The 244,024-nt window shown below is 42.2% G+C and overlaps 1 protein-coding gene across 1 annotated transcript; it reads left to right on the forward strand.

The window, feature by feature from the left end:
* The first annotated feature begins 60,410 nt into the window (after positions 1-60,410).
* Positions 60,411-218,654, forward strand: ECEL1 (endothelin converting enzyme like 1). Its single transcript, XM_040428434.1, has 18 exons — positions 60,411-60,532; positions 71,926-72,848; positions 103,360-103,428; positions 104,945-105,055; positions 105,271-105,363; positions 116,914-117,038; positions 149,376-149,598; positions 152,763-152,861; positions 154,086-154,160; positions 156,434-156,537; positions 158,716-158,774; positions 158,920-158,971; positions 161,467-161,534; positions 161,831-161,955; positions 175,152-175,217; positions 177,622-177,717; positions 216,539-216,615; positions 217,656-218,654. The coding sequence occupies exons 2-18, from the start codon at positions 72,099-72,101 to the stop codon at positions 217,753-217,755; spliced, it is 2,292 nt and encodes a 763-aa protein (XP_040284368.1). The 5' UTR covers positions 60,411-60,532; positions 71,926-72,098; the 3' UTR covers positions 217,756-218,654.
* Positions 218,655-244,024: the final 25,370 nt, after the last annotated feature.

The raw sequence follows: 244,024 nt of genomic DNA on the forward strand, positions 1-244,024 counted from the left end.
GTTATCACCCATATAGACTCCCTGATCACCCCCCTGTCATTGATTACACCCCTGTCATTGATCAACCCCCTGTAAAGCTCCATTCAGATGTCCGCATGATTTTTACGGATCCACTGATAGATGGATCGGATCCGCAAAACGCATACGGACGTCTGAATGAAGCCTTACAGGGGCGTGATCAATGACTGTGGTTATCACCCCATATAGACTCCCTGATCACCCCCCTGTCATTGATTACACCCCTGTCATTGATCAACCCCCTGTAAAGCTCCATTCAGATGTCCGCATGATTTTTACGGATCCACTGATAGATGGATCGGATCCGCAAAACGCATACGGACGTCTGAATGAAGCCTTACAGGGGCGTGATCAATGACTGTGGTGATCACCCCATATAGACTCCCTGATCACCCCCCTGTCATTGATTACCCCGCTGTCATTGATCAACCCCCTGTAAAGCTCCATTCAGATGTCCGCATGATTTTTACGGATCCACTGATAGATGGATCGGATCCGCAAAACGCATACGGACGTCTGAATGAAGCCTTACAGGGGCGTGATCAATAACTGTGGTTATCACCCCATATAGACTCCCTGATCACCCCCCTGTCATTGATTACACCCCTGTCATTGATCAACCCCCTGTAAAGCTCCATTCAGATGTCCGCATGATTTTTACGGATCCACTGATAGATGGATCGGATCCGCAAAACGCATACGGATGTCTGAATGAAGCCTTACAGGGGCCTGATCAATGACTGTGGTTATCACCCCATATAGACTCCCTGATCACCCCCCTGTCATTGATTACACCCCTGTCATTGATCAACCCCCTGTAAAGCTCCATTCAGATGTCCGCATGATTTTTACGGATCCACTGATAGATGGATCGGATCCGCAAAACGCATACGGACGTCTGAATGAAGCCTTACAGGGGCGTGATCAATGACTGTGGTTATCACCCCATATAGACTCCCTGATCACCCCCCTGTCATTGATTACACCCCTGTCATTGATCAACCCCCTGTAAAGCTCCATTCAGATGTCCGCATGATTTTTACGGATCCACTGATAGATGGATCGGATCCGCAAAACACATACAGGCGTCTCCCTGGAGCCTTCCAGGGGGGGTGATCACCCCATATAGACTCCCTGATCACCCCCCTGTCATTGATTACCCCGCTGTCATTGATCAACCCCCTGTAAAGCTCCATTCAGATGTCCGCATGATTTTTACGGATCCACTGATAGATGGATCGGATCCGCAAAACGCATACGGACGTCTGAATGAAGCCTTACAGGGGCGTGATCAATGACTGTGGTTATCACCCCATATAGACTCCCTGATCACCCCCCTGTCATTGATTACACCCCTGTCATTGATCAACCCCCTGTAAAGCTCCATTCAGATGTCCGCATGATTTTTACGGATCCACTGATAGATGGATCGGATCCGCAAAACGCATACGGACGTCTGAATGAAGCCTTACAGGGGCGTGATCAATAACTGTGGTGATCACCCCATATAGACTCCCTGATCACCCCCCTGTCATTGATTACACCCCTGTCATTGATCAACCCCCTGTAAAGCTCCATTCAGATGTCCGCATGATTTTTACGGATCCACTGATAGATGGATCGGATCCGCAAAACGCATACGGATGTCTGAATGAAGCCTTACAGGGGCGTGATCAATGACTGTGGTTATCACCCCATATAGACTCCCTGATCACCCCCCTGTCATTGATTACACCCCTGTCATTGATCAACCCCCTGTAAAGCTCCATTCAGATGTCCGCATGATTTTTACGGATCCACTGATAGATGGATCGGATCCGCAAAACGCATACGGACGTCTGAATGAAGCCTTACAGGGGCGTGATCAATGACTGTGGTTATCACCCCATATAGACTCCCTGATCACCCCCCTGTCATTGATTACACCCCTGTCATTGATCAACCCCCTGTAAAGCTCCATTCAGATGTCCGCATGATTTTTACGGATCCACTGATAGATGGATCGGATCCGCAAAACACATACAGGCGTCTCCCTGGAGCCTTCCAGGGGGGGTGATCACCCCATATAGACTCCCTGATCACCCCCCTGTCATTGATTACCCCGCTGTCATTGATCAACCCCCTGTAAAGCTCCATTCAGATGTCCGCATGATTTTTACGGATCCACTGATAGATGGATCGGATCCGCAAAACGCATACGGACGTCTGAATGAAGCCTTACAGGGGCGTGATCAATGACTGTGGTTATCACCCCATATTGACTCCCTGATCACCCCCCTGTCATTGATTACACCCCTGTCATTGATCAACCCCCTGTAAAGCTCCATTCAGATGTCCGCATGATTTTTACGGATCCACTGATAGATGGATCGGATCCGCAAAACGCATACGGACGTCTGAATGAAGCCTTACAGGGGCGTGATCAATAACTGTGGTTATCACCCCATATAGACTCCCTGATCACCCCCCTGTCATTGATTACACCCCTGTCATTGATCAACCCCCTGTAAAGCTCCATTCAGATGTCCGCATGATTTTTACGGATCCACTGATAGATGGATCGGATCCGCAAAACGCATACGGACGTCTGAATGAAGCCTTACAGGGGCGTGATCAATAACTGTGGTTATCACCCCATATAGACTCCCTGATCACCCCCCTGTCATTGATTACACCCCTGTCATTGATCAACCCCCTGTAAAGCTCCATTCAGATGTCCGCATGATTTTTACGGATCCACTGATAGATGGATCGGATCCGCAAAACGCATACGGATGTCTGAATGAAGCCTTACAGGGGCGTGATCAATGACTGTGGTTATCACCCCATATAGACTCCCTGATCACCCCCCTGTCATTGATTACACCCCTGTCATTGATCAACCCCCTGTAAAGCTCCATTCAGATGTCCGCATGATTTTTACGGATCCACTGATAGATGGATCGGATCCGCAAAACACATACAGGCGTCTCCCTGGAGCCTTCCAGGGGGGGTGATCACCCCATATAGACTCCCTGATCACCCCCCTGTCATTGATTACCCCGCTGTCATTGATCAACCCCCTGTAAAGCTCCATTCAGATGTCCGCATGATTTTTACGGATCCACTGATAGATGGATCGGATCCGCAAAACGCATACGGACGTCTGAATGAAGCCTTACAGGGGCGTGATCAATGACTGTGGTTATCACCCCATATAGACTCCCTGATCACCCCCCTGTCATTGATTACACCCCTGTCATTGATCAACCCCCTGTAAAGCTCCATTCAGATGTCCGCATGATTTTTACGGATCCACTGATAGATGGATCGGATCCGCAAAACGCATACGGACGTCTGAATGAAGCCTTACAGGGGCGTGATCAATAACTGTGGTTATCACCCCATATAGACTCCCTGATCACCCCCCTGTCATTGATTACACCCCTGTCATTGATCAACCCCCTGTAAAGCTCCATTCAGATGTCTGCATGATTTTTACGGATCCACTGATAGATGGATCGGATCCGCAAAACGCATACGGACGTCTGAATGAAGCCTTACAGGGGCGTGATCAATGACTGTGGTTATCACCCCATATAGACTCCCTGATCACCCCCCTGTCATTGATTACACCCCTGTCATTGATCAACCCCCTGTAAAGCTCCATTCAGATGTCCGCATGATTTTTACGGATCCACTGATAGATGGATCGGATCCGCAAAACACATACAGGCGTCTCCCTGGAGCCTTCCAGGGGGGGGTGATCACCCCATATAGACTCCCTGATCACCCCCCTGTCATTGATCACCCCCCCTGTCATTGATCACCCCCCCCTGTCATGCTGCATTCAGATGTCCGTATGATTTTTACGGATCCACGGATACATGGATCGGATCCGCAAAACACATACGGACATCTGAATGGAGCCTTACAGGGGGGTGATCAATGACAGGGGGGTGATCACCCCATATAGACTCTCTGATCACCCCCCTGTCATTGATCACCACCCCTGTCATTGATCACCCCCCCTGTCATTGATCACCCCCCTGTCATTGATCACCCTCTGTAAGGCTCCATTCAGACATTTTTTTGGCCCAAGTTAGCGGAATTTTTTTTTTTTTTTCTTACAAAGTCTCATATTCCACTAACTTGTGTCAAAAAATAAAATCTCACATGAACTCACCATACCCCTCACGGAATCCAAATGCGTAAAAATTTTTAGACATTTATATTCCAGACTTCTTCTCACGCTTTAGGGCCCCTAGAATGCCAGGGCAGTATAAATACCCCACATGTGACCCCATTTCGGAAATAAGACACCCCCAGGTATTCCGTGAGGGGCATATTGAATCCATGAAAGATTGAAATTTTTGTCCCAAGTTAGCGGAACGGGAGACTTTGTGAGAAAAAAATAAAAAATATCAATTTCCGCTAACTTGTGCCAAAAAAAAAAAATTTCTATGAACTCGCCATGCCCCTCATTGAATACCTTGGGGTGTCTTCTTTACAAAATGGGGTCAAATGTGGGGTATTTATACTGCCCTGGCATTCTAGGGGCCCCAAAGCGTGAGAAGAAGTCTGGTATCCAAATGTCTAAAAATGCCCTCCTAAAAGGAATTTGGGCACCTTTGCGCATCTAGGCTGCAAAAAAGTGTCACACATCTGGTATCGCCGTACTCAGAAGAAGTTGGGGAATGTGTTTTGGGGTGTCATTTTACATATACCCATGCTGGGTGAGAGAAATATCTTGGTCAAATGCCAACTTTGTATAAAAAATGGGAAAAGTTGTCTTTTGCCAAGATATTTCTCTCACCCAGCATGGGTATATGTAAAATGACACCCCAAAACACATTCCCCAACTTCTCCTGAATACGGCGATAACACATGTGTGACACTTTTTTGCAGCCTAGGTGGGCAAAGGGGCCCATATTCCAAAGAGCACCTTTCGGATTTCACAGGTCATTTACCTACTTACCACACATTAGGGCCCCTGTAAAATGCCAGGGCAGTATAACTACCCCAAAAGTGACCCCATTTTGGAAAGAAGACACCCCAAGGTATTCCGTGAGGGGCATGGCGAGTTCCTAGAATTTTTTATTTTTTGTTACAAGTTAGTGGAAAATGCAGATTTATTTTTTTTTTTTTTTCATACAAAGTCTCATATTCCACTAACTTGTGACAAAAAATAAAAACTTCCATGAACTCACTATGCCCATCAGCGAATACCTTGGGGTCTCTTCTTTCCAAAATGGGGTCACTTGTGGGGTAGTTATACTGCCCTGGCATTCTAGGGGCCCAAATGTGTGGTAAGGAGTTTGAAATCAAATTCTGTAAAAAATGACCAGTGAAATCCGAAAGGTGCTCTTTGGAATATGGGCCCCTTTGCCCACCTAGGCTGCAAAAAAGTGGCACACATCTGGTATCTCCGTACTCAGGAGAAGTTGGGGAATGTGTTTTGGGGTGTCATTTTACATATACCCATGCTGGGTGAGAGAAATATCTTGGCAAAAGACAACTTTTCCCATTTTTTTATACAAAGTTGGCATTTGACCAAGATATTTATCTCACCCAGCATGGGTATATGTAAAAAGACACCCCAAAACACATTCCTCAACTTCTCCTGAATACAGAGATACCAGATGTGTGACATTTTTTTGCAGCCCAGGTGGGCAAAGGGGCCCATATTCCAAAGAGCACCTTTCGGATTTCACTGGTCATTTTTTACAGAATTTGATTTCAAACTCCTTACCACACATTTGGGCCCCTAGAATGCCAGGGCAGTATAACTACCCCACAAGTGACCCCATTTTGGAAAGAAGACACCCCAAGGTATTCCGTGAGGGGCATGGCGAGTTCCTAGAATTTTTTATTTTTTGTCACAAGTTAGTGGAAAATGATGATTTTTTTTTTTTCATACAAAGTCTCATATTCCACTAACTTGTGACAAAAAATAAAAAGTTCTATGAACTCACTATGCCCATCAGCAAATACCTTGGGGTCTCTTCTTTCCAAAATGGGGTCACTTGTGGGGTAGTTTTACTGCCCTGGCATTCTAGGGGCCCAAATGTGTGGTAAGGAGTTTGAAATCAAATTCTGTAAAAAATGACCGGTGAAATCCGAAAGGTGCTCTTTGGAATATGGGCCCCTTTGCCCACCTAGGCTGCAAAAAAGTGTCACACATCTGGTATCTCCGTACTCAGGAGAAGTTGGGGAATGTGTTTTGGGGTGTCATTTTACATATACCCATGCTGGGTGAGAGAAATATCTTGGCAAAAGACAACGTTTCCCATTTTTTTATACAAAGTTGGCATTTGACCAAGATATTTATCTCACCCAGCATGGGTATATGTAAAAAGACACCCCAAAACACATTCCTCAACTTCTCCTGAATACAGAGATACCAGATGTGTGACACTTTTTTGCAGCCTAGGTGGGCAAAGGGGCCCATATTCCAAAGAGCACCTTTCGGATTTCACTGGTCCTTTTTTACAGAATTTGATTTCAAACTCCTTACCACACATTTGGGCCCCTAGAATGCCAGGGCAGTATAACTACCCCACAAGTGACCCCATTTTGGAAAGAAGAGACCCCAAGGTATTCCGTGATGGGCATAGTGAGTTCATAGAACTTTTTATTTTTTGTCACAAGTTAGTGGAATATGAGACTTTGTATGAAAAAAAAATAAAAAAAAAATCATCATTTTCCGCTAACTTGTGACAAAAAATAAAAAGTTCTATGAACTCACTATGCCCATCAGCGAATACCTTAGGGTGTGTACTTTCCGAAATGGGGTCATTTGTGGGGTGTTTGTACTGTCTGGGCATTGTAGAACCTCAGGAAACATGACAGGTGCTCAGAAAGTCAGAGCTGCTTCAAAAAGCGGAAATTCACATTTTTGTACCATAGTTTGTAAACGCTATAACTTTTACCCAAACCATTTTTTTTTACCCAAACATTTTTTTTTTATCAAAGACATGTAGAACAATAAATTTAGAGCAAAATTTATATATGGATCTCGTTTTTTTTGCAAAATTTTACAACTGAAAGTGAAAAATGTCATTTTTTTGCAAAAAAATCGTTAAATTTCGATTAATAACAAAAAAAGTAAAAATGTCAGCAGCAATAAAATACCACCAAATGAAAGCTCTATTAGTGAGAAGAAAAGGAGGTAAAATTCATTTGGGTGGTAAGTTGCATGACCGAGCAATAAACGGTGAAAGTAGTGTAGGTCAGAAGTGTAAAAAGTGGCCTGGTCATTAAGGGTGTTTAAGCACTGGGGGCTGAGGTGGTTAAGAAATACCTAAAAAAAACTAAAAAAGCACTGCACAGGTCAGGCTTTTTTTTTATTTTATATAACAAGTATTAGTATTCAATATTTCTGAAGATCTAACAGCTGAAGTCAGAATATTTGTATAACCTTAAATTGCAAGTGAATTATATATATATAAAAACATAAAACTATGTAGGTGCTATGAGAGAGATGAGAGATATAAAGCAATATGTCATAGGCAGAGGCCAGAAGAAGCAGTGACTAGAACATGCATCCATGTAATGCAATCTTCTCAGTGCTGCATGGCTCATCAGAGCTCTGATTAAAACATCCAGCGCCGCTGTTTATTTTCTGGGAGGGGATGAGAAAGCCACCAGAACTGACCTCTAGTTGTTTATCCTGGCGATGTATTGCGCTTTTTAATGCAATACAGCTATTACTCATTTAATGCTGAGTGTAAAGTGAAGGAATGATATATTTCTACTGCCCCTTCTAGAATGGTGCCTGAGTCCCTGGGCCGTGATGTACATTTCCCAAACTGAGATGGAGATGCGTGGGCTGATTTATGTGGATCTTAACACTCAGCTGTCGAAGGCTACCTACCGCGTGATTCCCATTTCGCTTACTCTGTGCTGTCTGTCTATACTGTGCTGTGTAGGTGTTACGAGCAAAACGCATGACCGTGCCCAGGTAAAACGCCAAAACCTTCATAGTTGGTCAGAAAAAAGGGCACAAAAACATAAATAAAAGTGAACAGTAATTGAGTATGAATATTGTAAAACAATAACTTACCAAATAGGAAATATGAAGTAGTTAGGCCCTTTTTACCTTGGTCATTAAGAGGGCAATGATCAGTAATGAACCATTTGTTTCAGACCATTGCCCGCTCATTACTATGATCATTCATCCCCATACAGATTCCTTGTGTGTCAGCAGCATATCCCCGTTCACACAGGGCATTGTGCTGCCAACGACAGATGATTTAATGTGCCACATACACTGGACAAATGAGCATTTGCTTTTGTCCAGTGATCAGAGCCACATTTCTAATCATAGGAACATTCTTTCCCGTTAGATGGCTCAATAATCTGTAAATGTAAATGAGCCCTAAATTATACAATGATACAATTGAAAAATACCTGACCTATTTTCTAACCTGAGCATACTTTTCAGTGAGCATACTTACATTTCTGCTTTTACATTGTCTATATGCAGTGAGCCGCGGAGAGTGCATGGAGTATGGGAGTGGTAGTTGTAGTAGTAGTACTCATAGTTCACGGTGCAATCTTCACTCTAGCGCTCCCTAGGGCCATGCAGGAAATGGAGGCTGTCCCCTTCTTTCCCTTAGGGTACACTCTGGTGTCGTGGTTCCTACCTTGTGGTAGTTGGGTGCCCTTGATGGTGGATAATTGACAGGGTGCAATAACCAGGCCCTCGAGTTCCAATAAATAAAGTCTTCCTTTACTGAACTGAAGACTGGAGGAGTAGTACACAAGGCAGGAAAGGCCTAGTTCCAAAGTTTTTACTGTAGTGTAATTCTCATCTCCCAATGGCAAGGTGTAGGCAGTAGTTGTATTTGTAGTACTCCCTCATGCTCTCTCTAAGTACACTTTGCAGTCTCCCAACAGAACCATAGAACATATAATTAAGTTCTTGTTAACCCTTTCTGCAATTCAGAATGAGAGATGCAGATCTAAGACACAAATGGCCAGTCTGCCTCAAAGTGTGGTAGGAGCTAGAGGCAATAATCCTTTCCACAGCAGCAAAGTCTCTTATGTCATGAAGCTTGCTCAGCCTGTTAGGTTCTAGATCTTCTTACCTCCTTTTTGAGTGGGTACTCTCGTAGAGAAGTTGCTTCTTTGGCAGCTGCAGCCTCAGAGACTGAGGTACTCTGAGCTAGGGCCTGATTTACAGGAACTTTGTCACACATGTCCTTCCAGTAGCTTTCGTCGGACTGGACTTCTCAACCTAACCAGGAGTCAGACCCGGTCCATTATTCCTGCCAAGTTGTTAACTATTTGGTTGCCTATACATTGCTATTAAGTACACATAAAACAGAATAAATCACGACATTTAACTCAATAACATTGCACTAACCCTTTTAGCTTTAGTTAACCCTTTGAAGCAGTCCAAGTGGGGTACCGCATATATAAACAATATTACAATACGACGATCTCTCCCATTTTTATTTTCTTTTGAGTGTATCCATGAGTTTTTCTGTTGTCTCCTTTTGTTCGTATTAGACAAGGGTGCAAAAACCACTGTTATCTATCAGAATACAGCTTGCTGATAAGTCTGCCCATTGGTTGATGGAGTTGAAAGCAAGAATAATAGGAGCAGTAATTGGCTGCTCTCTTCTCCATCCATATTCTGTGAAAGGTCTGAACATTGGATATTGTGGAGCATGTTTGAACTTGCGGACCTGGGCACCTTTCACACAAGTATGGTTACCTTTTCATTAAGATGTATGGAAAATGTGGTTAATGGCTATCACCAATAGGGGGTATTTTATGGTATATACTGTGGATACCACAAATGCCTATCATGGGAAGTGTCACTTAACATAAATCTCATGTGACTTCTGTTAAATATACAGGATTTTGTTCAGGGAAAACAAGCAGGCCTGCAAAGTCAATTAGCCCTCCATGTTTTCAAATCAAGATAAGAAAGATTCAGTAACAAGTATACCAGGCAATGTCTTTAATTTTCTTTAAGAAAACTGCAAGAAAAGTATGAGTATAAGATATGGCATCATATAATATAATGACCCTGAAAAGTGAAATTAGTTGTAAGTCAGTGGGCTAAGGCACATTAATAGAAATCTTTTTCTTTAATTAAAAGCATGTGGTTTCAATCATTTTCCTCTATAGTCGATCAATATCTAGCGTTGTGAGTCAGAATGTATTTATTCTTGTCACCAATTCCAGTCTGAATAACTCTTTATCTTACTTAGGCCTCTTGCACACAAATGTATTTTCATTTCTTGTCCGGTCCAGTTTTTTTTGCGGACCGTATACGGAACCATTCATTTCAATGGGTCCACAAAAAAAAAAACACGAAAGTTACTCCGTGTGCATTCCGTTTCCGTATGTCCGTATTTCCATTCCGCAAAAAAAATATAACATGTCCTATTATTGTCTGCATTACGGACAAGGATAGGATTGTTCTATTAGGGGCCAGCTATTCCGTTCCGCAAAATACAAAATGCACACAGATGTCATCCGTATTTTGTGCGGATCCGTTTTTTGCGGACTGTAAAATACATACAGTCGTGTGCAAGAGGCCTTAGGCCCCTTGCAGACCAGCGTGTCCGGATTAGGTCCGGATGCGTTGCGTCTGCGATCAGGGAAAATTGTGCGAGTGCATACCCAATTTCAGTCAGTTTTGACTGCGACTGCGTTGCTCAGTTTTTTCCGCGTGAGTGCAATGCGTTTTGCACGCACGTGAGAAAAAACTGATTGTGGTACCCAGACCCGAACCCGGACTTCTTCACTGAAGTTGGTGTTCTGTAGATTTTATTATTTTCCCTTATAACATGGTTATAAGGGAAAATAATAGCATTCCTAATACAGAATGCTTACTAAAATGTGGATTGAGGGTTTAAAAAAGAAAAAAAATTAACTCACCTCACCTACATCATTAAAGGTCCTTTGGCAGGTCCTGAAAGAAGAAGAAAGAAGAAGATGCCGGCTGCGCGAACAAGCGGATGAGGTGAGTTAATTTTTTTTCTTTTTTAAACCCTCAATCCACATTTTAGTAAGCATTCTACATAGTAACATAGTATATAAGGCCGAAAAAAGACATTTGTCCATCCAGTTCGGCCTGTTATCCTGCAAGTTGATCCAGAGGAAGGCAAAAAAAACCCTGTGAGGTAGAAGCCAATTTTCCTCACTTTAGGGGAATAAAAAATTCCTTTCCGACTCCAATCAGGCAATCAGAATAACTCCCTGGATCAACGACCCCTCTATAGTAGCTATAGCCTGTAATATTATTACACTCCAGAAATACATCCAGGCCCCTCTTGAATTCCTTTATTGTACTCGCCATCACCACCTCCTCAGGCAGAGAGTTCCATAGTCTCACTGCTCTTACAGTAAAGAATCCTTTTCTATGTGTAACGGTCACGTCCAGACACACACAGGGGGAAGGGTAGTGACCACTGCGCTCCACCCTCACCCCTGGCCCTGCCTACTTGCCTCACGAGTCCTGATGACAGGGGACAACTGGACGGCAGTCCCTAACTTAGGATATGTGCAGGGAAGACAGACAAGACAAAATACGGAACATGAACGGACCGGGTCAGAACCAAGAGAGCTACGCAGTACAACGGATTAAGCAAAGAATGGTCAGGAGAAGCCGGGGTCAAATACCAGGAGAGTAGCGAAGTACAAGAGGAGTCCTAAGAGAGTACTCAGGTGGGAGCCGAGGTCACAATACCAGGATGTATGCGCAGTACAGGAGGAGCAGGCAGAGGATCGTCAGGGAACAGGATCAGGTAAATATTCAGTAGTCCAACAAATAGCCAGGAACCTAGAAATTAACAGGCAACCTGTAGCCAGCAGGCTGCCTGTATTTATAGTGGGGAGTGAGGGTCATGTGACGTGGCCAGCGTCACATGACCGACAGACCAACCAGTCGAGCACCGAGTGATCAGCTCGGCGCTCAAGGCAGACTAGGAGCAGGGAGCCACCCAGCTAGTAAAGCCGCCCTGGGAATGAGGTCAAACACAGAACCTCATTCCAAAAGCTAAGCAACAGTTCTGCGGGCAATGGGGGACCGAGTGCACCTTCGGAACCCTGTGACAGTACCCCCCCTTTTACGAGGGGCCACCGGACCCAAGACTTCAGGCGATGGCTTTTCAGGGTGTTCTAAATGAAATTTACGAACCAGTCTAGGAGCATGAACCTCCCTGGCAGGTACCCAAGATCTCTCTTCAGGTCCATACCCCTTCCAGTGAATCAGATACTGCAAGGAGTTACGCACCTTCCTGACATCCACTATTTTAGACACGACATACTCGACAGCATCATTAACAAGAACCGGCGGAGGCGAGGCTTTCGATGGTACTACCGGTTCAAAATATTTTTTAAGTAGAGATTTATGGAACACATTATGAATGTGGAATGACTCGGGCAGCTCCAACCTAAATGATACCGGGTTAATCACCTCCGTGATCTTATATGGACCAATAAAACGAGGAGCAAATTTTCTAGAAGCTACCTTGAGAGATAGATTCTTGGAGGACAACCATACTTTATCCCCAACCTGAAAGTTCACCCCCCTTGAACGTCTCCTATCGGCCTTGAGTTTTTGAGAACTTTGAGCCTTTTCTAGGTTCGATTGAACCCGGGCCCAAACTGTGCACAGTTCGGAGTTTATCAGCTTCAGGGTTAGAGGAGGAGACGGACGACCCAGAATGAAAACGGGGATGAAAACCATGGTTACAAAAGAAAGGGGAGACCCCAGCAGAAGAATTGACACGGTTATTCAGAGCAAATTCAGCCAACGGAAGGAATTTGACCCATAATTGCTGGTCATCAGCAACATACAACCTCAGGAATTGTTCCACAGACTGATTAAGGCGTTCAGTCTGCCCATTACTCTCAGGATGGTAGGCGGAAGAAAAAGACAACAAAATTTTACATCTTTGACAGAAGGCCCTCCAGAATTTGGACACAAACTGCACACCCCTGTCCGAAACAATATTTTCCGGGATGCCATGTAAACGAACAATCTCTCTCACAAAAATAGACGCCAGGGTTTTAGCATTCGGAAGTTTAGACAGGGGAATGAAATGAACCATCTTGCTAAACCTATCGACCACTACCCCAACCACAGTCTTACCCTCCGCCAGCGGTAGGTCAGTTATAAAGTCCATCGAGATATGGGACCAGGGTCTACTGGGAATGGGTAGGGGTTGTAGGTTACCAGCAGGGCGAGTCCTAGGTGTCTTAGACCTGGCACAAACCTCACAGGCTGACACGTAGGACTTGACATCCCTGGTCAGAGTGGGCCACCAATAAGATCTAGAAACCAGATCCTTAGTGCCCTTAATACCCGGATGTCCACAAAAGGCAGAATCGTGACACTCACCCAACAGCTGGAGACGAAATTGTACGGGAACAAACAACTTATCTGTTGGGGTGGATGCCGGTGCCAGATGTTGTTCAGCCTTAATGCGAGCCGAGATATCCTGGGTTAGAGCCGCTAAGAAGATGTTTGCTGGTAGGATGGACTCAGTGGGTTGAAAAGCATGGAAGCTCCGAGATAATGCGTCTGCCTTCACATTTTTACTTCCCGGCCTGAACGTAATGGAGAAATCAAAACGGGTAAAAAACAGAGCCCATCGGGCTTGTCGGGGATTCAACCTCTTAGCGGACTCGAGAAACATTAGGTTTTTATGGTCAGTGACAACAGTTACTTGATGCCTTGCCCCCTCCAAAAAATGTCTCCACTCCTCAAATGCCCATTTAATGGCCAACAGCTCCCTATTCCCTATGTCGTAGTTTCTCTCCGTGGGAGAGAATTTCCTAGAGAAGAAGGCACACGGTCTCAGGTTAGTGAGGCTAGCAGGACCTTGTGAAAGGACTGCTCCTACGCCGTCCTCGGACGCATCCACCTCCACAATAAAGGGTCTCTCCTGATCAGGCTGGATCAGAATGGGAGCGCTACTAAATGCCTTTTTTAATGTTTCAAATGAAGAAATGGCCTTGGTAGACCAATTCTCCAAATCCGCCCCTTTCTTAGTAAGGTCGGTCAATGGCTTAGCAATTACAGAAAAATTCATGATAAATTTACGGTAGTAATTAGCGAAACCCAAAAACCGTTGTAAAGCCTTTAAGGATGAAGGCCTTACCCATTCCTTAATTGCTAAAACCTTACCAGGATTCATCTTAAAGGCGTGAGGAGTCAAAACATGCCCTAGAAACAGTATCTCCTGTACACCAAAGACACATTTCTCTTGCTTAGCGGATAGCTGGTTCTCCCTCAACACCTCTAATACTTGTTTGACATGGGACACATGAGATTCGAAATCAGGAGAGAATATCAAAATGTCGTCAAGATAGACAATAATAAATTTACCTAAGAACTCCCTAAGAATATCGTTCATTAAGTTTTGGAACACAGCTGGGGCATTGCTGAGTCCAAAAGGCATCACCTGATATTCAAAGTGTCCTATCGGAGTATTGAACGCTGTCTTCCATTCGTCTCCCTCCTTGATTCGGATTAGATTGTATGCCCCTTTCAGGTCAATCTTGGAAAACCAGGTTGCCCTCAAAACCTGGTTAAATAAATCCGGAATCAATGGGAGAGAGTATCTATTTTGGACAGTGATTTTATTTAATCTCCGGTAATCAATACAAGGCCTAAGACCACCATCCTTCTTTTTAACAAAGAAAAACCCTGCTCCCATAGGAGAGACTGAAGGTCTAATATGCCCTTTAGCAAGGCTCTCCTTAATATAATCTTCCATAGCCTTGCGTTCGGGCCCTGAAAGATTATAAATTCGACCTTTAGGAAATTCGGCACCCTCAATTAGCTCTATGGCGCAATCATAAGGTCTATGGGGGGGTAGAACCTCTGGAGTAAGGGCCGAGAACACATCAGAATATTCCTTAATAACAGAGGGTAATGTATTAGACCTTACTGAAACCCCAGCCTGGACCACGGACAAGCATGAGTCACACTTAGGTCCCCATTTCACCAACTCTCCTTTGGACCAATCAATTGTGGGGTTATGTAAACGGAGCCAAGGCAACCCTAGTACCACCTCAACCGGTAGGTTCTCCAGGACTAGAAGAGAACATCTCTCAGAGTGGCACACACCCACGGACAGAGAAATTTCAGAGGTACATGACCTCACCGTACCACCAATCAGGGGAGTAGCATCAATAGCCATGACATGGATAGGTGTAGGTAAAGCAAACATTGGAATACCCAATTTACCAGCAAACTCAAAGTCAATAAAGCTGGCCGCTGAACCGGAGTCAATAAAGGCCTTACCCGGCCACTTATTAACCCCCAGAGAAATTGTTATGGGTACCAAAAGCTTACCTTTAGAAAAATCAGGGTGTACCTGGTCTTTAGGTTGTCTTGCCTTAGAAGACTTGTCAGAGAGGTCCCTCTTAGGACACTTGTTGATCCAATGGCCAGGATCTCCACAGTAGAAGCACTCTCCGCGTCTGCGACGAAGATTACCCCGGGTCATGCCAACCTGCATGGGTTCCTCGGTGGAGACCTCAGTGTTGTCCCTGGAAAAGGCCTCTGGCTGGACCACCATCTGAGAACAGAACTGTCGTTCTTGTCGTCTCTCTCTAACTCGTCTGTCAAGTCGGACAACTAGGGTCATCATCTCCTCTAAGGTCTCAGGAATTTGGTAATTGACCAATAGATCTTTTAAATTATCAGATAGACCAGACCTAAACTGACTCTTCAGGGCTGGTTCATTCCATCCTGAGGGGACACACCACCGTCTGAATTGGGTGCAATACTCCTCCGCAGGGAGATGGCCCTGAACCAGTGCCCTAAGAGCTGTCTCGGCTACCAGGGCCCTGTCTGGTTCGTCATAGAGGGTACCGAGGGCCTGAAAAAACCCCTCCACAGAAGTTAGACAAGTGGCCCCAGGAGGTCCTGGGGATCACCCTGTAGTAGAGAAATGATAATCCCCACGCGTTGGCTCTCGGGACCGGAGGACACGGGGCGCAAACGGAAGTAGAGTTTGCAATTCTCCTTAAAGGAGAGAAACCTTTTCCGGTCTCCAGAAAAGGGTTCTGGGAGCTTGATCTGGGGTTCAAAATATGGACTGGAGGACAGAGGAGTGGAAGAACCTTGCCCTAACTCACAAGAACGGAGTTTCTCTCCTAGCTCCTGCACCCTCTGTGTCAAGTTAGAGACATGGTCAGTCAGGGTAGTAAGAGGATTCATGATACAGTGGTTATTGGGCCTGTTAATCTGTAACGGTCACGTCCACACACACACAGGGGGAAGGGTAGTGACCACTGCGCTCCACCCTCACCCCTGGCCCTGCCTACTTGCCTCACGAGTCCTGATGACAGGGGACAACTGGACGGCAGTCCCTAACTTAGGATATGTGCAGGGAAGACAGACAAGACAAAATACGGAACATGAACGGACCGGGTCAGAACCAAGAGAGCTACGCAGTACAACGGATTAAGCAAAGAATGGTCAGGAGAAGCCGGGGTCAAATACCAGGAGAGTAGCGAAGTACAAGAGGAGTCCTAAGAGAGTAGTCAGGTGGGAGCCGAGGTCACAATACCAGGATGTATGCGCAGTACAGGAGGAGCAGGCAGAGGATCGTCAGGGAACAGGATCAGGTAAATATTCAGTAGTCCAACAAATAGCCAGGAACCTAGAAATTAACAGGCAGCCTGCTGGCTACAGGTTGCCTGTATTTATAGTGGGGAGTGAGGGTCATGTGACGTGGCCAGCGTCACATGACCGACAGACCAACCAGTCGAGCACCGAGTGATCAGCTCGGCGCTCAAGGCAGACTAGGAGCAGGGAGCCACCCAGCTAGTAAAGCCGCCCTGGGAATGAGGTCAAACACAGAACCTCATTCCAAAAGCTAAGCAACAGTTCTGCGGGCAATGGGGGACCGAGTGCACCTTCGGAACCCCGTGACACTATGTTTGTGTACAAACCTTCTTTCCTCCAAACTCAGAGGATGTCCCCTCGTCACAGTCACAGTCCTGGGGATAAATAGATGATGGGAGAGATCTCTGTACTGACCCCTGATATATTTATACATAGTAATTAGATCTCCCCTCAGTCGTCTTTTTTCTAACGTGAATAACCCTAATTTTGATAATCTTTCAGGGTACTGTAGTTGCCCCATTCCAGTTATTACTTTAGTTGCCCTCCTCTGGACCCTCTCCAGCTCTGCTATGTCTGCCTTGTTCACTGGAGCCCAGAACTGTACACAGTACTCCATGTGTGGTCTGACTAATGATTTGTAAAGTAGTAGGAATATGTTCTCATCACGGGCATCTATGCCCCTTTTGATGCAACCCATTATCTTATTAGCCTTGGCAGCAGCTGCCTGACACAGTTTTTTGCAGCTTAGTTTGCTGTTTATTAAAATTCCTAGGTCCTTTTCCATGTCAGTGTTACCGAGTGTTTTACCATTTACTATGTACGGGTGACTTGCATTATTCCTTCCCATGTGCATAACTTTATATTTGTCAGTGTTAAACCTCATCTGCCACTTATCTGCCCAAGCCTCCAATCTATCCAGATCCCTCTGTAGTAGTATACTGTCCTCTTCAGTGTTAATTACTTTACACAGTTTAGTGTCATCTGCGAAAATTTATATTTTACTATGCAAGCCTTCTACAAGATCATTAATAAATATATTGAAGAGAATAGGGCCCAATACTGACCCCTGAGGTACTCCACTAGTGACAGTGACCCAATCTGAGTATGTACCGTTAATAACCACCCTCTGTTTTCTATCATTGAGCCAGTTACTTACCCACTTACAGACGTTTTCTCCCAGTCCGAGCATTCTCATTTTATATACTAACCTTTGATGTGGTACAGTGTCAAATGCTTTGGAGAAGTCCAGATATACGACATCCATTGATTCGCCGCTGTCAAGTCTAGAACTTACCTCCTCATAGAAACTGATTAAATTAGTTTGACATGACCGATCCCTCACGAAGCCATGCTGATATGGCGTTATTTGCTTATTTCTGTTAAGATGCTCTAAGATAGCATCTCTCAGAAAACCTTCAAACAGTTTACCCACAACAGATGTTAAACTTACCGGCCTATAGTTTCCAGGCTCTGTTTTTGGACCCTTTTTGAATATTGGCACCACATTTGCCATGCGCCAATCCTGTGGGACATTCCCTGTCAGTATAGAGTCCGCAAATATCAGAAATAAGGGTCTGGCTATGACATTACATAATTCCCTTAGGATACGGGGGTGTATGCCATCCAGTCCTGGCGATTTGTCTATTTTGATATTTTTAAGTCGCTGTTGTACTTCTTCCTGGGTCAGACAGGACACCTTTAATGGCAAATTTATTTCAACATTCAGCATTTCATCTGACAGTTTATATTCCTCAGTGAATACATTGGAGAAAAAATTATTTAACAACTTTGCTTTCTCCTCGTCGCTCTCTGCGACTCCCCCCTCATTACTCTTTAAAGGGCCGACACCTTCAGATTTATACTTTTTAACATTTATATAATTGAAGAACATTTTAGGGTTAGTTTTACTCTCTTTGGCAATTAATCTCTCGGTCTCTAGTTTGGCCGCTTTTATTTGTTTTTTACATGTTCTGTTTTTTTCCTTATAGTTTTTCAGTGCTTCCGTGCTACCCTCCTGTTTTAGTGTTTTATATGCTTTCTTTTTGTCATTTATTGCTTTCTTTACAGTTCTGTTTATCCACATTGGTTTCTTTTTGTTCCTTAACCTTTTATTCCCATACGGTATGTACCTCTCACAATGAGATTTTAGGATGTTTTTAAAGATATCCCATTTTGTGGCTGTATTTTTATTTTTGAGGACTTTGTCCCAGTTAGTTAGGCCTATGGCCTCTCTTAGTTGGCTAAATTTAGCTTTTTTGAAGTTTGGTATTTTTGTTCCTCCCTGTAGAAACGCTCTTTTGAATGATAATTGGAAGGTTATTACTTTATGGTCATGTCACGGATGGTGTACAGGAAACAAGACAATGCAATATCATCAATGACTCACTGGATCCACAACTAAGGAACAAAAGGGAGACCCCTGCATGAGACCTGCCACTCTCCCTGACTGCTCAGCCTATGCGAACACCCCAAAGGTGGATGGGCGCATATCCACGTACCTCGGCTATCTAATACCTGAAGACCCTACAATAGTGAGGGGACACGACCACCGGCTCCCTACACTAGACACGGAGGGAGTCAGGGTCTCCTGAAATCCAGCAGACAGAAAATCACAAATAAAGGAACAGTACTTATCTTGCAGAGGACTGGGAAATAGGAACAGCATGCACACACACTCCAGGAAGTTGTATAAGCTGCACACTACTGCATTATGGGGAGGAACTTAAAGGGAAGCAATCAGTCCAACTGCATGACAGCTGAGATAGACTAACGAGATGAGGAACTGAAACCAAAACAAAGAAACTCAAGGAGGAGGATATGGAAGGCTCCTGTCAGAGCTTCTCAGCTGTCTGGTTGTGACAGGTCACTATTTCCCAGGTGTCCCCCAACCTGCACGTCTGTTGTTCTGTCAGGTCTATTGGTTAATACTAAGTCCAGTATGGCCGTCCCTCTAGTCGGGTCCTGAACCAGTTGGGAGAGATAATTGTCTTTGGTTATTGCCAAGAATCTGTTTCCTTTATGAGATATACAAGTTTCAGTTTCCCAGTCTATATCTGGGTAGTTGAAGTCCCCCATAATAACCACCTCATTATGATTTGCCGCCTTCTCTATCTCGTTTAGTAATAGATTTTCTGTGGACTCTGGTATACTAGGTGGTTTATAGTAAACTCCTATTAGTAATTTATTGTTGTTTTTAGCTCCATGTATCTCTACACACAGTGACTCCTCATGTTCATGTCCCTCACTTATATCTTCACGGAGTGTGGGCTTTAGACAGGACTTTACGTAAAGGCAAACCCCTCCCCCTCTCCGGTTTTGACGATCCTTTCTAAACAGACTGTAACCTTGTACATTAACCGCCCAGTCATAGCTATCATCCAGCCATGTCTCAGTTATTCCCACTATGTCATAGTCCTCCTCACACATCACTAATTCCAGTTCACCAGTTTTATTAGTCAGGCTTCTGGCATTAGTATACATACATTTGAGAGGTTTATGTATATTTTTTACCCTACACCTTTCCTTCTGAACTGTTCTAGTCCCTCCTTCCATTCCTCCCCCAGTCCTACTACCTTGCCCCCGGTCTCTATCTGCACTATCTTCCCCTTCTATAGTGTAATTACCCTCCCCCCCAGTCCCTAGTTTAAACACTCCTCCAACCTTCTATCCATCTTCTTCCCCAACACAGCTGCCCCTTCTCCATTGAGGTGCAGCCCGTCCCTACGATAGAGCCTGTAGCCGACAGAGAAGTCGGCCCAGTTCTCCAGGAACCCAAACCCCTCCATCCTACACCAGTTCTTGAGCCACTTGTTAATTTCCCTAATCTCCCGCTGCCTTTCTTGTGTGGCCCGTGGTACAGGTAGTATTTCGGAAAATACTACCTTTGAGGTCCTTGCCCTAAGCTTTTGACCTAAATCCCTGAAATCATTTTTAAGGACTCTCCACCTACCCCTAACTTTGTCATTGGTTCCGATATGGACCATGACCGCTGGATCTTCTCCAGCCCCTCCCAGTAATCTGTCAACCCGATCCGCGATGTGTCGAACTCTAGCGCCAGGAAGACAGCACACTGTTCGGCGATCACGGTCTTTGTGACAGATTTCCCTATCTGTTCCCCTAATAATTGAGTCTCCCACTACCAGCACCTGTCTGGCCTGCCCTGCTCTCCTGGTCCCCTGCTTACCAGAGCTGACATTCCCCTGACTGGCAGAGGAAGTGTCCGGCTGCGGCAGTGCCGTCCCTGGACTGACATCCCCCTCATCTGCCAAACGTGCAAACTTGTTGGGGTGTTTCAGATCAGGGCTAGCCTCCCTGGCACTCTTCCCTCTACCCCGCTTTCTAACTGTTACCCAGCTAGCTACCTCACTTTCCTCAGCCTCCTCTCTGTCACCCTCCCCCTCATCTACCCCAAAGAGTGCTTGCTCGGTGAGAAGCAAACTTTTTTGCAAATTGTCAATGCCTCTCAGTGTTGCAACTTGCCCATTTAGAGACTCGATTAGCGATTCCAAACGGGTAATTTGCTCACATCTTGAACAAAGATATACACCCTTGAACGGCTGTTCCAGGACTGCATACATCATGCAAGATGTGCACTGGACTGCGTTGTCAATTGTGCAACTCATACTAAATGGGGATTACACCACAAAAGCAAAAAATACAATACAATGTAGTAATAAGAAACAGGTTAATTGCAGTCCCCCACTGAAGTCCCTGAATCTAAAGTCACTTAATCTTAAGTCACACACTTACGCAACCACACTTAATCAACCACGCGTCGCGGTCAAACTCGCGTTATATATCTCCTTATATAAATATAAATGCAGCTCACTATACCAGCCTGGTATGTTTCCCCTCTGGATTCAAAAAGCATTAAGAAGTGGATGAGGGGAGTTAATTAGTTTTTTATTTTTTAACCCCTCAAGCCACTAAAATGTGGCTTGAGAGGTTAAAAAATAAAAAACAAATTAACTCCCCTCATCCACTTGTTCGCGCAGCCGACATCTTCTTCTTTCTTCTTCTTTCAGGACCTGCCAAAGGACCTTTGATGACGTAATCACACTAATCACGTGGTGAGTGCAGTGACGTCAGCGCAGGTCCTGCTGAATGAAGATTCAGCAGGACCTGCGCTGACGTCACCGTGCTCACCACATGTTGAGCGCGATTACATCATTAAAGGTCCTTTGGCAGGTCCTGAAAGAAGAAGAAAGAAAACATGCCGGCTGCGAGAACAAGCGGATGAGGGGAGTTAATTTGTTTTTTATTTTTTAACCCCTCAAGCCACATTTTAGTAAGCATTCTGCATTAAGAATGCTATTATTTTCCCTTATAAACATGTTATAAGGGAAAATAATACAGTAAATTGACTTTAATGGGGTTGCTCATTCTTATCATCTCCTAGCAACCAAGCACTTTCTTGCAGATGCTTGCGATTTTCACGCAACCCCATTTATTTCTATGGGGCCTGCGTTGCGTGAAAAACGCAGAATATAGAACATGCTGCGATTTTCACGCAACGCACGAGTGATGCGTGAAAATCAACGCTCATCTGAACAGCCTCATTGAAGTGATTGGGTCCGGATTCAGTGCGGGTGCAATGCGTTCACCTCACGCATTGCACCCGCACGGAATTCTCGCCCGTGTGAAAGGGGTCTTAGGCTGGGTTCACAGATTCTTCACGGTGCTTTTGCTGACTTTTGCATTTTGCTGCGCTTTTCTGTGTGTGTTCTTTTTCTGAAATCATATCAAATGCAGATGCTAGCAGAAAGTCTATGGGAATGGTAAAATTCTGTACACACCATGTTTTTACAAGGGTGTTTTTTCATTTGGAGTGTGGTTTTGTGTCCTGGACGTTTTTATTCTTTTAATCAGAGCATGTTTTATCATTGCGTTGTTTCTGTCGTTTTTCCATACCCGTCTCTAAAGGGCAGAAAACTGCCTGATAAAAACAAAAATCAAACGTGAATAAAAAAGGACACTAAAATAAATCCCATAAAAAGGATGCAGTTTTATGGTGGTTCTTAGTAGCAAAAACCACCAGAACAAAAATATGTGTATAAGAGCCCTAAAGGAAATTATACACAAATGTGAGCTGCTCCGTATGAATAAACTATGGTGAGCTCTGCTGAGAGTGTATATTGGGTTAATTATCTTATCTTGAGAATGTATAGCAATATACCACCTGAACATGCATCATCTAAAGACCTTTTATCCCAATAACGGGTCCACACTGCAGGGACTTTACTATGTTGGTTATTCTCCCCATGTGGCATCATGTGCACTTTATGATTATCAGCGGTCCAAAGGCAAAAAGTCTTCCTCCGTGAAGCTACAGTATTATGCAAACTATATGAGCAAATGACAATTATGAACTTTTATTATTTATTTAATTATTAAAATGTCATGTCGTATAACATTACTCAGCTGTCCAGCTATGTTATTTGCTTCCAGGCTGAAGTGGTAAATAGGAGCCTCTCGGTGAGATCTATGCTCTGCACATTAAATGCTGTTGACATCACTCTGCTAAAAGCCTGCTCATCTTCTGCTATTAACTATTAGCTATGACTCATAACACAACTTCTCCTTATACCTTAGTGTACACAATGAGAGGTCCTAAAGCACATGTCTATTATGATTGACAACCTGTTCTGTCTATAATGAGAGGAGCAGTAAATTATGGAATATGCATACCGTACTGTCCTGCTGACCTTGCATACATACATTTGTGAACCTCATTTAACAGCTTTTAGATACCTTTATATACACACCAAAGGGGTTCTCCAGGCTGCAGATATTGAAGACCTGATAGGTCATCAATATCAGATCAGTAGCAGTCCAACTCCCGGCACCACCGGCGATCAGCTTTTTGAAGGGTAATAGCACTCACGAGAATGCTGCGCCGTCTTCCGTATTTACCTCCACATCTCCACATCTTCCTTGTAGCAGCTGTGCAGTGTAATTACAGCTTCTTCTGTTATTCACTTAAAGGGAATGAACAGCTGTAATTAACACCACACTGCCACCACAAGATAAATAACCTGTAGGTAAGCATTGAAGAGGACACAGCGCTACGGTCCCTTCAAATAGCTGATCAGTTAGGGTGCCTGGAGTTGGACTACCGCTGAACTGATAATGATGACCTAGAATGACTCCCGAGAATAGGTCATCAATACTTGTAGCCTGGACAGCCCCATTAAAGTTATTTCTTGACATTTTGAGCAAAACAGTATATTACATAGAAGAAAGGACACATGGAATTAAATTAATTAAATTGATAAAAATACAAGAAGATGCCCAAGAGAAAGAATAATTGAAGTCAATTTTTGTTGCCTGCCCAAAGTGACACCTCAAAAGGTTCTAAAGGAATTAGAATAGACCTAAATACTTCAAAATAAAAATGGCACAGTCAAACAGCAAACATTCTAGAAAAACGTATCAAGATAACAACTAAGGTTCCTTTTAAAAGGTTGATGCTGGACCAATTACGATTGTCAATTCCCTATATAGCAAGTTGAGTGACTCTCATTTAAATGCCCTTTTTATGGGTTGATTCAAACTGTATGCGGGATGAAGGATCCTTAGTACAATGGTGCATCCCCCAAACAGTTTGCATATTGTCAGTGGTACGACAGGAGTTTTCCTGCCGACAAGTTGTTTGACGACTGATCGGTGGGGTATTTAGGTGGGCCAGTGAACAAGAACGAGCATTCTTATGAACATTGATTTGACCAATTATCGATCTGTGTAAAAGGACCTTATAAGAGATCCAAACAATCTGCATGTACTGGCAACAAACAAGAACCAGACCCAATACCTCATTTGACCATCAGTGTTCTTTTCTATGCCATGCAAATTAGATCAGCCACCAGTGCACATTACTTGTTGATTATAAGCTTTGAACCATTGTGTACAGTGATTTTCATTTCCTATACTATAGTTGCACTGGTGTCAGTGATTTGATTTCACTAATATTCCCTGGTTTGGTACCCAACATTTTCAATGGTTTTTAGTGGTTGGATGTCTCCAGGCCTAGAGGTTCAAGTTGTAATTGCTTGTAGTCTTTGGTGTGCAGTGTTTGTTCCCCAGTGATTAGTATACTAGTCCAATGTTCCCCAACTCCAGTTCTCAGGACCCACCTACCGATCATGATATGAAAGTATCCCTCAGAACAAATACCTATGGTAAGTCCTGATGCATTGACACTAATTATTTCACCTGCTCAATACTAAGGAAATCCTGAAAACATGACCGGTACGTGGGACCTGAGGACAGAAGTTGAGGAACCCTGCACTAGTCCCTAAAGTCATATGATTTCACTCCCTAATAAATGTCATCTAGTGCCCTGGAAACCATTGTCCTTGTTTTCTATTTCTTTTGTGTCTCAGCAATGGGTGACATTGCTTTCACAGTTCTCTCTGCTGTGCATATTGTAGAAGTCATTTAAAGACTGTTCATCTCCCTGAAAAAAATAGACACTCATCTGATTGACACTTTGAAGTTACGATATCTGTCTACAAGTTCTGTCGTTTAATCATCTGATCAGGACATCCTCTGGATGTAAACAATGAAGGTTTCAATTGAATGACAGCAAGCAGAAATTTTGAAATCCATAAGGAACTGATACAGATAATATGTTAGAAAAGTATGGCGGTCATTTATTAAGAACGGCTTTTTAGACGCTGGTCCTAATATCCCCTGTGCTGGTGGTGGAACCAGCCTCTACATAATGCCAGCGCTTCCACCACCAGTCTAAATCAATGCCATCACCCTTGCTGACGAAGAGTTAGAACATTTTCTATGCCTAAAACAGGCGTAGAAAATGATAAATGAGATGGGCCTGCTGACATGCCCCCTTTTTTAGAACTGGCGTGAGCGGGGAAAAGTCACAGATTGCGGCGCAAATAATCTTTGTGCCGCAATCTGTGACAGATATACAGTCAGGTACATAAATATTGGGACATCTACACAATTCTAACATTTCTGGCTCTATACACCTCCACAATGGATTTGAAATGAAACAAATAAGATGTGCTTTAACTGTAGACTGTCAGCTTTAATTTGAGGGTATTTACATCCAAATCAGGTGAACGGTGTAGGAATTACAACAGTTTGCATATGTGCCTCCCACTTGTTAAGGGACCAAAAGTAATGGGACAATTGGCTTCTCAGCTGTTCCATGGCCAGGTGTGTGTTATTTCCTCATTATCCCAATTACAATGAGCAGATAAAAGGTCCAGAGTTCATTTCAAATGTGCTATTTGCATTTGGAATCTGTTGCAGGCAACTCTCAAGATGAGATCCAAAGAGCTGTCACTATCAGTGAAGCAAGCTATCATTAGGCTGAAAAAAACAAAACAACCCCATCAGAGAGATAGCAAAAACATTAGGCGTGGCCAAAACAACTGTTTGGAACATTCTTAAAAAGAAGGAATGCACCGGTGAGCTCAACAACACCAAAAGACCCGGAAGACCATGGAAAACAACTGTGGTGGATGACCGAAGAATTCTTTCCCTGGTGAAGAGAACACCCTTCACAACAGTTGGCCAGATCAAGAACACTCTCCAGGAGGTAGGTGTATGTGTGTCAAAGTCAACAATCAAGAGAAGACTTCACCAGAGTGAATACAGAGGGTTCACGACAAGATGTAAACCATTTGTGAGCATCAAAAACAGGAAGGCCAGATTAAAATTTGCCAAACGACATCTAAAAAAGCCTTCACAGTTCGGGAACAACATCCTATGGACAGATGAGACCAAGATCAACTTGTACCAGAGTGATGGGAAGAGAAGAGTATGGAGAAGGAAAGGAACTGCTCATGATCCTAAGCATACCACCTCATCAGTGAAGCATGGTGTCATGGCGTGGGCATGTATGGCTGCCAATAGAACTAGTTCTCTTGTATTTATTGATGATGTGACTGCTGACAAAAGCAGCAGGATGGATTCTGAAGTGTTTCGGGCAATATTATCTGCTCATATTCAGCCAAATGCATCAAAACTCATTGGACGGCGCTTCACAGTGCAGATGGACAATGACCCAAAGCATACTGCAAAAGCAACCAAAGAGTTTTTTAAGGGAAAGAAGTGGAATGTTATGCAATGGCCAAGTTAATCACCTGACCTGAATCCGATTGAGCATGCATTTTACTTTCTGAAGACAAAACTGAAGGGAAAATGCCCCAAGATCAAGCAGGAACTGAAGACAATTGCAGTAGAGGCCTGGTAGAGCATCACCAGGGATAAAACCCAGCGTCTGGTGATGTCTATGTGTTCCAGACTTCAGGCTGTAACTGACTGCAAAGGATTTGCAACCGAGTATTAAAAAGTAAAAGTTTGATTTATGAATATTATTCTGTCCCATTACTTTTGGTCCCTTGACAAGTGGGAGGCACATATACAAACTGTTGTAATTCCTACACCATTCACCTGATTTGGATGTAAATACCCTCAAATTAAATCTGACAGTCTGCAGTTAAAGCACATCTTGTTAGTTTCATTTCAAATCCATTGTGGTGGTGTATAGGGCCAAAAATGTCAGAATTGTGTCAATGTCCCAATATTTATGGACCTGACTGTATGCCATAAAAATGGCGTATATATCTGATAGTAAATGACCCCCTATATGTCTTAAATAGAGATGAGTGAAGTTTTCAGGTTGTATGGACGTCACTGTTTATTTTTCCCTTCTTTTGATCCATCAGAATTTGATTAGTATTGGTAAGGCAAAAACAAGAATGGGTCCAAAGCAGAGAAAAAGTGTGATGGAAATATTTGCATGTCTTCTGTGTTTTGGACCCACTCCTGCTTTTTGCTTCCAAATCATGATCAAATCCTGATGCAAAATACTGATCGTGTGATAGAGGCCTTATGGATGCTCAAACGACAGGACCCTTTTTTTTCTGTTTTTCTGATGGATCAGAAGAATGGAAAAATAAATGGTGATCTCAACACCAAACAGGGACACTAGTGGCCCCTTTAACAGACTAGTGAGGATGGCAATAGCATTAGTGCCATGGTTTTCCCAGGCCACTTTATGGTGACATTCCATGTTTTCACACAGGTCTGTGGTGCCAACATTAACACCCTGACCGTGCTTCAACTTCTGTCCAAATATCCCGAATACCGCCACACTAACGCTCTCCAGTGACTTGATAAAAAATTTGCACACTGCCGAGTATGGCATTTTACCCTCACCACTCTGTGCTGCCTGCCTGCCACTGCTTTTATGAACACATGCACTGCTAGTTGTTTCCTAACAGGTGGGCTCCTGAGTATCAGATGGTCTACCACGGGCGCATTTGGCTCCAGATCTCCCACTGCTTCCACCCTGCTGCTGTCTCACAGGCTTTCTGCCCCTATCACCAACTGATGATGCTGCCCCCTCTTCAGCCAGCTCTCACGTGCGATTGGCTATGTCATCATCCACTACTGTCTGGTCGTCACTTATGTTACCTTCACCAGTCACATGGCCATGTCCCTGACCACTCGCAAAACGTGCTCCCACCCAACTGTCATCATTGCTAGTTGCACACCTAATGGAGGACATAGTAGACCTCTCCTCCAAGTCTGTCCTGGCCTGTAGATGCTGACTGTCCTCACTAAGCTCCTCCTTGCTGAAAAGTGGAGCAGAGTTGGCAGCATACATTATTCCTGAGCAGAAGGCGCAGCAAAAGAAAGAGGCAGCTGCAGGACACGTGAGGGCACAGAGTTTGTTCCTGGGCCATGCCACGTGTGGTGTCAGAGGATCCCACTGATTCCTGGCTGTGTGTGTCCGATGTCACTTTGATATGATGTTGAAGAGCGAGTCAACCATTCCAATACAGTTGGATTGTTTGTCAAAACACAACTGCTGAATGACAGTGGCAGCTCTGGCTTCTTCATGTGGCTGCTGCTACCACCAACCCTTCTTCTGCTGCTACTTGTGCAGGCTACAGCATTTTTCCCACTGCCCATTCTTTTTGAGAGCCCGGGCAACTGTCTGTTGGCAATAGCGTACAGTAACTGAATCAGTAATGTAACTACGCAACTACGTATGAATGGCAGCAGTTGAACTAGATCAAAGTGCCTATATATCAGACTGCCTGTTGACACTGAGTCTGACCCGCAGTAAGTCGATGTATAACAGAACAGATTAAGTATGAATGGCGCAGCAGTTGAACTAGATAAATGCAACTACATATTAGACCACCTGTTGACACTCAGTCTGATGCACGTAAGTCTATGTATAACAGAACAGATTAAGTATGGATTGCGCAGCAGATCAACTAGATAAACGTGCCTATATATTAGACCGCCTGTTGACACTGAATATCATACACAGTAAGTCTATGTATAGCAGAACAGATTAAGTATGAATGGCACAGCATTTGAACTAGATAAGCATGCCTATATATTAAACTGCCTGTTGACACTGAGTTTGACATATAATAAGTCTATTTATAAAAGAGCAGATTAAGTATGAATGGCGCAGCAGGTGAACAAGATGCACAGGCGATTACACTCAGCCTGCACTGTGCCTGCAGTCTCCCTATGCTCTCCCTACAGTGTCTAAAAACTCTCCCTACAATCTCCCTACACTGTCCCTGCATTCTCCTTATCCAATATTCTATAATTAAAGCTTTCTGACAAACTGTCCCTAGCGCTTACCACATCTCTCCCCATGTTCAGCTCACAGTGAATTGACAAAGACCGCGTCAGATGAGGCTTTTATAGTGTTGACATCACAGGGGATGGCTATGTGTGGATTGTCTGGCTGCATGGCATTATGAGTGATCTCAGATTCCTGGGATTCTTACTTTCACTTTGTAACACTTGTAGCTGCCATTTTAGGAAAAAAAAACTATTCGTTACCACAAAGCGGGAGGAAATTTGGATTCATTGCAAATCAAATTTTTCCTAAACTTTGGACTGAATTCCACTTTGGATGCTTTGATTCGCTCAACACTAGTCTTAAACAAAGAATGACTGAGCCTTTCTTGTTGAAATTATCATAACCCTTTCAGTAACTGCCTCTTATATTATATCCTGTCTCTCATCAGTTGTAACCAATAAATGTATGTGCCCTCACATTGTTGTGCCAGTAAAGTGATATGTCCATGCAGCAAATGTGCCCTTACTGTCCACTAAACCTGTAATATATACTACATTTTAATAGATGATTTTCTTTTTGATTCCGTATGCTAACATCTCTCAAGTTGCACATTTTTTTCAGCACTGTAGAAATTCCTGTCTCCATAAAGTAATTTGCACCATGGAGAGACTTGTAAATAGAGGAAGGTAGAGAAAAGGTAGAGCTATGCAATGAAAATACAAATTATACTTTGTTCTTTTTCTTTTGTAGTTGTGGTGCAAAATGGAAGCATGGACTAGTTTGGCCTGTGCTGTGGACAAAACATGCCCATTGAATCATATCGGTCCATGTTTATCCATGGCATCCATGTTCTGTTAGAGGTTTTCACAGATCATTAGTAGGAGATGCCCATGAAGCTTCTAAGCCTAGCAGTGCATGTCCATTTAGACTGGAGATTGTCAGGAAGTAAGCTGTCAGGACTAGGCTTGAGCGAACCCGAACTGTAAAGTTCGGGTTCGTACCGAACTTTAGGATTTTTGGACCCCAGACCTGAACCCAAACTTTTTCGTAAAAGTTCGGGTTCGGTGTTCTGCGCTTTCTTGGCGCTTTTTGAAAGGCTGCAGAGCAGCCAATCAACAAGCAGTTAACTGTCTGACCTTAGAAGCCATCACAGCTATGCCAACTAATGGCATGGCTGTGATTGGCCAGAGCAGCATGTGACCCAGGCTCTATATAAGCTTGGGTCACGTAGCGCTGCACGTCACTCTGCTGTTACAAGTGTAGGGAGAGAATGCTGCTGGACTTGTGATTTCAGGGAGAGCATAGGAGAGAATCTAACTCAGCGATCTACAGAGAAATAGTTGTGTGGGTGCAGGACACAATTGTTTTACCCTGCCCTGAGGCCATTGACCAAAAAAAGAAAATAACGTTTATAATTCTGTTAGTTAGGTGGGTGGCAGCGGCGGCCATTTTATGCAAGCTCAGTGCACCAGCACTGCATCTGAGCTTTTGGGACATTGCAAATCACAATTTTTTTGGGCAAACTACAACATCTGGATTAGTCAGTGTGCAATTTAAGGTAGAAATACACCCATCATTTTATGGGGTTTTAAAAACACATAATTTTTTCCAAAAAACAGTATTTTCCAGATCTGCAAGTGTTAAATTCAAGTTTAATATATACAGCTTTCATATTCTGTTACCAAAAAAAGACTTTTTTGGCAATCTACAACATCTGGATTAGTCAGTGTGCAATTTAAGCTACAAATACACCCATCATTTTCTGGGGTTTGAAAAACACACTTTTAAAAAAAAAAAAAAATGTATTTTCCATATCTGCAAGTGTTAAAGGGACTCTGTCACCACTTTCTAACCCCCCCTTTTAAAAGTATTGTTCTCTCCATGGCGCCCTTGTGATTACAAAGGTGTTGTTATAACATAAATTCGCCGTCTCGTTTTGATAAAAATACCTTTTACCTAACCTGTCAATCTTGTGGATAAGGTGCCCAGGGCGTTTCTGAAGGTCTGAAGCTGCCGCCCGCCGCCGCCGCCGTTGGTGCCCAGCTCCTCCCCTGATCCTTTCAGCGCCGCCTGAATGTAAAGTAATCCGCCTCCGGCTCTCGCTCAGTGCCCCCTCCTCCTTTTCAAAGATCCCGCGCGTGCGCACAGGCCTGTGCCTGATGCGCCCGTGCGGACATTTACAATCAGCCTCATTGAGCGAAGTGCGCATGCGCGCACTTCGCTCAACCTCCTCATAAGACGAGCACTGCAGCCAGCCACTCAGAGCCTGCCAAGCGCTGTATGGAGCCGCAGGCTCTGAGTGGCTGGCTGCAGTGCTCGTCTTATGAGGAGGTTGAGCGAAGTGCGCGCATGCGCACTTCGCTCAATGAGGCTGATTGTAAATGTCCGCACGGGCGCATCAGGCACAGGCCTGTGCGCACGCGCGGGATCTTTGAAAAGGAGGAGGGGGCACTGAGCGAGAGCCGGAGGCGGATTACTTTACATTCAGGCGGCGCTGAAAGGATCAGGGGAGGAGCTAGGCACCAACGGCGGCGGCGGCGGGCGGCAGCTTCAGACCTTCAGAAACGCCCTGGGCACCTTATCCACAAGATTGACAGGTTAGATAAAAGTTATTTTTATCAAAACGAGACGGCGAATTTATGTTATAACAACACCTTTGTAATCAAAAGGGCGCCATGGAGAGAACAATACTTTTAAAAGGGGGGGTTAGAAAGTGGTGACAGAGTCCCTTTAAGTTCAAGTTTAATATATACAGCTTTCATATTCTGTTATGAAAAAAGACTTTTTTGGCAATCTACAACATCTGTATTATTCAGTGTGCAATTTAAGCTAGAAATACACCCATCATTTTCTGGGGTTTGAAAAACACACTTTTTTTTTCAAAAAACAGTATTTTCCTGTTCTGCAAGTGTTAAATTCAAGTTTAATATATACATTTCTCATATTTCTGTTACCAAAAAAACACAATTTTGGCAATCTACAACATCTTGATTAGTCAGTGTGCAATTTAAGCTAGAAATACACCCATCATTTTCTGGGGTTTGAAAAACACACTTTTTTGACAAAAAACACTATTTTCAGGCCTTGCAGCATCAGCACGTGTGAAATTACAGGCTTATATACTGCTGTTAAATTCAGTTGTTAAACAAACACTTGTTTGGGCACAAAAAATTTAGTTGGCAGCCTTTGATGCAGATGTCATTGTGAGATACACCCTTAATACATTTGGGTTACATTCAGAGATTTTAAATACTGCCATTTGGTGCACCAATATTGAATTCAGGCCTACACTGGTTCTACATACAGGGGTTTTATTCAGGGATTTGAAATACAGCCATTTGAAATACAGCCATTTAGGGCAAATAAATATTTAGTTCAGGCCTACACTGGTTCAGGCCCTGTGAGATACTCCCTCTACATACAGGGGTTTGATTCAGGGATTTGAAATACAGCCATTTGAAATACAGCCATTTTGTGCAAATAAATATTTTCTTCAGGCCTACACTGGTTCAGGCCCTGTGAGATACACCCTCTACATACAGGGGTTTGAATCAGGCATTTGAAATACAGCCATTTGAAATACAGCCATTTTGGGCAAAGAAATATTTACTTCAGGCCTACACTGGTTCAGGCCCTGTGAGATACTTCCTCTACATACAGGGGTTTGATTCAGGGATTTGAAATACAGCCATTAATTTAGGGCAAATAAATATTTAGTTCAGGCCTACACTGGTTCAGGCCCTGTAAAATACTCCCTCTACATACAGGGGTTTGATTCAGGGATTTGAAATACAGCCATTTGAAATACAGCCTTTTTGTGCAAAGAAATATTTACTTCAGGCCTACACTGGTTCAGACCGTGTGAGATACTCCCTCTACATAGAGGGGTTTGAATCAGGCATTTGAAATACAGCCATTTGAAATACAGCCATTTTGTGCAAATAAATATTTACTTCAGGCCTACACTGGTTCAGGCCCTGTGAGATGCATCCTCTACATACAGGGGTTTGATTCAGGGATTTGAAATACAGCCATTTGAAATACAGCCATTTTGGGCAGAGAAATATTTAGTTGATGCCTACACTGTTTCAGACCCTGTGAGATACTCCTTCTACATACAGTGGTTTGATTCAGTGATTTGAAATACAGCCATTTGAAATACAGCCATTTTGGGCAAATAAATATTTACTTCAGGCCTACACTGGTTCAGGCACTGTGAGATACCCCCTCTACATACAGGGGTTTGAATCAGGCATTTGAAATACAGCCATTTGAAATACAACCATTTAGGGCAAATAAATATTTAGTTAAGGCCTACACTGGTTCAGGCCCTGTGAGATACCCCCTCTACATACAGGGGTTTGAATCAGGGATTTGAAATAGAGCCATTTGAAATACAGCCATTTAGGGCAAATAAATATTTAATTCAGGCCTACACTGGTTCAGGCCCTGTGAGATACTCCCTCTACATACAGGGGTTTGATTCAGGGATTTGAAATACAGCCATTTGAAATACAGCCATTCATTTAGGGCAAAGAAATATTTAGTTCAGGCCTACACTGGTTCAGGCCCTGTGAGATACTCCCTCTACATACAGGGGTTTGATTCAGGGATTTGAAATACAGCCATTTTGTGCAAATAAATATTTAATTCAGGCCTACACTGGTACAGGCAGTGTGAGATACACCCTTTACATACTGTCGTTCTATTCTACTATTAATTAAACACCCATTTAGGGCAAGATCCTAAGTTCGAAAAATATGAGGAGAGCGTCAAATAAGGGACGTGGCCCAGGTCATGTTGCTGCTGGTGGAGCTCCTGTTGCAGGGAGAGGACATGGTCGATCTGTGCCAGCTACACACACAAGTGAAACCCCTTCCTCAGGTGCAAGTAGGCGACAAAACCTGCAGCCGTATTTGGTCGGGCCTAATGCTGCTCTACGAATGGTGAGGCCTGAACAAGTACAGGCGATAATAGATTGAGTTGCTGACAGTGGATCCAGTTCCTTCACATTGTCTCCCACCCAGTCTCCTGCTGAAAGACCACAGTTGGCCCCTGCAGCCGATGTCCATCAGTCTTTCACCTCACCCCCTTGCAAATCAGCCAAGCAGTCTGAGCCCCAAGTCATGCAGCAGTCTCTTTTGCTTTTTGATGACTCTGTTAGCAGGGATTCCCAGGGCCATCCACCTAGCCCTGCCCCAAAAGTGGAAGAGATTGAGTGCACCGATGCTCAACCACTTATGTTTCAAGATGAATACATGGGAGGACCATCGCAGCACGTCTCGGATGATGACGAAACACAGGTGCCAACTGCTGGGGCTTTCGAAAGTGTGCAGACTGACAAGGAAGGCAGGGGTGAAGACTGGGTGGAAGATGATGTGGAGGACGATGAGGTCCTCGACCCCACATGGAATCAAGGTCATGCGAGTGACCTATGTAGTTCGGAGGAAGAGGCAGTGGTCGCACAGAGCCACCAGCACAGCAGAAGAGGGAGCAGGGTGCAAAAGCGGAGCGGCCATCCTCTAGACCAGTGTTTCCCAACCAGTGTGCCTCCAGCTGTTGCAAAACTACAACTCCCAGCATGCCCGGACAGCCTTTGGCTGTGCGGGCATGCTGGGAGTTGTAGTTTTGCAACAGCTGGAGGCACACTGGTTGGGAAACACTGCTCTAGACAGTACGCCTCCTACTGCCCCCCGCAGCAAGGGACCGAGCACACCAAAGCCAGAGAAGACGTCATCGGCGCAGGCGCACTGAGGGATTGCTGAGGAGGCGAGCCTCCTTCTCTCAGAGCGCCTGCGCCGAATGAAGACAGGCGCGGGATTTGAAATGCTGACAGGGCCAGCCGGAGGAGGAGAGCGCTCGCTGACCCTGTCAATCAACAGGAGGAGGGGGCGGTTTTTTGCGGCGGCTACCAGCAAGTAGACGCCCTACTTGCTGGTAGTGAAGTCATTTGCATATTTTAAAAGATCGATTTTTAAAGAAACAAAGCCACAGACAAAGGTAAGAGCCCTATATAGGGAATAGTCGTTCAATAAGGATTTTAACAAGCCCAAAAATGAAAAATGTGTTTTGGGGTGACAGAAGCTTTTTAAGTGCAAAGCACGAGCTGCAGTGGAGTAGACACCTCAAAAACCAAGAAAGGTCTCTGGCTCCTCCTGCTTCCTCTTCTGCTGCAGTCGCGGCCTCTTCATCCACCTCTGGAGTGACAGTGCCACGTGCCACCTCGCAAACAGAGGATCTGCCAGCAACACCAACACCTGGGTCACCAAGCATCTCCACAATGTCCCACGGAAGCGTTCAGCTCTCCATCTCCCAAACGCTGGAGAGGAAGAGGAAGTACCCCCCTACCCACCTGCGATCCCTAGCCTTGAATGCCAGCATTTCTAAATTACTGGCCTTTGAAATGCTGTCATTCTGTCTGGTGGAGACAGATAGTTTTAAAGGCCTTATGGCGGTGGCTGTCCCACAGTACGTCGTGCCCAGCCGCCACTACTTTTCAAGGCGAGCCATCCCTTCCCTTCACAACCAAGTAGGGGAGAAAATCAGGTGTGCATTGCGCAACGCCATCTGTGGCAAGGTGCACCTGATTTCGGATACGTGAACCAGTAAGCACGGTCAGGGCCGTTATATCTCCATAACAGCACACTGGGTAAATGCAGTGGCGGCTGGGCCTAAGGCAGATAGCAGTTTGGCGCATGTCCTTCCACCACCGAGGATTGCTGGGCGCTTCAGTTTGCCTCCTGTTGCTTCCTCCTCCTACTCTGCTTCCTCATCCTCTACCAGCTCCTCATCCGGTCAGCGTAACACCTTCACCACCAACTTCAGCACAGCCAGGGGTAAACGACAGCAGGCTTCAGGGGAAACAGCAGCCCAAGTGGCTCTGAGGGTGGGTTCCTGCACCACCAAACCCAAGATACACAATTGTCCAGCCAGGGCATAGTTCTGGAGGATGAGGAGGTGGAGGATGAGGAGGAGGAGATGGAGGAGGAGGAACTATGTTCACAGCAGGGTGGCACCCACACCAGCTCATGGCCATCACTGGTGCGTGGATGGGGGATACAGAGGACACAGACGATACACCTCCCACAGATGACATCTTTTCTTTGCCTCTGGGCAGCCTGGCACACATGAGCGATTACATGCTGCTGTGTCTCCGCAACGACCGCCGAGTTGCCCACATTCTAACTTGTGCTGATTACTGGGTGGCCGCGCTGCTGGATCCCCATTACAAGGACAACGTACCGTCCATAATTCCGTCACTGGAGTGTGATCGTAAGATGCGCAAGTACAAGCGCACACTGGTAGAGGCGCTGCTGGTGGCATTCCCACCTGACAGCGGGGGCACAGTGGAAGCACAAGGCGAAGGCAGAGGACGAGGAAGAGGTCGCCAACGCAGCTGGGGCACCGCCAGCACCTCAGAAGGCAGGATTAGCATGGCTGAAATGTGGAAATGCTTTGTCAGCACGCCACAACAACCAGCACCGTCAGCTGATATGGGACGTCTTAGCAGGGGGCAGCATTTCACCAACATGGTGGAGCAGTATGTGTGCACACGCCTACACGTATTGAATGACGCGTCTGCCCCCTTCAACTTCTGGGTCTCCAAATTGGGCACATGGCCTAAGCTTGCCCTTTACGCCTTGGAGGTGCTGGCCTGCCCTGCAGCCAGTGTATTATCTGAACGTGTGTTTAGCACGGCAGGGGGCGTCATCACAGACAAGCGCAGCCGCCTGTCCACAGCCAATGTGGACAAGCTCACGTTCATTAAAATGAACCAGGCATGGATCCTCCAGGACTTGTCCGTACCTTGTGCAGAATAGACATGTATACTGGCACTAAGCAGCCATTGTTATACTGCAGCGCAATTGCTCATGTTTGTATTTTGGATATTTCACACTCTTTTGGAGTGTACTTAATTTTACAAAATTAAATTAAAACCAAAAACCTGTGTTGGCTATCTCGTCCTCCTCCACAGCCGCTTCCACCTACTCCGCTATATCCACCGCCTCCTCAAACTCCTACTCCATATGGAACTCCACCTCATAAATCCATTTTTTTTGTACGTGTTTTATTTTATATAATTTCACTACTACATTTTTGGGTGAAATTCACCAATTTTTGGGTGTATAGTTCCACTGCTATACCTAGTAGGCCGGTTAAAAAAAAAAAATTGTCATTAACATTTTTGGGTGAAATTCACCAATTTTTGGGTGTATAGTACCACTGCTATACCTAGTAGACCGGTAAAAAAAAAAAAAAAAAAAAAAAAAAATTGTCACTTACATTTTCTGGTGAAATACTGTAAACTAATTTTTGGGTGTATAGTACCACTGCTATACCTAGTAGACAGGTTAAACAAAAATAAATAAATAATAATTTACATTTTAGGGTGAAATTCACCAATTTTGGTGTGTATAGTACCACTGCTATACCTAGTGGACCGGTAAAAAAAAATTAAAAATTGTCAGTTACATTTTCGGGTGAAATTCACAAATTTTTGGGTGTATAGTACCACTGCTATACCCAGTAGGCCGGGTAAAAAAATTTTTTATTGTCATTTAGATTTTAGGGTGAAACTCACCAATTATGGTGTGTATAGTACCACTGCTATACCTAGTAGACAGGTTAAACAAAAAAAAAATTGTCAGTTATATATTCTGGTGAAATTCACCAATTTTTGGGTGTGATGTACCACTCCTATATCTAGTAGACCGGGGGGAAAAAAATTGTCAGTTGCATTTTTTGGTGAAATTCACAAATTTTTGGGTGCAATATACCCCTCCTCTACCTAGTTGACAGCTTAATAAATTTCAATAATTTTTCTGTTACATTCTTGGGTTGACATTATACAATTTTAGACGTGAATAAACCCCTGCTCTGCATAGGTGACAGCGAATAAAATTTTATATATTATTCAGTAATTAATGGGCGCAACATCCTTTCATTCAATGCTTAAACTTTGAATAGTTATCACACTTTTAAGCTTTAATAATTTCTCCCATATTTCAACTCTATAATTTTCAATTTGAAAAAATTAATCCTACCTTGGATGTGGTCTCTCTTTCTCACGCTCCCTCTCTGGCCTGGAACCATGATTCCCTGCAACCTGTGATCACCATGGTAGGCGCATAAAAGAACATCGAAAGTTGATCGAAAGTTGAGCAGATATCAAATTGGATAGTGAACATCACGGGGACGTGCGACATGGTGGGGTACTAAGTGTGCACACGCCTACACGAACTGACTGACAGGGGTTAGCGCCTGCAACTTCTGGGTCTCCAAATTGGGCACATGGCCTGAGCTTGCCCTTTACCCCTCGGAGGTGCTGGCCTGCCGTGCAGCCAGTGTATTGTCTGAATGTGTGTTTAGCATGACTGGAGGGGGTTATCACAGGTTATATTTCCCAATGTTTTGGGGTGTACCCTAATTTTAAAAATAAAATTTAAAACCAAAAAGCAGTGTAGGCTTTCTCCTCCTCCTCCACCGCCGCTTCCACCTACACCGCCACATCCACCGCCTCCTCAACCTCATACTCCATATGGACCTGGTCCTCCTAGATCAAGATTATTATTTTTTATTTCTACGTATTTTATGTTATTTTAAGTCATTTCCCTATCCACATTTGTTTGCAGAGCACTTGCCATGCTCTTAACCACATTTTGACTCCATTTGCAGCCCTCTAGCCCTTTCCATGAAATTTTTACAGCCATTTTAGTGCTCAAAAGTTTGGGTTCCCATTGACTTCAATGGGGTTCGGGGTCAAGTTCGGGTCAAGATCGGGTCCCAAACTCGAACTTTTTTCCAGAGTGTGCCCGAACCCGTCAAACCCAAACATCCAGGTGTCCACTCAACTCTAGTCAGGACTTGAACCCAGGGACTCCTGTGTCCCAGGTGGCAGCTCTTCAGCTATTCAGCTTTCTGGACAGCTCCTGTGCTGAACTGAAGTCTAGTTCCCTGTGCCTCTAGTTTCAGTTTCCGCCTCCCTGGTTTGCTCCACCCTGTTTCCTGATTGAACATCTTATTTAAACCCAGCCTTGCACTTCCTGCCTTGTGAGATTATTGTGCTCTCAGCCTGTAATCAAGCTAGTCTCTTCTGCTCTGAATACTGACGCTCATCTTGTGCATCGACCACTGGCTTTCTCCTGACTATGGTATTTGACTACTCCTCTAATACTGACGCTTATCTTGTGCATCGACCACTGGCTTCCTTCTGACTACTTCATCGGCCTTGCAATTACACCAAGTAGTTGCAATAAAAGACTTCGAACCAGACCCGGACCGTTACATAAGCGTTCCATGCAGCAATCACCTCCACAGTATGTGGACAAGCAATTGCTGCTGCTTTCGCTTGTCCCCATACAAAATTATTGCTACTGGGCAGCAGATTGCTGTTTAGATATCACAATCTGCTGTCCAACAATGACTAAGCTGTCCTCACTAGTGATGGCCTTGCGGTTGGCCCGGCGGTCAGTTCGCGGCGAACTTTGCACGTTCGCGATCCGCATGCGAACATATGGCGATGTCCACGCTCACCATATTCTTTTGCATTTTGCTGAACTTTGACCCATGAAACATCCATCAGATGGGACAGGACATCCAATTGAGACATTTCAACACATGGACACACCCCTAACCCTATAACAGAACCTGATCTGGCAGCAATTTTACATTATTGTTTTGCCAGTGTAGGGAGAGGTTGCATTTTGGAGCAAGGACAGGCTGTTAGGAACTTAGGGACACCAAACGCTAGCTAATAAGGCCACAAAAGTCCTTTTAAGGTAATGTTGTGCTATCGATGATACACAAAGGGGTGTGATATACTTATAATATACAATGGCTGTCCCAAAAAAAAGTTGCCACCTGGATTTAACTAAGCAAATAGTTATGAGCCTCCTATTGGATAATTACTGCAAGTTATTTAACCCCAACTGGTGCAATGAGTTGCTTCTCATTTCTTAAACAACCATGTCGAAAAACACATCTCGTGGTCGTGGAAAAGATGTTAGTCTGTTTAAGAAGGGTGAAATCATTGGCATGCATCAAGCAGAGAAAACATCTAAGGAGATTGCAGAAATTACTAAAATTGGGTTAAGAACTGTCCAACGCATTATTAAAAACTGAAAGGATAGTCGGGACCCATCGTATTCGAGGAAGAAATGTGGTGGGAAAAAAATCCTGAATGATCGTGATCAGCAATCACTTAAACGTTTGGTGAAATCAAATCAAAGAAAAACAACATTAGAACTCAGGGCTATGTTTAATAGTAAAAGTAAGAGCATTTCCACACGCACGATGCGAAGGGAACTCAAGGGATTGGGACTGAACAGCTGTGTAGCCGTAAGAAAAAAACTAATCATTGAGGCAAACCAGAAAAAAAGGCTTCAATTTGCTAGGGAGCATAAAGATTGGACTCTGGAGCAATGGAAGAAGGTCATGTGGTCTGATGAGTCAAGATTTACCCTGTTCCAGAGTGATGGGCGCATCAGGGTAAGAAGAAAGGCAGATGAAGTGATGCACCCATCATGCCTAGTGCCTACTGTACAAGTCTGTGGGGGCAGTTCTATGATCTGGGGTTGCTGACCTTAACCACATTGAGAATATTTGGGATGTGCTAGAGAAGGCTTTGAGCAGCGGTCAGACTCTACCATCATCAATGCAAGATCTTGGTGAAAAATGTATGCAACACTGGATGGAAATAAATCTTGTGACATTGCAGAAGCTTATCGAAACAATGCCACAGCGAATGCGTGCCTTAATCAAAGGTAAAGGCGGTCCAACAAAATATTAGAGTGTGTGACCTTTCTTTTGTGGCGACAGGCAGTGTACTTTCTAACATAGAAAGTATATTATAGTGCATTTGTATGCTTCTAGAAAATACTGATTGAGGGCTGCGATCTATCAGCTTCCACAAAATAGTGATTGAGGTTTTCCATATACCTGTGTCCACAAAATTACTGCTTGAGGGTGATATACCAGCTTCAACTAACAACTGATTGAGGCCTGCCATATATCCGCTTCCACAAAATAGTGATAGAGGTTTTCCATATACCTGTGTCCACAAAATACAGATTGCGAGTTTTGATATACCTGCTTCAACTAACAACTGATTGAGGCCTGCCATATATCAGCTTCCACAAAATAGTGATAGAGGTTTTTCATATACCTGTGTCCACAAAATTACTGCTTGAGGGTGATATACCTGCTTCAACTAACAACTGATTGAGGCCTGCCATATATCCGCTTCCACAAAAAAGTGATAGAGGTTTTCCATTTACCTGCGTCCACAAAATTACTGCTTGACGGTGAAATACCTGCCTCAACTAACAACTGATTGAGGCTTGCCATATATCAGCTTCCACAAAATAGTGATAGAGGTTTTCCATATACCTGCATCCACAAAATTACTTCTTGACGGTGATATACCAGCTTCAACTAACAACTGATTGAGGCTTGCCATATATCAGCTTCCACAAAATAGTGATAGAGGTTTTCCATATTACTGCGTGCACAAAATTACTGCTTGAGGGTGATATACCAGCTTCAACTAACAACTGATTGAGGCCTGCCATATATCAGCTTCCACAAAATAGTGATAGAGGTTTTCTATATACCTGTGTCCACAAAATACAGATTGCGGGTTTTGATATACCTGCTTCAACTAACAACTGATTGAGGCCTGGCTAAATTTTGGGGCCTGTACTGGCGGACAGTTACATATTTATCCTGTGACCGCCTAATGTACCTCCAGCCACAGAATCCAAAGTTCTTTGCTGACAGGTGAATGACTATTGCCTAATTTTTGGGGCCTGTACTGTCCGACAGTTAAATTTTTTATCTCTAGCTACATAATCACACCCTTTTCTCACTCCTCTGCCTCACATTATGGCGGCGTATGAACTGTATTCACCATAAGGACCTTCTAATGTCACAGGGTCATGTGACTGTGCCCCCCACCCCATACTGTGCCCCTCACCCCGAACTGTGCCCCCTTATACCCTGCATTGTGCCCTCTTACCACACCCTGTGCAGTGCCCCTAGTCATTCCATGTACTGTGCCCTCTTATACCCTTTTATCTGGTCATGGTATGGCGGTGTTATCCGGTCACTGTACAGAGGTGTTATCTGGTCAATGTATGGCGGTGGTATCCAATAACTGGATGGCCATAACTGTATCCCTTTCCCTACCCACGCCATCCTTTTTTAGATAATAAATGACCACCTAATTGTATTATTATTCTGGGGTAAGGCTAATGTCTTTATATTATATATATTATAGTGTATTATACTGTGCCCTGTATTTCCCAGTAGAAAATGATCCTTGGGAAACACAGTCCTCATCCCTGACCACCAGGACCAGGTATCGCTCTGTCAGTACATGGCGGCCTCCCCTCTCCGCCACGCTGCTCCGCTGTGTACTGGTGCTTATTCTGACACTAGGGCTGGGTTCACATCCTATTTTTGCCATCCATTTAATGCATACCAAAAATGCATGCCTAAGACTGATGCCGTACAGTGGCGTCCGTTCACCATACAGTTCCATGGTAGAAAAAAAATTTAAGTTAACGTGTGCATTTTTAAAAAAATGGTCTGCAGGACACAAAAACGTGGAGTGCTGCACATTTGTATACATCAAACCGAACGTGCGTTCGCGAATTGTCCCGGCCGACGTTTGTCCATCACTAGTCCTCACACCTCTGTTCATTTTACCCGATGAACAAGCATTTCGCTCATTCATCGGGTGATCTGCAGCACTTTTAGACAAGCAGATTACGAGAACAAATGTCCGTAGGAATATTGGGCCATCTAAATCGAGATTTACTTTAACAATAGTACTTTTTATTACATGACATTACCATTATCACATTATTCAAACTGAACACATTGAAAGCTCAGCCATTTTACCACCATGATTTTTAACAGGATCTATTGCATAAGACTAGTCCAAGATAAACTTATTTAGAAATTTAAATCATAACCAACTGCAAAATTAAAATATTAGGTATGACAGATGCATTAAACACTCTATCTTGTATTGAGGTTTTATTTTCTATTACAGCGTGGACAGTGTGATTATACACTACAAGCATCTAAATTATCCATGAGAAAAAGATTAGCTGATAATTGATACACAAAGGGAATACTAAGACAATTGAAAATCAATGCCGATTTTATTGCATATTACAACAATCTGATTTTTAGCAATAATACAAATAAATACATAAAACATTAAAATATAGTTTTAAAGGCCATGACCTCCTTTATACCTTTTGCAAAATAAACAACTTTCTAAATGATCTTCATTCAAAATGTCCTACAATTTTGCTTCTGAAGAGTGTGTGTAAATCTAGCTGATGGAGCTTTTGAATCTGACATTAATCCATCAGAGCACTGCTCCTGGCTGTGCCACAGCCATCATAGTGAAGTCCCCTGGCTGTCTCAGCATTGGTGCAGTAAGCGTACTCACCAGACATCATTCGCGTACATTGCGGCAGTAACATGACTTGACTTGTTCATATGACCACTTAATTTGGCTCTACCTGGGTACCAGTACTTCGATGCAGGTGCTGAACAGCGAGTCCACATGCCAAGCCCTTGCACAGATACTGCTGCCTGTAGAGTATCTGCACATATGACAGCCGTGTCCACTTGCTGTTCAGTGCCTACACAAAATTACTGGTAGCCAGGAACAGCCTGAAGAAGCAGTCACGTACCGCTGGGGGATTTCACTATGACAGCTGTGGGACAGTATAGCCATGTATGCTTGTATGTTTTTGGCATTTTAAGAAATACCACTAGAAATTGGCCAATCCTTTTATTGTAAGATGTAATTTGAAAGCTGAAGTTTGTAGTGGATGACACTCCACTTCTCACTTATTGTGGATTGTAAATTACATCACCACACCAACGCTTGGTGAAGTCAGCAACACTTGCCCTCCAAATCAGGATTAGAATAGCAGGCATTAATACAGGGTCATGAGGCTGGCTCTGCTATTGAGCGGCATTTAAATAGGTTGGCTGTCACGGACGTTCCCGAGATAGGTGGCAAGAGATCGGTAAGTCTGTGAACACGTGGTTTGATCTGACATGCTTTCCGTTTGGATCAAATGATGTCTGTGTTGTTTCTGGTGCTTGCCGCACCCTCTTTCCCCAGGTGTGGCTATTAGGGTAATTTAACCTTCTCTATTTATAGTTACTTCTCCTACAATGCTGTGGGGTTTATAGCTTCTGTTTAGACCTTTGGATAGATTGTGGTTGGATCTCGACTGACTTCCTGGTGCTTTCATTGCTCCTTTGAAGTTAAGTCTTTCCTTTCCCTTTTGTATTTTGTTTGGGTTCTGTGTGTTGCATTTCCCTATTGTTTGTATTAGGCTTGAAGGAGACTCCTGTTCGTCCTTCCTTTTAGAGGAACAGTTAGTCTCGTCCCTGTCATTAGTACCAGGCTGCTATAGGGCTTGATAGGACTCTAGGTATTCCTGCGTATGAACTCACCTACCTTTGGGGTCTGTTTATACTGGTAGTCAGTCAGGATTTTGGTTAGGGTTTTCACTAGGAGGTGTCCATTGATTCCCTGTTCCCCCCTTCCCTCCTATGCTCTGTGTGGTGTTTCCCACACCGAAGAGTGACATTGGTTCACTGCATATAAAAGGCAATCGGCCAACAAGGGAAATTAACAGTAAGGCACATTGCCAATCCACCCTTGGTTATATACTGATGAGCAAAAGGGTAACAATGTTTTTGAACTTTTGACTTTCAGGCTCCATATCTCGCCATCTACTACAGCTTCGAATGTGAGACTACCATCATTTTATAGACAATCATCTTGGCTATCTCATACATAAATTTGACTTGCAACTATTCAGCATATGATTAGTTATGCAGATCCTTGTCATGTAACTGCATTATTACTGTTTGACTCCTGGTGGTGAAACAATATTTATATTTTTGTATACTACAAATTCTTCCTTCTATCTTCATTCAGCAGGACCTGCGCTGACGTCACCGCGCTCACCACGTGGTCAGCGCGATGACGTCAGCGCAGGTCCTTTTGCAAGTCCTGCAAGAAGAAGAAAGAAGACAATAACGGCTGCGCGTGGATGAGGTGGGTATTTTTTTAAATTATTTTTTAACCCTTAATGGACATTTTACTTAGCATTCTGTAATTAAATAATGCTATTATTTTCCTTTTCAACCATGTTATAATGGAAAATAATAAAATCTACAGAACACCGAACCCACACTCGAACTTCAGTGAAGAAGTCCGGGTTCGGGTCTAGGTACCAACATTCAGTTTTTTATCACGCGCGTGCAAAATGCATTAAAACGCTTTGCATGTGCATGGAAAAAACTGAACAACGCAATCGCAGACAAAACTGACTGAAATTGCATGCGCACTTGCGCGGGTTTCCCGCAATGCATCCGGACCTCTTCCGCGACACCCATGTGAAAGGGGCCTAAGGTGAAGTGGTGAGCTTGTTTGTTATGGGTTCCTGTCACTGATATTGGGGTACTGTGCTGGCATCATTTCAGTTTGACTGTCTTATTATATTCTCTTCTCTGGTATTAGCTCCAGCAGATACGATGATAAATCCTGTTTATATAAAATGTGTTATTTCTGACATAGATGTAGGCTGGACAATAAAGGAGTAATGCCCTACATTGCCAGGGGCCCAGGCCATTCTCACTCTGACCCTGAACAGGACAGCTCCAGGCTAAACCCATACATTTACATAGATATTAAAAAATGTTGGCTTTTTATGTCCTCCTATCCAAAGCCCTGTCCACTTAAGGTCACTTTCTCACATTCTATTTATAATGGTAATAGTTCTTAATAACTGCTTATTAGCAAATGACAAAACTACCATTAACCAGTTATTATGCAAGAATATATGCAACTATTATACTGCAGAAATCCCGACAGCAGTACCTTTTTACACTGATCAAAAATGCAATCAAGTAACTGAAATATACATTATCAAGAAATTCCTTTCTATGATTACCTATAATTACATGTTTTGGACCCACTCATTATATTATCCTATGTTAATTTATTGCTTCCCAACAAGCATGGTTGCTGCATATTTTATTTTTTCTATATCCCAAGTAACAACAAGGTTATAATGTAATACATAATGATTTAATGATTAAAAAAAAACAACCCATCCATATAATGTTAACGGCTCCATACGACTGTGAGAATAAAAGACATTTCAGCATCAGGTGCCTCTTCAATTACCCTCCAATCTTCCCTCATTTAGTTCCAGTGCCCTCTTCTGTGCCCTGTGCTTGCAAGCCAGCAGATGTATTAATACTGACTAGATTTATACAGGAGGTGGAGAGAACATTCATCGTAATTGATGAATGATAAATCTGGAATGTGCTCACCCCCTGGTGACGGGAGCACACAGCGGTATTTATGTTTATATTCATCTGCAATGCAGTTTAACATGGTCATGGATTATAGAGCGGTTTACATTCATGTGTGTACTGGGAATATACAGAACTAAACTTAATGCTTTGTGTGAAAGATCTACGCTGGGCGAATATGGCTTCAGGGAAGAGGGCTGCTTATGTATCCTGTGCACAAGCTCATCGGAGAGAGGACAGTTGTGTCTCGGAATTGACATAAAGCTGCGTTATCCGCAGGGCACAGAACTACTCTGCCAAGTCTACTTGCAGAATAGTCCAATAGGTGTCCGAGGAGATGTTAAGTAACTCCCTACATATCTGTAACATTCACGTTCTCTTTCTTATTGCGAGCATTGAACATTGTATTAGGAGCTAAATTTATCCAATAATTCTAATAATTCATCCTGACGAGTTTACTTGACAAGTGCAGCATTCGCTACCTCGAAGGATTGAACTATTACAGATTTGCTCTGTGAGTCAGTACTATCGCGTATTTGCATTTTCAAATGGAAAAGGTAATAGTAATATTCTAAATTTTCTACTATTATGAATTTGATGACTCAATTTGGCAAAAAAAAAAAGTAAGTCACCTTAAAATACACCCGAAACTGAGCTTGCAAGTAAATGATGCCAATGAAGAACTCTTAGGAAGAGGATACCAACTACGGTGTCATTTATCACAGTTACCCTATAGAAGAAATGAATGGCAGACTGGTGTTTTTATCTTCAGGTTTACAGGTTCTATATATTTTTCTTAGGACATGCATGTTCGGGGGGGTGTGTTATAGTATGAATGGAGAAAGACACCCTGCTTCATTACGAACACCTTTACCAGCATGTTAGTTTGCAAAGTGTGGTCGGAGCCCACACAGTATGAGGGTGCATTCACATGACCGTATGTATTTTGCAGTCCGCAAAACGTGGATCCGCAAAAAATATGGATGACGCCCGTGTTGCATCCGTTTTTTCTTGCAGATCCATTGTAACAATGCCTCAAAACAGACAAGAATAGGACATGTTTTATCTTTTTTGTGGGGCTACGGAACGGACATACGGAAGTGGACAGTACACAGTGTGTTGTCTGCATTTTTTGCTGACCCATTGAAATGAATGGGTCTGCATTGTATGAGCAAAAAATACAGATTGGATGGTATTTCAGGCACATATTGCAGCGGAACAGTCAGTTGCACCGCAATCTGCGACTTTTCCCCGCTCACGCCCTGTCTAAAAAAGTGGGCGTGGTGGCGAAGGGGACAGGCTGGCATGGCTTATTCATCATTTTCTACACCTGTTTTAGGTGTAGAAAATGGTCTAAATGTAAGCCAGCTAGGAAGTTGGCTTACACTTAGACTGGCGCTGGAAGCGCCGAGGTTATGTAGAGGCCTGCGCCTCTTCATAACTTCAACGGATCCACTGACAGATATAAGGCTTATTAAGACCAGTGTCTAAAACGCCGGTCTTAATAAATGACCCCCTATATTGTTTGCTTCTGAAGGATCTGTGGTCACATGACCAGATCATCAGATCCTTAAATTAGTAGTCTACTGCTCATGTAAGAGGGGCTTACCTCATAATAAGTGTCCTCTTCTGGGGGAAAAAAACAGTTTGGCTGTGGGCCCACTTTGTGGGCACCCAAGCCCTACTGATGGAAATGAAGTTCAGAATCAGATTCAGGTGCATGAGTAGCATTTGCACTGGAGTTCCCTTGAACAATACAGAGGGAGCATAGAGGCTGCAGACAAAGAGGCAAGAACCTCGAGTTGGCAACAAGAGAACTATCTGTCACTAGCAATGAAAGCTGCAGGAGTATTGAGCTGACTATGGGCATGCTGGAGCAGCTTTGTAGAGTCTCAGCACAAAGACTGTTTTAGAGCCAGGGAGAGAGAGCCTGGGATTTGCAAGTGTGCCAGTGAGAGAGAGTAGAGCTGTGGGACCAGTGTAAACAGACAAAGCAGACTCCAGAGAGACAAAGGGAGACAAGCTTCAGGTTCTAATAAGAGAGGAGCCAGGTCAATCCAGAAGGGTGGTTTAGCTAGTAAGCCAGTATGCATCAGACCAAAATGTGGAGGAATAGATCACAAGTGACTGATACCAGATTGCAGGCAGTTGAACCTCCCCCACATTGCAATAAAAGAGAAGTCGAAAAAGGCCCAAGATAATACCCCTGTATCAGAGAAGAGATTTATATAGTGCAAACATGCCTATTGTGATGTATATATAGTTTGCGCATAGCTGCATGCTGAAACTGTCAAGCATGTATCCCTTCTAATGAGTTAAATTTATATTGTTCGGACTCAAAAAATGGACACAATGTCAGTTTTACATCCCTATTTAATTGCTATGAAAAACAGCTATTAAAATGTATTATTTTTATTAGTTTTTTTAAGTTAAAATCCTGACCCCTTCAGTTCCCTCAATGTTAATATTATTCCTCCTCCATGGTGCCCCCAGTATAAGTAATACACCCCTCTGTGGCCTCTGCACTTATAAAGTTTTTAATAGCTCCCAGTTGTGGCTACATATATATAGTTGTGCCCCCTGTATATATACAGTACAGACCAAAAGTTTGGACACACGTTCTCATTCAAAGAGTTTTCTTTATTTTCATGACTATGAAGGCATCAGAACTATGAATTAACACATGTGGAATTATATACATAACAAACAAGTGTGAAACAACTGAAAATATGTCATATTCTAGGTTCTTCAAAGTAGCCACCTTTTGCTTTGATTACTGCTTTGCACACTCTTGGCATTCTCTTGATGAGCTTCAAGAGGTAGTCCCCTGAAAGGGTTTTCACTTCACAGGTGTGCCCTGTCAGGTTTAATAAGTGGGCTTTCTTGCCTTATAAATGGGGTTGGGACCATCAGTTGCGTTGAGGAGAAGTCAGGTGGATACACAGCTGATAGTCCTACTGAATAGACTGTTAGAATATGTATTATGGCAAGAAAAAAGCAGCTAAGTAAAGAAAAACGAGTGGCCATTATTACTTTAAGAAATAAAGGTCAGTCAGTCAGCCGAAAAATTGGGAAAACTTTGAAAGTAAGGGCTATTTGACCATGAAGGAGAGTGATGGGGTGCTGCGCCAGATGACCTGGCCTCCACAGTCACCGGACCTGAACCCAATCGAGATGGTTTGGGGTGAGCTGGACCGCAGAGTAAAGGCAAAAGGGCCAACAAGTGCTAAGCATTTCTGGGAACTCCTTCAAGACTGTTGGAAGACCATTTCAGGGGACTACCTCTTGAAGCTCATCAAGAGAATGCCAAGAGTGTGCAAAGCAGTAATCAAAGCAAAAGGTGGCTACTTTGAAGAACCTAGAATATGACATATTTTCAGTTGTTTCACACTTGTTTGTTATGTATATAATTCCACATGTGTTAATTCATAGTTTTGATGCCTTCATAGTCATGAAAATAAAGAAAACTCTTTGAATGAGAAGGTGTGTCCAAACTTTTGGTCTGTACTGTATATATATATATATATATATTTATATATATATATATATAATATTAAATATATATATATATACAGTACAGACCAAAGGTTTGGACACACCTTCTCATTCAAAGAGTTTTCTTTATTTTCATGACTATGAAGGCATCAAAACTATGAATTAACACATGTGGAATTATATACATAACAAACAAGTGTGAAACAACTGAAAATATGTCATATTCTAGGTTCGTCAAAGTAGCCACCTTTTGCTTTGATTACTGCTTTGCACACTCTTGACATTCTCTTGATGAGCTTCAAGAGGTGGTCCCCTGAAATGGTCTTCCAACAGTCTTGAAGGAGTTCCCAGAGATGCTTAGCACTTGTTGGCCCTTTTGCCTTCACTCTGCGGTCCAGCTCACCCCAAACCATCTCGATTGGGTTCAGGTCCGGTGACTGTGGAGGCCAGGTCATCTGGCGCAGCACCCCATCACTCTCCTTCATGGTCAAATAGCCCTTACTTTCAAAGTTTTCCCAATTTTTCGGCTGACTGACTGACCTTCATTTCTTAAAGTAATGATGGCCACTCGTTTTTCTTTACTTAGCTGCTTTTTTCTTGCCATAATACAAATTCTAACAGTCTATTCAGTAGGACTATCAGCTGTGTATCCACCTGACTTCTCCTCAACGCAACTGATGGTCCCAACCCCATTTATAAGGCAAGAAATCCCACTTATTAAACCTGACAGGGCACACCTGTGAAGTGAAAACCATTTCAGGGGGCTACTTCTTGAAGCTCATCAAGAGAATGCCAAGAGTTTGCAAAGCAGTAATCAAAGCAAAAGGTGGCTACTTTGAAGAACCCAGAATATGACATATTTTCAGTTGTTTCACACTTGTTTGTTATGTATGTAATTCCACATGTGTTAATTCATAGTTTTGATGCCTTCAGTGTGAATCTCCAATTTTCATAGTCATGAAAATAAAGAAAACTCTTTGAATGAGAAGGTGTGTCCAAACTTTTGGTCTATACTGTATATATATACAGTGCCTTGAAAAAGTATTCATACTTCTTGAACATTTCTGCATTTTTTCATTTTACACCCACAAACCTAAATGTATTTTATTAGGATTTTATGTGATAGGCTAACACAAAGTAGCACGTATGTGTCAAGTGAAAAGAAAATGATACATGGTTTTCAAAATGTTTAATAAATAAAAATCTGAAAAGTGTGGTATGCATTTGTATTCAGCCCTCTATACTCTGATACATCTAAATAAAATCCAGTGTGGCCAGTTGCCTTCAGAAGTCACCTAATTAGTAAATAGAGTTCACCTGTGTGTAATTTATTCTTAGTATAACTACAGCTGTTTTGTGAAAGCCTCAGAGGTTCGTTAGTGAACATTAGTGACCAACAGCATCATGAAAACCAATGAACACACCAGATAGGTCAGGGATAAAGTTGTGGAGAAGTGTAAAGTAGGGTTAGGTTATAAAAAATATCCCTCTTAACTAGGGCTGCACGATATGGGAATTTTGTGTGATTGCGATTAGGGCCCTAAAAATTGTGATAACGATATGTGATGCGATATTTTAAGGGAATTGTGCTAGAGGTCTATTTGCTTGGATTTTCCCATATGAGCCACTGACGCGGCTGGGTATGATATAGTTATGGGGGATCTGTGGATGGCACTGTTATGGGGGATCTGTGGATGATGCACTGTTATGGGGGATCTGTGGATGGCACTGTTGTGGGGGATCTGTGGATGACGCTGTTATGTGGGGGATCTGTGGATGACGCTGTTATGTGGGGGATCTGTGGATGACGCTGTTATGTGGGGGATCTGTGGATGACGCTGTTATGTGGGGGATCTGTGGATGACGCTGCTATGTGGGGGATCTGTGGATGACACTGCTATGTGGGGGATCTGTGAATGACGCTGTTATGTGGGGGATCTGTGGATGACGCTGTTATGTGGGGGATCTGTGAATGACGCTGTTATGGGGGATCTGTGGAGGACACTGTTATGGGGGATCTGTGGAGGACACAGTTATGGGGGATCTGTGGAGGACACAGTTATGGGGGATCTGTGGAGGACACAGTTATGGGGGATCTGTGGAGGACACTGTTATGGGGGATCTGTGGAGGACACTGTTATGGGGGATCTGTGGAGGACACTGTTATGGGGGATCTGTGGAGGACACTGTTATGGGGGATCTGTGGAGGACACTGTTATGGGGGATCTGTGGAGGACACTGTTATGGGGGATCTGTGAAGGACACTGTTATGGGGATCTGTGGAGGACACTGTTATGGGGGATCTGTGGAGGACACTGTTATGGGGGATCTGTGGAGGACACTGTTATGGGGGATCTGTGGAGGACACTGTTATGGGGGATCTGTAGAGGACACTTATGGGGGACCTGTGGATGACACTGTTATGGGGTGGATCTGTGCTATGACACATAGGGCCATGAGGGGGGCCAGCATAAGACACACATATTGCATCTTATGCTGGTCCCTCTCATGGTCCTATGTGTCCCCTCATGTGTCCTAAACTGCGCACATAACTGGCTTTGTGTGTAAAGTATTTTACTACTGTCTGAAACAATCTCTCTCCTATTGATAAAATGGCCAGCCTCTGTACTCACTTTCACTATGAATGCACGGTAGCGAGCTGGCCGACGTCACTTAGTCACGCTCCTCCCACTTAATTCAGGAAGCAGGATCGTGACTAAGTGACGTCAGTCACACGCCGGCCGGCCCGCTCGCTGCCACTCGCTGCAGTGCATTCATAGTGAAAGTGAGTACAGAGGCTGGCCATTTTATCAATAGGAGAGAGCTTGTTTCAGACAGTAGTAAAATACTTTACACACAAAGCCAGTTATGTGCGCGGGGCCCCTTCATATATAATTGCAGCATTTTCAGGTCGGCCAAATCGCCATATCGCATTTGGCGATTATCGCGATTCGATAATTTTTTCGATATATCGTGCAGCCCTACTCTTAACATATTACAGAGCACTGTTCAATCCATCATCCGAAAATGGAAGGAGTATGGCACAACTGCAAAACTACCAAGACATGGCAATATACTTAAAATGACAGCCCAGGCAAGGAGAGCACTAATTGGAGAAGCAGGCAAGAGGCCCATTGTCAATCTGGAGGAACTGCAGAGATCCACAGCTCAGGTGGGAGAATCTGTCCACAGGACAACTATTCGTCGTGTTCTTCACAAATCTAGCCTTTATGGAAGAGTGGCAAGAAGAGAGCCATTTTTGAAAGAAAAGAAGTCCAATTTGCAGTTTGATACAAGCCATGTAGGGGACACAGCAAACATGTGGAAAAAGGTGCTCTGGTCAGATGAGACCAAAGTTTAACTTTTTGGCCTAAATTCAAAATGCTATGTGTGGCAGAACACTAATACTCCACATCATTGTTCCAGCGTGTGCAAATGGATGAGGTGAGTATTGTAATTTTAACTCCTGAAAGGTCATTTTTTACTAGTTCCATCCTTAGATGGGTGCACTCCTGTCTTTGTGGCTGTTGAAAACTGTCCCATTGATTTTTTTTTTAAAAAGACCATGTGAATGGCTGTTAATATAATGGCTGTCACACATGTAGCCTAGTGCAGATATGAAGATTTTATGGAAGAAAACCAAAGCTGGGTGGTCTTTACATACAATAAAATATTGTACTAATTATGTAGTTAAAAAGTAAAAAAACAATGGAGCAATCGGCCCAAACAAACAAGATATCATGTCAAAAATTTCAGGAAGGTGTATGTAAGCTTAAAGACATCGTTACTGAGATTTAAGTATAGAAACATTTACTATATCATAAACTGTCTGAAAGTAAAGTTTCATATTCAGGCAAGATACAGATAAAGGGAATGAAATGTGCACAGTACAAGAAGAACAAATTGGAAGCAAAAAAAAGAGGGGGAAAGTAATTTGCAAAAGGAACACTTCATTTTATATTAGGATTGATCACATTAAAAAGAACGCTTGCAGGCTAAGAATCAGATTACAATTTATTACTATTGATTCATACAGTGTCGACATAAACTGCTTTGTATAGTGATAGAATATCAGTTCGGCTTATTCTAATTAGTAGGCTTGCTATAAGTAGGGGAGAATATAGTCAAACATATTTGAAATCTTGAACATTTAAGGATAGAGAACAATTATTTTGTAAGATTGGAGTCGAGACCATCAGTATCTTATGACTTTTAAGGAAAAGAGTTCCAGAAAACAAGTCATGCTGGTCTCTAAAGTATATGGCTATGAGGGAGGGTCGGTCTTGCAATAATCATCTTGGACAAACTAAGTGAAAGTGGACTTATGCCCAAAGTGTAACTCTTGTGTCAGAGGGAGAGGGATGTTAAACATTTCTTTTGTAATATACTTTATTAGGGAAAGATGTTTCTTTGTACAAAAAAAACAGGGTGTAAAGAGTCTTCTTAGCAAAGATCTAACTGAGTATTGCTAAGGAGAGTCTGTCTTCAGTCTTCAGTTCTGCTGAGCGCTGAAGACATCTGTGTATAACAAGTCAGATATGTAGGCGGGGTGATGGTTAGGGCACATGTACATAGTCAGGGACTGAGGTAATGACAAGAGGCAGGTTGGAAGCATAATATTTGTAAGACAAGTAAAGCACCTATTAGACTTCACAATAATTGGTCAAATTATTGGGAACAAGCTTCATAGGAATAAAAGATATCCGTTTGTCAAGATAAAAGATGCCTGATTAGCAGCAGTTCATACATGTTTAATCAGAGATGTGCTGATTCGTTCCTCCCTCATTCTGTTCTATTAATTATAGATAGGACGTCTCTGATTAAACAAGTGTATGCTGCATTCAGTTTATATCGGCATGTGTTTTTAGGCCTGCACAAATGACTGCTGATGGATGTGTTAACATCCATTGGCACTTGCACTGCCCGAAGATAGGGCAGTGTAATAGCAACCACTAGTGATCTACTGTATCAAAAGGTGCAGATAGCTCATATAGGTTACCATTTTATCAGTAAGTAAACCATTAACTGCACTCTTGCACCCTAATTTTAGTAATAAAGGTCGGAAGTTACCCAGACCTATGACCCAGTGGCATGATGCATGGGGGGAACATCAAAACTGCAGTCAATCATCGGCTGCAGTGCCCATGTGACCTGCGTGAAACCAGATGTTGACACAGGGAGTCAGATCTGTAGCCGAGGCGCGGGAGCAAAGAAGCCGGAACACAGCAGTTGGGATCAGATAAGTATAATTTCCTCCGCAGAACCACCCACACTGGGGTCCTACTTGAAAGGCAGCAAGGAGTAAACAACCCCTGTTAGGGTTGCTGTTCCTGGGTGGAAACATGGTCTGGTAGATGGTGGCAGGAAATAGCGATAACTAGATTTCCATATTGGATGTCACTTAGAGGTACAAACACTACATTCCTGAATTTCCAATCACCCAATGGTATGGTATGTGCAAGTAGGATCCCCACACATGGAATAGCCTTTCATTCTACACTCACCTAAAGAATTATTAGGAACACCATACTAATACGGTGTTGGACCCCCTTTTGCCTTCAGAACTGCCTTAATTCTACGTGGCATTGATTCAACAAGGTGCTGATAGCATTCTTTAGAAATGTTGGCCCATATTGATAGGATAGCATCTTGCAGTTGATGGAGATTTGAGGGATACACATCCAGGGCACGAAGCTCCCATTCCACCACATCCCAAAGATGCTCTATTGGGTTGAGATCTGGTGACTGTCGGGGCCATTTTAGTACAGTGAACTCATTGTCATGTTCAAGAAACCAATTTGAAATGATTCGAGCTTTGTGACATGGTGCATTATCCTGCTGGAAGTAGCCATCAGAGGATGGATACATGTTCTCATTCTGTTTACGCCAAATTCGGACGCTACCATTTGAATGTCTCAACAGAAATCGAGATTCATCAGACCAGGCAACATTTTTCCAGTCTTCAACAGTCCAATTTTGGTGAGCTCGTGCAAATTGTAGCCTCTTTTTCCTATTTGTAGTGGAGATGAGTGGTACCCGGTGGGGTCTTCTGCTGTTGTAGCCCATCCGCCTCAAGGTTGTGCGTGTTGTGGCTTCACAAATGCTTTGCTGCATACCTCGGTTGTAGTGAGTGGTTATTTCAGTCAACATTGCTCTTCTATCAGCTTGAAGCAGTCGACCCATTCTTCTCTGACCTCTAGCATCGACAAGGCATTTTTGCCCACGGGACTGCCGCATACTGGATGTTTTTCTCTTTTCACACCATTCTTTGTAAACCCTAGAAATGGTTGTGCGTGAAAATCCCAGTAACTGAGTGTCATGGTCTTACCTTCTTGCTGTTCTCCCTCGTTTGACATGTGCTGGCGGCCATCTTGGTTTCTGGGTTTCTTGTAGCCTTCCACCCCGCGGCTCCTCCTTCCCACTGGGAGGAGCTGGATGCCCAGCTCATATATATAGGAGGTCTGTGGCGTCAGTTCCTTGCTTGGTCCTCCTGTGTTCACATGCTTCTTAGACTGCTGCTGCTTCTGGTTCCTAATCCTGGCTTCGTCTGACTTCCCTGCTGGTTCCTGATCCTGGCTTCGTCTGACTACCCTGCTGGTTCCTGATCCTGGCTTCGTCTGACTACCCTGCTGGTTCCTGATCCTGGCTTCGTCTGACTACCCTTCCGGTTTCCTGACCTCTGGCTACGCAAAGACTCTGCTTCGGTTTCACCATCCGTTTGGACTTTTGCTTTATAGCTTGATTTGCAATAAAGCCTTCTTATTTTCACTTATCTCTTGTTGTACGTCTGGTTCATGGTTCCGTGACACTGAGCAGATTGTGAAATACTCAGACCGGACCGTCTGGCACCAACAACCATGCCACGCTCAAAATTGCTTAAATCACCTTTCTTTCCCATTCTGACATTCAGTTTGGAGTTCAGGAGATTGTCTTGACCAGGACCACCCCCCTAAATGCATTGAAGCAACTGCCATGTGATTGGTTGACTAGATAATTGCATTAATGAGAAATAGAACAGGAGTTCCTAATAATTCTTTAGGTGAGTGTATTTAGAAGCTAGCTATGAAGTTCAAGGATTTTAAATGACAAAACCAGAAGAAGTCTGGTATCACATATTTTGGCAAGTATCTTTTTGCTCTTCAACTGGTTTAAACTTAGATTAGAGAGGGGTTATTGTTATCCATAATTGTCCAGTATTAATTTCAATCCATCACCCATAGACCACAATGATAATTTTTTTTTATCCTGATTGAACTAATGAAACTAATAGGAAGTTTACAGGACGTGTATTTACATTTAACATTTTTGCACTCGATAATGATAACTGATACAGGGGTGACCAGTTTTTATTCAGGATGTTAGAAATTCAGGTAGTAGCCTGGAGTAATGGCTTTAGAAGGCAGATAGTTCAGCAGGTTAGAACTTAAAAGGGCTGACCACTTTCTGGCTACTATTGACCAGTGGGTATATAAGATTATTATATGGCACTTACTAATATAGCCTTTGATAAAATTCTGTGTGATTTTCTATATTTTATTAGGTATGCCCCCTTGTTTGCCAAGTCTTTTGTGCTGTCCACACAGAGGTCCTGTCCTGCTGATGGAGGGTCATTTGACCAGGCATATCACCTCCATGCGATGCCTCCTCCATTCAAACACACTGCATCTGCACTAAACTCCCAGCAGATCAAGTGCACATGGCAGGGGCAGTGTATTTGAAAGAAGGAGACACATGAAGGTGATTTGCCTATTCACATGACCCTCCATTTTATAGAAAGGCTATCTGTGGGGACAGCACAAAATGGAGGTGATATGCCTGGTCACATGACCCTCCATCAGCAGGACAGGACCTCTGTGTGGACAGCACAAGACTTGGCAAACAAGAGGGACACCTTAAGAAATATAGAAAATAGCACAGAATTTTAACAAAGGCTATATTAGTAAGTGTCATATAATCATCTTACTAACACATTGGTCAATAGTAGCCAGAAAGTGGCGAAGCCCTTTAATACTTGATTTGACGATTTTCTGGCAAATTATTGGGAAGAAGCATTCATGTGTTCAGTTGTTCCCAATAATTGGCCCATATAATAATGACACTGGTCATTCAGTAAATGAGCAAATGCTCTTTGTCGGCTGATTGGCATCTTTTATCAAGGTCTCCCCATGTAATCAGTGATGTGCTGCTGATAATTATTAGAACTGAATGGGGGAAGAACGGCTGCAGTAGTCATCGTTCCTTCCACGTTTACTTTGCATCAGCCTGTGTAATTGGTGGCAGCAAATGAACATTGATGAATCTGTTTACCACTGCTAATCAGCGCTGTTCCCGCTTGAATGTCGGGCAGTGTAATAGGGTACTCAAAGGACAATTTAATTTGAAAGGGAAAGGCTAAAGAGGCCATTATAGGGACATAGATGAAAGGATGATAAGATTAAGGCTGCTTTCTTACAAAAACAGCACCACATTGCCCACAGGCTGTGTGTGATATTGTATATCAGCCCCAACAAGGCTGACCCCAATACCACACACAACTTGACAGGTGTGGTGCTGTTGGAAGCTACATAGCACTACACAGGCATTAAGGCTTGAATTCTAGAGCTGAACTGAATTTCACATTAGCTCTAGAGCTTTGAGCAATTAAGAAGATATGTAAAATATTCGACCTTACCAAATACCAGTACATTTTGTGGATGTTCATGCAATACAATCTTGGTGCAGATTTTGATGTGTTTCTTTAAGAAAAGCCAAGACTGGATTCTAAAGAGAAGAAAATTTTTGACCCCCACTTAGTTTTGTCTAACTCTAAATCTAACAAATATGCATCATCAAATTATAATTTGAAATTCCAAATCACATTGCCACCTGAAACTGAACGACATTGCCACTCTTCAACAGGGTATAGTGACAAATAACGTATTTGCATATTCTGTTCTATTTGTTTGCTAAGCTTTGATTAAGAAAAGTTCCATTCTCCTTGTCTTTCCTTCTGCATACTGCCATCATGGGAGTGAGTAACCTTTCAGAAAATGAGACCTTTGAGCCTCTTGGGTGCAAGAAACCCAGGTGGCCAACTTTCAAGGTCACCCATCTCTCTTCTCAGCAGCAGGCAAGCGGGAAAACATACAGGATGTAGAAGTAAGGAGGGATGATGGGAGACAAGGAACCTCTCAGCAAGAGACATCATTAACCTAATTATTTCCAATAATTGTAGGAGGAAGAATGTTTTTCTGCATGGTCCTATTAACGGAAAGTATATTGAACAAAGCAGAACAAAAGAGGCAGCATGACTATTCTTTTTGAACACGCACAATAGATGATCATGGTTTTAATATTGGATTTTATTGTCACTGGGCAGAAATGAATGGCTGTCATCTGTCATAAGAAAAGGGCCCAGTTTATTTCCTCTACAAATTATGAAATTGACTCCTAACATAAAACACTTGAGAAGTTCTAAAACTTTGGACAGATGAAGTCTTCTTAAATAGTGAAGCAGTGCTCATAGTAACATCGTTTATAAGGTTAAAAAAATACATTTGTCCATCCAGTTCGGCTTGTTATCCTGCAAGTTGATCCAGAGGAAGGCAAAAGAAACCCTGTGAGGTAGAAGCCAGTCTTCCTCACTTTAAGGGGAAAAAATTCCTTCCCGACTCATATGTTTTAGATAATAAAAGGTATGGTACATGTATGTTTGGGTATAAATATTGCTTGCACAATATAAGTATATAAGTACAGTCACACGTTTTACAAGCCCAAATCCAGAGTGAATTATAAAAGGAGAGAAAGTTTAAAGGACAGATACGACTTCTCTTCTTTTCTGAATGCGCTCCAGGTTGTGGCTTTGAAAACTGTATCCGGAAATCTAAACGTGTAGTTGTACCTATATTGTGCAAGCAATTTGTATATACGCATACATTTTTTTTAACGTAAATGTATACCCTAGAAAACACATGGATAACGACTACTATACTGGGGCACAGACCACTTTTTTTTGCAAGCGAAACTATTAATGTTTCTATCGTCTATTGAGCAAACGTTACTAAAGCATTATTAACCAGCTCAGCTCAAGTGAGATCAGATGTTCCTAAGTGCATTAAAATCTCAGATGATGTCCTCTCAAAACCAAGTCATTTCCCAAGGTTGGGATATGAGGTAAGGCTGTTTGGAGCCCACAAACAGGGATTAGCATAATGGGAATAATAAGTGTAATCTGCTTTAGTGCTTGTATAGACTGCAGGGACAGAAAGAGAGTTACGTGCCGACATTGTCCCACCCCCCTGTCCCCCTCCCCTTCATTTCTCTACTATGATCCCAAGGCTTCTATATGCTGCAGCACAGCACACAAAGGCTGTGTAGTGACAGGTACAGAAGGAAGTAGAGCGTAGCTGCCCATACAGAATGGAGCACTAGTGCCTTCCACAGACTCAGCAGCAGCATCACTCATAGAGCGGGAGCTGCTTTCCACTATCACTTCTGCCAGGGTAAGTGTTAACTTTTCATTCTGGTTGTGATATCTGACTTCCACGATAGAGCTTATGTGAAGTCTCTATTTGATATTTCTAGTAAAACAGACATTAGGGACGGAAAACATCTATAGAACGATATTCTCTGGAGTTTAGCAAGTGTCATCTAGAAGTGCATGCAAAGTTACACATAGCAGATAGATATGTAGGATTTATACAGTCATTCATCTCATGTATACAGTATATTCATCTCAATATATTGAACACAGGATATCTGTAGCATTCCATACTATTCATATGTATCGCTACATTTTAGATATACAAAGCTTACCTAGATAAAGCAATTAATGCATCAAACCTTATCACTGTAACTACAGAAAATGACATGTACAGATCTGTTCAGGTGGAAATATTACTGCAGTCCAGTGAGCTAGAGACCATTCTTTTATGTAATATTTGAGTAGAGAGATCCTGACGTTAACCAAGATTGATTATGAAGAACATCATATATATTGAGTCTGCCTTGTGAATGTGCATGTCTTCCATAAGAAAAGTTTCAGCAAAGACACATGCTGTTCCTTCAAGATGCTGTCAGTCTAATGGATAACTGATCCATGAGGACCTTGTGATCTTTGACGCCTAATGATCTATAAACTTAATATTTAATGAGATTTAATTTCTTTGCAATGGCCGACTTCGCTCTTAAGTGCACTGTAGAGTCTGAGTTATGAAGGTGGTCAGCAAAAACTTTTTCTTCAGTCCTTCTTAGGACATGATGGCAGCTTCATCATAAATTCGGTTACAGCCAGTGTCTTTCTTCATAGAAAGAAAATGTAATGAATACATTTCTTGTCCTAAGATCTGCTGGTAACATTAAAATGAAAATAGCTTTTCTTCAAGCAAACTATATTTATTACCCGTATAAATGTAGAATTGAGAATGTTATACAGGGTAAGCCTTCTTGTTCCTCACTGGTCTCCACGATGGAAGAATCAGTATGCAGTGGGTGTTTTTGGGGGAGTATATAAATTGCTGCCATATAAATTGATACAATTCTTCACAAGAAATAATGGTTGTGCTGTCAGCTGAGTAAACGTGCGCTTTACGGTTTCTAGAGAGGAATTAAACGTAGTTGAACACTGAATAAAGTTATTGCTTGTCTGACTCTTGGCGTTATGTAAAGGTATCATACGCTGCTCCTTCACTGCTCAGAGATGTATGACTTGTGTGAATGCTGGATGGGAGCTCAGGGAATGGACATTTATTTAGCGGGCTGGCAGGCAAAAATATTGATTTATCATTTACTCTTGCAGCCAATATCACTACAAGTTGTATAAAGCATACAGATGCACCCCTTGTGGTCTACAGCGGTATCCAGCTGACCAACTGCACTGGAAATAGCTCCATAACTAATAGTGGCATGCTAATAGCAGTCTTGTGAATATTGATAAAGCCAACTAAACAGCCTCTTCAATTATGAGGATGTGATAACCATTATCAGCAGCGCTCATTCCACTGAAGACCAAAATTCACTTGACTGTAAAAAAAAACAGTCAAAGTCTCTTTTTAACGGGCCACAAAACCTAAAATGCAAACCGAATGAGTGCACATGTGCTACATATCATTAGTGTTATCTAATGATAGGTAGCACTTATATAAGTAAATCATAAGAAAGGTAGCCCCATTATAAAGAATCTCATTCATCAAGCATCTAGGGTCAGCCAGCCTCCTGGAGCATATACTCTGAAATATGGAGGACTTTGACTTAAGCCTTTTGGGACCATACTGCCTACAGTTCTGTATATTCTCCATAAATAAATAGACTTTATTAGTACATTGTGCCTATGTGTACTACATACTACATAACACCAATAAGATGTCTTGATGCTGAAAATGGGGAGTGTTGAAATGCAAACAAGCTTGACCTCCCTTGACAACTTATACTTCAGTTCAAAGAAAAGGAACAAATGCATCATTTCAGTAGTCAATGTATTGAGCAGAAAGCATCTGACTGTCACTATTCCAAAACGTGTGCCTATCATTATATACTGTATCATCAATGTAATTTAACCTCACGACTAGTCCATGGGCATCTATTGCGTCGATACCATTATTATTTATTTTTTACTAAATGCCATTTCCCTTTAGACGTGTGAAAATATATGTTGATGAGTCTGAAAACTTGAGCAAACAGGTACAGCTATCTGAAGAGATACACACAGGTATGTACTGTATCCACTGTGTCCAGCCCTCTTGCTCATAACATCCATATTTTTAGAATAAAGGGGCGCATGTCTATATATCTTTGTGTGTAACACCATGAGACTATAATAATACATACATGTGTTTACTGAGATTTTCCAAAAATCCAGGAACTTTTTTTCCTTTCATCATCTTTACTGAATATATAAAGCAGGCATCCTTGTGCCCCTAGCTTTTGTCTGACTTTAGGACAATGAGCTAAATGTGACGTGTCACACAAAGAAATTGATAGGATCTTTCTACTGCCTTGTGGAACACAAAGAATTCATAAAATTTGTGTTTTTCAATCTTAGTCTTATCCGAATATTTTTTACAATTGCCCACTAGCCATTAAATGCAATGTCAAATATTATAACACAAAAGCTTTCCCCAAATCCAGCGAATGATATATTACCGGCATGACCGCTACTAGTCCAAACTCCATCGTAAATCTTTCCAATAAGAGATGTACTATTCTTTTGATAAATAATCCCTCACCACCTATTTCTGGGAAATATACTTACGGTCGACCATAAAATGATTTTTAATGAAAACGATATGTTATGATAAAAAATGTCCTGTACAAAACAGGCTCTACTCTTAAAAAAAAACACTGTCTAGTAGACCAATGTCTACTCATTACTTGCAATATATGTGTCACTTGTTCTCACTTCTTGTTTTTATTGATTTTCTTGTAATTCAATGAAAAGACCTTTATTTTTCAGATATCACTAAAACAGAATTTCACATTATTGCTGCCAATAAAACTCCCACCAGTGTGAACAAAGGGGACATAAGATGCAATTATCCTGATAAAGACAGAACAAGACACCACTTTGCTTCCTCTGCTGCACTTATAACAAATATGTGTTAAGCCTATCCACAAAGGATTCATTTATACAATGATAAAGTGTAAATTTAAAAAGAAGTATAAGTGTATAGGTACTGGGTGGATTTATCAAGCAATTATGTCGTAGCCATTCTATAGCATTATAGAAAAGTGTTTTACTCTAAATGCTCTTTAAAGGCACATAAAGCTATCTGTGCTGCTCTGTATGCATATACACATCGGGTGCACAATGCTGCAATGGTCTGCTTTACTGCAGAATGTAATGGGTTAAGGTTAATTTTCATTAACCCTCCCAGGAAGACCTCACATTGATATTCTGGCAGCCATCCACAGCTCTGTCTTCTTGGGAAGGGCCATGAGGTTATTCTATTTCGGTGCGAGTGCTCGGGAACGTTACATATTTATAGGGGGAACAGGAACAGCATAAAGTGAAATGATGTGAGAGTATTATTACCGATATAAATCAGGGATGTGCACTGTTCTAGTCAGCTCATCCAGACTGCCTGCGACCAAGTAGATGGAGAGCACGCTTGGGCTATGGGGAAGGATGCATGACTCAGTCATATATGACCTCACATTTTTCTTCTAAAAGCATGTAGCATAAGACTTGAAATTAAAGAAAGAGTCATTTGACAATAAACTTCTCTCCTTATCTTGCCCTCCATTCATACAACTTACATGAAATCTGAAGGATTTCCCCAAAGACATAACCATATTAGTTTTCAAGAAATAAAATTTGCCTTAGGTGAGGTTCAGGTCTCCATTTTGTAACTCTGGTTGTCTGTTCCAGCCAAGGAGCAAACTACCAGAGTTACTGTATCTGGCATAGCCAGACACTACCAGGTATCGCCAGATCTCCATTCACTATAATGGGATCTAGTGGGGGATCCATAAATGCCAGCATTCTGCCAGAGAAATACAACTGGGTTTATGCCCGATACATAACTCCGTTAACCTACTGCGCCAGATACATAGAGCCAGATTTATCATTAGCTAAAGTCAAATTTATGGCGTGAAAAAGGTGCAAATAGCACTACGCAGTTGTAGTTGGAGTTGTTTTTTCTATCCATGCCTCTCCACCGCCAAAAAAAACAGGCTTGAACTATTTTTTACCAGTGTGGACAGTCGGATGGGTATCGCAGACCACATTTAAAGTGAAAGGGTCCTATATCTGCATGCGGCGGTCCCACGAACAGATGACACAACGGATGTTAAAAAGGGACAGACATAAAAAAAGACTAAAAAAAAATACACTTCTCATTAAAATATTAAACTATACAACTTATTACACTTTAACTGATTCTTATTTTTTTTTACCTTTTCAACTAATTTTTTTCTGCTGTGAAATTCTTATTTTTTATCAGATTTGTCTGGTAACGTATTTTCAGTTGAATCTATATTTTCTAATTCTTCTAAATCAGGTAATGATCTAGAATTGTTTTCAGGGAGATTACTTTGGCCGGAAGATGCTGGTATTTCTTGAGATGAATCAGTATTTAAATGCCTGCATTGCTGAGGACCATAATTTTGCTGAAGAAATTTGGCAAAAAGATCTGTCATCAAAGATGGGTCCATGTTTACCATGTTCTCTTAGGTACTGTACAACTGATAATGAAGAAAATCTTGCGACTTTTCTGTCAGAAACCTATAAACTTGCGACTTGTTATCTATAACATATGCAAACGTGCAACAATTTAAATGCGAATTTTTCGTAAAGACGTGCAACTTTTGTAAAGCCGCTTACTGAAGGATAAACTGCTACCGTCAAACCACATTTATCACAGTATTAAAGGACCATTAATAAATCTGACTTAGCCAAAAGTGACTTTGCACATACAGTAAGGTCCATAAATATTGGGACATTGACACAATTCTAACATTTTTGGCTCTATACACCACCACAAAGGATTTGAATTGAAACAAACAAGATGTGCTTTAACTGCAGATTGTCAGCTTTAATTTGAGGGTATTTACATCCAAATCAGCTGAACGCTGTAGGAATTACAGCAGTTTGCATATGTGCCTCCCACTTGTTAAGGGACCAAAAGTAAGCTAGTTGTGTGTTATTCCCTCATTATCCCAATTACAATGAGCAGATAAAAGGTCCAGAGTTCATTTAAAGTGTGCTATTTGCATTTGGAATCTGTTGCTTTCCACTCTCAAGATGAGGTTCAAAGAGCTGTCACTATCAGTGAAGCAAGCCATCATTAGGCTGAAAAAACAGAACAAACTCATCAGAGAGATAGCAAAAACATTAGGCGTGGCCAAAACAACTGTTTGGAACCTTCTTAAAAAGAAGGAACACACCAGTGAGCTCAGCAACACCAAAAGACCCGGAAGACCATGGAAAACAACTGTGGTGGATGACCAAAGAATTCTTTCCCTCGTGAAGAAAACACCATTCACAACAGTTGGCCAGATCAAGAACACTCTCCAGGAGGTACGTGTATGTGTGTCAAAGTCAACAATCAAGAGAAGACTTAACCAGAGTGAATACAGAGGTTTCACCACAAGATGTAAACCATTGGTGAGCCTCAAAAACAGGAAGGCCAGATTAGAGTTTGCCAAACGACGTCTAAAAAAGCCTTCACAGTTCTGGAACAACATCCTATGGAAGGATGAGACCAAGATCAACTTGTACCAGAGTGATGGGAAGAGAAGAGTATGGAGAAGGAAAGGAACTGCTCATGATCCTAAGCATACCACCTCATCAGTGAAGCATGGTGGTGGTAGTTCCATGGCATGGGCATGTATGGCTGCCAATGGAACTGGATCTCTTGTATTTATTGATGATGTGACTGCTGACAAAAGCAGCAGGATGAATTATGAAGTGTTTCGGGCAATATTATCTGCTCATATTCAGCCAAATGCTTCAGAACTCATTGGACGGCGCTTCATAGTGCAGATGGACAATGACCCAAAGCATACTGCAAAAGCAACCAAAGAGTTTAAGGGAAAGAGGTGGAATGTTATGCAATGGCCAAGTCAATCACCTGACCTGAATCCGATTGAGCATGCATTTCACTTGCTGAAGACAAAACTGAAGGGAAAATGCCCCGAGAACAAGCAGAAACTGAAGACAGTTGCAGTAGAGACCTGGCAGAGCATCACCAGGGATGAAACCCAGCGTCTGGTGATGTCTATGCGTTCCAGACTTCAGGCTGTAATTGACTGCAAAGGATTTAAAAAGTGAAGGTTTGATTTATGATTATTATTCTGTCCCATTACTTTTGGTTCCTTAACAAGTGGGAGGCACATATGCAAACTGTTGTAATTCCTACACTGTTCACCTGATTTGGATGTAAATACCCTCAAATTAAAGCTGACAGTCTGCAGTTAAAGCACATCTTGTTTGTTTCATTTCAAATCCATTGTGGTGGTGTATAGAGCCAAAAATGTTAGAATTGTGTAGATGTCCCAATATTTATGGATCTGACTGTATGTAAAAGTGGAGTAAAATGTAAGTGTAATGATAAATCTGGCCCTTAGTCTGTTGCTGTGCTGGAACAGGCTAGCAAAGTTACAAAACAGAGATATGAATGAACCCTTAGACATGTTATAACACTCAGCAGAAATAACTTTTTGTTCGACAATATCCAACATATCCAATTAAGACAAATGGCATAGCCCCACCATCATATTCATTAATTTTATGGTGGTGAGAAGATCAGCTCCTGCAGGAGATCCCCGGTGCCATTACCATGGTGGACACAATCAAATCGTACAGAAAAAACTTATCATGTTAAATTATATCTGTCCTCTGATATCAGCTACCATGTCAGGGCCTGTCACTCGCCATAGATAAAGACTCTTCCTATAAATCTTACATTTATGGGCAAGTTATGGACTATGGGGGTCATTTATTATTCTGGAATACGCCTATATTAGGCGTATTTCAGGTGCAGATAGCAGAGCAACAGTTGCACTGCTATCTGCACCTTCACCCCGCTCACGCAGATCTAAAATTATGGGCGTGGCATGGGCGGGAAGGGGATGGACCGGTAGGCCCGTCTCATTTATCATTTTCTACAACTGTTTCAGGTATAGAAAATGGTCTAAATGTAAGACAGCTCTGAAGATGTCTTACATTTAGACTGGCGCTGGATGTGCTGAAGTTATGGAGAGGCCTGCGTCTCTTCATAATTTCGGCGAATCCACCACCAGCTTAGGGCTTTATTAAGACCGGCGTCTAAAACGTCGGTCTTTAAAAATGTGCCCCTATGTGTGTATCACATGATCAGTTTAGCCACCATAACACGTACTAAGGTTATGTAATAGAATCCAATGTTCGCAATTTTTGGCTAAGCTGTGGGAAAAAAACAACCAAGAGGGTAAGCAGCTCACTACCTGATGATTGTATGTCTCTGCATGTCACATATACAGGGCTGTCTGTAAGTACCAGCTAAGGCATGTTTCTGCAGAAAGGCAGGAGAAAGTGCTTGCACACCCTGTGTACTGTGGATTGAAAAATCACAGCACAGTCCAAACACAGTACCAATTTTAAATATATGCAAAGATTAATTAGCTTGTGACTTTTGTTGTAAATTCACCTTCTCTTACAATAGGTTCACATCCACACCCATGTATTTTACAGCACAACAGAAAGCAAAACACACTTTACTTCCTGTGTTGTTGTTTTTGGACTCCTCTTCTGTCCTCCACATGTGCATGGCTGCTATGTTGCTCCATAGAGATCATTGATCACTATGTAATCTATATGCAAGTGTTCCTCTCCCCTCTTTACCCTTGTCAAAGAAAAAAGGAAATAAAAAGGAGGCTTGCTCACAGAGTACTCCTATGAATAGGGCTTAAAGTTACCTCTTATGTTGTTCTAAAATGCAGACAACATAAGACCTCTGTCAATATTGGAGTCTTTTGGTTAAATTATGAGAAAGCGTGCTTACATTTTCTGTCAATACAGCCCGCATTACATTCTGGGGTAGCTCTTGGGACTGGCCCGTCAAATTATTTTGGCATAATGGCATTAGTTCTTTGAATGGAAAAATAATGGGAGCACTGGTCCATGTGTTTGCAGAATACTTGCAGTACTACACAAGTGCATTTTTTTTTAGTTCAACAAAATTGATGCTTTAAATGGGCAGGAATTTTATTTAAAAAAAAAAAAAAATTTGAAAAAAAACCTTTGGCCTGGCTTGACAATGACATGGCAATGACATTAGACGATTCCAACAGCACCATTGGGTGCTAGACTATGACTAGAGAAGTCACTGGGCCAACAATTAGTAATCCTGTCTGGACTGTGTACTATTAGACCAGACAGTCATAAGATGACTGTCATAAGACAGTCATAAGATGGTCAACAGTGGATCGCGCTGTTTGAAACACTTGACAGTTTTGTCTAACTTTACACCTTCTACTGGTCAATTTACTTTACACCAAAATCTTGGCACAATTTCAGATGCAATACTGTAGCTAAGCTGAGTCTAAGGCAGTCTGAAAATTACTCATCATCTCACCATTGGTAGAGGAGGCTGCTGCTCTATCCCCTCCACCGCAGCTCTGCCTCCCCAGATTGGCTGCTATGTATAAACATAAGCTCAACATGAAATCAGAACTGATTTCCATTACAGGAAGAAAGAATGATTACAAACTGCAGACTACGGAATTATCAGTGGGAAGAAGATTATGAGGTATCTGGCACATATGTATGGAGGTAAAGTAGAGGTCTAAGTTAGCAGGAAGCCTGGAGGGTACTTAGACTCTGACTTAGACTTAGTGGTTACAATTCTGGTCAGTACAATATTTTTTATGTTTTTTTTAATCTGTTTTCTGTGAATAAAAATGCTTCACCTTCAGCTGGCCATACACATTAGGGTACTTTCACACTTGCCTTAAAATTTTCCGGTATTAAGTTCCATCTTAGGGGCTTAATACCGGAAAAAAACAGATCAGTTTTATCTTAATGCATTCTGAATGGAGAGCAATCCGTTCAGTATGCATCAGGATGTCTTTAGTTCATGCTGCAGTAATTTCTCTGTCCAAAATTCCGGAACACTTGCCGGAATGCCGGATCCGGCATTATTTTCCATTGAAATGCATTAATGCCGGATCCGGCCCCAAGTGTTCCGGAAAAACGGATCCGGTTTTGCAGTCTGCGCATGTGCAGACCTTTAAAAATGTGAAAAAGGTAAATACTGGATCCGTTTTTCTGGATGACAACCGGAGAGACGGATCCAGTAATGCAATGCATTTGTGAGACGGATCCGCATTCAGATACCTCTACAAATGCTGTCCGTTTGCATACAGATTGACGGATCCGGCGGGCAGTTCCGGCGATGGAACTGCCTGCCGGAATCCAGCAACGCAAGTGTGAAAGTACCCTTAGATGAATGCTGGCCAAACCTGATGGTTTTGGTGGGACTGGCAGACCATCCAGTGTGCATGGTAGCCTCTGAACTCTCCCCTGATGTCAGATATCTGAAGAATGAAGGACCAGGCACGCTGCACTTAGATTTCCATGGATTTCTTAGCTGGGAAGTTTAAGAGAACAGCTTTGTAAGTCAGATGAAAAAAAGGGTGGAATGATTGACAGCTATAGTCCCAGTTGCTAAAGAATTACAAGTACCACCATGACCAGGCATGCTTGCATTGATAGCAATGCAGCAGCTGGAAAAAGACTAAACTATACCTGATAATAATATGCAAATATAAATTATTCATAATAATGTTCATATTACTTTTTGCTGCTCCTAAAAAAGTTGCATCGATTTCCTCACAAGTTCAAGAAACAGGTTAAAAATCCAGAGAGTACATTCGAAACTCCATATAGTTACACGTGCAAACCTTCTTGCCATTTGCTCTTGAATATGTACTGTATGCTATGACGACAGCCAGGATATATCCATTGTTACTGTGCTATGAGGCATCAGGCCTGATTCCATGGATTGTGAAGGGTTAAATTCAGAAAACGGTGAGGAATGTTCATGTATTGATCACCTGTCTACACAGCTCAATATACATGGGGTAGCAAAGAGAAGGAGATAGTTAAACTTGGGTACAAAAAGTATTTCTCAAGGAGGTGTGCCCAAATGTAACAATAGTTTGGGTGTTATCTTTGCATGACTATTGTCTCTATCCGGTGGTTGATTCACCATAAGAAATGGAATATGATAAAGATTCACATAAGCAACTTTTATAGCAATCATTTCTGGTTCCATTTAAAAAGCAGTCAGCTATTATATACCGTAGCAGACATACATTACTGACCAAACCGTGCTCATTCAGTGACTCTTATTTAGACAGATTGGTCTAGACTGGCACTCAAGGACTGTCATTTGCCAGCACCGATGTTGGCTGTCAAACACAGAAACAGACTATTTAGGCATGATATGAGTTAGTGACATGGCACTATATCGACCAAGCAACCAAGAAGACCACGCAGAATCCTTAGCAGAACAAAGCCCCTTTGATCACGTCTCTATGGCTTTTCTAAGATTAATACATGTACCTATAACTGACAGTGTACGCAGTGCTAAGTACAGTTTGTAGCCAGTCACCATGTGAAACCCTAAGGTATAACATTTTCTACTGCACTTACTGCTGGCATGGTGTCTACCCTTACTGTGAATATGAATAAGATTTACATAGCTCCTCACTACAGTTCTCCATGAAATACTAGTATAACTTCAGTGAAATGCAAATGGCACTAGAGTTTTTTTTTTTTTTACCTGTCATAGCAAATTGCAGCGCTCAATCATGTATGGCCTATAGCTAATCAACCGTTTATTATTAGCTATGGATTTTGTACATCTGATTCTAAATCATTGCAGACTGCAATGCACGGGTTATTTACAATCCTATCTTTGTAAGCTGTACATTTTGGAAGTTATATAGCCAGAAATTTGCTTGCAAACATCTACAGATTGTTCATAGTACACCTTTATATACGTACTTCGCTAACACAGGCTTAATACAGTTAAATACAGTCACTGTCATGTTAAGAACTTGTGCTCAAAGGGGTATTCCGGTTACAACAAGCTATCTCTTATCCAGTGCTAGCTTGGTGGGGAGCTGATAACTGGGGTCCCCACCAATCAAGAGAACTGATGACCCATGTCCCCCATCTTAATGGAGCACTGGTCAAGCATGTGCTCCACCACTCTATGTAAAGTTGACCAGCACTCCATTGAAATGGGGGCACAAATACACCTGGTTCTCCTAATTGCTGGAGTTCCCAGTATGTTAACCAGTATAACATTTTAATGGTTGAAAACCTGGTAGTCATTATACTGTACATTTTCCATTTGAATATTACAGATATAGTTATGAAAATGATGATGATGATAATTTCTTTCTACAGGTTTCTACCCCTGGGATGAGGATCACGAAACAAAATTAAATCAGTTGCATTCCATCCATTTTCCATCTTCTTCAGTGAGTTGACAGTGATAAAAAATTAAGGCCCTCAGAAACCTTGAGGCGTGTTTGTAATATTCTGTTCTCCAAATACTAACAGCACAAACTTCGAGAGACATGGAAAAGACCTATTCTCTGACAGCCCACTATGATGAGTTCCAGGAAGTTAAGTATGTTAGCAAGTATAATAGCAGCAGCACACTTTCTAATGGCTTTAATATCCAGGTGAGCTCCAAAAAACAGTCAAAGGGCATACCACGCTGGAACAGGAGGGAGACTTGTCTGCTATCTGGGCTGGTGTTTGCAGCTGGACTATGCGTTATTTTAGGGTGCATGCTGGTGTTGAAGTATCTGTCTATGGACCAGGATGGACAATGCTTAGAAGAGTGCCAGGAGAGAAAAGCTTTCATGAGGGCTTCCAAATTTATAAGCAACAATATAGATCCCACCATATCGCCCTGCACTGACTTTTACTCATTTGCGTGTGGAGGTTGGCTAAGACGACATAGGATACCAGAGGACAAACTGATATATGGCACTATAGCAGCTATTGGGGAACAGAACGAAGACAAATTGCAGCATCTTCTTTTACAACCTATAAGGAGGAAGCACAGAGGATCTTCTGAGAGGAAGGTGAAAGAGTTCTTCAGGTCTTGTCTCAATATGAAAGAAATTGACCGTTTGGGGGCAACTCCAATGCTACAAGTTCTTGATGATTGTGGCGGTTGGGATCTGCCAGAATACTCCAAACACAAGTGGGACTTTAATGAATTGCTATATAAGACACAAGGAGTGTACAGCACAGCGGTGTTCTTCTCACTGACAGTAAATTTAGATGACAAAAACTCTTCCAGATATGTCATCAGGGTAAGTCAAGGAAATCCCTTATCTGTATAAATAATGTACACTTTTTGAAGTTTTTGAAAATTGATTTCTACTCTTGTGATCGGTTGGGCATAGCATTGCTTCACTGTCAGGTGTAATTCAGTAAATATTAAGGCATATTTATTAATATTTTTTGGGGGGGAAAAGACAGCAAAAACATAGAGGAGACTGGTAGAAGATGTTCACAGTAACACCTGCTATTTAAAGGCTATGGGTAATCTTAAAAGACATGTCAGACCCATTCCTCTTGGTTAGCTTATGTTTGACTGGTATTTTACACCAAAATTGTTATATTCACCATTCATAAATTTGCCACATTTTAAGACTCCACTTGGCCACACTCCCTTTTCCAGACAACTTCCCAAAAAGTATCTAAAACATGTACATGGCATGTGTGCCAGCATTTTTGCACACTTTGCTCCAGAATTATGCCATATTGCTATATTAAATCTGCCCCAACATATAGAAACGGTTTTACTTTATGTATTTCTTGAAGTTTACTAACTAACCCCTTGTAGCCTATGAAACAATTCCACACTATAAATCCTGAGCTTTTTACTGAAAGATGGAAAATAAGCTGAATCATCTGAGGATTTTTTTTATGTACCATACACATTCATTCTATTTTAGGCTAGTTATATTCTGCTACTGTCATTTAAAGTGGTTGTGCCAAGTGTTAAAAGGGGTTGTATCATCTCAGACATTGGGGCATATGGCTGGGATATTCCCCCAATGTCTGATAGGTGCAGGTCCCACCTCTGGAATCTGAACCTATACTTACAAAGGAGCCCACAAAGTCCCAGAGGGTGCGCCATGCATGCGTGGCCGCCATCCATTCATTCCTATAGGAGCACTGGAAATAGCCAAGCGGCACGCTGAGCTATTTCCGTCAGCCCCATAGAAGTGAATGGAATGGTGGGCATGCACAATGCACCCTCCAGGACTTTGCGGGCTTCATTCTAAGTATAGGTTTGGGTCCCAGAGAATATGCCCCCAATGTCTGAGATGGTACAACCCCATTAAGCTATCCTTTATCCACAGGATACGGGATAACTAGCTGATCACAGGGGTCCAACCGCAGGGACCCCCACAGATCACAATAACAAAGGTCCCGTTCCTCTGTTCAGATGGAGCGGCAGGTCATGCATGCACACTGCCAATCTATTCATTCTCTATGGGAGCACTGGAGATAGCCGAGTACAGAGTTCTCATGATCAGTGGGGGATAACTTGGCACAACCCCTTTAAGACTATGGAATCAGAATATATTGATTTAACCAAAGTCTCTATTGTGACCTTCAAGGAGATGAATGTTCCCAGTACTAAGTACTTTTCTCTGAAATTGCTCATTTAGTTATGTATTGATGGTATCTGCAATGATTTATTTTAAATACATAAAACTTAAATACATTCATATTCTAGATTTTATTTAGCTGAAAATGAGGAGTTCCCCTGTGGAACATAAGATCTTCTATCTTTAATGAAATTTGGATGTGATGGTATCATAACTTACACCATATTAAAAGTGAAAAATTAAGTGGGAGATATATCAAACTGGTGTAAAGTAGAACTGGCTTAGTTGCCCATAGCAACCAATCAGATTCCACCTTTCATTTTCCAAAGGAGCTGTCAAAAATGAAAGGTGGAATCTGATTGGTTGCTATGGGCAACTAAGCCAGTTCTACTTTACACCAGTTTGATAAATGACCCCCCAAGTTTTCCCAATTCTGAAAATTAGCTTTAAGGTGGACAGTCAAGTTTCTCGCATAAAAAACTCAATTAGTTCCATCAGGGATGAGCTATAAAAAAGGTCTTGATATGAGATTTGCCAAGGTTAATCTGTGCAAATTGTGAAGGTTATAGGCCTAAAGTAAAGATAAGGATGAGACTGAGGGCAGGGAATTCTGTTATAGGTTGTGGATTTGAAGTAAGTTATATTGTATAGTGTATTAACCTTTTACAGCTATGATTTGAGATGAGCGAAGTTATGAAAAATTCGATACGGCTACTTCGCCAAGTTTTACAAAGAAATTTGCTTTGTGATGTATTACTTAGTCACGAGGCGCATTTCTTTGTATGTAGTGGGTGCAATGACGGGGAATGGCGATCATGCCGTCCCCCGTCATTGAACCCCTCAAATGCCGCGTTCATCGCTGATTGCGGCATCTGAGATTAACATTGAGGGCTTTCAGGGGTTAATCCGGTAAAAAATACTCACCTTATCCAGGCTACTGCGGCCATCTTGAAGACACTCCGCAAAATCTCGAGCGGTGACATCAGACATCACCGCGTGCGAGATTTCACGTGGTATCTTCCATCAAGATGGCCATGGCGGCCTCTTCGTGCACAAATTGAGGAGGTGAACATTAAAAAAATTTTTCATCTGCCATTTCAGGGGAAATTGATTTGTTATCACGAAGCGCGAGGAAATTCGGCTTTGCGGCAAATCAAATTTTTCCTGAAATTCAGATCTATTCCACTTCAGACACTTCGATTCGCTCAACACTAGCTATAATATTGTAAAAAGTTGATGACTGTATTAAAACCATGCCGAAACTTTTTCCCTAAATTCTGATAAATTTACCCAAAGGAGTCCTATAGAAAAAGCAATGATAAATAGGAGACCTAGAGGGAAACAGAGTACTGTAATTGTGTCTCAGAAGTATGTAGGTTGGCATCTCCTAGCAGAGCAATGTTCAGTTCAACTAGCAGAGAAGAATGGACAGTTCAGCCACACCCTTCTGTGCTCATGCCAGTTTTGGAGCTTTGTGCCCTTCGTATGCTATGTCAGCACTGCTATAATCCAACTACCCACTGTATTACCAATGTGCCAGGCAGGAAAATGCTGTGCAGGTCATATGTATTACATGCAAAAGGTTTGATAAATGTTGGCAAATAAAACCAAATTAACAGACTTTCTGTAATGCTTTCATCATATATACGGTAAACTATTCTTAGTGTTTCACAGCAGGCAATAAAAGGAGATCAGACTGTAGAAACCATCAGGGGACACAAAGCAGTCACTGGCTGATCTCCATGTGTCTGCCTCCCATGTACTAACTGCAGTGAAACACTAATGTTACTGGTGAGCGCCATGGAGTTCCTTTATATTAAACTATGCAGGGGCGTTGCTAGGGTCTCAAAAGATCTGGGGCCCAGTTCTCTGAGTCGCTCCCCCCTCCCCCCATTTTGCTGTACTTGCTATACAGCAGCACATACCTGTCGCATCCAGGGCCTCCCAGGTGACGTCTCCTCCAATGTAGATCTTCTCTGTCATCATCTTCTCCATTTGGCCAGGTCAACTTTTTTCAGCTGCCTCGTCTTTGCAGAGTGTGACACTCAGACATCTTAGCTTCCTCACATTTCTATCATCATCTCCCAACCTGGAGTCCCCACAGTGTTATCCTGCTGCTCGCTGTGCTCCCCAATACCCCCAAATACTATCCTGAAGAAAAACTAGCACCATAAAGATAGTCCTCCCCGCATAGTAAGTGTTCCCCATAGTCCCACCAATAGTAATTCCCTTCTAGAATGCCCTCATTAGTAATACTGCCCCTTACAGTGCCCCCAACCGTGATAATGCTCCCCAAGATTGCCCCTATTAGTAATACTGCCCCTATAGTGCAACCAACAGTGATAATGCTCCCCGAGATTGCCCCCAATAGTAGAAGAGCCCTCCAGTATTAATAATACCCTCACAGAGCCCCCAGTAGAAAAAAGGCCCCCTATTGTTCCCCCAGTGGTAATAAAGCTCTCTACAGACCCCACAGTAGTAATAATGTCCCCCATAGTACTCTTAGTAGAAATAAGGCAGATCTATAAGTCCCTCCTATAGAGACCCCAGTAGTAATAAGAATGCCTAAAATGTCCGATGGATTTATAATACCCCTACAGTGCCCCCAGTATTTATACTGACCCCTACTGTTACAATGCTTACCCTGAATTCCCCCAGTATTTATAATTCCCCCTGAAGAGCCCCCTATAGTTGTATTCCACCCTCCACCATACAGTCCCATGTAAATAACACCACACCATCTCTCCAGCCCCCTCCAACATACAGTCCCATGTAAATAACATCCCTCTCTATCTACAGCCCCCTCCAAAATACAGTGCCATGTAAATAACACCACACCATCTCTCCAGCCCCCTCCAATATACAGTCCCATGTAAATAACATCCCTGTCTGGTGACAGGGAGCAGCATTTCTTGTTGTTGGCAATGAGGCAGCTGTGAATTGGCAAAGAGCACATGGTGGCACAGGACACATGGTTGCACAGAGGGCACATGGCTCCACAGGGTACATGGTGGCACAGGTCACATGGCAGCATAGAGCACATGGCTCCACAGGGTACATGGTGGCACAGGGCATATGGCAACACACTGGGGCATATGGTTTCAAAGGACACATGGCAGCACAGAGCATATGGTTGCACCAACCTAATAGGATAAGCCAAGGTTTTAACCCTTAATTGTCCACATAATGCTATCAAGTACGCACTTATAACAAATCGCAACATTTAACATTACAGAAGTTAACCCTTTGCAGTGACCCTGTTCTGCGGTACTGCAATTACATGCAATGTATATAACGTTTATAAAGCATTTGGCTGCCATTTTCTTCTTGTTACCACTGAAAGTTTTAATTTTTTTGTTACAAATGAGTGCATTTGCTATGTATAAAATGTCATCCAGCCTGTTAATTCATACTATACCTAGGAGAGATTTCTTCTTTTTATCATATAAGACACATAACATAAAGGTCCTGAGCTCCAGTGCAAGCTCTGTACCAGGGCCCTCCACCTACCATGGTTCTGCCATTTGTAATACTGGTGTCTTCTTATGTGACAGAGAGCCCAGGCACCAGGCCCTGGTTCAGCTGATACCTCTACACCCCCTATAATTATAACTGAATGTTCTGTATAGAAGTCACATCAGCAGATTCCTGGACCTATTCAACTAATATCAAAATATCTTTCTTTAGAGTGTGATAGTAACACGTGTTATATTCTGTAATAAAAATTGAGTTACTTACCTTCTATATCTTCAGTCAGGTGTTATAGCTATGTCACACCTTTCATATATAGAAGGAAAGGGGACGATGATGTACAGTAAAAGGATTCATTTTGGTTGTCTATTCACCCATACATTTCTAATAGTAGTTCCTTGATGGTCATCTCACAAGGCTAGATCCCATCTAAGCAGCAAAGTATGCATACTTTTATTGCCCTTCAGGGTCTGTTTAAAGTGTTTCATGATGAACGTCTAGAATATATAGCTATTCTAGTATTCGGCTGCATTCTTTATTTTAATTTTATTATTCCTTAATTCACTTAGAAATTGTCCTTATTGCCCAGACTATCACAAGGTTCTGTATGTGAGCGGGTTAAGGATTTCACAGAAAAGAAAGGCATCTCCCCCTTGTGGCCTAAAGCAGTATTACAATGTTGTAGTACACTACAACTTTTTCTCCTTGGACTGTCTAATTTAGCAATTTGTTATAACAGTAATATTAAAATTGTTATATATGACCACTTCTGCATGAGAAGCAGGCTCGGACTGGCCCACAGGGATACAGGTGAATCTCCTGGTGGGCCCCTAGTCTCCCACCCCCTGCACAAGTGGCACATAACACAGTAGACTTAGTAGACTGTTCATATAAAAAAAGACTTCATAGATTATTAAAGAAACTCCCCAGTTTATTATTATAGACACGATCAGAGCTGAGATGACTTCTAGGTATAGAGAAAGGCTAGCGAGTATCCTCTTTTCCCCTGGACCTACCTTCTCAATGCTGCTGCAGAGACCCCCATATTCAATCATCTGGTAGCATCTTGCTGCTATGTGAGCAGGTAATATTTGAATGTATCCGTAAGGTGGGCTCTCAAAATAAATGTTATTGGTCAGCCCTAGGCACCCCAGTCCGACACTGATGAGAAGCATTTCTCATCAGATAGGGAGTGGCAACCACAAGGAAGTCCAATTCCCTACAGCTACTAGCACCATCAACAGAGTATGGCCTTTGTATTCTTTCAGTAGAAAGAGGGGATAGGGGAGGGAATTTCCATATATTCAAAAAAACTCCTCTGCCCTCATACAGGATAGATACACAGAAGAACTTCAGGAAAATGCTAGAGATCCTTTTATCTTGACCAGATTTGATTTAGTCAGATTTCCAATTCCATCATACCCTACACCATTGACCCTTTTCTTTGAGAGGACCACCCCTCTAGAATTTCTATATAATTCTGGGTGGTTGTCTCAGGGTTTTTTTCTGGCTATATGACGTAAGAATGACAGAATATAGTATAAAATCTCAGGGACGTAATCATAAGATGTAGAATTTAGAGTACACTGTTAGCTGGTGGCTCTGCAGACTGGTGGTGTAAAGATGAAAAAAGCCTTTGACGCTCGCTTTTTTCAGGAAGGGGGGGACTTTTTAATACTTTAGTTTTTTTTTCTGCTCCAACTTCTCCATAACTGCAAAAATTCCCTTTACAATGAACCTGTCTGTAGCAGCAGATTAGCACAACTCTTCTCCAAAATTCCATAGACACTTAATATTGGAATTGTAACAACCTCTTGTGACATTTCCATGGCTCATAAATGTCCATTGAAGTCCTGACTGAGTCACTGAGAATTTATTGTTCCCAAAGCTGAAGGCAATAGTAAACCTGTTTAATGTATAGGCATCTCTCTTTAAAAAGAAGTATTGAAAATGGCAGTGCAGCCGCTAGACTATTATGTCATAGGAGGACATTAACCCCTTAACAACATGGTGCACTGTGCTGTACATCTTGCCATACTGCGCCTGAGCACGTGTTTGATTGAATGTTTAGCACTAATTGCCTCTTCAAGCTGAAGTGACATTGCAGCCGATGGCAGTTTATTTCCATAGCAAATGGTGGATCCATCAGGGACCTGAAAATGGCTCTTAATGTGAAAATTTACATGACGGATACTAGGAGGAAGTTAGAAAAACCTGTTTTGATCTGTGTAATTGTGCAATTTTAGCACAGAAAGCAGAGTAAATTATTGCCGGTTGGAGACAGGAAAAATAGAGGGGAAACGGGTAAAGGAAATACATAATGAAAGAAACTGTGAGGTGAGGGAACTCATTACTGTCTGATGGTTCTCCAAAGTCCACTTGTCATTACCTTAAAGAGAAATGCAAAGTTTATACATTGATAATTACTCTCCATTCTACGGTGATTGCCTCACAGTCTTTTATGAGTCCTGTATGAGTGCTAAATGAGGCTGCCCACAAAAATGTTCAATGACAAACAATGCCCAATGGTTCAATATTTTTACTGTTGATGGATCCTTATGAATTGATGGGAAGTGACTACATGTAGGCTCATCAGTGCAAAAATCTGTTTGGCATACCCGTGGTATACTCTTTGCTCTGGTCTGAATTGATTATTATAATTCGTTACTGTCAGAGGTAGTGATAAAATTGTATCCTAGGTCACTAGACCACTAGACCTATATTCAATGGTGGGAATGTGGTGTAGACCCTCGAGATGACTGCCATCAGTGTAGCATAGTACAATATTAAATACTGTTTTATTATAGTAAGAACACATACTGCCAATGGCCGCACCAGTTAGTGGGTAAAACTAAGGATCTGCCTCTAAAATTGGGAAGCCATACAGGCCATCTCATCTGCACTTGGTCGCCACAGCTTGTGTACTTAACTTTAAATCCGAGAAAGTTACCGTATGTTAATTCTATTGCTTTTATAGCTTATACCCTCTGTTACATACACTTTAGAAGTAAATTAAAATGACAAACTTCAGAATTGCAGAGAGCAATATTGGTGCCCATTTCTGGCAAAAGCGGAAGCAAATACCCCCTCAGAAGTCATCTTTGCCACTGGCATAAGATAATTAGGAGCAAATGAGCTGAACACTAAATAAACTGAACACTGAAGACTCACAGCTGTTCAGAGACGCATGAGCGGAACATAAAGATGTAGAGGACATGTGGCCTTCCACAGTCCCAGGACACCTTTCTCCAGACTCAGATGTGCACTTGGTATTGATCAATTTCCTAACTTCATAGGCAGGTGTTTTTATATATATACCCAGAAGGGTTAATCCATTTTATTGATACACGCATTAAACATGTGGCTCATTAAAATAATGGCAGCAAAGGGATGATTAAGTTGTCTGCTAGATACGATTGAAACCTTAGCCAGTAGTAACTTTAGGTGCACGCATGACATTTTGCAGATATCTTTCCTTGAAGTATTAGGATGCCTGAACCTCATTATCCAACAAGGACAGTAATCTAAAGGGACGCATTCCTGTTGGTTATCACAGCATGCAGGGACCGATGTGCCATATGGACTAGCAATCAGCTACCTATCAATTAGACAGGCATTAAACTGCCACTGGCTTGGCCTTCTGCCCCAGAATAATGTATAGCAGCATCTAGGACAGCCAGGGGAACAAGGTTATATGCTTGGCTGGAGCCGAATGGTAATTTGCCATCTTTTAATATACCGTTTCCAAATGAAATAATTGCAAACAAGTGATTAACTAAGATAATAATACTGCAGATCTTAAGCTGTGCTTATGAAAGACGTATCTAATTATTGGACATACTTGGGTCATATGGTGTGGTATAGCCATAATTATATAGCCAAGTTTTCAGTATATAATACTCAGATGAATTATATGATATTAATAGAATACGTACATACAGGTAATAAATATTCTACCTTATTAGTCAATTTCATTAAAATAATCGAGAAGCTGCTATAGCCGGACCCTAGTTCTAGGTATTAGAAAGCATTTCTAGGGGGTACTATGGTCCCCCAGAATCTACAATGAAACTAGCCTCTTCGCATCAAGTCTCGATTTCCTTCTTCTCATTCCTATCATTTCTAGAATGAATTAACACTTATTCAGGGACCTACCAAGATCTCATAGTAAAACTCAAAACAGGACCAATCCATGCACTATTTTTAAAACAATCCAGATGAATGTACACCATTATATCACCGTGGTCAGAGCAGTTTTTTTTTTCCCACACAAAACCTCAAATTCCCTTGCTTCCCGTCACACAGTCATTGACATAAATGATAGCTTTCTGGCTGCTTGCTGCCACCAGTAGGGGGGGCTAATTACATATGGATTTATGCATCTATTTAACTTAAAGAGAACCTGCCACCAGTTTTTCTTTGTAAACACAATATCTCATACTGTAGTCCAGATGCCATCCTGCTCTTTTTTTCATGATGCACTTCTTCATCGTGCCGATTTTTGGCACTTAATATGCTAATTACTTGCATCGGTACAGGGAGGAGACCTCTGCTCTTCTCAGTGGACATCTCCTTCTCCCTGGCTGCGATGTAGTCTAATCGCTGCAGGCCGCTTTTCAGCCAGAGAGAAGATGAGCTGTTCTCGTGAGATTTGGTAAATTTCATGAGAACAGGCTATATAAGTGAGCATAGTACTTGCTGCACATGCTTATATAGCCTGTTCTCATGAGATTTACCAAATCTTATAAGAACAGCTGGTCTCATCCCTGGATTGAACAGTGTCACAGCCAGTGAGAAGAGCAGAGGTCTCCTCCTCCCTGTACTGATGCTAGTAGTTAGCATATCAGGTGCCAAAACCAAACGCGGGCGTAGAGATGCAACAGCAGAGTAGATCATGGAAAAACTAGCAGAATGGCATCTACTGAGCCTGGACTACAGTACAAGGCATTGCTTTCTCCTTCTGTACTGGTTTGCAACTCATCTTGTTCATGCTTATTGCAATTGTCTGTATTATGTATGTATACCCCTTTTCATATGTACAGCGCTATGGAATAAAGGGCGTTTTAATAATAAATAATAATATTAAAAAATAAATGATGAGAGGTTTAATGGGAGCCGAAAAGAGGTCTATGCAGTGAGCATCATCTTGTCGTGGCTACAGGCTAAGACTATGGCCCACACAATTTTTGAGGTGTAAAATTTTTTATTTTTTGCGAACGCAGACACCAATTTTCAAATGTGCTGAGAAAAGAAGACTATAGGTGTGATCCCACATTTTAGGCAGAAAATGATACAAATTTTGCCACCAATATATGCCTGCTCAAAAAAAGCATTGATTTAATTTTCAGATTTTTAGAGAGTCTCAAATCTGGCGAATTATTGAAAGACATGCACCTTTTAATAAATTTACGTCAGCATTCTTTTTTTCTTAGACTGGCGATTCTTACCTATGACACAGTTTAGTGCCGGAGCCCTGTATCAACAGAGGATCCAGAATAGTCCTGTGCCTACCTCTGTGGTACTGTATGTGAGCCACTGAATGTGTTACAGATAACGAATGTATTTAAGATATTTTTTTTTTAATAAAGTCTTTATTTCATGGAAGGGATTTTCCAGTTTGCATCAGCATCCTTTTAAAAAAAATCATTCATGAAGGTAGCTGTAACTTTGCAATGTACTTCTTTTATCTTTATTGCCTATATTTTCCGTTCTGGGCTGTGGTCACATGACCATGTCCATGCAACTCTTTCTTCTTTCCTGTGTGGCTATGTCCATGGGAGTGTCAGTGCTAGGAGAGTGTCTATGTAACTAGCGGGGTGGGAGGAGCTATAACTTAGCTGAGTGTTTTTAGGGGCAGTGCTGGAGCTATGGTAGAGAAAGGAGAAGTGCATCATGGGTTTGGTTGGATATAATAACAGGAAGTGCTATATACAGGATGTAACCAGAGTGATCTGTTTACATGGTGAAAACTGGTCAGGAGAGTCCAAATTGTAAAAAAAAAAAAAAAAGTATGGGGAAGATGTACATGAGGTAAGCAACCACATGAGTATATCTGTAAAATCATGATTATCCCGGGAAACCCCTATGAATTTAAGCAGATTGATTCCTATGAATTTTTTACATTAATAAAGGCTCCTGTGTTACATATCAGATCAAATCAATAATATTATTGGCATTGTAGTAGAACAGCAGACGGTGAACCACAGGTTCTCTGCATTATTCCCTCCCGTTGTCCTGTCTTGTCTGCTCTCACGAAATTACACGGCATAAGAACCCAGTAGGAATCAGAATTTTCTCTTTACCTAGAAAATATTTGTCATCTCCATGGCTACATCTTAAATCTGACAGAAAATACAAAAGAAGTTACAAAGGGAACGTTTAGGTTTGTATTTGTGTAGACTGCGTGAATGCTCCCAATATACCGCTATGTAGAATAATGAATCATGATAAATCTAAAATCTAATACTATCACTGGGCTATGATTAATAGTGCAGGGCTTTCAACTTACACAGCATTCTTGCATCTTTTTTTTTGTAACTGTCCTCATGTCCACCTGAGGTTATATGTATAGTATATACAATATACAGTATATATATATCGTCAAGGATATTATAAAATGTGCCCACAGCACATGAGCTTTAGTCAGAGGGCAAGTAAATAATTTTGTAGCAAACTTTAAACTAACATATGAAGGGAGTCTGTCACCTCTCAAAATGGTTTTAAAGAGGACCTTTCACCCATTATGACAATGTGAACTAAGTATACAGACATGGAGAGCGGCGCCCGGGGATGTCCCTGCACTTACTATTATCCCCGGGCGCCGCTCCGTTCTCCTGCTATGTCCTCCGGTATCTCCGCTCACTAAGTTATGGTAGGCGGAGTCTGCCCTTGTTCTTCTGTATCGCTGGCCAATCGCATTGCAGAGCTCACAGCCTGGGAGAAAAGAACCTCCCAGGCTGTGAGCTCTGCGCTGCAATTGGCCAGCGCTAGAGCAGAACAAGGGCAGACTCCGCCTACCATAACTTAGGGACTGGAATCTCTGCCTACTATAACTTAGTGAGCGGAGATACCGGAGGGCATAGCGGGAGAACGGAGCGGCGCCCGGGGATAATAGTAAGTGCAGTGAGATCCCCGGGCGCCGCTCTACATGTCTGTATAGTTAGTTCATAGTGTAATAATCGGTGAAAGGTCCTCTTTAACCACCTCCGGACCGCTGTACGCACAGACGCGTCCTGGAGGTGGTTGATTCATTCCGAGTGGACGCGGCGGCGCGTCCTCTCGCGAGACGCGAGATTTCCTGTGAACGCGCGCACACAGGCGCGCGCGCTCACAGGAACGGAAGGTAAGAAAGTGGATCTCCAGCCTGCCAGCGGCGATCGTTCGCTGGCAGGCTGGAGATGGGATTTTTTTAACCCCTAACAGGTATATTAGACGCTGTTTTGATAACAGCGTCTAATATACCTGCTACCTGGTCCTCTGGTGGTCCCCTTTGTTTGGATCGACCACCAGAGGACACAGGTAGCTCAGTAATATGTTGCACCAAGCACCACACTACACTACACCCCCCCATCACTTATTAACCCCTTATTCACCCTTGATCACCCCTGATCACCCCATATAGACTCCCTGATCACCCCCCTGTCATTGATTACCCCCCTGTCATTGATCACCCCCCTGTAAAGCTCCATTCAGACGCCCGCATGATTTTTACGGATCCACTGATAGATGGATCGGATCCGCAAAACGCACACGGACGTCTGAATGGAGCCTTACAGGGGCGTGATCAATGACTGTGGTGATCACACCATATAGACTCCCTGATCACCCCCCTGTCATTGATTACCCCCCTGTCATTGATCACACCCCTGTAAAGCTCCATTCAGACGTCCGCATGATTTTTACGGATCCACTGATAGATGGATCGGATCCGCAAAACGCACACGGACGTCTGAATGGAGCCTTACAGGGGCGTGATCAATGACTGTGGTGATCACCCCATATAGACTCCCTGATCACCCCCCGTCATTGATTACCCCCCTGTCATTGATCACACCCCTGTAAAGCTCCATTCAGACGTCCGCATGATTTTTACGGATCCACTGATAGATGGATCGGATACGCAAAACGCATACGGACGTCTGAATGGAGCCTTACAGGGGCGTGATCAATGACTGTGGTGATCACCCCATATAGACTCCCTGATCACCCCCCTGTCATTGATTACCCCCCTGTCATTGATCACACCCCTGTAAAGCTCCATTCAGACGTCCGCATGATTTTTACGGATCCACTGATAGATGGATCAGATCCGCAAAACGCACACGGACGTCTGAATGGAGCCTTACAGGGGCGTGATCAATGACTGTGGTGATCACCCCATATAGACTCCCTGATCACCCCCCTGTCATTGATTACCCCCCTGTCATTGATCACACCCCTGTAAAGCTCCATTCAGACGTCCGCATGATTTTTACGGATCCACTGATAGATGGATGAGATCCGCAAAACGCACACGGACGTCTGAATGGAGCCTTACAGGGGCGTGATCAATGACTGTGGTGATCACCCCATATAGACTCCCTGATCACCCCCCTGTCATTGATTACCCCCCTGTCATTGATCACACCCCTGTAAAGCTCCATTCAGACGTCCGCATGATTTTTACGGATCCACTGATAGATGGATCGGATCCGCAAAACGCACACGGACGTCTGAATGGAGCCTTACAGGGGCGTGATCAATGACTGTGGCGATCACCCCATATAGACTCCCTGATCACCCCCCTGTCATTGATTACCCCCCTGTCATTGATCACCCCCCTGTAAAGCTCCATTCAGACGCCCGCATGATTTTTACGGATCCACTGATAGATGGATCGGATCCGCAAAACGCACACGGACGTCTGAATGGAGCCTTACAGGGGCGTGATCAATGACTGTGGTGATCACACCATATAGACTCCCTGATCACCCCCCTGTCATTGATTACCCCCCTGTCATTGATCACACCCCTGTAAAGCTCCATTCAGACGTCCGCATGATTTTTACGGATCCACTGATAGATGGATCGGATCCGCAAAACGCACACGGACGTCTGAATGGATCCTTACAGGGGCGTGATCAATGACTGTGGTGATCACCCCATATAGACTCCCTGATCACCCCCCGTCATTGATTACCCCCCTGTCATTGATCACACCCCTGTAAAGCTCCATTCAGACGTCCGCATGATTTTTACGGATCCACTGATAGATGGATCGGATACGCAAAACGCATACGGACGTCTGAATGGAGCCTTACAGGGGCGTGATCAATGACTGTGGTGATCACCCCATATAGACTCCCTGATCACCCCCCTGTCATTGATTACCCCCCTGTCATTGATCACACCCCTGTAAAGCTCCATTCAGACGTCCGCATGATTTTTACGGATCCACTGATAGATGGATCAGATCCGCAAAACGCACACGGACGTCTGAATGGAGCCTTACAGGGGCGTGATCAATGACTGTGGTGATCACCCCATATAGACTCCCTGATCACCCCCCTGTCATTGATTACCCCCCTGTCATTGATCACACCCCTGTAAAGCTCCATTCAGACGTCCGCATGATTTTTACGGATCCACTGATAGATGGATCGGATCCGCAAAACGCACACGGACGTCTGAATGGAGCCTTACAGGGGCGTGATCAATGACTGTGGTGATCACCCCATATAGACTCCCTGATCACCCCCCTGTCATTGATTACCCCCCTGTCATTGATCACACCCCTGTAAAGCTCCATTCAGACGTCCACATGATTTTTACGGATCCACTGATAGATGGATCGGATCCGCAAAACGCACACGGACGTCTGAATGGAGCCTTACAGGGGCGTGATCAATGACTGTGGTGATCACCCCATATAGACTCCCTGATCACACCCCTGTCATTGATCACCCCCCTGTCATTGATTACCCCCCTGTCATTGATCACACCCCTGTAAAGCTCCATTCAGACGTCCGCATGATTTTTACGGATCCACTGATAGATGGATCGGATCCGCAAAACGCACACGGACGTCTGAATGGAGCCTTACAGGGGCGTGATCAATGACTGTGGTGATCACCCCATATAGACTCCCTGATCACCCCCCTGTCATTGATCACCCCATATAGACTCTCTGATCACCCCCCCTGTCATTGATCACCCCGCTGTCATTGATCACCCCCCTGTAAGGCTCCATTCAGAAATTTTTTTGGCCCAAGTTAGCGGAAATTATTTTTTTTTTCTTACAAAGTCTCATATTCCACTAACTTGTGTCAAAAAATAAAATCTCACATGAACTCACCATACCCCTCACGGAATCCAAATGCGTAAAATTTTTTAGACATTTATATTCCAGACTTCTTCTCACGCTTTAGGGCCCCTAGAATGCCAGGGCAGTATAAATACCCCACATGTGACCCCATTTCGGAAAGAAGACACCCCACGGTATTCCGTGAGGGGCATATTGAGTCCATGAAAGATTGAAATTTTTGTCCCAAGTTAGCGGAAAGGGAGACTTTGTGAGAAAAAAAAAAAAATAAGCAATTTCTGCTAACTTGTGCCAAAAAAAAAAAATTTCTATGAACTCGCCATGCCCCTCATTGAATACCTTGGGGTGTCTTCTTTCCAAAATGGGGTCACATGTGGGGTATTTATACTGCCCTGGAATTCTAGGGGCCTTAAAGTGTGAGAAGAAGTCTGGGATCCAAATGTCTAAAAATGCCCTCATAAAATGAATGTGGGCCCCTTTGCGCATCTAGGCTGCAAAAAAGTGTCACACATGTGGTATCGCCGTACCCATGCTGGGTGAGATAAATATCTTGGTCAAATGCCAACTTTGTATAAAAAAATGGGAAAAGTTGTCTTTTGCCGAGATATTTCTCTCACCCAGCATGGGTATATGTAAAATGACACCCCAAAACACATTCCCCAACTTCTCCTGAATTTGGCGATACCACATGTGTGACACTTTTTTGCAGCCTAGGTGGGCAAAGGGGCCCACATTCCAAAGAGCACCTTTCGGATTTCACAGGTCATTTACCTACTTACCATACATTAGGGCCCCTGGAAAATGCCAGGGCAGTATAACTACCCCACAAGTGACCCCATTTTGGAAAGAAGACACCCCAAGGTATTCCGTGAGGGGCATGGCGAGTTCCTAGAATTTTATATTTTTTGTCACACGTTAGCGGATAATGATGATTTTATTTTATTTTATTTTTTTCTTACAAAGTCTCATATTCCACTAACTTGTGACAAAAAATAAAAACTTCCATGAACTCACTATGCCCATCACGAAATACCTTGGGGTGTCTTCTTTCCAAAATGGGGTCACTTGTGGGGTAGTTATACTGCCCTGGCATTCTAGGGGCCCAAATGTGTGGTAAGAAGTTTGAAATCAAAATGTGTAAAAAATGTCTGGTGAAATCCGAAAGGTGCTCTTTGGAATATGGGCCCCTTTGCCCACCTAGGCTGCAAAAAAGTGTCACACATGTGGTATCTCCGTACTCAGGAGAAGTTGGGGAATGTGTTTTGGGGTGTCATTTTACATATACCCATGCTGGGTGAGAGAAATATCTTGGCAAAAGACAACTTTTCCCATTTTTTTATACAAAGTTGGCATTTGACCAAGATATTTATCTCACCCAGCATGGGTATATGTAAAATTGCACCCCAAAACACATTCCCCAACTTCTCCTGAATACGGAGATACCAGATGTGTGACACTTTTTTGCAGCCTAGGTGGGCAAAGGGGCCCACATTCCAAAGAGCACCTTTCGGATTTCACTGGCCATTTTTTACAGAATTTGATTTCAAACTCCTTACCACACATTTGGGCCCCTAGAATGCCAGGGCAGTATAACTACCCCACAAGTGACCCCATTTTGGAAAGAAGACACCCCAAGGTATTCCGTGAGGGGCATGGCGAGTTCCTAGAATTTTTTATTTTTTGTCACAAGTTAGTGGAAAATGATGATTTTTTTTTTGTTTTTTTCTTACAAAGTCTCATATTCCACTAACTTGTGACAAAAAATAAAAACTTCCATGAACTCACTATGCCCATCAGCGAATACCTTGGGGTGTCTTCTTTCCAAAATGGGGTCACATGTGGGGTATTTATACTGCCCTGGCATTTTAGGGGCCCCAAAGCGTGAGAAGAAGTCTGGTATCCAAATGTCTAAAAATGCCCTCCTAAAAGGAATTTGGGCCCCTTTGCCCACCTAGGCTGCAAAAAAGTGTCACACATGTGGTATCTCCGTATTCAGGAGAAGTTGGGGAATGTGTTTTGGGGTGTCATTTTACATATACCCATGCTGGGTGAGAGAAATATCTTGGCAAAAGACAACTTTTACCATTTTTTTATACAAAGTTGTCTTTTGCCAAGATATTTCTCTCACCCAGCATGGGTATATGTAAAATGACACCCCAAAACACATTCCCCAACTTCTCCTGAATACGGAGATACCACATGTGTGACACTTTTTTGCAGCCTAGGTGGGCAAAGGGGCCCACATTCCAAAGAGCACCTTTCGGATTTCACCAGACATTTTTTACAGAATTTGATTTCAAAATCCTTACCACACATTTGGGCCCCTAGAATGCCAGGGCAGTATAACTACCCCACAAGTGACCCCATTTTGGAAAGAAGAGACCCCAAGGTATTCGCTGATGGGCATAGTGAGTTCATAGAAGTTTTTATTTTTTGTCACAAGTTAGTGGAATATGAGACTTTGTAAGAAAAAAAAAGAAAAAATCATCATTTTCCGCTAACTTGTGACAAAAAATAAAAAGTTCTATGAACTCACTATGTCCATCAGCGAATACCTTAGGGTGTCTACTTTCCGAAATGGGGTCATTTGTGGGGTGTTTGTACTGTCTGGGCATTGTAGAACCTCAGGAAACATGACAGGTGCTCAGAAAGTCAGAGCTGCTTCAAAAAGCGGAAATTCACATTTTTGTACCATAGTTTGTAAACGCTATAACTTTTACCCAAACCATTTTTTTTTTACCCAAACATTTTTTTTTTATCAAAGACATGTAGAACAATAAATTTAGAGCAAAATTTATATATGGATGTCGTTTTTTTTGCTAAATTTTACAACTGAAAGTAAAAAATGTCATTTTTTTGCAAAAAAATCGTTAAATTTCGATTAATAACAAAAAAAAGTAAAAATGTCAGCAGCAATAAAATACCACCAAATGAAAGCTCTATTAGTGAGAAGAAAAGGAGGTAAAATTCATTTGGGTGGTAAGTTGCATGACCGAGCAATAAACGGTGAAAGTAGTGTAGTGCAGAAGTGTAAAAAGTGGCCTGGTCTTTCAGGGTGTTTAAGCCATGGGGGCTGAGGTGGTTAAAGCATACAATGACGAGTAGTGCTTTAAAACATAACCATACCTTTCTTGTGAAAATCTGGTCCTCTAATCCTGAGAAATGCTTCTTTTTATTTGCATGCACTTTGTTTGGTGCATTGTGGGTGGGACCACTGTTTGGTGCACCATTATCATCCACCATAGCACAGCCGAAGCACAGCTTCTCCTCCTCTTCTTCAATTGACATTCCATGAGACGTTATAGCAGGCAGTGATGACACAGGGAATGGTAGGTGCACCAAACAGAGTGGCCCCACCCACTATGCTCCAACAACCTTATTTGCATAAATATTTTGAGAAGCATTTCTCAGGCTTAGAGGTCCAGATTTTGACCATGAAGGTATGGTTATGTTTCAACGAAGGTATGGTTATGGTGGTATGCTTACTTTGACATTGATTTTGGAGGTGACATACTCCCTTTAACGCAACAAAAACCCATTCCAAAGTGCAATTAAGGTATGTAGTAACTTGTATGGACAGTAACTATTCCCTTCCCGTATCTCAATTCTGATGTTCAGTGTGTGATACATTGTTGTAACTATCCCACATTCAACAAGTGTTACAGGGTAGATCAGTCTTTTCTCAATATACTACATTAGATGTTTCTCCACCTTGCAGTCTGGCACACCATTATTAGTGTATTGCTAAGTACCCTTCTTGTGCATCTTGGGAAAATGGGGCTTTAACTTACAGTTTTTACAGAAGTAAAGATCATATATACTAAACAGTTCTTTCTTTGGCTATAGCAAATTTTGGTCTAGCAGATTTTATGTGCTTATTTTAATGTTATAATGGACTCAGGAGGCAAATGAATGGTAAATTGAGCAATATTTAACATTTTGGCATGGGTTTTGACCGTGGATGATGTGGATTAGGGATCACCATATTCCACTTGGTAAGGCCACAGTAGAAGAAGTTTGAGAAGCCCTTAATACATATGTTCTTTTCTTTTATCTAGTGCAGGGTTGCACAACCTATGGCCCGGGGGCCGCATATGGCCCAGAATGCCATATTGTGGACCCACAGACCTGCTAGTTTGTGTGGTAGCTTAGCAAAGGGGTGCTCCTCTAATGAGACAAGGTGAGGCGGCTGCCTCAAGCAGCGCCATCTAGTGAAAAGCAGGGGGCGGCGATCTAAAACAGTAGAATGACAGTGCAGTACTGTATTTGCTGGTGTAAGACCTATCTCAACGCACACAGGCACTGCTGCCTGCACTATATGCCTGGGTAGTAGCGAGGGGGTGCAGACAGGGATGTGTCCTGAAGGGCCGCCAGAGCGGGTGACAGTCCTCCTTGTGCATGGACTTCAGACTCGCAAGATCAGGGCACAGACGGTGATCAGTTGTTCTGAACTACAGGACAGCTCAGTGCTTGCTGGATAGACAGCAGCCTAGAAGAAAGCTCCTCCTCCCAGCCCGCTCCTGGTCAGAGGAGCCACACTGCTGTAAGAATTGCTAGTTAGAGCCCCCTTCCCCCCACCCTTACAGTCTTAGGGTACTTTCACACTTGCGTTGTTCTTTTCCGGCATAGAGTTCCGTCCTAGGGGCTCTATACCGGAAAAGAACTGATCAGTTTTATCCCCATGTATTCTGAATAGAGAGTAATCCGTTCAGGATGCATCAGGATGTCTTCAGTTCAGTCTTTTTGACTGATCAGGCAAAAGTTAAAACAGCAGCATGCTACGGTTTTATCTCCGGCCAAAAAAACTGAAGACTTGCCTGAATGCCGGATCCGATTTTTTTTTCCATAGGAATGTATTAGTGTGCAGACCGAAAAAAGGTGAAAAAAATAAATGCCGGATCCGTTTTGCCGGATGACACCGGAAAGACGGATCCAGCATTTAAATTTTTCTGACTGATCAGGCATTTTTCAGACTGATCAGGATCCTGATCAGTCTTACAAATGCCATCAGTTGGCATACGTTCTGCCGGATCCGGCAGGCATTTCCGGCGACAGAACTGCTTTCCGGATCACTCTGCCGCAAGTGTGAAAGTAGCCTTATCCAGTAGCTGGTGTTTATGCAGCCAGACATTCCCAAGGTTCGTGTAAATGATGCAGCTGTGTAGTCAGGGCCGAGGTCGGAGAGGGAGGGTTGTCAGGCCATGCAGTGCTTACAGCTACAGTACAGGATGCTCAGTCCTGCCATGTGCCCACCCCTCTAGCTGCAGGACTGCCCTTCCACTGTATGATGGCGCCACAGAAATCCTGCATAAAAGTGTAGTGTCATGTGTAGTATGTAATAGTGTGTGTGTGTGATGTGCAGTATGTAATAGTGTGTGTAATGTGTAGTATGTAATAGTGTGTGTGATGTGTAGTATGTAATAGTGTGTGTGATGTGCAGTATGTAATAGTGTGTGTGATGTGTAGTATTTAATAGTGTGTGTGATGTGCAGTATGTAATAGTGTGTGTAATGTGTAGTATGTAATAGTGTGTGTGATGTGTAGTATTTAATAGTGTGTGTGATGTGCAGTATGTAATAGTGTGTGTAATGTGTAGTATGTAATAGTTTGTGTGATGTGTAGTATGTAATAGTGTGTGTGATGTGCAGTATGTAATAGTGTGTGTAATGTGTAGTATGTAATAGTTTGTGTGACGTGTAGTATGTAATAGTGTGTGTGATGTGCAGTATGTAATAGTGTGTGTAATGTGTAGTATGTAATAGTGTGTGTGATGTGTAGTATGTAATAGTGTGTGTAATGTGTAGTATGTAATAGTGTGTGTGATGTGCAGTATGTAATAGTGTGTGTAATGTGTAGTATGTAATAGTTTGTGTGACGTGTAGTATGTAATAGTGTGTGTGATGTGCAGTATGTAATAGTGTGTGTGATGTGTAGTATGTAATAGTGTGTGTGATGTGCAGTATGTAATAGTGTGTGTAATGTGTAGTATGTAATAGTGTGTGTGATGTGCAGTATGTAATAGTGTGTGTAATGTGTAGTATGTAATAGTGTGTGTGATGTGTAGTATATAATAGTGTGTGGTGTGTAGTATGTAATAGTGTGTGTAATGTGTAGTATGTAATAGTGTGTGTGATGTGCAGTATGTAATAGTGTGTGTAATGTGTAGTATGTAATAGTTTGTGTGACGTGTAGTATGTAATAGTGTGTGTGATGTGCAGTATGTAATAGTGTGTGTAATGTGTAGTATGTAATAGTGTGTGTGGTGTGTAGTATGTAATAGTGTGTGTGATGTGCAGTATGTAATAGTGTGTGTAATGTGTAGTATGTAATAGTGTGTGTGGTGTGCAGTATGTAATAGTGTGTGTGATGTGCAGTATGTAATAGTGTGTGTAATGTGTAGTATGTAATAGTGTGTGTGGTGTGTAGTATGTAATAGTGTGTGTGATGTGTAGTATGTAATAGTGTGTGTGATGTGTAGTATGTAATAGTGTGTAATGTGTAGTATGTAATAGTGTGTGTGATGTGTAGTATGTAATAGTGTGTGTGATGTGTAGTATGTAATAGTGTGTAATGTGTAGTATGTAATAGTGTGTAATGTGTAGTATGTAATAGTGTGTGTGATGTGTAGTATGTAATAGTGTGTAATGTGTGGTATTTAATAGTGTGTGTGATGTGTAGTATGTAATATTGTGTGTGATGTGTAGTATGTAATAGTGTGTGTGATGTCTAGTATGTAATAGTGTGTGATGTGTAGTATCTAATAGTGTGTGATGTGTAATATGTGCCTGTATGAGATAATGTGTGTAGTATGTGCTTGTATGTAATAATGTGTATAATATGTGCCTGTATGTAATACAGGATGTATTGAATGTACTTTATTTTGTACAGTGCGTGTTGGCATCAATGCCTGTAAACACTATACAGCAATTATTAAGATTGACCCCAATGTAGATTAAGAAAAGGGACTGACGGAAGCAGCAGAGAGCTGGACTCCATCAGTCCTATAGATCATCCACCACAACCATTCTAATGTGGACACTGGTGAAATAAAGAAAACCCTCCTCCGTTAGATTGCTCTATATCCCTTAGATGCCTAAATCAGCATAGATTGGGACATTTATAAATTAATAAGGAATGTCTGGTTTTATCTAAAAAAAAAACTGCCAAAGAATAATACATTAATTATTATGTACCAATTAGATTATAGCGCTTTTATGTACTGGGCTAGAGGGGGGCCCACACTTCTCAAACAGTTTGGGACCCTTAATCTGCCCCTGGTGACAGCGCACCTTTACTCTATGCACTGTCACAGGGTGCATCACTCCACCAAGAGGAAAGTGTGCCGCTGTCCCAGAACAACTGATCAGCAGCACCCAAGCTAAAAGTATAAAAGGACTGAATGCTGCTGGGCAGCGCTGTCGGTGAATGCCGGCACTCCCTCCCTGCTACTGAATCGTCTTTTCAGTTGCTCGCTCCATTGGGGAGGGATGCTGCTTCTACTAGCAGCCAGGCAGCGCCTGCCCTTCTCTCTCTGCCATTATGCCTGCCCCTAGTGATGTCACTGCACGTCACTGACATATCACATGACAATCTCACTGACCTGCCAGTAGCGGCCAGACTTCAATACTGCCAAAGAGTCTGGGCCCCAGGGTACATGAAGTTCTGGCCAAACCTCAAGGTAGCATGGGCTTTATGAATAAAACGCAATCATGAACAAAAATTGCCTCGGAAGGTGTATAAATCCTTTAATAGTAGGCCTGGGGCAAGGGGTCAGATTGAGAATTTGGCACAGGGGGGCGCAATTTCAATTTTTGCCTCAGGCAGCAGAAAGGCTTGGTGCACCCCTGGCTGCTCACATGTGTTTTCCATATTAGGGAGAAGAGAGGCAGATGTGTGGACGCAGAGACAGGTATTAATGTTGTGTGGTGGCTGTCTCTGGGACCCATAGATACTGTGAGAATGGGGTCTTCTCAGCACGGTGTGGGACTCAAGAAAGAATATGGCCATGCCAGCTGCTGTACAGTATGTTCACTGTAGATTATGGAAGTAGTGAAACACTTGGCTATTTCAGTGGCTATTCTCCCAACAGGTGAGAGTCATGGATGTGGACATTCATAGGATATACTGTTGTTATGTTATTCATGTCTCAGAGGGTCGTAACCCTTTAATTTTAGTGTAGTCCTTGATGGTTCAATCTGACAATGTAGCAAGAGACAAGAAAAGAAAAGGTTATGCACCCCTGATCTAGTAGATCTACAGGACGAACAAACATAACAGCTTCGGAGCTACATTCTGGAGGCCGGGGACTACCGGAAAATGGCTGTGTACGGGAATAAATACATATCCAAAAGTGATCTATGGCTATAGATCACACTGGGGGGGAAATCGTAAACTCAGATCAACAATGAATTATAAAACAAAAGGGGGGCTCCTTTCTAGATAATGCTTGAAACCCTCTGATGATATGAGATTTAGTCAACAATTTATTCAGTGCATTCCGCATTTTGAGGACCGCACATCGCCGGCACTTAATAGAAAATGCCTAATCTTGTCCGCAATTGCGGACAAGAATAGGACATGTTCTATTCTTTTGGGGAACGGAATTGCGGACCCGGAAGTGCGGGTCCACAATTCCGAATCCGGGCAGCACATCGTGCTGCCCTATAGAAATGAATGAGTCCGCAATTCCGTTCCGCAAAATGCGGAATGAAATTGCGGATGTGTGAATGGATCCTAATACTTTAAGCCCTTTAAGTTCACATAGTAAAAGTGTAAGACTGGGGTTCCTTTGAAATGATTCTTGGAGCCAAATCCCGATGTCATCAATAAAGTCTAATACTTTTGAATCCAAGAAATAGACCCTAGTGGTAAGTAATCAGCTCCAAATTCGATTTTTCTTCTGGACTTCTGAGGCTCACTGTAGCTTCAGACATTGGGCCCGCTAGAGGACGCTCTGGTACTTTGGTGGGCTGTGGTGGACTGAGAACTTAAAGTGGCTCTAAAAAAAAAAAGCCTAAAAGTGGCCTCATGTTGTAGACGTGTCCAAATTGACAGAAGGCGGGGCAAAAGAAGTAGGTAGGTCCAGGAATATCTTAAAGCAGCACAAAATACTACCTCATCAGAACCAAATGCCACAGTGCAGCACACAATACTGCTGCAGAGGCAACTGTAACCGTCCTGAGGATGGCAATACAGTTGAATTCAGGAGGGGACCTAAGTACCTGATGCTTCTAGCATTAATTAATGCTGAGAATATCCGATTGTTATGTACCTGACCGGTGGCCATGAGGAGGGCTTGGGCAGACCCCTGGGCATCAGGCCACTGGGAGATATCCCTGTACGGTCTATGGCCAGTCCACCCCTTCTGGTGGGCCAGTCCAACCCTGCTTAGTAATAACAATTGTCAATTAGAATGTGATTTTTCTTAGTTGTGTCACCCTATTTTGCAGTGAAGCCATCTACTGCATTTGTTAGGAGGCTACGACTATAACTAATGTATTCTGAAAACATTGTAACAATAGTATTATGACTATAAAGCATAAGGAAAAAGAAAAGTATGAATGATTGGCAATGCATGTAAAAACTATGATGAAGAAACTATAAAACGTCCTACTGAAAAATATTGTTAAAGTCACCAGTGCCCATGTGCCACTCTAGTCTAGGCACCAATATATAGCTACACTGCTAGCATATATTACAGGGTTAAGTGCCGACAGTATGACTGTCACTGCAATGATGTATTGATTTTTCTTGCAGATATAATTTGTGAGGTCAATACTCTGTCCCCAGAATTAGTTTAAGCGAGATGTTCCTCCCCATCACTACAAATGTCACATATTGGACTTACTGGAATTTTCAGGGAGGACGTACTTCCCAGCTTTTCTGTGTGATGTTAAAACATGAGCATCTACATTTCGCAGTGACAAGAAAATGCATGCAGTGTAAGCCATTAGAGTGCCTCATTTGTAAGAGGGATGTGATGAGGTGTAACCTAGATTAATGTCCTGCAGTTTCTTTCAGGGGACGTCTGTCCAGGGTACATTATTAACTATATAAATACAGTTTAGAAATCATAGAATTTCGTTTTTTAGTTTATTAAATCTGTTAGTTTCCAATTTCTTGTGAGACTGTGATATTCAAACTCTTCACTAGATATATTTAGTTTGTTTTTTAGGTATCTAAAATACAGTATAGTATCCAAGTAGCAAGGCAGCACACCGGTCTTGGTGGGAAAAAAAATGGATTTTTTATTTCAGCCCAATACAACGTTTCAGCTCTTCAATGGAGCCTTTGTCAAACCATTGAAGAGCTGAAACGTTGCATTGGGCTGAAATTAAATATCCACTTTTTTTCACCAAGACCGGTGTGCTGCCTTCTTACTTGGATACTGTTATTTGAGGATTTTGTCGTCCGGAATTCTACAAGGATTTTGCACCTGGCACCTTGTGGAGTGCTGCTATTTCCTTACTTTGGTTTGTAAAATGCAGTATATAAATATATACATAATAAGCTCCGTGTCCACCACACTAACCTGCTGCGTAAATGCTGAAAAAGGTGTTGTAAATGAAGAAACAACCATGGCTCATCTCTTCCCGCTCCAGGATGTGAGAAGGGAGGAGGAAAGTCTAGTAAAGCCAATTCAGAGGGGGGTTTTGGCAAGCTCCCCGAAGGTCACCATGACCTTCAGAATCACTTTATAGATTATCTTTTTTCATACTGTATAATTTGTCCTAATGTCTTGGCTGGCTTCCCTCATACGCTCAGGCCAAGAGAAAAAGGAAGAGGGAAAGAATTTCAGTTTGTGAGAGGAATGGTAAGAGAGAGTACTAATGACAGAGAAAGTAACTGTGCAAGAAAGCACCATTCAACCAGTACATGTGCTATTACATGGACCACATTCTACTGCCATCCTAATAGCATATTAACTGATAACTGGGCATTATACTGCAGGCCTGCAACAATTGCCTGCACAAACACAATCACTTTCCTCAACCCAATGTTTAGTGATGATATTTGATCTTTAGGCCACCTTCACATGATTGGTGTTTGGTCAGTATTTTGGATCATTATCTGTAAGTGAAATCCAGGACTTGAACCTGTGGCTATTCTGTATTTTGGATCCACTCCTGCTTTTGGGTTAATAATACTAATGAAAAACACTGACCAGATACTGACTGTGTGAAAGTGGCCTTATTGTAAGAAATATATAGCCTTTGCACTAGGACCTCAAAAGTCTGATTACGCATGAGCTGTAGTCAAATTATGGATGCATCAGGTTGCATCCATCAAAATGGCTTGGCTTTAAGGCCAGCAATATCATGTGTGCAAATATCCTTCTTCCACAGTTGCTGTGTCAACTGCTATCCAAATACACTATTAGGCAGTATTGTGTTAAGGAGGGCCCCTGTCCAGGACTCTCAGAGTGAAGAGAGGCTAAACAAAAGCACCTCACACTCTGGAAGATCCACTGCATCCATACATTAGACAAAGAGTCTATTGAAATCAAGTGGCACAATATACTGCTTCATTTCCCTTGTGGTGGTGCCATGCCACCACGTTTCCCCACAGATTACACCAGCAGAATACCCAGTCATGAGCTTATCATCGGGGGACTCTTCTAAAAACAGATTGCCCACAACAGACAACCTTTTTCTTTGCCTTCACAAAGCTTTAGAATGTATGAGACACCATTTAAAGCTGCAGCCATATGGTGATGACATCATGATTGAAGATTGATGTTAGTGTATACCTAAAGGTCAATAATAAAATAAAAGTATTATTATTAATAATAATTATTATTACATTTAAATGAAATAGACTTTATGTGTACTGAGGCATTAGTATAGGAAGGGCTGGCTTAAGGTTGATGGAAGCTCCTGGGCAAAAAATGGAATGGATGGGTCCTGGAACTCTGTGGACTCTGCCCGATTCCCCTGAAGACTCCAGTATAACTGGTGAAACATGTCGGGGAGCAGTGTTTGAGAGTTTTATTGAGTGTGCACATAGGTATCCATGGAGTATGTAGGATCCAGATAAGAAGTGTTACAGCACAGGAACAGTTAGCAGTGAGCCGTGGGCAGACTAGATGGGCCAAATGGTTCTTATCTGCCAACACATGTTTCTATTTTTCTATCTTAATCAGTGCGCAGGTACCGACTCCCTGCTCAACTAGTTAGCGGTACTGAGTAGCGGAAAAGCAACATGCATAAGAGATAAAGAAATATAAAAACCATGTGACACAGCTGATAGTTCTAAACACTTTTCATTTTTCTTTTGGATATTTTTAACAATGGGTTTATTAAATGTTATATTTTAGTAACTGGCACGTGAAATAATAGGGCATTATTGGTCTTATGGACCATTTGTAAATATATAAAGTTAAAAAGGAGTCTGCACATGTGCCAAGGGCCAGCATAGAAGTTGGTACTGGAACGCAAATGACCCCTACTACAATCACATGTAAGACTTGGGTTATTTTGGGAAGTCTATGGGTTATCTAGACAGCTGGCCCAGCAATGCCCATAGACTTCAAAAAAGAGAGCCACCTATCACATGCTTGACCATCTCCCCACCTTTTCTCATCACCAAATTGCCATTATGGAGAGCAGGCGTTGAAACACCCCAAGGTCACAAAATGATGGAGAACCCAAGCACATGACATATGTGCCCTCATGATAATATGAGCCTGGATGTAGGAAACCATTTCTTTCACCATGCCCTCCAAACGTGGAAATAAGATTATAATAGAGCTTATTAAAATGCTTTTTAAAATGATACAGTGCCAACATTAATATCAGAAAGAGAATGAAATAATAGTGTACAGTGTGCATCAGTAAAATAAAATCTCACAACAATAACTGCTATAGTTGAAGAGACCTTTGTGGAATTCAGAAAGAGCCTACAAAATATTCCGCATACTGAACAGTCGCCATACCAGCTTTTCTCTTCCTGTGGTTTTCCTATAAGACTTTTCTGTCTGGACACTAACTTTAATATCTTAGCTTCTTTTTAAGATTTTTTTTTTTATTGCTGCCGGTAATTTCTTTTTCAAACTGCTGCTGTTCAACACCCCCCACTGTTTGCAAAGCATTCTGGGTCAATTAGGCACCAGCAGGGAAATATGAGAAGTAGCAGCAGGAGAAGGAAAAGAATAGCCCAAAATTCAACCACAAAGTATTTGCTCCGGAGAAGTTTATGGGAGAATCTGCAGTGGTTCAACTCTAGTTACAATTTATTCATCTATATTTAAGACTGAATTATAAAAGGGAATATTTCATGACATCATATATTTGCAGATTTTACCTAGTAATACAGTACTGTGATGCGCAAAATAATGATTCACAGTCCAAGTGTAGTAAATATATGGAGTTCTCTCAATCAATTTAACCAAGAAACAATAACGTTCATAAAATATGATATTATGGTAGGTTATTCATTTATACATCCATTAAATGGGTTGTCCGGGTTAAGAGCTGAACCCGGACATACCCATATTTTCACCCAGGCAGCGCTCTGATGTTAGCATCCGAGCATTTTATGCTCTGATGCTCTCCCTTGCCCTGCACAGGATCGCGGAGGTCAAGGGCTTTAATATTTTCAATAAGACACTGCCGGGTGGAGGCTTCCATAGGGCAGTGTGTTCGGTGAAGTCACCGGCTCTGATGGGCTGGCTTTAGCGCTGCCCTAGCCATTTTACAGGCTAGGGCAGCGCTAAAGTCCGCCCATCAGTGCCGGTGACGTCTCCTGAAAATTCCCTTGCCCTGCGCGATTCAGGGGGGCTGCCTGGGTGAAAATATGAGTATGTTCGGGTTGAGCTCTGAACCTGGACAACCCCTTTGAAGGGATATTCTGGTTTTGGCAAGTTATCCCCTATCCACAGGAAAAGGTAGATAGTGGGGTTACTACTGCTGGGACCCTCGTCCATCACAAGAAGGGGGACCCTGTACCCCACAGGCCTTTTGAAAAGAATAGAGCTGCAGGTCAAGCATGCTGACTGCCACTCCTGCTGCTCCATTGGTCTCTATGGGGGGTTCCGGACACTGCCAAGTACAGCGCTTATCATGAAAGTAATCATTATATTATATCCTTGTCACTGGTCATTATTTCTTAGTTAATGGTCAAATATATTCAAAACTTTACAATATAGAAATGTACAATCTCCCTCCACCAGTTTTCTCATGTAAAAAAGTTACCAACACTGTGTGGTACGGTGCTACAACAATGGGACAGACACAAGGGTGAAATTTATCATTTTCCCCGCGCCACTTTTCTGGTGTATAAAAGTCGCAGACCCCCATATTTGCAAATGTTTAAATGGCACTTCATACACCGCCGGGGGTCGTGGTGAGTTCAGGAAAGAGGTGGGGCCAATAGGCCCTACAGGCATATCTTCAATTATGCAAGCTTTCTGACTTAAAAAAAAGACAGAAATTTCAGTTTAGGCTCATGGACTGCCGGAGGATGCGCCTAATTTATGACCTGCACCTCCCCATAAATTAGATGCGTCATCCAGCAGAGCAGGGGATATCATAGAAAACATTGGTCTTGATAAAACTTCCACTACAGTATGTTTTTATTTTGTTTGTGAGACAATTAGTTTCAGGTGAACTGTCCAACTCCCTTCATAATTTATATCCAGAGAGGATCAAGAGGATTTCCACCCACAATTAATAATTGACCCTTTTCATAGTATGTGTTACGCTTTATGGTTTTTATGTTTTTTTTTTATTTATTTACTGACATGTATTACCATTTGCTCATTTGTGGTATATATTTTTACAAAAGTTCAGCCATATTTATTGTCACCTTGAAATTAATTTAACACGAAGTGGCAGTTACACCGAAGGTTGCCCAGAAGCTTCTTCAAAGGTTATAAACAATATGGCTGCTCTGCACTGCAGCCTCTTCAGTGTTTGCATCGCTCTGTGTGATGTTCTTACTCAGAATGCCAAATTTTTCATGGTGTTCATACTCGGAATGTCATATTTTTCATGGTGTTTGTACTCAGAATGCCATATTTTTCGTGGCTGCATTGCAGCATTAGGGCTCATGCACACAATAGTTTTTTTTGTCCACATCCGATGTTAACCCATTCACTTCAATGTCCGTTACACGGCACCCGCAAAAAAATAAAACATGTACTATACTTGTCAGTTTTATGGACAAGGATAGGACTGTTCTATACAGTAGATGGCAGGACGTTCCGTTGAATGCACATGGACAGTATCCATGTTTTGCAGACCACAAAAGTGACTACTGCCATGTGCATGAGCTCTTACTCGTTCCAACTGAATGGAACAAGGGCTTCCACCTATCTAATATTCATCGCCTGTCCAGAGGGTAGACAATCAGTGTTAGAAAGCTGGATAAACCCTTCAAGCCTCTAAAAGTATTGTCCATCATTTTGCTTCTTGGTTCTTTAATTTACAGATTGATCAAGATGGCCTGACTCTTCCAGAGAGAACTCTCTACCTGGGACAGGATGAAGACAGTGAAAAGGTATAAGACTGATAAACGGCATTGTGCTTGTAACCTGTTTCAAAAAAATGTTAACTTAAAATGAATGTTAAATGTAAAATTAACAAGCACATAAATGTCTAATTGTAAATTGTGATGATCTCTGTACGGCTTAGTGGTATGTGTTGGTGTTATAAGAGACACACCTACTTCAGTATTTTCTTCTAATAATCACCATCATGAATTATTGGTGGTGGTTTCCCAAGATCCAACAGACATTTCCGGGAGGAGTCTTCCAGCCAACTGAAAATGTAAATCTTTCTACGAGACAGTCGTGGAACTAATAGCGATGCAATCTTTCACAAATATTCCCACTTTACCATAGGCCAGTTTAGTTTTGTTCCAATTCTTTCAAATATTTTTTATTCTGAGCAAATACTATACGGTAGTTCAGTTGGCTAGAGAGTGTAATATGCATGCTCTCCCTCTAGTGTAATATTTACATTGTAAGGACCTCTCCCTTTTATCTCTTTGTTCTTTAGTTTTGAATTCTTGTCATTTTACTTCCTTATTACTTCCCCAATTGTAAAGCGCTGGCGCTGCAGAATATGTTGGTACTATATTAATAAATTCTAATGGATGTTGTACATTATAATACTAATATTTCACAGGTGTGGTTTGATACGTTTAGGTGTAGGTTTATATAGATTATTAGTCACTGGAAAAGATTAGCCTACTTAAAACCTAACATTTATGATTATAAAATCATAATCATAAAAGTTAAGTTTTAAGTAGGCTAATCTTTTCCAGTGACTAATAACATTATAATACTAACTACACACATTACTATAAACTTAAAGGACTTCTTTGGAAATAATCAGTTTTAAGCAAGTGCCTGCAGCTTGCCTCTCTAAACAAAAGTTTCATACTTACTTGCTCCCCACTACTCCAGTCTTCCACACTGCCACCGCTGTGTCCATGTGCCAGTCCCTACAGTGTTTACATCCAGCGCTGCATGGGCATGGTCACATGCTCCACTGCAGCCAATAACTGGCTTCAGTGGTCACATGACCAAAAGCAGCACATCCCCTCTGAAGTCAGACATTGGCTGCAGTGGAGCATGTGATCATGCCCATGCTGTGCCTGATGTACACACTGCAGGGACCGGAATATGGACATAGCGGAGGCAGAGTGGAGGAGCAGGCGAAGAGCAGGTAAGTATGAATCTTCTGTTTACCAAGGCAGGCTGCAGGCACTTGTTAAAAACTATTTCTGAAGAACCTCTATAAGCTTGTCTGCAGTGGGGTTCCATTAGAAGTTGAAGATGAAGGACAAAATAATTCTGCATGCAACGCTTTTTCGTCTGGTAGAATGACAAACACCTTAAAGGAACTCCCACAAACCTCATTATAGTCATTGATGTCCATCATATGCCGCCATATCCATTTTTTCTGTTTCTCTGTTCCTCCACTGGAACAGAAAAAAACTGAAAATGTGCCTCATGTGTGAACCTAGCTTTACAATGCAGAAGTGACAAGAGTTTTATTTTATTCTCTAGATTTTGGTAGCTTATACAGAGTTCATGCAGAAGATCCTAAGCCTCCTGGGTGTTGAGAATGTGCAAAAAAAGGCCCAGGAAATTCTGCTACTAGAACAAGATCTTGCCAATGTAAGTGTTTGCTCCAAAATTATTATGACTTCAAGCTATAATCCTTCAAATAATGTAAGCTGCTTAGATACAGTATATGTATATCATCAGATGAAAATCAAAGTCTGCTTCTAATGGCTAATTATACCATAAAAAGTGTCATTTCTACGTCACTCTTAACAATTATTGAACAAGGCCGTGTGATCCATTGTCATTAAATTTTTTCCACCTTTAAGATCACAATCTCAGAATTTGATGACGTTCGGCGAGATATAAGCACTATGTACAACAAGGTCACCATATCTCAACTGCAGCAAATCGCGCCATATGTGAGTATGATTTCTGCATGATGGGAGTGTGAAAGAACATAGTACTGAGTTAATTAATTGGTCTTGCTGTAACCAGGGTTTTGTAAAGGGATTTTTTTATAATTATTTTCAAGGATAAGTTGTTCATACGCAAAAGATAGCTCATGGTCAAGTCTCTCATGGCTTTGTCTCCCGACTCCCCCATAAACATGCATAGTCAGATGTGCAGAGCGTCTATGTTTATTACAGTAAAGAAGAACAAGCTGCTGCCAGATAAGCATAAAGACTCTTCAAGACTTTCTACTCTGTCTGCCCCATGGATGTGCTGTTTGAACTAGAAGATAGGAGGAAGTAGCTAAAAAGAATTATAACAGTATTGTGTGTAGAGTGTGTACAGCAGGGGGCGCACTGAGCTGAAAGTCTGTATGGCACAACTTCAGCCAATAGCTGCTGAGCATTGAATAATGCCAGAGAGGGGCATCATTTTTGCAATCCTGTAAAGCCCATTAACATACAACCATATTTATTGTTAGTTTCCGTGATGTTAAGAACCTATAATGTACAGAGTAATGTGTAAGCTTGGATTTGTAGTTCTGGTATGTTAAATGAACTGGGTGGCTCCATTTTCCAGATTATTTTAATAATTCAGAAAAGTTACCCAGAGTTTTCCATTGTTTCATTTATTAAAGTGGACCTCTCTGATTGTAAAGTGAATGCAGTTTAATTCTCACTGTTTTTCAAACAACCTGTGGGCGGCTGAGATTTATTCCACTCCATTACACTTTTCTGAGTGTTCCACTTTCAATATCTTCAATAAAAAAAATACTGAAAAAATCCAGCTCTTAAACAACAGGAGACACTTTTATTGATGCGGTAAAAATTTTCCAATCCTCATAGGCAAGAATACAGTCTACGCGTTTCGGACCTTCATATTTCATGGATAACACATACTAAGCAGCCACTAATATACTCCTCCCACACCAATCCGTGGGGGTTGAGGAATCACATGATTGTTAACTCCTTAGTAGGATCAGAACAAACATTATACTAAAAAAGCTCTTTCACATACTAATAAAATAAAAAAACAAAACAAAACTGTTACATTGCAATATGGTAAAGAGATACTTAATTGTAAGATCAAGTCCTGTCTTTTATTTAAACCTGCTGGAATGCAAGTGTTAAGTCGGAACATCCAGAAAGCCTCTCTATTAAGGAGCTTCCTTCGATGGTCCCCACCTCGTAAGGGAGCTGTAACCCTTTCAATGCCTCGCACCTTTAAAGCTGAGAAATCGCCTCCATGTTCTAGGGCAAAATGCAGACTAACAGCAGAGACGTTTCTAGTTTTAAAATGTGGTATGTCAGAAATGTGTTTTCTTATCCTGGTTTTTATAGCATTTGTTGTACAGCCTACGTACTCGAGTAAGCAGACTTCACATGTGATTAGATATATGGCAAATTTGGTATTGCAGTTCAGGTAAGCCCTGATTGCAAGTTGCCTACCATTAGCCGTAGATGTAAAAGTACTGCTTCTCTTCATATGACCACAACAAATACATCTGGCATGTCCGCATTTGAAACTACCTTTATTGGATAACCAGGTTGGTTGTGTCCTGGGGCCCTCGATATAGACACTTGGGCTTAGTAGGTTTCCCAGTGTTGGCGCCCGTCGCGCCACACATTTAATACCGCCCTTTATGAACTTAGACCATTCCTTATCATAACTTAAGACGGGAAGATGTTTTTTGATAATATGGCATATGTCCCTATACTCCTCACTGTAGACCGCAGAGAACATAATGGCACTGTCACCGGAAAGACCACTGCTGTTTCGTTTAGATCGATATGTGCTGTCAGGAAAAATCGGAGCTTTTCTGTCCAATGACAGCGCCAAGTCCCTTTGACCTGATAACATTTTTGGGGGTCAAAGCCTGTGCTCCAATCTCCCCTTGACTTTATTGGATTCCCTGTTAAATGTGCACACATCAGTGCAATTACGTCTGATACGAATCATTTCCCCTTTAGAAATATTACGGACAACATGTGGGGGAGGACACGAAGTTGCCAACAAAATTGTGTTGCCCGCTGTGTCCTTCCTATAAGAAGAGGCATGGATGCCGGACATACCAGCATCGCCCCTAAAGGACAAATCCAAAAAATGGACACACTCAGTGTCATATTGACAGTCAAAGGAGATGGCATCTAGACATTGGTTGAGGTAGGCAAAAAAGGTTGGTATGGCCGCCACATCGCCAGACCAAATAAACAACAGGTCGTCGATGTAACGGCCATACCACCTTATAGACTCAGAGAAAGGATTAGTGTCAGAAAAAAGAAACCGTTTCTCCCACCACACCATAAAAATGATAGTGATAGATGGGGAGAATTTGGCTCCCATTGACACTCCTGACCTTTGCAAATAAAAAATGTTATTGAACATAAAAAAATTATGCTCTAGGTGAAATTCTGTCACCATTTTAACATATTCCTGTAATACTGGAGTATAGTCGCTATATGTACCGTATTTTTCGCCCCATAAGACGCACTTTTCCCCCCCAAAAAATGGGGGGGAAATGCCCCTGCGTCTTATGGGGCGAATGCTGACATTTTTACATCGCAGGCTGCGATGTATGAGCGAGCGGGGAGGGACTGGGAGGAGTTCCTTAGGGCCGGCAATTGCGGCGGGGCGGTGCAGTCACTGTACTCCGGCCCGCCGCTCCAGTGCTGCACTATACAGATATAAAATGTCTCATTCAATTAAAAGTGATTAATCATGCCCCCTCACTCCTAATATTACCGTACTCACTAACAGCTTCTGTAGAATGCAGGCAGGTAGGCCGGGCAGCAGCGTAACTCCCTGATGTCACGTGCCTGCGCCACCTACTTTATGAATGAAGCAGGCGGCGCAGGCAAGTGACGTCAGTGAGTGACGCGCCGGCCGCCCGGCTTGCCTGCCTGCCTGCTTTGTACAGAAGCTGTTAGTGTGTACGGTAATATTAGGAGTGAGGGGGCATGTGTAATCACTTTTAATTGAATGAGACATTTTATATTTGTATACTGCAGAACTGGAGCGCTGGAGGGGAAATCTGTTGATGACAGTTTTATAAGGGACATCTGTGGATGGCACTGTTAAGGGGTGGGGGGGGCTGTGGATGGCACTGTTATGGGCTGGGGGGTCTGTGGATGGCACTGTTATGGGGTGGGGGGTCTGTGGATGGCACATATATAACAGTGCCATCCACAGATCCCCCATAACAGTGCCATCCACAGATCCCCCATAACAGTGCCATCCACAGATCCCCATAACAGTGTCAGCCACAGATCCCCCATAACAGTGTCAGCCACAGATCCCCCCGTAACAGTATACTTCACAGATCCCCCCATAACAGTGTCCGTCACAGATCCCCCCATAACAGTGCGTCATCCACAGATCCCCCCATAACAGTGCGTCATCCACAGATCCACCCATAACAGTGCGTCATCCACAGATCCCCCATAACAGTGCGTCATTCACAGATCTCCCCATAACAGTGCGTCATTCACAGATCCCCCATAACAGTGCCATCCCCAGATCCCCCATAACAGTGTCCTTCACAGATCCCCTATAATAGTGCCATCCACAGATCCCCAGTAATAGTGCCATCCACAGACCACCATTAGTTCCAAATCCACCAAAAGCACACCTTTTGGCTAAAAATAGTTTTTTTCTTATTTTCCTCCCCAAAAACCTAGGTGCGTCTTATGGGCCGGTGCGTCTTATAGGGCGAAAAATACGGTATGTAAAAACCATCGAAGGGCCATAAGAGCCATACTATGTGAAATGTTAGTATATAAGGACACCACATCCAACGTAATCCAGGCATAGGTATCCTTCCATACAAAACTGTCCAATGCCTGTAGTACAGACCTGGTGTCCTTAATATATCCAGGAATATGTTGAACAAGAGGTTGGAGAAGCGAGTCAACCCATTCAGATAGTCTTTCTGAAAAGGATCCTATCCCCGCCACAATGGGTCTCATGGGCGGGAGAAAGACATTTTTGTGGATTTTGGGCAATGCATGAAAGATGGAAATAATAGGAAATTGTACATAAATATAATCCACTTCCTTCTGACTGATAACTCCCAACTCCAAACCCCTGCTCAACATATGTGAAAAGTTCTCTTGAAATAACAGCAAAGGATTTCCATTGAGTACAGTGTACACAGATGTGTTGGTAAGTAAGAGCTCCACTTGATTTTTGTATAAGAGGCTATCGAGCACCACCACAGCCCCCCCCCCCCTTGTCAGCCTGCTTTACAGTCAGGTCCTGTCTCAGTTTGAATTGTTTTAATGCCTTGCATTCACCTGGGGACATGTTATGCCTTGTTTTAGGAGTTAGGTGAACACCATCAGGATTTTTGATGATGTTTTCCTGTAATAAGCTGAGGTCAGGGGTTTGGAGTTGGGAGTCATCAGTCAGATGGAAGTGGATTATATTTATGTACAATTTCCTATTTCAATCTTTCATGCATTGCCCAAAATCCACAAAAATGTCTTTCCCCCGCCCATGAGACCCATTGTGGCGGGGATAGGATCCTTTTCAGAAAGACTATCTGAATGGTTTGACTCGCTTATCCAACCCATTTTTCAACATATTCCTGGATATATTAAGGACACCAGGTCTGTACTACAGGCATTTGACAGTTTTGTATGGAAGGATACCTATGCCTGGATTCTGTCCTTATATACTAACATTCCACATAGTATGGCTCTTATGGCCCTTCGATGGTTTTTGCATACATATAGCAACTATACTCCAGTATTACAGGAATATGTTGAAATGGTGACAGAATTTCTCCTAGAGCATACATTTTTTTATGTTCAATAACATTTTTTATTTGCAAAGGTCAGGAGTGTCAATGGGAGCCAAATTCTCCCCATCTATCACTATCATTTTTATGGCGTGGTGGGAGAAACGGTTTCTTTTTTCTGACACTAATCCTTTCTCTGAGTCTATAAGGTGGTATGGCCGTTACATCGACGACCTGTTGTTTATTTGGTCTGGCGATGTGGCGACCATACTAACCTTTTTTGCCTACCTCAACCAATGTCTAGATGCCATCTCCTTTGACTGTTAATATGACACTGAGTGTGTCCATTTTTTGGATTTGTCCCTTAGGGGCGATGCTGGTATGTCCGGCATCCATGCCTCTTCTTATAGGAAGGACACAGCGGGCAACACAATTTTGTTGTCATCCCCCACATGTTGTCTGTAATATTCCTAAAGGGGAAATGATTCGTATCAGACGTAATTGCACTGATGTGTGCACATGTAACAGGGAATCCAATAAAGTCAAGGGGAGGTTGGAGCACAGGCTTTATCCCCCAAAGATGTTATCAGGTCAAAGGGACTTGGCGCTGTCATTGGACAGAAAAGCTCAGATTTTTCCTGACAGCACATATCGATCTAAACGAAACAGCAGTGGTCTTTCCGGTGACAGTGCCATTATGTTCTCTGCGGTCTACAGTGAGGAGTATAGGGACATATGCCATATTATCAAAAAACATCTTCCCATCTTAAGTTATGATAAGGAATGGTCTAAGTTCATAAAGGGCGGTATTAAATGTGTGGCGCTACGGGCGCCAACACTGGGAAACCTACTAAGCCCAAGTCTCTATATGGAAGGTCCCAGGACACAACCAACCTGGTTATCCAATAAAGGTAGTTTCAAATGCGGACATGCCAGATGTATTTGTTGCAACCATATGAAGAGAAGCAGTACTTTTACATCTACGGCTAATGGTAGGCAATTTGCAATCAGGGCTTACCTGAACTGCAACACCAAATTTGCCATAAATCTAATCACATGTGAAGTCTGCTTACTCGAGTACGTAGGCTGTACAACAATGCTATAAAAACCAGGATAAGAAAACACATTTCTGACATACCACATTTTAAAACTAGAAACGTCTCTGCTGTTAGTGTGCATTTTGCCCTAGAACATGGAGGCGAGGTGGGGACCATCGAAGGAAGCTCCTTAATAGAGAGCTTCTCAATTTTAAAGCCCTCCACAAAACAGGCCCCATCTATCTGCAAAAAAAATAACACGTTACCATCCTCCTAGAGAACTGAGATCCACCTCAGCCTCCCTTCTGTCGGTGCCAAGAACCCGCCTCAAGACAAGGGGGGACAGACGTTTCTCAGCATTAGCCCCCAAGATCTGGAACTCCCTCCCAGAACATATCAGAACAACATCAGATTACCTGGAATTTAGGAAGCTGGTTAAGACCTGGCTATTTGTGTAGGATGACGTAGAGGCTCACAAATATAGCCGTCCACAAGCGCTTCGATCGGATTGAGTTCCTCTAGAGCGCTATACAAGGACTTAGTAACATAACATAACAGAGAGGCTTTCTGGATGTTCCGAACTTCCGACTTAACACTTGCATTCTAGCAGGTTTAAATAAAAGACAGGACTTGATCTTACAATACAATTAAGTATCTCTTTACCATATTGCAATGTAACAGTTTTCTTTTCTTTTGTTTTTTTATTTTATTAGTATGTGAATGAGCTTTTTTAGTATAATGTTTGTTCTGATCCTACTAAGGAGTTAACAATCATGTGATTCCTCAACCCCCACGGATTGGTGTGGGAGGAGTATATTAGTGGCTGCTTAGTATGTGTTATCCATTTCATGATTAAGGACTGAAATATGAAGGTCCGAAACGCGTAGACTGTATTCTTGCCTATGAGGATTGGAAAGTTTTTACCGCATCAATGAAAGTGTCTCCTGTTGTTTAAGAGCTGGATTTTTTCATCATATTTTTATTGATTTGCTACAACAGCCGTGTCCAGGCTTGTGACCGTGCTCACAACAGGTGCAACAGGTGAGAGCTGCTAATTTTTCTAATTGATTTCTACTTTCAATATCTTGTACAAGTGGTAAAAAACAGGTATCTCAAAATAGTAGCAATTCAATAGTTTCACAGGAAGGTGCTTTGTCCTTCAATGTTATGGGAACTTCTCAATTTTAAAGAATTCTACTATGATAGGAGCCATACAAAAACAAAACAACCAAAAGGGATCCTCATGCCCAAGCTAGTATTAGCACATACAATCCATATTGCGGCAATAGTACGAGGATCAACCTGAAAACAATCACGAGTACCAGCTCCCATGAAAATACAAAACCTATAAAAGAAACGAAGCTGACTCCGTATTATTGTCAATTACCATAAATACTTTATTAATTACAAAAAATTATATATATCACGGATTCCGTGATATATAACATTTTTTGTAATTAATAAAGTATTTATGGTAATTGACAATAGTGTGGAGTCAGCTTCGTTTCTTTTATAGGTTTTGTATGATAGGAGCCACTGTTAAGAATATATTAAAGACAAAAAACATTTTTTTTTATATGAATGGCCAACATACAACAGTAGGCGTCAGAATTGGACTGGCCCACAGGGGTACAGAGGAATTCCCCGATGGGCCCCTAGTCCCCACCCTCTGCACAAATGCTACATAGCACAGCAGAGTAACTGCACTACATATAGATAGGCAGAGTACAGCATCTCAACCAGCCTATGTCCATATCAGAAAAACTGGGTGAATTATTTAACGGTTTATTATTATAGATGCATTGGCTGGCTGACATGAGGCAGGCCAGCCAGTATCTTAATTTCGTAAGGACCCCTTATAATGAATCACCTAGTAACATCTTGCCGCTGTCTGCTTCTGTGTGAATGGGTAAAATATGCATGTATCTGTATTGTGGGCACCCAGAATGAATTTTACTGGTAGGCCCTAGGCACCCCAGTCCGACACTGGTTGGCATAGAAAACAGCGTAGAAAGGGACCAGCCAGCATGGAAGATCAGATGCCCCAGCAATCAGGTACGATCTTTTTTCTTTTCTTCACATCAGTAAATTACTGGACATAATTAAGGAAACCCTATCTTACCATTAACTCAGAATACCCTAATTAGATTTTCTAAACCAGACATTTTCTATAAAAGAGGCTAGAAAGGTCTTCCTCCCTTTAACTAAAGGCTCCATACACAGTAGGCTATTGTGGGCCAAACCTGCCATTTTAGTTGGGACCAATTGACAATCTAATGTATATTTTTGGGTTATCCCACTTTGCATTTTCATACTTACCTGCTGCCAGCGCGCCGTTCACTTCCTGGATTCTGGCTGGGGGCGGGCTTCATCTTGATTGAAGTCTTCTCCCGGCCGGGCCGCGCGCTGGACTGAACGCGCACGCCGCCGCGCATGCGCCACGCATGCGCCACGGTGACTTATTCCTGGCCAGTATATACAGAGCCCGCGTGCACGTTCGCAGCTCTGTACTATTCTGGCCAGGAAGAAGTCACAATCGCGCGTGCGTGTTCAGGACAGCGAGCGGCCCCGCCGGGAGAAAAGAAGGAGTCTTCTGCGCAAGCGCGTCAATTGGGATTCCGGAGAAGAGCGGTGGCCGTAACCAGGGGAAACCGAATGACAACAATGAGGTAAGTGGGGATGAATTTTCTTGTAAACGGTGGGAATGGGTTAATCAAATATATTTACAAAAATGATCACTGTCAAATCATTAACAGATTTAACAGTGATCATTATGATGGGATAACCCCTTTAACATAATCTTACAACACTGATCCTTTTGTAGTTCCAGGAGTTAAGAGATTTATGGTATTGTAGCAGCTTCTCCTCTCTACCTATTGAAAACATGTACAGTCGTGGCCAAAAGTTTTGAGAATGACACAAATATTAGTTTTCACAAAGTTTGCTGCTAAACTGCTTTTAAATCTTTGTTTCAGTTGTTTCTGTGATGTAGTGAAATATAATTACACGCACTTCATACGTTTCAAAGGCTTTTATCGACAATTACATGACATTTATGCAAAGAGTCAGTATTTGCAGTGTTGGCCCCTCTTTTTCAGGACCTCTGCAATTCGACTGGGCATGCTCTCAATCAACTTCTGGGCCAATTCCTGACTGATAGCAACCCATTCTTTCATAATCACTTCTTGGAGTTTGTCAGAATTAGTGGGTTTTTGTTTGTCCACCCGCCTCTTGAGGATTGACCACAAGTTCTCAATGGGATTAAGATCTGGGGAGTTTCCAGGCCATGGACCCAAAATATCAATGTTTTGGTCCCCGAGCCACTTAGTTATCACTTTTGCCTTATGGCACGGTGCTCTATCGTGCTGGAAAATGCATTGTTCTTCACCAAACTGTTGTTGGATTGTTGGAAGAAGTTGCTGTTGGAGGGTGTTTTGGTACCATTCTTTATTCATGGCTGTGTTTTTGGGCAAAATTGTGAGTGAGCCCACTCCCTTGGATGAGAAGCAACCCCACACATGAATGGTCTCTGGATGCTTTACTGTTGGCATGACACAGGACTGATGGTAGCGCTCACCTTTTCTTCTCCAGACAAGCCTTTTTCCAGATTCCCCAAACAATCAGAAAGAGGCTTCATCGGAGAATATGGTTTTGCCCCAGTCCTCAGCAGTCCATTCACCATACTTTCTGCAGAAGATCAATCTGTCCCTGATGTTTTTTTGGGAGAGAAGTGGCTTCTTTGCTGCCCTTCTTGACACCAGGCCATCTTCCAAAAGTCTTCGCCTCACTGTGCGTACAGATGCGCTCACACCTGCCTGCTGCCATTCCTGAGCAAGCTCTGCACTGGTGGCACTCCGATCCCGCAGATGAATCCTCTTTAGGAGACGATCCTGGCACTTGCTGGACTTTCTTGGACGCCCTGAAGCCTTCTTAACAAGAATTGAACCTCTTTCCTTGAAGTTCTTGATGATCCTATAAATTGTTGATTGAGGTGCAATCTTAGTAGCCACAATATCCTTGCCTGTGAAGCCATTTTTATGCAACGCAATGATGGCTGCACGCGTTTCTTTGCAGGTCACCATGGTTAACAATGGAAGAACAATGATTTCAAGCATCACCCTCCTTTTAACATGTCAAGTCTGACATTTTAACCCAATCAGCCTGACATAATGATCTCCAGCCTTGAGCTCGTCAACATTCTCACCTGAGTTAACAAGACGATTACTGAAATGATCTCAGCAGGTCCTTTAATGACAGCAATGAAATGCAGTGGAAAGTTTTTTTTGGGATTAAGTTAATTTTCATGGCAAAGAAGGACTATGCAATTCATCTGATCACTCTTCATAAAATTCTGGAGTATATGCAAATTGCTATTATAAAAACTTAAGCAGCAACTTTTCCAATTTCCAATATTTATGTAATTCTCAAAACTTTTGGCCACGACTGTATATATGCTTTGCTCTGTGTGTGCATGGATTTGTCAGGACAGATACCGTAGCAGTTAACAAGATAAGCATTTGGTGTGTAGGCACCTTAATATTGTGAAGATACAGTACATGCTGATTGGTTGATAAGGATTTCTGTACTCTTGAAACTAACTTCCAGTGTGAAAAATCAGAGCCATAACTTTTTTGTTTTTCCATTCACACAGCCGTATGAGGGCTTGTTTTTTGCAGGACAAGTTGTACTTTCCAACACCATATTTTATATTACATGCAATGTAGTGTGAAGCCGTAGAAAAATTCCAAATGGGGTGGAATTGGGAAAATAGTAATTCTGCCACAGTTTTATGTTTTTTTTTTATTTACAACGTTCGATGTGTGAAAAAACAGACCAGTTACTTTCATTCTACAGGTCAGTACTAATCCAGCGAAACCTTATATGTATAGTTTTTCTTGAGTTTTGATACTGATAAAATATTATTTTTTTTTGTCGCCATATTCTGATCTCAATTTTTTCAGGAACAGAAAAATCCAGCTTATGCACTACTACATGACCATGGTTATGAATAAGACAGTTTGTTGAAACGCGTAGACCGTAAAGCGCTCTGATCAGATCATGAAATTTTTAAAACAATCATAATAAAAAAAAGTTGGATTTTATCCATAGTGCATGTGCTGGATTTTTCTGTTCCTGAAGAAATTGTTTCCCTGATCCGGGGTTCCTTGCACGCCTATGGAGTGGAGCAGGTGAGCTGGAAACATTTTGCTATTTGAATATTCTGATCTCTATAACTTTTTTGTAGTTATGTGTACAGAGCTGTGTCAGCATTCATTCTTTTGCTGGGCGATCTGTACTCATTGATACCATTTTGGGTTGTGTATGACTTTTTGATAACTTTTTATTTAATTTATTTGGGGAATGAAGCAACCAAAAACTGCTACATACAAGCTTCGGCTCCTCCGATTGCCACACGGGGGAGCTGGAGCATATCCGGAAGCGCGCACTTCCGGTAATACACACTAGTTAAATGTCCGTGTAACCGACAGGTCATGAATAAGGACTATGCTTAGTGCAAAACGCGTAGACCTGTTTCGGAGACATGGACTATTTTTATCATTTTCAATAATCTACAGTTTTATTACAAAACTCTAGTGCTGGAACCTCTTGTTTGCCTCCCAGTTGTATTTGCTTCAACAAGGATCCGTGCACAGAGGATTAACCAGGCTGTGCGCTGATTGCACATGTTTGTTTTTATCAATTCCATTTTTTTCTACCATGTCTTATTTTATTGCTCACTTTAGATTAAATGGAAACACCTTTTGGACAGGATATTCCATGAAAACTTTTCTGAAGATGAAGAAGTTGTTGTGCTAGCCACAGATTACATGCAGAAGGTATCTGAGATGATACGTACTACACAAACAAGGTGAGAATCCATTACATACACTGCACTTTATGTATTTTTATCTTTAACCCGATAGTGAGCAAATGCTGTATATATAGGTCACAGGCTTTATTGCAGAGCAGTGTATAAATACAGTGACAGCCAAATCAGAGGCGGTGGCCCGGGTGTTACTGGTAACTGAGCCCCTGCTGTAACCACCGACATCGATGAAAACTCATATTTGGTATCACTGTGTTTGTAATGACCAGCTTTATAAAAATTTCACAGGATCTACCTCTTCAGGTGAATGCTGTAAAAAAAAAAAAAAACTATGCCAGAACAGCTAATTTTTCACCTTACCTCCAAAAAATATAATATCAAGCAATCAAAAGGTCGTATGTACTCCAAAATTGTACCAATAAAAATATCCATTTATTCTGCAAAAAAATTAACCCTCACACAAGACCATCGCCAGAAAATAAATAAATAAATAAGGCTCTCAGAAAATGGTGACACAAAAACATGATTTTTTTTAATTAAAAATGCTTTGTGTAAAAGTGTTAGAATGAAAATAAAATATATAAAGTTAGTATCGCTGTAATCGTACTGACCAGCAGAATATAGATAGCATGTCATTTTTCCTGCATGGTGCATGCCGCAATAATAAAACTCAAAAAGCAGTGTAGGAATTGCTGCATTTCTTTATCCTGCTTCCCAAAAGGCAAAATAAAAAGAGATGAAAACATCATATGTACTCCAAAATAGAACCAATGATAATGGCAACTCATCCTGCAAAAAATAAACTCCCACACATCTCCGTAAAGATAAAAATAAAAAATGTATGGTTGGCAGAAAAGAACTATACTGGTACCTAAGAGACTGTTTGAAAGCAACATACTGCCTGTAAACCAATCCATCAAAATACCAATCCTCTACAAAATCTAAAAAGTGGCATTTCCCTTCTGAACCCTGAATTTTCCCTTCTGAATTTACTTCCACATTAATGTCATTTCCATACCCAGTAAAACCCACCTGACAATTAAAAGGTCATGGTTTGGCACTAATATATTTGGCACTGAAATGCTTTTTTCATTCAATTTTTTTAAATTTTCATTTTGCATGGTCCCCTTCTTGTTAATTTGATCAAAATACCTTTGGTTTTAAAATGCTAATCCACCCTTGATGAATAAATTGAGGGGTGTAGTTTCCAAAATTAGGTCACTTATTGGGGGTTTCCCAACTGTATGGGTACCTCAGGGGCTTTGCAACTGAGATGTAGCACCTGAAAACTATTCCAGCAATATCTGTCCTCCAAAAGTCAAAAGGCGCTCCTTCTCTTCTGAGCACTGCTGTGTGCCAATGCAGTATTTTCTACATTTATGAAATTTCCATATCCAGTAAAACCCACCTAACAATTTAAGGGGTGTGGTGTGTCATAGACAGCTGGTTACAGCATAAGGGGCACTAAAATGCTATATCTGTGGAAAAATAGTAATTTTCATTTTGCATGATCCACCGCTCATTAATTTCTACAAAATACTGTGGCGTCAAAATGCTGTCTCCAGCCCATAATATCTTAAGGGTTGGATTTTCCAAAATGGGCAGTTGGGGGTTCCATTTATTATTTCACCCCAGGGCCTCTACAGTCAGAAGAAGATGTGTAAATCACCACACTTTAGCTCAAATGTGCATGGTGCTCTTTTACTCCTGAGCCCTCTTGTATGTCCAGACAAAAGATAAGTTCCACACATACAGTTTTTCTAAAACCAGGAAGCACAGCATGATAATAAGAGGGCCTGCTTTTTACACTGGCATACACTTGGCACAACATATTGGCCACTGAAATGACATATCCGTGAAAAAAACTGCAATTTTGCAAAACACCTGTGGGGTCAAAATGCTCACAAAACCCCTTGGTAAATTATGCGAGGGTGTGGTTTTTAAAGTGTGGTCACTTCTTGTGAGTTTCTTTTTTATACTACTTCAGAGACTTTGCAGTTGTCGGCCAGTGCTTTATTAATCACCAAACAAGACCTCAAATGCACATAGTGCTTTTTCTCTTCTCAACCCTGCAGTGTGCCCTAAAATCAGTTTCTGACCACATGGGGGTCTTGTCGTACTCAGGAAAAAATATGTAACAAAATTTGGGTTGCTTTTTTTCATATTACCATTTGTAACAATTAAAATATAATGTCATTTTTCATTTCATGATCAAATAAAATAAAAAAAAGTATGAAACGCCTGTTGTATCAAAGCACTTAGTTTCCAAAATGGGGTCACTTTTTGGGGTTTTCCACTGTAGGGGTACCTCAAGGTCTCAAATGTGACATTGCACCTTAAAACCATTCCAGTGGAATCTGTCGACCAAAAGTCAAAATGGTGCGCCCATACAGCAGTTTACCACCACATATGGGGTGTTTCTGTAAACTGCAGAATCGGCATAATAAAAATTTATATTTATTTTGCTGTTAACCTTTGCTGTGTCAAAGGAAAAATTTATTAAATTGGAAAATCTGCAAAAAAAAAAAGACATTTTTAAATTTTACCCCCAATCTTTAAATCCTGTGGAACACCTAGTTTGTAAAAATCAGTTTTGAATAATTTGAGAGGTCTAGTTTCTAATATTGAGTATATTATGGGACTTTCCTTAATTGTTTTAGCAGCTCTATGCCTGTACAAGTGCGCAATGGGGCCTGAAAAATGTTCACTTGCTTTTCATTAATTCCTACAAAGAAAATCTTTGGGGCCAAAATGCTCACTATACCCTAGATGAGTATGTTAAGGGGTCTAGTGTTCCAAATGAGGTCACTTTGGGGGTTTTCAATCTTTCAGATAGCTGTGAAAGACACCTTGTGTGTGTGTGTCCTAAACTGTTCAATAATGCTTCCAAAATAAACATATGGAAATACTGTATATATCGGATAACATTTTTCTATTGTATTTGTGTATTTATGTAACATGTTGCAGTTAAAGATAGGGTACAATGCATTAAAGAGTACATGCCATTACAAAATGTAATTTGCAGGCAGGATGTTATAGAGCAGGCGGAGCTGAGCAGATTGATATATAGCTTTATGGGGTAAGAGTCAGCAAAACTTGTAGTTTATACATTTAAAGAGGACCTTTCACTAGAATAAAAAAATCTAAACTAACTATACAGACACGGAGAGCGGCGCCCAGGGATCCCCCTGCACTTACTATTATCCCTGGGCGCCGCTCCGTTCGCCCGGTATAGCCTCCGGTATCTTCATATGTTAGGCTCCACCCAGTGGAACCTGCCGGGGTCTCCTTCTCCCAGGCTGTAGCGCTGGCCAATCGCAGTGCTCAGCTCATAGCCTGAGAGGCTTTTTTTTCTCTCAGGCTATGAGCTGAGCGCTGCGATTGGCCATCACTACAGCATGGGAGAAGGAGACGCCGTCAGGTTCCCCTGGGTGGAGCCTAACTATGAAGATACAGGAGGCTACAACGGGAGAACGGAGCGGCGCCCGGGGATAACAGTAAGTGCAGGGAGATCCCTGGGCGCCGCTCTCCATGTCTGTATAGTTAGTTTAGCTTTTTTATTCTAGTGAAAGGTCCTCTTTAAGTCTCTGCTTTTTTCTGAGTTCAGTTGTACACAGGGGCCCTCTTATCCGTGTCCTATAGCTATCCCTGTATATACACACATAATGCCATCAATCACTGATAATAGTCAAATGGGCTATCTTGAGCTCAGAAAGAGCAGAGATTTTAATCATTGCTAAAAGGTGTCTGGTTGTTTAAGACCAAGGCAGAGAAAACAGAGGAAAAAAAGTTTTTTGCCCCTTTAGGTGGCGCCACAGACCATCGGATGAAAATATATGTTGTAGATCCACTAATTGAAAAGTAACAATTAGTAGGTTGGAGTCTCTATAAAATTTCTTTATATATAATATATATATATATATATATATATATATATATATATATGTATATAGACTAATAGTATGCACATTTGAAGAATCGTTTAAAAATCAATTGGACAATATAGTAATGTAAATTAAGAGAAAATACAGATTTTACTCACTTCACTCAGGAGGTATCGGATGGGATAAACTCAAAACACCCTCCGGAATACCTCCTGCGCCTGGGTAGCCTATAGGATCTCACGGAATGACAGCAGTCCAAACTCGTACTTCTTGCCAATTGAACCATAGGGTGAAGGTATCTGCTCAACGCGTTTCGGGGTATAAGAGAAACCCCTTCATCAGGAGCATCAGGACCTTTTTTATCCCCTCTACCATATGTTTAAGTCCAAAACACTCTGGTTAGTAAGGAGTCAATAGCTGCGATCATATAGTCCCAATTTTAATTTATGCGCTATTTAGCATTTACCTTGGCTTAGAGCACTTTATTTGGTTTGGTAATAAACAGTCTCAATGCCAGCTTTGACAAAAACAACTAAACAATACAAGATTAACTCTGGACCTAACAAAAAATAATAATAGCATAACAACATATTTGTGCCTTTTGGCATTTCCTATGTGTAGAAATGAAGACTGATTTATACCCAGTCACAGGGGAAAGATGCAAGCAACGAGTGAAGGACATAATTTCTAGTCATAGACAGCTGTTGTTCTCTTATTAGATGTAAACATGGTTTTTGGCTTTTTCAAGGTAGGTCCTCCAATGTAACATCAAAATAAGTTATGTTAGGCTGTAAAAGAAGCAAAACTTTTCAACAAGTTTAATGTTAAAGGGCTTCTGTCAACCCCCAAACAGCAATTTTCAGTATTGGACTTAATATAATTGCTAATGTACACAGAGTCCATATATACCCCTCTTACCTCTGGCTGTGCTTTAAATTCTTTAAAAATAGTACTTTTGTGATATGCAAATTTCTTCACTACCAGCAAGTTGGGCGTTTACTTGCTGGTAGCCGCCGCATCCTCGGTCTAAAAAATCCCCCTCCTCCACTTGATTGACAGGGCCAGCGAGTGCTCTCCTCCTTCCGCTGGCCCTGTCTGCAGCTGAAATCCCGCGCCTGCGCCGTACCGGTCCTCATTCGGCGCAGGTGCTCTGAGAGAAGGACGCTCGTTTGGCTGCTCCTTCCTCAGTGCGCCTGCGCCGATGACGTCAGCCCTACGCCTGGAGGAGAAGACGCCGGCATCGCTGGTAAGGAGGCGGAAAGTCCGGTGACGTTGCTGGATGCTTGATTCAGGTAAGTATTTGCCTAATAAGCATGCAGCCACTGCAACCACCAACGAAAGGGGGTGCCATTATTTTACAAAAAGTATATTTAGACACACTATACCACCAACGCTTATAAATAATATACCCATAATTAATAAATATATATATAATTAATAAATATATGTGATATATATGCATATATTTATATGTGTGATGTATATACACTCACCTAAAGAATTATTAGGAACACCATACTAATACGGTGTTGGACCCCCTTTTGCCTTCAGAACTGCCTTAATTCTACGTGGCATTGATTCAACAAGGTGCTGATAGCATTCTTTAGAAATGTTGGCCCATATTGATAGAATAGCATCTTGCAGTTGATGGAGATTTGAGGGATGCACATCCGAGGGCACGAAGCTCCCGTTCCACCACATCCCAAAGATGCTCTATTGGGTTGAGATCTGGTGACTGTGGGGGCCATTTTAGTACAGTGAACTCATTGTCATGTTCAAGAAACCAATTTGAAATGATTCGAGCTTTGTGACATGGTGCATTATCCTGCTGGAAGTAGCTATCAGAGGATGGATACATGTTCTCATTCTGTTTACGCCAAATTCGGACTCTACCATTTGAATGTCTCAACAGAAATCGAGACTCATCAGAACAGGCAACATTTTTCCAGTCTTCAACAGTCCAATTTTGGTGAGCTCGTGCAAATTCTAGCCTCTTTTTCCTATTTGTAGTGGAGATGAGTGGTACCCGGTGGGGTCTTCTGCTGTTGTAGCCCATCCGCCTCAAGGTTGTGCGTGTTGTGGCTTCACAAATGCTTTGCTGCATACCTCGGTTGTAACGAGTGGTTATTTCAGTCAACGTTGCTCTTCTATCAGCTTGAATCAGTCGGCCCATTCTCCTCTGACCTCTAGCATCCACAAGGCATTTTTGCCCACAGGACTGCCGCATACTGGATGTTTTTCCCTTTTCACACCATTCTTTGTAAACCCTAGAGATGGTTGTGCGTGAAAATCCCAGTAACTGAGCAGACTGTGAAATACTCAGACCGGCCCGTCTGGCACCAACAACCATGCCACGCTCAAAATTGCTTAAATCACCTTTCTTTCCCATTCTGACATTCAGTTTGGAGTTCAGGAGATTGTCTTGACCAGGACCACCCCCCTAAATGCATTGAAGCAACTGCCATGTGATTGGTTGACTAGATAATTGCATTAATGAGAAATAGAACAGGTGTTCCTAATAATTCTTTAGGTGAGTGTATATACAGTTGCAAGAAAAAGTATGTGAACCCTTTGGAATGATATGGATTTCTGCACAAATTGGTCATAAAATGTGTTCTGATCTTCAACTAAGTCACAACAATAGACAATCACATTCTGCTTAAACTAATAACACACAAAGAATTAAATGTTACCATGTTTTTATTGAACACACCATGTAAGCATTCACAGTGCAGGAAAAATTATGTGAACTCTTGGATTTAATAACTGGTTGAACCTCCTTTGGCAGCAATAACTTCAACCAAACGTTTCCTGTAGTTGCAGATCAGACGTGCACAACAGTCAGTAGTAATTCTTGACCATTCCTCTTTACAGAACTGTTTCAGTTCAGCAATATTCTTGGGATGTCTGGTGTGAATCGCTTTCTTTAGGTCATGCCACAGCATCTCAATCGGGTTGAGGTCAGGACTCTGACTGGGCCACTTTAGAAGGTGTATTTTCTTCTGTTTAACCCATTCTGTTGTTGATTTACTTCTATGCTTTGGGTCATTGTCCTGTTGCAACACTCATCTTCTGTTGAGCTTCAGCTGGTGGACAGATGGCCTTAAGTTCTCCTGCAAAATGTCTTGATAAACTTGGGAATTCATTTTTCCTTCGATGATAGCAATCCGTCCAGGCCCTGACGCAGCAAAGCAGCCCCAAACCATGATGCCCCCACCACCATACTTCACAGTTGGGATGAGGTTTTGATGTTGGTGTGCTGTGCCTATTTTTCTCTACACATAGTGTTGTGTGTTTCTTCCAAACAACTCAACTTTGGTTTCATCTGTCCACAGAATATTTTGCCAGTACTGCTGTGGAACATCCAGGTGCTCTTGTGCAAACTGGAGACGTGCAGCAATGTTTTTTTTTGGACAGCAGTGGCTTCCTTTGTGGTATCCTCCTATAAAATCCATTATTGTTTAGTGTTTTACTTATCGTAGATTCGCTAACAGGGATGTTAGCATATGCCAAAGACTTTTGTAAGTCTTTAGCTGACACTCTAGGATTCTTCTTCACCTCATTGTGCAGTCTGCGCTGTGCTCTTGCAGTCATCTTTACAGGACGGCCACTTCTAGGGAGAGTAGCAGCAGTGCTGAACTTTCTCCATTTATAGACAATTTGTCTTACCGTGGACTGATGAACAGCAAGGCTTTTGGAGATACTTTTATAACCCTTTCCAGCTTTATGCAAGTCAACAATTCTTAATCGTGGCTCTTCTGAGAGCTATTTTGTGCGAGGCATCATTCACATCAGGCAATGCTTCTTGTGAAAAGCAAACCAAGAACTGGTGTGTGTTTTTTATAGGGCAGGGCAGCTGTAACCAACACCTCCAATCTCATCTCATTGATTGGACTCCAGTTGGCTGACTCCTCACTCCAATTAGCTCTTTGAGATGTCATTAGTCTAGGGGTTCACATACTTTTTCCACCTGCACTGTGAATTTTTACATGGTGTTTTCAATAAAAACATGGTAACATTTAATTCTTTGTCTGTTATTAGTTTAAGCAGACAGTGATTGTTGTAACTTAGATGAAGATCAGATCACATTTTATGACCAATTTGTGCAGAAATCCATATCATTCCAAAGGGTTCACATACTTTTTCTTGCAACTGTATACACATATATATATATATATATATATATATATATATATACAGTGGGATGCGAAAGTTTGGGCAACCTTGTTAATCGTCATGATTTTCCTGTATAAATCGTTGGTTGTTACGATAAAAAATGTCAGTTAAATATATCATATAGAAGACACACACAGTGATATTTGAGAAGTGAAATGAAGTTTATTGGATTTACAGAAAGTGTGCTATAATTGTTTAAACAAAATTAGGCAGGTGCATAAATTTGGGCACCACAAAAAAGAAATGAAATCAATATTTAGTAGATCCTCCTTTTGCAGAAATTACAGCCTCTAAACGCTTCCTGTAGGTTCCAATGAGAATCTGGATTCTGGTTGAAGGTATTTTGGACCATTCCTCTTTACAAAAACATCTTTATATTATTCAGGTTTGATGGCTTCTGAGCATGGACAGTTCTCTTTAAGTCACACCACAGATTTTCAATTATATTCAGGTCTGGGGACTGAGATGGCCATTCCAGAACGTTGTACTTGTTCCTCTGCATAAATGCCTTAGTGGATTTTGAGCAGTGTTTAGGGTCGTTGTCTTGTTGAAAGATCCAGCCCCGGCGCAGCTTCAGCTTTGTCACTGATTCCTGGACATTGGTCTCCAGAATCTGCTGATACTGAGTGGAATCCATGCGTCCCTCAACTTTGACAACATTCCCAGTCCCTGCACTGGCCACACAGCCCCACAGCATGATGGAACCACCACCATATTTTACTGTAGGTAGCAGGTGTTTTTCTTGGAATGCTGTGTTCTTTTTCCTCTATGCATAACGCCCCTTGTTATGGCCAAATAACTCAATTTTAGTTTCATCAGTCCACAGCACCTTATTCCAAAATGAAGCTGGCTTGTCCAAATGTGCTTTAGCCCACCTCAAGCGGCACTTTTTGTGCTGTGGGTGGAGAAAATGCTTCCTCTGCATCACTCTCGCATACAGCATCTCCTTGTGTAAAGTGCGCCGAATGGTTGAACGATGCACAGTGACTCCATCTGCAGCAAGATGATGTTGTAGGTCTTTGGTGCTGGTCTGTGGGTTGACTCTGACTGTTCTCACCATTCGTCGCTTCTGTCTATCTGAGATTTTTCTTGGTCTGCCACTTCGAGCCTTAACTTGAACTGAGCCTGTGGTCTTCCATTTCCTCAATATGTTCCTAACTGTGGAAACCGACAGCTGAAATCTCTGAGACAGCTTTCTGTATCCTTCCCCTAAACAATGATGGTGAACAATCTTTGTCTTCAGGTCATTTGAGAGTTGTTTTGAGACCCCCATGTAGCTACTCTTCAGAGAAAATTAAAAGAGGAGGGAAACTTACAATTGACACCCTTAAATACTCTTTCTCATAATTGGATTCACCTGTGTATGTAGGTCAGGGGTCACTGAGCTTACCAAGCCAATTTGAGTTCCAATAATTAGTTTTAAAGGTTTTGGAATCAATAAAATGACAACAGTGCCCAAATTTATGCACCTGCCTAATGTTGTTTAAACAATTATAGCACACTATCTGTAAATCCAATAAACTTCATTTCACTTCTCAAATATCATTGTGTGTGTCTCCTATATGATATATTTAACCACTTACCGTCACGCTAACGCCGAAAGGCGTCATCTCTGCGGCGTTCCCAGGTCACACTATCGCCGATTGGCGTCATCTCGCGTGAGCCAAAATTTCCTGTGAACGCGCGCACACAGGCGCGCGCGCTCACAGGAACGGAAGGTAAGAGAGTTGATCTCCAGCCTGCCAGCGGCGATCGTTCGCTGGCAGGCTGGAGATGTGATTTTTTTAACCCCTAACAGGTATATTAGACGCTGTTTTGATAACAGCGTCTAATATACCTGCTACCTGGTCCTCTGGTGGTCCCCTTTGTTTGGATCGACCACCAGAGGACACAGGTAGCTCAGTAAAGTAGCACCAAGCACCACTACACTACACTACACTACACCCCCCCCGTCACTTATTAACCCCTTATTAGCCCCTGATCACCCCTGATCACCCCATATAGACTCCCTCATCACCCCCCTGTCATTGATCACCCCCCTGTCATTGATCACACCCCTGTAAAGCTCCATTCAGATGTCCGCATGATTTTTACGGATCCACTGATAGATGGATCGGATCCGCAAAACGCACACGGACGTCTGAATGGAGCCTTACAGGGACGTGATCAATGACTGTGGTGACCACCCCATATAGACTCCCTGATCACCCGCCTGTCATTGATTACCCCCCTGTCATTGATCACACCCCTGTAAAGCTCCATTCAGACGTCCGCATGATTTTTACGGATCCACTGATAGATGGATCGGATCCGCAAAACACATACAGGCGTCTCCCTGGAGCCTTCCAGGGGGGGTGATCACCCCATATAGACTCCCTGATCACCCCCCTGTCATTGATCACCCCCCTGTCAGGCTGCATTCAGATGTCCGTATGATTTTTACGGATCCACGGATACATGGATCAGATCCGCAAAACACATACGGACATCTGAATGGAGCCTTACAGGGGCATGATCAATGACTGTGGTGATCACCCCATATAGACTCCCTGATCACCCCCCTGTCATTGATCACCCCCCCCTGTCATTGATCACACCCCTGTAAAGCTCCATTCAGATGTCCGCATGATTTTTACGGATCCACTGATAGATGGATCGGATCCGCAAAACGCATACGGACGTCTGAATGGAGCCTTACAGGGGCGTGATCAATGACTGTGGTGATCACCCCATATAGACTCCCTGATCACCCCCCTGTCATTGATCACCCCCCTGTAAAGCTCCATTCAGACGTCCGCATGATTTTTACGGATCCACTGATAGATGGATCGGATCCGCAAAACACATACAGGCGTCTCCCTGGAGCCTTCCAGGGGGGGTGATCACCCCATATAGACTCCCTGATCACCCCCCTGTCATTGATCACCCCCCCTGTCAGGCTGCATTCAGATGTCTGTATGATTTTTACGGATCCACGGATACATGGATCGGATCCGCAAAACACATACGGACATCTGAATGGAGCCTTATAGGGGGGTGATCACCCCATATAGACTCCCTGATCACCCCCCTGTCATTGATCACCCCCCTGTCATTGATCACCCCCCTGTCATTGATCACCCCCCTGTCATTGATCACCCCGCTGTCATTGATCACCCCTCTGTAAGGCTCCATTCAGACATTTTTTTGGCCCAAGTTAGCGGATTTTATTTTTTTTTTCTTACAAAGTCTCATATTCCACTAACTTGTGTCAAAAAATAAAATCTCACATGAACTCACCATACCCCTCACGGAATCCAAATGCGTAAAATTTTTTAGACATTTATATTCCAGACTTCTTCTCACGCTTTAGGGCCCCTAGAATGCCAGGGCAGTATAAATACCCCACATGTGACCCCATTTCGGAAAGAAGACACCCCAAGGTATTCCGTGAGGGGCATATTGAGTCCATGAAAGATTGAAATTTTTGTCCCAAGTTAGCGGAAAGGGAGACTTTGTGAGAAAAAATTAAAAAATATCAATTTCCGCTAACTTGTGCCAAAAAAAAAAAATTTCTATGAACTCGCCATGCCCCTCATTGAATACCTTGGGGTGTCTTCTTTGCAAAATGGGGTCACATGTGGGGTATTTATACTGCCCTGGCATTCTAGGGGCCCCAAAGCGTGAGAAGAAGTCTGGTATCCAAATGTCTAAAAATGCCCTCCTAAAAGGAATTTGGGCACCTTTGCGCATCTAGGCTGCAAAAAAGTGTCACACATCTGGTATCGCCGTACTCAGGAGAAGTTGGGGAATGTGTTTTGGGGTGTCATTTTACATATACCCATGCTGGGTGAGAGAAATATCTTGGTCAAATGCCAACTTTGTATAAAAAAATGGGAAAAGTTGTCTTTTGCCAAGATATTTCTCTCACCCAGCATGGGTATATGTAAAATGACACCCCAAAACACATTCCCCAACTTCTCCTGAGTACGGAGATACCACATGTGTGACACTTTTTTGCAGCCTAGGTGGGCAAAGGGGCCCATATTCCAAAGAGCACCTTTCGGATTTCACTGGTCATTTACCTACTTACCACACATTAGGGCCCCTGGAAAATGCCAGGGCAGTATAACTACCCCACAAGTGACCCCATTTTGGAAAGAAGACACCCCAAGGTATTCCGTGAGGGGCATGGCGAGTTCCTAGAATTTTTTATTTTTTGTCACAAGTTAGTGGAAAATGATGATTTTTTTTTTTTTTTTTTTTTCATACAAAGTCTCATATTCCACTAACTTGTGACAAAAAATAAAAACTTCCATGAACTCACTATGCCCATCAGCGAATACCTTGGGGTCTTTTCTTTCCAAAATGGGGTCACTTGTGGGGTAGTTATACTGCCCTGGCATTCTAGGGGCCCAAATGTGTGGTAAGTAGTTTGAAATCAAATTCTGTAAAAAATGACCAGTGAAATCCGAAAGGTGCTCTTTGGAATATGGGCCCCTTTGCCCACCTAGGCTGCAAAAAAGTGTCACACATCTGGTATCTCTGTATTCAGGAGAAGCTGAGGAATGTGTTTTGGGGTGTCTTTTTACATATACCCATGCTGGGTGAGATAAATATCTTGGTCAAATGCCAACTTTGTATAAAAAAATGGGAAAAGTTGTCTTTTGCCAAGATATTTCTCTCACCCAGCATGGGTATATGTAAAATGACACCCCAAAACACATTCCCCAACTTCTCCTGAGTACGGAGATACCAGATGTGTGACACTTTTTTGCAGCCTAGGTGGGCAAAGGGGCCCATATTCCAAAGAGCACCTTTCGGATTTCACAGGTCATTTACCTACTTACCACACATTAGGGCCCCTGGAAAATGCCAGGGCAGTATAACTACCCCACAAGTGACCCCATTTTGGAAAGAAGACACCCCAAGGTATTCCGTAAGGGGCATGGCGAGTTCCTAGAATTTTTTATTTTTTGTCACAAGTTAGTGGAAAATGATGATTTTTTTTTTTTTTTTTTTCATACAAAGTCTCATATTCCACTAACTTGTGACAAAAAATAAAAACTTCCATGAACTCACTATGCCCATCAGCGAATACCTTGGGGTCTCTTCTTTCCAAAATGGGGTCACTTGTGGGGTAGTTATACTGCCCTGGCATTCTAGGGGCCCAAATGTGTGGTAAGGAGTTTGAAATCAAATTCTGTAAAAAATGACCAGTGAAATCCGAAAGGTGCTCTTTGGAATATGGGCCCCTTTGCCCACCTAGGCTGCAAAAAAGTGTCACACATCTGGTATCTCCGTACTCAGGAGAAGTTGGGGAATGTGTTTTGGGGTGTCATTTTACATATACCCATGCTGGGTGAGAGAAATATCTTGGCAAAAGACAACTTTTCCCATTTTTTTATACAAAGTTGGCATTTGACCAAGATATTTATCTCACCCAGCATGGGTATATGTAAAAAGACACCCCAAAACACATTCCTCAACTTCTCCTGAATACAGAGATACCAGATGTGTGACACTTTTTTGCAGCCTTGGTGGGCACAGGGAGCCCCATATTCCAAAGAGCACCTTTCGGATTTCACTGGTCATTTTTTACAGAATTTGATTTCAAACTCCTTACCACACATTTGGGCCCCTAGAATGCCAGGGCAGTAGAACTACCCCACAAGTGACCCCATTTTGGAAAGAAGACACCCCAAGGTATTTCGTTATGGGCATAGTGAGTTCATAGAACTTTTTATTTTTTGTCACAAGTTAGTGGAATATGAGACTTTGTAAGAAAAAAAAAAAAATAAATCATCATTTTCCGCTAACTTGTGACAAAAAATAAAAAGTTCTATGAACTCACTATGCCCATCAGCGAATACCTTAGGGTGTGTACTTTCCGAAATGGGGTCATTTGTGGGGTGTTTCTACTGTCTGGGCATTGTAGAACCTCAGGAAACATGACAGGTGTTAAGAAAGTCAGAGCTGCTTCAAAAAGCGGAAATTCACATTTTTGTACCATAGTTTGTAAACGCTATAACTTTTACCCAAACCATTTTTGTTTTACCCAAACATTTTTTTTTTATCAAAGACATGTAGAACAATAAATTTAGAGCAAAATTTATATATGGATCTCGTTTTTTTTGCAAAATTTTACAACTGAAAGTGAAAAATGTCATTTTTTTGCAAAACAATCGTTAAATTTCGATTAATAACAAAAAAAGTAAAAATGTCAGCAGCAATGAAATACCACCAAATGACCGAGCAATAAACCGCTAAAGTTGTGGAGTGCCGATTTGTAAAAAAGGGCCTGGTCTTTAGGGGGGTATAAACCTGTGGTCCTTAAGTGGTTAACAGACATTTTTTATCGTAACAACCAACGATTTATACAGGAAAATCATGACGATTAACAAGGTTGCCCAAACTTTCGCATCCCACTGTATATATATATATATTTGTGTGATATATATATATATATATATATATATATATATAGTGTATATATCATACATATATATATATATATATATATATATTTATTAATAATGGGTATATTATTTATAAGCGTTGGTGGTATAGTGTGTCTAAATATACTTTTTGTAAAATAATGGCACCCCATTTCGTTGGTGGTTGTAGTGACTGCATGCTTATTAGGTAAATACTTACCTGAATCAAGCATCCAGCGACGTCACCGGACTCTCCGCCTCCTTAACAGCGATGCCAGCGTCTTCTCTTCCGGGTGTAGGGCTGACGTCATCGGTGCAGGCGCACTGAGGAAGGAGCAGCCAAACGAGCGTCCTTCTCTCAGAGCGCCTGCGCCGAATGAGGACCGTTACGGCGCAGGCGCGGGATTTCAGATGCAAACAGGGCCAGCGGAAGGAAGAGAGCGCTCGCTGGCCCTGTCAATCAAGTGGAGGAGGGGGCTTTTTTTAGACCGAGGATGCGGCGGCTACCAGCAAGTAACCGCCCAACTTGCTGGTAGTGAAGAAATTTGCATATCACAAAAGTACTATTTTTAAAGAATTTAAAGCACAGCCAGAGGTAAGAGGGGTATATATGGACTCTGTGTACATTAGCAATTATATTAAGTCCAATACTGAAAATTGCTGTTTGGGGGGTGACAGAAGCCCTTTAAGATCCAATGTACTAAAAGGCCTTCTGAAATTGTAAAGGCAATTATACATACAGAGGAGGAAATAGTCACTGCATGGAAGGCTCTGTACAATCACTATAGTCAATAAACTCGCTTGTCCAGTTTCACTTACCCTAAAGCTAAGAATTATATAAAGCAAAGAATCATAGGATGAATGTTACACAGGAGATGTCCTGGAGGCAAGTGTGCAAGTAAGGGTAATAGCTGTAAGTCTTTGTCGGAACATAGAGTATATGTTAGAAAACAGAGGAGAGAGGAAACGACAAGGGCTTAGTGGCAATGGTGTTGGCTACATGACAATGGACGTGGGTTAAATGTGCCACCGTGCACAATGGACGTGGGTTAAATGTGCCACCGTAAAACTGAGCTAACAAATAGTGATGCAAAGTTAGTAGGTTATCTACTTTCTATGCTGCAACAGAAATGCTGTTTTGTTGGTGGAGTAGGCATTTGAGACAAGTTTATGAGGTGTACTATTTTTAGTGTAACATTTACTAAAGGTGCAGCCATATGTTTTGTGGATGAAGCTGCATTTGTAGCCATATTTATCATTGCAGCTGTGTGCAAAAAAGACACAAAATGTTGCAAGCGCTCTCCAGTCCCCTGGTGACATACAAAGTGTAATAAATATGATTTGACTTTAAACTGAAAATCCTGCTATTTTGTGCCACAAATGTAACAAATGGCGTGCATCATTTTGTGGGAAAAAAAACAAGTACAACCCATTACAGATGCCCCGCAAAAAAGTGAATCTCTAATAGTGAATCTCTGAATAGTCAGATCCAGGAAGGTAATCTGGTTAGTATGGATTTCTAACGTGAAGTATAACTCTAGATCATTTCTATTTAGGTTTATTCAGGTCAAATCCGCAGTGTTCCCAGACCAGAGTATCAATACATCATCGATGTAATGCAACCATAGGTTGATGTGGCCTGCCCATTTGTTTTTCTCTTCCGCGAAGACAACCTCCCGTTCCCACCAGCCCAGGTAGAGGTTGGCAAAAGTGGATGCACAGGGGCTCCCCATTGCCACCTGCCGTGACCAGAAACGGGTACGCTGACGCCACTTATACAGTGGGCCAGGATAGGGGTGGATAATAGTCTGTATTTGTTTGTGACGCCAATTGCAGCATGCGCAGGGTACTACCCCAGGGCCCTTCCAAGGTGTTATAACGCACGTCCCAGAATAGGAATGCCAGAGTGGTGTAATGGCCTATAATGTCTCTATAGGGTGGTGATAATTGTGTCAACGGTGTCTCCTACCTGGGTACGGCTGGACTCCTGGCTCCTGGCTCACTTGCAATAAATTTGAGTGTAGTGATAGTAGGAGTAATAGAGGAATTTTGCAGCAGAAATTATGTCCAGACCTTTAGATAAAGTTCAAACGTTTCTTTAGTGAAGATAACTTGTATCCAAGCAGTATACAGCTTTGGTCTCTTGGTCCCAGTAGGTTTTAGCAATGATTGGCAGGAAATGAATGCTTCTGCTTTAAGAGTGAGCTTGCAGGATAAGTCGTCTGCTTGGTAGCTCTGTAACTGTGACAGGAATAAATCTTCTGCACTTTTCTATAACTTCTGCTTTGTGGGGACAGACTAGCTTAGGAGGAATGGCTTCTCCTAGGTCTCTGGACTTAACTCACAGAAGGGTTTTCAGGGGATGCTTTCTTCCTGGAACGCTGGAGGTTGTCTGTGGTTCTCTGCTTCTTTTATCCAGCTGAGGCTGCAGGTGCTCAGCCTAGGTATATGATCAGGTCTCAGCCGAGACAAAATCCTTGCTGTCTTCCCTATGCAGGGGATCTCCTAACACACACACACCCTACTCCTAGCAGGGGGTGGGCTACACACTGACTCTAACTTCCTTCTCCACTCATGCTGCAGGATATGGGCACAGCCCACTCTGCTCATAGAGGAGGAGCTAAGCTGGAATAATCCATTCCAGCTTAGATTCACTAAACTGTAACTAGTACCTGACCAATGCATTGCTGCCACCTGCTGCTGAACCTGGAAAATTACAAGAACTATGGAATTTAACATGGTTTTAGATGCACATTTGTGAAGACATAATATAAATTACATAAGATGACAATACAAAGGCTCTTAGGAGATAGTAGTGGGATAGAGTCGTGTAGTAACACAACTCTGGGGTGTTACACACACCCCTGAGCTGGTGGTATACGTGGCCATCAAACAGGAACACATTTTGTCCCAGAATTAAGTAAAGCAACTCTAGAACAAACTCATTATGCTGCCATAGATAAGTACCATGCTGACTCAAATAGGCCGCCACCGCTCCACACCCTTTTTCGTGGGGTATGGAGCTGTACAGCGCCTCCACTTCCAAACTGGCAAGCATAATGTGATCGTCCAGTTTAATGCCCTCCAATTTTTTATAACGTCTATAGAATCCCGTATGTAGGACGGGAGGGCAAAGACAAATGGTCGAAGGATTTTATCCACATAGGTGCAAATGTTTTGTGTTAAACTACCCATTCCTGAGACAATAGGCCTTCCTTTAAGTGGGGAAAAGCCCTTATGAACTTTCGGGAGACTATAGAAGCAAGGGGTTTGTGGAAATCTCGGGAGCAGAAAGAGATATTCCGTCTGGCTAATCAGTTTTTTGTCACGTGCTGCCGTTACAATGCCTTTCAGTTTGCAATGGAAGATATTGGTAGGATTACTATCCAGAATCCGATAACAACACTTATCCTTAAGGATATTGAGGCACATAGTTTTTTTATTTACAATATAATTTTTTTATTAATTTTCTCCCAATCAAAAAAAAATAACAATCACAGCAATGTCATAGATATTCCATCACACAAATGACATTGATCATAAATAGTGTTGAGCGCGAATATTCGAATATCGAATTTTTTTTGCGAATATCAGCACCTCGATAATTCGCTAATATTTCGAATATAGTGCTATAAATTCGATATTTCGAATATTCATTTTTTAAAATTTTTTTTTATTGTTATATTATTTTCTTTCCCACTTCCCAAAAGTAGTTATTACCTGTCCTTAGGATTCCTGGCTCCTGGCTGCTCCAGTCAGTGCCCGTTGCTGCTTCTGACGACTTCCGTGCTCATGGAGCGTCCCCATCACCATGGGAACGTCTCCATACTAGAATGTACTGTCGGATTTGAGAATTACGTTGAAATCGCAATCCGATTAATTCAAGTTATAATAATTGAATTTCGATTTCAACTTAGCACTGCTATATTCCATATTCGTTAATTCTAGCATAATATGGAATATAGCAGTGCTAAGTTGAAATCGAAATTCGATTATTATAACTTGAATTAATTGCATTGCTATTTCAACTTGGACCTGGTTTACTATGGTTGGCTTGGTAGAATTAGCGAATATGACGAATGTATTCGTCATATTCCTCAAAACGAAGATAACGAAGTATTCTACATCTTCGTTTTAGCTACCTATTCGTCAACTTCGCTAATTCTAGCAATCAAATAGGAAGGTTGACTATAGAGACAGCTGTGTTTAATTCGCTATGCGATTATATTACTTTGCTTTTTTTTTTATAAATAGAATCATTATAATAATCAAGTATTTAACTATTCAATAAAAAAAAAAAAGCTAAGTCATATAATCGCATAGCGAATTAAACTTAGCTGTCTCTATAGTCAACTTTCCTATTTGATTGCTAGAATTAGCGAAGTTGACGAATAGGTAGCTAAAACGAAGATGTAGAATACTTTGTTTTCTTCGTTTTGAGGAATATGACGAATACATTCGTCATATTCGCTAATTCTAGATATCAAACCAATAGGAAAGTAGCCTTAAGTTAAAATCGCAATACGCGATTATTTAAATCGCATAATAATCGCGATAACTAGAATAATGACGAATATTCCATTTTGACGAATATCAAATATGGCACCTGCCGCTCATCAATAATCATAAATACTGTGTGTCATTAAATACAGCCTATCGCAATATAGTGTACAATAAAGTATCACCTCCCCCCACCCCCCTCCCCCTTCCCCTGCATCAGCCTAACTCCATATCCAGTTGCTAAACTATACCAGCTTGTCATTGGGTTTATATCACCTTTAAAGCTCCCAGCTTATCCTTTAGATCTTCCAGCAAATACCATGCCGTCAACTTGAAAGGAGACATAATTTTCGTGTATTCATAGGGTTCTATATGGCTCAGTACAAACTTACGCCATGTTAGGTATAACTTTTTCCCCAGAATTTATTTTTGTTGTAGTGCCTCAAGCCATTCTAGGTGAAATGTGTGTTTGAGTTGCGCGGTGACCATAGAAACAGAAGGGATCTGGGGTTGGAGCCACAATTTCAGTAGACATTTTTTGGCAACTAGTAGAATTTTATGCCCCATTAGTGCGCTAGACGCCGTTGAATAATCATCCGACAGTTCAGATCTGATGATTTGTACATGCAGTATTGCCATTGCAGGGGTAATGTCTGCCTCCTTCCTACCACAATTTTTCAACAGAGTAGTTATGTCATTCCAGTATTCCTTCAACTTCGGACAACTCCATAATCCATGGAATAAGTCCGATTTTGAAAGTCCACATTTTGGGCATGCTGTCAACCTATCTCGTCTTGCATTAGAACTGGGGATGTCAAACCTATATATCGCGTGATGTAAAATCTTTAAATGGGTCTCACGCCACTGCTCATTTGGAATGGCTTTATATAATGCCCCTATACCTGAACATATAGGTTGGTGTATGTCTTTCACTTCTAAAAGTGTCTCCCATCTCCGGAACATCTTCTTGGGTTCTACTCTCTCCCATTTGTCTTTAAGAGATTGATAAAGAAGTGAAATTGACGGCCTAGTTTTCATTTTTAGGAGTGAGTCAAACTCATTCACTCTCCATTCCCTGGTTAGATCTTTGCACAAACCCTTACCGTAAGATATAAGCTGGATATACGGCAAAAAGGTTGGTTCCTTCAAATTCCACTTCTCTCTCAATTCTGTCTCCGTCATCCATCTAGCTTCCTTCTCATGAAATAGGTCACCCATTCTCCTAATCCCTTTCTGTGTCCAAGCAAGCATAAGTTTGCTACTGCTACCCGGCTCAAAGTTAGGATTAGCTACTATTGGGAGATGTTTAGACAATTGATAAGGCAAACCATACATCTTCCGTAATATTTTCCACACAATGATTGTGTCCCTTAATACCAAAGATTTTTTAATTGGCCCTGGCAGTTTAGAGATACTGGTATGCAACAATGCCACCAGGTCCCAAGGCTTTGCTAGCTGTTTCTCCAATCTAAGATTAGAATAGAAAGATGTCTGGTTTGCCCAGTCCAATATATATCTGCTGTTACAAGCTATATTGTAGCCTCGAATGTCTGGGAAGTTGATGCCGATATAACAAAATAGCAAAGACAGGTGCACGCTGCAGTCTTACTAAACCCTCAAACTGGTTTTAAAATTGAGAGATTAGTCAACATGTCCTACGGTGTAGAACATGTCTAAGCCCGGGCACCACGCCAAGGTTTCTCAAGTAGCCCGGGACCTAACACTCTCCTAACTGGGCCGTATGGGCAATACCAGGAGCCAGTGGGCAAATATAGGGTTTGACAGATGGGTTTCCTGAAGCAGTGCTATGTCAGGTTTCATCTTTTTAAGGTGGCGAAGGATCATCCACCTCTTCTGCGGCGAGAAGAAAATGTCCCTTATGACAGAAAAACATGTAGGGAAACTGTGGCTTCAAGCCCACGTAGCTTTCCCAGATTCTAAAGATTTCCTATTTTCTCATTCTGACACATATACTCTAGAGTCTTCTCTCCAGAAGATACACTATCTTCAATGTATATGACATTCTAATGACAGTGGTTGCTACTGGATACATATAACCCACGGCTGAATGAATCTTGAAGCGAGCGTCAGCTGATGCATGGATATGAACAATACCTTTCATAACATAACAAACTACCCCCCCCCCCCCCCACACACTCCCTGCTAGGATTACCTCCTAATACTTGACTCCTGCTATAACACATTTTCCTATGTATTACCCTCTCAATTTTCTTCCTGACTTCTCTTTTTTCTGGGCTGCAAAACCTAACTGCCTGTCCCCCTTAATCACCATAGTGCAGACCGCATAACATGTAGAAACATACAATAATACAAACATATGGGTAGTGCCGTAAAGTCCACCTCTTTGCAAATCCCCGAGTTGATCGAGCACCTCGTACTACAACCTTCTCAAATCGCAAGCATTAAGTGAACTGCAAGAATCCTGCACCAAGATTCAACTCGGCTACCTGTAGTGACCGCTTTATCGCGACCATGAGTCCCTTCTTCTTGGACGAGGTAACCGCTTGTCCGCCGGGACCAGCTCCCAGTCACACCTCCGCCTGTCTGTAGGTGGTGAACGTCTCCATTCTGGACTCCTTGTTCTTTCTCTGCTCTGCTGTCGCTGTTTCTGGGATCTTCCTCTTTGTCTTGACTCTCCTTCTCGATTATTCATACGAAGAAACTCCACTGCAGCATCAGGATCCTGGTAGGTTTTAACTTCGCCATCTAATGTGGTCACTTTCAGAATCGCCGGGTACAACAGCTGGAACCTAATTTGCTGCCTATAGAGTTCCGAACAAACATTGCTGAATTCACGTCGTCTCTTTGCCACCATAGCGGAGTAATCTGCGAACATCAATATGGTGTGCACTCTTACTTTTAACGGCCCTTTGCGAGCTCTGAAGGCCCTCAGGATGGACTCCTTATCGCTATAGTCCAGGAAACGCATGATGACTTGGCGCGGTTTTGATGTCGGATTTTTGGAATTAGTATTCCTTTGCGTTTGTGGATCCATAGCGGGTCCAACCCGGTGAACCCTCTCCACCTTATGCCTCCCACTCAGATTTAAGACTTGTGGTATTTCAAGCTCACACAATTCTTTTAGAGCCGACTGTTTGATGCTCTCTGGCAAACCCACAATCCTTAGGTTATTCCGCCTAGACCTGTTTTCCAGGTCTTCTAGGCGGTCTTTCAGCACAATATTCTGTTTAAAAAGATCCTGGGCATCACTATTATATCTGGAGACATCCTCCTCCATTGTTGCAACCCTTTGCTCCAACTCCTCTATGCTCGCTTCATGTCTTGCCACAGTATCGTGTAGTTCATGCAGGGACTGCATGGAAGAGTCTTTGCGAGCGTCTCCTTAATGTCCGGAGCTAGGTATCTGGCCACTTCAATGGCTAAAGTCTTATAATCAATTTTGAGCAAGTCCTCAGCCGGCTTACCACTTTCACCAGCTGCGTTATCAGCTCCCTTGTTGTTATTCGGGGACTCAGGGCGGGTGTCCGCCATCTTGCTCAGCGTGGTGCTTGCGGTCTGCTTTACACCGCTTTTAACTTGCCGTCTGCCACTCCGTAATAGATAACGGTCCATGGACTGGAGACCGGCGTTGTGTGGGCACTCCCAGGTGACTTTCGGAGCCCCTTGATGCCGCTGGAAACGGAGCGCAGGTGTTAATAGAGGGACAGGCGCCGGAGCTCACTCACTCCACGTCCTGCATCCCAGCGCCGGAACCGGAAGTCTAGGCACATCGTTTTGTATTGTTCATATCCCATGATCGTGATATTCTCCCCCTTGTCAGATGGTTTAATGACAATGGAGGGGTCACGTTCAAGGGAAAGAAGCGCCTCAGTCTCTAATCTGGATAGGTTAGATTTAATTGTACCCCGGTCTTCCATTGCTCTTAACTGGTCCGTAACTACCTTGAGAAAGATGTCCATTGGGGTATTATCCCCATTGGTGGATTTTTTGTGGATGGAAGCCTGAGATCTGAGAATGGCCCTTCACCCAGATCTCTATCCCCCTCCTCCATCAAATCCACCAAAAGGCATATGTCAGGTAGTTCATCAATGTCACTTCCCAGTTCGACACATTGTTGCCTATCAGGTGGGCAAAAAACTTCCTCCACTTGAGTTTCCTCACAAAAAGGGATAGATCTTTAACCAATTCAAAAAGGTTAAATGCACATGTGGGAACGAACGAGAGATCTTTTTTAAGGAGCTGCATTTCCACTAAATTAAGGGGTCTGTCAGAGAGATTGATGATTTGTAATTCATCCGTCTCCCTGTCTCCGTGTGATTGTGGGCCCCTCAATAATTCTTCCTGTATCTCAGTGCAAAAATGTCCGTAGTTGTTGGTCTCCTACTTCTAGCTTCACCGTCCGCAACATTGTAACCATTTCTGCTGCTGAACTGGTACACAACACAGTGGCTAATTATTTGGCAGTTTACAAGCATAATAGCTTACAAGAAAATGTTATACTTCATTCTATAGCTGACTGTTGTGTGTGTTATGATATTATGCTCACCAGCTGAAAGCTACTATCTGGTTTATCAAATTCTGCAGATACTTACACAGATTAGATACCTGACTACTGCAGATATTAACACGGATTTGATATTTTGGACACATAGTACCCCATTTTAAACAAAGATTTAATAAAGACTTGTGTTTTAATTTTCACGTTCTGATTAGCATTGATTGGCACTTTGTATCTTTCTTCTTTCTTTTAATGTCATACACAGCCCTGGGCTGACTCATAGCTGACATGCCACAGCCTAATCCAGACTGGACTCTACAGTTGGAACATTAAGCTAATGGTCATTGATCTAGTGAAGGGATGGCGTGTGCTGAATGTCAATGTTGTGTGTTCCATAGTAGCTGTCTGAGCAGATTTACTACACAATGTGCTTGTTCTCAATACAAGTGGATGTGGAATGCAGTACAAAACAATGACATTACTTTATGTATAGCTCTATTGCATATTTCTGCAGATCCAGAAATAAAACAATAATTGATGTGTGATGTGCAGCCATGGAATAATGTATAAGGAATTGTCTTGTAAAGTAAGGTACAAGGAGATAATACAAGTTTCATCAGGAACTGCTGCCTGGGGTTTTTTCTTATGAACTGCCATTCTTATTTCCACCTTGTTAGTGCACGTTATTCTGTTTGCAACACGTCAAACATAGCACTCGAGGAGTCTGGAGGTTGAGTTCATTAAGAATCTGGAGATTACTCATGCATCATTATACCTATATTATATACCTATAATATACTTTCTAACATAAAAAGTATATAGTGCATTTGTATTATGCAGCAGTTGTGTGCAGTTCTGCTGCGATACCGATATATAGAGGCACAAGCGCTATTGGAACAACTATTTGCAATGGGTGTGATATACCTGTTGCCCCACAAAAAACTGATTGAGTGGTGCACTATACCTGCTTCCACACAATACTGAATAAGGGGTTTGATATACCTGCTTCCACATAATATTGATTGAGGGGTTCTATATACCTGCTTACACAAAAAACAGATTGAGGGGTGCAATATACCTGCTTCCACAAAACACTGATTAAGGGGTTTTTATATACCTGCTTCTACAAAATACAGATTGAGGGGTGCGATATACCTGCTTCCACAAAATACAGATTAAGGGGTGTGATATACCTGCTTCCACAAAATACTGATTAAGGGGTTTGATATACCTGCTTCCACAAAATAGTGATTGAGGGGTGCGATATACCTGCTTCCACCAAATATTGATTAAGGGGTTCTATATACCTGCGATATACCTTCTATAAGGACTTTGGCACAGGGTCATTTTGAAAATGACAGGCAGAGGAAGAGGCAGGCCTTTCCGCAGGGAAGGTAGGGGTCGAGCAGGTGTACCAGCCCGGAGCCTAAGTGTGAAGTTGGAGAAGGTGCGTGCAATTACATCAAAGGACGCACCAGAGTTGGTTGAGTGGCTCACTCACCCTTCCGCTTCTGCACCCTCCTCATCCTCTGTATCTGCACCCTCCTTACTCTCTGCTTTGTGCACCCCCAAAGACACCACCACCACCACCAACATAGCCCCTCAACTCGAGCCAGAGGAATTATTTTCCCATCCATTCCCAGACCTTACCGATGCACAGCCATTCTTGGCATCGGATAAGGAAGAGGAGGTAGCAACGGCCACCACCCAGCGGTCTGACCACAGTACCCAGATCAGCCCAAGAAGGTTGGTCCCCGCTGTTGCTGCCTACTCAGAGATCTCTAATGTCAGTGGTGGTGAAGGTGACGATGATGACGTGTCGATGGACATCACGTGGGTGCCCACAAGAGAGGAAGTGGAGGGGCGTTCAGAGGGAGAGACGGAGCAGCAGATAGGGAGGAGAAAGAGGAGAAGCAGGCAGAACTCGCAGTGCACAGAAGGCAAAAAGCAGACTGCAAATGTATCTGGAGTGAGCAATTGACCATGCATGGTCACATCTTGCGCTCCCAGGACGCCGGCACATGGCTCCGCAGTGTGGACTTTTTTAACGTGTCAGCTGGTGACAATAGTGTTGCCATCTGCAGCCTGTGCTGTCAACGCATATGTCGCGGTAAGCCCAACACTCCCCTAGGGACGACCGCCTTAAGAAGGCATCTGGCCTTCCATCACCGAGCCCAGTGGGAGCAACGCCGTCAGAACCCACAAAGCCACACTCCCGGCGCTCCACATCCTGCCTCTTCTCCTTCTCCTCTGTCCTCCCATTTGTCCTCCACTCTACCTTCCACCGTGCCGTCGTCGCAATCATCTGGCAGAAGGCAGGCTTCCATGGCCCAAATGTTCAAGCATAAAAAGTTGATGATGTCGGATAACCCTCTTGCCCAACGGTTGACCACTGGCTTGTCGGAACTGCTAGCCGGCCAACTACTGCCATGTGAACTGGTAGACTCGGAGGCTTTTAGAAAATTTTTGGCCATTGGCACACAGCAATGGAAGGTCCCCGGAAGTAAATATTTCTCCCAGAAGGGCATCCCAGAGCTATATGGCCACGTTCAGCGGAAAGTGAATATATCTCTGGCACACAGTGTCGGTGCCAAGATACATCTGACCACAGACATGTGGTCTAGAAAACACGGGCAGGGAAGGTACATAACTTTTACTGCCCACTGGGTGAACCTTCTGACGGCCGTCAAGCATGCAACCCGTGGCACCTGTGTGGATTTGGTGTTACCGCCACGGATTGCATGCAGACCTGCCTCTTCTTCTCCTCCTCCTACTCCATCCTCCGCCTCCTCCTCGGCTGACTCCTCCTTTTCCACTGCTAACGCCTCTTCCGCTGCACCCCCCAAGCTCACTAGAACCTATTCGACGTGCCATGCTGTGCTGCAGCTGTTGTGTCTGGTAGCCAAGAGCCACACCGGTCCTGTACTGCTTTCAGCTCTGCAGTCACAGGCCGATCAGTGGCTAACCCCGCTCAATTTGACAGTTGGTAAAGTGGTGTGCGACAACGGTGCCAATCTGCTGAGCGCGCTGAAACAAAAAATGACACACGTGCCGTGCATGGCACACGTCCTTAACTTAGTCATGCAGAGATTTGTTGCCTGTCTTGCGGCAGGCCAGGAAAATCTCTGGCCATTTTAGAAGATCTTACACAGCCATAGCTCGCCTTGCTGACGTTCAGCGGCGACACCACCTGCCCGTCAGACGTCTGATTTGTGACAGCCCGACGCTCTGGAACTCCACCTTGTATATGCTTGATAGGCTGCTCCAGCAGCAATGTGCCGTTAACGACTACCTGTACGAACTCTGCCGCAGGACAGGTTCTGGGGAGCTTGGTTTCTTTTCACCGCGCCAGTGGCTGCTCATGCGCGACGCATGCAGACTTCTGCGGCCATTTGATGAGATCACCAAACTGGTCAGTCACAGCCAGGGCACCATCAGTGACATCGTACCTTACACCTTCTTTCTAGAGCGTGCATTGCGTCGTGTCATCAATGACGTCGAGGAGCAGGAGCAGGAGCTGGAAGATGAGGAAGTCGCAATGCTGAATGAATTCCAGGGGGGCTACTCTATCTGAGACAAGACAGCAGGAGTCTGAAGAAGAGTCAGAGGAGGATGGTGGCTGGGGGGAGGAGGAGGAGGAGCAAGAAGAGCAGGCTTTGAGGGGGACTTTAAACTTTTCGGGGATCCCTGGTGTTGTCCATGGCTGGGGGGAGGAGACAGAGGACGACATTCTCCTAGGCGATGAGCAGGAGCAAGGGAGCTGCACCGCTTCCAATTTAGTGCAAATGGGGGCCTTCATGCTCCAGTGTTTGAAGAGGGACCCCCGTATTAAAAAGCATAAAGGGCAAGGACCAGTACAGGGTGGCAATGTACTTAGACCCCCGGTACAAACACAAAATGGCGGACATGTTACCAGCATCACTGAGGGCTGTCAGATTGCAGCATTTTCAGGCCTTGCTGTGAGAGATGTTGCATTCTGCTGTTGCGGGCGCTGGCAGAGGAATTTCCACCAACAGCGAAACAGGTGCGGGTACCAATCCTACCGCGCCTGCAAGAAGAGGGCGGTTTGAAGATGTGTTGGACACTTCAGATATTAGATCATTCTTGCAGCCAACCCATCGTCAGCCTGTACTCCACTAGCCTACAGTAAAATTATTATTCAGTGACCGTCTATTGTACCTCCAGTCACATAATTACTTGTCCTTTTCTGTCAAATGAATGTCTAATTTTTGTGGCCTGTACTGGCCTACAGTAAAATTGTTAGCCAGTGACTGCCTAATGTACCTCCAGCCACATAATCACTTGTTCTTTTCTGTCAGGTGAATGCCTAATTTTTGGAGCCTGTAATCCACTTGCCTACAGTAACATTGTTATTCAGTGACTGCCTAATGTACCGCCAGCCACATAATCACTTATTCTTTTCTGTCAGGTGAATGCCTAATTTTTGGGGCCTGTACCCCACTGGCCTACAGTAAAATTGTTATTCAATTACCGCCTAATGTACCTCCAGCCACATAATCACTTGTTATTTTCTGTCAAGTGAATGCCTAATTTTTGGGGCCTGTACTGGCCTACAGTAAAATTGTTATCTAGTGACCGCCTAATGTACCTCCAGCCACATAATCACTTGTTCTTTTCTGTCAGATGAATGCCTAATTTTTGGGGACTGTACTGGCCTACAGTAAAATTGTTATCCAGTGACCATCTAATATACCTTCAGCCACATAATTACTTGTTCTTTTCTGTCAGGTGAATGCCTAATTTTTGGCGCCTGTACTGGCCTACAGTAAAATTAATATCTAGTGACTGCCTAATGTACCTCCAGCCACATAATCACTTGTTCTTTTCTATATGTATGGAAAGACTGAGCACTCGCCAGCTAGACCAAGTGAAGACCAAGAGCAGATGTATATAATATAACAATAATTTATTAATAGAATGTTAATAGATAGCCCTAAACTTATATTGCAATAAAATCTAAAATATAATGACAATATATAATGATGTAGTACCCAGATAACGAATGAAAATGTGATAATTACATCTATAGTATTACAGTGATATATCATAGACAATACTAAAAAGCTAAAAAGGGCAACTAATATAATCTAAAAACCAAATGTAGAAGTGGTACTATATTCGATAAATATTCGGTATATTGTTCAATAAACCACTACTCAATCCAGTGAAGAAATATGCCAGGTATGATGTCCGATAATAAAAACGGATAATTGTCCCTGTATTCGAAGAAGTAAATTCGCTTATATAGAAGCAAGTGAACGTACAGTCTAGGGATAAGAATGCACCTGTTATTTGCCGTCTGATGTGAGTATAACCGTGGCGTCCCACGAGGCTCACTGAATCAGATTAGGCAGTACCTGGGTCTAGTCGCTTGCTCAAGGTGGTCATGTAGCTCTCAGCACGAGAGATCTCTTGATAGTGTTCCCCGATATTGCAAGTCTGGACCTGGTTGGTAATTATCAAGGCGTCTTACTTCATTCGCATTTGCGAGATATCACTGTTCCGGCAAAGTTAAGATCCAATTGTCGGGATGTTGGGGTCTCGTAAATGTTCATCAGCTGATGTCCAAGGTGTACAGAAACCAAGCGCGTTTCGGGGTCCTTTCCTGGCCCCTTCCTCAGTGGTGGTCTGTAAGGGGGGTTTAATCCTCCTTTTATACCCAACATCCCTTAAGGTGAGATGGAACGAAAATATGGTTTTGGATCTGGTCATACAGAAACTCTGGCATGGAGCAATCCAGATAATTGTTCTTTTTATGCGGAGAGATGTGTTCAGGTGTTATACTTGTAATCATTCTAAAACAATCATATTGTCTGACATGTCTCAACTTTAGCAATCACATTGTCTGGCATATCTCAATTTTCAGCTCAGTTTTTAGCGAATCATGTTATCTAGCATTTCTCAAACTTATTATGCAATATTTTCATATGCGTTAACAATGCGGTTTTATGGTTTATAAAACGCAGATGCGGTTTTTTCAGTGCATATGCGTTTTGTTGTCCTTTATATATATGGGTACAAATTATATTATTTTTCGTTGGTTTTACATCATAAAATACAATTTTACTAAGAATAAAAATAAAAATAAGAATAAAATATACAAAAACAATTATAATATGCATTTTTATAAAAGTATGAACATGTGTTAAAATGTGTATATCGTTGCCTATATACATATATGAAGGCACAGACTCTATCAGTTTAAAACATACATTTTAAATATAATGTCACGAAGATATTTTTATTATAAAAGAGATATAGCCATATATGAAATATGGCAATATTTAAAAAGATTAACAATGTTTAAAAAAAAGGTTGATACAGACTATCTTAGACCTGTGTTGGAACTATATTTAATATATTTAAAAATCCTTATTTGTAACTTGGTTGTAGAGTTGCCGGAGAGGAGAGTAGAGTACAGAAATGGTGGCTATATCTCTTTTATAATAAAAAATATCTTCGTGACATTATATTTAAAATGTATGTTTTAAACTGATAGAGTCTGTGCCTTCATATATGTATATAGGCAACGATATACACATTTTAACACATGTTCATACTTTTATAAAAATGCATATTATAATTGTTTTTATATATTTTATTCTTATTTTTATTTTCATTCTTAGTAAAATTGTATTTTATGATGTAAAACCAACGAAAAATAATATAATTTGTACCCATATATATAAAGGACAACAAAACGCATATGCACTGAAAAAACCGCATCTGCGTTTTATAAACCATAGAACCGCATTGTTAACACATATGAAAATATTGCATAATAAGTTTGAGAAATGCTAGATAACATGATTCGCTAAAAACTGAGCTGAAAATTGAGATATGCCAGACAATGTGATTGCTAAAGTTGAGACATGTCAGACAATATTATTGTTTTAGAATGATTACAAGTATAACACCTGAACAAATCTCTCCGCATAAAAAGAACAATTATCTGGATTGCTCCATGCCAGAGTTTCTGTATGACCAGATCCAAAACCATATTTTCGTTCCATCTCACCTTAAGGGATGTTGGGTATAAAAGGAGGATTAAACCCCCCTTACAGACCACCACTGAGGAAGGGGCCAGGAAAGGACCCCGAAACGCGCTTGGTTTCTGTACACCTTGGACATCAGCTGATGAACATTTACGAGACCCCAACATCCCGACAATTGGATCTTAACTTTGCCGGAACAGTGATATCTCGCAAATGCGAATGAAGTAAGACGCCTTGATAATTACCAACCAGGTCCAGACTTGCAATATCGGGGAACACTATCAAGAGATCTCTCGTGCTGAGAGCTACATGACCACCTTGAGCAAGCGACTAGACCCAGGTACTGCCTAATCTGATTCAGTGAGCCTCGTGAGACGCCACGGTTATACTCACATCAGACGGCAAATAACAGGTGCATTCTTATCCCTAGACTGTACGTTCACTTGCTTCTATATAAGCGAATTTACTTCTTCGAATACAGGGACACTTATCCGTTTTTATTATCGGACATCATACCTGGCATATTTCTTCACTGGATTGAGTAGTGGTTTATTGAACAATATACCGAATATTTATCGAATATAGTACCACTTCTACATTTGGTTTTTAGATTATATTAGTTGCCCTTTTTAGCTTTTTAGTATTGTCTATGATATATCACTGTAATACTATAGATGTAATTATCACATTTTCATTCGTTATCTGGGTACTACATCATTATATATTGTCATTATATTTTAGATTTTATTGCAATATAAGTTTAGGGCTATCTATTAACATTCTATTAATAAATTATTGTTATATTATATACATCTGCTCTTGGTCTTCACTTGGTCTAGCTGGCGAGTGCTCAGTCTTTCCATACATATATACTATAACCCTTTCATGACTGGGTGTGTCATACCAGACTTAGCAGCACCCATTTCCATAGCCGCTTACAGAGTGAGCCACCATATTTTGATTATACTTGTTCTTTTCTGTCAGGTGAATGCCTAATTTTTGGGGCCTGTACTCCACTGGCCTATAGTGAGATTGTTATTCAGTGACCGCCTAATGTACCTTCAACCACATAATCACTTGTTCTTTTCTGTCAGGTGAATGCCTAATTTTTCGGGACTGTAAAATTGGGGACAGTAAAATTGTTATCCAGTGACCATCTAATATACCTCCAGCCACATAATCACTTGTTCTTTTCTGTCAGGTGAATGGCAAATTTTTGTGGCCTGTACTGGCCTACAGTAAAATTGTTATTCAGTGACCGCCTAATGTACCTCCAGCCACATAATCACTTGTTCTTTTCTGTCAGGTGAATGCCTAATTTTTGAGACCTGGCCTAAAATAAAAATTTTCTAGGCTCCAGCAGGGCACATTTTTGAGAGTTTCCCTTTAAGACGTATATTTTTTCTGGGAATTTTTTCCATTGATCCCCCTCTGGTATGTCACTGTCCATGTTGTGGGACTATTTGTGCACTTCTAGTATTTGGTGACTGCAAATATGACCTGAAGGTTTTTCAGGTTCGCCTGCCATTAAAGTCAATGGGGTCCGCCGCGAACACACGGTTCGCAAATCGTCCCGGCCGATGTTCGTCCATAACTATTAAAGATGTTCTGAACAATTTGTGGATTAAATCTGCCAAATGCCAAGGGGCCCCACAAAATGAGTCTTAATTTCAATGAGCATTTGTTCAAAATCTGCAGTCACATGATGGTAGTATTATTCTCCAGACATTTGTGACAAATTTTATCTTCAGTTATATTTTTAACTTTGACATCAATAAGGTACCAACTAATGTGTTTGATCACAAACTACACAACATGGTATAAAGATTTTACTAAATGTGTGCTCTGTCTTATGGTGCAAACAAAAGCCAATTGGTTCTTCTTTCATTGGTTCATGTTTCCTGTAGTGTCCTGCACAACTACATGCTATGGCGACTTGTAGTAGTACTGAGTGAGCATCTATCAGCTCCCTTTCGAGATGCGCTTCATGAATTGTCTAAAGAGATGGAGGGTTCCGAGAAACAGCCGGAGCTGGGAAAAGTCTGTCTTACACAGGCCAATAAACATTTTGGAATGGCACTGGGAGCCTTGTTTGTAGAAGAATATTTCTCATCAACCAGCAAAGGCAAGGTAACAAAAAGATGATGTCCTAGAATTTCACAAATTAGAACAAAGGAAGATTAAAACAAAGTGTGTGCACAAAATGTTTCTTTGTGGTTAGCTAATTATCAGATGCAGCATGCATTTTATTAATAAGCACATCCGAACTGAGAACTGGGGTACAGAACCAATGGAGCCTATGGAGAACTGACATTTATTTCATAAGAATGGCAGATTGATGTTTGGATCCAAGAGAAATAGTTAATGGATAGGGTTCAAAACAGTGGCCATTTGATACTTATACTAAGGGTAGGCCACAAGGTCAGGTTTCTGCATACAGTTTTGGAAGCCAAAATCAGAAGTGGATCATAAGAGGAGAGAAAATATAAAGTGTATACTTTATATGATGTCTCTTCTCTTTTGAATTCACTCCTGGTTTGGGCTTCCAAAACTGCATGCAGAGACCTGACAGGGTGACCGTACCCTAATAGGGAACTTGAGCCATGTTTATTATGTATGGAATGTGAAGAAATGGAGCGGTTGTTAGAGACAACCTTTTGACAACCTCACCCCCATTTGATTTGTATATGACTAAATACACAGTGGTCTCCAAATAAAGAGATCTGCTTCTAAGTTAAAGCCTAGTTTGAGTGGTAAAACATGTGACTTATGTAACAGATATAACATAGCATGTAACATGATTGCAGCCATTCTGTGTGATGCTTCGTCTGCTACAAATTATGTCTTCATCTTTCAATCAAATGAAATCACTTCCATCCTCAGTAACCACCAAGTCAAATCTACTAATAGACATCAGTGTAGTGGTCATAGACAGTAATACAAATAGGCACCTGGGAGAGAACTGGGAGCAGAGCCTCCACCTATGACGCCAAATGCAGAATATATATATATATATATATATATATATATACAGTCGGGTCCTTAAATATTGGGACACCGACACAATTCTAACATTTTTGGCTCTATACAACACCACAATGTATTTAAAATGAAACAAACAAGATGTGCTTTAACTGCAGACTGTCAGCTTTAATTTGAAGGTATTTACATCCAAATCAGGTGAACGGTGTAGGAATTACAACATTTTGCATATGTGCCTCCCACTTGTTAAGGGACCAAAAGTAATGGAACAATTGGCTTCTCAGCTGTTCCATGGCCAGGTGTGTGTTATTCCCTTATTATCCCAATTACAATGAGCAGATAAAATGTCCAGAGTTCATTTCAAGTGTGCTATTTGCATTTGGAATCTGTTGCAGGCAACTCTCAAGATGAGATCCAAAGAGCTGTCACTATCAGTGAAGCAAGCCATCATTAGGCTGAAAAAAACAAAACAAACCCATCAGAGAGATAGCAAAAACATTAGGCTTGGCCAAAACAACTGTTTGGAACATTCTTAAAAAGAAGAAATGGACCGGTGAGCTCAGCAACACCAAAAGACCCGGAAGACCACAGAAAACAACTGTGGTGGATGACCGAAGAATTCTTTCCCTGGTGAAGAAAACACCCTTCACAACAGTTGGCCAGATCAATAACACTCTCCAGGAGGTAGGTGTATGTGTGTCAAATTCAATATCAAGAGAAGACTTCACCAGAGTGAATACAGAGGGTTAACCACAAGATGTAAACCATTGGTGAGCCTCAAAAACAGGAAGGCCAGATTAGAGTTTGCCAAACGACATCTAAAAAAGCCTTCACAGTTCTGGAACAACATCCTATGGACAGATGAGACCAAGATCAACTTGTACCAGAGTGATGGGAAGAGAAGAGTATGGAGGAGGAAAGGAACTGCTCATGATCCTAAGCATACACTTCTCATCAGTGAAGCATGGTGGTGGTAGTGTCATGGCGTGGGCATGTATGGCTGCCAATGGAACTGGTTCTCTTGTATTTATTGATGATGTGACTGCTGACTAAAGCAGCAGGATGAATTCTGAAGTGTTTCGGGCAATATTATCAGCTCATATTCAGCCAAATGCTTCAGAACTCATTGGATGGTGCTTCACAGTGCAGATGGACAATGACCCAAAGCATACTGCAACAGCAACCAAAGAGTTTTTTAAGGGAAAGAAGTGGAATCTTATGCAATGGCAAAGTCAATCACCTGACCTGAATCAGATTGAGCATGCATTTCACTTGCTGAAGACAAAACTGAAGGGAAAATGCCCCAAGAACAAGCAGGAACTGAAGACACTTGCAGTAGAGGCCTGGCAGAGCATCACGAGGGATGAAACCCAGCGTCTGGTGATGTCTATGCGTTCCAGACTTCAGGCTGTAAATTGACTGCAAAGGATTTGCAACCAAGTATTAAAAAGTGAAAGTTTGATTTATGATTATTATTATTATTATGTCCCATTACTTTTGGTCCCTTAACAAGTGGGAGGCACATATGCAAAATGTTGTCATTCCTACACCGTTCACCTGATTTGGATGTAAATACCTTCAAATTAAAGCTGAAGTCTGCAGTTAAAGCACATCTTGTTAGTTTCATTTCAAATCCACTGTGGTGGTGTATAGAGCCAAAAATGTTAGAATTGTGTCGATGTCCCAATATTTATGGACCTGACTGTATATATATATTGTGGGGATTCGCTCTGGTAGTTAGGACTAGCGGATGCAGTATAGAGGAAAAGTACACAGTTCAAACAGCGGTTTTTATTCACACATTGGTGTATAACAAAATGCAGATAAGGTGTATCACAAAACGCAGGCGGCTTGGTGTTTGTTCACACACAAGGAAAGTCCATAAACAATAAAAGTCACCTTTTCTCCTTGGTGTTAATTCACACCCAGGACTTTGACTACTCCCAGTAAGAGCCGTCCCGTATCAGCTATGACAGCCATGCTAAATCTCAAGGTGTCATTAAGCAATAGCTGCTGCTGACACATAAAATACCAGATCTTACTTCACCGAGGCCAGGAACCTCGGTGACACATACCTTCCATCCACGATGATTCCAGGTACCTTCTTACAATAAATATATATATATATATATATATATATAGAAGGTGTCTCCCAGTCCTAGGCTAAGTTCTACTGATCAACAGTAGAAAATATGGAACAATAATCCTCTATTTCCTGCCTTTAATTTTCGCCTTATAATGTTCCACCATTTCAAACTTGCAGTTTAAGCTTTTCTACAGCTTTTTAAGTAGCTTTTAATTTGTCTGTGCAGGTACAACAACTTGTTGAAGACATTAAATATATACTAGACAACCGACTGGATGAGTTAGATTGGATGGACAAGGAGACCAAAGAAGCTGCAAGGACCAAAGTAACTTGAAAAAAAAAAACATATGCAGTATTATATAGTATTGGGATATGCACAAATCTGTCTTCTATACCTAGGCCACTGTCACACGGCAGTATTATGGTCAGTATTTTATTTTAATATATGTTAGGCTACTTTCACACTTGCGGCAGCAGGGTCCAGCAGGCTGTTCCGGCGGGGGAAGAGCCTGCTGGATCCGTGCCAATGCTAGCCCACCATGCCGAAGAAAGTCCGCTCCGGCCCTATTCACTATAATGGGGACAGTCTGGAGTTCCAGCCGCAGCACGGCAAACAAGCCGAGAGGCGGTCGGACAAAAAAATTAAGCGTTCCACTGCCGGACCCTGCTGCCGCGAGTGTGAAAATAGCCTAATCCAAAATCAGGATTACAACATAGAGAAAAGTTGTCATGGAAAGATTTCTACCTCTCTCAAGAGGTAGCTTAAGAGCCACTACAAATATGGAGGAAAACATACTGTCTAAAATAATGGTATGTGAAGGAAGTGGCATTAGAGTATATTGAGATGTTGCAGTTGAGATGTGTAGTCCATTTTTTCCACAGACCCATTCATTTGAATGAATGAATCTTGCAAGAAAAAGCAGACAAAGATAGAATATGCTGCAATTTTTTTGACATGGAATCAGTGGCGTACATAGAGAAGTAAGGGCCCCATAGCAAGGATCAAACTGTCCCCCACACTGGACAGAAGGGTTTCTGCCTAAACCTTTTTAATGACCCTTGGGCCATTTTTTCCACTGCCTCATTTGCTAAAAGTTGTTCCTTTAAAGCAGGCATGCTCAACCTGCGACTCTCCATCTGTTGCTAAACTAAAACTCCCATCATTCCCTGACAGCCTACAGCTATCATCCTACAGAAGGGCATTGTGGGAGTTTTAGATTTACAACAGCTGGAGGGCCGCGGGTTGAGCATCCCTGCTTGGAGGGTAGAGTCCTTACTAAGTTTTCACCTCCAGTAGAAGAGAAGATAATCCCAACTAAGACTAGGCCCCCTCTTGCCCTGGGACCTATAGCAGTCGCATGGTCTGCCACTATGGTAGTTACACCCCTGCATGGAATGATGGTCTGTGCGGGAAATTGCTGATGTGAAGATATCCATTCAGTTGAATAGGCTGGTATTCAGTCTGGGTGCCGTCTATACCAAGCTTGGACAAGCTTGGGTTTTGCTACAATGTATTATTGTAGGTAACAGCAATAATTTTATCTTTCAGCTGAAGCAGATGATGGTGATGATTGGATATCCTGATTCCCTGCTCAAACCAGAAGTAATAGACAAAGAATATGAAGTAAGTCTCACTCTCTAATTCACAGGACTTCCATGGCACCACTTAAGCCGTTTTCACAGCCACATGTGGTCTGTGAAACACACTCCATTTTTTAACTGTTTTTGTAGTATTTGTAGGTGAACACACTAATAACATAGATACACACGTCGACAAAATTGTTGGTACCCTTCCGTTAAAGAAAGAAAAACCCACAATGGTCACTGAAATAACCTGAAACTGTCAAAAGTAATAATAAATGAAAACTTACTGAAAATCAGCTAATGAAAATTACTTTTGAATTGTGGTTCAACAGAATAATTCATAAAACAAACTAATGAAAGTGGACAAAAATAATGGAACCCTTAACTTAATAATTTACACAATCTTTTGAGACAAATACTCCAATCAAGTGATTGCTGTAACTGTCAAAGAGACTTCTGCACTTGTCCACAGATATTTTGGCCCAATCCTCGTGAGCAAACTGCTTCAGCTGTCTCAGGTTTGAAGGGTGCCTTCTCCAGACTGCATGTTTCAGCTCCTTCCATGGATGTTCAATAGGATTTAGATCAGGGCTCATAGAAGGCCACTTCAGAATAGTCCAATGCTTTGCTCTTAACCATTCTTGGATGTTTTTACCTGTGTGTCTTGGGTCATTTTCCTGTTGGAGGACGCATGACCTTCGACCGAGACCAAGCTTTCTGACACTGGGCAGCACATTTCACTCCAGAATGCCTTAATAGCCTTGAGATTTCATTGTACCATGCACAGATTCAAGATGCAAAACATAACCGAACCTCATCCATGTTTCACAGTAAGGCCTCATGCACACGGCCGTTGCTGTATTGCGGCCCGCATACAGCAGGTCCGCAATACATGGGCACCGGCCATGTGCACCACGCATCACTGATGCGGACCCATTCGGGAGATTTTGTGCGGAACGGAAGCACGGATCGGAAGCCCACAGAAGCACTACGGAGTGCTTCCGTGGTGTTTCTGTCCATGCCTCCGCACTGCAAAAAAATAGAACATGTTCTATTTCTTTTACGGTGCGGACGGATCAGGGACCCTTTCAAGTTGAATGGGTCTCTATCTGTCTCAGATGCCGCACGAATGTTGCCCATCCGCAAATTCTGGTCCCTAATGCACGGAACGGCCGCACAACGGCCTTGTGCATGAGGCCTAAGTACAATGTTCTTTTGATAGATGTCACTTGCTAAAAAGCTCCAGTTTTGTCTCATCTCTCCAATGGTCATTCACTCAGAAGCGTTGTGGCTTGTCAATATGCATTTTGTCATCAATTTTTCTCTTGTCGCTATGTCTAGTGAGGTTGGCTGTAGTCCTGTAGACCTTAAACGTCAGAATAATACAGTATGTGCAACTGTAGTGACAAAAACATCAAGCTCTTTAGAGATAGTCCTATAACCTTTACCTTTAACACGTTTTCTTAGCTTTCTTTGGTTCATGTTCAGTATGGTACCCACCATGATACCAAACAGCACAGTGACTACTTTTCACCCTTTCAATAGTCATATGGACTGATTACAAAGTTGAAAGACACATGTGATGCTAACAGGACACACCTTAGTTTAACATGTCCCTGTGGTCAAATTATTTTCAATCTTTTCTAGCGGTACCATTATTTTTGTCCAGGCTGGTTTCATTCATTTGTTGTTTTGTTTTTAATTATTCTGTTGAACCACAATTTAAAAGCAATGAACGATTTTCATAAGCTGATTTTCAGTAATTTTTTTATTTATTACTTTTGTCAGTTCCAGGTTATTTCACTGATCATTGTGGGTTTTTCTTTCTTTAACAGAAGGGTACCAACAATTTTGTCCACATGTGTATATTGGATCTACACAAGAGTTAATGAGTTTTCTACTTATCATGAATTATGAATGTTTGATGAACAGGATATCAAAATTACCTGATGACTCACTGGATAAAAGACTAGTGAGCAATCTAGCCTTGGATTTGTCATTAAAAAGTTACATTAAATCTATGCTGTGATTTCTCTCATTAATAAAAACAGGTACCACCAAGGACATATACTTTATTTCCCACCTACATGAAGACAAATGCTTCATATCTTTCATTTCTCCTGCAGAATGTGTAATATCCTACTAACCATGTCTCATATATACTTTATCTTCTATATCTGTTCTTCTCATTCCTGTCTAGTTTGTTCAGCTGCATACACTATCTGTTGTTTCTTCTCTTTCAGCCTATGGCTTGTTCTGCCCTTATTTTAATTTCCATATCTCTAATTTTCTGTCTTTTCTCCCACCTCTTAGTTTGAGGTTCATGAGAAGACCTATTTCAAGAACATTCTAAACAGTGTTAGGTTCAGCATCAAACAGTCAGTAAAGAGGATCCGTCAGGAAGTGGACAAGTCGGCGTGCGTATAACCTTTGTTATTTCATAGAAAAGTCACTTTGACATGGTTAATGCATTTGCCAATGAAGAAGTACAAAGGCAGCTAATTTCAAAGAAAAATCACATGCATTTCTTCTCATAGGTCCAAATGATCTACAACTGAAAATTATTTTCATGCAAAAATATTTTTGTGAGACTGTCAAAAGATTTTGGCTATTGAAAAAAATATGTATTTATCAGGGCAATTACTGTGTATTGATCTAGTAGACTGGGGAGTTAAATTAGGCTGATGGGAAAGTTGATACATTTATATTCAATGGTCCCTCAAGTTACAATATTAATTGCTTCCATGACGACCATTATAAATTGAATCCATTGTAACTTGATTCCAGAATTTAATGGAAAAATAGTAATTGGTTCCATCCCCGAATAAAAGGAAAAAAAAAATGAAAGAAAAATTTGCAGATCACCATGACAGATAAAATAAGTCCTTACATACACTGTACATCAATCCAGAATAACTACTGGAAGCCGTAAATCACTTTCTATGATGAGGACAGGAATTTTTTTAGGGTCCTGTATAATACACGGTGCACCAGAAAAATAAAATAACATGGAACCATCCTGACATCTAAAGGAGCAGCTCATCCTGGCACAGACAAAGGGCAGAGCAGAACATGTAAAGAGGAGCTACTAGACAACCGATACAGGTGTTTTACCAGAGAAATTGCCATGTTTATTGGCTGGATCGAAGTCTGAGGCATCGTTTGTTGAGTCAAGTTTCATAAAATGGCCCAGGGAAAAAGTTTAAAATATTGTATCCTGAGGTCACTGTACCTTGAGGAACCACTGTATATGTAATTCACACTTAATCAACCCAAAAGATCACTTTAGGTTTTTATAATGTAGCTGTCAAAGGTGATCACTGCAGCACCAGCTTCTGAAGTCCTTGCAGCACCAGCTTCTGAAGTCCTTATCAATCAGCAGCTATTGATCAAGAAAGTGTTAGAGTGTATTTAGCAAAATAATTCTGCTGTTGTGGCCTCTACAGGATAGATGTCTTGTTACATGAGTGAGCTGCTCACTGTAGTAGCTGAATCTGGCTACTACATGGGGTCCAAAGCAAGCAAATCCCCTCTACAACATAGTATGGTTAAAAAAGACACAAGTCCACCCGGTTCAACCAAAGAATGGTTGGGAATGTGAATTTAGGAAATTAGAGTGAGAACCAGAATTCTCCACATGTGCATAAGTATGTTATTTAATATTAAGAGTTCATCTAAGTCTTTTCTAAAATAGTCAACTTCCTGCTGTGACCACCTCCTGAGGTAGACTATTCCACAGATTCACAGTTCTTGAAGAAGTCGTGTTGCCTCTGGAGACTGAACTTTTTCTTCTCCTGACAGAGGCAGTGCCCCCTGTCCTTTGAGGAGTTTTATATGGAGCAGCTTTTCACCATGTTTTTTGTATGGGCCTTTTATATATTTACATACTGTAGTTTAGTTATGTACCCTCTTGGATACTCCTTCTGAAGACTAAATAAATCAAATTATTTCAATCTTTCACTAAGACCCTCTATGCCTTTATCAGTTTAGTTGCTTTTCTTTATACTGTTTCCAGCTAAAACATAATACTGGAAGAGGTTATTTTTTTGTAACAGCCCCTTTAAACCTTTAACCAATAGAGTTTCTTTTTGACAGACCTATTCCAGTCTACTGGGGCTGGGTTTTCATCTCATAAAACCAAGTCATTGGCATATTTAGAAAAAACAAACAAGGCAGACTGAAACCAGTGGCTGACAAATCCATTGTTCTACACACTATTGTTCACTAAAAGTTGTACTTCTATATTTTTTTATTTGTGAATTCAACTTTTTTATTTTTTTATTTGCGAATTCTCAGTTTATAAAATAATTTAATTACTTACAAGAAGAAAACTTCCCCAAAATATCCATAACATATTGAAGATTTGTGCAGTTTTATTATAGCATATTATGATTTTTCCAAAGCCAAAGCAACTAACTCCATAGCAAAACCTTGTGTACACAGTCTTATGCTTGGCTAACAAATGAATACACAAACTAGCTAACAAATTGATTACGTTTCTGTGCAATTCTCCTTATAATGAATCATTTAAGTTCTAGGCACCAACTATATCAAATTAATTAGGTATATTAATTTAAACCTATTTTTCTTAACAGGTGGCTGCTCCCTCCACAGGCCCTTAATGCCTACTATCTCCCTAACAAGAACCAAATGGGTGAGTAGTGAAGGGTGCAATCTGCTGTTTTATATTGGGATTTTCATAAAAAGTACTATACTGTGCAGTTTGTGTCTACAGTACATATTCATTTAACTACATTTAGCATTGTGGGTATAAATGATCCCATCTTTGTTATTCACAGTGTTTCCTGCTGGTATCCTGCAACCTACACTCTATGATCCAGATTTTCCCCAGTAAGTTTTAGATAAATCAGTTGAATGTCCATGATATTTGTGTTGCATTATAAAAAGCAATAGCCTACACAATTATAAATGTTAAAGTGGATCTTACCTTTCAAACACCCTTTTCCATATCCCCACTTATGGCTGTAATATTGGGTTCCCTTATCGAGACTCTGTTTTTTAGCTACAACGAAGAAAAGTGACTCCTGCTCTGTCAGGCATGTACAGTACAGGCCAAAAGTTTGGACACACCTTCTCATTCAAAGAGTTTTCTTTATTTTCATGACTATGAAAATTGTAGATTCACACTGAAGGCATCAAAACTATGAATTAACACATGTGGAATTATATACATAACAAACAAGTGTGAAACAACTGAAAATATGTCATATTCTAGGTTCTTCAAAGTAGCCACCTTTTGCTTTGATTACTGCTTTGCACATTCTTGGCATTCTCTTGATGAGCTTCAAGAGGTAGTCCCCTGAAATGGTTTTCACTTCACAGGTGTGCCCTGTCAGGTTTAATAAGTGGGATTCCTTGCCTTATAAATGGGGTTGGGACCATCAGTTGCGTTGAGGAGAAGTCAGGTGGATACACAGCTGATAGTCCTACTGAATAGACTGTTAGAATTTGTATTATGGCAAGAAAAAAGCAGCTAAGTAAAGAAAAACGAGTGGCCATCATTACTTTAAGAAATGAAGGTCAGTCAGTCAGCCGAAAAATTGGGAAAACTTTGAAAGTAAGGGCTATTTGACCATGAAGGAAAGTGGTGGTGTGCTGCGCCAGATGACCTGGCCTCCACAGTCACCGGACCTGAACCCAATCGAGATGGTTTGGGGTGAGCTGGACCGCAGAGTGAAGGCAAAAGGGCCAACAAGTGCTAAGCATCTCTGGGAACTCCTTCAAGACTGTTGGAAGACCATTTCAGGGGACTAGCTATTGTAGCTCATCAAGAGAATGGCAAGAGTGTGCAAAGCTTAATCAAAGCAAAAGGTGGCTACTTTGAAGAACCTAGAATATGACATATTTTCAGTTGTTTCACACTTGTTTGTTATGTATATAATTCCACATGTGTTAATTCATAGTTTTGATGCCTTCATAGTCATGAAAATAAAGAAAACTCTTTGAATGAGAAGGTGTGTCCAAACTTTTGGTCTGTACTGTATATGTCAGACACCCATTTACTTTGTGATTCTGCAGTAATCCCCTGAGGAGCCAGTGCAGAGGATGGAAGTCTTAGTCGCCCTGATAAGATATTACAGTATGTCACCGTGTACTCAGGCCATAATTAAAAGACTAAAAGTCTCTCTTTAATAAATTGTAGAACATCCAGCAGTAGTAAGGACAAAGTGCCATTTCTATCTTCAGATGATGAGGTATGGGGGTTGGTAAAGTGGCAGTTAATGGGTCCTCTGATGTACTGTCTTGCTAATGACTCTCTTAAGCTTGTGTCTAACAGCTATAAGCTCTTACTTGTGGATATAGATGTCTACTGTGAAGTGGAGGCTTTAAGTTGGTCTGGCCTGGATGTTATCTAGGTGAAGAATGTCTGAGCCAAAGTCCCTCACTTGCAGCAGGGTCTGTTAAGCTGTGACTTGCTGGTCACTCTGCTGACTATAAATGCTGTAACTTTTTTACTGTCTGAAGTTTTGACATTCTTGCAGTCTCCCAGGAAAAGTGGTCTCCCAGGAGAATTGGATTTCTTGCTGGTCCCTAAGACCCTTGGAGTACAAGCTCTAGCAATATGCTTCCCCACTCCTTACTGTCCTAGCCAAGACTCCCCTCCTGGCAGGAAGTAGGTCCTGCTCACTTCTACCAAGAGAGGAGGATTAGGATGGTTAGTCATATTCCTAATGTGAACCAATGCCAGCCATACCCCATCTACTGATGTACAGTGTAAGCAGGAACATTGCAAACACATAACAAACTAAATGACTTTAAGGTACCCCCAGGTCTTGGGTACTGCAATTCCCCCCACTAATATTAGTTACTGGGGTTCCATGCAATCAGGAATTCTCTGGGAGGCCTGCTTATTGAAAAGTGGTTGTGCAAAGAATCCCAGTAGTTTCTAAATAAAACCAACCTGAAACCAACTGCAGCCTTGTCCTAGTCTGTCAAAAGAACTCGTCCAAATATAATGATATTTTTGTTAGATAACGCTACTTCTGAAATCTCTATTTCCAAAGTCTAAATGGTTCATAGACATGATTTTAGATTCTGCTGTATCATCCTGCAGATTTCAGTGGTATCTGCCAACAATCAAAAGTATTTGTAGCTTAGCGAACTGGAGAGGACTGTCCTTCATGAGTTGAACATGTTTGTCAATGGAGAGAGTCAGGAGTAAATAATTTGACTAACTAATTCTGAATGTATGGCTATCATAAGAAAAAAGACTGTTCTGAGGAAATCAAAATGCTGAGATTTGTAGATATCTAGTGTATTGTATCTAGTTGTTAGGATTGTGGCATTTAATGTCTGCATTATGTCAAATATTTCTACATTTACAGATCTTTAAACTATGGCGGCATAGGTACCATCATCGGGCATGAGCTGACACATGGATATGATGACTGGGGTAAATGTTTAATTTTCTACAAGAAGCATATATTATTGGTAATAATCAGTATTGCACTGTGGCGCATAAGCTTTTCAATATCATACCTATGACATTTTCCAAACATAGCATGGTGATGGCATAATGTGTTTGGTAATACTAAATTCTAGGTCCTACAATGTACTATATTATTAAGATCATTTGTCTGCTTAAAGCTGAACATGTTCTAAAATGTAAGGTGTCAATTTAATACTTCAGGTTTTTTTTTATTTGATTAATTTTTTTACGTACTGAGGCTCTTTTTCTTAAAATTGTAGGGGGTCAATATGACTCATTTGGAAATCTCATCCACTGGTGGACTGAGGAATCCTACAGCAAATTCCTAAAGAAAGCAGAATGCATTGTAGATCTATACGAAAACTTTACTGTGTACAACCAGCGGGTAAGAAAACAAGGCTTCAATGTAAACAAAGTATATTAGAAAGTCACATAGACTTTCATTAGACAACGATGAAACTTTATTAAAATTAACAAAGCCCTCACTTACTGACTACTTAGGAGAACAAAGATTCCAATCCTAGTATCTGTACTTTTTTGTTTTACAATCGTTTTTCATTTACTTTATACATTCTGTTAATTCTCTCAGATGCAGAAAACATGAGGAGATTCACCATTACACCATTGCCTTGAAAAATGTATTAGTCCAGTTAGCATTTTTATATAATTCGATTTCGATTTGCTGATTAATATACCTCTACAGTCGAAACTGCAGACACAGAAGGTACAGAAGGTATGGAAGCCACTGGTTGCTAGTCTCTGTGCACTCCTCTACTAGAATACAGAATGCAGTTTTGAAAAGAGTACACTTTATAACATGTACAGTGAAACAAGTCAACAAGACGTTTAGCTTGATCCAGTATCAGACAGGGATTTCTCAAAAATGTTAACCAAGGCTAAAAGAATGTGTAAATGAAAGAAAAAAGCCACTCACCTACTCAATAGTGCTCCATTCCAATGTCAGGGCTTCAAACTCATCTCATTCCAGTCCCCTTGTGGACTGTAAGTGTGACATCCTGGCCTCAGCATTGGCATGTCCCTGACACATCCCTGTTAAGGCCAGTGAATGGCTGCAGTGGTGTACTGTCACGAATACAGGGGAGGGGAGGGACACAGAACTAGGCCTCAAGGCTAGGGAGAAGGAAAAGGTCACGTCCTAGGAAGCCGCTAAACCTGGCCCTGACTCCTGTCAGTATGTAAAGACCCTGAAGGTGGGAAAATACATACGCCGGAATCTAGACCCTAGGAGCCCTGAAATTCCCTAGGGAGTGGCAGGGAATGAGACTACTGGTTCCTTCCCAGGTGAACAAACCAGCGTCTCCCTGAGGCCTAGTAACAACAAGCACAGAGGAACAACCAAATACAAAGAGCAGTACAACTTATCTTATAGAAAATGGGTGAGCAGGAACATAGGTAAGGTCCGAACACCAACTTTTCCAAATCCAAGCAGAGAATATCAACCGCATGGTATGAAGTGTGAGACCAAACTAAATAGGGAATGCAGTAATGACCACGGGCTGCACCTGGCAAGAGGTGTGGTCATTACCAAACCACAACACTGAGAATCAAGAGACTGTTAGTTAACCTCACGTGCAGTCAGTCTCTCCGATCTTCTAACCTCTGTCACAGAAGTTACCGTGACATGTACATTGCTTTCATTGGCTTTTTTTATTTCATTTAAACACTTTCCCGGCCTAGGATATAATTTCTGTTGGGGACAACCAATCTTTTAAAAAATTAGTGGAAGATGATATACCATAAGTCTTTGGAGCTACAATTTATATCATCAATCAGAATATGGGAAAAAGTGCCTGTATTACAGCGAATTCTGGGATTTGGGAAAAAATAGACTTAACATGACATGGTGTGTAAAAGTTTAAAGTAAGTAACAGTTACCAAAGCTGTGAACAAATGAGCGAGCTCCCAATAGATCAGTTCCCAACATGGTACCTGGCAGACGCTCATATAATACAAAGAAACATCCAGTTGATGTTCTCAAAGGAGCTAAGCACTTTGTTACAAGGCTAGATGTTTTCTAGCCTCCTAACCCCTCTTAAAGGTCTTCAGTGTGCAGTACGCATATACAGTGATTTTAGACTCCAGGAAAGCGGCTAGGTACCACCAGGTACCACTAACCAACTGCATTACAAGCAATTAAAAGGGAAATAACTGTTTGTGTGGGTTCCCTCGTAGTGGCATGACGTAACGTCGTAGACGTGCCGCGATCCCTCCCGTACTCTCCCCTCTGCCCCCTCATGATAGGGGGCCGCTCCACGCACCATGCGATCTGCCGCCTACCGCAGGGCTGAGTAAGAGGAAGCTGACCGAGGGTGGCGGTAGCATCGCTGCCGTCCACCGAGAGCTCTGACGTTTTTGCAGAGGTCCTTTCAAGCTGCCCTCTGGGTCTGCGTCTCGGTGGTTTGGGTCTAAAGCTTGATGCGTGGAAGACACTGGAGTGCTCCGGTGAACCTCCTGTCCCCACCTGCTGAGAACCGGGATGAGTGATCTTCCACCTCGCCTATAGATGAAGTCTGTGATTTCCTGACCCCTTGGCTAGTGAGCTGTACGGGTGTGCGTGAGTACTCTGCCTTGGTTTTGCTTCTTGCTTGCTGATTTTCAAGTGCTGATTTTTTATAAGTGCATTGGAGATATTCAGGAGACTAACTTAGACTAACTTAGAGATCTTCCACTGTAGCAAAACTTCAGCGGTATTTCTGGTGGATACTCAGACACTGTGTTTCAAAACAGGTAAGGAATTTGTTAGACAGGTTATCACTATTGTCTGATTGCAAATGAGCATAGGTGATTAAGGTGTTAAATTTGTTGTTGGGGAGGAGCTTTTGTGGGAGTGTGTGTATATATAGCCACATAGTATTAGTTTGCCTAATTATAGCTTGCTGATTTTTCAAGTGCTAATTTTTATAAGTGCATTGGAGATATTCAGGAAACTAACTTAGACTAACTTAGAGATCTTCCACTGTAGCAGAACTTCAGCGGTATTTCTGGTGGATACTGAGACACTGTGTTTCAAAACAGGTAAGGAATTTGTTAGACAGGTTATCACTATTGTCTGATTGCAAATGAGCATAGGTGATTAAGGTGTTAAATTTGTTGTTGGGGAGGAGCTTTTGTGGGAGTGTGTGTATATATAGTCACATAGTATTAGCTTGCCTAATTATAGCTTGCTGATTTTTATTAGTGCATTGGAGATATTCAGGAGATACTCAGGAGGTAATCTGGAGGTGGGTAAAATCTAAACAAGTAAGATTTGTTTGTTTAAAATCTTTTCCCTCTTTAAAGTGGCAGACCTGGTTCTGTGCAGAAATTGTTGTGCTTTTATTTCAGGTTCCTCTCTTCAGAGGTTTGGATGCTGTCTGATCTGTAGACAGCTCTCCGTAATGCAGCAGGAAATAGCATTTTTGAAATCTGAGATTTGGAAATAAACTGTTAAACAAACTCAGGCTGAGAACGTTGCAATGCTACTGCCACAGAGGCCCCCTAGAAATGGAAGATGGGTTACAGCAGGTTCTGGTAGACTGAGAGTTGTTGATAGAAGACATGACCCACAGTCTGTGGCTCTCCATAATTCATTTGCCTAAAGTATGCAAGACTGCAGCTAAAGACAAAAAGGAGAAGCTGAGGACTGATAGTAAGCAGCTGTTGGTAGCGATTCCATCATAAGAGGTGTGAAGTTTGAGGAAAATGGTGTTGTGAGATGTCTCCCTGGACCTACTGCTAGCAGGGATAGACGACGTATCCTTAATATTGTTAGGCAAGCAAAGCAGGAAAGGGAGGTGGATGTTATTGTCCATCTTAGGACAAATGATCTGGCTTGCAATGAGGTTTCAAAGGTGAAGGAAGATTTTCACACACTTTGTAATGATATACGGGAGGTTGCATCAACTGTTTCATTCTCTGCAGTTTTGCCTGTGCATAACCTTCAGCATGACAGGAAGATGCACATTAAGGAATTCAATGTATGGCTTGGTGAATGGTGTCTGAACCAAGGGTTTGGCTTTGTGTCTCATGTTAGCTCTCGTTGGAATGGAAAAGAACTGTACAAGAAAGATGGTTTGCATCTTTCTCTCAAGGGAACAAATGTCCTCAGTGAACAGTTCAAAGTATTTGCTAAGGAGCATTTAAACTAGGAAAGGGGGGCAAAAAAGTGACAATCCAGCAGTCCGACTGCCCCCCCAGAACAATGCCAGAAGATGCCAGTAGCACATAGGTTAAGAAATGACAAGCTCAGAGTCTTGTCTACAATTGCTCACAGTTTAGGGAATAAGATCAATGAACTTAAGGCTATAATGGCATCTGAGAATATAGATTTAGTGGCTGTTACTGAGACGTGGTTCAATGGAAGTAATGACTGGGATATAACAATACCAGGGTTCTCTCTATTTAGGAAAGACAGAGAAGGCAAGAAGGGGGAGGGGTGGCCCTGTATATGAAAGATAGCATAAAATCTAATTTAATACAAGTTAGCGAGACCAATTTAAAGTCAGTTTGGGTTACCTTGCAGCTTGATAATCATAAGGTAACTCGTGTAGTTGTGATATATAGACCACCTAGCTAAGTCAAAGAATTAGATGATCTACTAGTTGAGGAAATAGCTAAAATGACATTGAAGGGGGAAGTTATCATTATGGCAGACTTTAATCTTCCTGATGTAAACTAGAAAACCAAAATAGCTAGTTCTGCCAGGAGTACAGATATTCTAAATTCCCTACTGGGATTATCTCTACAGCAAGTAGTTGAGGAGCCAACCCGGAAGGAGGCCATTTTAGATTTAGTATTCACAAATGGGAATTTGGTATCTGATATTACTGTAGGGGAAAGCTTGGGATCTAGTGATCACCAGTCAGTGTGGTCTACTATAAGTACAGTGACTGATTCACACCACACAAAAACAAAAGTTTTAGATTTTAGAAAAACTGACTTTTCTAAAATTAGATTAGTGGTATACGAGTCCCTATCAGATTGGAACTGTTTCAATGGAGTCCAGGAGAAATGGGACTACTTAAAAGTGGCACTATTGAAGGTAACAGAAAATTGCATTAGGCTTGTCAGTAAAAGCAAAAAGAAGGAAGAGACCACTGTGGTACTCAGGAGAAGTGGCCAGAATCATTAAAAACAAAAAGATAGCATTTAGTAATTATAAAAAAAAACTAAACGAGGATGACAGGCAAATTTATAAGATTAGGCAGAGAGAGGCCAAAAAAGTTATAAGAGCTTCTAAAGCACAGGCAGAAGAGAAATTAGCTCAGTCAGTGAAAAAAGGCGATAAGTCATTCTTCAGATACATAAATGAAAAAAGAAAACTAAAACAAGGAATTGCCAAATTAAAAACAAAAGAATGAAGGTATATGGAAGAAGATAAAGAACTAGTTGACTGCCTCAATGAATACTTCTGTTCAGTTTTTACAAAGGAAAATGAAGGAAAAGGACCTCAGTTAGGAAGGAAGACTAATGAATCTGTTGATGCATGTGTCTTTACAGAGGAAGAGGTTCTAAGTCAGCTGTCTAAAATTAATACAAATAAGTCACAGGTGCCTGATGGGATACACCCAAAGCTATTAAAAGAGCTCAGCGGTGAACTAGCAAAACCATTAACAGATTTATTTAACCAATCACTGGTAACAGGAGTCGTCCCAGAAGATTGGAAATTAGCAAATTTTGTGCCCATTCACAAGAAAGGTAGTAGGGAGGAATCTGGCAACTATAGGCCAGTAAGCCTGACATCAATAGTGGGGAAATTAATGGAAACCATACTCAACGAGAGGATTGTGGAACATCTGAAATCCCATGGATTGAAAGATGAAAAACAGCATGGGTTTACTTCAGGGAGATCATGTCAAACTAATCTTATTGATTTTTTTGATTGGGTGACTAAAATAATAGATGGCAGAGGTGCAGTAGATATCGCTTATCTAGACTTTAGTAAGGCTTTTGATACTGTCCCACATAGAAGGCTTATCAATAAATTAGAGTCTTTGGGCTTGGACTCCCATATTGTTGAATGGATTAGGAAGTGGCTGAGGGACAGACAACAGAGGGTTGTAGTCAATGGAGTATATTCAGACCATGGTCTTGTTACCAGTGGGGTACCTCAGGGATCTGTTCTGGGATCCATATTGTTTAATATCTTTATCAACGAAATTGCAGAAGGTCTCGATGGTAAGGTGTGTCTTTTTGCTGATGACACAAAGATTTGTAACAGGGTTGATGTTCCTGGAGGGATACACCAAATGGAAAAGGATTTAGGAAAACTAGAGGAATGGTCAAAAATCTGGCAACTAAAATTTTATGTTGATAAGTGCAAGATAATGCACCTGGGGCGTAAAAACCCAAGAGCAGAATATAAAATCTGTGATACAGTCCTAACCTCTGTATCTGAGGAAAGGGATTTAGGGGTCATTATTTTAGAAGACTTAAAGGTAGGCAGACAATGTCATAGAGCAGCAGGAAATGCTAGCAGAATGCTTGGGTGTATAGGGAGAGGCATTACCAGTAGAAAGAGGGAGGTACTCATGCCGCTCTTCAGAGCACTAGTGAGACCTCATTTGGAGTATTGTGCGCAGTACTGGAGACCATATCTCCAGAAGGATATTGATACTTTGGAGAGAGTTCAGAGAAGAGCTACTAAACTAGTACATGGATTGCAGGATAAAACTTACCAGGAAAGATTAAAGGACCTTAACATGTATAGCTTGGAAGAAAGACGAGACAGAGGGGATAGAAACTTTTAAATACATAAAGGGAATTAACAAGGTAAAAGAGGAGAGAATATTTAAAAGAAGAAAAACTGCTAGAAGAGGTTATAGTTTTAAATTAGAGGGGCAAAGGTTTAAAAGTAATATCAGGAAGTATTACTTTACTGAGAGAGTAGCGAATGCATGGAATAGCCTTCCTACAGAAGTGGTAGCTGCAAATACAGTGAAGGAGTTTAAGCATGCATGGGATAGGCATAAGGCCATCCTTCATATAAGATAGGACCAAGGGCTATTCATAGTATTCAGTATATTGGGCAGACTAGATGGGCCAAATGGTTCTTATCTGCCGACACATTCTATGTTTCTTGGGCGCAGCCCATAATAGGCTTTACTTACACTGTACGGTACCTCCTTGCACGCCTTGTTTCCTTCCTGAGGTCAGCTCCATGTTGGGAGCTTCGGCTGGGAGTAGGGACAGACGGCTTAACTCCTTAAGGAGTGGGCTCATTTTCACCTTAAGGACTTGGCCATTTTTTGCAAATCTGACCAGTGTCACTTTATGTGGTGATAACTTTAAAACGCTTTGACTTATCCAGGCCATTCTGAGATTGTTTTTTTTCGTCACATATTGTACTTTATGACACTGGTAAAATGGAGTAAAAAATAATTCATTTTTATTTATAAAAATTTACCAAAAATTAGCAAATTCCAAGTTTCAATTTCTCTACTTCTATAATAAATAGTATTACCTACAAAAATAGTTATTACTTTACATTCCCCATTTGTATACTTCATGTTTGGATAATTTTGGGAATGACATTAAATTTTTTGGGGACGTTAAAAGTTTAGAAGCAAATCTTGAAATTTTTCAGAAATTTTCAAAAACACACTTTTTAAGGACCAGTTCAGGTCTGACGTCTCTTTGTGAAGCTTACATAATAAAAACCACCCAAACGTCGTAAACCCTTTAGGTGTTCCACAAGAGTTAATGGCAAATGGGGATGACATTTCAGAATTTAAATTTTTTTTCAAATTTTCCAATTTAATCCATTTTTTCCAGTAACAAATCAAGGGTTAACAGCCAAACAAAACTCAATATCTATTGCCCGGATTCTGTAGTTTGCAGAAACACCCTATATGTGGCCGTAAACTACTGTACGGGCACACGGTAGGGCGTAGAGGGAAAGGTGCGCCGTCTGGTTTTTGGAAGGCAGATTTTGCTGGGCTGGTTTATTTACACCATGTCCCATTTGAAGCCCCCCTGATGCACCCCTAGAGTAGAAACTCCATTAAAGTGACCCATCTAAGAAACTACACCACTCAAGGTATTAAAAACTGGTTTTACAAACTTTGTTAACCCTTTAGGTGTTCTACAAGAGTTATTGGCAAATGGAGATGAAATTTCAGAATTTCAATTTTTTGGCAAATTTTCTATTTTAATCCATTTTTTCCAGTAACAAAGCAAGGGTTAACAGCCAAACAATACTCAATATTTATTGCCCGGGTTCTGTAGTTTGCAGAAACACCCCATATGTGGCCGTAAACTACTGTACGGGCACACAGTAGGGCATAGAGGGAAAGGTGCGCCGTGTGGTTTCTGGAAGGCAGATTTTGCTGGGCTGGTTTATTTACACCATGTCCCATTTGAAGCCCCCCTGATGCACCCCTAGAGTAGAAACTCCATTAAAGTGACCCATCTAAGAAACTACACCACTCAAGGTATTAAAAACTGGTTTTACAAACTTTGTTAACCCTTTAGGTGTTCCACAAGAGTTATTGGCAAATGGAGATGAAATTTCATAATTTAAATTTTTTGGCAAATTTTCCATTTTAATCCATTTTCTCCAGTAACAAAGCAAGGGTTAACAGCCAAACAAAACTCAATATTTATTGCCCGGATTCTGTAGTTTGCAGAAACACCCCATATGTGGCCGTAAACTACTGTACGGGCACACGGTAGGGCGTAGAGGGAAATGTGCGCCGTGTGGTTTTTGGAAGGCAGATTTTGCTGGACTGGTTTATTTACACCATGTCCCATTTGAAGCCCTTCCTGATGCACCTCTAGAGTAGAAACTCCATAAAAGTGACCCCATTTTGGAAACTACGGGATAACGTGGCAGTTTTGCTGGGACTATTTTTAGGGTACATATGATATTTGGTTGCTCTATATAAAATTTTTGTGAGGCAAGGTTACCAAAAATAGAAATTCTAGTGTAGTGTAGTTTATTAGATGGGGTCACTTTTATGGAGTTTCTACTCTAGGGGTGCATCAGGGGTTCTTCAAATGGGACATGGTGCCAAAAAAATAGGCCATCAAAATCTGCCTTCCAGAAACCATACGGCGTTCCTTTCCTTCTGCGCCCTGCCGTTTGGTCATACAGCAGTTTACGACCACATGTGGGGTGTTTCTGTAAACTGCAGAATCAGGGTAATAAATATTAAGCTTTGTTTGGCTGTTAACCCTTGCTTTGTTACTGGAAAAAAACGGTTTAAAATGGAAAATCTTCCAAAAAAATAGCTGTTTTGGCACCGTTTTTATTTTATTTTTTTGACCGTGTTCATCTGAGGGGTTAGGTCATGTTATGAATTTTTATAAAGCAGATTCTTACGGACCCAGCGATACCTAATATGTCTATTTAGGTTTTACACAAGCTGGAAACATGAAGACATATACAAAATAATATTTTGTATATGTCTCCATGTTTCCAGCTTGCGATGCCTCTCCTCCCTATCCCGATGTACCGGAAGTGACGCCTTGCGTTCCATGACGCTTGTGCGTTCCATCCGATGACCGGAAGTGACGCGATGCGTTCCACGCTGGAGCGCACTCGTGTCCCTTCCATATGTGTGGCCACACATCTTTTTCCATCTGTTCATTGTTTTATTCAATTATATGGCTATATAAGCTTCCCTATTAGCTCCCCCTACACACACACCTTCTCCCCTTGAAGAAGCTTTACGCGAAACGTGCGTTGGGGTATCCGGCTCACCACTCAGGTACTCATGCCATGGCTCCACTGTGGTTAGCTCAGTATTTGTGATCCATGTACTGTGTATGTTTGCACTTTGCACTTTATATCCTCGGTACTGTTTTGGATCTCCATCCTGTCTTGTTAGCTGGGGCTTGGCCCTATTTTTTAAATATCCGGTTTACGTCATTTATATATTTTGTTATTTACATGATTTCATTAGCCTGGATATTTATATGTATATGCCTTTATACTAGTGGTGCCGTATTTCTTCCTGTGTGTTTCATACCCACCACAGTATTGTCTTTTACCTGTATTTTATCATATTTTGTCTCGTATTGAGACTTCAATAAAGGGGAGATTGTGTTTCCTTTCTTACTTCAAGTGTTAAATGAATCTTTCTTAGTAGGTAGATTACCTTTATCTCTATCTGAAGCAGTCATCACACTTATCTTAAAAAAGGGGAAGGATGAGCAGGAAATTGGGGCATATCGGCCGATATCATTGTTAAATACGAACTATATAAGTCCTTGCTAATAGACTCAAGAAGGTTATAGGAAAATGAATCCACCCTGATCAAACTGGGTTCATCCCAAAACGGCAAGCTCAAACCAATATTTGAAGAGCCCTTATGAACATTCAGGTAGGGAGAGGGGGGCGCTCCATCCTGTCATTAGATGCTGCAAAAGCATTTGACAGGGTGGAGTGGAACTACCTATGGAATATAATGCAAAAGATGAATATGGGACATAATTTGATTAAATGGTTTCGGCTTTTATATAGTCATCTGTCGGCAAGAATAAGTATTAATGGCTCATGGTCAGACGCCTTTGAACTACACAGGAGTACCAGACAGGGCTGCCCCCTCTCTCCCCTCTTGTTTGCGATTTTTATCGAACCCCTGGTGTGTAAAATAAGATCTGATGATAAGATAAGGGGATTTGGGGAAAGGATGTCCATGATAAAATAAGTATGTACGCTGATGATGTGCTTATTTTTCTAAAAAGGGGTTGGCGAAGTTTACCATATCTAATGACGATACTTAATAAGTTTGGGTTTATTTCAGGCTTTGAAGTAAACTGGGCAAAATCGGTATTATTACCCTTAAATAGTGAAGTACCCAATAACGTTAAAGATATCAGGATATTAAAACCAACAGAATCACTCAAATATTTTTGGGATGAAGATAGGCTCCACGCTTCAGGATTTTAACAAATTGAATGTTTTACCATTGATTGACAGAGTAAAAGATAAAATTAGAGTCTGGTACAAGCTTACGCTCAGCCAAGCAGATAGAATTACCTTGGTCAAAATGATCCTACTCCCACAAATTTTATATATATTAACGGCATGCCCAATATGGATCGAGGACTCCTTTTTTAACCTTCTGGAAAGATTAATTAATAATCTAATTTGGGGAAGGAAGAGAGTTAGGATCAAACAGAAATACCTTTGGCTTGCAGAAGAAGAGGGGGGTCTCTCAGTCCCCTATTTTGAAAGTTATTATATGGCTTCTCAGATCCAATGGATTTTGGGTGGGGTGCATAGTCTTATTCAATACTTTACTGGGGGATTTTCAGGCCCCCAACGAGATATATTTAGTATATTAGAAACTGATACATGGGAATTCGAGGGAAACAATGCCCCATAAGTAGAATGATACATCTGGTCTGGAACAAAATTAAAATGATTCTTGGAACTTTACTCACTTTACAGTTCACCCCTTTATGGCGTAATAATAGTCTTAGGGAATTTATGTTATTAGAGGATTTTAAGTTTCTAGAAAATTGCAGTATTACACGAGTAACACATTTAGTCACATCCCGGAATATTAGATCCTTAGAGGAATTGTGCCCTGACATAGAATTAGATTCACTTATCAAATTTAGATATCACCAATTAAAATCTGCTTTTGCTTGTACTAAGAACAAGCATTATTTTATTATTAAAGATGATGAATTCACCGACTTTTGTTATTATTTTAAGGCAACTAAGGTGTCTATTGCACAAATTTATAAAAGAACTAAGAAGGGATTAGGGCAGATGATTAAGTATAAGAGTGAGAATAAATGGGCACAGGAGATTGGCATTAAAAATACATAGGATTGGAGGACTATATATAAAAATATAAAAAGGGCATCATTATCTAGTAATTTTAGGCTTATTCAGTTTAATATAGTTCACAGATTATATTACACTCCGCTATTACTTTCCAAGATATATAAAAAACAGGATTCCAGATGTCGGAAATGTAAAAGAGAACAAGAAGATTTCATTCACTTGATTTGGAGGTGTCCCATTATTCAGATATATTGGGATAAGATTTTCAATGAAATCAGCATGAGAACTGCCCTAAATATTCCACTGGAAATTGTGACAGCTGTTCTAGGATATTTTCTGCCCTTGAATATAGGTAAAAAGGTAAAAATGACTTGGGTGAAAGGGCTATTGCTTGCTAGAGTCATTATTGCGAGAAATTGGGGGTCTGACAGACATCCTGATATCAAGGAATGGAAAAACCTAACTAATAAGGTAAATAATTATGAAAAGTATGTGTCAGAGGGAAAATAGATGAGTTTATAATGGGAAAGACATGGGCAAACTGGTCCTAGATGCTTCCTATGGTGGAAGTGCTGGGTTCGAGTGTCTCCCTTGATCTAGCCAGACTTTACATTTAAGGGCGTATTGCTAGCTTGCTGGCTCCCGAGACAGAGGGGGTGTTTTTTTTGGGGGGGGGGGGGGGGGGGGGGGAGGTGGGAGGGGCTATAAGGGGTTTAAAGGCCTTATTGATAATAATGATATTTTGCTGGAATTTTTTGTTTTACATATTGATCATTTTATTGTCTGAGAAATGCTTTTATATGGATTATGATGATTTGTTATTGTAATTGTAAGTATTTTTCTATAAAATAAAATAATTTAATAAAAAAAGGGAAATAACCACTAAAATACCTTGCTATAGAGTGCCCAAAAGATTTTGCAGATGCCAGATTTTTTGAATTACAGACCCAAAGTCTCAACATGTCTATATTACAAACTCGTAGGCGCTCTGTATGCAGATGTAATGGTGGATGATTAATTCAATATAATCTTTGATTATTTTTTTTCTTATCAGTCTGTAAGAGAGAAAATCTATGTGCGCCACTACACAAATCAGAGACACAAGGTGCTACAGCATGCACCAATAGCCGTCTACGAGCATCACATTGGGATTTTTTTTAAAGCAAAGGATATCTATAGTAAATCCAAAACAGTGGGCTATGGTTATTTGCTAAAATATAAAGTAAATTTGCTGTAGCAGTGTACAGCAGACTAGCAAAAATTTAGTTACATTTTAGAATTATTCATCAGGATCTTCTTCAAACAAAGGAATGAATACAAAGACTCTGGAGATAAGAGGATGATGCATAAAGCATCAGTATTACATCTAACCCATGAAGACAAATATTATATTCCCAGCATAGCTGCATCTCTTCCATTAAAAGCTAAATAAAATCAGTTATTAATGCTGTCCCAGGGAGCATATTCCATGTATATTCATGGCTTATTTATAATGCAGTGTAGGGTATATCATCACACAGCCAGATACCATCTTTTACATCATTTTGTACCGTATGAATTTTTTTGCCTGCAGATCAATTCTAGTATATTAATATTATAGCAAAGGGTAATATAGACAGAATATAAATTCCAATATTAGCGTCTGCCTTAGAAATTCACAACACCTATTCATATAACATGTTTGTGGTTTCATTGTTCTGGGTCTTATGATTTTTCTCTCTGATGAGAATTGGATTCGATTCTGGATCATTCAGAATACTAGTTATCTGTTAGTAGCTGTATGTGAAATAAATAAGCACTGATACCTCTGTATAAAAAAGTGACTTGCTGTTTTTCAGGTAAATGGAAGGCTAACTTTGGGAGAAAATATTGCAGATATGGGTGGCCTTAAATTAGCATATTATGTGAGTATGTTATATGGTTTTCAATATATCTACCTTTAAGTTGATATGCCATAATGTGTTCAAACTTTAATCTTATTTACACATTAATTATCCTGCATGTTAAACTCCGTTGTCACATATGCACTACCCCAGCACATGACATGGGCATGTCTGCAAGAGGTTAATCTATTTCAACCCAAATGCAACATCATTATGGCTGATAACATGCCACTCCACTAGCTGACATGTACACACACTGCTTTCAGGCATCAAACAGGTTAAACACTTGCCGAAAGGCTATGGAATCTTTTAGTGCATACAAGGACTAAATGTATAGTCTAAATAAGCTGTAAAGGGAGCCCGTCAACTCTTGTATATAGTCCTCACTAAGTGCAGCATAAAGAAGTGACAGACCCACTTATTGTCACTCCTGACAAAAATAACAGCCAACTTTTCAAGTCTTTCTGCTTTCCTGAGTGAAGCAGGAAAACTGAACACACTTAGGGCCAGATTTATCACTACCCTGAGAGCTCACTCCACTTTCACATATGGCTAAAGCCAGTTTTAGCTAAGTCAGATTTATGATTGGCCCTTTAAGACTGTAATAAATGTGGTTTGACGGTAGCAGTTTATCTGTCAGTAAGCAGCTTTACAAAAGTCGCACGTCTTTACGAACGTTACATGTTCTATTAAAAAGTCGCATAAGATAAGCATGGCACTGGAGTGAAATTGCGCATTTTTTTGCGACTTTTTGAATAGTCACAATAGTAAATCTGTCTAGAGATTAATTTACATAAGAAAGCACGCCCACTTTCAGAAAACTGGCGAGCATAGTGCAGAGCCAATAAAAGTCGCAAATTTTTGCGCAGTTTAAGCGATTGCGCAAAAATTTGCGACTTTTCCACTCCATTATTCTGACTTGAGCTAATGATAAATCTAGCCCTTAGTCTTTGCTGACCTCAAAATGTTTGGACCCTGCTTTATTGTACCAGTCATGTTTTATATTATTAGCCCTTGGATCAGGGTCAGCCATTCATCTGGTTTATTATCAAAATTCGTTATGTTTGACTGGACCATAAATTATTAAAGCGGCAAGTACCATGAATACCGAATTGTTCCTTGATTGACCTCACTGTATGAGATAGGGAGGTTCAGTGGTTATAGTCAAATGTCCATCTGCTCATCCATTGAAGCCTCGACAAACAGGGCCCAAAAGTCAATAGGTTTCCAAAGTTTAATTTAAAGAAATGCACAATAATAGGGGTTGTCCAAGATATTTTAAAACAAGTCTATGAGGGGGAAACATTCTAGAATAATAAAATAAGCCATACCCTTTCAATGACCTTCCATTCCAACACAGTCTGTCTGATCCCCACTGTTTCCGGTCCCTGCCATCCTGAAGTAATGATGTCCCATTTCACCTCATTTGACTGCTGCAGCTAATCACCGACCACTGAAGTCACATGCTGTCCATGCACACATGACCTACTGACCTTAATGGCCATGTGCAGTTCATGCACATTTGACTGCTGATGCCAGTTATTGGCTGCAGTGGTCACATCAAGAGCAATAGGACATCAACACTCTGGGCAACAGGGACCAGAAACAGATTGAGCAGCTGTAAAGGAGTGCTGGACATATATTATGTTGTAATGTTATGTTGTAATGTTAACTGCGCTGTAGACTAAGGCTACTTTCACATCTGCGCTTTCCCTTTCCGCTATTGAGATCCGTCATGGGAAAATGCTTCAATTTTGTCCCTATGCATTGCCAAGGGAATGGAGTGCACCAGAATGCATTCCGTTCCGTTTCATTGTGTTCCCATGACGCACACAAAAGCGCAGCAAAAAGCATTTCTGAGTGCGTCCTAGGATGCGGAGCAAGGCGGATCCGTCATGACTCACAATGTAAGTCAATGGAGACGGATTAGTTTGCTCTGACACAGTAGAAATCGGATCTGTCACCCATTGACTTACAATGGTTTTAGAGACGGATCCGTCACTGCTATTTTAGAGATAATACAACCGGATCAGTGCAGACGGTTGTATTATCATGACGGAAACACTTTTGCTGATCCATGACGGATCCAGAAAAAACATAGATGTGAATGTAGCCTAAACCTGTATCTATAGATACATCAGCCCTGTCCAAAAAGTCAGATAGGAAGGTGACAGTTGTCCTGACATAGTAATTACCTGAGTCCTGATTATGCAGATGCAGTTGAAAGTGTCAGTTACTCAAAGATCTAGGGCATTGATCCAAAAATCTGTGATATACAGATGCCAGGGTACCCCTGAACAAGGTATTTGGGTGGCACAGTACAAATGAATAAGCCTATTCTGTAAATATATGTTCTATTTTATGTGTACTTTATAGCATGGGTTTTCTAATTCTCATAGTTACTTCTTGAATTATTGTTTTACAGGCATACCAGAAGTGGGTTAGAGAAAATGGTCCAGAACGCCCACTACCCCGCCTAAAATACACTCATGATCAGCTGTTTTTCATTGCATTTGCACAGGTCAGGAACAAATACAGTACACTGCATTTCTTCAGCCTCCCACTGAGGTTTTGTCTTTGTTTAAAATTTGGGGGGGAAATGGGAAATTGTCATCAACTTTATGCTGCCTCCAATGGTGATCTGTCATGAGCTAATATTAAAGGGAACCTGTCACCTGGATTTTGGGTATAGAGCTGAGGACATTGGCTGCTAGCACATCCGCAATACCCAGTCCCCATAGCTCTATGTGCTTTTATTGTGTAAAAAAACCGATTTGATACATATGCAAATTAACTTGAGATGAGTCAGAGCTTGAAAATATGACTCTTCTCAGGTCACACAAGTAAGATATGACTCTTTTATGTTTATTTGCATAAAAGGCGGGAAGTACAAAAATGCATAATACTTATTAAATTTCTCTGCAAATGAAATTAAAAGTGTAATTTATATGTTATGGGTAACACAATGAACATTTAGAAACGCTCAGTGAGGGTAGCATAGTAGAGGTGACAGGTTCCCTTTAAGTGTTTTTTCGAAAACCAGCTCCATAATCACCGCAGCCCGACCCTGGAAAAGAGTCATAGTTATGCATGAGCTCATGGACTCCCCACTCACTTTTAGTTTTTTTCTAAGAGAAAACTGAGGAATGAAGTGCATTAATAGAATTAATAGAAGAATATTGGAAAGGGAGACTGCAGGAAGACTTATGCTGCATCAGTTTTATTTATTCCTACATTTACTTATTCCTACATCAGCCATAAATTCAAGTAATAATGCCAATAAGATGGAAGCCTTTATCATTCCAGTGCCAGCGTGCCAACCAATACCATCCAGTCTGCACCCCTTAGGGAGTCCAGGTCTTACTGATGACCATCCTCATATTTAGCTGGGTTTACTTTTTCCAAGTCATCCTTTAAAGTCTCCATGTCCTAGAAAACTAAGCGAGATGCAGAGAGGAGACGATGCTGGATGTTCCTGATGACATATTCTCATCGATATTAGATGATGTGGAAAAGGAGGAAAAGGTGGAAGAAGTGGGTATGCTAGAGCTGAGTAGTGATGAGCGGCAGGGGTTATATTCAAATTTGCGATATTTTATAGAATATTTACTATGGGAACACCTGGGGGTTAGACTATACCATCGGATCTGAGTTTTCACGATCTCACTGAGATCATGAAAACTCAGATCCAATGGTATATTCTAACCCCCAGGCGTTCCCATGGTGACGGAGACGCTTGTCGGGGAGGAGTATGCCGAAGTGGAACAACTGTACAGATTGAAAAAAAAAAGACGAATATTCAAAAAAACAAATATATTCGATATAGTGCTATATATTCTTTTTTTAGAATATTCGTCATTTTTCCCATCTAAAGTCATGATTCCTCCCTGCTTAAGTTGCTTGTGGGCCAATGACTCATTGGCTCACAAGCAAGAAGCAGGGAGGAATCATGTGTTCAGATGGGAAAAATCGATATTCGAGATAAAAATTCGCTATTCGAATATTCGCGCTCAACACTAGAGCTGAGTAATATTCTGTGTTTACTGTCAAATAACCTGCAGGAGATTTCAGGCCAGAACAGCAATAGTATGCATATTGTGCGACCACCTAACCAGCCAATCCCCATACCAGCAACAACCCCTGTTTAACCCCTTAAGGACTCAGCCCTATTTCACCTTAAGGACTTGGCCATTTTTTGCAAATCTGACCAGTGTCACTTTAAGTGCTGATAACTTTAAAACGCTTTTACTTACCCAGGCCGTTCTGATTTCATAGTTTCAGTTTCTCTACTTCTGTAATACATAGTAATACCCCAAAAATTGTGATGACTTTACATTCCACATATGTCTACTTCATGTTTGTATCATTTTGGGAATGATATTTTATTTTTTGGGGATGGTACATAGCTTAGAAATTTAGAAGCAAATTTCGAAATTTTTCTGAAATTTTCCAAATCCCACTTTTTATGGACCAGTTCAGGTCTGAAGTCACTTTGTGAGGCTTACGTAATAGAAACAATCCAAAAATGACCCCATTCTAGAAACTACACCCCTCAAGGTATTCAAAACTGATTTTACAAACTTTGTTAACCCTTTAGGTCTTCCACAAGACTTCATGGCAAATGGACATAAAATGTAAGAATTTTGATTTTTTGGGAAAATTTTCCAATATAATCAATTTTTTCCAGGAAAAAAGCAAGGGTTAACTGCCAAACAAAACTCAATATAGGTTGCCCTGATTCTGTAGTAGTGTTGAGTGCGAATATTAGAATATCTAATTTTTTTTGCGAATATCGGCACTTCGATAATTCGCAAATATTTCGAATATAGTGCTATAAATTCGATATTTCGAATATTCTTTTTTTTTTTTGTTATATTTTTTTCTTTCCCACTTCCCAAAAGTAGTTCTTACCTGTCCTTAGGATTCCTGGCTTCCTGGCTGCTCCAGTCAGTGCCTGTTGCCGCTTCTGACGACTTCCGTGCTCATGGAACGTCCCCATCACCATGGGAACGTCTCCATACTAGAATGTACTGTCGGATTTGAGAATTACGTTGAAATCGCAATTCGATTAATTCAAGTTATAATAATCGAATTTTGATTTCAACTTAGCACTGCTATATTCCATATTAGTTAATTCTAGCCTAATATGGAATACAGCAGTGCTAAGTTGAAATCGAAATTCGATTATTATAACTTGAATTAATCGCATTGCTATTTCAACTTGGACCTGGCTTACTATGGTTGGCTTGGTAGAATTAGCGAATATGACGAATGTATTTGTCATATTCCTCAAAACGAAGATAACGAAGTATTCTCTATCTTCGTTTTAGCTCCATATTCGTCAACTTCGCTAATTCTAGCAATCAAATAGGAAAGTTGACTATAGAGACAGCTAAGTTTAATTCGCTATGCGATTATATTACTTTGCTTTTTTTCAAAAAAATTGAATAGTTAAATACTTGATTATTATAATGATTCTATTTATATTAAAAAAAAAAAAGTAATATAATCGCATAGCGAATTAAGCACAGCTGTCTCTATAGTCAACCTTCCTATTTGATTGCTAGAATTAGCGAAGTTGACGAATAGGTAGCTAAAACGAAGATGGAGAATACTTCGTTATCTTCGTTTTGAGGAATATGACGAATACATTCGTCATATTCGCTAATTCTACCAAGCCAACCATAGTAAACCAGGTCCAAGTTGAAATAGCAATTCGATTAATTCAAGTTATAATAATCGAATTGCGATTTCAACTTAGCACTGCTAGATTCCATATTCGTTAATTCTAGCCTAATATGGAATATAGCAGTGCTAAGTTGAAATCGAAATTCGATTATTATAACTTGAATTAATCAAATTGCTATTTCAACTTGGACCTGGTTTACTATGGTTGGCTTGGTAGAATTAGCGAATATGACGAATGTATTCGTCATATTCCTCAAAACGAAGATAACGAAGTATTCTCCATCTTCGTTTTAGCTACCTATTCGTCAACTTCGCTAATTCTAGCAATCAAATAGGAAGGTTGACTATAGAGACAGCTGTGTTTAATTCGCTATGCGATTATATTACTTAGCTTTTTTTTTTATAAATAGAATCATTATAATAATCAAGTATTTAACTATTCAATTTTTTTAAAAAAAAGCTAAGTAATATAATAGCATAGCGAATTAAACTTAGCTGTCTCTATAGTCAACTTTCCTATTTGATTGCTAGAATTAGCGAAGTTGACGAATAGGCAGGGGCGTACATAGAAATCACTGGGCCCCATAGCAAAAATCTGAATTGGGCCCCTTAACCCCGCCCACTACCCATCATGGCCCCTCCCACTTCCTGACCTGGCTCCTCCCATGCCACACCCCCATTAAATAAATTTATACATGACCTACAGAGTTGGGACATCATATAAGGATTTCTTGGTCTGCGGGTATCTGGTCATATAATACTAGACTAGAGGGTTTCATCTGCTGAAGAGCACAGTTAATACATGAACTCTCCACATGGGTAATGGGCTGGCGTACTACATGCAGCATATGGGCCGAGCTCCCTGCAGTGACAGGCAAGGGGGGCACATTGTAAAGTAACACAGATATCACCCTGCCCCCCAGAGATTTGTAAACTAACACGGGCCCTCATAATATATAGTCATATGTCAGAGTCGGCCAGGCACTGCTGCAGGGAGTGCACTGTGCAGGCAGTGACACTGCAGGACGAACGGTACTTGTTCTGACTGAGTCTGACTTACTTCAGGCCAGCCAGGGACACAGCCGGTGCTTCAGAATCTTCCTTATTTCTACTTCATTCCATCAAGTCTTTTGCTCTTAGATTAGACTTTGACAGGCCCAAATGGCTGATGACTTCCCGGGAAGCATTGCTTAGTAAAAATAGCCCTGAAACCTTGTAAAGCAAATCTCTGAAATATTGTTAAATGATAGAGGAACTTACAGGCTTGTAAAGAGAAGAGCGTGGCGTTCCTGGTATGTATATAAAACGCAGCTGTCACGCCCCCTGTGCAGCCAGTGCAGGTGACTTGAGGCAGCTGAACGGCGTGCTGAGCCTAATGAAGAATCTGCCTGCCCTTAGGCACAGCCGCACTGTCCACACACGCAGGTTGGGGGCGGGGCCGGGCGGGCGGGTGGTATCCAATACAATGATCTGATGATCTGAGTGTTGCCCTGACTACGAGCACCGCGTCCGCCGGCCGGCACACGCAGGGCGGGACGGCGGGTTCAAGTAAGTGCAAGAAAGAAAAAAAAAACATTCATTAATTCTTCCGCCCTGCCCAGGGCGCGCCCTGAGGCAGCTTGGTCTGCCTTATGGTAGCGCCGGCCCCGGGCTGAAGAAAAGCAGCCGCATAGTCGGCTGCATGTCATGAGTGAGCGGGGCCAAATAGTGTGGGCGGGTCTTTCTCTGCGCTACGGGCCCCCCAGTGCCGCGAGCCCCATAGCAGTGGCGTGGTCTGCCTCTATGGGCGGTACGCCACTGCGAATAGGTAGCTAAAACGAAGATGTAGAACACTTCGTTATCTTCGTTTTGAGGAATATGACAAATACATTCGTCATATTCGCTAATTCTAGATATCAAACCAATAGGAAAGTAGCCTTAAGTTAAAATCGCAATACGCGATTATTTAAATCGCATAATAATCGCAATAACTAGAATAATAACGAATATTCGATTTCGACGACTATGAAACGAATATTCTATCGAATATTCGCGAATTTCGTCGAAATCGAATATGACACCTGCCGCTCATCACTATTCTGTCGTTTGCAAAAACACCCCATATGTGGTCCTAAACTACTGTTTGGCCAAACGGGAGGACATAGAAGGAGGGGAACGCCATATGGGTTTTGGAAGGCAGATTTTGCAGGACTGGTTTTGTTTATACCATGTTCCATTTCAATCCCCCCGTTGCACCCCTAGAATAGAAATTCCAAAAAAGTGACTCCATCTAAGAAAGTACACCCCTCAAGGTATTCAAAACTGGGTTTACAAACTTTGTTAACCCTTTAGGTGTTCCACAAGAGTTAATGGCAGATGGAGAAACAATTTTGAAATTTCAATTTTTTGGAAAATTTTCCATTTTAACCCATTTTTTCCAGTAATAAAGTAAGGGTTAACTGCCAAACAAAACTTAATATGGGTTGCCCTGATTCTGTAGTTTTCAGAAACACCCCATATGTGGTTGTAAACTACTGTTGCCCAAACGGGAGGACATAGAAGGAGGGGAACGCCATATGGTTTTTGCAAGGCAGATTTTGCAGGACTGGTTTTGTTTATACCATGTCCCATTTCAAGCCCCCCGTTGCACCCCTAGAATAGAAATTTCAAAAAAGTGACTCCATCTAAGAAAGTACACCCCTCAAGGTATTCAAAACTGGGTTTACAAACTTTGTTAACCCTTTAGGTGTTCCACAAGAGTTAATGGCAGATGGAGAAACAATTTTGGAATTTCTATTTTTTGGAAAATTTTCCATTTTAACCCTTACTTTATTACTGGAAAAAATGGGTTAACAGCCAAACAAAACTCAATATGGGTTGCCCTGATTCTGTAGTTTGCAGAAACACCCCATATGTGGTCGTAAACTACTGTTTGGCCAAACGGGAGGCCATAGAAGAAGGGGAACGCCATATGGTTTTTGGAAGGCAGATTTTGCTGGACTGGTTTATTTACACCATGTACCCTTTCAAGCCCCCTGATGCACCCCTAGAGTAGAAACTCCATAATAGTGATCCCATCTAGGAAACTACGATATAAGGTGGTTGTTGTTTTGGGACTATTTTAGGGTAAATATGATTTTTGGTTGCTCTATAATACACTTTTTTGAGGCAAGGTAACAAAAAATTTTAATTCTAAAATTGTTTCTACATTCGCTATTTAGTTTTGTGGAACACCTAAAGGGTTAACAAAGTTTATAAAGTAACTTTTGAATACCTTGAGGGGTGTAGTTTCTTAGATGGGGTCACTTTTTTGGAGTTTCTAGTCTAGGCTACATCAGGGGGGGCTTCTAATGGGACATGGTGTAAATAAACCAGTCCATCAAAATCTGCCGTCCAGAAACCATATGGCGTTCCCTTCGTTCTATGCCCTGCCGTGTGGCTATATAGCCATTTACGACCAAATATGGGGTGTTTCAGCAAACTAAAGAATCAGAGCAATAAATATTTGGTTTTGTTTGGCTGTTAACCCTTGCTTTATTACCGGAAAAAAAGGATTCAAATGGAAATTTTGCCAAAAAATGGGTATTTTGGCACCGTTTTTATTTTATATTTTTAACGCTATTCATCCGAGGGGTTTGGTCAAATGTTATTTTTATAGGGCAGATTCTTACGGACGCGGTGATACCTAATATGTCTACATTTTCAAATTTATTTAGATTTTACACTATATTATCTTTTTAGGAACCAAAAAAAATTATTTTAGTATCTCCATAGCCTGGAAGCTACAGTTTTGTTTTTTTTGTTGGGCGACTATCAAATGTAGGGGCTCATTTTTTGTGGGATGAGATGGCAGTTTTATTGGCACTAATTGGGGTGCATATGACATTTTGATCGCTCGCTATTACACTTTTTGTGATGTTAGTTGACAAAAAATAGCTTTTTTTACACGTTTTTTGTTTAACGCTGTTCATCCGGGGGGGTGGTTTACATGTTATTTTTATAGAGAAGATTTTTACGGACGCGGCGATGCCCAATATGTATGGCTCTCAGACTTTGGAGACACTAAGCAGGCATCCTTAAACTGCGGCCCTCCAGATGTTGTAAAACTACAATTCCCACCATGCCCTGCTGATGGCTGTAGGTTGTCTGGGCATGCTGGGAGTTATAGTTTTACAACATCTGGAGGGCCGCAGTTTGAGGATGCCTGCACTAAAACTAATATTTTTTTGGGGAAAAAAAAATTGTTTCCGTGTCTCCAAAGTCTGAGAGCCATAGTTTTTTATGTTCTCTAGGGGACTGTTGGGGATTATAAAAATGTTGTACTCCATGGAAGTGTGATACTCCCTGAAGCAATTGATAACGCAGAGGCCTGGATGATCGGGGAAAGTGTGGTGATGGTGGTGTCCTTCCGTATCCCCCTCTTGTGACACACTCTGCATCTTTTTTGGGTTCGTCCCTTCTTTCCAGTATGGGGGACCACACCTGGAAAATGTTGGCCAGGGACGATCCGGGCGCCTCCAATTCCCGAGGTACTCCGGCCTGCTCTTTCCCGGTCTGAAAAAAATCAGGTCTTTGATCACTGCCTCATAGAATTGGAGGAATGTCCCTGTGCTGCCAGCGCTTCGGGATAGTACAAAAGAGTTGTACAAGGCAACATGTACCAAGTAGACCGCAACTTTTGTGTACCATGCCCGGGTTTTGCGCATGGCATTATATGGCTTGAGGACTTGATCAGAGAGATCAACTTCTCCCATATACCGATTGTAGTAGACGATACAATCGGGCTTGAGGACCATTGCCTCGGTAGCTCGCACAGGGGCAGAGGTGATGCCATTACCGTGAATTGTGGACAGTACAAGGACATCCCTCTTGTCATTATATCTGACCAGCAACAGGTTTCCACTGGTAAGGGCACGGGTCTCACCCCTGGGGATAGGTACCTGGAGGGGGTGGGCAGGGAGGCCGCGCTGATTTTTCCGCACGATCCAACAAGCGAATGTGGATCTGGCGGCAAGGGACCTGAACGAGGGAATGCTAGTATAAAAGTCATCCACGTACAAGTGGTAACCCTTATCTAGCAGTGGGTACATAAGGTCCCACACGAGTTTCCCGCTAACACCCAGAGTGGGGGGACATTCTGGGGGTTGAATACGGGAATCTCGCCCCTCATACAAACTAAATTTGTAAGTGTACCCTGAGGTACTCTCACAAATTTTGTACAGCTTCACGCCATACCTCGCCCGCTTAGTGGGAATGTAAGCAACGAGAGACTTATCAACTGCGACCTCCCTTCCAGGTACATAGGCCTGTACAAATTTGGCCTCGAAGTGATCGATGACCGTCTGTATCTTATACAGACGATCATGGGCCGGATCACCTCGGGGGGGACATGCTGCATTATCTGATAATGCAGACATTTCTGGATGGCCTCAAGCCGGGGACGTGTCATGACCATACTGTAGAGTGGGGTCTGGTAGAGGACGTCCCCACTCCAGTATTGCCTGACACTGGGTTTTTGCATTAGACCCATGTGCAGCACGAGGCCCCAAAATTTCCTCATCTTGGCTGCACTGACCGGCATCCAGCCACCGGGTCTAGCCAAAAAGGAGCCCGGGTGCAGAGCAACGAACTGTTGGGCGTACAGGTTCGTCTGCTCCACCATCAGATTCACAAATGGGTCACTGAAAAAAAAACTAAAAAAGTCCATTTCAGTAAACCCCACTGTGGGAATCTGGATTCCTGGATTGCCAACAAAGTCCAGAATCTTGGGCTCAAAATCCACTGGGGGACACCATCGGCAGGGGGCTCCGGTGGGCTTATTTGATGGGCCGGGGGGTCTAGGGTCTCAAAGCTAGAAAATAAAAAGTTTAGATAAAGTGTTTTTTTTTCCCTAACTAACTTTTCCCTTCTATCACTGCCTAACGGTGCCTCTCCCTCACTGACCCTAACCTACCTGGAGGGTGATGGGTGCAGGAGGGTGATGGGTGCCGATTGGTGAGGATGGTGCTGCAGGGTGCAGGTGCTGAATTAGCACCCTGGACAGCAGGCATCAGCACCATGGCCAGCACCGCCTCTCCAAATGTTCGTACTGTGATTGGTGGTGTGTAATTACACCACCGATCGCAGTCTTTTTCCAGTTCATCAGGTCACCTAATGGACCGGAAACGCAGCAAACCGCAGGTCTGAATTGACCTGTGGTTCTCTGCGATCGCCGATGCGGGGGGTCACATGATTTCAGTGGGCATCCCATTCCGATTAACCCCCGCGGCGCCGCAATCGCATTTTAAACCCATGACGTACCGGTACGTCATGGGTCCTTAAGGACTCGGGAAACATGCCGTACCGGTACGTCATGCGTCCTTAAGGGGTTAAAGGTGCAGTGCGGCCATTAACAATGACAAAGGAATATACAGTGCGGTCTTCATTATTAAATGGAAGGCAGCTACGGGCTAATTGGCTGCGTGGTTCTGCACCGCAGCATGGCCGCAACCTGCCCGCAGCATGTCCGCTCTGTGTGACTGTACACTAAGGCAGAGTGGTCTGGATATACCTGATTTATAGCAAGTCATGACAAATTAATAAAAAAAAATCTAATTTCTTGGCTAACTTTGGCAAAGTTGCAGAATCGAATTTATCAAAACTTTACTCATCTCTAGAGCATAAAATGGGGAAAAGTCACACAGTTTGAACAAAATCAGACTTGCGTCAAAATGTGCAACTTTTCTGCACCAAAAAGTAGTATCAAATCTTTAATAAAAGTTATTGAAAAGGTGGTTGGGAGCAGTACTGTGGTTCTTTTGATAAGTACTGTATATGAGGCCTTGAGGTGAAGGCTCTTCCCATCGGCAATACTGTATTATATTCATAGTAGATGGGTAAACACAGTTATGAATGGGGGCTTAGTACATTGAGAGACTGTTATATAGGGCTGAAACGATTACTCGATTGAATCAAGTAATTCGACACAAAAAAATCCTCAATGCAAATTTTATTCATCGAGGATTCGTTTGTGTCATGTGACCATGGAGTGAAGAGCTTGCTACTACTCACCGCTCCGTGGTCACCCGCCGGCCCGCGCACTGCACTGTCCTCCTGACACATCGTCAGGACGACAGTGCAGCTCGCGGTAAAGAAGGTAATGGCACTGGGGGAGCTGATGGCACAGAGGACTGATGGCATGGATAAATTATAGTAATAAATTAAGACTTATTTAGGCCACAGAATAATAGGGATTTTTTTTGTTGCCCTCTTTGTTATGATGGCACTTGGGGGGAGCTGATGGCACAGTGGAGCTGATGGCAACCGGGTGGGGAGGTTGAGCTGATGGCATGGGGAGAGCGGATGGCACAAAGGACTGATGGCACTGGGGGGAGCTAATAGCACATGGGTCTGATGATGGCACAGGGGTCTGATGACATTTTATAAAGGAAAACATTTTTTTTTTATTAGTTTTTTTCTTATTAGAGTACTCGAATAATCGTTGGATTAATCGATAGATTACTTGATTACTAAAATAAATCGATAGCTGCAGCACTACTGTTGTAGTCTAATTGGTCAGGCATGTGCAGTTTATTGTGAGCGCCTCTAAAATCCATTTCAAATGGACATTAGATGATCTTCTTAGGCATGTGTGCTAGCAGCAAGTATATATGCTGGACTACAGATACATCCATATGGGACAAAATTTGCAGCAGAAAAATTGGGTGAAATGCACAGTGGAAATCTGCAGCATAAATTGAAATGCTGTAGACTTAAAATCGGCCCTGTAGATAAGATTTGGTAAAAATCACATACATTTTACTGGATTACCGTAACTGTTGAAAAATGTTGCAAATTTGCCATATGTAAATCCACAACAGCAAATCTACAGTGTATCAATCCCAATCCCAGTGTATCCTAAATTTTATGTCATGTGCAGTGAGCTGAAGTCTTTAGGCATGCACCTTAGTATGGAAAAGATACTTGACAGATTAAATCCTGAATCATACAAAGTAAATTGCAGTTAGTAAATTAGGGACAAATACGCACCCCAGGGATGGCCCCCAACCAGACGGGACCCCCATTTCAGGGTACTTACATATGCCATACCAATTTGTATACCAGGATAGCCTGAATTTTCAGGGACACTCACTCTGCAAATTTAGGACTGTTGACAACTTTGTGGTTTGTTGGTGTACTTTTGGAAGTTTACGGAAGTTGTGATTTGTGAGCAGTTTATACCATATTGATGAAATCAGATGTAAATCCAAACAATCAGTTGCTCATTAGCTTCATTCCCCTTAGGACCCTAATTAGGCAAAACATGTTTGTGTATTTTAATTAGTGATCCTTAAGCTTCAGCCCTCTGCACATAAGCCATTATTGAGCACTTATGAATGTCTGGTTGGACTGCAGCCATCTAGATTAAGTGACTAAGAATACATGAACACAATGTTCATGTTCCATATATTATAAGGACTGTGTTCTCTTGAATCAAGATTTTAATATGGCACTGTACGTACATGCACGTTTCTATTTATTTTTAAATGCAGTATTAAATTAAGACTTATTCAGGCCACAGAACAATAGGGATTTTTTTTGTTGCCCTCTTTGTAATGGGAAAATAACCATGCTATGGCACTGGGGTGTTTTGTGCTAACGTTGTAATAATCAAACACTTTTTTACTTTCTGGATTTTAGCTTAACTCCTAGCCCTAATAACAGTGCACTGATTTAAAGTCTAGGGACCAATTCACACAGCATTTTATCCCGCTGGAATTTTGACACAGACTTCATGCCAAAATTCTGGTGTCTTTGGTTTAAAGGCGCAACCATGAGAACAAGGGATATGTCCCATCTTGATGCAGTGTCCGGATGAATGCTGCTGAAAGCCAGGGCACGTGTCTGTTTGCGATTTAGTTTAATTCAATGGGGCTAAACCGCGGGCAGGTCTGTGGCATCCATAGTGAAACCACATCGGAAACCACCACTGAGTATGCATAGTATTTTTGGGAGGCTAAATCTGCCGTGTGAATGTAACCTAAGACAGATGGACAATAAGACATAATGTTACTGGGCCACTGGGAAATATTGGGGGATATTTTGTATTATCAATGGTTTTTGCTTGTCTTTTTATGACAATTTCATCATAACAATTGTAAGTAGATTATAGTGGCTTTCCAGGACTTATATATTGATGACCTACAGTATCTCCAGGATAGGTCATAAATATTCAGCTCAGTGGGGATCCGACACCCAGCATCCCCACCAATCAACTCTTTTGGCAGCTGCCAGAAACTATTCAGTGGATGGAATGCTCCATCCACTGTACAGTCGTGGCCAAAAGTTTTGAGAATTACATAAATATTGGAAATTGGAAAAGTTGCTGCTTAAGTTTTTATAATAGCAATTTGCATATACTCCAGAATGTTATGAAGAGTGATCAGATGAATTGCATAGTCCTTCTTTGCCATGAAAATTAACTTAATTCCAAAAAAAACTTTCCACTGCATTTCATTGCTGTCATTAAAGGACCTGCTGAGATCATTTCAGTAATCGTCTTGTTAACTCAGGCTAGAATGTTGACGAGCACAAGGCTGGAGATCATTATGTCAGGCTGATTGGGTTTAAATGGCAGACTTGACATGTTAAAAGGAGGGTGATGCTTGAAATCATTGTTCTTCCATTGTTAACCATGGTGACCTGCAAAGAAACGCGTGCAGCCATCATTGCGTTGCATAAAAATGGCTTCACAGGCAAGGATATTGTGGCTACTAAGATTGCATCTCAATCAACAATTTATAGGATCATCAAGAACTTCAAGGAAAGAGGTTCAATTCTTGTTAAGAAGGCTTCAGGGCGTCCAAGAAAGTCCAGCAAGCGCCAGGATCGTCTCCTAAAGAGGATTCAGCTGCGGGATCGGAGTGCCACCAGTGCAGAGCTTGCTCAGGAATGGCAGCAGGCAGGTGTGAGCGCATCTGCACGCACAGTGAGGCGAAGACTTTTGGAAGATGGCCTGGTGTCAAGAAGGGCAGCAAAGAAGCCACTTCTCTCCAAAAAAAAAATCAGGGACAGATTGATCTTCTGCAGAAAGTATGGTGAATGGACTGCTGAGGACTGGGGCAAAGTCATATTCTCCGATGAAGCCTCTTTCCGATTGTTTGGGGCATCTGGAAAAAGGCTTGTCCGGAGAAGAAAAGGTGAGCACTACCATCAGTCCTGTGTCATGCCAACAGTAAAGCATCCTGAGACCATTCATGTGTGGGGTTGCTTCTCATCCAAGGGAGTGGGCTCACTCACAATTTTGCCCAAAAACACAGCCATGAATAAAGAATGGTACCAAAACACCCTCCAACAGCAACTTCTTCCAACAATCCAACAACAGTTTGGTGAAGAACAATGCATTTTCCAGCACGATGGAGCACCGTGCCATAAGGCAAAAGTGATAACTAAGTGGCTCGGGGACCAAAATGTTGACATTTTGGGTCCATGGCCTGGAAACTCCCCAGATCTTAATCCCATTGAGAACTTGTGGTCAATCTTCAAGAGGCGGGTGGACAAACAAAAACCCACTAATTCTGACAAACTCCAAGAAGTGATTATGAAAGAATGGGTTGCTATCAGTCAGGAATTGGCCCAGAAGTTGATTGAGAGCATGCCCAGTCGAATTGCAGAGGTCCTGAAAAAGAAGGGCCAACACTGCAAATACTGACTCTTTGCATAAATGTCATGTAATTGTCGATAAAAGCCTTTGAAACGTATGAAGTGCTTGTAATTATATTTCACTACATCACAGAAACAACTGAAACAAAGATCTAAAAGCAGTTTAGCAGCAAACTTTGTGAAAACTAATATTTGTGTCATTCTCAAAACTTTTGGCCACGACTGTATAGTTCCCAGTGCCAGCATACTGCAGCTTACAGATATAGCATCGCTAATGCTACCTTCAGACTCGCGTGAGCGCCTAGCGATATCCAATTTCATTAACAAACCCGAAGCGCGTAACTAGAGTGAGAAAATTCAGGGTGCAATTTAGGTTTGTGAACACCAGATAGCGCATGGAACAACATGGCTAACCCTTCTCCCGCACCCTGCTGCTGGCATATAGATGAGATTATAAAAAAATGTGTACCATTTATTAATATATAAACACAGACATAAAAATGTGTTATATAATAAAAGACCATTAATAAAAGAAAGATTTAAAAAGTTGTATTCAATAATCCTTATTCAGTATAAGATCTACGGAGGGTTGGTGTAGATACTAATATATTTTTGCTACACATTTGAGTTCCCTTCAAATATATATATATAGTTATTTGACATATGTAATCACAGCCATATATCTGTATGCCCCGGTTTATATCATCAATCCCTGTATTATTATTATTATTTATTATTATTAAAGCGCCATTCATTCCATAGCGCTGTACATATGATAAGCGGTGCACATACATAATACAGACAATTGCACTAATCATAAACAAGACAAGTTACAAACTGGTACAGAAGGAGAGAGGGCCCTGCCCGTGAGGGCTTACAATCTACATGATATGGGAGAAGGACACAGTAGGTGCGAGTTAAGTTGATCATGGCGGTATAGAGGCAGCAGGGTCACTGGTTGTAGGCTTGTCTGAAGAGGTGGGTTTTCAGGTTTCTTTTGAAGGATTCCAATGTAGGTGAGAGTCTGATATGTTGGGGTAACGAGTTCCAGAGTATGGGGGATGCACGGGAGAAATCTTGGAGTCGATTGTGGGAAGAGGCGATAAGAGGAGAGGAGAGAAGGAGGTCTTGTAAGGATCGGCGAGTGCGTGTGGGGATGTATCGGGAAAGTAGCTCAGAGATGTAGGGAGGGGACAGGTTATGGACGGCCTTGTATGTATTTGTTAGTACTTTGAAGTGAATTCGCTGGGCAATGGGGAGCCAGTGAAGGGATTGGCAGAGGGGAGAGGCAGAGGAGTAATAGGGTGAGAGGTGGATTAGTCGGGCAGCAGAGTTGAGGATAGATTGGAAGGGTGCGAGAGTGCTAGATGGAAGGCCACAGAGGAGAAAGTTGCAGTAGTCTAGGCGGGAGATAATGAGGGCATGTACAAGAATTTTCACAGATTCAAAGTTAAGGAAAGCACGGATGCGGGAGATGTTTTTGAGTTGAGTAAAGTATCCATCTTTTATTGTACAGTATGTTGGCACTATTACTAGGGACAAACCACATTAAACAAGAAAGTACCTTGTCTACCCTTTTGTATATATGTAAATATATGCAATATAAATATTGTATATATAAAATAATATACAGTGCATAAAAACACAAAAATCCATGTTATTACTACCATAATATAGTACTGTAGCGAGCAGATAACCACTATACAAGATACGCGATTGTTCACCACAAAAACGGCTATCTATAAAATTATATGAATGGCCGAACTTGAGACATTCCTACATATATATACTGTAGATATGCGCATTATATTATATTGATAACTGCACAGAATTGTCCACTACAAAAAAGGCTACCTGCCAAATTAAATGAATGAATATATAACCCTTACTGTACTATTATATGGTAGTTATAAAATGTGCAATTGTATTTTTCTATTTTTTTGTTATCTTTTTCTATGTTTTTTTAAATAAGGATACAGGGATTTTAGTGATTTTATGCACAGTATATTATTTAAAAAAATAAATAGATTAATATTTTATATACAGAGCCGGCCTTCGATCCTATTTTTAAATATATGCAAAAGAGTAGGCACAGTGCTTTCTTATTTAATCTGTTTTGTCCATTGTGATAGTGCCAACATTACAATAAAAGATGGACACTTTACTTTCAGTGAGTCCGCGATCCCGAGATAACACCTGGTGTTATCAAAATCCAATCCACTTGTACAGTCACAGATCTAAAGACATACTGTACACTAATTGAGCGGTGTATTAACTATTAAGGACCGCTTACAGTGTCTCCAAGAAGTCCTGAGAAGGTGATAATTAGGGGACAAGACAAAGGCCAATCTGTAAGCTTTGTACGTTTGTCACAGAGCTCCAGAACACCCATGGTTAATAAAAAAAAAAAGGAGCGGCATCCCTGCTTCCCATCCAAAAAGAAGTACCATTTTCTTTTGTGGCTGATCCTTTTATACCTGGAGGTTTGATTTCATTGGTTCCAGAAGTCACATGCCCTACCTTGCCCAATCAGATAAAAAAACTATGTTTCATTCTGTGAATGAAACCTAATTTTTAATTTTTAATGTGAGTGGCCAAGGGTGGGCATGTGACTTGTGGAATCAATGAAATCAAACCTCCAGGTATAAAGTATCAGCTTAAGAAGAAAATTGGCAGTCCATTTTTTTTTGTGGAGCAGAAACGCAGCTCCTTTTTTTAATACACTGCTCAAAAAAATAAAGGGAACACAAAAATAGCACATCCTAGATCTGAATTAATTAAATATTCTTCTGAAATACTTTGTTCTTTACATAGTTGAATGTGCTGACAACAAAATCACAAAAAAATTAAAAATGGAAATCTTTCAACCCATGGAGGTCTGGATTTGGAGTCACACTCAAAATTAAAGTGGAAAAACACACTACAGGCTGATCCAACTTTGATGTAATGTCCTTAAAACAAGTCAAAATAAGTAATGTCCTTAAAACAAGTCAAAATAATCCACTTGCCTGTATGACCTCCCTACAACGCCTGTGCATGCTCCTGATGAGGTGGCAGATGGTCTCCTGAGGGATCTCCTCCCAGACCTGGACTAAAGCATCTGCCAACTCCTGGACAGTCTGCGGTGCAATGTGACATTGGTGGATAGAGCGAGACATGATGTCCCAGATGTGCTCAATTGGATTCAGGTCTGGGCAACGGGCGGGCCAGTCCATAGCATCAATGCCTTTGTCTTGCAGGAACTGCTGACACACTTCAGCCACATAAGGTCTAGCATTGTCTTGCATTAGGAGGAACCCAGGGCCAACCGCACCAGCATATGGTCTCACAAGGGGTCTGAGGATCTCATCTCGGTACCTAATGGCAGTCAGGCTACCTCTGGCGAGCACATAGAGGGCTGTGCGGGCCTCCAAAGAAATGCCACCCCACACCATTACTGACCCAATGCCAAACCGGTCATGCTGGAGGATGTTGCAGGCAGCAGAACGTTCTCCATGGCGTCTCCAGACTCTGTCATGTCTGTCACATGTGCTCAGTGTGAACCTGCTTTCATCTGTGAAGAGCACAGGGCGCCAGTGGCGAATTTGCCAATCTTGGTGTTCTCTGGCAAATGCCAAACGTCCTGCATGGTGTTGGGCCTTAAGCACAACCCCCACCTGTGGACGTCGGGCCCTCATATCACCCTCATGGAGTCTGTTTCTGACCATTTGAGCAGAAACATGCACATTTGTGGCCTGCTGGAGGTCATTTTGCAGGGCTCTGGCAGTGCTCCTCCTGTTCCTCCTTGCACAAGGGCGGAGGTAGCGGTCCTGCTGCTGGGTTGTTGCCCTCCTACGGCCTCCGCCACGTCTCCTGATGTACTGGCCTGTCTCCTGTTAGCGCAAACCTTCTTGCCACAGCTCGCATTGATGTGCCATCCTGGATAAGCTGCACTACCTGAGCCACTTGTGTGGGTTGTAGACTCCGTCTCATGCTACCACTAGAGTGAAAGCACCGCCAGCATTCAAAAGTGACCAAAACATCAGCCAGGAAGCATAGGAACTGAGAAGTGGTCTGTGATCACCACCTGCAGAACCACTTCTTTATTGGGGGTGTCTTGCTAATTGCCTATAATTTCCACCTGTTGTCTATCCCATTTTCACAACAGCATGTGAAATTGATTGTCACTCAGTGTTGCTTCCTAAGTGGACAGTTTGATTTCACAGAAGTGTGATTGACTTGGAGTTACATTGTGTTGTTTAAGTGTTCCCTTAATTTTTTTGAGCAGTGTATATATATATATATATATATATATTTTTTTTTTTTTTAATTGGCCCTGGGTGTTCTGGGGCATCCCCCTGACCTCCAGTCACACTGCCCATTAACCCTTTCATCCTCTTCCTTTTAACATACCTTTAATAGACACTAAATAGATAGATAAAAACAGAGCAAAATGCACAGCCTTTTGTCATTCATGTCTTCTTTTTAATTTATGGATTGTCCTTGTGCACGTTTTTTATTCCCCTAACAGTGATTTGTTAATAACAGGGTAGGCTGAGACGCCCTATAAATAAATACCATACACTACTGACCCTATATGGAACACTAGATATACAGTATATAGCTATATACCTGATATCTAATTTCATCATCCCCAGTAGTGATATTTCTATCTATGCCCCCTTTTGCCTAAATGCCAGTATCGCTATATCAGGATAATACACACATCTCCTGCAGCCTGGTCCTTATAAATAAGCCAAACATACTGTGCTGTACTGTAGAGATGTTCCGAACTATTCGCCGGAGAATAGTTCCTGGCGAACATCGCTTGTTCGCCGCGGCGGGCGAACATATGCAGTGTTCGGTCCGCCCCCTATTCATCATCATTGTGTAAACTTTGACCCTGTACCTCACAGTCAGCAGACACATTCCAGCCAATCAGCATCATACCCTCCCTCCCAGACCCTCCCACCTCCTGGAGAGCATCCATTTTAGATTCATTTGGAAGCTGCAGTGTCACAAATTTGACTAAGTTGTAATCGCAATGCGATTAATACAGGTTATATTAATCGCATTGCAAATTCAACTTAGAGCTGGGTTCCTAATGGTTGTTGTATTGCTAGAATATAACGAAGATTGAGAATATGGTGCTATATTCGTTATATTCGTCAATTCTAGAAATACAAACATTAGGAACTCAGATCTAAGTTGTAATCGCAATGTGATTAATACAGGTTATATTAATCGCATTGCGATTTCAACTTAGAGCTGGGTTCCTAATGACCTTGTACCTCACAGTCAGCAGACACATTCCAGCCAATCAGAAGCGTACCCTCCCTCCCAGACCCTCCCACCTCCTGGACAGCATCCATTTTAGATTCATTCGGAAGCTGCATTCTTAGTGAGAGGAGGGACAGTGTAGCTGCTGCTGATTTAATAGGGAAATCGATAGCTAGGCCAGTGTATTCAGTGTCCACTACAGTCCTGAAAGACTCATCTGATCTCTGCTGTAAGGACAGCACCCCAAAAAGCCCTTTTTAGGGCTAGAACATCAGTCTGCTTTTTTTTTTTCCTGTGTAATCTAATTGCAGTTGCCTGCCTGCCAGCGTGTGTGTCAGGCTCACAGCATATACTGTGCCCACTGGCCCAGTGCCACCACTCATAACTGGTGTCACAGTAGCTTACATTAAAAAAAAAAAAAAAAACTTTTTGGACTGTAATATAATAGCAGTCAGTTGCTGGCACGCGCGTGTGTTTCATGCACAGTGTCACCAGCGCAACTCATATCTGGTGTCACATTCGATTCCATTTAAATAAAAACAACAATTTTGACTGTGAATAAATAGCAGTCAGTTGCACATACATGTTTGTGTGTTTAAGGCCCAGCTGCAAGTCCATAGTGTCACTTCAGCGCCATTAATATCTGGTGTCACATTCGATTCCATTTAAATAAAAACAACAATTTTGACTGTGAATAAATAGCAGTCAGTTGCACACGCGTGTTTGTGTGTTTAAGGCCCAGCTGCAAGTCCATAGTGTCACTTCAGCGCCATTCATATCTGGTGTCACATTCGATTCCATTTAAATAAAAACAACAATTTTGACTGTGAATAAATAGCAGTCAGTTGCCTGCACGTGTTTGTGTGTTTAAGGCCCAGCTGCAAGTGCATAGTGTCACCAGCGCAACTCATATCTGGTGTCACAGTAGCACGCATAGTACAACTTAACGAATCAAAAAAAAATGACAGGCAGAGGCAGGCCACCCCACAGGGGCCATCGTGGTTGTGGTGCTGTGATTCCTTTTGGCCCTAGAATAATGCCCAGTGTTCAGAGGCCACGTACCCTGAACTCGAAAAATTCTGAGGACATAGTTGACTGGCTAACACAGGACACCCAATCTTCTACAGCTTCCGCTTGGAACCTTGAGGCACCATCCTCCTCCAGCTCAGCTTCGGGCAGCTCTAAAGTTACCACTCGCCCGCCTGCCGCCACCACCAACACTAGCACCACAGCCGCTTCACTTGATCTGTCAGAGGAGTTATTTACACATCAGTTGGAAGAAATGAGTGATGCGCAACCATTATTGCCAGAGGATGTAGATAACAGGGATATGTCTCAGTCAGGCAGCATTACACACATGGACGTACGGTGTGATGATGATGATGTTGTACCCGCTGCTGCTTCCTTTGCTGAGTTGTCAGATACAAGTGAAGCGGTTTATGATGACGATGTGTCCGTGGATGTCACGTGGGTGCCCACTCGAAGAGAAGAAGAACAGGGGGAAAGTTCTGATGTGGAGACAGAGAGGAGGAGGAGACGAGTTGGAAGCAGGGGGAGGTCGTCGCAAGGAGCTAGTGGCACAGTCAGACAGCATGCATCGGCACCCGGGGTCAGCCAGACAGCACGCCAATCAACGCATGCTGTTGCCACCACCAGAATGCCGTCATTGCAAAGCTCAGCAGTGTGGCATTTTTTTTGTGTGTCTGCCTCTGACAACAGCGATGCCATTTGCAACCTGTGCCAAAAGAAACTGAGTCGTGGGAAGTCCAACACCCACCTAGGTACAACTGCTTTGCGAAGGCACATGAGCGCACATCACAAATGCCTATGGGATCAACACATGAGTACAAGCAGCACACAAACTCAAAGCCACCATCCTCCTCCTGGTCCAGCATCTTCAGCCACGTCAACCACTGCTGTCCTCCTTGCCCCCTCTCAACCATCTGCCACTCAGTCTCTCGCCTTGAGCAGTTCCTGCTCATCTGCTCACAGTCAGGTGTCTGTCAAGGACATGTTTGAGCGTAAGAAGCCAATGTCACAAAGTCACCCCCCTGCCCGGCGTCTGACAGCTGGTTTGTCTGAACTCTTAGCCCACCAGCTTTTACCATACAAGCTGGTGGAGTCTGAGGCGTTCCAAAAATTTGTAGCTATTGGGACACCGCAGTGGAAGGTACCCGGCCGAAATTTCTTTGCACAAGAGGCAATCCCCAACCTGTACTCGATTGTGCAAAAGGAAGTAATGGCATGTCTGGCACACAGTGTTGGGGCAAGGGTCCATCTGACCACTGATACCTGGTCTGCAAAGCACGGTCATGGCAGGTATATCACCTACACTGCGCATTGGGTAAACCTGCTGATGGCTGCCAAGCATGGAATGCGTGGCTCTGCAGAGGAGTTGATGACACCACCACGACTTGCAGGCAGGCCTGCTGCCACCTCCTCTACTCCTCCTACTCCATCCTCTTCGATAACCTCCTCGGCTGAGTCCTTCTCTGCTGCTGCGTCTTGCTCTACATCAACGGCACTCCCCCAGCTCCCCAGGGGCTATTCCACATCCCAGAAACGGCAGTGTCACGCCGTCTTGGGGTTGACTTGCCTGAAAGCAGAGAGTCACACCGGACCAGCACTCCTGTCCGCCCTGAACGCACAGGTGGATCAGTGGCTGACTCCGCACCAACTGGAGATCGGCAAAGTGGTGTGTGACAACCAAAGCAATTTGTTGGCGGCATTGAATTTGGGCAAGTTGACACATGTGCCGTGCATGGCACATGTGTGTAATCTGATCGTACAACGCTTAGTGCATAAGTACCCAGGCTTACAGGACGTCCTGAAGCAGGCCAGGAAGGTGTGTGGCCATTTCAGGCATTCCTACACGGCCATGGCACACTTTTCCGATATTCAGCGGCGAAACAACATGCCAGTGAGGCGCTTGATTTGCGACAGCCCGACACGTTGGAATTCAACACTCCTAATGTTTGACCGCCTGCTCCAACAAGAAAAAGCCGTCAACGAGTATTTGTATAACCGGGGTTCTAGGACAGCCTCTGCGGAGCTGGGAATTTTTTTAGCCACGTTACTGGATGCTCATGCGCAATGCCTGTAGGCTCATGCGTCCTTTTGAGGAGGTGACAAACCAAGTCAGTCGCACCGAAGGCACCATCAGCAACATCTTCCCATTTGTTTTCTTCCTGGAGCGTGCCCTGCGAAGAGTGCTGGATCAGGCCGTAGATGAGCGTGAAGAGGAAGAGTTGTGGTCACCATCACCACCAGAAACAGCCTTATCAGCATCGCTTGCTGGACCTGCGGCAAAGCTGGAAGAGGATTGTGAGGAAGAGGAGTCAGAGGAGGAATGTGGCTTTGAGGAGGGAGGAGGAGGAAGACCAACCATAACAGGCATCCCAGGGTGCTCGTTGTCACCTATCTGGTACCCGTGGTGTTGTACATGGCTGGGGGGAAGAACATACCTTCAGTGAGATCACTGAGGACGAGGAACGGGACATGAGTAGCTCGGCATCCATTCTTGTGCAAATGGGGTCTTTCATGCTGTCGTGCCTGTTGAGGGACCCTCGTATAAAAAGGCTGAAGGAGAACGACCTGTACTGGGTGGCCACGCTACTAGACCCCCGGTATAAGCAGAAAGTGCCTGAAATGTTACCGAATTACCGCAAGTCGGAAAGGATGCAGCAGTTCCAAAATAAATTAAAAAGTATGCTTTACACAGCGTATAAGGGTGATGTCACAGCACAACGGGAATCTAACAGGGGAGGAGGTGTCACGTCTGCAATTTTTCAACAGTGGATCTCAATTGCGGGTTAATAGGATCAATCAGATATGAATCTCAGGCGTCACTCACAACCTCAACGGTGAGTTTGAGATTCTACCATCACGTGATCAGGAGAAAACAACTCAGGTCGGCACAGTACTATTGCTTCATAGACTGCGGGTAGGTGTTAGAATATTAGAATGCGGTAGCTGCCGCAGGTTAGCAGGGGCACTCGGTAAGAGTCCTACACAGTTATCTCAGCCTGCATGTAAGTAAAGGAGAGAAGCTCTCTCACATAAAGGGTACTTGCGATTGGCAGCGCTATGCGATGGTGGAAACTCCCAAGGAGACTGCAGTATCAGGCCGGAGCGGATCCGTCTTCCAGATGGTAGTGAGGGAATGAGAAGGGTCCGGTTACTGAGCAGATCTGTCCTCCGGATGGCAGCGGGGTAACTGGAGCGGGTCCGGTTGCGGTGCGGATCCGTCTCCCAGATGACAGCAGGGGAGAGGTGAAAGGTTCGGTTTCTGGAGATCCCATACACAGGTGGTGAGGCAGCAGGCGTACCGACAACAATTACAGCACGCCATGCCGCCTCACCAGCCCCCTTAAATGGAACCAGGAAGTGCAATAGGGACCTCTGATTGGTCCGGATGACTTCCGCGTTCCACCGTGGAACGCAGCCACCGCGTCACAACCTGGAGTTCGCGCGTCTTCCGCGTTCCACGGTGGAACGCAAGGACCGCGGCAGACGAACAAAAGCCCGTCGCGTCGGCGGCATTACAGTATCCCCCCCTCAAAGGAACACCTCCGGAGTTCCCCCTGGGAGTAGGCCGATCAGGATACCTACGATGGAACAAACGGGTCAATCTAGGAGCATGTACGTCCCGCGAGTCTTCCCAAGAATCATCCGCAGGAGTATAACCCTTCCATCGTATGAGATACTGTAAAGAAGATCCCCTTTTACGGGAGTCGAGTATCTTGTCTACTTCGTACTCAACCTCACCCTGGACCTGAATTGGGGGGCCAGGGGGGGAGGTTCTAAGGGGGAATCGGTTAGGTTTGTACGGTTTAAGCAAGGAGACATGGAAAGAGGGATGGATTTTCCAGTCGGGAGGGAGAGTTAGGCGTACCGCATTTTGATTCAGGACTTTCTCGATGGGAAATGGTCCGATGTATTGGCGACCGAGTTTCCTAGCGGGCACGTTAAGGCGGAGATTTCTCGTAGACAACCATACCATGTCTCCCACACAGTATGCGGGGGGATTAGAGTGTCGAGTGTCATAATGTCTTTTTTGTCGCTCTTTTGCGGTCTTCAGATTACCTTGTATTGCAAGGGAAGTCTCTCTTAGACATTCGAGATAGTCCTGAACTGCGGGAACGTTCCCGGGTAAGTAATCAGGGGGCAGGTTGGTGGGGTGGAAACCGTAGTTTGCATAGAAAGGAGAGTATTGAGTGGAGGAGTTCATTGAATTGTTGTATGCAAACTCGGCCAGAGGTAATAGATCGAACCAGTCATCTTGGAGATGGCTGCAATAGCATCGAATGTATTGTTCTAGACACTGGTTTACTCGCTCTGTTTGGCCGTTAGTTTGTGGGTGGTAAGCGGTCGACATCCTGTGGTCAATTTGGAGGGCTGTGCATAGTGCCTTCCAAAATTTTGATACAAATTGACTGCCCCTGTCGGAAATAATCGCGGAGGGTAAACCGTGCAATCGAAGGACTTGGCTGAGGAAAGTTTGGGCGGTTTCTTTTGATGATGGTAATTTTTTAAGTGGGGAGAAGTGAGCCATTTTGGTTAATAGATCGACAGTAACCATGATGGTGTTGCAACCCTCTGAGCGAGGGAGGTCGACTATAAAATCGACAGAGACAATCTCCCAAGGTCTGGTGGGTGTTTCCAGTGACATCAGTAACCCGTAGGGAGGCTTTCTGTCGGTTTTGGTAGAGGCACAGACATCACAGGTGGAGACATATTCGTGGATTGATTTGATCATGTCTGGCCACCAGAATTTTCTGCGTACAAGCTCCAACGTTTTGGTGATGCCTGGGTGGCCCGCTAGGGGTGTGTCATGCATGAGTCGAATGACAGAAGGTTGCATTCTAGGAGGGATGTAAAGTTTGTCGTTTTTGAAAAGGAATCCATCGGTTGGTGTCAACCCAGGAGGAGCAGGAGGATCCCCTTCGGAGGGAGCATGTTTTAGGAGCTCCTTGAATCCCGTGGCGAATCCCACAAACCGATTTGCCGGAAGTAGTAAGGCAGGAGGTTCTGCGTCAGTACTCTCTTCGTATAACCTGGAGAGGGAGTCAGCCTTTGTGTTTTTGGAACCTGGTCTGTAAGATATATGGAAGTCAAAACGATCAAAAAAAAGGCTCCACCGTACTTGTCTTGCCGACATGGTTTTACAAGTTTTGAGGAACTGTAAATTGCGGTGGTCAGTGTAGATCATGATGGGATGTTTGGCTCCTTCCAAAAGATGTCTCCAGTTGCCCAGAGCATCCTTAATAGCTAATAGCTCTTTTTCCCCAATGGGGTAATTTTTTTCAGCAGTATTTAGAGTTCGGGAGTAGTATGCAACTGGGTGCAAGGGTTCAGAAAGGGATGGTTGTTGCGATAGAACTGCTCCTATGGCGAGGTGGGAAGCATCAACCTCTAGAACAAAATGGAAATCGGTGTTGGGCAATTGGAGTATGGGAGCTGAGGTATACCTCTGTTTGAGTATTTCGAAAGCCTTTTGGGCGTCGGAGGACCATGTATAGGGTATTATAGTACTAGTTAGTCTTGTCAAGGGTTTTACTATCTCTGAGAAATTTTTTATAAATTTCCGATAGTAGTTGGAAAAGCCTAGGAATCGTTGGAGTGCTTTGCGTGTGTGGGGCACAGGCCAGGCCTGGATGCATTCCACTTTGGACTGATCCATTTGAATCCCCTGGGGGGAGATGTGATATCCCAGGAAGGAAATGGAAGGCTGTTCGAAGATACATTTCTCTATTTTAGCGAAAAGGGAATGGACCCGGAGACGGGACAGCACCCATCTTAGGTGCCTCCTGTGGTCGGTAGGACTGTCCGAGTACACCAGAATGTCATCCAAATAGATTACCATGCAGACGTCCAGCAGATCACGAAAAATATCGTTAACGAAATGCTGGAACGTCGCCGGGGCATTGCACAACCCGAAAGGCATTACCATGTACTCGAACAGTCCGTATCTGGTTCTGAATGCCGTCTTCCACTCATCCCCTTCCCGGATTCTGATCAAGTTATATGCGCTTCTGAGGTCAAGTTTGGTGAAAATACGGGATGATTGTAACCTCTCGATCAGTTCGGGGATGAGTGGAAGAGGGTAGCGGTTTTTTATGGTAATTTTGTTGAGTCCTCTGTAGTCAATTATTGGCCTTAATCCGCCATCCTTGTTTTTCACAAAGAACATCCCTGCGCTAGCAGGTGAGGTTGAGGGCCTTATGAAACCCTTTTTTATATTTTCATCTAAGTAGGCCTTCAGGTGGACTAATTCTGGTTGGGAGAGCGGATAAATGCGGCCCGTGGGAAGAGGACTGCCTGGGATAAGGTCAATTGGGCAGTCATAGGGTCTATGTGGGGGAAGTGTGGCTGCACCAGATTGGCTGAAAACGTCTTCGAATTCAGCGAGATGGGGAGGTAGCCCCATGGGAGCGACCTGCATAAGTGCAGTGTTTGGATAACAAGTGGTGGTACAGTAGTGGGAATCCAACTGTACCTCCCCTATAGGCCAGAGGAGAGAAGGTTGGTGAAGTCTGATCCAGGGAAGCCCCAGTACTACAGGGAACATGGGAGAGGAAATGACATCAAAGATAAGGTGTTCGATATGACCCTCTGCACAGGCCACGAGCAGTGGTTGGGTGTGGTGAGAGATTGGTCCTGAAGGGGATGTGGACCCATCTAAAAAAGTAATTGAGACGGGTTTCTGCTTCAGGGTGTGGGGTATTTTATTGGACTTAACCAGATGTGAATCTATAAAGTTGCCACAGGCTCCAGTGTCTATCATGGCCTTGACGATAATCCTCTCGGTATCCCACTGTAAGCTGAGAGAAATGTATATGTAAGATTTGCGGTGGCAGAGACTATGTGTCAATTTGCAGATATGTATCTCCCTACCTTCTGTCTTCTTTTTAACCGCCGGGCAGTCGTCTACTACGTGGTCAGGGGAGGCACAGTAGAGACATAGGTTCAACGTGCGTCTCCTGGCCTTTTCAGCCGGCGTGAGGGGTCCCCGTAGGGTTCCTAGCTCCATTGGCTCCTCTTTAGGGGTAGATCTGGCTCCTCTTACGGTTGGTGTGGGGGTGAAGACTCTCTCTGCTCTCCGTTCACGGAGGCGGCGGTCAATCGTAACAGAGCGTTGGATTAGGTCGTCTAAGATGGGAGGTAACTCATCACGGGCAATCTCATCTTTCAAGGCCTCCGAAAGGCCGAGGCGGAACTGGTTACGAAGACTGAGATTATTCCACTCCGTCTCCCTGGCCCACCGTTTAAACTCGGCTATATAATCTTCGACTGGTCGGCGGCCTTGTTTGAGTGCTCTGATGGCAGTCTCAGCAGTCAATTGTTTACTAGAGTCATCATAGAGGAGTGCCATGGCCTCCATGAATCTGGGGAAAGAATCTAGGACCTCATCCTCTTCATCAAAGTAGGTCTCGGCCCAGGCTCGGGGTTCCCCTTTAAGGTAGGAAATGAGTGTGAGTACCTTTATACGGTCATTGTAGTAAGTGCGTGGACGTAGATCAAACATGAGTCTACACGAACTTATGAACTGACTGAATATTTTCCTATCCCCGGAGAAGGGTTCGGGGGCACAGACCTTGGGTTCAGGTCCCTCTCTGGGAGGTGCAGCACCTGTGTTTTGGTTAACCAAAGTACGCAATCTCTGGTTCTCCAGCTGCAGGTCCTGCACAGAGGTAGACAGGGTCTCGACTCTCTGGGATAAAGAAACCATATGTCTAGCGAGTTCCGCTGGATCCATCTTTATGGGTGCTGTAATACTGTCACGTCTGCAATTTTTCAACAGTGGATCTCAATTGCGGGTTAATAGGATCAATCAGATATGAATCTCAGGCGTCACTCACAACCTCAACGGTGAGTTTGAGATTCTACCATCACGTGATCAGGAGAAAACAACTCAGGTCGGCACAGTACTATTGCTTCATAGACTGTGGGTAGGTGTTAGAATATTAGAATGCGGTAGCTGCCGCAGGTTAGCAGGGGCACTCGGTAAGAGTCCTACACAGTTATCTCAGCCTGCATGTAAGTAAAGGAGAGAAGCTCTCTCACATAAAGGGTACTTGCGATTGGCAGCGCTATGCGATGGTGGAAACTCCCAAGGAGACTGCAGTATCAGGCCGGAGCGGATCCGTCTTCCAGATGGTAGTGAGGGAATGAGAAGGGTCCGGTTACTGAGCAGATCTGTCCTCCGGATGGCAGCGGGGTAACTGGAGCGGGTCCGGTTGCGGTGCGGATCCGTCTCCCAGATGACAGCAGGGGAGAGGTGAAAGGTTCGGTTTCTGGAGATCCCATACACAGGTGGTGAGGCAGCAGGCGTACCGACAACAATTACAGCACGCCATGCCGCCTCACCAGCCCCCTTAAATGGAACCAGGAAGTGCAATAGGGACCTCTGATTGGTCCGGATGACTTCCGCGTTCCACCGTGGAACGCAGCCACCGCGTCACAACCCGGAGTTCGCGCGTCTTCCGCGTTCCACGGTGGAACGCAAGGACCGCGGCAGACGAACAAAAGGCCGTCGCGTCGGCGGCATTACAGGAGGTGAAAGTAATCCTCCTCCTCCCACGACCACGCCGGCAAGGACAGGACGCTTTACAGACGTGTTGTTGATGGAGGACATGCGGAGCTTTTTAAGTCCTACGCATCGCCACAGCCCTTCGGGGTCCACCCTCAGAGAACGACTCGACCGACAGGTAGCAGACTACCTCGCCTTAACTGCAGATATCGACACTCTGACGAGCGATGAACCCCTTGACTACTGGGTGTGCAGGCTTGACCTGTGGCCTGAACTATTCCAATTTGCGAAAGGACATTCAGTGCAGCAGGAGGTATTGTCACTGAGAAGAGAAGTCGCCTAGGTCAAAAAAATCTAGATTACCTCACCTTTATTAAGATGAATGAGGGATGGATCACGAAGGGACTGACAGTGGGCGATACATTCGACTAAAAAAGGCCTGATGAGATGAGCTGCCTTGGGCTAAAAATGGTCCACACGCTGCTATATTTTATCTCTGAATGCCGGATGACTTGCGTGACTTATCCGCCACCAAATAGGGTTCAAGCCGCAATGTTTTAGGGCACTTTCTGCCTGGGAAACAAACATCAATTTTTCTGGCCGCTGCTACAGCAGCGGCTGCAACAATACCTAATTTTTCAGGCATGTGTACATGCCTAATTTTTCTGGCCTCTGGTGCTGCACTGTGGCTTCAAAAAACAAACAAAAAAAAAGGCACATACATGTGTCAATTCCCCTTCGTGATCGTTACCTTGTTGTGGTGAAGGGGCTTGCGTATCACAATGAAGCGACCACCTCTATGAGTGTGTTGGCAATGGCAATGTTGGCACACCCCAGATGATAAGGTGGTTGCTTCATTGTGAACAGACCAAAAGCGATCGACTGGATAATTTTGCATAGAAAAAACATTAATTTTCTTTGTGATCATCTAAGGTGATCATTAAAGCCTGCATTAAAACCCCTATCGCCTGCAATCTCCCAAAAGTGCGCATGAGCACAGTCATAACTACACCAAGATTGACGCATAGAGGTATAAAATTTATGTCATGAGTGTGTCAACTATTGACAACTCTTTGCGGTTGTCTAAAATCTTTTCCATACACGTCCCCTGATAGGGGACGTAACAGGGATTAAACTGATAGGAATAGTACTACTTAACACACCACTCATATCTGGTGGCACATTAGATTGCACGCGCAGTGCCCCAAATTTGAAGTAGGAGGACCGACCAAGCATCTTTTTCCATCTCCCGGTTCCTAAAATCGATTCCACATACACGTCCCCTGATAGGGGACGTAACAGGGATTAAACTGATAAGAATAGTACTACTTAACACACCACTCATATCTGGTGGCACATTAGATTGCACGCGCAGTGCCCCAAATTTGAAGTAGGAGGACCGACCAAGCATCTTTTTCCATCTCTCGGTTCCTAAAATCGATTCCACATACACGTCCCCTGATAGGGGACGTAACAGGGATTAAACTGATAAGAATAGCACTACTTAACACACCACTCATATCTGGTGGCACATTAGATTGCACGCGCAGTGCCCCAAATTTGAAGTAGGAGGACCGACCAAGCATCTTTTTCCATCTCCCGGTTCTGAAAATGGATTCCATATACACGTCCCCTGATAGGGGATGTAACAGGGATTAAACTGATAAGAATAGTACTACTGAACACACCACACATATTGGGATTGCACAGTACATTACACAGCGCACGCGCAGTGCCCCAAATTGGAATTAAGAGGACCGACCAAGCATCTTTTTCCATCTCCCGGTTCCTAAAATCGATTCCATATACACGTCCCCTGATAGGGGACGTAACAGGGATTAAACTGATAGGAATAGTACTACTGTCAGAAACCACCCTGATATAGTTTACTTTGCCCTCAAGCTTGCCCTCAGTCAAGATGGTGGATTATGTGTTTCCTGGTTGCCATCTCACTTCCTGTTCCTGTTCCTTTTTAAACTGGCCAGACCTTCCTGTCTTTGCTAGAGTATTGTGTTTGGCTTTTAGTCTGCAATCCTCTTGCTGGAACTCACTCCTCCGTGTGTTCTGTGCCCTAGCGGTTCTCCCTGCTACCTCCTGTTGCCGACACGGACTGTCCTTGGACCTTCGTACCTGCTTGCCGCCTGACCTGACCTTCTGCTCGTCTACCTTTCCTGCCAGCTTGCCGCCTGCCCTGACTTCTGCTAATCCTGACCTCGGTTCTCGTCTACAGACTCTGCCTCATCTGTGCGGGGCACAACAACGTGGGTTCTGCTACATTCGTACTATATATACTCTGCTCCCAAGTCCTGGCCATCGGATTCCAGTTCTGTTACACCAGTATCGTGACAACTACTTAACACACCTTATAATAATACTAGTGAACGTAACAGGGATTAAACTGATAGGAATAGTACTACTTAACACACAGTACTGTGTTACTTTATATTGTATTGCTAGAATTGACGAATATAGCACTATATTCTCAATCTTCTTTATATTCTAGCAATACAACTATTAGGAACTCAGATCTAAGTTGTAATCCCAATGCGATTAATATAACCTGTATTAATCGCATTGCGATTACAACTTAGATCTGAGTTCCTAATGGTTGTATTGCTAGAATTGACGAATATAGCACTATATTCTCAATCTTCGTTATATTCTAGCAATACAACCATTAGGAACTCAGATCTAAGTTGTAATCGCAATGCGATTAATACAGGTTATATTAATCGCATTGCGAATTTAACTTACCACACTCTGCGTCAACTATGTAATTTTCCATGGGAGTTTTGCCATGGATCCCCCGCCGGCATGCCACAGTCCAGGTGTTAGTCCCCTTGAAACAACTTTTCCATCACTATTGTGGCCAGAAAGAGTCCCTGTGGATTTTAAAATTCGCCTATTGAAGTCTATGGCGGTTCGCCCGGTTCGCCCGTTCGCGAACATTTGCAGAAATTTGCGTTCGCCGTTCGCGAACGGAAAATTGTATGTTCGCAACATCTCTACTGTACTGTACACATGGCAAGGCACACCTTACCCTTCCATCTCCTAACAGATCCTTCTCCCCACACAGAGTTACAGTAACGGTAGGCACAGTACTTTCTTATTTAATGTGTTTTGTCCATAGCGATAGTGCCAACATTAGAATAAAAAAATAGACACTTTACTTTCAGTGAGTCCTCGATCCCAAGATATGTATGGGGTTGTATATGGTTTTTCTGTGTTGGCTCCACTGCTTGTCTGTATTAGATCCTATTGTAACCATACTGAGGGTGTAAAGTAACACCATATAGTGTTAAACAGACTCCCTCACTTGTTCACAAATAGCCAAACATGTGATAATGAAGGACAGTATTAGCATATGAATCGCGATTTGCATCTAAATACCTTCAGTGTTTAGGGAATAGGAAAGTTATTAGAGAATGTCCCAATTTCAAGTAATAAGATAGTTTTCTTCAAGTATGTCAGATACACAATCTACATTATTGCATTCATCAGTTTTTTTTATCCTTTAAGTGTATAATGCTATTCTTAATGTTGGATCTCTTTCTCCACAATTGTGCAATGGAAACCTAATATGAATTATGATGTTAACACTGACACCATTAAAACAAATAATATTGTTACATGAAAAACAAAAAGAAATAAATAAATCAACACAGCTGCAGCGCTGGGTAAGTTTTAAAATACACGAAAAGTTTACAGGCAAAAATAGACCAATATATAGAGCATTGCTGCTATATTGATTTATTATATATAAATATATTTATATATATTTTATATATTTATATTATATATAAATTTACATATAGTATAATTAGTGTAATATTGTATAATTATTTATTAATACAGAGGTTATCTATCTATATCTCTTTATGTCCATTATACTGTACAATACACTATATCTAAATCACCATACCTCATATGGGTGATAAAAATTTGAGACACTCGGTCTGGAAGTTTTGCAATTCAAATGTATTTTTTATTTTTTCATTTTTCTGCATCATCCATATGCCCGTGGTAAATTAAGGAATAACAGATTATTTCTGACCAGACGTTTCGGTCACGGTGGACCTTCATCAGTGGTCATGTTATCTGGAACAGTATTAAATACATATTTAAAGTGTTTTTATATGGATGGCAGAGCATGAAGTCACATAAATAATAATATAACATAACAAGACAATAATTAATTTACAAGCAAAATTTTATAAAGTTATAGCAGCAGAGTGGATAGGCGTCCAGGGGTTGGTAGAGACGTATACGTATAAATTCATGGAAAAATTCATATATTCATAGTAGTCGAATGTAGTTTGTCAAACATGATTATTTGGATGTGAACCAGAGGAATTATAATGGAGGGCAAATGATGAAAGAGGGGAAAAAAACATGATTCTATGGGAATTTGAAACATGATTATACAGATCGTTGTTGTATCGTCTATGTTAATTGCACTAAAAAGCATCTCATCTGTGTCAGATGTGGCAATATTCGTGGAGATTTGCTTTGCATCATAATTCATATTAGTTCCAAGCCCATGGATGCTTGTGCAATCTGCATAGACGGTTAATCGAACATAGTATTTATATCCAATGTGGAGAAGCATGTTGGGGGGATGTCCCAAAAAATATATATATGGATCATGGAATAAATAATTCTACAATATTATACTAATTATACTATATGTAAATTTATATATAATATAAATATATATAAATATATTTATATATAATAAATCAATATAGCAGCAACGCTGTATATATTGGTCTATTTTTGCCTGTTAACTTTTGGTGTATTTTAAAACGTACCCAGCGCTGCAGCTGTATTGATTTATTAATATACTACTGCCACTATGATCCTGCGATGATACTGCATTAATTAGGTAGACAGATAGATTGATATGTAGAAAGATAGATATGAGATAGATAGATTATTACGGCACAATAGTGATTGCTATTACCGCATTAACCCAGTATAAAAAGGCACAGTTTAGGCTATAATATGGAGTAGTATTTATTTATTTATTTTTGTTTTTCATGTAACAATATTATTTGTTTTAATGGTGTCAGTATTAACATCATAATTCATATTAGGTTTCCATTGCACAATTGTGGAGAAAGAGATCCAACATTAAGATTAAGAATAGCAAGAATAGGTGTGGGAATTGTCCTGGCAGAAGTGGGGGTCGGTCGGGGCTGCCGGCAAGGAGGAAATAATCAAAAGGCTTTGCTAAATACAAATGTATCCATACTGTACATGTTGTTTTTCGATACTGTATTAACATTCAGCCACTATAGGAACATAGCTAATAAATACACTCTGTATCCACTACATTATATATCTGTATACTGTACACTGCTTCATTACATATCTGTATACAACACTTTATTATATATCTGTATACACCGCTCCATTATATATCTGTATGCAGTAGGCCGCAAAAAATCAGGTGCAATGTATCACCAGGTGTTATCCAAAACTAATCCACTTGTATCACAGATGTAAAGACATAATGGAGCGGTGTATACAGATATATTATAGAGCTGCATATGCAAATATATAGTCTAATATTCTAGATGTACTGAAACATAATTGTGATCGATACATAAATATATGAATGTACATTTAGTCCATTGTACAGTAGTTAGTCCTGTAACTGTGCTTAGCATGAGCACAGCTACAGCTCCTAACAAAAAGAAAGCGTGCTTCAAACCATTGGACTCACAACTGCTGTGACTAATCCCAACCCCCACAATTATCAACTATTGTTCTCAAAGAAAAAAAAAAACGTAGTGCATATAGTACTTTCTTTAGCTGGGAAGGAGGGGGGTAACACACCAAATGTGTAACACCAAACCAGAAATAGAGGGGGGAAACTCTGTTTTATTCTTTTTATTTTATTTATCCATGGTATCTTTCTGAGTGTATATAGTATGTATACTAACCTAACCCCGCACCCTCAGAAATGATGAAGTGCCTGCCCTTCAAGTACAAGTGACACTGGAGCGCTGCACTTTTATTAATGATGTATGCTGGAACTTGTAGTACCACCACAATAGACCACTCCCTCATAGTGATAACAGACAACCTGTAGCTTTGGATATGCTAAATATATATTGATGTATACAGAGAAAAACAAATAATAAATAAAAATAAAAACAAGTCACATGCCCACCCCTACCCACTCACATTAAAAATTAGGTTTCATTCACAGAATGAAACATAGCTTTTAATCTGATTGGGCAGGGGTGGGCATGTGACTTCTGGAACCAATGAAATCAAACCTCCAGGTATAAAAGGATCAGCCACAAAAGAAAATGGCAGTTCTTTTTGGATGGGAAGCAGGGATGCCGCTCCTTTTTTTTTTTATTAACCCTGGGTGTTCTGGAGCTCTGTGACAAACATACAAAGCTTACAGATTGGCCTTTGTCTTGTCCCCTAATTATCACTTTCTCAGGACTTCTTGGAGACACTGTAAGCGGTCCTTAATACTTAATACACCGCTCAATTAGTGTACAGTATGTCTTTAGATCTGTGACTGTACAAGTGGATTGGATTTTGATAACACCAGGTGTTATCTCGGGATCGCGGACTCACTGAAAGTAAAGTGTCCATCTTTTATTGTAATGTTGGCACTATCACTATGGACAAAACAGATTAAATAAGAAAGTACTGTGCCTATCCTTTTGCATATATTTAAATATAGGATCGAAGGCCGGCTCTGTATATAAAATATTAATCTATTTATTTTTTTAAATAATATACTGTGCATAAAATCACAAAAATCCCTGTATCCTTATTTTAAAAAAAACATAGAAAAAGATAACAAAAAAATTGAAAAATACAATTGCACATTTTATTACTACCATATAATAGTACTGTAAGGGTTATATATTCATTCATTTAATTTGGCAGGTAGCCTTTTTTGTAGTGGCCAATTCTGTGCAGTTATCAATATAATATAATGCGCATATCTACAGTATATATATGTAGGAATGTCTCAAGTTCGGCCATTCAGATAATTTTATAGATAGCCGTTTTTGTGGTGAACAATCGCGTATCTTGTATAGTGGTTATCTGCTCGCTACAGTACTATATTATGGTAGTAATAACATGGATTTTTGTGTTTTTATGCACTGTATATTATTTTATATATACAATATTTATATTGCATATATTTACATATATACAAAAGGGTAGACACGGTACTTTCTTGTTTAATGTGGTTTGTCCCTAGTAATAGTGCCAACATACTGTACAATAAAAGATGGATACTTTACTTTCAGTGAGTCCGCGATCCCGAGATATGTATGTGGTTGAATAGGGTTGTCCCCTCCCCCTTCCACTGCAGCATTGGAGCCCCCAGCATGGCATGTGCACACCTGCTTGTTATAGCAATATTTTATTGATTACAAAAATCGATGTATAAAAATGAATCATTAATTAATAAAAATATTAGAGAGTGGATACATATGTACAAAAATATGTACTAATTAATAACTTTTGCCCCCCTACACTAGACATTTTCTTACCACATGTAGCATTTTGTTTCATGACATGAGCACACCTTCCTCTGTTAATCATTGCCGCAGCACACATACAAAAGGCGCTCAGTGCGATCCTGCTATGTAGTTAGGATTGTACTCTCTGGCAGCATTACCATCTGGAGTCCCCATCGAAATCTCTCCCCGCCTGAACCCACCATAGCACCATTTCCCAAGATCCAGAGTCCCAATGTTAACTCCTTCTTAGCTGAATTGACTATTAAATAAAGTAACAGTTTAACACATCGCGCTTGACACCGGCGCATACCGCCAGCATACAGCTCTTCTATAATTGAAATAAAGACAAGTTAAATATTTTCGTTACCTATACATGCCTATGTATATATAGTACACCTTCTCTCCGCAGATTTAGTGTAGATATCCCTGCAATTAAGATATAGATTTTCTCTCTATCACATAATTAAGATATCGGGGATATCTACACTAAAGCTGGGGAGACTATATTACCGGACTAAGGATCGGAGAGACTCATACTCTGGCTCAGTGGAGAAATTCACAACTATATATGGAACATTAAGATATACAGGGATTGATGATATATACCGGGACTTACAGATTGAATATAGGGCTGTGATTACATATAGCAAAGTGTATTGTGTAGTGTAATTACCTACTTTAGATTAACACTGCCATCTACTGGCTTTGTTATGTATTGCAGCTGTAGTGGTTGTTTTGTTCATAGCAAAGGATGAGAACTCGCGCTTCAGTAGTAACGTTATGCGAAAAAAAGGAGCGTTAGCGATGATACAACTGTAGCTCCCTTTCCCTTGGATAGGAGATAAGATGCAGTACCCCAGTAAGACACTACACAGTGGAGCTTCTGGCTCCATCCACGGTATGTTTTCTGACACCAGTGGCTGCCTGAAATAGCTGATAAGTGGGGGTGCCGAGTGTCGGACCTCAACTACCTGATATTGATGACCTATTCTCGGGATAGCTTGTCAGTTTCTACGTCCTGGAAAACTCCTTTAAAGTGCACTCCAGTTTCAGAAAACTTTTAAAATGCCATAGTGACATTCAGAATGTTCAATTGATGAGGTACCCGATGCTAAGACACCCACCTCTCAGTGAGATGAAGGGGCAGAAACGTTCTTTTTGGTATGCAAGCAGAGTAGTATACAGCCTACTTTCTATAAGCCCATACACTACAAACCCTGCTTCACTGAGGAGAGCTGAGCAGCGCCTAACACACAACCAAAGGGCACAACGCTCAGCTGAGTGCTTCTGCCCCTTTGTTGGAGGTATGCTTTCACTGCTGGTAATGTGTATTCTGTGACTACATCCTATTACACATTAAGTGCACCAGATAAATTGTGTCAGGGATGAGTGGCAGTAGTGTGAGGATGATGGCCTTATGGTGGCGACTCTCCTGCTCCAGCGCTCCCTTGGGCCTTGAACATTGAGAAGTGGGCACACCTGATGACAATAATTTCCCTGGGGTGCGCTCTGGTAGAGATCTCCTGCCTGTTGAAAAGTCAAACCAAATCAATCACACCGGTGATATAGAACTTACTCTTTATTGTACAATTTTTTAAAAACAATCTAAACACTGGTCCAATAGTAGCATAACTTATAGCTAAGTTATGCTACTGTTGGACTACAGTAAAGTCTGAGGTGCAAAGCTCAAAATAGTAAAATTTTAAACAAGTAGCCATTGGAACAAGTAAACACAGAGGGCCTCATTTATTAAAACTGTCCATACAAATCCTGCCTAAAACCCTGTCTTAGTTGCCAATAGCAACCATTTAGAGCCTAACTTTCACTTTAGGAAATGAAAGTTAGGCTCTCATCGGTTGCTATGAGCAACTAAGACAGTTTTAGTGTTAGGCAGTTTTGATAAATGATGCCCAAAGTCTTTACTTAAGCTTCAGGTAATCTCCCATAAAATAGAGGCACAGTCCTTGAGCAGTTACAAACATTGCTGAGTCTGAATTACTGGGTCAACTTCACAAGCTCCCTGCAGAGAAGCACATTCAAATAACTGTTCTATACTTCCAAATTCAGCCGAGGTGTATGTCACAAATCACAAACACAGTCTGCATTTTCTTTAGCGGCACTGACTGACGGTATACGAACAGGGGCTGGAAGCCTTTTTTAAACTATACCTGAACGAGTGTTTCGATTCTGGGTATGGGCCATGACCTTTAGATCTGGCCAAGTGTTGTGAAGTCTATAGCTTTTTGTGTTACCTTTACAGATTCCCACACACACCATCTGGTTATGGTTATGGCTGCTCAACCTTCTTAGTAGTTCTTTTCTACCGTCAGTCTCGTGACTTCTCTGGAGTCCACCCTTGGTCCCAAAATATTCAATGTGTATGCTATACAGGACTGCAGATAGCTGGAAGTTGCTTACATTTCAACTAGCTGATTCATATTCGCTCACTACAAAGGAAAGAGCCAAGCCTAGGGGTTGAGGCCCACCCTTTTCTGGAGACTTTTTCTTAGGGCGGATGAAAACGAACCTTAGAATTCAGCCTCACAGTGCATACAAACAGCAGAAAACAGTTTGGAATTAAATAAAACCACAAAACATCACAATAGATATATATCACTGTCTTTGATCATTTATCAGTGGATCACTGGGTCACTGCATATGTTGTTTGTGCTTATCTAGCAATCATAAATGGGAAAATTAATGTGTTTTTTAAAGTTTTTCTTTATTATTTTTTTCAGAATTGGTGTATAAAGAGAAGGTCTCAGTCTATATACCTGCAAGTCTTGACTGATAAACATGCTCCTGAACATTACCGGTATGACTAATATGCAATTACAGTAATGACTGATTTGATGACTTTTGTAACTGATCGCATGCTACAGATTGTGTCATCTCCATCCTCATTTTAATGTCAATGATTACTCACATTATTTTATTGCTACTTGCATCTTGTTTATCAGACTTTCCCTTAATAGTTTAATGTGTTGGTATGATTCAATTCCCACAATGATTGCCATCAAGCAGGGTTATAAAGAGAAGATTAGCATATGTGCAAAATTGGAGATTGACCCTGCAATAAAGCTTGATGACTCTTATTCTTCCTTATTGCAGTTCTACTAGCAAAAGAAAATAATGGGGCACATTTGCAAACATTGTACGCCAGTTTCCTGAGACAGAGAAATCGCCAATTTGCATTTTTTTTTACAATTCTCCAAAACCCTCCACTGTTTTTTAGAGCTTAGCAGAAAGGGTGGAGCAATTATAGTTCAACACATTTACAATAATTTACACCAGAATTCTAATATATTCTACTAGTAAAGATATGGGCTGAATGGACTGTTCTTGTTTCAGACATCTGATCTGTTAACACTGTTTAGTTTCTGTCCTTATTGAAGCGTTTGAATTAAATGCTGCCTTAAATAGACGTGCATAATAGGAACTTGGGCACACAAAATTTTACAAAATATCTAAGATATCAAAAGAGACCTGTTCTTAACAAAGCTGGATCAAATGATTGCTTCTGTAAACCAGTGAACTTGTAGCAAATTTCCATTCATCAGTGTTTATTAAATGTAATGATCATTAGGTGAGGTAAGCCCCACTAATCCAATAAAGGTTTCAAGCAAAGCACCATATTTTTATCATCTCAGTCCTATGTCATTGTCACTAGAAACAGATGACCACAGATAGAAGAGTGGCACGGTTTATTGTTATATGCCAATATGAGAATCATGGTTTTACTTACGGTGGCTCTGCAGCTTCAGAGCAATTCCAAAGATTCAAATGACAAATTGAGCACTATTGTTTTGTTGTGTCAATTTTTTTCTTTAACTATTTTTTTTGCTTCTATTTTAGAGTTATGGGCAGCGTCTCTCAGTTTGAAGAGTTTGGAAGAGTATTCCACTGCCCGAGAAATTCCCCCATGAACCCGGTTCAGAAGTGTTCTGTGTGGTGATCCATAGAGGGCTTTGCTAATATTAGCTCCACCACAGCACAAATACTCCTTGTGTCTAAATCAGGAGAAGAATGTCTAAGTGTGCCTTTTAGACTACCTGACAAAGGGTTGCTGAGCCCTTGTCACCCCCTGAAGAGAATGGCTCATTGAGTTCATGATGTACACAGAAGATCAGTTTCTGACAAGAACAAAAAAAAAAAGACATTTTATGATCTTCCCATTTCTAAAGAATCGCACTATGGACTTATTTCCACAGATGATTTTGGGCCAGTGGCACCCACAATTGGTGACCGTTAGAGTTAAAGATGGAGTATTTTAGCTTCAACTCAGAGGTAAAATAATCTACTTGGACACTGGAAACCTAAAATAAAGGATGGTTCATGTAACTGACAGCAGAAGTTGACACCATCGATAACCAACCATGAAGCCTTTACATTTCACACTAGATATGGTAGCTGACAGCAAAAGGACCATTAGTAGGACTTGAACATGCAAAGACTGGTTACTGAGCCACTGGCACCCACTCAAACCTTTGTGCCTATTGAGCACTTTACAGTCAGAATGGGCTTAGTTTCCTACCGTACATATCCACTGATGGTAACCACATTCTTTGCACCCATGTAATGCAAGGTATGACAGCCAATCATATCTAAAAAGGATAGACTGCAGCACTCTCATGCAAAGAAAATATAAATATTGGTGATAGTGTATGTACAGTACATCCAAAAATCCCACTTTGTTTATTTGCAGAATAAAAACGTTCTAAGCATTTTTAAGGCATTTATATGAGAGAATGATATGTTGCAGGAATGGTAACCACCATGAGTCTTCTACTGTGCCTTCTGTATTTGGAGCAGATCAGGCCTAATTTCCACAGAAGTTTTTTCCATCAGTTTTTTTTATGTGCTGTTCTGACTTCATCCAAATAGCATTAAAGTAAGTGGTGAAATTCAGATATCAGTTTTTCACACAGACTGTTGGTCAGTGCTGAGAAGCTCACAGTATGCTAAATTCTTGTCCATTTTCTGTCATTCAAATAAACGGGTTCTTAAAAAAAAAAAAAATCACATCCATACTCTATACAGAGGTCCTGATACAAAATGGCTGTCTGAATGGCTGTCCTTAATGCACTGGACATCACCATCTTTGGGGAAAAAAAGGTTATTTGAACATATTTAGAATTTTTTTCAGTTTTATACTGATGAGACCGTTGTGCCACGTGCATTGTCACAGTTGCTATAGTCATGATTAGACGTATGTAAATTAAACTCATAAAGACAGATGTGACCATGTTGTCCTTGCTTTCACTTAATGGGGGGAATTTATCATCCCATGTGGTGTAAAAAAGTTTAAAACTTTTGTGCAAGCACCATTTGTGCAATTTTTTTTGACTTTTTGGGGTTGGTTTTTTAACATTCTGACCACTGTTAAAGTTGACGGGGCTTGGTGGGAAGAGGCATATATTGTAGCTCATATCTATGCTAATATATTAGGTCTATTTCACTAAAACACATTAAAAAATTCCCCAAAATGAGATCATAAGATGTAATAATCCTGTAAATGACTTAAACTTAGAGAGGTGGTCTCAACTTGCACCAGATTTATCACAGGGACTCAGGCTTGATGATAAATATAGTGACTCTATATCAGCTATTGGTGGCACATTTTTGAGCAAAATGCTGCATCTTAGGGCACGTCCGATTTCCCAATGAAGACCCAACCCTTTCTGCCAAGCCTCACCCCTTTTCAAGTAAGTCAGGAAAAAGTGTAGAAACTAGAGACCTTAGTTGCTCCAATCTGTGCACTTTTTAGAAAGATTCTCGGCACAGACACATCAGTAAATCTGGGCCAATACCTATAGCACTAATCTGTCATTGCCTGGAATGTTCTATTTTATACAGTTGTTAATGTGCCAAATAATTTTTTTCTTATCTGCATTTGTTTTCGTCTCCATGTCTAACGCTATATATTAACTAAACTACGTCAATCTTGTGTTTTTTACTACATGAATATACTCACAGGGGGTCATTTATTAAGATTGGCGTTTTAGACGCTTAATTAGCCCTTTAGCTGACAGTGGATCTAAAAAAATTATGTAGAGACGCCAGCCTCTACATAACAGGCGTATTCACTACCGGTCTATCTGTAAGCCAGCTTCCTTGCTGGCTTAAATTTTCTACACCTAAAACAGGGGTAGAAAATGATGAGTAAGACGGGCTTGACTGTCCCCTTCCACGCTCCAATGTCACTCCCACTGTTTTAGATCTGGAGTAAGCAGGGAAAAGTCGCAGATTGCTGTGCAAATACCCTTTGCCCCGCAATCTGTGCCAGAAATATGCCTAATATAGGCGTATTTCTGATAGTAAATGACTTTCACAGTTATTACAAATACAGTAAAATTCCATTATGTCTCTCTGCTTTGCTGACTATTGCACACCATAAGAAAAGAAGATATGACTGCAGTGGTCATAAAAGGACAGTTATCCATTGCTTATCGCATTCTTATTCTTTCTTTGATCTATAGGTCATGTGAAAAAAAAACTGATAATTGAAAATTTTCAATTACAATTACATAAGGGGATAATGTTAACAGATGTTAGATAGAGGTGGACGTTAGAATAAAATTATCCATTGAACTGAGTTAGGCTGGTGCCACCATAATACATAGCCATTGTTTCAAAGAAAAACAATAATGTGAGACCAATCACAGAAGACCTTTTATTTTGTAGTCTGCTGTTGATAAATAAAAGGTGCAGTGCGATTGGCTGCTATAGGTAAGACTGCTTTTCTTTTAGATGGTTTTCATACATATGCCCCACATCTCATCTGTACATTGGTGATGGGCTGCAAATTTACAAGTAGCCTCTATAGGTAGTAAGCTTCTAGGAGTCAGCATATCCATGGTATAAAATCTAAGTCGATATTTGATCTTATTAAAGTAATGCAATCAAATCAAAGAAAATCAACCAAAACCAAATAAAGTTTGCAATAGGGAATGAAATGCAGCTATGATTCACTCCCCAACATTATACCCTTACGTACTTGTAATATTGAATTGATGACACCGTCTTCTTTCACTTTTATCTCATATTATCACCAATTATATCATTGTCCTCTATGTTTCCTAGCATATGTCTCTGCTAGACCTCATTACAGGTATCATCATCCTCTCCTAATATACTAAATTACAATATGATGCAGCAGTAAATTACCTTCACTATAAAATATCACTTGGCTTCTGTGTACCATTCAATCATAATCTTCCATTACTGAAAGTAATTACCATCACATTTCATTGTGGAAAATGGGTTTAAAGCGATCCTCCGGTTCAAGAAAAAACATTTGCATTACCGGGGAATGAACAGAACACTTACATGGTGCCCTCCTTTTCGTATTTTCTACTGCAGATCCGTTATTTCTTTTTCTCCTCTTCTGCCATCCAAGATGGTGGCATCGCTTCTGAGACTGTCTGATGCACACTGTACATTTGGTAGCCCAAGACACTTCCTACTTGTTCAACCGTGCTCTTTGATTGGCCAGCACTGTTCATGTGAGCAGTGCTGGCCAATCCAAGGGCAGCAGGAAGTGTCTTGGTTTACCAAATCAGGCAGTCTGAGAAGCGATTTGGCCATAATGGATGGAAAAAGAGAAGTCTGGGAACCAATGGATCTGCAGAGAAATAGATGAAATGGTGGGCATTAGGTAAGTGTCCTGTTCTTTTCCAGAACCAGAGTGTCACTTTTATAAATACTCAATATGTTTCTAGTGTGGAATTTTCTTGCTTTGTCACAATCATAGACTTGGTAGTACACGATGTCACACGCTGTTTAGCATTGTATACTCTTTATTGGATTAATTATTAAGGAAGAATTAGCAAATAATAAATATAGACACAGACCATCAAAGTACACTACTTAAAGCGGAAAGTCTCATCGAGACATCAAATTTAAGGAGTATTCCAGGATTTTACTATTGATTGCTTGTCCTCAGGATAGACCATCAATATCTGATTGGTCCAACACACTGCAACCCTGCCGATCAGCTGTTTCGCAGAAGCTCCAGCTTCAGAAATCAATAGGGATCAATTCTTATCACCAGGGTTAGCAGTGGCTGGTTATCACATGGTGGTCATTCATTTCAGGAAAGGTCAGCCAGACTGAGACTATTCTTTATTTTTGTCTCTTCACTCTGCTTAAGATTGAGGGTGGGTGGGAGAGGCGGAGGTTCCAAGTCAGAACTCTTGCCAAAATAGGCCATATGGAAAGGGGTCTTTCTTCATGGCCCAACTGCATTACATTTTTATTTTCTGAATTGCTTTCTAATTATTACAGTAAAGCTATGGCTATGCAAAAGAAACATTCTGTGTATAAGAGGTTTAAAGGGGGGTTTCTAGGATTACTATTGCTGGCCTTACAATAGGCCATTAATATTTGATTGGTGGAAGACTGACTCTTAAAATCCCTGGCAATCTGTCTCGTAAAGGGACTGTTATCTTTCCTTGCTTATCATGCTCCGTCCCATTCTCCTTCCCCTTAAACTTATAGAACTGCATTAATACCCATTTAATATGTTACTCATCTCTCTTTTTCTCTACACAAAATATCCTGCATACCCTTACCAATGCTAGCGAACTGAAAGCTGAGTTCTGATGAGCAACTGTAAGGTCCTGTAACTAGGGGTAAGCAAATTGAGCTTCAGATCCAAGATGCGAAGTCGATTTGTTCAAAAAATTTGTTTTAATGCTGGACGGAGACCTGTCGCACTTCAGTGAATAACATTGGGATTCGATTCTACGACTTTAAAAACATTTTAGAACAGGAATCTGAAGTCGGCTTTGGTACTGGTTGGTACCTTGGTACTGAAGCCGACTTTGGATTCCTGTTTTTAAAGTCGTAGAATTGAAGCCCAAAGTTATTAAAAAAAAAGTCTCACACGACTTCAGACATAACAAATTTTGCCTCGCCAAAGCAAATACATTTTAATGCTGTATGGAGACAGGTCTTTGTACAGCATTAAAACAAAGTTTTTGAACAAATCGACTAAGGACCTTGGATCCGAAGCTTGATTTACTCACCCCTACCTGTAACCATGAAGCTGAATTCTAATTGCCTTCTGAGAAGTCCTGTATACAGTATACCTACAGAGGGTGGCCTTTGAGATGGCCACCCAAAATTGAATTGAAAAGCGGTCTTCTAGGGGGTGACCTTCCCAAAGAGGAAGATAAGTATGCATAATAGAGTATACGGTCTATCATCTATCATAGGAGATCTGGCCTGGTTAAGGAGGTGGTCTGCTCAAATAGATGGTTCTTACCATTTGTTTCACTGTATACATATTGCTATAAAGTTTAAACATAACTTGCCTGTGGCAAATGAAAACACACAAGAAACAAAGAAATAAAAAAACATGTGGATTTATAGGGATAATGAATAATAAATTGTACATTACTGTATATACACACAGTATATTTATCTTGTTCTTTCTGGCCACACTGCTACAATACTTCCCCTGGATAATTTGTTACCTTTTTGCACATCATTGTCATATACTATTTTGTCCTATTACCTGCAGCCTATACTTGAATCTAGAATTTTTGATCCAAAAGATCAGTTAATGACGTCTGAGAGCAATTCATAAAAGTGTTTTTTTATGTTGACCTGTAATACATAGTCTATGTTCCTGCTCATTATGTTGAGCTGACATGGTCAGTAATCATTTGGTTCCTGCTCTAAAACATGAATGTGAAGATGTGAAGTCTAACCAGCAAATATATATTTTCTAAGAATAGAACATTATACTAAAAGATAAAATTATTACAGCATTTGCAGCAGATTTGTTTTATAGATAAGTTCTCTTTCACATTAACCTTGCCAAACTGGAATGCATGTATATACCTGAAACACAAAGTATGTAAAAGTATGTAAATGATACAATGGTGTCACCATGCGTACAGCGATGTACTTAATAACTACCGCTCTGTTAAGATTAGATTCGTAAAGTACAGTATGGGTGATTCCGTTGCAGGTCTGGGTGCATGATTGTACAACTCTCATTTTCTGTACATTGGGATTACAGAATAAAGCTCTTATATTTTTTAGCCTCCGACTTTTAATTATTGTCTAGATGTACATGACTAATATAATACACAGCACACAGGTTTGGTCGTATGTGTTGTAAATGACAAAAGCCACAAATTAAAGATGCGTATGTTGGGACCCCCACAGTCAAGAGATTAATGAATAACTGGACACAGCTTTTTCCAGACACAATTCCAGTCTAGATATGAGCAAATTTATTCTAAAAGTCGATGCTCCAAAGCCGAAGCTGAGCCTCTGCCCATGCTCTGCTAATTGGTGCATTGGTGTAGGCAGAAAAATGTCAGAGCCAGGCTAAAGGTACGGCATTGCCAATCCATGGCAGGTGAGTGCTTCTTCAGCTGGGGAGACAGCCCCTCATCGATTTGCTCATCTCTACTACAGACAAATGTGTGTCCACCACTCCTTTCAAATCTATGGGACTGCCAGAGATAGCTGAGTATAAGTGCTTGGCTATCCCTGGCAGCCCCATAGAGCTGAATGGAGTGGCAACACACGTGTGACCACCGCTCCATTCAGACTGAAGGGAAAGAGCCCCAGCAGTCAGCCACCAATTAGACTCTTCCTGTGAATAAGGGTTAACTTCTTTTCATGGGACAACCAATTTTAGGGAAAGGGGCTGAACTACACCTGAGAGGTACATTGGACAGCAGAGGAAGCAGGGAGGACGGAAGTGGTGGTTCTAATGTCAATGATTGGAGTGGTAGCTCTCATAGTGGCAATCCTCACCCTGGTGTTCTCTGGGCTGTGCAGTGATTAAAGGGCGTAACCTTTTTTCCCTCGAGACACATTCTGGACTTTTAAGGTCTCCTGCCATGTGGTGACTGGGGTGCCCTTGATGGTCAATGGTTGGCAGGTGCAAAGCAGAATAGCAGGTCGGGTTGGGGGGGGGTCGAATGATGGTAGATTCAATGACCAGGTCCAGGGGTACAATAAAAAAAAGTCTTTCTTTACTAACAAGATAATGGAAGTAGTAGTACATATAACAGCAAACATATGTTTCAGAGCAGGCATATCCCAATACAGTATGCCCATCCCAACTCAGTCACCATGAAGTGGGGGGGGGGTGCACACTAAGGGTGCATTCACACAACCGAGCCGCGTTTTGCAAATTGCGGATCCGCAAAACACGGATACCGGTCATGTGCGTTCCGAATTTTGCAGAACGCACAGGGCCAGCACTATACAGAAAATGCTTATTCTTGTCTACAATTGCAGACAAGAATAGGACATGCTCTATATTTTTTGCGGGGCCACAGAACAACGGATGCGAACAGCACATGGCCCCATCTTTTGCAACCCATTGAAATGAATGGGCCCGCACCTGTTCTGCAAAATTGCAGAACGGATGTGGACCCAATCATACCCCTAAGCATCAGCATCAAGGATTCCAAATGTGGAATGGTCCAGGGGTGGGTAGTTTGCAGAGTTAGGGGGGCCCAATTCAGATTCTTGCTATGGGGCCCAATGATTTCTATGTACGCCCCTGCATTTACCCTCACAACCATAAAGGCTGCATTACAACTGGTTGAAAAAATATGAGACTTCTACTGTTATAGCTGGCTAAGTGTACATCTATACACATGACAGCTGCCCCAACACACCCAGCACTGCTATATCTCTATATGACAGCTGTCCCAGCACACTTAGCTCTGCTATATCTCTATATATGAGCAGCTGTCATGTGTATAGATGTACACTTAGCCAGATATAACAGTAGAAGTCTCATATTTATTCAATTAGCAGCAAGGCAGCTGTTATGGTCTTGTGGTTAAATGCTTTGCCTCTGATACAGAAGGTCGTGGGTTCGAATCCCAGCAGAAACTTTTCTGAAATACAAGCACTGACTCCATATATGGACATACAGGGCGGGACACAGGAAGAGGCAGCATCGCATCGCTGACATGGAGGTAAGTAGAAGTGTTTATTATTATTTTTTAATACCCGACTGTTACTGCTATGGGGGGAGCGGGGGGCACTTGATACTGGCACATGGGGGGGGGGGGTTGGCACCTGATACTGGCACATGGGGGAAGGCACCTGATACTGGCACCTGGGGGTGGAGGGGGGGGGTTGGCACCTGGTTGGCACCTGATACTGGCACATGGGGGGGAGAGGCACCTGATACTGGCACATGGGGGGAGGCACCTGATACTGGCACCTGGGGGGGTAGGGGGGTTGGCTCCTGATACTGGCACATGGGGGGAGAGAGGCACCTGATACTGGCACATGGGGGAGGCACCTGATACTGGCACATGGGGGGAGAGGGGTTGGCACCTGATACTGGCACCTGGGGGGGAGGGCGGGGTTGGCACATGATACTGGCACATGGGGGGGAGGGAGAGAGGCACTTGATACTGGCACTTTTTTTGTGTGGGGGGGAGATGGCACTATGATACTGGGACATGTGGGGGGGAAGAGAGAGGCACTTGATACTGGCACATGATGGGGGGGCATCTATGGGGACACTTACTGGCACATTATTGGGGGGCATTATGGGGGACACTAGGCCGGCAGCCTATCAGAGGCCGGACACTGAGGGGCATCTACTGGGGCACTATATATGGGGCATTTTATACTGGTACATTATGGGGGGCACTAGCAGGAAGGGGGGAGAGGAGCACTATGGGGGAATTTACTGAGGGCACTATATAGGGGTATTTTATACTGGGACATTATGGGGGCACTATGGGGACATTAGCTCAACTGGGGGCATTACAAGGGGGTATTTTTGCACTGTCACATTATAAGGAGAATTATTACTACTGGGGGGGGCATTATAGTGGGCTTTATTACTCCCCCATGGTATGACCCCCTAGTAGCAGCACCAGCCTCACCCTGCTCTGCTCTCCCTCTGCCCATTCTCCAAATCCTTATTATGAAATCTATCTCATTAGGATAAAGCACAACATCAGCTCCACCGAGCCCCCCGGCCAAAGTGTGGAAGTGGCGTCCGAGATCCCCAAGGGTCAAGTAACTGTAAGTTTTCATGTGAAATATGTTTATGTTATACACATATAGCATCCACTGTGCCACACAATATACAGTATACCGCTACACTGTGCCAAAGGAGTGGGGTTTACACAGGAGGAGGGAGGTGCGAAGCGCGCTGGAGGGGGCCCTTACAAATATTTGCTGTGGGGCCCAGTCACTTCTAGTTATGCTCTTGCCTGTATGAATGGTGTGCACACAGTACTGTCTGTAGGCCAGACAGTCACTCACTGGCTTGCAACTGCTATTATATCACAGAGAAATAATAAATTGAATTTTTTTTATCTGCAAGGTATTTTCTGTCACACCCTGTATGAATGGTGTGCACACAGTACTGTCTGTGACTGAGCCTGCAGCCTCTCACACAACACGGGCAGGCAACTGCAATATATATAAATATAAAAAAAAAGCAGACTGATGTACTAGCCCTAAAAAGGGCTTTTTGGGGTGCTGTCAGGATGCTGTCCTTACAGCAGATGAGTCTGTGGACACAGAACACTGCCCTAGCTAACGCTTTCCCTATTAGATCAGCAGCAGCAGAACTGTCCCTCCTCTCACTAAGAATGCAGCTTCCGAATAAATCTAAAATTAATGCTGTCCAGGAGGTGGGAGGGTCTGGGAGGGAGGGTCTGCTGCTGATTGGCTGACTGTGAGGTAGAGGGTCAAAGTTTACTCAATGATGATGTATAGGGGTCGGACCGAACATCGCACATGTTCGCCCGCCGCGGCGAACACGAACAAGCTATATTCGCCAGGAACTATTCGCCGGCGAACTATTCGGGACATCTCTAGTTATGACCACCCTGCAATCCAGCAGCGGTGGCCGTGCTTGCACATTATAGGAAAAAGCTCTGGCCCCTCAGGTTGCCAGCACTGCAGGAGTACAAATACACCGGTACTTTTTTCTATAGTGTGCAAGCACGGCGACTTCTGCTGAATTGCAGGGTGGTCATGTCAATGGGAACGAGCAGTGTATAATGTGATGGAAAAATGAAAGGAGGCAATGTTGACAATCACAATACATTAGCATGTGACTTGTATTAACTTTATCTATTTATCTACTTATCATTTGCTGAAGTGAGATAACCCCTTTAATTTATTTACATGAAAGCTTGTCCAGGTTTAGGTATAAATCAATTACTTATAGCCACTTAACCACAATAATGCTAGAGGTTTCAATCTATACAGAACCTTTTTCAATGGTGTCATATTGCATATGTGAGTGTTGTAGTAAGCATCTTTTATAGACAATAATGGGCAATAAATATTGCAATCGACTACAGATTCATCCTCCCTGAACTCTTCTAGATTCATAGTGGATCTAATTGCTTCAAGCAATTTATCGGTATCTTCCGGGGGAACGCAAGATTTTCCTTCAATTTCTTCATCAGATGAAGATTAGATTTCTGAAGGGAAATTTTCAAGAGGGGATCCTGAGATACATTACTATCTTCTATCATTTTCTGTTTTTTAACGGTATTCTTAACCTCCGACCTAATGAGAGTCTTGATATTTTTTAGAAAGGAAGGCGACTCTTCTGCCACAGTCTTGTCTATACATTGTTGACATAACTTCTTTTCATAGGAAGATGAAAGCACAATTCTACATAAGGCACATCCTTTATTCTTTTTCTCAGTTAACCCTTTTGCTACCAACACCGTACATGTACGACGCTGGAGCGATGTACGAACATGGCGCCCGCTCGCACGTGCAGTGGCGGGCGCCATGGCCAGCTAGTCTCTGCAGTTTCAAACAGCAGAGACCTGCGGCTAATTACCATGACCAGCAATAATGCCAATCGCGGTAATTAAAGGCTTTAGATGTCGTGATCAAGTGAGATCTCGGCATCTAAATGTGCAAAAACTTCCTAACGGTGCCCGGTACGGCCAATGGAGGCATGGGTAGTTGCGCTGAACACTATCAGCATTGCTGAGGAGGCTGATAGTGTTCATGCTGAAATTCTTATTTTGGACACCAGATGGCAGGCCAGAATAAGAAATGAGGAATTTCCAATCCAAACCTCATTTTAAAAATCCCTGATAGTATATAATGAAAAATTTAAAAAACATAATTTTGAAGCCCATATATGAGCTTCAAAATCATCACAAAAAAATGTAAAAATAAAAATTTTAAAAATGTAAAATTTTAAATCACCCCCCTTTCCGTATAATTTAAAAATTAATACCTAAATATCAATAAATATAAACATCATGTGTATCACCGCGACCTAAACACCCATACTATTCAAATATAAAATAAAAAAAAAGGTTGATTTGCCATTTTTTCATTGCTTCTCTTACCCAAAAAATTTTGTAAAATATGATCAAAAAGTCACGCACACTCCAAAATGGTATTAATAAAAACTAAGGATTGTCTCGCAAAAAATGAGCCCCTAAACAGCTCAGTAGACATAAGTGTAAAAAAGTTATGGGGGTCAGAATATGGTGATGTAAAAAAAAAACTAATTTTAATCAAAGTTTAAATTAATTTTTACACTATTTACACATAAAAAAACAATATATATGGAGTATCGTTATAATTGTACTGACCCAGAGAATGAAGGGCATGGGTCAGTTTTGCTGCAAACAAAACGATGTGGGAACAAAATCCGTAAAACGGTGGAGGAATTGCGTTTTTTTTTTCAAATCCACCCCATTAGGAATTTTTTTTACTGCTTCCCACTACATTTCATGCCATAATTAATGGTGGCATTAGAAAGTACAACTTGTCCCGCAAAAAGTAAGCCCTCATACATGAGAATGGAAATATTAAAAAGTCATGGCTCAAGGAAAATATGGAAGAAAAATAAAAACGCAAATACAAAGTGAAAGGGTTAACACCTTTTTAGACCTATTCTAAAACATAAATCATACAAGCTATAATGAGAAAGGATGCAAAATTCATAATAAATCACCAAAAACTTCTCTGTGCAGCAAGTACCAATACAGGTGTCGCATTTTCTCTCTCTGCTGACTCCTGCCTCTTGTCCTCCTCCATGATGATAAGAGATTAATCCTCACAAAAAGACCTGCTATTGGGTCATAAAGAAATTAATTTATCTTCCTAAATAAGCCAGCCACCATAGCTCCCCCTCTGCATTAAACCGCAGGGATTGGGAGAAAGAGAGAGATTAGACCCAGGAAAAACCAGGCTAACCCTAAACTTGGAAGCTTGTAGGTCAGCGTCTTGTGTGGATCAGATCGGGACCCATGCCATTTTATAGCTTCAACATCCCTGGCGTTGAGGGACGCTCTCATAGGCAGTGAATCGGAAGTGCGTCATCACGTTCTCACGCACTTCCGGAAATACATTATCCAGCCCGGCCGTGTACCTGAAGTAGCCATCGATACTCCATCTCCTCCAGCCCCATGCCTGGAGCGTGGCATTACTCCACCAAAGGTGCCCACGCGCCTGCCACAAGACCCTGCGAGAGACCCTGGAGCTCCCCAGGTTCCTAGGGTCCTAACAGCTGGAAATACCGCGCTATGGATCCTCTCTCTCTGTGGTGGGGGAAGGTAAAAAATTGGGACGGGTTCAATGATGGGGGCAGCGCAATCGCTGCTCCCTGTCATGTCATCCACTATCCACAAAGAAATGTGCTTCGTGACAAAGTAATTAGTCACAAAGCTAATTTTTGGGTAAAATTTAGCAAAGCAGCCGAATCAAATTATTGAGAACTTCATTAATCTCTAATTGTTAACATGCATTTTTCATGACCCAATTGTAATAAATTCTCTGAAATACCTGTGAGGTTAAATGCTCACTGCATCTCTTTAATCATTCCTTGGAAGGTGTAGTTTCCAAAATGAGGCCTTTTGGGGTGTTTCTTAGGGGTGAGTGGATGCGGTGCAGCAGTCTGAGCGGAGAGAAGAGGGGCTTGGGTTCTGTATAAGGGTGGGCTTGGGTACTAGATGGAGGCATGCCTGGGCTCCTGCATGCAAAAATAACACCCCTCTGGGCACCTTACTGGCTCATTTGCATACCAAACAAACTTGTTTTTCAGAAGATAGAAAGCAACAATCCATAAGAGAAAGTTACATCTAGAAATAAGGTACTAAGTGCTATAAGGCAATAGCTTTACTTGATTGTGATGATTAGAGATGAGCAAACTTCTCAAAAATTTAATTTGGCTGGTTCGATCAAAATTTATTCGCTACGAATCGCAATAAAAAACTTATATTTCTGGGCTGCAGAGAGCCTTTATAGTGGTTTAGAACACTGTGCCTTTCAGTAGCACGCATAGGGAGTCTGCTGTGGTAGTGAAATAATACTGTGAGTCAGTATGACATGCAGATGACAGGTGTCGCTCTTAGAATCATTGCACACTTCACTTATTTGGGCAGTCACAGGGCCAACACTGACCAGATAACTCAAGTATAAACTCAGCCTTACAGGTCGATGTTAGCATCAAGAAGAAGTGCACTCCTTTTACACCGTCGTCAGCTGATTCCATATAGATGTCTACAGAACCTGTTCTATTAAAAGCTTATACAAGTAGAGCCCCCTGACAGAGTGGAGAGGGTGTCAGCAGTAAGTTTGTCTTGACGTCACTGTTAAATTTGTCCTTTAAAGAGATAATTGTGGAAGATATGGCACTCATATATCCGGAGTACTGCTCAAACATTTAATTTTATTATATTATATTGTTCTACAGATCACAAATATTAAAAGGTCATAAATCTAAAATGATCATACAATATCGTTCAAGCCAGATCTTCGATCAGGTGATCACCGGATATTCGGCATTAGTGATCGCCGTTTAACAGGTTGAAATACGTTTATGTGATTTCCACAGAAAGAAAACAACTTAGTTTCGGTTCGGTTATTGGCTGGGAGTTACAGGTGTTGTATCGGTCCAACACCATATATTCGAGCAGCTCACAAAGTCAATATTACGTAATAGAAACTTCTGTGTAATAATTCACAAGTTATTGCAGCTTAATTCGAATTAAGCTGCGATAACTTGTGAATTATTACACAGAAGTTTCTATTACGCAATATTGACTTTGTGAGCTGCTCGAATATATGGTGTTGGACCGATACAACACCTGTAACTCCCAGCCAATAACCGAACCGAAACTAAGTTGTTTTCTTTCTGTGGAAATCACATAAACGTATTTCAACCTGTTAAACAGCGATCACTAATGCCGAATATCCGGTGATCAGCTGATCGAAGATCCGGCTTGAACGATTATTTGTGAACCAGAGTATATTGTGGTGGACATATAAATTGCGGTTATCGACTATTGCAGTCATCGAACATATGGTGATCATCTGATCGAAATCCTGCTATAACGATCATTATATTCGATAACCAGATTATATTGTGGTGGATATATTACTTGCTGCTAGGCATATAGGTTCTATTAGTTACCCTATAACTCAGCCATTTATATATCTAATCGTCATTTTAGTGATGTTTTATTATTGATTGTTTTATTATTGTGTGCTTTATTTTATGTACAATATACGTATCTTGTATGATCATTTTAGATTTATGACCTTTTAATATTTGTGATCTGTAGAACAATATAATATAATAAAATTAAATGTTTGAGCAGTACTCCGGATATATGAGTGCCATATCTTCCACAATTATCTCTTTACTTTAACCTTCTGGTGTGTGGAGTTCACACTGTGATATTGAGCACCACTTCATCCCCATTGAATAGTAGAGCCACCCCATTCTGCCAACATAAATTTGTCCTTTATCTGATCCGTCAGAACAATAACCCACAAAAAACAGATCCTGACTGTGGAGCATCCGCCTGCACTCGGTCAGCATTTTCTCAATAATCCATCAGTATTGCTAATGCCAAATAAAACAGGAGTGGATCTAAAACAGAGATGATACTTGAATGGAATATTTGCATGTCTTCTGTATTTTGTACCCACTCCTGCTTTTGGCTACCAAATCAACAGCCAATTCTGATGGGACCATACAGGCCTTACAGCTGCTACACAGACAGGATCCGTTGTGCATCTCATTTTTCTTTCCTTCTGACAGATCAGAAGAAAGGTCAAGTAAATGATGTCAGCCAGGCCGAAAGGCAAAATAGTGGCCCAGTCATGAAGTGGGGAAGGTGGGAACAGCATGAGAAGTCCACAGAGTGGCCCTATGACATAGTGGTGAAGTGGAAGCAGCATGAGGAGACTGCAAAGTGGCCCAATGACAGAGTCTGGAGGCGGCAGCAGCATCAGGAGGAGGCCACGGAGTGGCACAGAGACAGTGTGGAGGTGGCAGCAGCATCAGGAGGAGGCCAAATAGCAGCACAATGACAGAGTCTGGAGGTAGCAGCAGCATCATCAGCAGAATGCCACCGAGTGGCACAATGACAGAGTCTGGAGTTGGCAGCAGTATGAGGAGGCCACCGAGGGGCACAATGACAGAGTCAGGAGGTGGCGGCAGCAGCAGTAGCAGCATCAGGAGAAGGCCACTGAGTGGCACAATGACAGAGTCTTGAGGTGGCGGCAGCAGCAGTAGCAGCATCAGGAGAAGGCCACCGAGTGGCACAATGACAGAGTGTGGAGTTGGCAGCAGTATGAGGAGGCCACTGAGTGGCACAATGACAGAGCCTGGAGGTGGCGGCAGCAGCAGTAGCAGCATCAGGAGAAGGCCACCGAGTGGCACAATGACAGAGTCTGGAGGTGGCAGCAGTATGAGGAGGCCATCGAGTGGCACAATGACAGAGTCTGGAGTTGGCAACAGTATGAGGAGGCCACCGAGTTGCACAATGACAGAGTCTGGAGGTGGCGGCAGCAGCAGTAGCAGCATCAGGAGAAACATAGAAACATAGAATGTGTCGGCAGATAAGAACCATTTGGCCCATCTAGTCTGCCCAATATACTGAATACTATGGCTAGCCCCTGGCCCTATCTTATATGAAGGATGGCCTTATGCCTATCCCATGCATGCTTAAACTCATTCACTGTATTTGCAGCTACCACTTCTGCAGGAAGGCTATTCCATGTATCCACTACTCTCTCAGTAAAGTAATACTTCCTGATATTACTTTTAAACCTTTGCCCCTCTAATTTAAAACTATGTCCACTTGTAGCAATTTTTCTTCTTTTAAATATTCTCTCCTCTTTTACCTTGTTGATTCCCTTTATGTATTTAAAAGTTTCTATCATATCCCCTCTGTCTCGTCTTTCTTCCAAGCTATACATGTTAAGGTCCTTTAATCTTTCCTGGTAAGTTTTATCCTGCAATCCATGTACGGGTTTAGTAGCTCTTCTCTGAACTCTCTCCAAAGTATCAATATCCTTCTGGAGATATGGTCTCCAGTACTGCGCACAATACTCCAAATGAGGTCTCACTAGTGCTCTGTAGAGCGGCATGAGCACCTCCCTCTTTCTACTGGTAATTCCTCTCCCTATACACCCAAGCATTCTGCTAGCATTTCCTGCTGCTCTATGACATTGTCTGCCTACCTTTAAGTCTTCTGAAATAATGACCCCTAAATCCCTTTCCTCAGATACTGAGGTTAGGACTGTATCACAGATTTTATATTCTGCTCTTGGGTTTTTACGCCCCAGGTGCATTATCTTGCACTTATCAACATTAAATTTTAGTTGCCAGATTTTTGACCATTCCTCTAGTTTTCCTAAATCCTTTTCCATTTGGTGTATCCCTCCAGGAACATCAACCCTGTTACAAATCTTTGTGTCATCCGCAAAAAGACACACCTTACCATCGAGGCCGTCTGCAATTTCGACTGATAAAGATATTAAACAATACGGGTCCCAGAACAGATCCCTGAGGTACCCCACTGATAACAAGACCTTGTAGCACAATGACAGAGTCTGGAGGTGGCTATGAGGAGGCCACCGAGTGGCACAATGACAGAGTCTGGAGGCAGCAGCAGTATGAGGAGGCCACCAAGTGGCAAAATGACAGAGTCTTGAGGTGGCGGCATCAGCAGTAGCAGCATCAGGAGAAGAGTGGCACAATGACAAGAGTCTGGAGGTGGCAGCAGTATGAGGAGGCCACCAAGTGGCACAATGACAGAGTCTGGAGGTGGCAGCAGTATGAGGAGGCCATTGAGTGGCACAATGACAAAGACTTGAGGTGGCGCCAGCAGCAGTAGCAGCATTAGGAGAAGGCCACCGAGTGACACAATGACAGAATCTGGAGGTGGAGGCAGCAGCAGCATCAGGAGGAGACCACAGAGTGGCAAGGTGACATAGTGTGGAGATGGCAGCAGCAGCATCAAAGTGACCCGGTGACAGAGTGGGGAGGTGGATGGCAATACTAGTACCCGCTGACGAAGGTGGGTGAAAGAAGGAGCACTTGGCATCAGATGTATGTCATCAGGCGGGTGGCAGCATCAGAGTATTAGCTGAGGAAGGTAGCCAGAAGAAACCGGTCTCTTTGGTCAAGGTTTGGGTGAGGCGGCATGGATGATCTAATCAGATGCATCAGGCATTGGTGGGTGGAAATCCTGGCTGATCAACGCCTGATTCATCTTGACAAAGGTCAGTCTCTCCACATTTTGGGTGGACAGGCGAGTTCTTTTTGGGGTAACTATGGCCCCCGCCGCATTAAACACCCGCTCTAATGCCACACTACTGGCCGGGCAGGACAGCTTTTCCAGAGCAAATTTGACCAGTTGCTGCCACAAATCCAGTTTGGCTGCCCAGTAGTCCAGCAGATCTTGATGGCTGGCAGGATGCTGTCCAAGTATGCCACCACCTGCTGGTCCAGGTCCTGCTCCAGGTCTACCTGCTGCTGGTGGTGAGTAGTTTCTTCACTATGCGGGTGAAGAAAGCTGCTCATCAGCAACTGTAGACTCAGGCTACTGATGGAGCTGGTACTGCTCCTGCCACCCCACCCCTCCCCAGCAGCCATGGCAGTGGTACGTGAGCGCAGTGGTACGTGAGCGCAGATGGCGCAGATAGGCAGCGACCAACTGACTACATAGGATGTCTCTGTAGTAATAAAGTTTGTCTTCCCTCTCAGTGGGTGTAAAAAAGGCCCCAATGCATCGGCCCATTTGTCCAAGTATGCCACCACCTGCTGGTCCAGGTCCTGCTCCAGGTCTACCTGCTGCTGGTGGTGAGTAGTTTCTTCACTATGCGGGTGAAGAAAGCTGCTCATCAGCAACTGTAGACTCAGGCTACTGATGGAGCTGGTACTGCTCCTGCCACCCCACCCCTCCCCAGCAGCCATGGCAGTGGTACGGGAGCGCAGTGGTACGTGAGCGCAGATGGCGCAGATAGGCAGCGACCAACTGACTACATAGGATGTCTCTGTAGTAATTAAGTTTGTCTTCCCTCTCAGTGGGTGTAAAAAAGGCCCCAATGCATCGGGCCATTTGTGCAAGTGACTCAGATGGACTCCTGCCTCCATCTCCACTGCATACTGCCACGGTGTGTCTGGATCCTCTGTCTCGTCTTCCTCATCGACCTGTAGCTCCTCTGACTGCTCCTGCTCCTCCTCTCCATTCAGCTGAGTAGAAAAACCACCCATTTCGCTACATATTACCTGTGCTCCAATGTCCTCCTCCCCCTCCTCCTCCTCTTCCAGTTCAGCCCCCACAGGGCTCATGTGGCTGTGAGATCTAGGTGCCACGTCTCCTGTCCCCTGACCAGCCATTGTTACCACCATCTGTTCCAGGACATTAAGCAGTGGAATGATGTCGTTCATCCTGTACTCCTGGCGACTGACAAATAACATGGAGTCCTCAAATGGCCTGAGCAAAAGGCAGGTGTCACTCATGAGTTACCACTGGCTGACATCGAAGTTACACAGGGGAGTACTCCTATCTGCTTGGATCATCAAGACATCGTTGATGGCCTTTCTCTTTTCATATAGTCGGTCCAATATATGGAGGGTGGAATTCAGCTCAAGGAGGGTGTGCTTTGCAGTGTACAAATGGCTGAAATGCAAGCAAAGTTTAGGATGTCTTGCAGATGGGTGGAAGACTTCAGGAACTTCTTGACAACCAGATTAAACACGTGTGCCATGCAGGGCGCATGGCTCAGCCTTCCTTGATGCAGTGCCGATACCGTGTTCTTCCCGTTGTCGGTCACCCTGGTTCTGATTTTGAGTTGTCATGGAGAAAGCCAGGATTCGATTACTTGAAAAATCATACGGAGCAGTTCCTCCCCTGTGTGACTCCATTCGCCAAGGCAAACCAGGTGCAGAACAGCGTGACACTGCCGTACCCTGCACATGTGGTATGCTGGAGGGGCACTGTGACTTGTCCCTGCAGTGGAGGCTGAGGACATGGTGGAGGATGAGGAGGTAGAGGTGGACATTGTCGTAGGACCAACGGCGTGACAATGTGGAGGCAGAAGCGGCGTGACCTGGCCAAGTTGACGGTGTGGCTGTGCAGGAACCACATTTACCCAGTGGGCCGTAAAGGACATGTATTGTCCCTGACTGTAGTTACAACTTCACACTTTGGCGCTGCCGTGCACTTTGGCAGACACTGACAGGCTCAAGGACTGGCCCACCTTCTGTTCTACATATTTGTGCAGGGCTGGTACTGCCTTTTTCACAAAGAAATGATGCCTTGGGACTCTCCACCTCGGCTCGGCACAAGCCATCAATTCTCTGAAAGGTGCAGAGTCCACCACTTGGAAAAGGAGGGACAGCAGCACCAGCAACTTGGCCAGAAGCACATTCAGCTTCTGCGCCGTTGGATGAGTGCACGCATACTGCTGTCTCTTGGCAATCGCTTCGGTGATCGATTGCTGACGGAATGACTGACGAGGAGGAGGAGGAGCAGGAGCATCTGGACCAGCAGAAGATGAGAATGACAGAATGAGAATGACATCTGCCAACAGATTCTACATACCGTATGGCCATGTTAACTTCCTCTGGCGGCTTAAAAAAAAACTGCCACACCATCGAGAAGGTGATTTTTCCCCCAACAGTCCGCACTGACTGACTGCTACCTCCGCTACATCTGTGAACCCCTGCACCACTACTTCCCGGGCAGGTAAGCTGCTGCGAAGCAGGTGGTCTACCTCGGGCACGTTTGGCTCCGGACCTCCCACTGCTGCCACCCTGCTGACTCCCATCCATGCTACCACCTTGCTGGCTCAGCTGCTGCCTCACGGGCAAGCTGCCATCCTCTTCTCCTGATGATGAAACCCCTACTGCACCCGGCTCCCAAGTGCGATCAGCTTCATCATAATTAAGTAGTGACTTTGCGTCACTGATGTCCTCCTCAACGGTCTCTGGGTCAGGAGCCTGACCGGTCGCAACACCACCTCCCACGCCACTCTCCTCATCACTACTTGCCCGCCTAGTGGAGGAAGCGGCAGATGTCTCCTCCAGATCTTGGCTGGACAGTAGCTGCTGACTGTCCACTAGTAGCTCATCCTCGCTGTATAGTGGAGCTGAGCCCACAGCATACAATACTTCTGTGGCTTAGGGAACAGCAAAGGACAGAGGCAGGTTGAGGACAGGTGAGGGCAGAGGGCCTGCTACCGGGCCATGCCAAATAAGGGTTGTGTCTGACGACCCCACCGACTGTTGGCTGAGGGTGTCTGATGTCACTTGGGATGAAGTGGATGACCGAGTTAACCAATCCAGAACCGCTGGGTTGCTGGTCAAGACACGACGGATAGATGACACCGGGAGCTCAGGCCTCTCGCTGCGACTCCTGCTGCCATGCCCCCTTACTCTGCTGCGACCGCTGCCTGAACCAGAAACAATTAGGCCTCTGCCACTCCTCTGTGCATGGCCTGGCACTTCTCTGTCTGACGTATCTGAACTAAATAAATTAAAAGCAAATTAAAACACCCCTAAAAGCAATGAATATATATATTTTTTTGTACTGAAATGGGCTACTAAATGCTTTTACCACAAATAACTGCAACAGTGAAGTGCGCATATATTTTTCTTTCTGTACTGAAATAGGCCACTAAACGCTTTCAACACATATAACTTGTAAGAAAGTACAAGGAATCATCGTGGATGATAAGTATGTGTCACAGAGGTTCCTGGCCTCGGTGGAGTAAGAGCCGGTTTTTATGTGTCAGCAGCTGTTTGACACCTTAATCCTTAGTATGGCTGTATAGCTGATCCGGGACAACTCTTACTGGAAGTAGTTAAAGTGCTGGGTGGGTGACTACTCCCCATGTTCCAGGCCGGGTGTAACGGGGCGCAGAAGGCGCACTCGGTCTCCCATCAGCTGCAGACCTGTGGCTTAGCTTCGGGAGCGAGGATCTGTGTTCGGCCTTGTTCCCAAGGCTCCTAGGTCTGCCTTGAGCGCCGAGCTGATCACTCAGTGCTCAACTTGTCTGTCTGTCGGTCATGTGACGCTGGCCACGTCACATGAGCCTCACTCCCCACTATAAATACAGGCAACCTGCTGGCTACAGGTTGCCTGTGATACTGGTCCATTGGTGCTTCCTGGTTCCTTGGTTCTAGTCTGCGGCTGCTTGTTCTGATTGACCTCCTGACCTTGTGACCTCGGCTCGTTCTTTGACCTCGATTTCGTCTCATCCTTTGTACGTATTTGCTCTCCTGGATTGACCTCGGCTCTGACTGTTGACCTTACATTTGCTCCATTTGTACTCCCGCTTCTCCTGGTTCGGACACTTGGCTTGTTGACCTTCCGTATCTTTCCTCTGTGCACTTACACAAGTAAGGGACCATTGCCCAGTTACGCCCCGTCGCCTAGGGCGGGTAGTGTAAGTAGGCAGGGACAGTGGTTGAGGGTGGAGTCAGAGTGCACCCTCTTTCCTTCCTCTCTGATCCCTGACACCGGGTTTTGCCAGGCATAAAAACCAGCCAGCACTTCCAGGTGAGGAGGATTACCTCCGTCTGACAGTGGAGCTCAGGAGGTGTGTGCTAGGATCTGAGGCATGTGCCGTACTGGAGGGCTGAGACCCGTCTGTAGGGGAAACGGGCCTTCTAAAAGCCTGCTATGGACTGCTGGAGGCAGAACTGCCAACAAGGTGATTTTTGCTATGTGGACTTTCCATTGTGTGTGAACTAACACCAAGACTGCAAAGTGACGTTTTGTTTTTGCTTTATGTGTGAATAAACACAGAAGTTTGAATTAAGAACTGGTAATTTGCCTCTGTACTGCGTCCGCACACCCTGTCTACCAGAGCGAATCCACACAAACTGCAGAAGTGAAATGCGTATATATTTTTCTTTTTGTACTGAAATAAGCCACTAAACGCTTTCACCACAAATAACTGCAACAGTGAAGTGCGTATATAATTTTCTTTCTGTACTGAAATACAGTAGGGCACTAAACGCTTTCACCACAAATAACTGCAACAGTGAAGTGCGTATATATTTTTCTTTTTGTACTGAAATAGGCCACTAAATGCTTTCACCACAAATAACTGCAACAGTGAAGTGCATATATATTTTTCTTTTTGTACTGAAATAGGCCACTAAAGGCTTTTCAACATAGTACTTGCACCCCAATAACAAGAACAAATTGCTGGAATGACAGAGCTGTATAATGGCTATTTGGATATCCAAATAATCTTTCCCTGCACTTGTAAACCTCTTTTCTAGCACTGTCCCTAGTGCCATCTGACGTCTCTCCCTGCACTAAGATGCTGTGAAATGATTCCTCCCTATCCTTTCTGTTTCAGATTTTATATATATATTTTTTTCACAATGAGGTTTTTTCCTATTGCTGTCCCTAGTGCCTTCTCATGACCGTCCCTGCACTCAGAACGCTGGAAAATGCAAGATGGCCGCCGTATTTATAGGTCTGTGACATCACAGGGCTGGCTGCTGATTGGCTGCATGCATGGCATTATGGGTCATTCCGCCTTCCCAGAGTTCCTTGCCCCATGTCCTCACACGTGTAGCCGCCAATTTAGGAAGACTTGCGGTTCGTTACCACGAAGGGCGAGGAAATACGCATTTGTTGCGAATATAATTTTTCCTGAAATTCGGATTAAATTCCACTTCGTCAGCTTCGATTCGCTCATCTCTAGTGATGATCCAGGTGACAGATTTCCATTAACAAACCTTCTAAATGCCATTTTGAATATTTTGAGGATGCAGGTTTTTAAATAAGAGGGAAATGTATGGGTGTTGTAATATACAGGCCTCTCAAAGCCTCTTCTGAAATAAATAGGATTTGGAAATCTTCTTGAAAATGTGTAAAATTGCCGCTAAATTTATAAGCCGTCTAATGCCCCCAAAAGGATAAAAATACTTTTCAAAAATGATGACAACATAAAGTAGATACATGGAAAATGTTAAAAATGATTTTTTTTTGTGCAGTTATGTTTTTAAAGCATACATTTTCAAATGTATTGCACATTGCTATTTTTTTCCAAATTTTTGTTAAATTTCTGATTATTTTTTTGACAAAAACACAAAACATAGCAAACCATTTGCAGATAACATAAAGAAAAATATGTCACGAAAAAACGATGTCAGAATTGCTTGGATATGTAGAAGCGTTTCAAAGCTTTTACTATTTAAAGTCACACGTGTTAAATTTTAAAAATGGGGCTCCAAGTTTAAAGGGAATGTGTAATCAGAAAATGACCAAAAATGACTTTTTATGTAAAAAAAAAATAATAATTTATATATTTTTTTCTTTTTTTCCATATGACTATTTATATTTAAAAAGAAAACATTGTGTAACAGTAGCTGCTGTTCCACTGCTTACCGCTGCAGTCCCAGGTGTCGTGTTTAGCAGTGATCTGCGGCCAGTGCTTTCCATTCACTGCTGCAGTCCTGGGCTCTGTCTGTGTAGGTACTGTTGTTCTGGGATCCGCTCCACAGTTTCCTCTCAGCCCTGGCCACAGAATGATTGTTGCTTGTTTCCTGCAGCAGTTCCTTAAGGGCCGGCGTGCGTCACTTCCGCGCTTTATGGGTTAGGTCATGTGACCTCGCTGAACAATCCTAGCCCTCCTGCACATATATAAGTGGCTCAGCCCCCTTCCCAGATGCCTCAGTGTCAAGGTCCTTGTGTTCTACTAAGGTTCCTGATATCCACTTGTGTTCCTGTGTTCTTGACTCGTACTTGTGTTCCTGGATTCTGCTACCCGTTTGATCCCTGCCTGCTTGCCTTGACTCTCCTGTTGCCGATCAGGATTGCCTGACCTGTACCTGTGCCGCCTGCCCTGACCTTTTGCCTGTCTGACTTCACCTCTGCCTCATCCTTTGGTCCTGCACTGTTGCTCCTGGTAACAACTCAGCCTGCTGACAACGCCTGTACCTAAGGTACAACTCCTTACTTTATTTCACTTTAAATGATTAACTTGCATTGACTTATAATGTTTAATACTGTGTAATGGCATTTTATATGTACAGTCAGGTCCATAAATATTGGGACATCGACACAATTCTAACATTTTTGGCTCTATACACCACCACAATGGATATGAAATGAAACGAACAAGATGCGCTTTAACTGCAGACTGTCAGCTTTAATTTGAGGGTATTTACATCCAAATCAGGTGAATGGTGTAGGAATTACAACAGTTTGCATATGTGCCTCCCACTTGTTACAAGACCAAAAGTAATGGGACATAATAATCATCATAAATCAAACTTTCACTTTTTAATACTTGGTTGCAAATCCTTTGCAGTCGATTACAGCCTGAAGTCTGGAACGCATAGACATCACCAGACGCTGGGTTTCATCTCTGGTAATGCTCTGCCAGGCCTCTACTGCAACTGTCCTCAGTTCCTGCTTGTTCTTGGGGCATTTTCCTTTCAGTTTTGTCTTCAGCAAGTGAAATGCATGCTCAATCGGATTCAGGTCAGGGGATTGACTTGGCCATTGCATAACATTCCACTTCTTTCCCTTGAAAACCTATTTGGTTGCTTTTGCAGTATGCTTTGGGTCATTGTCCATCTGCACTGTGAAGCGCTGTCCAATGAGTTCTGAAGCATTTGGCTGAATATGAGCAGATAATATCGCCCGAAACTCTTCAGAATTCATCCTGCTGCTTTTGTCAGCAGTTACATCATCAATAAATACAAGAGAACCAGTTCCATTGGCAGCCATACATGCTCTCGCCATGACACTACCACCACCATGCTTCACTGATGAGGTGGTATGCTTAGGATCTTGAGCAGTTCCTTTCCTTCTCCATACTCTTCTCTTCCCATCACTCTGGTACAAGTTGATCTTGGTCTCATCTGTCCATAGGATGTTGTTCCAGAACTGTGAAGGCTTTTTTAGAGGTCGTTTGACAAACTCTAATCTGGCCTTCCTGTTTTTGAGGCTCACCAATGGTTTACATCTTGTGGTGAACCCTCTGTATTCACCCTGGTGAAGTCTTCTCTTTATTGTTGACTTTGACACACATACACCTACCTCCTGGAGAGTGTTCTTGATCTGGCCAACTGTTGTGAAGGGTGTTTTCTTCACCAGGGAAAGAATTCTTCCATCATCCACCACAGTTGTTTTCCGTGGTCTTCCGGGTCTTTTGGTATTGCTGAGCTCACCGCTGCGTTCCTTCTTTATAAGAATGTTCCAAACAGTTGTTTTGGCCACGCCTAATGTTTTTGCTATCTCTCTGATGGGTTTGTTTTGTTTTTTCAGCCTAATGATGGCTTGCTTCACTGATAGTGACAGCTCTTTGGATCTCATCTTGAGAGTTGACAGCAACAGATTCCAAATGCAAATAGCACACTGGAAATGACCTCTGGACCTTTTATCTGCTCACTGTGATTGGGATAATGAGGGAATAACACACATCTGGCCATGGAACAGCTGAGAAGCCAATCGTCCCATTACTTTTGGTCCCTTAACAAGTGGGAGGCACATATGAGAACTGTTGGAATTCCTACACCGTTCACCTGATTTGAATGTAAATTCCCTCAAATTAAAGCTGAAAGTCTGCAGTTAAAGCACATCTTGTTTGTTTCATTTCAAATCCATTGTGGTGGTGTATAGAGCCAAAAATGTTAGAATTGTGTCAATGTCCCAATATTTATGGACCTGACTGTATGTTGTGATATATATCCTGTTTATTTGCACTGTATCTGCACAGCACTTTAGAAAGGGTTAATGAACACCGAGAGACTTTTGGGACTTACTAGCTAATGAGAAGTTAGTAATTTTCCACAGTTACCATAGGGTTTAAAGAAGAGCATGTTTTGGAGGGAAAAGGCCAGACTTGTTTACCACCAAAACCAATCAGACAGACCTTTTTAATGTGTTGTTTAGTTCTGTTATTATGTCTGAAAACCTGTTTTTGTCTAGAAAAACTGCTGTGTCGTTCCT

This window comes from Bufo bufo, chromosome 4 (genome assembly GCF_905171765.1).
Source record: "Bufo bufo chromosome 4, aBufBuf1.1, whole genome shotgun sequence".
Taxonomy (NCBI): domain Eukaryota; kingdom Metazoa; phylum Chordata; class Amphibia; order Anura; family Bufonidae; genus Bufo; species Bufo bufo.

What these genes read in the sequence shown, in the direction of transcription:
- ECEL1 (XM_040428434.1), top strand. Translation starts at nt 72,099, where the DNA reads ATGGAAAAGACCTATTCTCTGACAGCCCACTATGATGAGTTCCAGGAA. An exon ending in TAGAACAAGATCTTGCCAAT is followed by an intron (nt 105,056 to 105,270) that starts GTAAGTGTTTGC and finishes TCCACCTTTAAG; the next exon opens with ATCACAATCTCAGAATTTGA. An exon ending in GCCTTAAATTAGCATATTAT is followed by an intron (nt 175,218 to 177,621) that starts GTGAGTATGTTA and finishes ATTGTTTTACAG; the next exon opens with GCATACCAGAAGTGGGTTAG.